The 244,680-nt window shown below is 38.9% G+C and overlaps 2 protein-coding genes across 8 annotated transcripts in view; both read left to right on the top strand.

Annotated features, from left to right (window-relative positions):
* SRGAP3 (SLIT-ROBO Rho GTPase activating protein 3) overlaps positions 1-20,530 on the top strand; it is a 274,861-nt gene extending 254,331 nt beyond the window's left edge. The window contains exons 19-22 of one of the 2 annotated variants that reach the window (XM_027864072.1): positions 5,869-6,049; positions 7,897-8,046; positions 9,977-10,304; positions 16,160-20,530. In XM_027864072.1, coding sequence (XP_027719873.1) covers positions 5,869-6,049; positions 7,897-8,046; positions 9,977-10,304; positions 16,160-16,576 — 1,076 coding nt within the window. In that variant the 3' untranslated portion in view covers positions 16,577-20,530. The remainder of the gene's footprint in view (positions 1-5,868; positions 6,050-7,896; positions 8,047-9,976; positions 10,305-16,159) is intronic. The other variant, XM_027864073.1, reaches the window with a different exon arrangement.
* A 28,049-nt stretch (positions 20,531-48,579) lies between these two features.
* On the top strand, positions 48,580-182,244 carry RAD18 (RAD18 E3 ubiquitin protein ligase). 6 transcript variants are annotated; one of them, XM_027864085.1, is made up of 14 exons: positions 48,580-48,699; positions 53,498-53,579; positions 64,311-64,372; positions 66,566-66,636; positions 75,125-75,474; positions 81,128-81,227; positions 100,973-101,157; positions 103,292-103,368; positions 105,088-105,148; positions 109,239-109,376; positions 113,436-113,607; positions 160,315-160,371; positions 168,963-169,045; positions 181,658-182,244. In XM_027864085.1, exons 1-14 carry the CDS (start codon positions 48,649-48,651, stop codon positions 181,663-181,665), a joined length of 1,497 nt encoding a protein of 498 aa, XP_027719886.1. In that variant the 5' UTR covers positions 48,580-48,648; the 3' UTR covers positions 181,666-182,244. The 6 variants fall into 6 exon arrangements, with proteins under 6 accessions (XP_027719886.1, XP_027719885.1, XP_027719888.1 ...); XM_027864084.1 differs by lacking the exon at positions 181,658-182,244 and having other exon boundaries at positions 168,963-170,054; XM_027864087.1 differs by lacking the exons at positions 160,315-160,371; positions 168,963-169,045; positions 181,658-182,244 and adding exons at positions 123,453-123,549; positions 123,891-124,092.
* Positions 182,245-244,680: the final 62,436 nt, after the last annotated feature.

The raw sequence follows: 244,680 nt of genomic DNA, 5'->3' as shown, positions 1-244,680 counted from the left end.
TCTCCTCTCCTCTCTCTCTCTCCTCTTCTCTTCTCTCCTCTCCTCTCCTCTTCTGTTCTCTTCTCTTCTGTTCTCTTCTCTTCTCTTCTTCTCTCTCTCTTTCTTCTTCCCTCCTCCTTTCCTCTCCTGTCCTCTCCCTTCCTCTCCCTCTCTCCTCTTCTCTCCTTCTCTCCTCTCTCTCTCTCTCCTTATTTATACGTATATGTTGTAGTATATGGTTAGCACCACATGACTTGGAAAAATACTCTAGAACAGTGGTATCAAATAGAAATAAGGGCCACTAAACCATACATAATGATCCCTACAGGCTGCATTTTGACTTAGTTTAAAAATGAAATGTTCTGTTTTTATTGCATTTTTATTTTCTTCTCAAATATTCCCCAATTACATTTTAACCTTGTTTCTGTGCACTGAGGAGTGTTGTGGCTGGGGGCCTGAGTGTTGGACACCTCTGCTTGAGAGCATGGGTTCTTAATGTGGATTCTGTGAATTTGGATTTTTTAAGAATGTATTTTGATAAATGTATTTCAATATAATTGAGTTCCTTGGTAATCCCATGTGTTTTATTTTATGCTTTTAAAAATTATTCTGAGGGATCCGTCGGCTTCCCCAGACTTCTGCCTAGGATGTCTAGCATACAAACAGGGTTAAGAGCCCCTGGGATGGAGACTCCTTGATTACTCGACCTCAGGGAAGTGATAGGACCTGAACAGGTCCCTGAAACACAAGCAGAGTTTGGACAAGTGGAGAGCAGGGGAAAGGGCCTTCTGGTCTGGGGAACACCTTAAACAAACATGGGAATGCCCGAGGAATGTTGAGGGGATTGTGAGTGATCATGATTCAAGCAAAGAGTTTATGTGGAGAGTTGTGGGAGATAAGGTTGAGAATTTACAACTGTAGATGTAGAGTTGGAATGGACCATAAAGGTCATTTAGTCTAATGTCCTCATTTTACAGATGAGGAAACTGAGGCCCAGGGAGGTTAAGTGACCAAATGGGTGAGCTTTGAATACCAAGCTAAGGAGTTCAAATGGTATCCTGTGGACAGTGGGGAGCTTCTGTCCCTTCCAGTTGTAACTATCTCAAGAGAATGATGAGAAGATATTAACTGACTGGATGAAAATCTGTGAAAACAAAGAGATATCAAAGCATGGAACCTCAAGCTGAAAAGATGGAAATGGTTGCTAATATGTTCCTTATTGCTATGGGGACTTTGGGGAATTTGTAAAGTTCTCTTTTGAATATCAAGCTGATTTCCGCTATGGTGTTTCCTGCAGAGCTCTATTTAGAAGCAGAGTCCTGTAGATTGCCTGTCCCTTTCCTGAAAGGCTGACATTTTGCTAATTGATATGCATACTTCATTTGCATATGAGTGCTTGTAATAGCAGGTTGTACACAATTAACACAGAGAGTCCATTGCTGCTTCTCTGGTTTAATCTATTCTTTTGAGGTTGGTTTTCCCCATCATGATCAAATAATAAAATGGTAGATTCTCTGTTTCCTCATTTGTAAAATGGGATAGAGGCAGCCTAACAGTGGCTAGGTGGCTCACCTTGGAGAAAGGACAGCATGAGTTAATGAAATCCAACCTCTGATTTACACTGGCTATGTGACCCTAAGCTAATCCCTTAACCCCTTGGTGCCTCAGGCAACTCTCTAGGACTAGATGTTGCTCAAACATATGTCATCTGCATTGGTACAAAGAGCCTCCTCTTGAGGATGTCTCTGTTCCAATGAAATCACAGCTTACCAAAAAAATGCAGTTAAAATATTTGTACAATAACCTCATAAAGTTATTGTGAGAAATACACTTGGTAAATCATGGAGTGCTATAAAATATGCATTATTGTTTGAATCATGAAATGTCAGAGTTGAGATTATAGGATCATCAGGTTAGAAATGCTGTAAGGAACCTTAGCAATTACTCAAATAGATTATGAAACTGAGGACCAGAGTTTAGTGATTTAACAAGAGCTTGGATTTGAATTCAATCTAATTCCAAATTCATGCTCATTCCTTTACATAGGGGCTCTTAACCCAAGGTCTATGAACTTTAAATAGATAGATAGATAGATAGATAGATAGATAGATAGATAGATAGATACCTGTACTTCAATACAATTGGTTTCTTTTGTTATCCCATGTATTTTATTTTACACATTTAGAAATATTATTCTGAAAAGGGTTCCATAGGCTTCATCAGACTGAATATATATATATATAATATATATTATATACATATATAATATATATAATATATATATAATAATATATATAATATATCAAAATACACAGAAAGGTTAAGACCTGCTTTAGAGTGTGGCCCTGGGTTCAAATCTTCCTCTGACTGTATTACTTGTGTGAGTAAATGAGTTGGACAAGATCCTCAGTTTCCTCATCATTTTGCTTATGTGGGTTATATCTATTAAGATTTACCATATTACAAATTAAAACAGGATAAATTAGAGGTAATCACCAGTAGACACTGTAAGGACTAGCCTCTTAGTAGACACCATGGTACAGTGGAAATATTTTTGGCTCTGAAGTCAGAGGAAGTGGGTTCAAATCCTGCCTTGGTGGCTTATTATCTGTGGGACCTTGGGCAAGTTGTTAAGTCTCCTAAGCCTCTGTTTTCTCATCTGTAAAGTGAAGGGTTTGGACTAATTGGCCTTCAGAATAGGTCTATGATACTTCCATCCCATAAGGAAGACTGGAGAATCCATGGCCTGCTACAAATGTAGCCCTTTAGCTGGATTTCTCTGAATACTAATGCTAGGTAATACTAGGTTTGCACAGATGTTCTCACTCAAAGAATAATTTAGCCCTGGGGAGTTGCTGTGAGGTTGTCCCTCCAAGCAGAGTTTGGAGGACAAGAGCAGCTGAGGGGCCCTAGAGGACATAGAAGGGTTCTTAAAGCCATGGGTTCATAGCTGGACCCGACCTTAGATATCACTGAGTAATACCCTCCCATTTCACAGAGGAGGAAAGTAAGACCCTACTTGCCCAAGTCACCTAGTATGACAAATGCAAGAGAACAGAAAATAGCTGATTTCTATTCCTACAACTCAAGCAGAGAGTGGCTAAACTCCTATCAGAACCTAAACCATTTCTCTCTGTGTCCATTCTTCTACCTCTCAATACTGGTGTTTTCTTTCTCTTTTTCCCTCCCTCCTCCTTCTCTCTCCCTCTTCTCCCTCTCCCTCTCTTTGTTTCTGTCTCTTCTTCCCTCCTCCCTCTCTTCCCCCACCCCTTATTTTTTTCCCTACCTCCTTTCCTCTCTCTCTTCCCCTTCCCCTTCTCTCTCTCTCTCTGCAAATTAAAATCTTTTTTTTTTAAGGTGGGTGTGGCTCTAGATTGTTTTCTTTGCCTCCTGAATCAGTGGTCCTCATCATGAAAAGGCTTTTTACCCTCACCCTAAGACCATCTTTCTCAATAATCCCTAAGTGCATGCACGTGCAATGCCTAACAGATCTCAATATTTCAGCTGACCTACTTCCTAGGAGCAGTGTGACAAGAATGAGAATAAGTGCTTTAGAAATGGATGTGAGCTTGTTAGAGGAAAAGCATGATATAAAACCAGGGCGTTGTCTTTGCAGCAAGCTCCCTGCTAGGTAGCATGGCTGGGAACTTCTGGTTGATCAAATATTCTGGCTGATAAAAAATAATCCTGCAAACATTTTGGAGAACAATATGGCAATATTCGATAGTATAGTGATAAGTATCCTTGCCTGTCACATGGGAGACTGGGGTTTGATTCCCAGATTTCTTGGGCAGTTAAATGGTACAGTGAATAGAGTGCTGGCCTTGGAATCAGGAAGACTCATCTTCCTGAGTTCAAATCTGACCTCAGACACTTATTAGCTGTGTGACCTTGGACAAGTCACTTAACCTTGTTTGCCTCAGTTTCTTCATCTGTAAAATGAGATGTAGAAGGAAATGGCAAGCAGCTCTAGGATCTTTGCAAGAAAACCCCAAATGGGGTCATGGAGAATTGGACACAACTGGATAACAACAATGGCAAAATTCAGTAAGTCACAAAACTAATCATACCTTTCAACTAAATGAACCTACTGCTAGGGCTCTATGCTAAAACCAGTAGTAAAGTGGGGGAGGCAGGGTATGTGATTACCTCTAATTTATCGTGTTTTAATTTGTAATGTGGTAAATATTAATAGATATAACCCACATAAGCAAAATGATGAGGAAACTGAGGATCTTGTCCAACTCATTTACTCACACAAGTAATACAGTCAGAGGAGGATTTGAACCCAGGGCCACACTCTAAAGCAGGTCTTAACCTTTCTGTGTATTTTGAGCACTTTTATCAGTCTGATGAAGCCTATGGACCCCTTTTCAGAATAATGCTTCTAAATGTATAAAAATATATGGGATTACAAAAGAAACCAATTACATTGAAGTATAGGTATCTATCTATCTATCTATTTAAAGTTCATAGACCTTGGGTTAAGATCCCCTATGTAAAGAAATGAGCATTGGATTTGGAATTAGAGAGATTGAATTCAAATCCAAGCTCTTGTTAAATCACTAAACTCTGGTCCTCAGTTTCATAATCTATTTGAGTAATTGCTAAGGTTCCTTATAGCATTTCTAAACTGATGAGACCCTCAAGGTCAGCCCTATCACAGGCTGCTAAAAAATAGACCAGGCCATTGCCTTTAGAATGCATGCAGTGGCTTCTAATTTCCAGACACATGTGCCAGTCAATAATAGACACAGCTAGGTGGCACAGTGGAAAAGCACTGGGCTTAGAATCAGGAAGACCTGAGTTCAAGTCTTGCCTCAGACACTAACTAGCCATGTGACCCTGGACAAGTCACTTAACCCCTGTCTGCCTTAGTTTCCTTATCTGTTAAAAATGAGGAAGGTTGGATTCTGTGGTTTCTTCAGCCCCAAGGCTATGATCCTATAATAGGAGATTGTAGAGAATAAGGGAATAAGGTCACAGAGTTAACCCTAAATGAGGCCAATTGAGTGACCAGCAACCATTTCTTAAGCACTTGCTGTATTGTAGGTTCAGAGCAATCAAGACAAATAGGAAATTGCTTCTGCCTTCAAGGAGCTGATGTTCTAAAGGGGGAGGAGAACTACACGCACACATTTAAATCTATGAAATGATATGGTAATATTATGGGAAAAAGCCTTAGCAGCTGTGGACAGGGCAGGGCTGGGGAAGAATAAGGGAAAAGCTTCCTGTGGAAGGTAAGTCTTGAGCGATATTTTGAAGGAAAGAAGGAATTCCAAGGATGGAAATGGGGAGTAAATATACCCCAGGATCAAGGGATGACCGGTGCAAAGGGGAGTGGAAGACAGAAGTATCATGTATGAGAAAGAGTAAGAAGGCTGGCCTGACTGGACCCAGCACCAGAGATTTGGGTGAAGGGGAGAAATGAGTTACAAGGCTGGAAGTCAGGTCGTAAAAGGGCTAGACAAATGAAATGGAAGTGCTGGTATCTGATTTTCAAGGCAACGGGGAGCCACTGGAGTCCACTGAGCAGGGGAGTGACACGATTGGTGCTGTGCTTTAGAAAAATCACTTTGGCAGGTTTGTGGAGGATGGACTGGAGAGGAGAAAGTCTTGAGACAGAATCGCTTGAGTTACTTAGAATTACTTAGCATTGATTACCATTTTATAGATTGAGGGTCTAAAACCTAGGGAGTCTGGATTACTTGTCCAGAGTCACACAGGACTTACCAGAGCTGATACAGAAACCAGATATCTTAATTCCTAATCCAGGTCTATGCTGCTCTGCCTATCTGTTTCTTAAGAAGCTGGAAGCCCCCAATCCCACCTCTCCTTAGGCCACAGATGACTTCCATTCACATACTTGCTTCTTCTTGCCCTTTTCAGAAGTGGAGCAGATCGAAGCTATTGCCAAGTTTGACTATGTGGGACGGTCCCCCCGAGAGCTGTCTTTTAAGAAGGGGGCCTCACTCCTCCTGTACCACCGGGCCTCCGAAGACTGGTGGGAAGGCCGGCACAATGGAGTGGATGGACTCATCCCCCATCAGTACATCGTTGTGCAAGACATGTGAGTAGGCTTGGGGACTGCCTGACCTGGTCCACGTGAGACAGGACTGAGGTCATCCTTTCCTCCTTATCCTGCATTAGTCTGATTCTTGCTGGAATGTCCCAAGTTTTTGATTTCCAGGGTTCCATCCTCAGCTTACCCCTGATTGAATTAGTTCACTTAGCACATTTATCTACTTCCAAGGACTGGGATATCTTCTCCTTTAACATTGATATACTTCACAAATATGCAAACAACTCTCTTCTAGGTGTACGGACACAATGATTAATGTCCTTGGTTCCATACTTCAGTCCATCCTTGACTCCACCAAGGCCAGTCTTTACCCATATTCATATTGTCACTCACGTGCATGGAAAGTTCATGTTCTCTCTGTCTCCAGCTGGGCAGGAAAAGGGTGTCAACTGTTCCTTTTTATCTTTTTATCCTGTCCCTGGCATATGCCCTATAAATAATAGGCTCATTGCATTTGAACATAGATATTCCAGGCATTTAATACTTATTTGTTGTAATTTAAAGAATGACAAAAGTCCTGAGAAATGTGTCTTGCCTGGTCCAGTCACACATCATTCATGTTCCCAATGCTCACAGTTCAGGAATCTGGGGGACCCTGTCTGAATGTAAGGGGAATGGAAAGGGGCCACATGAAGCCATTGTCAGCCATTAATGCCTTAAGTAAAATTAATTTCTCAGTCTCCCTCTCAGTAAGGACTGAAGGGACAAGACCCAGAACAGGTAAGTTTTGATGGGGGTAGTGAATGGTACAGGTCCTCTGTAGTGGTGTTTTCTGGGTAGCTAGCAAGCACTGTGAGGGCCCCAGATGCTTGGGAGATGATGAAAAAGAGAGATTATTGAAAGGGGATAGGAGGAACATTGATGCTATACTTTGCCTCCTGAATCGTTCAGTTAATGAAATTCAGTAAGCACTTATTAAGTAATAATAATAATAAATAATGATAGTGATAATAATAATACCTGGCATTTGTATATCATTTTAAGACTTACAAAGTACTTTTCAAATATTAATCTCATCTTATTCTCACAACAAACCTGGAAAGTAGGTGCTATTATTATCCTCATTTTACAGATAAAGACAATGAGACAAATAGAGGTTAAATGATTTCCTCAGAATCACACAACTAAGTATGTGCTGAGTATGTCTAAGGGAGGCTTTGAACTCTTCCTGACTATGGGTCCTGAACTCTATCTACTGTGCCAGCATTTAAGGCATGATATTAGGCACTGGAGACATAAAGATGAAAAATAGTATAGTCCTTGACTTCAAGAAATTTATCATTTAATGCAAGGGTGATAAGAAATAAGATTAATATACAAATGAATATAATACAAGGACAGGCCCTGGGTGGATAGATAGAGAATGCGGGCTTCCAGCTTCTTCCCTTCAATATTCTAGGCCACAAGCCGTATCCTATATGACTACCCAGCTCACCAGGCAGCATCCTGCCTTTAAAAGTCCGCTCAGTCCTATCCTCTGTCTCCCCTTGCCATAATTCCTTGATCTGGCTGGGGTCTAGCTCTTCAGGGTGTGAGGAAGAAAAGGCCCAAATATGGAGATACAAAAGTCTGGTGGAGTTCTTTTATTTGAAGGGAAACTGCTAAAGGCGTCGTTGATGGCCAAAGCAAAGAATAAGAGAGTTGGCAGATACCTGAACTAGCTCAGGTCCAACGGTAGGCAAGAATGAGATCTGATTTCCCTCAGGTGGGGGAGCAAGTTCTGGATAAGTGGGACTCAGGGATGTCTTGGGGCAGCTACATCTACCTTTCCTATTCATTGCTGTTAGTCTGGGAGGCAGCTCCCATCCTTGACTCATGTCCATTGGTGTCCCCAGGGACGATGCATTCTCGGACAGCCTGAGCCAGAAGGCTGATAGTGAAGCCAGCAGCGGGCCCCTGTTGGATGACAAGGCCTCTTCCAAGAACGACCTCCAGTCCCCCACAGAGCACATCACTGACTATGGATTTGGGGGAGCGATGGGCCGGTAGGGACGGGCTCTTGTTTTGCTATATCTCGTGACTTCTTGCGCTTGAGGGAGGGAAGAGTTAGCAGGTGAGCACAAGTTCGGTGCTGGGCAAAGCTAGATTGAATGGGTACCGCCTGTGTTTAGCTAAAGTTGGTGCAGGAAACACCTGGCATAAAACTAATCGGGTGGGGAGTGGGGAAGGAGTTAAACAAGTTGGCAGCCTGGGACCTGGATTCAGATCCATCATATAGCTCCTTCATATCTGTCTCCTCCCTTCTCTCTTTCTTACTTTCTTACTCTTGTATCTCTCTCTCTCTCTCTTTCTCCCTCTGCTCTTCTGTCCTCTTCTGTCCTCCTTCTTCTCCTCCTCTTCTCTTCTCCTCTCCCCCCTTCTCTCTCTCTCTCTCTGTCTTCCTCTCCTTCCCTCTTCTCTCCTCTCTATCTCTGTCTGTCTTTCTCTCCCCTCCCCTCCCTTCCCTTTCCTTCCTTTCCTCTCTTTCTTACTCTCTGTCTTTCTCTTCTATATCTCTTTCTCTCTCTCCTCTTTTCCCATTTCTCTCTTCCTACCTCGCTCTTTTTCCTTCCCACCATCAGCTCCTCTCTCCTTTCCTCTTCTTCTTTCCTTCCTTCACCCTTTCTTCCTTCTTCTCTGCCTGTGCCTCAGGCCTGCTGGGGGACACCCACAGGCATTGCTTAGCTTTAACTAATGACCCTGAGGACTAAAGAATTCCTGACCATATCTAACACTCAGTCCCCTGTTACGCAACCTTCTTTCTCAAAACACTCAAACAGCATCCCCCTCCCCTTCCAGCCTGCCCTCCCTGCCTAAACAGCCTCTTCAAAGTCTTTTTGTGACCTTCACCAAATGCAGTAGCTTACATTTGCAGAGTACTTTCACATCCATTATCCAATCTGATACTCACAAGGTACAAGGCAGACAAGGATTATCCTCCTCTGGTGATTTGCCAAGGATCACGCAACAGGTCAATAATATGACCACTAGAACCCAAGTCTGCCTAAGCTCAGTGACCTTTCTGCCGTAGGAGGCTATAGTCCAGTATGCCACTGAAATATAATGCAGAACTCCTAAAATGCCTGAGGAAGGGGCTAAGTGATGGGCTTCTTTTTCTCAGTCAGCTTGTTTCCTGCCCTTGGAACCATCCCTACACCAAAATCATAAATAGACAGCCATCCCACCCCTCCTCCAGTGTCTGTGCCTTCTGGCCAATGTTTAATGAGTCCTCCATGAGCACCGCTCAGATTTTTCACAGGGATCTTGACACAACGTCCAGTTTACATGAACATCCTGTGCTCTGACAACAGCCTGGTACATAAATGGCCATTTGTCCAAGGTGAATGATACCTCATTTTGTCTCTGGGTCCATTTTTGGGGGACTACAAGCTAGCAAAAATATTCTTCTGGAGGGTATGTTTCTGGTCCAGTCAGATCTCACTGATGCAGATTTCTTGGGAGAAGGCACATATATCTACATTTATTCCAAAGTCAGAATTACAGAGCACCTTTTGTAGAGATGGAGTTTTGCTTAGGTAAAGCATGTGGTCATAACTCTAGCTGCCAATAAAGCATCAGCAAATCGAGGTCCTGCTGATACTGCTTTAATGACTAGGGAAAAAAATTATTATTAACCCATTAATTGTCTGCAGATTGTTAGCTAAATTTTTGAAAACAGATTATTCTTGGAAGTAGGTTAAACATTCCCCTTTTTATAAAACAAACAATACTGTTTGTCCACTTAGCAACCCCCCCCCCTTTTTTTTAACAAATAGTACAAAGGAAAACTAGGCTGATGTTTGCTCAAATTATGAAAAATTTGAGTTAATGAGGTTTTATTATGCTCACTTAAAGCTCATGTAAAATTCCCATGGGTTAGCTGAGATGTTTGAAAGTTGTCTCCCCATGACCCCCTGCCCCATGGCTCCTTTGCAGAGTACGGTTGAGATCAGATGGGGCTGCCATCCCCCGTCGCCGGAGTGGGGGTGATACACACAGCCCACCTCGGGGCCTGGGTCCAGGGATAGACACCCCACCTCGAGCAGCTGCCTGCCCCAGCAGCCCCCACAAAATTCCCCTCAACCGAGGCAGGATCGAGAGCCCAGAGAAGCGGAGGATGGCAACATTCGGAAGTGCTGGCAGCATCAACTACCCGGACAAGAAGGTCCTTTCCGATGGGCACCCGCTGAGGTCAACCTGCGGCTCCACGCGGCACAGCAGCCTCGGAGACCACAAATCTTTGGAGGCTGAGGCCCTGGCAGAAGTAAGGAGATAGCGGCAGGGCTGACGGAGCGTGGTCCCCCTAGAAGGGCAATAGGGGGAGGGAAAAAGTAGGGCCCTTTGGCCAATGCCCCTTTGCACCCTCATCTAGAACAAGAATTGGCTTCTGCTGGGCCACGAGTCACGAATGTGGCTTCCCTGATTTGTTCATTCACTCCCTTGAGTAAAACCCCCAATGTCCACTCTCCTGGGTTAAGGCATTGATGATTTCTATTAAAAATACAAATGTCCTCTGGAAAGAGTATCCAATGGAGTCCTTCTCAACTATTGACACTGTAGCTCTTGCTGATAATAATGATAATAGCTGGCATTTATATAGCACTTTGAGATTTGCAAAGCACTTTATATATGTTCTCTTATTTGATCCTCACAGCAACCCTGGGAGGTACATTCTATCATTATCCCCATTTTGCAGATGAGGAAACTGAAGCTGAGAGAGGTTCAGTGTGCAAGGTCAAACAACTAGTCAATATCTAAGGCAGGATTTGAACTCTGGTCTTCCTGACTCCAGGCTCAGACTTCTACCCACTGTGCCACCAGTTGCCTCTAAACTAATTGCTAGTTTATCATTTGCTGGTTGAAAATGTTTGTGGGCTGATATATTTAAAAATAAGTATTCGTAAAGATTCATGTAGATTCCTAGCGAGGGAAATTAATGATTGCTCAACAAGTATTTTATTAAACACCTATTATGTGCCAGGCACCATGGTAAGGTATAGGGATGCAAATACAAAAATGAAATCTTGGATGCCTTCAGAGGTCTTACATTCTGTCGGGGGAGATAACACAGACACATGTATAAGTGTATTTATAAAATACATACAAAATCTATACAACGTAATTTTAGGGGAAAGCATTCACGAGTAGGAGAACAGAAAAAGCTTCATGTAGAAGGTGATACTGATTTTGAGCTTTGAAGATTTATCAGAAGCCAGGGCATCTAAGAGGCTGAGAAGAGGGAAGAGTGAGTGCATTCCAGGCACGAAGATCAGCCTATTGCAAGCTGGAGTATGGTGTGGGAGGAATGTCTAGAAGGCTGTTCAGAAACTCTCTTTTCTTTAACGTGTAGCTCAGCTTTACTGAGCACACTCTTTGCAACAAACCTGCAAAGTAGACGGTATAAGGATTTTTCTCCCCACTTTATGGATGGGAGAAACTGAGACTGAGAGGGCAGGTTACATGTGTGAGGTGACCCTGATAGGAAAACCAAGAATGAAGCTCAAATGCAGCACTCTTTCCAATATACCATATTTCTTTTCCCACTTTAGGAAAGAGGAAGTGGCATAATAGAGAACTGGACGTGGTATCAGAAAGACCTGGGTTTGAATCCTGCCTTTGACACTTAGTATGGTCATGGGCAAGTCACTTAGTGCCCCCACCCAACTCTCCAAGATGAAGTTGCAGGGAGAAAAATGACACTTAGGCTGCCTAAAGAGGGCTAAACTGGCCCAGGTTGGAAACAGTTGCAGCCTAGAAGCTGAAGTGCATCCATGGAGGGAGTCTCCATACCAGAAGCTCCTTACTCTGAAAAAATAATAGGTCTGTCCCCAAAGCAATCAAACAGTTGGTAATCCCTTCCTCACAGGTCATTGTGAGACTCAAAGAAGATAGTATGCTTTTCAATCTTCAAAGTGCTTTTTTATTAGATATATATTTATTATTATTATTAGATATATAAATAGCTCTTATTATTAGAGACTCAAAGAATTTCATAGACCTGTGGAATGTTAGAGCTGAGCAAGACTTTCAAGATTTTCAACTAGTCCTCCCATTTTACAAATGAGAAAACTGAGACTCAGAAGAGAGAGGATATCACTTGTCCAAGTTCCCATGGCCAGGCGCTGACAGAGCATGTACTCAGAAACCACAGCTTGACCCAAGAACTAGATATCAGTCTATGTAAGCTTTGTTGTAGCATGGCACTCTGTTGTCTAGGGAATCATTAGCCTTATCCTGCAGTATGAAAGAAAAAAGTTCAAGTTTCAATTTGATTCCTCTCTGAATTATGGGGAAAAGGGAAAGCGTATGCCTAGGAGGCAAAATCTGCCCCCCTCCCCCAGTTTTTGTGAATTGATAAATTAGTGGGGGATGGGAGGGGGGCTATGGTCATTTCTTAATGAGTGTGTAATTGTGAAGGGAAGCCAAGGCATGAACGGTCTAGAATAATAGATAATTTCTCCTTATTGTAAAAAAAATAACAAACCTTACCATTGACTTGGTTTTGGAATAGACTTTTCCATTTCTATTTGACTGTAGTAACCATAGCTGATATTCTGAGAACTTGAAACACTTCAGACTAAATAATGAAGCTCTGACGTAAAGTCCCGCTGTAGGATACGGAGAGCTGTTGGCTTATCCATCTATTTTATTCCTCTCCCTATCTCCTTTGTGCACCCTCATGCTGGGAAAAGACGGCATCACCTCTGAGACCAATGCATGGCACAAGCTTCAGCCAAGCTGCTCTTTCTCTTAAGCTTTCTGTCTTTCTGGCTCACACCTTCCTTGGGGGAAAGTGAGGGAAGTAATGAAATGGTTTTGTTTTTGTTTTTGTTTTTTAAGTTTTATCTTTCAGCCAGCCTACTAGGCTAGAATAAGCAAAGGAAGCAGTGGTATCAACAGATGAATTAATTAAACAGAATGTATAATGAGGTAAAAAAAAATGTTGAAAGCAAGATTTATCATAGATAAACTGAAAATCAGACAGGAGCATGACTGTCCTAAACGGCTGTCTCCTGAGTCAGTCAGTAAGCATTTATTAAGAACCTGCTATAATCCAGACACTGTGCTAGGCATCAGGGTTGCAAAGAAAGGCAAAAGACAGTCCCTGCCCTCAAGGAGCTCACAGTCTAATGGTGGAGTAGCATGTGAATAACTATGTACAAACATGATATACATAGGACAGATTAGAAAAATCAACAGAGGGAATGCTCTAGAATTAAGGTGAGGGCTTCTTGTAGAAGATAGGATTTTAGCTGAGACCTGAAGGAAATCCAGGCAGCCAGGAGCTGGGGATAAGAAGGGAGAGCATTCCATGCATGGGGGATGGCCAGTGGAAATGCCAGAAGCCAAGAAATGGAGGATCTTGTTTGTGAAATAGAAAAGAAGCCAGTGCCACTGGAGTAAAGAATACATGGTGGAAAGCAATGGATATGAAGACTGGAAAGGTAGGAAGGGGCCAGGTTATGAAGAGCTTTAAATCAAGAATCTTATATTTGATCCTAAAGGCAATAGGGAACCACTGCAGTGTATTGAGTAGGGGGCAGGGACTGATTAAAGTCAGACTTGTGCTTTAGGAAGATCAGTTTAACAGCTGAGGGTCAGGAGAGATTAGGCAGGCAGACCCACCAGAAGGGTATTTCCAGTAGTCCAGGTGTGAGGTAATGAGGGTCCACACCAGGTTGGTGGGGGTGCCAGAGGAGAGAAGGGGATGCACACAGGAGATGTGATAAAGGTAGAATCAGCAGGACTGGTCAACAGATTGGATTTGAGGGGTGAGAGAGAGTGAGGAGTCAAGGGTGACTCCAACGTTGGGAGCCTGGGTGACTGAGAGGACAGAAGTAGGGAAATTAGGAAGTGGGGAGATTTGGGGGGAAAGAAAATGAGTTTAGCTCTGAACGTGTTGAGTTTAAGGTGTCTGCAGGACATCCAGCTCAAAATGTCTAGTGGACAGTTGGAGATACAAGACTAGAGGTTAGGAGAGAGATCAAGGCTAGGTAAATAGATCTGAGAACCATCAGCATAGAGATGATAATTGAATCCGTGAGAGCTGACAAAATCACCAAGCAAAATAATATAGAGGTGAGGGGAAGAGGGCCCAAGACAGAACCTTGGGGGATATCCATGGTTAATGGGCATGACCTGGATGAAGATTCAGCAAAGGAAAACGAGAAGGATGTAGTGGGGATAAATGGAGCAAGTGGGAGTTTTTTGAGGATAGAAGAGATGTAGGCTTGTTTGTAGGCGGTAGGGAAACATACAGTAGACATGGAGAGATTGAAGATTAGTGAGAGAGTAGGGGTGATGGGAGGGGCAATCATCTGGAAAAGACAGGATGAAATGCTTGCTCTGGCGTGGACAAGGGCCACCTCTTCATGTGAGACAAGGATAAAAGAGGAGAAAGGCAGAAGGCATCTGAGTGATGTGAGATGAGGAGGAAGGGATGTGGTACCTACATTTCTCCCAAGGTATGTGTTTTTCATTAAAATGCAGATTTTTTTTTAAAGAAGGGATAACATTTAGCCTTTGTCAACTATGAATATTTTAGTTCCAGTTAATTTGTTAAATTAGCACTAGTCATCTAGCAAGGCCCTGAAAACATGGGACATGACAGGTAAGTTTTGTTTCAGACAATTGGGTGAGGAAGGTTTGGAGGTTGGAGCCCTTTGTGGGGAGGGGAGGCCCTGGTGTCCCACAATGGTGATTGTGGGCAGCCAGAGGAAACAATGCCAACAGATGGCATCTGGATATTCGGTTGAGGAGGAATGAAGTTAAAAAAAAAAAAGGAACAGGATATAGAAAGGAGAATGGAAGACTTTGCCACTGAAAACAAACTTTACTTACTGAAAATATTTCCTAGCTAAGATTATTAAGAGTCAGAGAATCACATAGCCTCAGATCTGAAAGGGCTATCAGAGGACATCTAGTAAACAGTTAAACAAGCTTAAACAAGTTAAACTTACAGTGTGCTAAGTGCTAGAAATATAAATGTAAAGAAAAAGACAGACCCTGTCCTCTAGAAGTTTACATTCTAGTGGGGGAAGATAATACATAAAAGAGAACAGAAGAAGTGTAAGGGGAGACAGAGGTACCTGGGCATCGACATGGTGGAGAAAATCCAGATAGTCAGGAGTGGGGCCTAGAGAAGGATGAGGACATGACTGGCCTGAGAGTTTTCCCTAGAATGAAGGTTCTGAGAAGAACCATTCAAATAGATGATGGGGTTTCAAGGGCAGAGAGTACTTCTGGTATGAGAAGTCCAAGCTCCAGGAAGTTAAATGTTTAATTGAGGTCCCAGCGACAGTTATTTAATCAAGATTGGAAACGAAAACCTAGGAATATGTGAAGGGTTGTCGCTTGGACACATCCTCTCAGTGCCCTGGTCAACTCTCTAGGATGCTCAAGTTTCAGGGAAGATGCAGACCTGTGTAGATAAAGGGAGTTTCTTCTCCTGGGAGTTCTCTATGCCGATGAAATGTCCAGATCAGTCAGTCCCTATTACTAATCTGTCATGTGAAGAGTTGACATGTTTAGAGTGGTTCCAGAGGGCAGGACTAGGAGTTATAGAGAGGCAGATTTTAGCTCAATATACCTGATGACAACTAAAAGTGTCCCACAATGGAAAGGTGCTGCCATGCTAAGGAATTAAGGTCCCTGTCCCCAGAGATCATAGGATCATAGATGCCAAGCTGGAAGGGACCTTAGAGATGCTCAAACCAAGGCTAGAAGACCCCTTGCCAGTTATGATTTAGAGGAGTTCCATGCATCAAGCCAGGTTGATTCTAGACTGAGACCCTAGGAACCAAAGATGTAGACCTGGATAAGAGGACTTGTTTCTCAGAAAGTGTATCCTCACAATAGGAATCATCTCTTAGGTTTGTCTAGATCTTTTAACTTTTCACAACACTTTGACCCCAAAGCAGCCTTATAAGGAGGGTAGTGGGGGGAGGGGGAAGAGGAAGGTTATTCTCCCTCTTTTACATATAAAAAATCTGAGGCTCAGAGAGGTTAGGTCACCTGTCCAGGACCACATAGCTTGGTCAATGGCAGAACTTGGGATTCCTTTAGCCTCTTTCATAGAGTTGAGGATACTGATGGATTTGCTTTCTTTCCGCCCTGTAGGACATCGAGAAGACCATGAGCACGGCCCTCCATGAGCTTCGAGAGCTTGAAAGGCAAAACACAGTCAAGCAGGCTCCAGATGTGGTCCTAGACACACTAGAGCCCATGAAGAACCCACCTCTGGGCTCCATTAGCTCAGAACCCGCCAGCCCCCTGCACACAATCGTCATCCGAGACCCAGATGCCGCCATGCGCCGCAGCAGCAGCTCCACCACAGAGATGATGACGACGTTCAAACCTGCGCTGTCTGCTCGGCTGGCAGGTGCCCAGCTCCGCCCTCCACCCATGCGGCCCATCCGCCCCGTCGTCCAGCACCGATCCAGCAGCAGCAGCAGCTCAGGGATGGGCAGCCCAGCGGTGACCCCCACCGAAAAGATGTTCCCCAACAGCTCCTCTGATAAGTCAGGGACCATGTAGTGCCCGAACCCCAGGGCCTCAAATGAAGGAAACCCGAGTTGTTGCTATTGACGGCCACTTCTTTCCAGGGCAAACCCCAGGGTGGGGATGTCTTTTGGTATCCGGAGAAGAAAAGTGGTCCAAAGACAACTTAACCAGGAAAGATGTGTGAAGCATTGAGTTTGTGGTATTGGTTGCCATCCGTATTTATCTATTTGCAGAAACGGATAGACATAGAGTGTGTGTATATATGCATAGGATATGTACATACACTGAAGTAATCTGAACAGAAGCTTTTCATAAGATTTCAGCAAAGTGTAAAAAGGCTTATTCTGCTTATTGTCACTGGAAATTATTCTCTCTCTATATATATATAGATATGTATGTATGTGTCTGTGGGTGTGTATATATATACATATTTATGCATCTATATACATATACTATATATGTAAACACACATACCAAGTGTACAAAGTATCATGTTCCTTTTTATGAAAATTAGATTTACCTCAGACCTGTGCCACTAAACATCTCCCGTGGAGTGGTTTGGTTGGATTTGTGGGGCTTCTCTGGGAGATTTTTGGGGCACACAGCAACTGTGCATGAAGCAATAGAGCTCTGACCTTTGGAGATTTCCCTTCCGTGTAAGTGGGCGTCTCAAGAGACTGTGGTGCGACTTCTGTAACTGTCTACTCAGAATGGAGACAGCAGCGCCACTGGCAAACAGGCTTTCCTCAGTGACTGGGGAGCCCCTTCATGTCAAGCCTTGAAAAACTCCTGGTAACCTACAAGAGGGATGAGGGTCAGCCGTCTGCCATTAAGGTATACTAAAAATGGACGACAAGAACCTTGCCACCCCACCCCACCCCCGACCACCAAACCGTTGTATTTGTGTGTAGAAAAGGGGATTATAAGTACCTAAGCCGAAACGTAGCACAGTGTTGTGTGTGTTTAAAAAAAAAAAAAAGGAAAAAAAAAGAGAATACAGCGGTGTTGAATACTTCCAGACCCAACAGAGCAGTAGTAATAAACCGATAGGTATAACTATAGTGGTTTAACTTAGACTGTTTGGGAAATCCTTAATTTGCCTTTTTCTCTTTTTTACTAATTATCACCGTGTCAAATTGGGACTAAACAGGCAAGGAGGCTTTGGTTTTCATTGGTTTATTTCAAGTTGCACAGTCATTCCCGAGAGTCTAACTTGGGTTGGGGTCCTCCTCTTGCATGAAACGCATGAGCCATATTTGACCAGATCAGACAGGAGCCAGTCTGATGGGGTAAGAGTTTGCACTTTTTGTACTGTATAATACAGCTGGTGGAGTTTATGCAAATGAAATTGCTTTCTGTTTCCTCCCTTTGGGGAGGAGAAAATGCGCTGATGGAGCAGGGATGCATGATTTCTTAATGTATGATGATCGAGTCTTCTCTCTCCTGACTGGGTTCAGGACCCTCTGTGTTTCTTTAGTTCATTTTCTTTTCTCTCCTGGTCTCTTGAATCCATTTCCCCAGGGAGGTGCCAAAAGCCACAGGGTATTGGAGCACAGGTGAACCCAGTTTGAATCTGAGCCCTCCTTCTTCGATCTTCACTTTCCCTCCAGGAAAACCAAATGCTCACCTTGTCTGGTTCTTCCTTCACTCCTACTTCCCTATACCAGATACTTCGTATTTACTTCCATAGCTGTGCTGATGAGCAAGGGAAGTTCTGCTCAAACCCTTGAAAACCTTCTGCTGGTATTAGAGGGGTAGATGGTGGTGAAATTTTCTTGCCAGCCTATCAAGGAGCCAGTTGTCATCTTGTATCAGTAACATCATCTGTTGCTCGCAGGGCTCACTAGATACATCAGAGGGAACTTCTGCCTCTGCCCTGGCCTCCTAGGAACATCAATCCCTGGAATTCTTCCATTAGTGATTCATTCCTCTAGCTTAAGCATTGTACCTGCACCCTTTGGAAAATATAACAGTATCCCCTCCCTACATGAAGCACGTCATATTAAGTCCTCAGGTCTCAGTGTTAATGAATGGGATGTTTTCCTGTCTGATAGCAAGAGCCAGGGTGCATGAGGATATTGGGTACCTGGAGAGGGAAAGGGTTCTGAAGACTGCAGAAAGGGGAAGAGTGGATATGTAGGAAGGGGAGCCAAAGACAAATTTCACATCCATCACAATTTTGCCTGAGGCCAGTCTTAGTTCTGTGAATTGGAAATCTTAATTATAAAAGAGACCTAAGATCACCTGAGTCAATCCCCTGCTGAACCATTATTGCCATTTTTGAGATTGGGTAACAGAGTTGCAGAGAAGTGACCTTGTCTGAGGTCACACAGCTGCTAAGCAGCAGAGCCAGGGCTAAAAACCTAGGTCACTTACCTCCTAATGCAGTGCTCTGTCCACTATACTGTACAATCCCTGGAATAAGTACCCTGGTGGTCACTTTTTTAAAAACTTCCTATAAGAGACTTGCCCATTTATAAAAAAAAGATATATAGACTGGTACATTTTGGTCACTTATTTGCAAGCCTGTTGTATCATCTTCTAGGAACTAAAGATTTCTTCCCTTCTGCCAAAGAGCCACAAGTCTGAATTTAGTCCTTCTGCCATTTTGGCTGAATGATCCCATACCACCAAGACAGCCATCTGCAAAATGAAAAATTCCACCTATCAACTGGGATGATTTTTTTTTCCTTCTCCAAATTTTGCCAATGATATTTCCCCCTATTGAATTTACTGTCATCTTGGGCTCTGGTGTAGATAAAACCTTAGTAATTTTCTTTTCAGCACCCCATTTTCTTCCTATGGAATTATTTCACACTTTCTCACTCAGGAAAGGCCTCCCACCTGGGTAGAGGTACCATAGCTACATTGCCCCCAGGGTGAACGCTGACCTGCTGGGCAGAAGCAAATAGAAGACAAATTCCTCGTGATTTTTTGCTCTCACTTTTCTCTCTCAACAGCCAGGACCCATGCATGCCTCACAACTCGTATCTTCCTGACCCTTGCCTGTTCTAGTCTGATCGATATTGTTGTGTTTGTTGAAATGCTATAAAAGTAACTATTGAAATGTAAACTGTATAAAAAAAGGCTAAACGTTAATGGTAGCCAGTGCCACTGACCAAATCTTTGCACTTAGTAGATAGATCAATATAAAAACAAAACAACCCTCCCCGCCACAAACCTAATCTTTCACTGTACAGTGTGTGTGTGGGGGAAATGTAATCATAAGTTAATAGTCCTCAGTATAATCAATTTTAAAAGGGGAAGTGGTGTTTACACACTTGTTCTTAAGCGTTGTTGAAAACTGTGATGATCTCAATTAGTTCTCTGGCTTTCTGGAGTTTTTTTGTTCTGTTTGTTTCACCTTAGTTGAACTCTTGAGGCCAAAGCCTTTTTGTCTTTCTGGGGGGGCAGGTGCTCAGTCTGTTCTAAAGATGAACCAGTGAGACACTCATTTAAAACTGACCAAAGACATGATTTCTGGTCCAGTTTCCCATGCTGTCCTGGAGAGAGGACCGTCATTTGCCAATCTTTCTCGGGGACTTGAGATCAAACCCTGCTTCCCACCCTGACCCCTTCTTTTTTTTTTTTCTTTTCCTCTTTAGTAACTGTGGGTCTCTATGAAATTCTTGCCTTTTCTTGTTTTCAGTGCGAATGTTTTCTCACCTTTAAGCGCCTTTAGAAAATCCCAGAACACAAGATTGGCATGAATCCTAAGCATGGGAAGTGAATGCTGCCTGATTTTTTCCTTTCATACCATTGGGTTAAATTCCCAAGGGAGGAGGGGACCTTTTAATCAAGAAATGGAGCAGTAGGAGGTGGGGAAAAAGATGAGCCACTTTTCTGATGTCATGGCTTATAAGATGATAAAGTAGAAAGTGTTCAAAGAAGGTCAACCAAGATGGCGAAGGACCTTGAGTCCTTGTCATAGGTGGATATGCTGAAGGAACTAGGGAATAAACGTCCTAGAGAAGAGAAACTTGGAGTGGGGGGGGTGGAGGGAGAGGGGGAAGACACATAGGGTGGTCATGTGGAGTTTCTGCCTCACAGAGCAGAACTAGGAACATTGGTCAGAAATGGCAAAAAAAAAAAAAAAAAAAGCAAATTTAAACTTCCTGAAAGCAAAAACTTGGAACAATGAGTCACCCCAAAGTTGAATGGGCCACCTCCATAGGATGCCAGACTCCCTTGGAGATCTTTCAGTAAAGACCGTTGGAGTAATCGTAGGACAAATTACGGAGGGAATTCTTCTTCAGCTTGAGGTTGGCCTACATGGCTCTGAGGTCCCTTCCCACTCTGAAATATTGGATTCTTTGATAGGAAGTGAGGGGACAGCTTGATAAACAGCTACAAAACATTTCTTCTCATAGTACATAACCTGAAGGGGAACACGGGCTTCCAAGAGGACCATAACTGGGACTTTTCTATTTGAGCTACTTGGACCAGCTGCTTGACTGGTTTTGTTGGGTTGCCTTGTTGGGTTTTCTCATTCTTTTAAGCACGAATGTGGAGGCCTTCCTACTACTTGGTGGTATGTTGGCACTTAAAGTGCAGAACCTGGCCAAAGGACAGACCCCAAGGACAAATGTCACAGTCTCTCCCCTCCCCCAAGTCTTTTGCTTCCTGATTTTTTCACTTATTTACCTTTTCCCCAACAAGGAACAACAATAACTATGATAATAATAACTCATTTATTTAGCACTTTAAGGTTCATAAAGCGCTTCCCTCATAACAACCCTGTGAGGTAGATGTTGCGAGTATTTTTCTCTCTCTTTTGCAGATGAGGAGACCTCTGTTTAGAATGGTGGTGGTGGTTGGGGGGGGGGGGGTGAGTTGCCTGGAGTTACACAGCTGTTAAGTGTCAAAAGTTCATGCCTGTCAGGCCAAGGCTTCTTCTGGTTGCCTCACAACTAACCATTGAGCAGTCCAGAAGGACCCCAAACCTAAAAAGGGTGGTGTAGATGGGGGAGACGGAAGGGAGAGACAGTAGGGAATAGGAGGAGGGGGTTGTTGATGAGTTGACTTCTGCTGTGCAGAGCAAATTCAGACATCTTAAGCCTGGGTTCAAATTCAGACATCTGTTTCTCCTGGATTGTTTGGAATTTTCCATCTTCAGGACAACTGGGATTCCCAGCTGTGCCAAGACTTCACCCAGGTTGAGGGCAGGGGCCAGGGAGGAGTGGCATTCCTGTAACATGTGGGACTTGCTGGGCTCCCCTCTTCCAGGCTTCCAGAGGTTGCTCTTTCCAGAAGTAGGCAGCCCATTCTCTGGTGCTGGCTTGGCAGCTTTTGCCAACTCCCCACCCCACATCAGCTGATTCCTCTTTCCCTTGGAACTCTCCCATGCCAGCCACTTCCAATGTGACTGTTCTCTGTAACCAGAACATTAGTGCACTTTTCCTTTCCTAAACAGAAAGTATATCCTGGATAGAGATTTTTTGTACATTTTGAACTCTATTATCTCCTAGCAGTGTGACAGTTTACACGGTTTGGCAGTAGAGACAATTCTGATCACTTTCCAGTGGCTGGCATTTCTTGTCTTCCCCTTTATCCCCTTTGCCTATTCCCACCCCCACCTCAATCTCACTGTATACAAACCAATCTAAGCAACCCGGGGAAACTGTGCCCTCCCCTCCCCACTTTGATGATCATCATTGTTCCTCTGGATATTGTTTCTGTATGGTACAACCAAATGTCCTTCATTTAGACTGTCTGTTTGCATCCTCTGTCCCTCCCACACACTGATGGTGCCCTGTAGACCAAGCCGCTGGTTTGACGTGGAGCTGTCCTGTGAAATAAAACAGCATAACTTTCTCAAACTGACTGCTGATGCTTTGTGCAATTGCCCAAACAGGCATTTGCTTGGGGTGGTGGGCTGCCTGGAGGTGATGCTGTCCTCACCCACAGTGCTTTGCTTCCTAGGGGAAGTGGAGGGGCTGGAAGGAGAGGGTGGGAGATGCTTTTGCTGTCCCTGGCTTTGGCCTTGAGTAGCGTTGCTTAATCTTGCTTAATTGACCAACATTTATTAATGGCCTGCCACGTATCAGGCAGTATGGTAAGTGCTAGAGAAACAAAGACAAAAGTCAGAGCACTCACTCTACCAGGGGATCACTAGGAAGTGAATATGCAAAACACATGCAAAAAAAGAACGTTATTTTAGGGACACTAACAATTTGGGGGGATCAGGAAAAGCCTTTAGAGGGAAGGGGCTCTTGAACTGAGCCAAGGAGTAGGGGAGTTGGATTTCCTAGAAGAAATGACGAAGTAGAGCATTCCAAGCATAGGTGGAACCACCTATGCAAAGTGGTTTAGAAAGACTGAAGTGAAGACCCTGGAATGGGTGTTTTCTAATATGAATCAAATCCCACGGTGTGGGGGAAGGGGGAAACATAATCAGAAATCCCTCTGTGTGTGTGTGTGTGTGTGTGTGTGTGTGTGTGTATAGGTCACATGATTATAATCATCAAGTTGATTCAATTAAAACAGGTAAGAACCTGGCTACTCACAAGGTACTGTCCTAGGTGATGGGGATACAAAAAAATGAATTTCCCTGCCCTCAGGAAGCTTGTATTCTACCAGGAAGTTACAACCTTTTACATAAATCAGTAAATGAAAAATACATACAGAGTAATTTCAGGAGGCAAAGAAATGAGGGTGCAAGGCTGGGGAGGCAGGATCAGAAAAGGTTTCATGTATAAGGTGATACTTGAAACTAGACTTTGAAAAAAAGCCAAGGATTCCAAGAGGCAGAAGTCTGGGGAGAGTCCATTCTCTAGCAAGAAGGCTTACTTTTACAAAGACAGGGAAGTGGGAGATATATATATCCTCTTTAAGGAAGAGCTAATTGGCCAGTCTCACTGGAATGGAGAGTTCTTGAAGGGAGGCAATATGATATGAGGCAGCAAAGGGAGGTGAGGGTCAAACAGTGAAGGGTTTTAAGTGGCAGACTGAGGATTTTTGTATCCTGTCTTAGTAGCAATAGGGGGCTACTGAAGATTTTTGAGTGGGAAGAGGATGATGTCAGATCTGTGTTTTGAGAATATCAGTTTGGCATCCACATGAAAACCATTATCAGTATTAATCATGAATTGATCCAAGCCACTAGTATGACCTGCTATCATGAAATGCTAGTGGCCAGCAAGAAGTTAGTTTTTGGGGGGCATCCGGGGAAGCATGTGGGCTGGCTATGTGGATTAGCAATAAAAATTGCAGTTGGCCTCATGTTCAACTTTCAGGCCACTCAGGAGGTAACAGCATCCTGGTAAAAACCAAACAAGTGGAATCTGGGGCAAAAAACAACAGCACAACTTTGTACAGACCAGTACATTTTGTGAGTGTAGACAGTCCCTGGTTTATGTGTTGTGATCACTATCTTTTCCTTTTCACAAATTGGGTTTTAAACTGTTGCCTGGAGGGAGGATCTATTAGGAAATCACCAGAAGGGGATGGAGAGGCCATCAGATCCAGTCTTCTCATTTTATGATGATGCCCTGAGGTATTAAGGCTAAAGGTAAAGAGGAGAGACAGAGACAGAAACAGCAAGACTAATTGACTTGACCAAGGCCACATAGAAAATAAATAGTAGATTCAGGTCTTTTAAACCATTGTGCTTTTTCCATGACAGTACTTCCCTACAGGATAACTTCTGGGAGCTGTTCTGTTCACTATATTCTCAAGGCTGACCACACTCCGTGGATTTAGCCTATGATTGGGTTGACCCAGAATTCCTATAGCATGGGGTGGATTCTAGGAGCATAAACAGAGCTGGGAAGGACTATAGAGATTTCTTAGTCTAGCTGCTTTGTTTGGCAGATGAGAAAACTGGGACTCACAGAAGTTAGAAGACCTGCCCAGGGTCATACACGTAGTAGAGTTGAGTAGTGAGTCGTTGACTGCTGACTCCAAATCCAGTGCTTTTTCTACTACAGGACGTCCACTGGGATACTATTTGGTCAAGGAACACCGTGGCTCCTAGTCAGGACCTTGGGCAGGTCCTGATCGGCAGATTACCTACTGGTGATCTGCACCAGTAGGGAGAGGCCCTCATGCCAGTGAATCATTGGTCCTTAGAATATTGAGGGAAAAAAAATAAGAGGCTTTATGGTTAAATGGATAGACACAGCCTGTGTTAGGAGTCAGGAAGACCTGGGTTCATGGTCAAGTCAAATTAATCTCTCCATATCCCAGGCAATTTTCCAAAACCTTAAGTTTAAGAGTGACTGCCAGATTGCCTGGATAGAGAGGGGTTCCCTAGTAGTGAAATCATAGGTTGGACCCCCCCCCCCCCCCCCAAAAAAAAGGACTTCTCAAGATTAGGCTTTGGAGATATTTACCCAGGTTGACTTGTCCAGGGTTACATAGGCAATAAGTAGCCGAGCCAGATGTTCTGATTTAAAAGTCTCCGTACTCTTTCCTACCAATCCTGCAAGATGTATACAAGTAGCTGTTCCATGAGTCTGTGATCCCTTCCAGCTGTAACTCTCAAGTTATGACCCAAAGAGATGACAGAAACTGTTTTGAAATGATAAGTGCCTGGTGCTTTTAATATTAGTTATAAGAAATAAGCATTATCTCTTCTACAAAAGCCCTTCTGTGATGTTTCATCCCAACATGGAGGTGACCTGGGATATCGAAGTCTGTGCCAGCAGAACAAGACACTGGTAGATTCTGCCAAGCTGAAAAAGTCCTTGAATGGGAGCCAGAGACATGCAGTCTAGCATCTGGAGACTAGCTCATCTTCTTCCTTTTAAATCTGGAGCAGGGCTTCTTATCTGAGTCTGTGAACTTGGTTTGAAAAATACTTTTGGTAACTGAATTTCAACATAATTGGTATCCTTTGTAATCCAATATGTATTTTATTTTATGCATGTATTCCAAGAAGGGATTTATCAGAGGCTTCACCAGACTGTTAAAGGGATCCAGGGAACACACAAAAGGGTTAAGAATCCCTGATTTATGGGCAAGTTCAAGGGTGTTCTTATTATCCCAGCACACTGACTCACTTGGTCAAGATAGCACCATGAATGAGCATTGGGGTCAGGATTAAAGCCCAAACCACCTCACTGTTATCCCAATGTTCTTTCCTCTGAGCCAAGCTGCTTTACACTTTGGGGGAGGAAAACTCAAGTCATCAAGGACAATTTTTTTTAACAAGGAAAAGTATCTCATCTAGAAAAGAATGTAGTGTTCAAACATTTGTAGAACGTTAGACTGTGGAAGGGACCATAGGGATTATCTAAATCCAAGCACTTCATTTTACAATAAACCAGTCAACAAGCATTTGTTAGATGCTTACCTTTCAGCAGGCGCTGTGCTAAATGCTGGAGATACAAAGAAAGGCAAAAAACAGCCCCTGTCCACAAGGAGTTTACATTTGAATAGAGGAGATCACGTGTGAATTACTGGGGAGATTAAAAGTATACACAGAGCAGATGAAAATAATTTGAAAGGGGGAGGCAGTACAGCTGGGGGGACTGGGAAGGTGAGATTTTACAGCCTGGCATCTAAAGCTCTCTGTGTTCTGGTTCTAGCCAACTTTTCCAACCTTATTTCTCATTACTCCTCTTCATTCGCAGGATCATGCAGCAGCTGCTAGAACACATCTGGAGTGCAAACACTCCAACAAAACTAGGCTACTAGGGGCAAGGAGGTAGTACAGTGGATAGAGCACTGGCCCTAGAATCAGGAGGATCTGAGTTCAAATCCAGCTTCAGACACTTAGCTATGTGACCCTGGGCAAGTCACTTAACCCCAATTGCCTGCAACTCCTGAGTCCTGCATTCCCCCCTGCTGCCTTCTCATGCCTATACTATACTTCTTCTTCATCTCTGTCATTCAAAGTTCTTCTCTTCCTTCAAGACATAACTCCAGTACCATGTTACTCACGAAGCCTCCAGGTGGAAGTGGTCACTCCTTCCTCAAAATTTTCTACATTTTTCTTTTGCCTTTTTCCTATCTTGTCTACCCTGTATTCAGTGTACTTGTGCACTTGTCCTCTCCTGCCTCTAAGATCATGGAATCATAATTAGAGTTGGAAGAACCTTGGAGGTCATCTAATCCATCTTCCCCATTTTACAGATGAGGAAACTGAGATTCAGAGGTTAAATGATTTGGTGAAGTCACACAGATAGAAAGTAGAAGGTCCAGTATTCAAACTCTTATCATAGATCATAGATTTAGAGCTGGAAGGGACCTTAGAGATGACTGAGGACAATCTCCTCATTTTACAGATGATGAAACTGAGGCTATGATGCTGTAGATTCACATTATCTAACCTCAACTGGGTTGTCACCTTGCGTGATGACCTTTTTATTTCCTTATTGGCTCTCTCAGTCATACTTCAAAATGAGAATTTTTCTTAGATCTCAAACATACACTTCTTGACTTATTCTCTCAGGAGATGATCTCCTCATCTTTCAATTAACTGAGAAAGTTTAGAACATTCATTATGAGCTCCCTCGTCTCCCTGACCCTCCACCTCAAAATCCTTCTACACATCCCCCCATCCACTCTTCTTCAGCTCTAGTCTCTAAAGGAAGAAGGTGGTCCTTCTCCTTAACAAAAGCCCCTCCCCTTCCATCTTTGAGAGCTTGCTTTTTCCATCATTCTCTCTGTCTCTCTCTCTCTCTGTCTCTGTCTGTCTGTCTGTCTCTCTCTCTCTCTCTCTCTTTCTCTCTCTCTGATCATTTTCATTCTCTATCTTTGGGCTCCTTTCCTACTGCCTATAAACATACCTTATATAGGTATATATAAGGTGTGTATATATATATCTATACCACATATATATATATACCATATATATATATATATATATATAAAGGTAAGCATAAACAGGTCTCCTTATTCTTAAAAAACAAAGCAAAAATCAAAACCTTTCACTAATTCTTTAGTCCTCTCAAGCTCTGACCTATGTCTCTCCTTCCCTTCACTGCTAAACTCGAGCTATTTCTGTTGTTTCCAGTTTTTAGTTACTCATTCATTCCTCAAACCCTTTAAATTTTGCTCCTAACCCCACTGCTCTACTGAAAGTGCTCTTTCAAAAGGTAGTGGAGCTCTCAATTACTGACTTTGATGGTGTTTTCTTAGCCCTCATCTTTCATGATCTCTTCAGGAGTTTGGGATATTGTCAACCAATCCCTTTCCTGTATGTTGTCTCCATTAATAACTTCTGTGACATTACTTTCTCCCGAGGCTTTTCCTACCTCCTGGGGATCTGGAAATTTGTAGCATGAAAACTTCCAGTCACAAAAGATTGGATAATTGAGAGGAAGTGCCAGATGGGAGAAGTGGAGGTAATTTATTACATGAAAGGGTTAATCCAGAAAACCAGGGAGATTCTCCAGATTCTCATACCTAGAGTATCTTTAACTCTTTCCTCACCCATAAGTTGGTTGCTAGATCTCTGCAGTTCTATCTCGAGATCATATCCTGTCTTCCCTTTACTCACTGATACAGATTAGTTCAATTCGACTGATACTTATTATATATAATAGTAATACTTATTTAGCCCTTTAAGGTTTGCAAGAGTTTTACAAATGTCATCTCATTTAACCCTCACAACAATCTGAAAGCAAGGTGCTATACTTATCCCCATTTTGCAGATGAGGAAACTGAGGCACTGAGGCTGAGTTGCAGGGACATACAGCTAGTGTCAGAGTCTGGATTCGAATTCAGCTGTTCTTGATTCCTGGTGCGTCACTCTATCTATCCACAGCACCACCTAGCTGTCTGTTATTACCCCTCTAGCAGGGACCTATACATTACTATTATTATTATTATTATTATTATTATTATGGGCAATTAGGGTTACGTGACTTGCCCAGGGTCACACAGCTAATAAGTGTCAAGAGTTTGGTCTGAGGCCAGATTTGAACTCAGGTCCTCCTGACTTCAGGGCCAGTGCTCTATCCACTGCACCACATAGCTGTCCCCGGACCTATACATTCTGAGAACATTCTATGAGATGGGTTAAAAAATATGTGAGGGCTAAAGAGGTGTTTGTATCTTAAAGGGTCAGGGTTATGCTTCCCCTTCCCTGGGGGATAAGCTATGAGAAGTAGTGAAGTAGCTAGGGCTATACAGGGCTATAAAGGATACTGGGGAAGAGAGAGATTTGATGGAGAAACCGAAACAAACGAAAACCTAAAAACAGAGACACTTAATGCAGATGGAAGATAGGTGGTTTGGGGGAGAGTGGCTATTATCACTGCCCCCATTATTCCACCTCCACCTACAGTTGCCTATGGGGCAGTTGGGACTGCTGGAGAAGAAAACAGCACAGCAGCGAGTGAGCATTTTGAGCAGGTGACCAGGTGGAATTGCAGCTAAAGAGAGAGACCAGAGAGTGAAGAAGCTGGGCCCTGGGTGCTCCAGCTACCTTCACTTATAGTGGACAGAGTAGGTATCAGAGTCAATGATGGTTACTAACTCTTCATTTGGAGACTAGGTACCAGCCGAAGGTGGGAAATCTGCAGCCTCAAGGCCACATGTGGCCCTCTAGGTCCTCAAAGGCAGCCCTTTGACTGAATCCAAACTTCACAGGATAAATCCGCTTAATAAAAGGATTTGTTCTGTAAAACTTGGACTCAGTCAAAAGGTGGCACCCAAGGACCTAGAAGACCACATGTGGCCTCAAGGTGACAGGTTCCCCACCCCTGTACCAGACAGAGAAGAGGCTGTTTTCCAATTCCACATCTTGCTGCCTGAGATGGCCAATAGTGACTCCCAAGGTCCCCCCCCCCACTTCTTTCTTTTGAAGCATTGTATAGACATTCTGCTCCAGTTAATTCCAAAGCTAGCTTTCTCTAGATAAAAAGATTGCTCTTAACTACTTTTGGATTCATTCGTGTCCTTATTTGCGAACGGGGTGGGGGAGGGTGCTGCAAGGGAAAGAGGTACAGTATTTATAATGGTATACAGAGAGGAAGATGGATGTCTGACCTCTCTGTCTAAAGTGCTAGGATTATTTTTGTCCTAGCTGGGGGCTCTGAGCTAAAAGATAAGAGAATCAAACTGGGTTGATTATTCATAATTAAAAAAAAATAAACCTTCCCATAGGCAGAACTAAGCTGGCTGGGGTTTTTCTACTTTCAGACTAAAATGAGGCAGATCTCCATTTTGTTGTCAGGAAAAAGACTGGGCTATTGGGTCACACTCACTTTTTTCTCCCCTCCTCCCTACATGTACAAAAATAACTCTCTGCAAGTGTTGAGTTGAGGGAGGTGATTAAAGAATAGAATGTGCCATTTGGGAAAAGAGGAAGCATGGCTGGATCTAAACGGCAACTTCCGAATTCTAAAGAGGGGGCTCTTCGAGTGACTGAGTACTTTTAAACCTTTTGGCTTGACTCTTCATTTCCCAACTTATACTCAAGTATGTATAAGACACCAAGTTAAGCACTGAGTATATAAATTTTTAAAATGATATAGTCTCTGTCCTCAACTTGCTTATATTCAAAATGATGCTCTTAGGAGCTCAAGTTACTGAGGATAGTTTAATCCTCAGAAGTAAGACTGAAAATATAGTAATAATTCACATTTAGGTTATACTCTAAGTCTCACAATGACACTGTAGAGTAGATACTGCAAGTATTCTTATTCTCCTCTTACAGATATGGAGACAGAGGCACAAATAAATGAAATGATTTGTCCAAGATCATATCAGGAACCAAGAGTCAAACTCAGATCTCTCTTGACTGTAGGTCCTATACTCTTGCCGCTATACCACACCACCTGTAGGAGAGGAAGAACAATGCCTTAATTCATACTGAATGGGAATGATAATGGAATCTTTTCTGAGAACAGTATCTGAAGAGGGTGGGAGTGGTGTACTCTGGGAAAAGGGCACAGAAAGCAGAGGAGGGGATGCAAAAGGCAAACCCTGCCAGCACCACAGTTTATCCATCTGTCCCTATCTCACCCAGTCTCTTCTTCCTAGAGAGTGAGTCAGAAAGACAGGCCATGGGAAGAACAGAGTGATGACAGGGATGGCTTTGAAGAAGGAAAAATGGTTAACTTAGGTTGATAATAGTAACTGACATTTCCCCAATGCTTTTACATACTTTATCTGATACGATCCTCATCATAGTCTTGTCGGAAGACATCAGAGATGTTATCATCACCATTTTATAGATGAGGGACCAGTTTAAGTCAAGTCAAATGACTTGCTCATAGTCACATACCTAGTGTCCAAGGTAGGATTTAAACTCCTATTCCTGACTCTACCCATTTGACCAAGAAGGGACATTAAGGGATTTGGGTTGAAATAGCTCTGAATATAGCTTGACTTGACCCTAGATGGGTCAGTGAATAATACTCCACACTCTTACCCCCCATCCTCCCACCCCCTACCCTCAAATATTCCTTTGTTCAAAAGGCTGACCTACCCTTCCCTTCCTCACTCTACACCCCTTCCCCCCCATGCCTGGCAATTGAGCCTGCTTCAGATTTAAATATATGTATATGTTGGGGTGGGGAATGTGCTCTTTTGTCACTTTCCCAGTGGTGTTTATGTACTTCAATAGCAATCGTTATCTTCACTCTTTTCTCCATTCCTACTGACCCCACCCTAGTTCAAATGTTCATCAAATTACCACTAACGTATTGTAACAGCTTCCTAACTGCACCCCCCTGCTTCCAACCTCTCCCTTCTACAATCTAGACACTGTGGCCAAAAGAATCTTCCTAAAGCACAGGGTGGATGATGTCACTCCCCTATTCAACAGCCTCCAGAGGCTTCCTAATGCCTCTGCAATAAAACACAAATTCCTACCCTTGACTTTTAAGGTCCTCTGCTGTCTGACTCTGACCTGTCTCAGTCTTATTTTATGTTACTACCCTGTAATTCACACTGTGCTCCACCCAACAGGTCTATTAGCTGTTCATCTTGCTTTACCCTTTGTTTCCTCCATTCGTGGAATAAACTCCCTCATCTCAACTTTCAGAATCCCTATAGAGAGGCACCTAGATGGAATAGTTTATAGAGGGTTGGAGTAAATAATAGCACATTTATATCACACCTACAGCTTTCTTTGAGGTGACCACCTATCTCTTCATTTCCCAATCCAATGGCCTTGTGCTTCTTGATCTCTCTGTAGCATTTGAGACTCCTGATCACCCTTTCCTCTTAGAAACCCTGAACTCTCCGGGTTTTTGTAACACTGCCATCTCCTGGCTCTGCTCCTGTCTATTAAGTTGATCCTTTTCAGTCTCCTTTGCTGGATAATTTTCTGTATCCCACCATCTCTTCCCAACAAATGGGTGAATATGCCCCAGATTTCTCTCTTCCCCTTTTCTCTTCAGTCAAGCAAACAACTGATCAGTCAATCAACAGCTGTTTACTAAGCACATACTATGCAGCTATACTGTGCTAAGCACTGAGAATATAAATATAAAAGGGAGAGGGGTGAGGTATGTTGATAAATGTTTCCAGAGGGAAAAATGTACACATAACACACTTTTCTGTTTAATCTGCCTTATCAACATTTTCTCCATCACTTTCTTAAGTCAAAACAATCAACAAAATTATAATTAATGAATGCTTATGGAACGAATGAGTTATTTTTCAAGGTTGGGCGGCTGGAGTTGAGACTGTCTCCAGAAGGCCTCCTGGAAAATGCATCCATATTATGATACCTTAGTGTTCAAAAAGAGCGGGTGATGGGAACTTGCCAGGCATGGGGTGGGTGTGGTACAGTGAGGAAGAGGAAGATGGATCAGCTTTTCAAACAAAGGAGTATGGGGGAGGAGGGAAGACAATTGAAAGACTTCATGGTCCTGCCTGAGATCATGCATGATGCTCAGCAGAGACAGATTATGCCAGAGGAAGGTGGGTGGTGCATTTCATCTTCGATTCAGAGAAGCCACCAGCAGAAGGTGCAGGGCGTGCCTCCAGAAACTAGGGCCTGCAGTGATGTTCTTTTGGCAGACCTCTGCTGCCCCCTTGTGCTCATGTCTCAGAATACACACAGATCCCGCTTGATCCTCGGCTTCCTCTGTGTGGCCGTTGATGGAATAGCTTGCTGCTGGGGTCACTAGCCCCTGGGAGACTCCAGGAGAACTTTTAAAAAACGTTTGGCGTCATGGCTGACTGATGGGGGATACAGAGAACTGTAACGCCAGGGCCTCTCTGGACCTCCTTTGTCTCATCTACAAAATGAAGAGTTTAAGCCCAGTGACCTTCAAGGCATATTTAGGTACTAACATTCTATAATTCAATGAAATATTTGGAGAAAGTAGTGCTTTGCCCATTTCAAGTAACTGTGGAAATTGGTAATCAGATGATCATCTATCCCAACACACACACACACACACACACACACACACACACACACACACACACATCCTTTCTTCCCCTCCTGCATTAAGCTTAGTTATCCCCATTACTGGGGGATGACAGTGTGTGATTGCTGCTGAATGTGGGACTTCAGAGAAGGAACAGATCACCTTTCTGGGCCTCAGTTTCTTTATCTGTAAAATGGGTTTGAGGAGAGGAAGATGGACTAGAATGACCCATAAGGTCTTTTCTAGCGTTGAATCTGAGATTCTATGACGCTGCTATTACAGCAGGTTATAGCAATCCAGGGAGATGTCTTGGAGAATATAACATTTAATCAGAGCCTGAAGAGTAAGCAAGATAGAGACAATCCAGACAAGTAGAGGGGCCTGCACATAAACTGAGACATATAAGCAGGGCTTCGTTTGGGGGCATAGGATCCTTGTAAAGCAGAGTGTTATGTATGGCTGTAAGTGAGAGATAAATCTGGAAATGCAGATAGGAGCCAGACGGCAGAGGGCTTTGAATGCCTAGTTGAGGAATTTATACTTTATCCTGCTATAGCGTTCTCAGTAAGAATAATGAACGTTTATATGGCACTTACTATGTGCTGGGAACTGTACAATTATTATCTCATTTGAGTCTTACAACAGCCCTGGGAAGTAGGTGCTATTATTATCCCCATTTTACAGATGAGAAAACTGAGGCAGACAGAGATTAAGCATGTCACCCAGCTAGTGAGGGTCTGAGGCTGGATTTAAATCCAGGTCTTCCAGATTCCAGGCCCTTTATTTGTGATGTGATGTGAAGTCTACTTACTTTCAATCCAATAAACAATTACTAAAGGCTTGTATGAATCAATTAGGTGATCAATAAGCATCTATTAGTGCTTACTAATAGTGCTTACTAATTACTGGAACATTAGGTCCAGTCAAAAAATGAAACAATCTCTTCACTCAAAGAGCTTACATTCTATCAGTACCTACTGCATGGGAGTATATGAAGAAAAACAAAAATAAAGATAAGCTATTTATACCTGCTGTTTTTCAAATCACAGAATGGTCAAAAGCATGGGAAGTAACTCTCCAGCCTTGGGCAATCTGCTGGAAGCAGAAACCTTGAGGTTCACTTTCCTGTTTTCTTCAAAGCGATGTTTTGGGAGGCAGATCTGAAGCTAGATGTACTCAAAGATAGCCACAGTCCAGATGGCTGGCTAGGCTCATCTCTGTTTTTCTCTACCTCTCCCTAAAATGACTAAAAGGGAATGTGATGGGGTAACATCGTGCTGTGGGAGAAGCAAGAGGATTGGTGGAAGGAGCTCAGAGCAGGGCCAAGACTCAAACCCTGCGTGCCCCACTTACATATTGTCAGACTTTCCTTATGGCATTTCTCTTGTCTCAGCCTCAGTTTCCTGATCTGTGGTTATAGAAGCATCATGACGGCTGCAATATTGGGCCTGGACCAGGAGGTAATTTAGCAGAGAGAAATTAGAATCTCATGTTTAATCAACTAACAAGCATGTGTTTAGTATCTACTGTGTGCCAGGCACTGTGAAATATATAAAGACAAAGACAAAGACAAAGTTCCTGCTCTCTAGCTAAGTGGCATAGTAAATAGAGTACCAGTTCTGAAGTCAGGAGGACCTAAGTTCAAATCTCAGTCTCAGACACATGATACTTACTAGCTGTGTGACCCTGGGCAAGTCACTTAACCCTGATTGCCTAGCCCCCCAAAAACAAAACAAACAAAAAAAGTTCCTGCCCTCACATTCTGCCCAGAGAAACAGGATATACAAATAGGGCAAGCAAAAAGTGAAATTTTGTACATTCCCTTTTTGCATGAGTATAGGAAGGGGCACCTAACATGATAGCAATTCAAAAGAGATCTGGGGATTTTAGTTGGTCATAAATAATAATATAGTACTAGGATAAGGACAGTGTTTTGCCTTCCTTTCTGTCCCCATTGTTTAGCATGGCACCTGGCACATAGCAGGTGCTTTTAGAAAATCTTGTTGGTGGATGGTTATTTTAAGGAAGGTAATACCACATTTCATTTATCTGCATAATATACCATTCCTGGATAGTAATAGTCCCACTTTGGGTAGGTCAGACCATATCTGAAATACCGTGGTTGCCATAGCTTAAGATGGACATTGATTTTTGAACTATGTCCAGAGGAAGGCAACTGGGGTGATAAGAAGTCCTGAAACTATGTCACATGAGAACTTGGAACTGGGGATATTTCACCTGGAGAAGAGAAGACTTAAAGATTTCAAATATCTAAATGGCTGTCATACAGAAGAGGGTAATAGACTTGCTCTGTGTGCCATCAGGGGTCAGAACTAGAGATGGAAATTAGAGGGAGAGAGATTTTAGCTTAGTGTAAGGAATGAATGAATGAATGAATGAAAAGCACTTACTGATGCCTTACTATGTGCCAATCACTGTGCTAAATACTAAGGTTACAAATAAAAAAAAATCAATCCCTGTCCTGAAGGAACTTCCATTCTAATGGGGATGGCTACACTTACAGAGATTAGTGGCCAAGGAAGAGAAGTTTTATCTGAGAGGTCACCAAGATTGTGAGTGGAGCTATGGGGTAATAATCCAGAGGCGGTTTCCTTAGGAACAAGGTTAGCCTTGATCTGATTACTGTTCTCAGAACAACGTGTACAAAATGGGGGAGCACCATGAGTGGTGGCGTGGAATAAAAACGGTCATGCAGCTTGGTTGGGCACCTGGGCCCATGTAGAAGTGGCAGTAGCCCCCAAAGGAATGGGCTACCTTTCTGGGTCATGGGCTCCCTCTGGAACTGGCAGTATTCTGACAGAGGTTGGTTGCTCATCTTCCAGGGATATCATAGAGGAAGTTTCTGTAATGGCTGAGAGGTGAGACTAAATAACCTTGAAACCCTCCTCCCTCGAAGGCTCTGGGATTTGGGGCTACTCTCCCTACCTGTCTGGGAGGAGTGGTAACAGGAGACTAAACTGGAGTGAGTGTGGTATCATAGAAAGAGCCCTAGAGTACTAATCAGGAGATTTGGGTTTGGGTCTCATTTGGGACAAATTAAATAAATATTCTCACTGGTTCTTCCTCATCTGTCAACATAGGATTCAATAGGTAGCTTGGTGTCGAAATGGATATGGCACTGGACCTGGAGTCAGGAAAGCCCGAGCTCAAAACCTGCTCCAGATACTTATTAGCTATGTGACCCTAGACAAGTCACTTGACCTCTGTCTCCCTCAGTTCTTCATCTGCAAAATGGGGATAATAATAGTACTTACCCCACAGGGTTGTTGTGAGGATAAAATGAAATAATATTTGTAAAGTGCTTTGCAAACCCTTACATGCTCTGTGAAAGCTAATGATTATTATTGAATTCAGCAAACATTTATTAAATACCTACTATGTACTAGGCACTGGGGAAACAAAGATTTTTCCAAATGATACAACCCCTGACCTCAAGGAGTTTTCCAGGGACATGTTCTCAGAGGAGATGGGGGCAAAGTAGCCAAACAGGCAAAGTGATCTAGGACAATTTGAGGCCAGAGAAAACACTTTAAAGTAGGAGGAACAGAGTAGACTTTACCAGCAGTCATTTGAGCTGAAATTTGAAGGAAGAAAGGGATTCTGAGAGACAAAGGAAATGGAAAAGAAGTATGTTCTAGGCCAGGAGGGGTGACCTTCACAGACATGGCGGTGAGATACAGGATGTTGAGGTCAAGAAACAGCCAGCTTCTGATCTGGCTGGGCATGGAGAGCTTATGAGGGAGGAATGTGAAATAAGGCTGCCAAGGTCAGCTGGAGCCAAACTATGAAGGGCCTTAAATGCCAGGCTGAGGAGTTGGGATTTTATCATGGAGGGGATAGAGGATCACTAAAGATTCTTAGCAGGGGATTATCATGGTCAGTCTTGTGTCTTAGGAAGATGTTTGGGCAGCTGTCAGTTAGTTAATAAACATTTATTAAGTGCCTGCAACGTGCCAGGCACTGTGTGAAGTGCTATAGACAACAAAGTCAATTGCAAGTCACGTCATCACCTCCCTGATGTCATGGTCCACCTCCAGAATGAAGGACAAACATGATAGATACAAAGAAAGGCAAAAGACAATCCCTGCTCTCAAGGAATTCATAGTCTAATGAGGGAGATAATACAGAAACAACTATATACAAATAAGCTGTATATACAGGATAATTTGGAGATAACAGAATTTGGATCAGAGGGAGAAACATCTGGAAGTAGGAAGATCAGTAGGGTGATACAGTGGAAAGAGCAAAGGGCAGGAAATGATTTTCACAAATGAGGAAACCTTAAAGTTAAATGACTTGTCTAAGGTCATATAGTCATACAAGGGAAAGCCAAGACCTAAATCCAGGTCTTCTTATCCCAAATTCCTCTTATTTTTTCCTTCCTATATCATGCTGCCACATGTCTTATTTTCTGGATATTTATCTTATATCTTATCTTGTAGCTAGATTCCATGCCTGCATTTCTGAAAGGACCCTCAGGTCCCACTGTGGAACCAGTTCTTGTCATTAAGAATGTCCATCTAACTGGGTGTGGAATTTTCCTGTCAGAGATACCTGAAATCTCACGTTAGAGCGACATGCCAGTGGGATCATCATTAGCCTCTCCCTTTGTCTCTTTGTGAAGCATACGTGAATAATTTAGGGTAAATCAGTTTTTTGAGTGATTTATGTGTATTTGTGCCTGTCATCTCCTATAATGGCAGTGACTGTGTTTCCTCGAAACCTATCTTCCCCAGTGACTAGCACCAAGCTTTACCTACAGTAAGTGTTGAATAAATGTTTGCTTTCTAGCTTCTGCTGGGTAGCTTTCTTTTGTCTTTGAATTTTTTTGGTTATCTCTATGCCCTGGGAAAATCAGCATGTGTGGGGAAAAAAGTGTCTGGGGCACTTAACTTGCAACACTAATGGTGCACTCTGAGGGAAACATTTGAAAAGAGGACCATTGTGATTTATAGGGGAAAATGCCGGAGGAGGACTTCTGAGGAATACTTCAAAGACTTGTTGAGGGAATCCCAAGAGGGCCTTTTGGTGATCAGCTTACCCTTTAGCTGACATTTAAAAGGACATAGGATCTTTGGATCATGGAATTGTGGGAGAATTGGGATTTGATACTGGTTTAACTAGACAGTGGGATAGTGAGCCAAGACAGTTTTTCTTTCACCCTTAGATTTTAGAAACAAAGTACTTGGGCAGAGTATGAAGGAGGTGGGGTTTCCTAGCACTCTTTGGGTAGATCTGAGATGTATCAGTTGAATAAGAATGAATAGGTATGGATGGATATTGAGATTTTAGACTTCACAAAAAACAAAGTGCATTTCTTAGGAGTTTTTAAGCAGATTTTAATTTTGTTTTCATTGTTGCAAGGAGTCTGTTTAATCTACACGTAAATCTTTTTGGGCCCAAGGAAGTTAGGAAAAAGATAGAAATCGCAGATACAGGCGCATGGCACATAGTAGGGATTTAATAAATGCTTGTTGATTTGACTTGGCATGAGAGCATGAGCCAATCTAGCTATGGATTATGATGGGATTAAATCATAACCTTAGGTAAGAACCCTAGGGTGCGCAGAGAGAATTTGAGGCTGGCTAAATTGAGATGCCAAGGAATATAATGGTGTAGCTCAGTTTTAAGATTCACCCAGTAGCTCTGTCAGTTACAGGAAGCACTGAATTAGCTGCTTGTAAGGGGTGTATGTCCATTGAATGAGCTGGGGCAGCTTTAGCCTAAAGCACCACCTGGTGGCCAATCTAGATATGACATCCAGAGTAACCACTTGGAGGGGTGCCTTGAAAATGCTATTGATGAAACCCTAGGTGAAAGTGAACCAGTGTTTCAGCTAAATGAACAAAATTGCCAAAAGAATAATTTCCTCCCTAACAGGAAAGAACTTTTTTGCCTTCAGGGCTTGGATGCCTGGAGTCAGGAAATTATGGGGGAAGGTCAATGATGCTTATCATGATGTTCAGTCATATCTTACTCTTCATGACCCTATTTGGGGTTTTCTTGGAAAAGATACTGGAGTGGTTTGTCATTTCATTCTCCAGCTCATTTTACAGATGAGGAAACTGAGGCAAGCAGGGTGAAGTGACTTGCCCAGGGTCACACAGCAAGTAAGTATCTGAGGCCTGATTTGAACTCACGAAGGTGAGTCTTCTTGACTCTAGGCCTGGCCCTTTATCCTCTATGGACTCTAGCTGCCCCAGCCTGGGAGGGTGAAAGGAATACAGAAAACAGGGAAAGGGACAGAAAACAGGGAAAGGGACAGAAAAAGAGGATGTATGGGGAGAGAAACTGAAGAGAAACTTTATCCTCTTTATAAATTTAGGGATGGCTGGTTCTTGGCTGTAACCGTAGATAAAAGATTGCTATGAACCATGCTTGGTAACAAATGCAAAAGAAGACTCTAGTCATCATTTTTATAGAAGATTTTTTTCACTCTCAAATTGGAAGCTGCAATTTCTTTATCAAGGGAGATTGTCAGGGGAAGAGGAGCCAGTTAAAGGGGAATGGTGTCCTGCTGCTAGATAAATACCAAGGGGAAATCAAGACATGTTTAAGGTTGAAAAAAAGAGAGCTGTCAATGGATTCTGGCAATGTTGTCTTATTTCTCCAGTGACTGAAGTGATTCCCAGGGATTTGTAACCTCTGGACATGAGTGGCATTTACCATACTGGTGTCTACTAAGAACAGCTGAAAGGGCAAAGTTCAAGTCTGGTAATGGATGGTTTGAGGAATGTGCTCTGTAATAGTGAAAGATTTATAGCCTATCTTGATCCTCATAATTTCATGTTTATCAATTCAGGAGGGTCAGGAATTCGGTTCTCTTTTCTGAGACTCTTTGTTTTCCCAGTCTACATGGCTTATTATTATTATTATTATTTTAAGTTATCTGATTTGGTGCAATCATCCACTAAATCAGAGGTGAGGGAAGCTGGTCCCCTGGTGTAGTCATAGAAAGAGGCCCTGTGGTATAGTAAGAAGAGAGATGAAATGGGGGCCTGAAGACCTGGGTTCAGATGTGAACTGGGCTACTTATGATCTGGGAGACCTTGGTCAAGTCATTGAACCTCTTTAGGCCTCAGTTTCCTCATCTGAAAATAAGAAGCTTTGAATAGGTGATTTTTAAGGTCCTTTCCAACGTTAAGTCTAGGTTCCCTTTTTCTACTGAGGGCAACTGATCCGCACAGGAGGAAGAAACCTACAAGGCCCACACTCAAATCAAAGTAACACAATTAAGGTTTTCTGTTAGTTGTTTCTAATAAAGAAAAATGTAAAATATTTCCCCCTACCTAGCTTTTCAAATAGTAATAAGGAATATAAAGCTAGATGGTGTGGTAGATAGAATGGGGAGGAACTCAGGAAACCCTGAGTTCAAAACCCGCCTTAGACGTGAGTAGTGTGTCCTTGGGCAAGTCACTTAACCTCTGTCTACTTCAGTTTCGTCTTCTGTACCTGTCTCCCAGGATTGTCGTGAGAATAAAAATAAGATAATATTGGTAAAGCACTTCACAAGCCTTGAAGTGCTGTATTGTTGCTCAGTTGTTTCAATCGCATCTGACTCCTTGTGACCCCATTTGGGCTTTTCTCGGCAAAGGTACTGGAGTAGTTTGCCATTTTCTTCTCCAGCTCATTTTACAGGTGAGGAAACTGAGGCAAAAAAGGTTAAGTGACTCACTCAAGATCACACAGCTAGTAAGTATTTGATTTGAACTCAGAAAGATGAGTCTTCCTGACTCCAGGCCTAGCACTCTATCCACTGCAACACCTAGCCTCCCAAAGCGCTATAGAAATACCAGCTAATATTTAATAAATATAGCCTAAACAACAATATGTGTATATGTGTATGTGTGCATATATATGGACATATATATATATAACATATATAAATATTTATTAATTTGTTTCTAACCCTAAATCTGTTTCTAAATTAGTTTTTAACCCTACATTTGTCTTTCTCTCTCTCTCCACACACACACACACACACACACACATACACACACCTATATACTATGCATATAGATGTATCTATACTATTTCTATACTATATATGTGTGTGTGTATATATCACACACAAACACAAACGCGTCCTTTCAGTAGACCATTTGAATCCAAGGGGTTTTGAGGCTATCGAGCCATCGAGTCTTAAACTGTGGGTCATGACCCCAAATGGGGTTGTGAAAAATTTGGCAACAGTAAAAAGTTTTTGAATGTGCAAAGACCAAAAATTAATGCAAAATCAAAGGCGTAATGAATCTGAAGTCTTGCCCGTGGTGCACCCCGTAACTTCAGTGCAGCCTTGGTTCTGAATACACAGCATGCATACTTTGCACTGCATACCCCCGTCACACCACACACCAACAAGGAGTGCTGCCGAAACTCCCAAAAGAGTTAGCGAGTGGAAAAAGCTGAAGAAGTCCTGAATTCTAGTCCAATTTTCTCAATTTCTAGAGGGGGAACTGAAGCCAAGAGAGGGAAAGTGACTTGTCTACTGTCACACAGATAAGAGCCAAAGTAGAACCCAGGTCTTTGACTTAATCCATAGCTTTTCCCCACCGTGTCACATTGCCTCAGAAGAAATAGACAGCTCCAGAGATAACAATCCTGATTTCCTGACTGCATGAAGTGATAGCTTCATGCTCAACAGAGAGAGACAGAGAGAGAGAGAGAGAGAGAGAGAGAGAGAGAGAGAGAGAGAGAGAGAGAGAGAGAGAGAGAGAGAGAGGGAGAGAGAGAGAGAGAGAGAGAGAGAGAGAGAGAAGGAGAAAGAGAGGGAGAGGAAGAGAGGGAAAGTAAGGGAGAGAGGGAGAGAGAGGGAGAGAGAGAAAAGAAGGAAGAGAGGGAGAGGAGGAAAGGGAAAGGAAGGGAGAGAGAGAAAAGAAGAAAGAGAGAAGAAAGAGAGGGATAGAGAGAAGGAGAAAGAGAGGGAAAGAGGGAGAGTAAGAGAGAAGGCTTCTTACAAGGTGAACATGGGCTTCTTACAAGGTGAAGTCTCCGATTTTCACCACTGCTTCTGCTGTTTGCTGTCTTACTCACCTGGAGTACCGTCATTTTCACTGGGCTTCCTTTTGCTCATCTGCAAAATGTGGGGTTTGGAACAAATGATCTCAAAAGTCTTTTATGACACTGATTCCCATAGTTCTCTGCTGATCATTGGATAGAGGTGGCCCCTGGGGGAGGGGGGTTACAGAAGGTCCAGACTATCACCTTGACAATCTCCTTGGCTTTGGGTTCACACAATAGTGAGAATAACTCAAGTTTTAGTTTTGTTCCAATGGGCCCCTACTTTGCTCTTCTTTGTCATGGAATAGGATACAAGGACAAGGATACAGAGTAGACTCCACAATTTTTTTTTAAAAGTATGAATCAATCTCTTACCACAATGACTGATAAGTAACAAAGTTAACTGGTTCACCTTTTATTTCTCCCACTCACTTCATAGTGGAGGGTAATGTCATCCTGCACTGTTGTCAAACCTCCAAGGAAGGGTGGGAAGAGGGAAGGCAGTCAAGCATTTAGTCTGTAAGTGTTAAGCACTTACCAAGTGTAAACTAGGTGCTGCGAATACAAAGACAGAGCAATAACAGCAAAGGAAGCAATGATTAGGAAAAATCCAATGGACTGACTCTGTCTCTCAGCCTCTTTTCCCCTCTCCCTTTCTCACCCACTTCCAGCCTCCCTCCTCCCCTCTTTATGTCTCTTTCTCCCTCTTTCTCCTTTCCCTCCCCTTTCCTCTTCTCCCTCTTTCCCTCTCTTTCTCCTTCTCTCTCTCCCTCTCTTTCTTCTCTCTTCCTCTACCTCTGTTTATCCCCTCTCTCTTCTTCTCCCTCTTTTTCTCCTTTTCTCTCCCTTTTCCTCTCCCTCTCTTCCCTCCTCCCTCCCTCTCTCTTCCTCTCCTTTCTCTCTCTTCTTCTCTCCCTCTTTCTTCTCCCTCTTCCTCTTTCTTCTCTCTCTCTTCCTCTTTCTTCTCTCTCTCTTCCTCTCCCTCTCTTCCCCCCTCTCTCCCTCTCCTCTCTCTCCTCTCTTTCTTCTCTCTCTCTTCCTGTCCCTCTCTTTCTCCCTCTCCCTCCCTTTCTCCCTCTCCCTCCCTTCCTTTCCCTCTCCTCCCCCTCTTACTCTCCCTCTTTCCCTCTCTTTCTCCTTCTCTCTATCCCTCTCTTTCTTCTCTCTTTCTTCTTTTCTCTTTCTCTCCCTTCCTTTCCCTCTCTTCCTCTCCCTCTCTTCCTTCTTTTCTCTCTCTCTTTCTCTCTCTCTCCCTCTCTCCCTTACTTTCCCTCTCTTCCTCTCCCTCTCTTTCTCCTTCTCTCTCTCTCTCTCTCTCTCTCTCTCTCTCTCTCTCTCTCTCTCTCTGTCTCTCTCTCCCTTCCTTTCCCTCTCCCTCTCTTTTGCCTCCCTGATACCTCTCTGCCCCCCTTTCTGTGCCAGGCACTGTGCTAAGCACTGGAGATGAAAGAAAAGAAAATCAAAGCCAGTCTATATCCTCAAGGAGCTAAGTTCTTTCTACAAATATCAGTTCATTTGATCCTTGTAACAATTCTGCAAAGTAGATACTATTATTACCCCCATTTTACTGTTGAGGAAACCCAAGGTAAACAGAGGCTAAGTGATTTGCCCAGGATCACACAGCTAATAATTGAACTCAGGTCTTCCTGATGCTATACACCGTGCTCCCCATGGGGCAGCTTGGTGGCACAGTGGAGAGAGCACTGGGTTTAGAGTCAAGAAAACCTAAGTCCAAATCTGATCTCAGATACTTACTAGCCCTGTGACCCTGGGCAAGTTACTTAACCATGTTTGCCTTGGCTTCCTCATCTGTAAAATGAGCTGAAGTAAGAAGCGGCATATCACTCCAGTATTTTTGCCAAGAAAACGCCAGATGGGGTCACAAAAGAGTCAGACACACCTGAAACAACACAACAACAACAGCGGTGCAGGGCATGTGCAGAGTGGAGGGAAGGTCATCTCGGAAGGGCAGGCTCTAGCAGATGGGGAGGCCCAAAACGCCTGCTGAGGAAGGTATGGCTGGAGCTGAATCTGGAAGGAAGCTGGGAAAGCTCAGATTTGGAGGAGGGGAAGGAAAGCCTTCCCTGCACGGGGAGCGGGGAGAGGTGAGTGACTAGGTTTCAAAGCAAGGAGCAGAGAGGGAGACGTGCACAGGAGCATGTCTTTTCCCAGGTGGCCGACCCTAACGGATGCAAAACTGCTAGTTGAAATTTTGTTCACATCAGCCCTAGTTTCCAAGCAGAGTTTTAATCTCAGGCAGGAAGCCAACAACCATTGATTTTGAACTCTGATCTATACATATATGAAACACAAAATGTATTTTCTAAAAACAAAACAGAACAAAAAGTATACCCAAAGATGGATTTCTATCTGGAAATAACATCGGGATAAAGGATAAAGATATAATAGACTATAGCTCTAGACCTGCTCAAGCAAACATCTTTTACATCATGTACTGCCTGGGCTGTTCAGCAATGAATTCTCAGATTCTAAGGTGGAGTGATTATGCTGAGATGGTAAGCTGGGGCCTCTCCAGGAAAATCAACTTAATGATTTTCTAATTATTCCTAGAATTGGAAACTGAGGAACTTGTGTGTGTGTGTGTCTGTGTCTCTGTCTTATTTACTCAATTCCTCAGAGAACTGCAGAATGGCAAGACTAGAAGGATGAGGATCTGAGGGAAAGTTAAAAGGGACCTTTGAGATCATTCAGTGCAGGTAGTTCAGTGGATAGAGTGCCGGGCCTAGAGCGAGGAAGACTCCTCTTTCTGAGTTCAAATCTGGCCTCAGACACTTATTAGCTGCAAGACCTTGGGCAAGTTACTTAACCCTGTTTGCCTCAGTTTCCTCATCTGCAAAATGAGCTGGAGAAGGAAATGATAAACCACTCCAGTATCTTTTTCAAGAAAAGCTGAAAAATAATCATGAAGAGTCGGACATGACATAAAAAAAAAACCCAAAAAACCAAACCTATTTCTTTTATAATATTTCCAGCAAGTGGTCATCCAAACTTCATTCGAAGACCCTCAAGTAAGGGATGGGAGAACTTATTACCTCTAAGGCCATACATTCTACTTTTTGATAGGCTTAAGTACTAGGAAGTTTTTCCAGATATGGAATTGAAATCTGCCTCACTCCCATTTTTACCCTCTGTTCCTGGTTCTACCCTCTGGGTATAAGTAAAACAAGTCTACTAATCTCCATTCCTAGTGACAGCTCTTTAAATGAGTGCCCCAGGGACTTGCTCTTGCCCTTCTGCTAATTAACACTTTAATCAATGACATGGATAAAGGCATAGACCTATGCTTATCAAATTTACAGATGACACAAAGCTGGGATTTGATGACAGTCAGGATCCAAAACATATTTCTAGAGCATTGGGCTGAATCTAACTAGGTGACATTCTGGAGAGATAAATATAAAGTCTTACATGGGTTCAAAAATTCAGGGTCAAAAGTATGAGATTGGGAAGTTATGCTTAGGAGGTGGTTTGTCTGAAAAAAGATCTGAAGTTTTAGTGGACTAATGAGGGGCAGCTAAAAAGTAGAGCCGTGGGTTCCATTAAGAATCTTATAGCTTCCAGGAATAAGGAAGTGAGATTCCCTTTAACTCTGGTCCTGTTTAGGGTAGTAAGTTCAGCTGAGGACACCACAGTTTAGGGAGGACATCCATTAGCTTGGATATCTCTAGCAGACCACAACTGGAATGACAAAAAGCCTTGAGTCCATGTTGTAGGTGATCGAGAACAAACCAAGCATTTAAGTATCTCCTATGTGCTAAGCACTGTGCTAAGTGCTTTACAAATATTATCTCAAGTGATCCTGTGAGGATTATTATCCCTTATTTTACAGTTGAAGAAACTGAGGCAGTCAGAGGTAAAGTGACTTGCTCAGGATCCCAAAGCTAGTAAGTGTCTGAGGTTGGATTTGAACTCAGGTCGTCCCTATTCCAGGCACAAGACGCTATCCACAGAGCTATCTAGGCAACTAGGATCTGTTAAAGGAACTGGGTACATTGAGCCCGAAGAAGTGTGAAGGAATGTTAAAGGGTCCCCTGAACTTGTCTTTTTGAGTTGTCATCTTTTCCAGAAACAATGCCTGCTCCACCCCCCCCCAACCTCCCTGCTTCCCCAGTCAACTGACATAATTTGTTGTTTGCATGCCAAATTGGACTCTCTGTGAGTCCTTGGGAGTCAAGACAGGTGCCAGTCAGTCTGCACTAGGGTGAGAAAGTGCATGTGTAGCTGGCACCTTTCTAGATAAGCAGACCATCCTATTTTCATGGTCTAGCAGTTCCTAAGGGGAAAAAGAATGTGGTTTTTGCCATGGCCTTGCCCCTCCCCTTCGGGAGGGGTTTTGTCCTTTTCCTACCTTTACTCCACCTTTCACCTCTCCCATGCTACACCCCTTTAGGTGGGGATTCTGGCCCTCCTCTTTTCTTCGCTGTCCTGTTATAAATATGCAAACTTCTGTATGGATTGTTGAACTCTTTGGGTTCCACATGAATGTTCATTCCTCTCCTAATAAACCTACTTTTCATGTAAGTTCTGTGAAACTGTGATTGCCTCTTGACAGAAGGGAGACTCAGAGGGGATGTTATAGTTTTCTTCCTAGGATCAGAAACACCTTTATACGGAAGAAGGATTCGAATTGTTCTCCTTTGTTCCCAAGAACAGAAACAGGAACAGTTGGTGAAAACTGCAAAGTGGCTGGATTAGAGGAAACCATTTTTAACTAGTAGAGCTACACAGAAATGGAATGGAATGCTTGGGGGAGGAAAGGGTTTCCCCCTTGTTGGAAGTTTTTAAACAAAGGCTGAGTGACCTCTGGTTGGATATGTTAGAGAGGGGGTTTCTCTCTGTTCGTGTAGAGTTTGGACAAAATGGTCACTGTGATCACTAATAACTCTGAAATTCTCTCATTCTGGATTGACTTCTTATTAGACTCACAGATGAAGCAAAAGTAATAAAAGCCAATATATAATTAAGGCTAAATTGCACAGTACAGACTTTAAGTGCCTTGGGACTTCAGGCAGGAGAGAACAGCGTGGGTTGGTCTAGGCAGGGAATGTCTTCCCAGAGGGTATGGGGTCAGAGTGGGTCATGGAGGACTGTGTAGTTCAGATTGGACTTGTAGATTCTGTTTTCTCAAATTCCTTTACAGTGACAAATGTCTTTCTGTCACACACAAGAAAAATCTAATCAGGGAAACAGAGCTGCTGGGGAGTGTTTTTAGTAGAGCAAGAGATCCAAGCCCTAATTTTATGCTAGTGTATTAATTTGCAGTGAGGGGGTATCCTCAGTAAGAATGAACCCTGGCAGAAGCTGCCAATAAGGCCCTTTAATAAATATCTTTGGGCAGCTAGGCGGCGTGGATAGAGTACCTGCCTGGAGTTAGCAAGACTCATCTTTCTGAGTTCAAATCTGGCCTCAGATTACTAGCTGTGTGACCCTGGGCAAGACACTTAACCCTGCTTGCCTCAGTTTCCTCATCTGTAAAATAAGCTGGAGAAGGAAATGGCAAACCATTCCAGTATCTTGGCCTAGAAAACCCAAATAGGGATACAAAAAGTTGGACATGACTGAAAAACTACTGAACAAAAAAATTAAATATTTTTATTTTATTGATTTCTTTTGTCTTTATATCATAATCATCTTCCGTTGCCTTTCCTTTAGACTGAACCTTCCCTTGTGGCAAAGAAAAGCAATTATGAAAAAAAGAGTTTGACATAGAGACCTTGTTGGAAAGTGTGTACTTTTTTTTGGTCTGGAGTCAAATGTCCAGGGTTCCGATCTCACCACTGATACTACCTGTGTAACTCTGGACAAGTCATTTAACCTAGTGATCTTCAGTTCCCTCATCTGGAAAGTGAGAGAATTGTACCATATGGCACCTGACATTTCTTTATCAATTTGAAAATCAACAAACATTTGCTAATGAATTGAGAAGGAAAGAAACATTAATCAAGCCTTTTCTATGTAGGGGGGATGGCCCCTATGTAGATGCCATATGGAGTGGTTAGAGTGGGGAACAGCGAGAAGGACAGTTTTACTGCATTATCCAGGGGACTCATGTATAATGAGGCTGGAAATATTGATGAGTCAAGTTATTTAGGGCTTTTATTAGATTGGGGAAGTAATAGGTAGTACAGTGATTAGAGCTCTGGATTTGGAATCAAGAAGACTGGAATTCAAATCTGCCTCAGACACTTACTAGTGTGAAGCTCGGAAAGTCACTTAACCTGTTTGCCTCAGTTCCCTTATCTATAAAATGGGATAATTATAGCCATCAGCCTCCCAGGGTTGTTGTGGGAATAAAATGAAGTAATAATTGTAAAGTGCTTTGCATACCTTAAAGTGCTATGTAAATGCTAGCTATTACTATTATTAATGGGGTGTCACAGGCGTTTATTGAATATGATAGTGACATGCAGATTGTTATTAAGGAATTAATTATGTCATCAATTACTAAAGATTATTAAGAGAAATCCTTTCCAGTTCTACTTTTATGATCTTATGATACTACTTTGCCCCACCTTTCGGCAACAAGCGAGCAGGTGCTCAACACACTTACCCCTCACTCTATCTATCCCTTTTCCCTGAGTTTGACAAGGGAACTAGCCGGGATTTAGGCTGCACTCGGCGAGGACTACAACTCCCAGCAAGCCCCGCGCCCGTCAGGGGCCGGATGAATGACAGGACCGCGGCGGTAGTGACGTATATCGAGGGCGGGTAATTTCGACTGGTGGGAGAAGAGCGGTTACAGTTGGCAGTGACTGTCCCTTGCCTGAAGCCCCCGGAACCGCAATGGCTCAGCCAGACGAGGACCGGTGGCCTTCGCGCTTGGTCGAGATGAAAGTGAGTGCGGCCGGACCTCGCCCTCTAGCGGAGGCGGCGGCACCGGGGGTCCCGGGGCGGGGAAGCCGCCCGGCCCTTGAGGAGCCCCGGGCCAGGCCGCGGTCGCCTCTGGGAGCGGGAGGGCTGAGGGGAGGCGGGGCGGCCGCGCCTGGGGCGGGTGGAGGTGCGCTGGGCTCGGCCCTTCCCTTCCCCCCCAGCCCAAGGCTGCCCCCCCTTTCTATGTATTTTGTCTTGATGGGGGTGTGGGGGTGAGGTGGGGATGGTGCCACCATGTTCTGAGTGCTGAGCCTGGAAAGGCAGGAAGACCGGAGTTCAAATTCCGCCTCTGACACTTCCTAGCTGGGGGACCTGCCTGGCCAACTCACTTCGCCTCTGTCTGCCTCAGTGCTACCATCTGTAAAGCGGGGATAATCGTAGCACCGACCTCCCAGGGTTGTGGTGAAGACTGAGTGAAGTAATGTTTGTACAGCGCTTAGCTCTGCGTGGACTAAGCACCATCTGTTTGCAAAGCCCTGTCCTAGGTGCTGGAGAGGTCAGACAAAGAGGAGGCACCTGGCCCTGGAGAAGCTTGCATTTAAGGGCTGAGTGTGGTTACAGATAGAGTCATACAAATGCCTTTAAATTTCATATATATGCACATATAATAGCATTGGTGTATAGTTATAAACAAATGTTTGTGAGGTTCTAAGCACAATGGTTGCTGTTTAATAAATTCTTGTTCCTTTCTCCTCTATTTAAATTATACACACACATATATATGCACGTACATATGCACATATCTAGAATTTGTACATAATTAGCATATAGCATTAGTATAGTATAGTATATATAATCTACGTGTATATATGCATACAAAGTTTAAATATACTATATATGGTTGTGTGAATAAAATGAAATAATTTTAAAGTGTTTTACAAACCTTAAAGTGCTATGTAAATACTAGTTACTAGTATTAAAGGGGACCCATAAGAATTTATGAAATATGGTAGTGACATGCAGACTATTATTAAGTAATTAGCACATATCAATTATTAAAGAATATTCCATATAGAATTATATATGGGATATTGCTTATAATTCCCATATATAATTACATTGTAAATCCCTTATATATAATTATATATTTGTATGTAACATAATCATAAAATTATATATGATAGGTAATTTATAAATCTATAGTTAATCTGTATATTAAATACACATTTACACATTAACATATATTCACAATTATATATTATTACATAAAGATAGTCCTTAATAGTTGATGATATATGATAGCATCTTATATAATAGTTAATGATATATAGTATATATTTAACATTGTGTATATTATCTTTGAGGTAATTCTGAGAAAGAAACAGTCAGGCTTTCATTGACAGTTTTCCACAACAGACTACATCTTTGTAGTTGCAGTTGGTATTGAGATTACAAGATGCCATTGTGTTTGTTAGCAAAAATCATTTGATTTACTAAAACAAAATGTGTCCTTAAAGGCTCTCTTCCAATAAAGTGTATCGTATACATATGTCTAGATTATACAAAAGGCAGAACCAAAAAAGTAATTCTGTTCTGTGGCCCGGTGTATTTATATCAAGCAAGGCATAAAACAGGGAGAGGATACTTTCCAAAAGGTGTTTTTCAAGTGCAGAGGCTAAGTGGGCAAGCAATACCCTATAGATGCTCCTGGGTGACCCCCTCAGTGCTGATTTCTCAAGTCCTCAAGTATTAGAGGGCCTGCCTCCTCATCTAGATCCATAGTTATGCTAGAGAGATCAGGCTTACATTCCACATAGGAAGAACAAAGTGGAAGAATACACATTCGTATGGGCATATGTATGGAGTTAGGTCATCAATTTATATGTAATGGGGCAACATATCATGGGTAAATATTAAACATGGATAATGAGCTGGCCCCAAAATTGACCAAGAAGAGAGTAGGCTGATTTCATGTGAGAAATTGCACATTGCTTTCAGTGATTGACAGTTTGCTTTTTTAATACCAGTGTTGTCCCAGCAACCTGGTGTGATGAATAGAGACCTGGCCTTGGGAGTCATAAAGACCTGGGTTCAAGTCCTGCTTCTGATACTTATTGGCTAGGTGACCCTCTGCCAATCCTGTAACCCCAATGTGCCTCAGACAGTTCTCTAAGACTATTTAGAATATTAAAAAAGGCAGGGGAGAAGAGAGGAAAAAGAGAGAGAAGGGAGTTAGAGAGCTATAAGTTGCTACTTTACCTTGGTTAGGGGAGCATTCTCACTAGGAGTTTCTGCTTCAGTGAAGTCACCTTTGGGTCTCTGTGTCTGCCTATGCTAATAGCACACTTGAAGGGTAGACATGGTGAAACAGCTTCTGAAACCTCTCTGAAAAGTGTCTTGGGTGGAGATAAACACCATTTTCCAGGTTACTCTGAACCCTTCCAAAAAGGGAAATGATCTAGTGCAAAGTGCTCTGGACTAGATAATTGTGAGACTATCTAGGCTCTAGCAGCATCATTGATAGTTCACATCCTATGAGACTTTAAGTTTTATAAATGAGTGCTTTCTGATTCATAATAACCTTGACAGACATCTGAAGTATTTTCTTCATTTTGCAGATTAGGACACCAAAGGTCAGGGAGGTAGATCAGCTTTGCCTAAAGCAGAACAACTCTTACGTGGCAGAGCTTGAATTCAAATTTAGGTCTTTCTCCACTCTCCCAGGGCTGCCTTCTCCCCTCATTCACCGTGTAGACTTAGACAAATTAATTTTCCCCCAACAAGCATTTAGTAATTGCTTAATATATGCCAGGCACTGTGCTAAGTCCTGGGAACACAATTACATGCAAAAATAAAGACAATCCCTGGTCTCAAGGAGCTTATATTCTGATGGAGGGAGGTTCAGTTCAGTTGTTTTTCACTTGTGACCAACTCTTTGTGACCTCAGTTGGAGTTTTCTTGGCAAAGAAGAGGTTTGCCATTTCTTTCTCCATTTTACAGGTGAGGAAACTGAGGCAAGCAGGGTTAAGTGATTTGCCCAGGGTCACCCAGTTAGTAAGTGTCTGAGGCCAGATTTGAACTCAGGAAGACTCATCTTCCTGACTCTCGGCCTGGCACTCTATCCACTACTGTACCAGCTAACTGGAAGCAATACCTAGAAGGAAGCTGAAAAGTGTGTGTGGGATGGGGGAGGGGGTGTTGTTGGGGGGCTGATGAAATCTACAGAGTGAGAAGACCAAAAATGGATGGAACTTGCAGGATGAGGAGAGTGCTATGGCTTGATGTGGAAAAAATCCAGAGAGTTAGGAGTGGAGCCCGGAAAGTAAAGGTCTCAATTCCTCATCTGTAAAATGAGAATAATACCTGTGTTAGTTTCTTTACAGATTGTAGTGAGAATTTGAGATAATATATGTAAAAGTACTTAAGAATGTATAAAGTGCTATATGAATGGAAGGTATTATTTTGAAAGTATGAAACCATATTTCAAAATAATCTTCAGCTGGTCAATCAATAAGCATTTGACAATCACGTGTGCCAGGTATTGATAAGCTCTGAGGATTATAAAGAAAGGCAAAAACAATTTCTACCTAAAGAGGTTACATTTCAATTGAGGAGGGAATATGTAACTAACTAAATACATACAAGATTTATACAATATAAATGGAAGGTAATTTTCACAGAGAAAATGTTAGCAACTTGAAATTAAGCTTTGATTTTTACCGATGTTAGCATAACATTGTGTTATCCTGGGCAAGTCACCTTTGTGTACCTCAATTTCCTCAAATGTAAAATGAGGATAACAGTACCTACCTTATATGTTATTGTGAGAATCAAATGAGATAATATTTGTAAAAGTGTTTAGCCCATTGCTTGGCACACAGTGGGTGCTATGGAAATAATCCCTTTCCTTCCCTTTTTCCCCATAATTAGATTTTGAAACTTATAGTAGAACGATGCCTTTTTGGATTTCTTGAGCCTAGCAAGAATTGTTTTCCGGGCAGCCCTTCCTTGCCTGATTGATACTCTAGCCAGTCTGTCTGACAGCCCTCCCTTTGGCTCTCACTGGCCCTAGTCTTTCCTAGGTCTCTTAATCCTGTTTTTTAGTGTTATGTAGTAGAAATAGTACTGTGTTTCTAGTCAGCAGGCCTGGGTTCTTGTTCCATCGCTATAACAAGTTATTAGCATATGAGACCAATCATTTCATAAAAAATAAGGGACTTTATATAGTGTATTAGGGTTGTAAAGTGCTTCATATCCATGGTCACATTTGATTCTTATAACAACCCTATGAAGTAGGCACTATGGCTGATTTTGTCCCCATTTTCTGATGAGGAAATTGAGGGTTAGATAGGTTCATTGACCTTTCTGTGGTCATGTGGTTAGTATCAGAAGTGGAATTCACACCCAGATCTCTCTCATTCCCAAAGTTCATTGTTCTTTCTGTTATACTGTACAACCCTCTATGACCTTCATTTTCTCAACCATGAAATGAGGTTCTTGAACTAGATGATCTCTTATGGTATATCATTTTTATGATCAGCTTCTTTGATGGTTAGTACTATTCAGTCTGGGTTGTCAGAGCAGAGGAGCAGAACAGCCATACTATAGCTGATCAGCTGACTGCCTCAAGCTGTAGGGGAGAACACTGAAAAGATAAGAAGACAAAAAGTATTGTTATAGTCTTTCCTGGAAGATCTAGAAAGAATGTTTAGGGTGGAAAGGTTCATTTAATGAAGATTTGTTGGTTAATACTAATGAATGTGTTTGTTTCCTAACTAATTTCAAAACTTTAAAGTACTTTTGATGTATTTTTATATTTCAGGCAGTAGATGATTTGCTGAGATGTGGGATTTGCTTTGACTATTTCAACATTGCAATGATAATTCCTCAGTGTTCACATAACTGTAAGTATTGAATGTTTTCTTGTCAGTACTTATGAGGTGTACTCTTCTCTACATCAAATAGTATTTAGCACTGACAACTTGGGGTACTGCAGTGAAACACACATTTCTGGTATATGGCTTCTATTTAATAGATTTTATAATATTCCTCTTTTGTTTTTTCACTCCATCATTTCTTGATGTTTTTGTCACTTTTGTAGCATTGGAGATAATAAAGATTTTGGTCATACCACAAGGTAATTTGTTGTCAAATGTTCATAGAACAGGGCTAATGTTAAGCCCAACTTTAAAAAAAAAAAGGTATATAAAATTGGCCAGCCAATTTAATTAATTCTTGAGTTAGAATTACAGGGCTTGAAAATCTTTATAAAATTGAGACAAATTTGCATATTTTTTTTCAATGAGAGAATTCCAGACGTTAAATAGCAATTCATACTGTTTTTGCACTTCATTTGCTAGCTGTTTCTGGAAGGAGTCATGTGTTGTAATGTATTTATCCTTTTGTTCATTCTCCTCTCAAATTAACAAAATTTAAGGAATGCTAAGTGCTTAAAAATTCTTTATACAATAGCTTAATGTATTTAGAATGAAGATGCTAGTCATTGTCTCAATTTTCAGGTGGTAGTTATTCAGTTTTTTTAATCATCTAGACCTAGTCTTTCTCATCTTCTTGTGTTACGTGGGGGAATATGGAAATTTATACCAGAATTTGGATTGCTACTAAGTACAGTTTTGATGAAATGCTTGATGAGAGACAGTATTCAAATCAGTGAATATTATGAGATTTGGGAATTGTCTCTGGATTTCAGTTACCATGCCATTTTTTCTTCAATTATGAATAATTAAGAATTGGCTATCTATCTCTATCTCTAGTATCTTTAATCAGTAGAGGAGATTACCTTGTTACCTTATTTCTTCTTCCTCTTCTTCTTTTTTTTATCATTCCCCTCTCCCTCCCTAACCAACCCATATTGTCTTAATGTAATTCTTTATCCAAGAGGGATAATGGAGGGGCCTTTAACTTCCACAACTGTTGAGATGTTCAAAAGTAATAGTTTATTTTATGAACCTTTTGTTTCTACTCTCTGAAATTCTGAACCTTCAGTAGCTCATTTTTTTTTTAATGATAAGAGAATAAAACACTATTTATCACAATTTCCCTCAAATGTCAAAGTAGCTTTGGTCTTCAGTGTTGTTGTAATGACATAAGTGCCTTCAGCGATTTGGGGTCAGTTGGTTTAATTGTTTCACACAACTTTCATTGGATGTTCAGCTATCATTGCCCTGGGTGAACTGGAATCAGTGACCTGAGGGCCTATCCATGTATTAACACTCTCTGAACTTTCTGGAATGTTCCACTTTTCTATTCTACTCCCTTTTTTGTTTTTCTTTAGCTCTAATTCATTTGCTTTGGATATGAGTAGCAAGTACTGCGTTTACAATTTGTTTATGATTGTCATACATTTGCAAAGTGTAGATAAATTGATTCAGACACATGCAGTTAGAGAACATTTGTGCTATACTGATTTTCTACACATAAATCCCATTAAATAGAAAACTCTACTTGTAATGCATTAATGATCTTAAATGATAATTTTCCTAGGAAGCTACACAGTTTTCTGTCTTTGTAATTAAAGATCCTTAAAATATCTCTTCCTAGGTCACCACTTTAAAGTAAATGCTATATTATTAAATCAGGGGTAAGAGGCACCATTTTTCTCTTGAGAGACCTTGACCCACAAGTGAAAAAACACGAATGGAGGACTTCACAATTTAAAGGAATGATTTTTTTTTTAGAATTAATATAGAGAAATGAATATGTTTCCTTCAATGCCTTTTTAAATGAAAAGGAGAGCTCTGTTTAACAAATAGTAATAAATGTACTTTATCATTTAAAGGGGTGGGAGGGAGAAGGAGAACACTGAGAAGGAAAACAAAGAAAGGAGAAAATCAGAGACTTGAGAAGCTCAATTTATTCTGAAGTTAGTGTGCACATTGGAGATTGTTGACACAAGCATTTGGAAGCTTTTATTAGTTCTGCAACATCACCAGTACTTTCCTATGTGGGAACCATAATTTTTGCTTTCATTTCAGAACTTTATGGTTAATTCCTGAAACATTTTCCCACGGAATTGAGTCTAAAGGTTTTGTACTATTTGAAGAAACAACTTAGTATTTAGACATTTATTTTAGAACTTTAGGGAATGTTGCTTCCTTTTGATATTCATAAAATCACAGAATGTAAAAGCTGAAAGTGACTTTGATCATCTAATTATATCCTTCTCATTTTACAGATGAGGAAAATGAGGCTGAGAGAGGTTTTGTTTGACCTGCTCATAAGTAATTTAGTGAGACCCAAACACAGGTTTTCTGATAACAGCTCTATTGTTCGTAACATCCTTATTGAAAGTTTAAAGTTGCCTCTCAGTAATGCTTGAAAATTACATTGAAATTAGCCTTTATTTTATAATTCTGGGGCATTTTATCTTCTGTACAGTTGATCCTTGTTGGGTCTTATTGAGAAGAAAGTCAAAGTTACAAGTCAAAAACACTCTTTGGGAAGAAAGAATGAGTTAACCCACCATTCAGAGTGATTCAGTTGCCTTATCAATTATGCAGAGACCCTATTTTGAATGGAATAGCTGCTGAGTCCACCAGGGGACACTCTTTTCTCTGCACTGCATCCAACTAATCTATGTTTGGCAAGAGTCTGATAAAATTGAAATTAAACCAAAGGCATAATTTCCTCATAATTACGGCAGGGGTTCTTAACTTTTTTGTGTGTCCTGAGGCCCTTTGGTAATCTGGTGATGCTTATGGACTCCTCAGAATAATATTTTTCAATGCTTAAAATAAAATACATATGGGCAGCTAGGTGGCCAGTGGAAAGAGCACCAGCCCTAGAGTCAGGAGGACCTGAGTTCAAATGTGATCTCAGGCACTTGACACTTACTAGCTGTGTGACCCTGGGCAAGTCACTTAACCCCATTGCCTAGCAAAAAACAGACAAAAAAATAAAATACATAAGATTACAAAGGAATTCAATTATAATTAAATACAGTTATCAAAATATTAAAAAAAAGTTACAGACCCCAGGTTAACAACCCCCAAATTAGAGATTTCCTATTCTTGTTTTAAAGTAATATAACACTGGATATGCAAAAGAAAAAAAAATTGTGAAGTTTGAATCTCTGCAAAGCACTGACTCTTTAATCTGCCTTACATTAAACATACTTAGATTAATAGAATAGCCAGGAAGATGCAACAAATTTTCTATTTTTTCAGGTCTGAGTAAAAATTTTCATTGTGTTCTCATGAATTTTAATGCTAGCTGTGGGATATGGTCATAGTGACTTAGAAGAAAAATGCATGGAGGCCTTATGGAATTGGAATCAGGAGACCTGAACTTGAGTCCAGATTCTGATATTTATTAGCAGTATATTATGACTGGGCAAATCACCTCATTTTTTTGAGCCTCAGTTCTCAAATGTGTAGTATTTGAATAAAAGTACTTGCACTAATTTATATCACAAAGTTATTATGAGGAAAATACCTTTTAAACTAGAAAGTACAATCTAGATTCTAGACATCATTCCTTCAGGATTAGTACTTTTCTCAGGAAGCTACATCTTGGAGTAAAGAGAACACTGGACTGGGAGTTAGAAGGCCATGGGGCTAGTCTCATCTCTACCATGAACTGGGTATGTGGGACACTGGGCAGATCTCTTTACTTTTTTAGGCCTCGGTGTCTTCTTCTCTAAAATGAGAGGGTTGGAATTGAATGATTTCTAAGGTTACTTCAAGATTTAATATTCTGTTTTGCGATCTGTGGCCTAGAAGTATTCTTAGGTTCCTATGGAAATGCCAGTTTTTTTATTTTTGCAATTTTTTGCAATTTTTTATATCACTTTTATTTACAAATAGGTCCCTTCCGGGTTCCCTGCCTAGTGAGCCATTCCTTATAATCAAGAATAAGAAAGAGGAAAAAAAAAGGAGTTCTGCAAGAATATAATACCTAAGTCTTGTTCCGTGTTCCATACCAGTAATCCCCATCTTAATGAAGAAGGGAGGGAAGTACATGTTTTCAGCTTTTTTTTAGGGCCAGGTTTGGTCACTATGATTATACAAATCTTTGTTCATTTACTTATTAATTTATATTATAGTCATTATTAATATATATTATATTCTTTCTATTTACATTGTTGGAGTCCAGTTGTATATTGTTTTCCTGCTTTTGCTTATTTCACTGTGCATCATTTCATTTGCATTTTCCTTTCATGCTTCTCTGAGTTCTTCATATTTGATGTTTCTTATAACACAGTAACATTTCAGTAGTTATGGACCATAGTTTGTGTAGCCACTCCTCCAATTGAGGAATCTAGTTTGTTTACAGCTATTTGCTACAACAAAAAGTGTTGCTATGAATATTTTGGTGTATTTGAGACCTGTCTTTCTGCCTGTGACATCTTTGAGTTATAATTGGTCTCACTGTGAGTGCTCTTGCTCAAAAGATTTAGTCACTTTAAAAAGCTTAATTCCAAATTGCTTTCCACAATGGCTGGACCAATTCACTGCTGCACCAACTGTCTATTAGTGTATCTGTCTTTCCAAAATGCCTCCAACATTGACTGTTTCCATCTTCTGTCATATTTGGCAGTTTTCTGGTTGTGAAGTAAAACTTAAGAGTTACTTTGATTTTTATTTCCCTTACACAACCCCAAACTCTACTTTTTACCCTAACCTGATGTGACATTGAACAGCTCATTTCACTTTTCTGTACTTCAGTTTCTCTACCTTTCATAAGATATTCATAGTTTGCAATTCTTTGGAGAAATGTTTGTTTGTGTATTTTGTGCTTAGCACATAGTAAGCACTTAATAAATGCTTGTTGATTGACTGACCATTTATTCTTTTGGAGTAACTCTTGGTCATATTTTTGTGTTTTAAGTCCCTGTATGTATATTTTGGATATTGGACTTATATTAGAGATAATTGTTGAACAGGTATTACCCCCTGTCCACCAAAATTAGAATTGCCCTTCTTGTCCTGGGTGCATTGATTTTGTTCATGCAAAACATTTTTATGTTACATGTAGTTAAAATGCTATATTTTATTTTATTTTTTGATATTTATTTATTTATTTATTGCCTATTTTATTTATTTTTTATGGTAATTTTAATTTTTTTTTTGTTTTCAACATTTACTTCCACAAGATTTTGAGTTCCAAATTTTCACCCCATCTCGCCCCTCCCCCCACCCCAAGATGGCATGCATTCTGAATACCCCTTCCCCTAGTCTGCCTTCCCTTCTATCTCTCCTCCCCTTCTCTTATCCCCTTCCCTTTCAGTTTTCCTGTAGGGCAGGATGGATTTCTGTACCCCTTTTCCTGTATTTCTTATTTCCCCAGTTGCATATGAAAACATTTTTTTTAAACATGTGTTTTTAAAACTTTGGGTTCCAAATTTTCTCCCTTCCTCCCTCCCCACCCACCCTCATTGATAAGGCAAGCAACTCAATATGGGTTTTATATATATGCAACTGTGCAAAACACTTCCATAGTAGACATGCTGTGAAAAACTAACTATTTCCCTTAATACTATCCCACCCCCCCATTTATTCTATTCTTTCTTTTGACCCTGTCCCTACTCAGAAGTACTTGCTTTTGATTACCCCCTTTCCCAATCTGCCCTCCTCTCTATCATCCCCCTACTCTCTTGTCCCCTTCACCCCCCCCATTTTCCTGTAGAGTAAGACAGATTTCCATACCCAATTGAGTGTGTATGTTATTCCTTCCTTAAGTCAAATCCTATGAGAATAAGATTCACTCATTCCCTCTTACCTTCCCCCGTTTCCCCTCCACTGTAAGAGCTTTTCTTTTCTGTTTTTTTTGTGAGATAATTTACCCCGTTCTACCTCTCCTTTTCTCCTTCTCCTAGTATAATCCTCTTTCACCCCTTAATTTTATTCTCCAGATATGACCCCTTCATCTTCAACTCACCCTGTGCCCTCTATCAATCTATCTATCTATATCTATATATACATACATATAATTTTTTCCCTTCCAACTACCCTAATACTAACAAAGGTCTCATAAGTTACAAATATCATCTTTTCATTCAGGAATGTAAACAGTTCAACCATAATAAGTCCCTTATGATTTTCTCTTTCCTGTTTACCTCTTCATGTTCTACTTGAGTCTTGTATTTGAAAATCAAATTTTCTATTCAGCTCTGGTCTTTTCATCAAGAATGCTTGAAAGTCCTCTATTTCACTGAATGACCATTTTTTCCTCTGCAGGATTATACTCAGTTTTGCTGGGTAGGTGATTCTTGGTTGTAATCCTATCTCTTTTGCCTTCTGGAATATTATATTCCATGCCCTGCAGTCTCTTAATGTAGAAGCAGCTAAATCTTGTGTTATCCCGATTGTGTTTCCACAATACTTGAATTGTTTCTTTCTGGCTGCTTGTAATATTTTCTCCTTGACCTGGGAACTCTGGAATTTCGCTACAGTATTCCTAGGAGTTTTCCTTTGGGGATCTCTTTCAGGAGGAGATTGGTGGATTCTTTCAATTTCTATTTTGCCCTCTGGTTCTAAAATATCAGGGCAGTTTTCCTTGATAATTTCTTGAAAGATGTTGTCTAGGCTCATTTTTTGATCATGGCTTTCAGACAGTCCAATAATTTTTAAATTTTTAAATTCTCTCTTCTGGATCTATTTTCCAGGTCAGTTGTTTTTCCAATGAGGTATTTCACATTGTTTTCTAATTTTTCATTCTTTTGGATTTGTTTTACAGTGTCTTGATTTCTCATAAAGTCACTAGCTTCCAATTGCTCTATTCTAATTTTTAAGGAAGTATTTTCTTCAGTAAGCTTTTGGATTTTCTTTTCCATTTGGCCAATTTTGCTTTTTAGGGCATTCTTCTCCTCATTGGCTTTTTGGACCTCTTTTGCCATTTGGGTTAGGCTATTTTTTAAGGTGTTATTTTCTTCAGTATTTTTTTGGGTCTCCTTTAGCAAGCTGTTGACTTGTTTTTCATGATTTTCTTGCAAAACTCTCAGTTTTTCCTCTACTTCTCTTACTTGCGTCTCAAAATCCCTTTTGAGCTCTTCCAAGGCCTGGGACTGATTCATATTCTTCTTGGAGACTTTGGATGTAGGAGCTTTGGCTTTGTTGTCTTTGGCTGGAAATTTGTTTCACTCTGTCTTTTTGTGGGTTCTGCTGCTTTAGGATTTGTTTAGAGCCATTTTTTATAGGTATTTGGAGGGGCTTGGGGGGAGAGCTCCAGAAAGTCACTACTTTCCATCTGCCATCTTGGCTCCACCCCCCCATTTTATTTTTTACGATTACCTTTATCACTAGTCAAGTCAACAGGCATTTATGAAATGCTTACTATATGCTAGGCACTGTGCTAAGAGCTGGGGATACAGAAAGCTCTCAATCTGATGCAAGAGACAACATGCAAACAACTATGTACAAAAAGGATATAAACAAGGTAACCTGAAGGTAATCTCAGAGGGAAGGCTAGCATTGGGGGTGGAGCTGGAGGAAGAGGAGGAGGATTGGTAAAGACTTCTTGTAGAAAGTGGGATTTTAGCTGAGATTTGAAGGAAGCCAGGGAAGCCAGTAGGCAGAGATAGAGGGAGAACATTCTCGGAATGAGGGACAGTGAGTGAAAATGTCTGGGGTCTGTAAGCAGAGTGTCCTATATAAGAAACAGGCAGGAGTCCAGTGTCACTGAATCTAGGAGTATGCCAAGGGGAGTAAGGTCTAAGAAGACTGGAAAGGTGAGAAGGAGCCAGGTTATGAAGGGCTTTAAAAGACAAACAGAATTTTATGTTTGATCCTGGGAGTGGTAGGGAACCACTAAAGTTTATTGAATATGGCTGTACTATGGTCAGTCCCGCAGTTTAGAAAGATCAGTCTGACAGCTGAATGGAAGATGGACTGGCGTGGGGAGGAGACTTGAGGCAGGCAGACTCACCAGCGGGCTATTGCAGTAGACAAGGCATGAGGTGATGAGAGCCTGCACCAGGGTGGTGGCAGTGTTCTAGGAGAGGAAGGCGTATGTACTGGTTTGGTTGAGAGCTCTCTCCTCTAGTTATAGCTGATTTAATTCTCTTCTAATTTTTTTATGGTGTCCCTTTTATTATTCAAGAGTCAGTAATTGTTGTTCAGGTATGTCTGACTTTGTGACCCCATTTGGGGTTTTCTTGGCAGAGTTACTGGAGTGGTTTGCCATTTCCTTCTCCAGCTCATTTCACAGATGAGGAAACTGAGGCAAACAGGGTTAAGTGACTTGTCTAGGGTCACACAGCTAGTAAGTGTCTGAAGTTGGATTTGAACTCAGGTCTTCCAGACTCTAGGCCTGCCACTCTATCCACTGTACCACCTAGCTGCCCTAGACTCAGAAATACTTGGTTCAAGTCCTGTTTCTGACACATACTGCCTATGATTCTGGGCAAGTCACTTAAGCACTCAGTGCTAAGACTATGCATTGCAGAGAAAGTACCCACCTGTAATGATAGACGAGTTATGTTATCTGAGAGTTCTTAAACTAATGAAATTACAAGTCAGTTCCCTATCCTTATATCCATTTTGTGTTCATTTTGATATATAGTTTAATTTTTGTCAGATTGCTTTTTGGATTTCTCAGCAGTTAGTGTTTAATAGGGTGTTCTCCAAGGAAATGATGTTGTTGGGTTTATTGAAGACCAGGTTATCTAATTCTTTTTCGAAGTCTGAACATTCCTAAAGTAGTTTCCTTGAATACACTCAGTCTGGAGGGAAGTTAATAATAATAATTATGCCAACAACAACAATGATAGCATTTATATACACTTTTTAAGGCTTGCAAAGTGCATTATGAGTATTATCTCATTTGATCCTCATTATAACTCTGGGACATAGGGGCTATTCCTATAAGCATATTGAGGAAAGAGAGGAGAAACTTGCCTCATGGCTGATATAGACACTGTCCCTATTTCCAGCTACTGAAATTCTTCATTTTCTTCAAGATCCCGCTGGTGCTACTTTTCTGAAATTTTCCCATTGTGGTGCAATGGAAGGAACACTGACTTTAGTTTTAGAGTATTGGGATTCAATCCCTATTTTTCAACTTACTCTGTCACTTGTTTTGGATATGACCTAAGGCAAATCACTCACCTTTGGGGGCATTTCTTCATACATTGCACTAGATCAGAGGTTGTGTCATGGACTCCTTTGGTAATCTGGTGAAGCCTCTGAATGCCTCCTCAGACTATTATTTTTTAAAATTCATATTTGAGGGAAGCATAATTCCAGTTAGAGTTTAGTGAAAATAAAGATGAAATTTTTTTCCCATCCAAGTTTACAGACCCTCCGAAATCTATCCATGGTACTGGGGTGGGGGTCTCTGGACCCCAAATTAAGAACCCTTGGACTGCACGACTTCTGAGGCCCCTTCCACTTCTAAAGTTATGAACCTATGAACTTAGCTAGAAATGGTCCCTTTCTTCCCAAGTTTGTCATTCTTCTCTGTTTAATCTCACCTACACTCTAACATAATTATTTTTGTTACAAGTGTTATCCTTCTTCTAGACTGTTAATTCTAGAGGTTGTCATCTTTTAATCTTTATATCACTAATCTGGCACAATGTCCAGTATATATGGGAGGGGCTTAATAATTGTTAGAATTTAATTGAATTGAGAACCAACCTGATATTAGATAATTGATAATTCACAATACTCTTTCCTGTATAATTTCTTCTTGCTCTACCTTGGGCAATCCTTTGTCTAAGTGTAGATTCTTGAGACCTTCTTGTTGCTATCATGGATACCAGAATTATTCCTTGTTAGTGAACTTTATAGTTATCAAAGCAAAACCAGACATAGTTTCTCCATGTTGTGTTTTAAGATTCTGATCTATTAAAGACATACTTATTAATATGTCAAGAAATGGTTAGAAAGATTATTGACCACCGTGGACTCCCCTTCCAGTCAAGAATCCAAACTAACAGATTATGGGTGCTTATGTGCCCTACCAAGGGCATTCTAAGCAATTATGTATGTCTTCACGTATTACATTAAAGTTGCACATCAAGAACAGAGTACTTATTCTAAGGGAAAGGAAAAACAGTTCCAACATACATTTGTAATGTCAAACTTGAACAAATCAGTAACTTTGACTGTCAAGGCCCCTAAGATACAATCAAGGTATTGCTGTTTACAGAGATACAACAAATGTAAGTTACTAAAACAGTTGTTATCTTGATACTTTCTTAAAATAGTGTCTTCTGAAATCTTCCAGCATTAACATGTTGGCAGTTAATGTTGAACTACTGTTAAGGGCTTAAATTGGTGTCTAGTTATTTTAGCTATAGCATTAAGTCCATTAAATTCTACTCTACCTATAAATTTGAGATTATAATATTTGGTTTCTTCATTCTCAGAGTTATCTTTTTCACTTACTGGTATGAATACATAGCAACTTTGTATTTGTGTTTATGCTCTTTATATTTATTCTGTAAATGCCCATATATCCTTCTCGTGTCCCCATTAAAATTTAAGCTCCTTCTGAGTAGAGATTGTTTAATTTATTATATTTGTATCCCAGCACCTAGCACAGTGGTTGGTGCATCGAAAAGTAGTTCATAGATGCTTGTTGATGGATTGATTGAAGTTTTGTTACAAGTCAAATTTGTCTTGTTAATACATGCTAATGGACTGATTTTATGCCATTTTTATTTCTTTTAGACTGTTCTCTTTGTATAAGAAAATTTTTGTCCTACAAAACACAGTGTCCAACCTGTTGCGTGGTGAGTTTTATGTGAAAACTTTTCTTAACATTTTTTGATCATAAGTATTGACCTTTCACAACTATGAAGAGAAACACAGGGGCTGTGTGCTTGCTGATTGAAGCTACACTGAAGAAATTTTAGTGGAGTGGTGTGAAAAGTGCCTTTAGAAACTTCTGGGAGTATCTGACTTTGTTAAATTTGGATGATACTTTTATGTTAACATTTCTTATCAATTAAGCCTGAATTGAGAAATAAAAACTTTAAGGTCAGGAGAGCTACACTCCCTTTAATGTCATATTCTTAGGCTTCTTTTCTTGGATTATTGAATTCTGGTGGAAAACGTGATGGTGCATTTGTGCATATTCTCACTGTCTATGCAGTGGTGCCAGGGGCTTATGGCACAGAAAACCCAGGAGTACATGGCATGTGGCCAAGAGAATGAAACTCATTTATCTAGCACCTCTTTTTCTCAAGCCAGACACTTCTTCTCAGAAAGAACTCTGGCACATAGCTTTGTTAGTTCTACAACACGAGGACTAAGAAAAATAGGTGCAGAGAAAAGACATGAATCAAGAAAGGGAAAAGAAAGGGACAAAAGGAAGGAGGAAAAAGACCAAATAGTCTAGTGAAAAGAGAACTATTTGTAAAAATTTGGATTTCTTGTTTCTCTTCCAAAAATGAGCCAATCCCATTTGACTTCAAGGTGAACTCTTTAACTTCTCTGAGCTTCAATAAAATGGGTTTAGCATGAGGTGATCTGGAAAGTGCTTTTCAAAACTTTACTACATAAATAGTGAGGTATTATTTTTGTCAGGTTATTCAGCTTCCTGTGCTTAATTCTTCATCTTTGAAATAAAGATGATATTACTTAATTTACTTCTTAAGAGTATTATAAGACTAGAATCATTTAATGTATGAAAAAGTACTGCTTTTTTTTCTTAATGCTCTATAAATTAAGCGTATTATGATCCTACTTGGGAGCCAGTGGGGTATGGTAGGTAGGGCCCTGGATTTGGAATCAGAGGACCTGAGTTTGAATCTCAGCTCTGCCAGTTTCTTTGTGAATTTGTGAAACTTATATGCAAAAGAAGTGGGTTAGCTGAGGGTGGGGAACCTGTGGCCTTCTAGGTCCTTGGGTGTGGCCTTTTGGTTGAGTCCAAGTTTTACAGAACAAACCCTTTTATTAAGGGGATTTGTTTTGTGAAGTTTGGATTCAGTCAAAGGGCCTCGAGGACCTAGCAGGCTGCTTGAGGCCTAGGTTCTCCGCCTCTGGACTAGATCTTTAAGGTCCCTTTCAACTCTAGATCTTATCATTTTTTCTTCTCAGAAAAGTGCTTCTCTACCACCACCAATTTTCCCAGGGGGATGCAAACCCCTGTAGGGGTGAGTAAGGGATAAGAAGATGGGAAAGCTAGAAAGGTGCAAGGTAGGCTTTGAAGCCGAACAGAGGATTTGATATTTGATCCAGGAGGGAATAGGGAGTCACTGGAATGGAGGAGTGACATAGTCAGACCTATGTTTTAGGAAGATTACTTTCGACCACCATCTCCCTCAGTCGCCCTCCCTTCTATCCACCCCCTTCCTTTTCTTTCCCCTTTCCTCTCCTACTTCTATAGGATTCTCACTGACTGATTATATTTGTGCATATCACATTATCATGTATGAATGATATGCCATCCTGTTCATAACTGATTTATTGTAAATTCCATTAAACTAGTCTTATTAAACAGCAACACAAAATAGTCTTATAGGAGACTGTTCTTAAAACTGCTACATTAATCTTTTCATGAGCTCATTGCTCAAAAGATGGTCTCTCTCAGTAGCTACTCCTCTCAATCCACATGTTTGTTACCTCTCCGTGGAAGCATATGTAGGCCCATTGAATTGGAGGATTTGAAGAAGTCTTGCCCATAATAGGATTTGTCTGTAGACAATATAGACAGTAGTGTTTTTACCAAATGCTTTGGAGGCCTTTCATCAGATCTTTGGTTAGATACTGATTCATTGTTTTGAAAAGAATATAGTGGTATAGGTTACATGAAATTTATTTTTTAACCTTTCCTGGAAGTTTTAATGGGATGAGGTCATGATGGGGGTAGTAGAGAAGGATGAGGGATAGCAGAAAGTGTCATGCATTTTGTAAAAACAAGATTCTGACAGGTTAATTATTGCCTATTTGAGTAATTTCCATCTGTTGTTTTTCTTTTCTAGACAGTCACAGAGCCTGACCTGAAAAATAACCGGGTATTAGATGAACTGGTAAAAAGTTTTAGTTCAGCACGGTATGATCTAATTTTATGTTTAATTCCCATCTTCCTTTTCTTGCTCATTATAATAATTTACATTGGAATATATCCTCCACATACACACTTTTTGTTTAGGATACTTGGGATTATATGTATATTTATATGTTCTAGTAACTCTCCTGTTTTGAAAAGCAATTCTTACTAAACTACTAACACTGGAAACATAAGACACCCTGGTTTTTAGCCTAGTTTGTGACTATCTGGATGATTTTATTGCCTTGCTACTTGCAAGATCTTTTGGAATATGTTAATGGATAAGCTAAGTACTTTTTTTTAACTACTTGTATGGATTCTTGCATACATTTTTTTTTTCCATTGTAAGTTCTTGTTTAGTCTCTCCTGAAGTGGCCAATTGGTTGTTTTTTTCTCTTATTGCAGGCATTTGGTAATATCACATGGTATTTGTTCTTGGTATATTGGTGTATTATTCCCTTTGATATTTAATGTTTCATAGTAGATGGTCCAGAGTTTGTATGATTCTGGCACAGTGGATAGATCTCTAGGCCTAGAGTGAGGAAGACTTGAGTTCAAATGTGACCTCAGACACTAACTAGCTATGTGACCCTGGGCAAGTCACTTAACTTCTATTTGCCTCAGTTTTCTCAATGGTAAAGCGGGGATAACCATAGTACCTATTTCACAGAGTTGTTGTGAGGATCCAATGAGATAATATTTGTAAGTGCTTAGCACAGTGCCTTGCACATTGTAGGTGCTTAAAAAATGTATATTTCTTTTCTTTCTTTCAATGATTCTTCCATTATCACTGTAAAAACAACAGAAATTGTCACAGGACTGAGGGCCATTTTGTATTTTTCATTTTTATGGATTATCATAGCCAAAGAATTCATCATTGAGTGGCTAGGTTCCTTACTGGCAATAAGCCTCTCCATTGTTAGTGAGGCTGGTCCTCAGGGTAGACTCAGTTTGTTACTGAGATGACTCAGAGCCTTTTCTAGCTAGTCCTAGAAGGAAGGTCCTGGCATTGAGGGGGATTGGGAAAGACTTCTTTTTAGAGGTGGGATTTTAACTGAAACTTTAAGGAAGCATGGAAAGCCAGGAGACAGAGATGAAGAGGGAGAAGATTCCAGGTTTGGGGGACAGCCAGACAAAGATTCAGTTGTGGAGTGTTTTGTGTGAAGAATATTGAAAGGTCATTTTCATTGTATTGCAGAGTATGTAGGGGTGAGTAAGGGATAAGAAGATGGGAAAGCTAGAAAGGTGCAAGGTAGGCTTTGAAGCTGAACAGAGGATTTGATATTTGATCCAGGAGGGAATAGGGAGTCACTGGAATGGAGGAGTGACATAGTCAGACCTATGTTTTAGGAAGATTACTTTCGACCACCATCTCCCTCAGTCGCCCTCCCTTCTATCCACCCCCTTCCTTTTCTTTCCCCTTTCCTCTCCTACTTCTATAGGGTAAGTTAGATTTCTGTTCCTAACTGATTATGGTATTCTGTCTTTGAGCCAAATTTGATGAGAGTAAGGTTCAAATAATGCTCATTTCCCTCCCTTCTTTCCCTCTTCTAGGTTTTTGTGCCTTTTCATGTGATATAATTTACCCTTGTCTGCCTCCTCCTAGTACTATCCCTTTTCATCAGTTAATTAGATTTTTTATCATCACATCAGAGTCAACTTATACCCATGCCATGTCTATGTATACCCCTTTTAAAAGGCATAATAACAATACAGTTCTCAAGAGTTACAAGTGCCATTTTCCTTTGTAGGGATATGTACAGTTTGCCCTTATTAATAACATGTTGTTTTTTTTTTCTTTCCTATTTACCTTTTTATGCCTCTCTTGAGTCATGTATTTGAAGATCAAATTTTCTGTTCTCCAAGTCTTTTCATCAGGAAGATTTGGAAGTCCCATATTTCGTTGAATGTCCATCTCTTCCCCTGAAAGATCATGCTCAATTTTGCTGCGTAGTTGATCATTGGTTGTAATCCAAGCTCCTTTGCCTTATGGAATACTGTATTCCACATCCTCTGATCTTTTAATGTAGAAGCTACAAGGTCCTGTGTACTCCTGACTGTAGTTCCATGATATTTAAATTGTTTCTTTCTGACTGCTTGCAGTATTTTCTCTTTGACCTGGTAATTTTGGAATTTGGCTACAATATTCCTTAGTGTTTTCAATTTGGGATATCTTTCAGAAGGTGATTGGTAGATTCTTTTGATGACTATTTTACCTTCTGGTTCTAGGACCTCAGGGCAATTTCCTTAATGATTTCCTGAAAGATGTTGTCCAGGTTCTTTTTTTCGTCATGGTTTTCAGGTAGACCAATAATTTTTAAATTGTCTCTCCTGGATCTATTTTCCAGGTCAGTTGTTTTACCAATGTGGTATTTTACATTTTCTTCTATTTTTTTCCTTCTTTTGTTTCTGTTTGACTGATTCTTGATATCTCATAGAGTCATTAGCTTCCACTTGCCCAATTCTAATTTTTAAAAAAATTATTTTCTTCTATTAGATTTTGTACCTCCTTTTCCATTTGGCCCATTTTACTTTTTTTTTAAGGAGTTCTTCTCAGTGAATTTTTGTGCCTCCTTTTCCATTTGGCCAATTCTACTTTTTCGGGACTTGTTTTCTACAGTCAATTTTTGTCCTTTTCCAGGCTGTTGACTCTTTCTTGCATACCTCTCATTTCTTTTCCCAATTTTTCTTCTACCTCTCTTATTTGACTTTTAAAATCCTTCTTGAGCCCTTCCAAGAAGGCTCAGCTTGAGACCAGTTCATATTCCCCTTTGAGGTTTCAGATGTGGGTGTATTGACAATGTTGTTATCTTCCGAATTTATGCCTTGATCTTCCCTGTCCCCATAATAAGAATCTCTGATCATTGTCTGTTTCTGCTTTTTGCTTATGGTGTTTGCCTAATTCCTGACTTTTAGAGGTAAGCTCTCCTGCTGGAGCACAGGAGGTGCTGACCCAAGCTTCTTGTGCTAGGAGTCCAGGACCTGGCTATTGGCTTTGTGTGCTGGGACCTCAGGTGCTGGCAGCTTACCTGGTGCTGAGCTGGGGTCAGCAACACTGGAGCTCTCAGGGTGGAGGTAGGGAGTCTGGCCCCTGGGGGTCACCTGCTCACCCTGGTCTTGCACTTGAATGACAGCTTCTGCTCACCTGGGCCTTGCACTCAAATGTTTGGTTGCTGGAGGATGTCTGCCTACCTGGAACTATGTCTCTTGGAGTTGTGCTTTTTGGAGTTGTGCTGAAGCTCCAGGAGATTTGGCTGCTGGCGAATGCTGGAGCACGTGGTGGTTTTCCGAGCTGGTGTCTACTGGTTCCCCTGCCTGTGCTGAGGTGCTCAGCGGTGCTGGTATTGGTGCTTGCCTGATCCATCACTCTGGGGCTCAGGATCTGCCCCTGATTTGCTGAGGTGGGGCTTGTTGCTGGCTTGCTGGGACAACTCCTGTCCTGTACTGCTCCCCCACCCCCAGAGTGAGAAGGCCTTTCCTGTTAATTTCCTCAAGCTTCCTGGGCTACAAGACTGCTGCACCCCATCTTTCTGCTGGCTTCACTGTTCCAGGGTTTTTCCTGGGGCGATATTTTCTGGGCTTTCAGAAGTCAGTAAGGGAAGTGAGAGCAACTTACTTCTTACTCTGCCATCTTGGCTCCTGGAAGCAGAACTCTTGAAAGATTACTTTGATAGCTTAGTGTGAGATTGACTGGAGCAGGGAGACCCACCAGTAGGCTATTACAGTAGTCCAGCCATGAGGTGATGAGGTCCTGCACCAAGATGATGGCAGTGTCAGAAGAGAGAAGGGGGTGATGGCAAATGCTCTGAAAGTAGAAATGGCAGGACATGATGACTGATTGGATATGGCAAGTAAGAGAGTGAGAAGTCGAGGATGATACCTAGTTTGGGAGCCTGGGTGACTGGAAGGATTGGAGGGGTCCTTGACAGTGATAGGGTAGTTAGGAAAGAGAGGATTTTTGGGGAATGATAATGAGCTCAATTTTGGACACGTTGGATTTAAGATGTCTATAGGACATCCATTTTGAAATGTCCAGTAGGCAGTTGGAGGTCAGCAGAGAGGTTAGGGCTAGATAAGTAGATCTGAGAATCATCAGTATAGAGATGATAATTTAATCCATAGGAGTTGATGAGAACACCAAATGAAATAGTATAGAGGGAGAAGAGAAGGCGGCCCAGGACAGAGCCTTGGGGACATCCCTGTTTGTAGATGTGACCTGGATAAAAATCCAGCAAAATAGACTGAGAAGGAGCAGTCAGTCAGGTAGCGGAGGACCAGGAGAGAGCAGTGACATGAAAATCCAGAGAGAAGAGAGTAAATATCAAGAGGAGGGTGATTGACAGTGTACAGGGCTGGAGAGAAATCAAAATGAAGAATAAATCAAATTAGAAGGAAGATTGAGAAAAAGCCATTAGATTGGGTAATTAAGAGATCATTAATAACTTTGCAGAGAGTAGTTTCAGTTGAATGATGAGGTCAGAAGCCAGAAAGCACAGTGGAAGCATAGATTGTAGACACCTTTGTCAGGAAGTTTAGCCACTAATGGGAATAGAGATATGGACAATAGCTGGGAGGATGGGCAGAACAAGTGAAGGTTTTTTGAGAATGGGGTAGATGGACATATTTGTAGGTAGTAGAGAAACAGGCAGGGAGAGACTGAAGATAATAAGTGGGAAGAGGATGATCGAAAGGGTAATCTGCTGGAGAAGACAGGATAGAATGGGGTCATTTGTGCATGTAGGAAGGTTTACCTTGGCAAGGAGAAGGGTCACCTCTTCATGTGAAACAGAGGTGAAGGAAGAGATAGTGGCAGAAGGCATCTGAGTGATATGGAATGAAGAGGAGGGTAGGAGCCCTTGGTGAATGGCTTCATTTGCTTTTTTTTAGTGACATATGAGGCAAAGTTCTCAGCTGAGAGGATGGAGGGAGGAGGAACTGTGGGAAGTTTGAGGAGGCATGAAAAAGTTTGAAAAAGCTTGTTATGGTGAGTGGAATAGTGAGTTAATTTGGGAGGTGTGAAAGGATTGTCTTGCCACAGTGAGGGCACAGCTGAGGTTATGTAACATAAATTTGTAGTGGAACCAGCCAGCCTGGTTTTGTGTTTTTCTCTATTTCCGTTCTGCAGCAAGTAAGTAGGAACGAAGATATTTGCAGGGCAATATAGGTGATGTGATAAGGGACAAGAGACTTGAGAGAAGACAGTGTAGAACTGAACCAGTTCGTCAAGGGTTTGAGATGGGAAAGTATACTGGCTGCACGCCGACCTTCTGCCAGCCGTACGCCGGTACCCACTTCTCTTATAAGAAGCACACTACCAGAGTCTTACTCACACCCGAGTCTTCGGTTCTCAGCCAGATCACCACACAGAGACGAGCCATCGGGAGGCGCCAACACCAGAGCTTTATTCAGAGGCCAACACAGCAAGCCATCATAGCAAGCCCAAGCAGCAAGGCCAGAGCAACAGGGCAGGAGCCAGGGGAGAGCACGCATGTGATCTGACCACGCTTGTTCTAAGTACCTACTTAGCCCCTCCTCCCCAGCCCGCTTACTAGCCAATGATTGTAGGGTCAGATACCGGAAGGGGCTGTCTGAGTTTAGCACACCAAGGGGGAGGGAGTGACGTAGGAGGCTAGGACCGGATATAGGAAGGAGGGGTCTGGGATTAGCGCATAGACAGAGTACGTGACTTAGGAAGTCAGACTCAGACACTGGGAGGAGGGGTCTGGGTCAGTGCTGCACAAAGGGACCCAGGAAGTCAGGAAGGTCACAAGAGGCATCTGGGGATGACGTTGCATATAGGGAGGGGACTAGGCAAAGGGAACTCAGTCCTCTGCTGTCCCACTCCCACGTGGCACTGCCCCTTGCCTCAGGAGCTCAAGCTCCGGCTACTTCCTTGCACCCAGCTTATCTCACAAAGCACTGTCCATTGCCTCAGGGCTTCTCCGTATCCAGCCCATCCCAGTTCACCACGACTCTGCCTACCACAGCCCCTGCCTCGACTTCCAAAATACCCAGATCTTACCCTACCCTTGCCACAGCGCCCAACCTGGTAGCTGCCAACATTAGACAGTCCCTCACAGGAAAGGGAGGAAAGTGTAGCTACTTCAGGGTTGGTAACTTAGGAAGGAATTGAAGGTTCAAGGAATTAGAGGTCATGGTGAGAGTGAAAAACCAGTTTAGGGTTGTAAGGTAGAAAGAGAGGAGGAATGACAATAGATTATAATCAGATCAGGGAATTTCAGAGTTCATGAACATAGAAGTGGTGCATTTGTGTGTGATAACAAAGTCAAGGGCATGACCATTTTTGTCTTCTAATATGCAGGTAGGATTTGGGGAAGAGAGACTGTGAACCAGGACTGAACTCATTGATGAAAGAAAGCATGTATCCAGGAGGTTTTAGACAATAGCTGCCAGAATTGTGATTGGATGGTAGATATTAATTGAATGAACCTCAGATGAGAAGTTGCTGAGTGATATTGTAGAGGGAGAACCTGGAAGTGGCAATGGGGAGCAAAGAGTATGCCAACTCTCGTGAGTGAACATGCATCCAGGGCTGCTGTGTAATCAGGAGAGAACCTGGAAGATGGAAGGAGTAGATTGGGAAAGGACAAGATTTAAGATGAAAGTTTGTTACCAATAGAGCAGGTCTTCCAGAGAGCACAGTAGAAGGACTTGGTAGCTTTGGAGTGAGAGTGTGACATTGGGGACAGAGTGTGACAGAGGAGACTTGGGTTGAGGGGAAAGGGAATAAGGGATTGGATGGGAGTGGGGGATGGAGAATGAATTTGAAGCTGAGGGTTCAGAATCTCTGGGGTGGGGATGGTATGACCTGTGGGAGTTTTTAATTATTGAGGAGTAAGTTCAGGTAGGTCACCATTCCTAGGGGTTTGGTTTCAGGGCCTTTGGCAGCCCGGGTGAGGGGACCAGTGGGAGGTGCTGAAAGGCTAGAGTTTCTACCTGGGTACGATGGAATGGCATTTCTTAGTTTACTTGCATCATCTGCCTCCTTTGCTCCTTTTCACATCCTGTTGAAGGCAGAAGCTATTTTATTTTATTTGTTTTTTCCCTTTCTTTGCATCCCTAGCACTTGGCCCAGTGCCTGGCACATAGTAGATGCTTAGTAAATGCTTGTCTACTTGACTTTATTAAAGTTCCTTTCAACTCAGAATCTGTGATCAAAAGCTACTGCCATGTTAGTGGTATTTAATCAAAGCTAGCATTTATATAGACTTAAATTTTGCAGTGTTTTACAAACATTATCCTAATTTATCCTTACAACAACTCTGGGAGGAAGGTTCTATTATTCCATTTTCCAGATGAGGCAATTGAGACAGATTGTGGTTAAGTGACTTGCCCAAGGTCATACAGCTAGTAAATGTCTGAGCCTGGATTTGAATTGAAGACTTCTGATATCAGGTCTAATACACTATTCATTGTATCATCTTGCTGCCTAATGAGAGGCAAGGAAGACAAGGACAACTGAAAACCACAAATCAATCAACCAGCAAACATTTATTAAGGACTTTCTATGTGTCAGGAGCTGTTCTAAGCAATGGGGATATGAAGAAAAATATGAAATATTTTGTGTCAACAAGGTCCTTAAATTCTAATGGGGGAAACAGCATATGCCTATATAGTTCCATATGAAATACCTACAAAGCAGGTATAAATACGTCAAATATTACCCAGAAATTTAAAATCCCTTCCTTATAGACTTGAAAACAGGAATCTGTCATTTATCTTTGTATTCTCCATAGTGACCAATATAAGACCTTAGTGATAAGTAGTAGATGTTTGTTAAATTAACCAACATTTTACCTGCTTTACTACCTAGTAGCAAACAGCTAAATGATCATAGAATGATCTTTTATTTCCCTTACTCACTTCAAAGTGAAGAGCTATGGCACAGTACAGAAACAAACAGTACAGTACAGTACAGAAACAAACATCCAAAAAAATGTTTTTTAATGTACTGATAAAAATCTTAGTAATTAGCAGCAAAATAGCCAAAATATAGGCAGCCGGTAAGCTAATCAGCTCTTAGATAATTAATGGTTGAGTGCAATCTTGTTGGAAATTGTGGTACACAATTTCTTGAGCCGTTTTTCATTCAATGGATGTCACTACAAAAAAGCACTGCTATAAATACTTTGATGTATATGGGACCCATTAAGGTATGTGCCTTACAGCGAGAGCTTTGGGTCATATCTATATATTCACTTTCTTGGAATAATTGCTTTCTGGAATGTTTAGAATACTTCATAGCTTTACCAATAGTGCATGATTCTGCCTGTTTTTCTATAGCTGTTCCAACATTAGCTCTTCCTCTTTTTATCACAGAAGGTATATTTTTGTTTTACTGTCATTATAAAACTGAAGATTTTGAAACAGAGAACTGTGGGTAGTGGAGGGAGGGACAGATAAATAATCTAGATCACTTCATATGTTCATTGTTTGATGTCCTAATCAAGTTTGTTTCTTGTCCTCCAAGGAATCATCTGTTGCAGTTCACCTTAGATTCACCACCAATATCTCCTTTGCCTTCCTGCACAAAAAATATTTCTGGCAAAATCCAAGTTCCTAAAGGGCACATGCGTTCTTCCTTAAGACAGGAAAACAGAATGATGGATTCTTACTTGGTGAGAGAAAATCATTCTTCTATAAAAACACCAGAGAAGCCAAAGAGAGTCAAAGAAGATAAAGTCAATCCTATAGGAAAAAAACTCTGCAGTTCTGCAGGGTTAAAAGGGGCATCAAATGAATCAAGGGAGGCTCAAAGGTCCACTTCTGTTAATGGCCCTGAGAAACCCTCTACATCTGCTTTAAAGGAAGTTACTAAAGGTAGGAGATGGTTTTCTTGTATTTCTCCTTCTTTATAAAAAAAACTTCTCATCCCAGACAACAGTTATATAAGGTCATATTTCTGAAGTGGAAGGAGAGGAAAAGACACAAGTGCTTTTATGTTTGTACCAGCCCTTGACAATGAGATTAGGAATTGAGACTGAAGTCCCAGGCTTGTGCATCTAGATATTCCCCTTTCCTTCTCTGTATAGTATCCCTTGAGTGATCTCCCTAAAACACTACTTTCATTATGTCATTTTGCTTACAAACCCCTAATGGCATTGCCTCACCTATAGGAGAAAGACCAAATAATTTGACCTGGCATTCTGAGTCTTTTGTAGTCTGGCCTGCTCTAACTTTCTCACTTTATCTCTCATTATTATTCCTTAGCACACATTTCCTTTTCAAGCCCATCTCCTCACATTTTCCTGAATATCCGTGCTTGTTTCTACCTCCTAGGCTTTGCTCATTGGATTCGTTGCCCAAATCCAAATTATAGCCAACCTTAAGATCCTAAACCATTTGTTCTCCCGTTGATGTCTTCTTTCTTACTACTTCTGCAATACTTATTTCCTGGACCATCTATTTTGTATTTCAAGGGACTGAATATATACTGACTTACTTAACTGTTTCATTTGGGTATGTTTTCTTTCTTTAAAAATTTTTTTTTTCATTCTGAATTTACCAAACACCAAATAAAATAGGCATTTCTAAATATAAAGTAGAACAGAAAGAGGTATATGAAACCAGAAGCTTGTCTCATATAACATACTTATTCTATGAGTCCCTCTACTCACACAGTGGGCACCATATTGAACATACCAGTTTTTCATTAAATATTTGGTTTGAATTAGTTTATTAATAAAAACCTCTAGTATGGTCTTACTCTGATGCCTCATTTTGGAGGTGGCACATGGTTCTTTTAAGCCAAGCTATGCTAAGTTTCCATACTGGAAAGGCTTCATGTACAGACATGGAGAAAGACTGTGTCTATTTTTTAAGTCTAAACCTGTCTAAATTATGAGCGCCTTTGTTATTAGAAAGTTGGTTAGCAGGTGCTGAATTTTTTTGACAACTCGTAAAGGCCATCTACCAAGGTATGGAATGAAAGTCAGTAGAGAAAATTTCCATATTATTGAAATTACAGATCTTTTGTAATATTAACACGTGGATAAATTTGAAAAATGTAAGTGAATTTCACTTACAGTCTAATAAGGCCACCACATATTTTTATTGACTGAGTCTTTGCAACAAACTCTGGGTTATTACTTAGGCCTATAAGACCTTAATTAATGAATTTGTTATTATCTATTCTCTATTGCATTCATTCATTCAATCATTTAATCAATAAAAATTTATTAAGGGCCTACTGTGTACCAGACACTGGGCTGAATAAATGCTTTATGTAAGGTGTACTGTGTTAGACATTTTGAAGAATATGAAGAAGGGCCAAATCCTGGTCCCGCCCTCAAATAATAGCACAAATTGCCTTTTTTTTAAATATCTAATTTTTTTCTGTCAAAGAAAATCTGATTTTTCTCCCTCTTACTCCCCTCCTCCCATTGAGGAAGAAAAAAGAAAAGACCCCAGTTACAAACATGAATAATCAAGCAAAACTATTTCTGACACTATAGTAAAAAAAAAGAAGTCTTAATCTTCACTCTGAATTTTATCACCTCTGCTGTATATCAGGAGGTGGGTAGCATGTTTTATCATGAGTCCTCTGGAGTCATGGTTGCTTGTTTCATTGATCAGAGTTAATTGATCAGTCTTTCAAGGTTGTTTATTTTTATAATGTTGTTGTTGTTAAAATTTTTCTTCTAGTTCTGTTCACTTTACTCTGTATCAGTTCAAAAAAGTTTTCCCAGGTTTTTATGAAGCCATTCTTTTCATCATTTCTTATAGCAAAATACTATTCAGTCACATTCATATAACTCTTTCAGCCTTTCCCAAATTGATAGGCACCCTCTCAGTTTCCAGTTCTTTGCCTTTGTAAAAAAAGAAAAAAAAAGCAAAAAAAAGCTGCTATACATATTTTTGTACATCTTTAGATAGAATTTGTTTTTAGGACTAATTCTTCCTTTAAACAGTCCTTGCTGTTATTCCTCCCTCTCCCTTCTCCCCTTTTCCTTTTGTTTACCTGTTGGTTGAAATGTATTTCTTTACCCATTTGTGTGTGTTCTCTCTTTTTATCAGTTCAGATGGGAATGAGGTACATATGTCACCCAATCCCCTCTTCCTTTCCTCCTTGTTTTTACTTGTGTACTCCAATTATATGAGACAATGTCCCCCATCTTTCTTAAATCTTTTTTTGCCCTTTTTCCGGAGTTTATTCTCCTCCTTCCCATTTTAAGATCATTAAAACATAACAGACCTGTTCCCCAGATCACAGTCTCATTAGATTTGTTCTCTGACCACTGATTAGATAAGAATTCTGAGGAGATAAATCGTTTCCTACCTATTAGGAGACTAGGTATCATCTCTCTCTATTAGAATCCTTGTTTAGTCCTTTATGATTGTTTATTCATGTTTGTTTACCTTTTTATGTCTCTCTTGCTTTCTGCATTTGCACTTCAAAGTTTCTATGCAGCTCTTTGGTCTTTCCATCAAGATTTTTGGAGGTTCTCTATTTCATTAAAGGTTTATTTTTTTTTTCCACCTATAGGATTATACTCAGTTTTTCTGTTAAGTTATTCTTGGTTCTAAGCCTATATCTTTTACCTTCTGGAATACTGTATTCTAAGATCTTCTCTCCATTATAGTAGTGGCTACTAAATCATAATTGATCCTGACTGTGGCTGTTTGGTACTTGAATTCTTTCTGTCTGCTTATAGTATTTTTTTTTTTAATTTGATTTGGAAACTCTGGATTTTGACTCTGATGTTCCTGGGAAGTTTTCATTTTGAGGTTTCTTCCATGATGTTACCAGTGGATTCTTTCTATTTCCACTTTGTCCTCTGGTTCTAAGATATCTGGGCATTTGTCTTCTTATGATTTCTTGAAATACGATGTTTAGACTCTTTCTTGGGTCATAGCTTTCAAGTAGTCAATGATTCTTAAGTTATCTCTCCTTGATCAGTTTTCTAGGTCAGTTGTTTTTACTGTGAGATAATTTACACTTTTTTTTTTTTTTTAGTATCTTGACTTTGTTTTAATATTTATAGTTGTTTTGTGGAATCATCATTCAAATTTATAGGGAGTTTGTTGCTTGGGTAAGGTTTTGTACCTCTTATGCTAAGCTGATAATTCATTTTCCAATTCTTTCTTCCTTGCTCTCATTTCTTCTCTAGTTTTTCCTCTCCTGTACTCTCAGTTTTAAAGCTCTTAAAAAATTATTGCTTCATTTCTTCCAAGAATTCTTGTTGAATGTCTGGCCTCTGTTTTTCTTCTGAGATTTTGTTTGTTGATGTTTTGGAGCCATTCTCTTCTTCTGGTTTTGTATCTTAAGTGTCCCTGTCATCATAATAGCTTTTTATGGTAGGATTTTTTTTTATTTACTCATTCTTCCATCCTACTTTTTCACTTCTGACTTTATGTTAGGGTAGGTTCTGCACACTTCTGGTGGAAATGGCAGGATTGACCTTGTAACCTCTAGGTTCTGTCTCTCTCAGTCAGTTAATAAACATTAAATGCCTTCTAGGTGCCACCCATTGTGCTAAGTGCTAGGGATATAAAAAGACTATCTTTTGATAGTCTCTGCTTCAAAAAGCTCTCAAGCTTTTGCTACTTTCTTGGTATATTGAGTATTGTATTATTCCAGGATTTCAGAGGCAGCTCAGACTAGAAACCCGCACACTTTCAGTGTTACCAAGGTGTTCTGATCTAGAGCAAAGTCCGATTGCTGTCCTCCTGGTCTAAGCTGTGCAAGTTCTTGCTCTCGACTTAGGTCTGAGCAATGTGCCTGTGCTCTTGCTCCAGTTAGATTTCCAGTAGACTGCTGTTGGACTCAGCCATTATCAGCCAGCTGGAAAGTTCTACAGCTTTGGAATGACAGAACTTCTGGCTCTCCTTTGGTCTGCCCTGGAATTCCTGTCCTGATTATTGCACTGCAGGCTTCAGACTTGGCTTGAGGCTGTAATTGAGATCCTCCTCTGCTCTTGGGGTCAGAGCCACACTGCTACTGGCTTCTGAATGTACTTTATGCTTATAGTACATAGCCTAGGGTTTGTGGCCTCTTTGTTTGTTTTAAAAATTATTTAGTTAATATTTTATTTTCCCCCAATTACATGTAAAAACAATTTTTAACATTCTTTTTAAAAATTTTGAGTTCCAAATTAACTCCCCCCCCCCCAGAAGAAAGCAAGCAATTTAATATAGGTTATATATGTGTGGTCATACAAAATATTTCCATGTTGGTCATGTTGTGAAAGAAAACACAGACCAAAAAAAACCCAAGAAAAAGTAAAAAAAGTTTGTTCCAGTCTGCATTGAGACTCCATCAGTTCTTTCTCTGGAGATGGATAACTTTTTTTATCATAAGTCCTTCGGAATTGTCTTGGATCATTGTATTGCTGAGAATAGTTAAGTCATTCACAGCTGATCATCGTACAATATTGCAGTTACTGTGTATAATATTCTCCTGGTTCTGCTCATTTCATTTTGCGTCAGTTCATGTAAGTCTTTCCAGGTTTTTCTGAGAGTAGCCTGCTAGTCATTTCTCACATCTCTCATAGCACAATAGTGTTACATCACAATCATATACCACAATTTGTTCAGCCATTCCCCAACTGATGGACATCCTCTCAACTTCACATTGTTTGTGACCTCTTTGAAAGGCTACCCTTAGGCTTGGTCTGCTCTATATATGTGACCCAGAACAGGGTAGTTAGTGATAAAGCCACCACTTGGCTCTTGTTTTTGTACCCTTCAGAAAGTCAAGATTTTCTCTGCTGACTGGGGTAACTCTTCTTGCCCTGGTGCCCAGACTGTCCAGCACTAGAAAACTCAGTGTTGCTGGTCCCCTGTCTATCTCCCTTTTCTGACCTGGGCTGGAAAAATGACTGATTTTTTTCCTTGGATTTCCCTATCAGGATTTGGTCTGGTGTGTTTTTTGTGTTTGTATAGAGGAGTTATGGAGTGGAGTGTGGCTGCACTTCTCCCTGATGCTCTGCCATTTTAGCTCCACCTCAAATTGCCTGTAGTCTGATATAAGCTTATAACTGGAAAAAGAAAAGGGATGGAAGAATTGGATAATAATAGGGTTCAACAATAGTGCTGTCCAGTCTAACAGAAATTTCAGAGAATTAGTTGGTTATTATGTAATTTACTTCCAGCTTATGTGATTTTTTTTAGTGGAGTCTTCACAAAATAGCTGTGCATACCTTAGATAAAGGAGGTTTATCAAAGGATTTAACTAATAGGTGAAAACCTCCAGCTAATTCTCAGTCTTTTTACTTCATGCTTGGTATTCTTAACTTACGATCCTCCAAATTTCCTGACATCTTTTCTCACCTTGTTCTCCGTACATTCCCCTGACTTTCTACTTTGTTTTTCTAAAAGAGTATTTAATGACATACCTTAAAATATGCTTTATAAATACTATTATTGCTATTGTTTTGTTGTTATGACTTTTTATTTATATTTTTCTGCACCGAAAATTGGTAAATTTATTTTTTTCCTTTCCTCCAAATAATATGTATATTTTTAAATGCAGTGGAATGTCCTGTTTGCAGTGTGAGCATCCCTGAGGACTACATAAATAAGCACTTGGATAGCTGCTTATCACGGGAAGACAAGAAGGAAAGCCTTAGAAGGTGGGTAATTTAAACATAACTTATGGATAGATTAAACTTTTTGGCTCTCTTGTTTTATATATTGATTAAATTGAATTCAACTTTCATGTTGCCCTGTTGATATTGTCTCATTTTTCTTTATTTCTCATTTTTTCTTAACTCTTTCTAAATCTATTAGAGCAGTTAACAGGGTTTGACCTAAATAGAAAATCTATTATTTTAGAAATAGATTATGTCTTACTAAATTTTTTTCATTAGTTTCAAAATTGCAGTTAAGTCCCAACTCTCTTAGATGTCTCCTAATAGCGGTATTGTTTCTTTTGTCTACTGAGAGCTTCAAAATTTTTTAATGTGCTGATTTTTAGCAAGAACTTTAAATCTTTTTGTCTTGTAAGGCATTAGATGAATGGTGTCTTAGACAACAATTTTAATTTTAAAGAATTATTTATTTTTCATTTATACCTTTTAACCAAATATTAAGGAAATGCAAGCATACTTACTTAGTTTTAGCTGATATGCCAACTTGCTAAATATTCACCATCTCTGTGCTCACTGGATCCAGTTTTGTATTATTTTTGTCCTCACTGAGGATGTTCCAGATTAAGCATGGTATTCCTTAGCAGTCATTTGACTACTGTTGACATACCTGTTGATAAGTGAAGTGTTAAAGTTAAAATCATTTTCTTTTCTTTTTTTTTTTTTAAACCAGCTTGCTACCTACATCTTTATTATCTTGGTTAAATTTTTTTAGGTGCTTAGGGCTTTAGGTATTAGTAAGGCTTTTTATAGACCAACAGTTTTGAGAAGATCAAATGAAATAATATATGTAAAACATTTTGTAAGCCTAAATAAAACCTCATATAAATGTCAGTTATTATTTACTCTGTAAGAAACATGGGCCTATTTTAAGTTTCTAAAATCAGACTTGGGAATATCACACATTAAATCCAAAAGTTAAGCCATATACTTATCCTTTGATTTGTTATATGATTATTTTGAAGATGTAATTTTAGTCTTAAATGTGGTTTTTCTTTAATGTTTCAATTGGTTGGTTTAATAGTCTTTTTAATTGTCTTTAATTCATCTAAGTAACAACCAAATACAGTGGATAGAGAGCCAACTATATGTATTTTGTATGTATGTAGTTGTTTACTTTCTGTTGCCTGTATTAGAATGTGAACTTTTTGAGGATAGAGAGAGTATGTTTGTCTTTCTTTGTATTCCCAGTGCTTAGCACAGTGCCTGGCACATAAGTACTTACTAATAAATGCATGTTGACTGACTGACTGACCTTGGAGTCAGGAAGACCTTGGTTTAAATTTCACCTCCAACATAAATTGGTTATGTGACCCTGGTCTAATTGCTGAACCACTCATTGCCTCATATAATTCTGTAAGATAGGGATTCTTAAGCTTTTTTTGTGTCAAAAACCCCAATGACAGTATGGTGAAACCTATGGTCCCCTTCTCAGAATAATTTTTTGAAATAAATTTTCATTGAGATATTTTGTTTTATATCACTGGAATTTCTCCCAGAATCCCTGCCCTCCCCAATAGTCATCTCATATAACAAATACTTTTCTTTAGAGAAAAAAAAAGAGGAAGAGAAAAAGAATCAGCAAAAGTGATAAATGCATAGAAAAAAAATCTGAAAATATATGCAGTGTCCCATGCTCATGAACCTCCTCCCTCTGCAAAAGAGTGTCGGGGCAGTGTCTTCTCATATTTTCTTTTAGAGCTATGCTTGTTCTTTGTAATTTTGCAGCATTCATTTTTGATTGTTTGATGATTCTTTCCATTTACATTGTTGTCACTGTGATATTATTTTCTTGCTTCCACTTACTCCACTCTGCATCAGATCATGTAAATCTTTTCATCTTCTCTCTATTCATCATATTTGTCATTTCTTATAGCAAAGTTAATCACCAAGCATTTATTAAGAGCCTTCTATGTTCCAGGCACAGTGATAGTTCAACACATTCATGTATCATAGTTTACTTAGCCATTCCACAATTGATGTGTGTCTACTTTGTTTCCAGTTCTTTTTTTTTTTTCTAATTTTTTACTACCACAAAAAAAAAATGTTACTCTAAATATTATGTAATATGTGAAAACTTTCTTCTTATCAGTGACCTTCTTGGAGGATTTAAGTAATAGAATATCTGGATCAAAGATCAGTCAGTAAGCATTTATTAAGCATGTGCTATATGCCAGGCACTGTGCTAAGGGCTGGACATACAAAGAAAAGTGAAAGACAGTCTCTGCTCTCAAGGAGCTCTCAGTCTAATGTAGGAGTGCAAATGGTACATACTGGATATTTGAGGGTAGTCTCAGAGGGAAGGCTGGAAGTAAGGAGAACTGTGAAAGATTTCTTACAGAAAGTGAGAACTTTAACTGAGACTTGAAGGAAGCCGGGGAAGCTAGCTCTAATTCTGAACTAAATTCTAATTCTAATTTTAGGCATGAAGGACAGCCAGTTAAAATGTTTGGGGTTAGTAGATAGAGTGTTGTTTGTGAGGAATGTCAAGACGGCCAATGTCACTGAATAGTATAGTGTGTGGATAAGAGTAAGGTGTAAGAGGATTGGAAAGATAGGAAGAGGTCATATAATGAAAGGTTTTAAAGACCAAGCAGAAGATTTTAAATGTGGAGATAATAGGGAATCATTGGACTTTATTGAATGGTGTGGGAGATGATATCATCAGACCTTAGTCCTAGGATGATCAATCTGACAGCTGACTCTTAGATGGATTAGAGTGGGGAGAGACATGTGTCAGGGAGATCAATCAGTAGGCTATTGTAACAGTCCAGGCTAGAGGCGATGAGGGAGTGGTGCTATCAGAGGAGACAATGGGACATATACAGGTAGAAAAGACATAACTTGACAATTGATTGGATATGGGAGTGAGAAAGTGAATAGTTGAGGATGATACTTATGTTTTGTAAGCCTGGGTGATTGGAAGGATGGCAGTGCCCTCAACAGTAATAGGGAAGTTAGGATGGGATAAACGCTTAGGGGGAAAAGATAATTGAGTTCAGTTTTGGAGATGCTGACTTTAGGATGTTTATGAGACATCCAGTTCAAGCTACTAGACAGTTGGAAATGCTAGACTGGAAGTTGGAAAAAATGTTAATAATGTTAGACAGGTATATCTTGGAATCACCTGCTTAGGTAATGGAAATCATAGGAATTAATGGGATCACCAAGTAAAATAATATAGAGGGAGAAGATAAGGGGGCCCAAGATAGAGTCTTGGAGGATACCAGCTGTGAGTGGGTGTGACCTAGAAGACCAAGCAATGAGGATTGAGGAGTGGTCAAATAGGTAGGAGGAGAATGAGGATAGAGTGGTGTCATGAAAACCCTAGAGAGAAGAGAGTTTCAGGGAGAAGAGGTGATTGATAATGCACCAGGCTGCAGAGAGATCATAAAGAGTAAAGATTGAGAAGAAGCCATTAGGTGTTGCCCTTAAAAGATGATTAGTAACTTTGCAGAGAGAAGTTTCAGTTGCATGATGAGGTCAGAAGCCAGACTGTATGAAGTTAGGAGGGTGACAGGAAAAGAAGTGGAAGCATAGATTGTAGACACCTTTCTAGTGGGGAAGATAGCACAATTAAGGGTTTTTTGAAGATAGAGGAGACATGGACATATTTATAGGTAGCAGGGAAGCAGCCAGTAGATGGGAGAGATAGAAGATATTTGAGAGAGTGAGGATGATGAAGAAAGAAACCTGCTGGAGAAGATGGGGTAGAATGGGGTCACTTGTGCATGTAGACAGGTTTACTTGGCAAGGAGAAGGGCCACCTCTTCGAATGAGACAGAGGTGAAGGAGGAGATAGTGGTAGAAGGCATCTGGGTGGTGTGAGATGAAGAGAAGAAGGATCTCTTGGTGAATGTCTAACATTTTTTCAGTGAAATGAGAGGAAAGTTCTCAGCTGAGAGGCTGGGGGACAGGGAGCTCTAGGAGGGATAAAGAGGTTTGGAAAAGCTGCTATGGTGAATGAGATACTGAATTAATTAGGGAAGTATAAAAGGATTATCTTGCCACACTGAGTGTCCCCTTGAAATTGTGTCGTAAACTTTTAGAGTGCCACATCAGTATAGTTTTGCATTTTTGTCCAGCTCCATTCTTCAGGAGGAGCCAGAAGCGGTGGAGTGGGGAGTAATACAAGGCAGGTGCTTGGAAAGATAAGCTCTTTGATAAGATAAAGGGTCAAAGGACATAAGAGTATGTTGTAAAGTGGAACCGCGGGTGAAGATGAAGCAGGGAAGAGATTGTAGCCAGTGTAGAGGTGGTGGTTTTGGAATGAAATGAGGGGTAGAAGGGTGGAGGAATTAGATGTTGTAGTGAGGAGGAAGAACAGGGTTTGGAGTTGCAAGGCAAAAAGAGGTGGAATGACAACAGATCATGATCAGATAAAGGAATAACAGAGTTCATGAACATGGATGTAGAATACTTGTGAGCACTGAACTCATTGAGGAAGAAAGGAGAGTGTCTTTAAAGTCTGGACATTTTTGTTGTTTTATTTGCATAATTTGATAATGATAGTACTACTGATGGTAGTGATTCATGGCCCCACGGACTATGTACTGGTTCGCTCATCTTCCCAGAAGAGCTCTACTATTGACTCTGGTCACGTGTTGTCATCTTTACCAATTTGTTGGGTGTGATGTGAAATCTCGCGAGTTATTTTGATTTAAATTTCTGTTACTCTTTTTCATGTGGTTGTTAGTAGTGTGCAATTTTTCCTTAGAGAACTGTTTGTTCATATCTTTTAGTCATATACATATTAACATATGTATCAGCTGTCTATATTAGAATGTTTTCTAAATATTAGTAGTTGAAGGGTTCGCTAAATTTCATTTAGTGATGAGTGACAGTAAAGATGCAATTTTTTTTCCCATCCAAGTTCACGGACACCCTGAAATTTATGCTCTAAGACTGTAATGAACAGAAGATAATTTCCTCTTGAAAAGTGCTGTACACCAATGAAATCTCAGTTCTGGATTCTCCTTCCTCCTTGTGACTATATCTGATCATGTCTATTGGTGAAAATAGTTTTTTTGAATTACATGCTTGCTACTAGCACATTGACTTGGCCGTGCTCCTGTTTTGATCTCTATAATTACTACCAGCCTTCTTTTTCATCTGTTGTAGATATTTTTACATGTAGCTGTTTCCAGGTATACAGTTTAATTTGTCATTTTCTGATATTTGGGGAAGGCATGGACAAAAATATGTTTTGCTTTCCCTAAATATCAGATAATAACTTAAACCTTGAATTCTTCCAACATCCTGCTATCTGTAGTAGGTGCTTAATTAATTATTGTTTAAATTTAGTCTTGAATAAATGATTAATTTTAATAAAAAAAAGTAGTCCTTTTCCTGAATTTTTTTTTTTTTGAAGAGGCAGTTGGGTTAAGTGACTTGCCCAGGGTCACACAGCTAGTAAGTGTCAAGTGTCTGAGACCGGATTTGAACTCAGGTCTTCCTGACTCCAAGGCTGGAGCTCTATCTATTGTGCCACCTACCTGCCCCCTTTTCCTGAATTTTCTTTCCAGATCATAGACTTTAAAGCAGGAAGGTCCCTTAGAGATTAACTGGTACCATCCTTAGATTTTATATATGAGCAAACTAAGACCAACTAGGTTAAGTGATTTGTCCAAAGTTTCACAGATAGAATGCAGAGTGAGAATCTTGGACTTTAGCTTACTTTTTGGTTCTGTAGCTTAGTAGTACTGACTATACATTCTTCATAAGTTTAGATTTAAAACAGTTAGGTAAAAAAAGCTTTCTGAAGGAAAAAAGATATGGAGGTATGAAAAATCCTTTCGAAGGAGGTAACACTGTGACCCTGGTTCACTTTTGTTCTCCCTAAAGCATCAAGAGATAGCATTAGGGTTCAGAAGGAGGATGTTTTCCTCCTTTCATCTCTTACTCTTCTAGATATACACAAATGTTCTAGGACTGAAATGAAAAAAGTCAGGTAGCCAAGAATGGAGTGGGTAAAAGAGTCTTGGTCTAGGCAAACATTTTGTTGTTTTTATCTCAATTAGATTGTGTGGTAGTACGTAAGATCTCAGGATGTTTGCTGTGTAAAGGTATGTCATGGACCAGAAATTCTTAATAAGCTGAGAAAATCCTGTAACTCCAGTTTTCTATCTTCTCCTTAAGTATGTTTGTAATATAACCTGTGCTTCTCCCAACTTATGGTAACTTTATGCTAAAATTGATCAGAATTTCTGAGTAGATCAGACATTTAACATTAAGGAACTACTTTGTAATTGGGCTTTGTTTTTGGAGGGACCTGGAATAGAGAATCTTTACCGAGCACTATATTATTAAGTACTGAGCTATCTTATTTTCTGGTATTTCTTGCTATGTAAGTTGCACATTGTCTCTGAATGGTGGGAGAAAATCAGTATCATTCTTTTGGGAAGCATTTATTCGGGCTTGAATTTTGAAATTTTTGAAAGAACTTGCTGCACTCTGCTAATGCTTATTTTCTTTTAAGAACCACAGAACACTAATGGTTACATTAGGATTTTACAATCATAAACTAAGTTTTTCAGAAAAGAACTTGATAAATCTTTTGTCCATTACTTGTATTTTTCTAGGTTCCTGAGAAGTTATTCAGCCTGTTACATGATATTACTTTATTTTCCCAGAATTTTGTAAATCCTATAAGGTCCAAGAGACAGCTATATTTAAAAACAAACAAATGAACACCCTCCAAACTTAGAAATACATTATCTTAGAAGTATAGTACAAATGTCCCCATGTTGCAATGGTTATCTTTGGCTTCAGGCTTCACTGCTTTAGCACTAAAGAAATAATTTAGCCAGTTGGTGGTAGTGTGAGGCAATAGAGACCTTTTTGGTAGCTTAGTTGCTAGTTTTTAACTAATGTACACATAATGAATGATTGTTAATGTGCAAAAGTACATTGACAATAGAGACCTTTTTGGCAGCTTGGTTACTAGTTTTTAACTACTGAACACGTAATGAGTGATTGTTAATGTGCAAAAGTACATTGTAAAATAAAGTTTTCCTGGGTATACCAGTTTGAATAATAAGAGCTGATGTTTATGTAGTTTTTAAGGTACACAAAAGCTTTTTTGTACATTATCTTATTTGGTTCACATAATATTCTTTGGCTCCTTTTAATTTATAACTGAACCTTTAATACTCTTTTTTTGGGGGAGGGAGTTTCCAACTATAATAGTTATGTTCAACAAGCATTAATTAGTTAATTAATTAATTAATTGCTCACTGATCTGTTAAGTGCTTATGAAGGCAATTATAAAGGCAATTATGACTAAGTTGTTTAAAATACCTTTCAGAAGTTGTTTCTAATAAAGGTCTGGTTTTTATGTCATCTGTATGTTCCATTTTTTTCCCACAAGAATTTTTCTTGTTAGGAAGCTTGGGGCTTGATGTCTTAGGATAATTTAAAAAAAATTGGAAGGTGCTTCTAAATGGTTTTAGTATAGTTTGGAAGTTGCTTTGGTGAGTATTAGTAGACTGATTAATTTTTTTTTTTTTAAGTAATAGGGTAAAAGATAGTATGGGGTAAAAGTTCTTGGAATGATGTGAGTCATTTGAATGGGCTGGTTTTGAACCCTAGGAGTCTCCACACACAAGGAAGTGACAATAAACCTAGAGCTTGGATTAAGTAAAAATGATGAAATGCTTGATGTTATTTGTGAGGGTGTGCATAGCATAGGATCATAGTCAGGAGAACTGACTGTCCCACTTGTTAGTCTGGTGACTTTGTGGGAACCACTGAATTTTTCAAGCCTCAATTTCCCTTAGAAATGAGGATTTCTACTTCTATTCTTGGTGATGGTCCTGGATTCTAGAAAGCTCTACCAGTAGATTACAAGCTCTTAGTTAGGAATTCATTCGTCTGTTGATTTTTCTAATGAATTCTCTGACATCTGTTGACAACTTGTGGTACTGAGAGTTGAAAGTGAAGAAAACAGAATTCTGAGTTTGGAAAAAAAAAAGCCTGATATCCTCTTTGATAATAATAACCAGCGTTTATATAGTACTTTAAGATCTGAAGAGTGGTTTGCAAATATTATCTCATTTTATCCTCACAACAACCCTGGGAGGTAGAGGCAGTTAAGATCTCTATTTTGCAGATGAGGAAACTGAAGCAGATTAGATGTAAAGTGACTTGCCAAGGGTCACATATTTCACAGTGTTGGAGGCCGTATTTGAATTCAGGTCTTCCTGACTGTAGGCCCAACATTGCCTTTAATGGTTGGTGTTATTTTTGTTAGCTTTCTTCCCCGAAATTATTAATGATTAATCTTAGATTTATTGTGAAATCTGTGGTTCTTTCTTGATTGTCTAACTAGTCTCTCCTTCTCCTAATGAGGTCAAAACCTTTAAACTTTTGTGGCCATTTATGCAACCTGAGCTTTCTTTTCTTGCTGCTTTTCAGTTAGCCCTTTCTAGAGACTCTGAGAGCTGGCAAAAAGGAAGTCCTTATATTAGTCTCTGAAAAGTGAAGATTCCCTAGATATATGTTTTTGCTATTGGGGAATCAGAAATTAGGCCACTGGTCTGGGCTCTTGATCAGTTAATATCTGTTATGTCCTTGGTTGCACTTTAAACATTTTCTTATTCTTCTTTGCCATTATTATATTTATTCTAATGTCGAGAACATTTTTGTATAGTTCTCATTGTCTTTTAATTAATGGACTTCAAGATTAAACTGGGCAAATTCAATTATCTTTTAATTCTTTTACTTCTTTTTTTCTGCTTCCTGACTATGACTAACTCAAAATTGCTTTTATCTTTGTATTGATTTGGCATCTTACTTTCTTTTTAATATAGTCATGTTGATTTCTAAACCTTAATCTTCTCTGCTCTGAGTCTTATTTAATATTCTAATTGGGTTATTCTAGTTTTTCATTTTCTCACTTGCTGAATCTGTCTCTTGCAAATTGTTGTTGTTTGTTTGTTTGTTTCGGTTGTGTCTGACTCTTCATGACCCTATGTGGGATTTTCTTTGCAAAGATATTGGAATGGTTTGACATTTCCTTCTTCAACTCATTTTACTGATGAGGAAAGGAGGTGGACAGGGTTAAGTGACTTGCCCAGGGTCACCCAGCTAGTAAATGTCTGAGGCCAGATTTGGACTGAGAGAGATGAGTTTTCCTGACTCCATGCCCTGGCACTCTATCCATTGTGCCACCTGGCTGCAAGTTAGGACAATATTTTATGTATTATGCTTTTTTTCATATCTAACTCCATGGCCCTGTAATGTTTCCTTTTTGCTTCCATGTGGTTTACTTGTATTTTTTTCTTGCAGTGTTTCTTGAATTCATTTCATAATTTTGCTATTGGGTGATTAGAGGTGAAACTTCCAGATTAATGGACAGTTTCTCTTTTTCTCATATAAACTATTTTCCAGTTTGGTTTCTTGCTTAAAAACCTGTGACTGCATGGTCTGTTCTAATACTTTCTTCCTATTTGTGTAGTTCCTTTTAGGTGAATTTGTTTCTAACTTACTAGATAATTAAATACTATAAAATAATTTAAATTAGTTCACTGTAATCAAGTAAATCAAACTCATATTTGGCTTGCTTTTTCCCTAAGGAAACTCCTTTTCTCAAGGCTTTTTAAAAATTTAATTTTTTTGATTAAATGTTTATTTCCTCTTTCTTCTTTATACCACTCCTCCAACTGAGAAAAAAAAAGAAAAACAAAACTTTTCTAACAAAAATGCATAGTCAAGCAAAATAACTTCCCAAATGGACCATGTTAAAAAAGTATATGTCTCATTCCGCATCTTGAGTATAACCTCTCATTATTCTTTAAAATCATGATTGGTCTTTATCAGAGTCTTTTGAAGTCTTAAATCTTTCACAGTTGTTCATTTTTTATAATGCTATTGTAATTGTCTAAATTATTCCTTGGTCCTACTAATTTTATTCTTTATCAGTTCATATAAGTTTTCCAGTGTTTCTTTGGAACTGTTCCATTTGTCTTTTTTATGGAATAATAAATAGTATACCATTATATTCGAATATCGTATTTTGTTTAGCTATTCTCCAATTAATTGGCATCCCCTTAGTTTCCAGTTCTTTGTCACTATAAAAAGAGCTTCTCTAAATGTTTGTGCTTATGGGACCTTTTCCTTTTTCTTTAATCTCTTTGGAGTATAGACCTAGTAGTGATAGTGTGCTGAGTCAAAGAGTATGTGCTGTTTAATAACTTTTTAGGCATAGTTCCAAATTGCTTTCTAAAATATCTGGACCAATTCACAGCTCCACCAAAAGTTCACTAGTATGAATGTTTTCCTATAGCTCTTCCAACAACTATCATTTTCCATTTTGAGGGGGACCAATATGATGGGGGTAAGGTGGAATTGTTTTAATTTACCTTTCTATAATTATTAGTCATTTGCAACATTCTTTCATTGGATTATTTCTGGTTTGTATTTCTTCCTTTGAAAAGTGTCTATTCAATCTTTTGGCCTTTTTTTGTTGGAGAACAAAATAAATATAAATTTGAATGAATTCCTTATATATCATGGATATAAGACTTTGGTCAGAAAAACTTGCTTCAAAGATTTCTTCCAGTTACCTGTTTCCCTTCTAACTTTAACTGCATTAATTTTGTTCAAATTAAAAAAAAAATGCCATCAAAACGGTCCTTTTCCCCTTATCAGAGGGATCTTATTAGAGGATAAGAAGATCACTCATTTGGTCAATAACTCTTCCCCTATCCATACACCCAAAAGATCATTTCATCCTTGCTCTTCCAATTTGTTTATGATATCACCTTTTATGTCGATGTCATATTCATTTGTTGCTTGTCTTGCTAAGTGGTATGAATTGTTGATCTGTGTCTAATTTCTGCCAAACCCATGAGTTGGTTTGCATCTGAAATCTGAGCCTTAGCTACTGCTGCTGCTGCTCTTATTGTTGGCTTCTGAGCTTCCTCCTTTATTCAGGGGCTTCTTACTTGGAATACCATTGCCATGTGTAGGTCCCCTTCTCCCTCTGCCCTGGATCTACCACCTAGGACTAGGTCATGGGCATCAAAGCTGCTAAGAGGCACCTGTCCCTGTTGGAGTGCCCTAGTGTGGATTGGGGGTACCCTGGAATGAGTCAGAGAACTTCATTTGCCCTGGTGTACAGCATCTCCATGGGCATTGAGGTGCTCTGAACTCAGCATGCTGCTGGCCCAACCCTGGGGTCTCTAGTGTCCATAGACCTCCCTGTCAGAGCTGGACAAAGGATTCACTGTGACTTTTTCAGGATTTTCCCATCAGGATTTGGTCTGGTGGTTGTTTTTTTAAGTTTGTGGGCAAAAACTCACAGTATTGCTTTCTTTCATTCTGTCATCTTTCCTCTGCCTCCTTTCATGTCTGTTTTGAAAGAACTTCTTTGCTGGCAACCACTCACCCACCTAACCTCATCTTTTGAGTTAATGTTCAGATCAGATGATCCTTCTTTTGAAGTTGTTTAGCTGATTATCTGTAGGATGCCCATTCAGTTGTCTAAGAATTTGCAAGTTTCGTTCCTATAGTAGGTAAAATATAAAATGCTAGTGTTTCTTGAGACAATCTTTTTTTTTTAATCCTCAGAGGTTCTGTATCCCATTCCAGCACCTCTTCCAACTTTTTTTCTATTGTACATTCAGTTCTGACTTCAATTGAATAGTAGAAATACAGCCTTAAAGCTCATCAACCATAGGAGCCTGACTTGATACTCCCCCCTCCCCCAGGGGAATCTAGACTTAGATCTGAATTACCAAAGGGGCTGAGTTCTAGACTTCCCTGTCTTTCACCATCTTGGCCTATACCTCATCCTCATAACAGGGAACCACTGCATTTGTTACTGTTTCGCTGTATTCCTTTCTGTCTTATTTGTCTAGAAAATTTTATGTCTACTATCATTCTATATCTAAACAGAGTTAGTCCATATACATTAAACAAGCCATCAACAAACACGGTGGGGATCAACAAACAAGGTGACCACTTGTCGGCCAGTTGGGAAACCCTGAGAAGATAACCACAAGGTTCATGGGATTCCCAGACCAACTGAGAGTATTTAAATTCCTTCTTACTGAGGATGGTCTCCATCTAGCTTTAAAGAACAGAATAAAGAGAAAGTTCCTGTCACTAGGTCGTAGGGTTAATTATAGGCTAATCTCCCTTGCCTTCAGGCCCTTTCCCTAACAGGAACATAAACAATCTAGAGGGGCAGATGTTGGCTAAGTTTAAGCATGGTGAAGATTTATCCTAGTGTGGTTTAGCCCTCAACATGTCCTTTGTATAAGGCAACTATGGACATGAACCTTAGAAAGGTACATAGGCATACATGCCTTTTTAATGTGTCTAACAAATTTGGCCTTTTGTCTTAAACCATCAGATTCTGAGCCTAAATGAGGAGTCGGCAAGACTGAGTAGCTGTATTCCAAAAAACCTCCTTAGGTATTTCAGAAAGTCCCTTATTTCTAGTCAGTTGGCCATGAAATTTTTAGAAAAGAAGCATTCTAGGATTATTCTAGCTTCTATTAAGTACTGGAATCCACATCTTTACAGTACTATTTAACTGGAAGAAAAACTCTGTATTCTTTTTTTTTTGTAGCCAAAATCTATCAGGGATAATTTATTAGGATACAAACATTCATGCTTAGATACCAGACCAGCAGTTTCCCATGCTAATTGTAATTTTCTCTTAATCCTACTAACATTTTATAGTAAAAGTATAGCACAGTGCCTGGCACATAGTAGGCATTATATAAATTCTTATTCCCTTTCCCTTTCCCTTCTGCTAATCATGAAACAAGACACAATTCTGAAACAAGAGCAAGATAAAACAAAAGTGATTTTAGGTTTAGGTTGTTTGTTTGTTTGTTTTTGATATATCAAATAGTACTATAGTAATGTTAATGCTGGTACATCTTTGAAGAAATTATCTTCTTGAAATAACTACTCTGCTTTAACTATTCTTTCAGTCTGGTCAAAGGTGAATAAATGGATACTCCTTTTAATTTTAAGAATTAAAGTGCACTTTCACTCTTTAGTCTGGTTACTATAAGCAAGACTAAATGTCACTAAATCTGTTAGTTTCTGATAATCAATATCCCTTCCTGACTTTGAATGAGTTTTCTATTTAAATTAAAACCAAAAACAACTGATTAGATGTTTGTTTTCAAGTGAAACTGAGGACTGTTTAGGGTAAGATATTGTCTCCTTGGCATTGATTAAGTCTTTATAGTTAAGAAAAACTGATAAACATTTTTTTATTCAGATGAGATCAAGGATTTTAGACTACAATACTGACAAAATATTTTTTCTTATTATTTCATAAAACAAAAAGGCCTTCATTCTGCCTGCTTTTACATCCTTGATAACTTTTACTCAACCTATACATACAAACATTTGCCAGATCTTGTCAGTTCTATCTCTGCAACATCATACATGTATAGTTAGTCCTGTCCATTTATGCAGCCATCCCAGTAATTCCACCTCTTGCTTGGACAATCATAACAATTTTCTGTTTGGTCTCCTGGCCTTCAGCCTCTCCCCACTCTAATACGTCTTCCACCTGCCTGTGGAAATGATTTTTTTTCTTTGAGGCAATTGGGGTTAAGTGACTTGCCCAGGTAGTAAATGTGAAGTGTTTGGTCTGAGGCCGGATTTGAACTCAGGTCCTCCTGACTTAAGGGCCGGTGCTCTCTCCACTGCACCACCTAGCTGCCCCTTGAAAATGATGTTAAAGTGAAGATCTGCTGGTATCCTCCACCTCCTCAACACACAAAATAAACCTGGGTGGCTCCCTAGGATCCTTAGGATAAACTGCTACATTTACAATTCAAATATTTTTATGACCTGACTCCTTCCTACCTCTCCAGTGTTTTTACACATGACTCCCCTCCGTGTACTCTTCAGTCCAGCCATTCCAACCTATTCACTGTTCCACACACAGGATGCTCACCCTCCTATTTCATTGCTTGTGCACTGACTCCCCCCTGCTTGAAATGCACATCTCACTTTCACCTCTTGAAATCAAGACTCAGCTCAGGCACCACCTTCTCCATGAAGCCTCTCCTAATGCACTCCTTTCCAAAATCATATTGTATTCATATTATATATGTTCTATGTAGGCCAAGGGCTGTTTCCCTTTTGTCTTTGTTTCCCCAGGGAATAGCTCAGTGCCTGAATCATAGTAGATGCTTAATATTGATCAATTGTTGCTGGTCATCTGGGAAATGTACTCAAGAGAGCAACCAAAATAGTAAAAGGGCCCCGCGTTCATGACATGTGAGGATCCACAAAAGGATGTAGGGATGTTTGAAAAGAGAAGATGTAAGGAGTTATGATAGTGTTTTCTGGGCTCACCAATCAGAACTCAGGGAGGCAGAGGTAGGGTGAAATATATACTTCTGCCTGGCATTTCAACACTTTTCATCACCTGTCTCCAGCCTCACTACACATTAATAATTTCCCCTAGCTGCTAAGGCTTCCCCTCCTCTGTATACGTGTGTGTATGTCCTCTTTGAATGTAAGCTCCTTAAGCACAATGACTTTAGTGTGTGTATTCCCTGTAGCTAACAGAGTGCCTAGACCCATAAGAAGTGCTTATTTATTGATTCATAGTCTTCAAGCACCCACAATAAGGCAGGCATTGGAGTTGGGCTTTGTGGAACAAGTACATTGTGGATTCTAGGAAAAATGTATAGATATTATGCCACCATAAACATTAATCATTTCCATTATTACCTAACAGAGCCTCTTGTTACAGTTAGACTCTTTTTATTGTCATTCCAATCTTAGCCATTTTGCCCTCTTCCATGAAGCTTTGACCAGTTTGTCCAACCCACACTGCTTTTTCTCTTCTCTGAAATTCTATCACTTTTATATTCTATTCTCTGCAATTTAGCACTAATAGAAGGATGATTTAGTAACTGAAGTAAATTTTAATGTGTCTTCAACACAGTGTATTTCAGAAACATGAACAGTAAAATTGTCACCTTTGTTGAAGTATTGTACCATATATAGTTAGAAGGATAAGTAGTACTGTGTAGATCATAGGTAATATTTCTGAGAAATAAAAATTATTTAAGTTGCTGATTCTTCCATATACATACTATAATTAAAGATTTATGTGTCTAACTCTTTTCTTTCCAACCATATTTTAAGGCCTGGATCTTTGAAGGCTGAGTTTATATGTTAAACTTCTTTTATATTCCCAGCAGTACCTGACAAATTCCTGAACTTAAACTAGGTGGTTGTTAATGAAGTGTCTGCCCAGTTAATATCGTTGGAGAGAACTAGTAGTCCTAAACATGTAGATATGGAGACAAAAGGATAAAGTTAAATTCTTACTTAAATTACCTTGTATCCTTTGAAAAGTGATCACCAGTGCTCTTATACCACCCTAACTCTCTGGATGTCCATCAGTACCAAACTCAACAAATCTAAAATTTTATTCAGTAACTCTCCTACTTCAATTACTTGCCTTTCCCCCTCTTTCTTTATTTCTGTTAATGGGCATTCTTCCAGTTACCTTGATTTGTAATTGTATGATCATTCTAGACTCATCTTCCCTCTTCTGCCTCCATAATCAAACCAGACCAGTTACCAGGTCTTATGAGTCCTACCTTCATAGTATCTCTCAAATCTGGACCCACACAGATGTTGCTGCATTTCAGGCTCTAATCAGTTGTTGCTGGATGATTGTAATAAACTCCTAACTGTATTCCAACTTCTAATCTCTTCCCTTTCCATTCCATCTTCTATACCAGTGGAATCAAACAAAGTGGTCCCTGCAAGCCACATATTGACTTAGAAAAACCACAAATTAACATTATTTAATGTTGCATTATATATTTTTTATTTTGTTACATTTCCCAACTACACTTTAACCTGGTTCTTGCACACCCTCTGCAGTTTGATACTTTTACTCTATACAACTAGCAACTTCTCTAGGAATAGGTTTGATCTCAGTAACCTTCACTGGTTCCCTCTTGTATTTTATTCTTGAGGCAAATTCTTTAGTCTGGCATCTTAAAGCCCCACCACAATCTGGTACCAACCATTGTTTTCTCAACTATATTCCCCTATCCCCTTTTTTTTTTTCCCAGTGTAAAGCAATTTTATTTACAGGAATACAGAATGTTTTTGCTATGAGCATTTTGAACATATGGCACGTCTAAATTTTCTTTTTGAATTTACATTTATTGGGAACTGGTATGTGTAAAACCTTAAATATAAACTCTGATGTTCATTGTGGGGCTTATTGACTATATGGTATAATTGTATCCTTTTGGGGAAAGGGAGAAGGGAAGCTCTTTATAGCAGGTCCTAATTAAAATATAATTTCATTTTTATCTTTAGCTAGATGAGAGCAAGGTTTTGTTCCTTTTGAGGGTGAGTCAATATAGGATGCTTTACCACCAAACATTCACTGTCATCAAGGTGCTTTAGAAAATTAAGAACAACTCAAATGATTGTACTTTACTATACAGGTTATCATGACCTTCCTAAGAAGCAGAAAACTGATTTATGTTTGTAAAGCGAGAAGTGATTAAAAAATACTCTAATGAAAACACATCTTTTACCTAAAAAACTGAAGTACAGCCATATATTCTGTTCTTTAATTTATGAAAAACTTTAAAATATCCTCATGTTAGGCTTTATTGTACAATTGTCAGCTTTGGTTTGACTTTCTGTGGAGGGACACAGCAGTATTTAGTACAAGTTGTGGGTGCATTTTTTTGAACATGTGATATTTTAGAAAAATAAAATCTTGCGAAACTATTATATATCCAAATAGCTACAATATCTAAAGAAGCAAGACTGCTTTTAAATCACAACATACACAAAAGCAAGGCCTGTTGTAATGGTCAAGAGGAACTCTTATAAGCCTCTGAAACTAAAGGCATCTAAATATGTTACATTTGACAAGTTACAATCTTGCCTTCATATCATAATAACCAACTTTTTAACAGCAAAGATTTTCCATCTACAGCGTATACAAGGTACAGTTTCGCTCTCTGCTGAGATAGGTAACCAAACCTTTAAAATTGGTTCTGAAAAGACCCACTCTCTGAAATGCCTGCCCATAAGCTGTGCTTATTCCACCTGACATGCCTTTTTCAGAACATGACTTAAAGGTGAATATGCCCTTTTCCCCGCTGGCTCTCAGAAGCCGTAGCTTCCTTTAAGGGTGAGCTCAAGTGCCACTTCTGTGAAGCCGTCCCTGATTACTTCTCAGGCTCATTGTTTTCTCCTTCTTCAAACTTGAGCTTACTTATTTACATGACAAGTAGAATGTAATATAAGCCCCTTCAAAATAGGAAATATTTAGTTGTTTTTGTATCCCAGGACCCTGCAATGTGTCCTGTATATGACACAACTTAGTGTGTGTTGAATTGAACTGAATTGTTCTCCTAATGACTCCTCCCTTTATAATGCACAGTGTATTTTGATGCTTCAGAACTCCTTACTTTATCAGGCTTTCAGATTGTTTTCTTTATTATTATTATATGATATTTTATTCCACATTTCCATATCCAGTGATATTCCTTTAATATATTAATTCCAAATTGATCAGATTATTGCTGATTATATTTCATTCTTTAAGAAGAGTAGGTAATCTGAAAGCTAAGGCAACAGGAAAGGAAGTGATTTCTCTTGATTGCTTCTCTTACTGGTGTGACTATGGTTATTATTGTCTGTATTTTCCATTTACTATAGCTTTGAAGTACCTTTTGAGATTCTTTTTTTTTAAGCTTTGACTTTACTTTAAAAATATGAAACATAACTTTAAAATGTGAAACATACATGAGCTTGATTCCTTCCTATAAATAAAGTCCAGTCTTAGTCCAAAAATGTCTTCAGACTTCATTCCTACACCCTGCCTTCTCAGGGCTCCCCTCAAGGTTAGCTGGCTGCAACATCTTGTTTGGAATCCTGGTTCCAAGCTTACTATGTATCCAACTTCCATGCTGGCCATCTAGTGAAGGGGACATATTAGATTTAGGGGAACAGGGTGCATCCATGTTAGGTCATCTGAGCATGCTCCAAAGTTCCCATTGCACATTTCCCCTATTTCAAAGTTGGTGTCCCTAGCAAATACACATTAAGGCATTTTTTAGTTGATGCAGTCCTTGACCGAAATTAAGAACAGTCCCCTCGTGGTCTCTGGGAAAGCATCAGCAATATCCATTCACTTGCTTCCCCATTGTCATATACTTCAGTTTCAAAATAGTCAATGTTGTATGATCGTTTAATCAATCTCACATGTGCAAATAGAAACCATAATTATTCCCCCACATGCAGTTTTGCACATTCTTATAACAAGGAATATTTTACAAAGTTTATATAGCCTTAGATGTGCAAGGCCTTTCTTAACCTACAAGTGAAAGAGCAAAAACAAGCAAAGAAAACTGATTTCCCATCTTGTGGGGAAATCTGGTTCACATTGAGCTTTCCAAATTACTTGGAGCGTTACCCCTAGGGATTTGGGACCTACAGTCAACTAGGGTTTACCTCTTTCTCAGATGAGAAAATTGTTCTAGGTGGAAACTCTTCTATGATTCAATGTGTAATGTCATTCAACTGGAGTCTAGACAAAATAAAATGTACTTTTATATACAGAGTATGCCCAAATTCTCTAGGGGTCCCTCTGTACCCATAGAGGTCCAGGCAATTTCTTTTGGGTCCTAGTTCCAAAGGGTGCCCTAAATTCCTTCCTTGTCTCCCCTCTTCCCTCTATGGATCCATACCACTACTAGGATAAGCAAAACGGAATCGCAAAATCATCAATCAGGACAAGAAGACAAGTAGGTACAGTTAGAGAGGTAGCAAAGAAAGTGAGCTGCTTATGGATTTTAGACAGAGGTAACTCATTCTAAGAGGTTGTAGGGCACTTTGCTTTCATAAAAGGCAAGTAGTCTAGATTGGTTTAAATGCCAAAGAACAATATGAACATTTCTACTAGACAGTAGCAACTTAGTGATGTTCAAATAACATTTAATATTCATACTTGCATACAGAACTCAGTAATACAGAATGTATCAGCATATCAATATTTATATAAAGAATTCAATAATACGAAAAGTATCAGTACTTAAACAGTCAACACATGAAAAGTTTGCAAAATCACACCAATGCAACTCACTTGTGGTGTTCCCTCAAGTGTAACAGTGGCTTACCAGCATCCCACTTCCATTAACCACTAGCTTTTAAGGATTAAGGATTTAAAGGATTAGCTTTTAAAAAGAAATATTTACTTCCAAGGTACAAATACACAAACAGTTTAGCTTGTATAGAATGCAGTCCCAGTTCTAAATCCAAAACCCACCTTGGGCTCAGGTCCCAGGACACCCTGGCTTCTCAGGGCTTTCCTGCTGGGCTGGCTGGCTGCAACATTCTACCTAGAATCCTGGCTGGAAGGTTACCATAGTTCCAAGTCTCTTGTAAGGTTGGGATCACCACTGGCATCTGAAATTGAGAAAGACAAAAAAAAAAAAAAATGAAACGCAACAGTTAAAACACCCAGAGCCATGGATGGGGAAGAGGGAAGGTGCCTTCTCTCTCCTTCTCTCCTCCAACTCCGATCCTTCCCTGGTTCATTTCACAGTTCCCATGTGGTGGCTGAACTGAAATCTTCACTCTCTGGACACAGCAGGAAAGAGCCCTTTTGAGATTCTTAAATTACAGTTCTGCTAAAATGATGTGTTGACATCCAAGATAATCTTCACTAAACTCTTTTTTAAAATCTTTTTTAGTTCTGTTAATAAAAGGAAGACAATGCCCAAAATTGTTTACAACTTACTCTCTGACCGGGACTTAAGGAAAAAGCTCAAGGAACACGGACTCTCTGGTCAAGGAAACAAGCAGCAGCTTATTAGACGGCATCAAGAATTTGTGCACATGTACAATGCCCAGTGTGACTCTTTACATCCCAAGTCAGGTATGATTGCAAATACGTTGCTTTTAGATTGAAGTTGTGTTGGCCAGAGGTAGAGAAACACAACTTAAGTCTATCAAGTTCCCAACAGATTTTTCAAAATAGTTTGTTTACTGCCCTTCGTTTCCTCAAGATCAGTTGATTGATTTGGCTGTATATTAAAAGGTTGCTCAAATGCCATGTTGGGATTGAGATGACAGTCCAAAATAGAGCAACTTCACTTTCAGTCTTTCTTTACTTTTTCATTCTCTTTATCATGCCTTTCATTCATTGCCTGCTTGTCCTGGAGCCCAAGGGAAAAGTTTGTCAAAATGATAGATCCAAGTAAAATACAAAAATAGATTTAAAATAGGTTTAGGCCAAAATTGAGAGCTGTTAAAAATTCAGATTTGTATTTCTAAACAGAGGATCAGTTAACTCATTAAAGCATGATTTGACAGAAAGTATCCCCTGTCTCTTTGAACTCAACATTGTAGAAAAGATGGACTAAATAAATCAGTCCATCTTTTAAGAGGTTAACCCGAATCCTATCCCAAACAGCCCAAATATAACATTTTAGTTACCATACAGATAAATTTTTTATGATAGACCAAAGAGATGTGATATAATTACAGTATAGCAGCGTTGTTGTTTTCTCATGTAATGATTTTTTTATGCATATATTGTGTGCATAATTATACATATGACATAACAGGTATACTTATTGTGCACTTTATTGTGGTTCTCTTCCAGAAAACTCACTAAAACCAACCATGAGGTTCTATTCATACTAATTAGTGTGAATAAGCCATCCCATGGAGTGGTAGCATTATTCAAATTTGCCCTGCATGTTTCCATTGGGCTAGAAGCAATGATCATATTTTACATAATGAGAACTTCAAACAGTCCTGTTTGGAATACATTGATCTCTTCCTGGGATTTATTCTTCATACTCTTCAGGATCTACTTTTTTTTTTAGGCAATTGGGGTTAAGTGACTTGCCCAGGGTCACACAGCTAGTAAGTGTCAAGTGTGAGGCTGGATTTGAACTCAGGACCTCCTGACTTCAGGGCCGGTGCTCTATCCACTGTGCCACCTCACTGCCTGAGGGTCTGCTTTTCTTTAGTTAAATAAGAAAACACTGAAATGGAATCTGTACGCATTTATTTCCGCTTGTAATTATCCACAAAGTATAATGTGGGGCTTCCTTTATATGTAGGCTTGATTGCTGAGATTATTCTTGTTTTTTGTATCTCTTCATTGACACAGTAGTCAAAGAATTCGGGGACAATTGCCAACCAATGGATAAGATTCTTGACAAAGAATTAGAAACTATTTTCAATATTACTTAAAACTATCTTGAACTTAAAACTATCTATAGATTGTAGTTATAATATAGCTTGAAGACTATAATATCTTTAAAAATTGTTCTGTTTGAAAACTTCTCTTACAAAACTGTGAAAAATATGTTGAGATAGATATATGTCCTACATGTAGAAAAGAAGTAGAGTTTAGAGTAAAGATTTCTTCCCTATAAACTTTGACCTTCTAAATTTGCTGAAGTTTAATAACAAATCACTTTTAGCTCTGTTTTGAGCTTTCAAACTTGACATTGAATGAGAGTAAACCATGTCTTTGATGCTTCCCAACTTGAAGTCCTAGAATTTATTTTTTCAGAGTTTCTGAAGTGAGGGAGGCAGTGAGCTGGACCACTGATAATTTTGATTTGTCTCATGTTACTATCCACTTCACAAAAAAACTTGACTGACTGTCCTCTGCCAATAGAATGCAGTGCAGACTCCTTACCTAGGTGCTCATTTTCCTTTACAGTCTGTTCCCAACATATCTTTCCGGACCTCATCTTCAATTATTTCCTGTCATGTATTTTCTATTCTAACCAAACTGGTCTACTTACTCTCCCAAATATTTCTTGTGTATTTCTGTCTACATTTTTCCTCATGATATTATTATATCTGATATTAACTGTTTTGATGATCTTAGTTTAGTTCTCAGAGATTGTCTGTTCATCTTCTAAGAATCCATAAATAGTACAATAGGAAGACTTTTAGGAGAGGTTAGGAATATGACTTTTCAATTTTTAGGTTATATATGTTAACAGAATCACTGGTGTCACAACTTTATGTATTTATTTTAACAGTTGCTGAAATAGTTAAAGAAGTTGAAAATATGGAGAAGACTCGAGTACATCTTGAATCAAATAAACTGATTGAAAATGTAAGTTTATAGTGTCTGTTTCAGTAACTTTCAGGAAGGAAGTCTAAAATTGTTACTAAAACAATAAAAACCTTAATGAAATCTTTTCAATACAAAACATACTGAAACACATTTCAGCATAATGTATTGTGTTCTTATATTGTGGATATTAGCTTGGGATGGAGTCCAAAGCAGGGCCACTTATTAAGTTTTGTTTATAGCGTATCATCAATGTCAAATATGGTAGAAAGAGCACTAGATTGGGAGTTAGAAGCCATGGAGTCTGGTCTTGGCTATGGCATCAGCCAGTTAATCATGTTATTTTGGTTAGATAGTCTGGGCCTCAGTTTCCCCATCTGTAAGATGGATTTGGACCAGTGAATTTCTCGGGTTTCATTTAGCTCTAAAACTCTTAAGATTTTATGACCTTTAAAAAGGCAATGTGTTAAAGAAGAAGGAGCACCATCTTTGAAATCAGAATCTTGTTTTGAGGCCCTGGCTCTGCCATTTTCTAGTCCTGTGACCTTGAGCAAGTCACTCAACCTCTTAGTTTCATCATTTGTAAAAGGAGGATAATAACACCTCTAGGGTCCAACTTACAGGATTGTTGTGAGGATCAAGTGAGATAATACATGTAAAGGACTTTGTAAACCTTAAAACACCGTGTAAAAGTAACTGCTATTTTTTTTTATCAGAGGAAATGAGTATTAAAAATCAATTTGAATTTTGTGTTCCAGTGAGATTATAAGGAAAGCTGAGACATAACATTTCTCGCTATTGTCTATATCTAGCTTATTTGAAGGAAAAGGAACATTGAAAAAAATCACTAACAGATGGCCTCATCACCTAGGTCTGCTTTTTGCTTGCAAATCATACTTCAGGGCAAGTTTTCATGTCTTCCCAAATAGACTTTATTTTTTAGACTGTTAATGATAAGAAAAGCTGTTGCTGTAGGTGAGTAGTTGGCTGGAAATGAAATAGTCAGTTTCATTTTTTTTAAAAACCTGTTTACTGTAGAGGCAGCTAGAGATGCCATAGGACATTTGCCATAGTCCCATAGACTCTGGGCCTAGAGTCAGGAAGACCTGAGTTCAAATGTGGCCTCAAACACTTACTAGCTCTGTGACCCTGGGACAAGTCACTTAACCTCTCTCTGCCCCAGCTTCTTGTTCTGTGTAAAAAGGGGATGATAATACTAACACGTCTACCTTTCATAGTTTTTGTGAAGAGAAAAATGAGATAATATTTGTAAAGAGCTTAACATAGTGCCTGGAACATAGGTTCTAATTCTTCTTTACAACATGATTAATGTGAAAATATTTACTAGGAATGTGAAAAAAAAAAGAAAAATAAAGTTTACTAACCTTCTAGGTGTAAATGTTTCTTAAGTGTCTGTGGATATGGAACAGAAAAGTACTATTTCACTGAACAGAAAGTTTGGTATATTTAAGAATATTCATTTGTGAAGAATGCTATAAGAGAATCATATCCTAAATAAAATCCATTAGTAGTGTGATCTTTAGTAATAAAAAAGAGCCTTCTGACTGTATGGCACTGTGTTTTGGTCACTAAAACTTTATTTTGATGGAATTAGTTTTCCTAAATCTGAGTGTGGTAGAAAAAATTTGTTACTTTGTTGTTGTTTTAAACCATTGCATTTGAGATTTTTTAATGCATCACACTCATTTTGGTTTTCAGTCATTCTCTTTGCCTTTGCTAAGTTTTATTTAATGGTTTCAGGTCATGGTATTTACAAAGAACCAGACAGAAAAAGAAATAGATGATATTCACAGTAAATATCGTAAGTAATGTAATTCTATTTTTTTACAATATGAACTTGGGTTACTTATTTTTTGGTGTAATTTTCATTGTTCATTTTAGCAGAATTTCAAAACTAGTGTTTAATTATAGATCTTCAACTTTAAAAAGTGATGTTATATAGCTTTTTGTAAATCTTAGTCTTAGGCTGAAGTGGATTTGATTTATTTAAAGTATTTACTTAATTAAAGTGATCCTGCTTCTCTTGTGGGTCTCTTTGACTTTCTGTTCTATTAATAATGGTAGTATTTTCCACTTTGTTCTTTTCCCAAAGTACTTTGTGAATAATGGTGTTCAAAGAATCTCTGTGAGAGAGAGAATTGGATTGTTCTCACTTTGTTAAATAGTAAGAGATGAGATGTCAAGAGACTTACATACAACATGAACCTGAGCTAGTGTATATCACAATATAATGAATGTTTATCAGGGATAAGGCACTGAACTGCCTGTTGGGAATACTGAGCCAAAAATGAAAGAAGCTTATATTCTCCCTGAGGGGTGAAGTATGAGTGGGGGATAGAAAAAGCACATAGATAAGTAAATACAAGTAGGTGCAAAGTAAGTACAAAGGGATTTCAGGAGGAAGACATCACCAGGGCAATAGGGGTAGGGATCAGGGGAAGGAAGAGAATGTAGAGATTTCCAAGAGGTGGCGGTTAGGAGGAAATGCCTTTTAGGCCTGTAAGGAGATAGCATCTGCCAAGACATGGAGGCAGGAAATAGAATGCTGTATATGAGATTAGTTATTATGCCATTTTGATCAGAACAGAGAACACCTGACAGCTTTCAATTTTCATCCTTAGGCCATTCAATGACACTGTTTCTTAGACTAATTTCATAGCTACTATATATAGCTCTCATATATATTTAAAAAACATTTGTATAATTACCAGGCTCATTTTTATTTTAGTTTTTTAACTTGAGAATTTCTTTTTCCTTAATGATCTTTGCTGGTATGTAGCCCTACCAGGGCTACCTCCTCAGCTGTTCTGTTACAGATAGCCTATCACATTTTATTTTGTTTTAGCTTCACTTTAACTTCAAATTTCTTTCTTCTAACTTGTAACTCATTTTTATATTGCCTGCTTGCTGAAAGATATTTTGATTTATTTATTTTGTTTTCTAGTTCTTGAAATTCAGTAGGGACAAATAGTAAAAAGGTCTCTTTGAGAGAGAAAACAAGATATGAAAATACAAAATACTAGGGGTAGGATGGGGTGGAGTGGGGGGTGGTGTCGGGGTAGTTATTTACCTTGGCTAAATACAGCAGAAAAGAGTTTCAGTGAATCACAGATTGAACAAGAGTGAGCAGTGTTGCACTGTTGCTAAGAAGCTGAGTATAATGTATAATCCTGGGGTGCCTAAAAGCTTTTATTAACCATAAAATAATCTAGACATTTACTAGAATACTGTGTCCTATCTTCTTCTTTCCTTGCTTATAAGAAATGTGGAGGCTTTGATCAATGGGTTAGAAAATAATGTTTAGGGGTAGCTAGGTGGTGCAGTGGATAGAGCACCGGCCCTGAAGTCAGCAGGACCTGAGTTCAAATGCGGCCTCAGATACATAACACTTACTAACTGTGTGACCCTGGGCAAGTCACTTAATCCCATTGCCTAGCGTAAAAAAAAAAAAAAAAAAGTTTGTCAGAAATTTAAAAGAACTAGGATTTTTTTTTTAATCTAAGGAACAGATGTTGTAGAACTAACTAAAATAACTGCTAATAATTTTTTTTAGAGAATAATAACTCAGTTTCAGCAAGGGAATTTACATGTTGCTGTGCTGCTATGCCTTGGAGTCTAGTTAGGTTCTAAGGCAGCTCTGGACTTAGGAAGTAAATCAGTTTCTGCCCCATATTTGGAGGGACCTTTGTAAAGAGAAATGTGGACTCCTTGCTATATTTTTGAGGAAGCCAGATTTAATCCCTTCTCCAAAGTTGGTCAGCGTGTGTTCTTTCTCAGGAGACATTACTCTTAGTTATCACTTAGAAATTTATAGTCTTTTAGTGAATGACTTCATCAGGGGGTTGACTTAAAAAAATCTAACATGCTCATCTGCATTCTTTTTTTTTTCTTTTTGCTCACTTACATTCTGCATGGCCTATAATCTCGGTCCTTATGACTTGTGCCAGCAATGATGAGAAACACAGATTTGGATTGTGAGTTGGCTTTATGTTAGAACAAAGGAAAGAGAATAGATTTGACTTTTTACCTTCTATTCTTTTGGCTAACTTTGGGGAGTTCTGAGAGAAATCTGAACTCAACCCAATTAATGTTATCTTTAAATCTTTTCCATATCAATGTCATTTCAAAAAATCAAGTCATTTTAGAATTATAAAGAATGTTTTGTCACTGATAGGGAATTGATTTAGAGAAAGGCTCCTTCTTGTCTCTAGGATAAAATACAGATTCTTATGCTTTACTTGTAAAGCCCTTCACAATCTTAGGAACAGCCAAGAATGTAAAGGATAAATTGTATATTTTATAAGCCATAGAAAACTATAGAATCTGTGATTTAAATTGGTAGAAGGAAATTTCCTACATTGATCTACTATGCATTAGAAGGTAAAGCCTAGGAAGTTGCCTAAGGTACATGAAGAGTAAATGGTTTGTCCGTGTCACACAGCTAATAAGTGTCAGAGAATTCAAACCCAAGTCTTGACTCCAAACTCAGCACTCTGTTCACTATTTCATACTGTTTTGGCCAGATAATTCCTTGTCAAATCAGCATTATAAAATGTGATTAGAGAGAAATTAATTCCTTAATCTATTTTATTAATGCCTTTTGTCTTTGTATCACCATCATTTTTGGGAATGGTGAGGGTATAGAATGATGTAGAATAGATGAAGGAACTCAGGAGGGACAGTTTCAATTTTCAGTAAAGTATTTTCATCCACTGACAGAGGAGAACCAAAGGTTTAGCAGTACAGGCTCATCTAGACTACCACCTTTGCTTTTTAGTTGGGTACATGGAGGTTCAGTGGCTTCCCAAAGGTCACACTATTAGTGAGCACTGTGCTTAGGAAAGTAGGGTGCCTTGGCTTCTGAGGTGTTTCTAAGAGGTGGGGTTGTTTGTTGGAAAGAGCTGGATTTTGAGGCAAGGGATCTAGCTTTAAATCTCCACCCTATCATTCTCTATGTGACCTTTGGCACATCAGTTAACCTTTCTGGGTCTCAATTTCTTAATTTGTGGATGAGATGATCTCTAAGGTTTCTTCCCAATCTAGATCTAAGAGTCTCTGAAATTCTCTTCAGCTTGACTCTTCGTGCCCCACACTTCAGAGACATTCTAGTCTTTTGGAACTCTTATCTCCTGTTCACTTCTAATTCAAAGCCTATGCTTTGTAGAAATAAGAAGAGAGAAAGGAAAGGAAGAAATAATGGATAATGGGTAGATCCTTCAAAATGCCATTGCCCAGATGTTCTCCATCCCCTGAGAATTTATTGGAAGAGATTCTTAAGTCACTGACCAAATTATCCTATTAGCCTGCTATGGTTTGAAGCAGGCAAGTACAGTAGAGAAAGAACATTGGTCTTGGAGTTCGTAGGCCTGGGTTCAAATGCCGGCTTTAACACTTAACAACTTTGTGTCCAAGGGGAATTCATTTTACCTCTCTACACCTTGACTTAACTATTTGTCAAGTGGGCAAAATAATGGTTGTACTTTCTAGCTTAGAGAGATAGTGGAGCATGGTGGATAGAGCACTGGACTTCAGTTCATGGAAACTGGGTGCCATTGTTGCCTCTGACACTTTCAAGCCAGACACTAGAGCCTGGACCAGTAGCCCTTTCAGCTCACTGAGCCTCAGCCAACTCAGACACCAAGATGTTTTTACTAAGTTGTAGGTGGTTGCTATTTGTGGTGGTGGAGGTAATTTCTAGTTACAATCACAGATCATGACTACTGACAGCCCAAATTATGGGGTCATTGTGAGAAAAGTGCCTTGCAGACCATAATGTACTATAAAGATGTATTGTTAATATAATAAATATACTTTTGGATACATAATGTGTGAATAGTGTGTAGTTGATTTTTTTTTTAACTTTTTGCTTTAAGAAGATCTTTATCTTTCAGGTAAAGAACATCAGAATGAATTTAAACTTCTAGTGGATGAAATAAAACACCGGTGCAAGAAAACTGGTGTACTACTGACCAAACAAATAAAGCAGGAGGTAGAGGAATCCATGGAAGAGTTATTGCCAGTAACCATTGGTAAGAAACTGTTAAAGAACAAAAACAAGCAGAAATGAGTACTACTTTACCATTCATATGTAGCATAAAAAAGCTTAATTTGTAGTACTTGTGATTTATTGCTAAAGGTACTAGTATAGCTTGCATTGGAAATAAATTCTTTTGTTCTTATGATAAAATAATAATGTAGTTATTGTGGGGATGGAATTTATTGCTGAAAAATCTCAAACTTCTAATATTTAATATGCTGACAAGAAACACATTCTTTGATTTTTTAAAATTTACTCATTTTATAGTTTCAGATTAATATCTTCACTCAATTATCATGGCTTTGGCTAACGAACCAGACTAGATGATAAAATCATTTTATCCAAGAGTATTAAATTTGGAGAATACTGATTAATAGGACCTTTGTTCAAATCTTGTCTCTGTCAATACCTCTAGGATCATGGTTAAGGCACTTAACTTCTCTCCACACAAATGTCCTTATTTCTAAAATGAAGGGATTGGATCCCAGCCTCTGAGGTCCCTTCCAGATTTAAGACAGTATGAATTATAATAATGGAGTTCTGTGACCACAAGTTAAAGATGTTTACTTTCTGTGCATGTTCGTTAAGTTTCTTTGTAGTCCAGAACTGGGCTTAGGAATTAGGAGTGTGTAAAACTATGTATGACGTGATTTAAGTACAGGCACAAAACTTTTAGTTCCTGTAAGTCTTTGACTATTCTTTTGTCCCCAGGAAGTTTATATGAAAGTTCATTTAAGGGTCAGAAGGCTTCATCGTTGAAGTACTCAAATTCTCTTATACCATAATGTTTGAAGTTGAATTTCTCTGTGTTTGCCTGGAATAAGTCTGTCAGTTCATTTACTTACCTGTCTAATTGCCTTCTGAAATTCAAGCTTATTTGTAGATTTTCCATTGCCTTTATGAAAAACAAAACAAAACAAAACAAAACCCAAAAACAAATCATCTGGATTGTCACTCTTTTAAATGCTGGACTTAGAGTCAGGAAGACTGGAGTTCTAGTATGGCCTCAGACACTAGTAGCTGTAAGACCCAGGGCAAATCACTTAACCTCTGCCTTAATTTATTTATCTGTAAAAGGGAGATAATAATAGCACCTACCTCCCAGAGTTGTAATGGAGGTAAAATGAATATTGTGAAGTGCTTTATAAACCTTAAAGCACTAAATGCATATTATTAATAGCTGTTATTTTATTTCATGAAACATCAGGCTGGATAAGACCTTAGAAATCATCTAGTCTGTTACCATTATTTTACAGAGCAAGGAACTGAGGCTGAGACAGCTAAAATGACTTAATCCAGAACACAAAACTAAGAACTGTTACAACCAGAACTAACTCTTGGCATCCTGCCTCCTGGTTAATTGCTTTGGTCATTACTCCATGCTGCTTCCCACTTTGTCGTCTTTTTACAGGGTGAATGCTGCCTTGTGCTTCACTTGGTGCTGGCTATACCTGATATGTTTCTCTTTTAGACTAGAAGCACTGGGAGAAGGGGCTTTATTCATTGGCTTCACCACTTGGTCCCTTTACCAATATACATTAAGGGACTCAGGCAATTTTATATTGGTAGAAATGGTTCAGAGCTGTTGAGGCATTATCAGTTAATGCTTTTCTTAGTTGAAATTATAGGTTTTTTGGTGTTTGATGTTCTCCTAGTGTGATAAACGTGCATTATTTCTAAAAAGCCTTGAGTTTGTGGGCTCTGGCTAGAGTTTTTAGGAGTGCTTTTTTTGCCAGATCAATAATCACTTTCTTCCATAATCTTTCCCAGCTCAACACATCCTTGAAAATCTATGTCATGGTGCTCTTTATTAAAATTTGTGAAAACTTTTTTTTTTTGTGATGAAAATTTCATTGAAGATGAGCTCCATGCCATATTGACACATATAGAAACTTCAAAAAGCAATATGCAAACTTGTATGTGTAGTATTTAAACTTTCTGTAATTAGCTGACAAGAAATCTCATGATGAGATGGCACCTTAGTTGCCGCTTTGTTTAAATTCAGGATCTTTTAACCAACTTCATTGGAGGAATTGTAGCTGTTGGAGATACAGGTTATCGTTAAACCTCTAGGCGTATCACTATTTGTTTCTTTCTTTTCCATTCTAGCTTTTTAGCTAATGCCAGCCTTGATTTTTGCCTGGTTTTTATTAAGTTTTTCTTTTGGATCATATTGACATCTTCTTTCCTTTTGAGGAAGCTTCTTTGCTAAATACTTTGCAAAGGGAATTAGGGCCAATTTTTTTTTACCCTTTTTGAGTGGAAGAATCCTCCAAAGCTTCTATTTCTGGAGTGTTCAGTCTCTCTAATTGAGAGTATATTTGAGTTGTTTACTTCTAAGATTACCAGCTGAATTGAATTCTGAGTTATATTCCTAGAGCCTCCAAGAGATATAAAGAAGAATCTTACCTGGATACTTTTCTTTATTCATGTTTTCAGTTTCCTTCCACACTATTAACTGTTAATATTGTGACTGCATCTACTGTTTATGAGATCTAGAAAACTTGGGATGTGGCAAAGGTCATGGGAAGTTTATGTATAGTCCAGGAGTATGGGTGTGGCATACTGTTAGTCAAATTTTCATCAATGACAGCTACCTTGGTTCTTTAGCTAAGGAGCTTGAATCCCTGCCCATTTGATGTATTTTATTAATTAAATTTTTTCTCTTGTCTATGGAATGTATTTTTAAAAAAGCAGTCCTCAAAATATGTAAGAATTCCTTAGGAATGTTATTATTCCAGAAACTTCATTGGAAGAATAAGATCTTTTTGATGGATTATAATTCATTTTTTGGTGAGTCATCTTATACTAAGAATCAGGCATTATAAATGACAGCACTATAGAACCTTCTTTTTTTCTACATAGTAAACAAAGAGAAGATTGGAGTGGAAGTGAAAAAAATGACATCTAGTTTAAAAGGACCAGGAGGCCCCTGAAACATGAGAGAGGCAGTGTGTGGCATGATGGGAAAAAGTGTCAGGGGTAGCCTGGGTTCAAATTCTCCCTCTTACACTTAACTATGGGGAAATCCTATAAGCTTTCAGGGCAGATGTAGCAGAGCATACCTTGTAACACCTTCTTCCAAGGCTTCTTATATGGTTCCACTGGAGGTCTATCTGAGGTGAGGTCTGGAAAACACTTTCCACACTTTAAGGTTTTTATATTAAATGTTGTCAGTTAGAATATGTAAATATAAAGTTAAGGTTGACATAACCTCACCTGTTAAGCCCAGCTACCTTTATCATCCGAGAACACATCTCAATGGGTCAATCAAAGACTTTAGGCTAAATGCAAAGTATCCTTGAAAATCATTGGAGGAATTGCCCAGGAAGTCTATTCTGACTGCGTGAGGGATGTAGTAATGCCCGATGGCACTTGTAAGGAGTGTGCTCTTTCAGTCCAATTGATTTTTGACTGTTTGGAAACAAAGTGTTAGGGGTAGATACAAGGGACACCTGACTTGGAAAGAAGGACAGCTGTCAAAAGGAAAGAGAGTAGAATTGAGCTGTGACGGGGCTGGAGAGACTGAGAAGGGTCTCAGGCTCTGTATTCATGTCACAGCAGAAGAGCTGACTTGATGCTGCCTGTTTTCTATACCTGTTTAGGGCCTGGTCGCCATTCTGGAAAAAGATTTACTTATTGCCAATGTCCCCTCCTGGTTCCTGGCAGTCAGTGGACACTGGAATATATTTTACTGCTTCTTTACCCAGATATTTCTGATAACCTGTGTTTGGCTTCAGTCATAAAGAGGTTGGTTGTTAGAGAGAAACATAAATGTAAATTAAGTCACAGAGCCAAATATCTGCCTAAATATCAATAATTTTCCTACCTGGAGGCTCAAGCAATTGTGATTGTAACCTTCACTTTTTGTTTAATATAAACTCCGTAAAGCAGCAGAGGAGAGAACCATGTGAACTCAAAGGGCCATTATATTGCCTCTAAGCTTAAAAGGAGCTAATTGTTTTTTCAGGGTATTACATTAAGGAAGAGTTTAATTTTTCTTTTTAAAAAAATGTAGCATTTCTTCATGGTTTTTAACTTTTCTTTGTAGGAGGAGAGGATAGTAAACCAGTCCTCACAGATCTAAGCTCAGCTGCAGTCCAGTTACCCCAATCAAAGGTGGAATCCCAGATAGAGATGGAACAGGATGCAATAGAGGACTCTTCTGATTTATCCAAAGTTCAGGAAACTCCTCTGTTCATCACATCAGATTCAGGAAGCAGGTAATTGTAATACAAGGATTTTCTTGTAAATTTTCTATCTTTATTTCTATTCACGGGATAGCTGGTTAGGAAAGAGTTTGAGAAATAACTTTGAGATAAAATCTAGGTGTCTGCTATTAGTAGTTCCTCAATGACTTATTATTTTTGATAACTTCTAGTACCTTTCATTTTCATGTGTGACATTTATTTACTATTAAGGCAGAAATTGAGTGGTTGCAATCAGTGATTACAGAGGGTGACCCTGGTTTCCCCCCAACTCCTTACTGAGAACCACACAGACCTTTTGTATATTTCCTGAGACTAGAAGAAGGCCAGGGGAGAAAGGTTTAGGGAGTGGTGATGACCACTATTTGAATCAAGGAGGGTTTGTGAGGAAGTAAAAACTTATGTTATACAGAGGTTTATGTTGTATTTTGATAGATCCATTATTTTATCATGTGGGTGGTCTCTTCAGCAAATAGTCAGTCAACAAGCATTTAGAGAAGGCCTGCACAACCTGTGGCCCATGGGCCGCTTTTGGCCCTTGGGCTGCTTGCAAATGCCAAAGGATTTTGGGTGCTCTGTGAAAAATGTTATTTTCTTGTGTGATTATTCTACCAGAAGACCATTTGGACTGTCCTTATGTGTCTGATAGTGAACAGCTTTGATAATTTTCCATTCAGACATCTCCTTGATAATGTTTTCATGCCGTTTCTTTTTTTAAAAAAAAATTTTTTTATTAATTTATTTTGATTTATCAATCATCACTTCCATATGCTTTTGAGTTTAAAATTTTTCTCCCCCTTCCTCCCCACCACCCTCCCCAAGACGGTGCACAATGTGATATAGGCTATATATTTACATTCATATTAAACATATTTTTACATTAGTGATGTTGTAAGTAGAAATTAAAACCAATAGGAGGAACGATCAGAAAGAGGAAACAAAACTCAACAGAAGAGAAAAAAATTAATAATGCGGCTTCCATAGTTCTTTCTTTGGGTGTCGATAGCATTTTCCATCACATGGCCTCTGGAGATGTCTTAGATCCTTGTATTGCCAGGAAGGGTTAAGTTTATCAATATTAGTCATCACATAACGTGGCTGTTATTGTGTACTATTTCTTTCTTTTAAAAAAATGATTAAAAAAATTTTAAAAACCATTTTTACTTTTTCTCCAATTACATGTCAAAACAATTTTTTAACATTTGTTGGGTTTTTTTTAAGTTTTGAGTTCCAAATTCTATTCCTCCCCTTGCCATTCCCTGAGACAGTAAGCAGATATAAGTTATACATGTGCACTCATGTAAAACATTTCTGTATTAGTCATTTTATACAAGAATTCTCAAATAAAAGAAAAAGAATGAAAGAGAGAAAGTGAAAAATAGCATGGTTCTCATGCTGTTTCTTTCACACAGGTCATCACTGGTAACATATTAGTGCCTACTTATCTCTTTGTAATTTTGATTCTTTACCAATATTAGTATTCCATGTTTCTCAGCCACATATCATTATTAGAAGGGAATATATAGTATAAAGATAGACTTTTGTGGAAAGGAGCTGATGAGACCCATGACAGTTCTGCACAATTTCCCAAATGAAATCTAGCCTAATGTCTTACTTGCTAATTAATTCTCTGACTTGCTTGTTGTTCATCTGTAGTGCCTAACTAGGATTGATATCAATTGGACTACTCATCTAACTATATGTCATTTTCTTGACAATCTGTGTATACATTTGACTTATTTTTTCACTGTAGATGGCTAAGCCAGTGTCTTTCACATTCTTATGGGTTTCATTGAAAAGGATTTGTAATGCTCCAAGACTTAGTTTACTGAGTACAATTGTCAGCCTGTTAATGGGAATATTTAGAGAGTCTCACCATCAGTAGGGATTCTTTTTATTTGGACTCTACATAAGAAATCTCTGATGCTGGCAAACACCTTAAATGAGTATGGGTGTCCCTTTTTTATACCTTGCTAATAATCACTAGATTGTTGACCAAAGTTACCTCTGTATTTTTATATATTGCATCCTTTTATAATTTCTATTCCTACAGGATTTCTGTCTGAGGAGAACCTTCAAGGACACATTTCATTTCACCAAACCATTAAAAAATCAGTAAATAGAATGGCATCTTATAGTCTATAAGATTCTTAATTGTATGATCAAAGATGTGTCTGCTGTAGAAAACTATGTGCAAAAATTCTGCTTGTTCCCTCCTCACGGTTTTGCTGGAGATCCTATCAATGCGTTTCATTCTTTTAGAGTTTTTTTTTTTTTTTTAATAAAGATGAGAAAATAGGGATATGGGTTGGTAGGTGCTGGTGTATTGTTGGTAGAATTCTTTTTTTGGTAGAAAGCATTCTCCATGGTCTTTTCCATTCTTTGGGAATCTTTCCCTATTTAAAATACCTTGAAAATCTTTCTTTGTGTTTTACCTTTAAAATTGTATTGCCCCCTGGGTGGATTTCATCTCTTTGGTCAGTTCCTCATGCAGACTACAGATGCTACAAAGCAGAAGTCATTAAGAAGTCAGATGTGTAAAGCCAAAAGGAAGTGTTTTGAGGAAAGTGAGGAAAATTGAAGATGAGGCAGAAACTGGAATTTTCATGGGAACCATATAGTCCCTATTTAAAATAGATAAAATTAATTGTAATTGTAACAGATGCCTTAGAATAATAAACCATGCATCAAGTTGAGAAAAAATATTTTTAGTTTAGGGGTGTATGTCCAGTAGCTTGCTACTTTCTCAAGGCTCCTGACATACTCCGGATGAAAGACTCATAAAAAAAATCAAATTTTAGGAAGGAAAATCATGGGGAGCATTACCGAATTAGTCTAAAGTTCAGCAAACAAAAAGAATATTGTATCTTATATTTTCTGAGGGAATGTCACTTAGTAATACCAGATTTCTTGAAGAGTTTGGGGCCTCTGTGTAGTTGCTATAATTTTCACTTAGACTTCAATCTATTTCTCTAGCCCCTTCTTTTTTTAAAATTAAATTTTATTTTTTCAATTATCAAGCATTTATTTTTTCTCTCAAAAAACAAGCAAGGAAAAATAAAATGCTCATAAGAAGTATACATATTCAAGCAAAACAAATTCCCATATTGTCTATGTCCAAAAGTGTGCCACATTCTGCTTATTTAAAAAACACTTGCTTCATCTCTGCCAGAAGTTCTATTTGATTTTTTGTTTGAATTGTGTTTTTTTAAATTTCTTGAGCTTTTGCTTGTAGTTGTTTTGGAGTCTTCTGGGTTGGTGTCTTTTTTTAATCTTTATAATTAATTAATTTATTTTTAGTTTTCAACTTTCATTTCCATAAGATTTTGAGTTTTAAATTTTCTCCTCCTCCCACTTCCTCCCTACCAAGACAGTGTGCAATCTGATATAGGCTCTACTTATACATTCATATCAAGCATATTTTCCCATTTGTCATGATGTAAGGAACAATCAGAACTAATGGGAGGAACCATGAGAATGAAGCAATAAAACAAAACAACAAAGGAAAAGGAGAGCAGCTAGTATGCTTCTATCTGTATTCAGACTCCATAGTTCTTTCTCTGGATGTGGATAGCAATTTCTATCGTGAGTCTTTTGGAGTTGTCTTAGATCCTTGCAATGCTGTGAAGAGCCAAGTCTATCAAAGTCAGTCATTGCACAATGTGACTGTTACTGTTTATAGTGTTCTCCTGGTTATGCTCATTTCACTCTGAATCAGTTCATGTAAGTCTTTCCAGGTTTTTTTGAAGTGTGCCTGCTCATCATTTCTTATAGCACAGAAGTATTCCACTACATTCATATACCACAACTTGTTCAGCCATTGCCCAATTGATGGGCATCCCCTCAATTTCTAATTCTTGACCACCACAAAAAGAGCTACTGTAAATATTTTTGTACATGTGGGTCCTTTTCACATTTTTATGATCTTTGGGATACAGACCTAGAAGTGGTATTGCTGGGTCAAAGGGTAATTTTTATAGCTCTTTGGGGATAGTTTCAAATTGCTCTCCAAAATGGTTGGTTCGGTTCACAACTCCATCAATAATGCATTAGTGTTCCAATTTTCCCGCATCTTCTGCAGCATTTATTATTGTCTTGTTTTGTCACGTTAGCTAATCTGATAAGTGTGATGTGGTATCTCAGAGTTGTTTTAATTTGCATTTGTCTAATCAATAGTGATTTAAAACATTTTTTTGTATGATTATAGATAGCTTTAGTTTCTTCCTCTTACAAACTGCCTGTTCATATCCTTTGACTATTTGTCAGTTGGGGAATGACTTGTATTCTTATAAATTTGACACAGTTCCCTATATATTTTAGAAATGAGGCCTTTACCAGAGACACTGGTTGTAAAAATTATTTCCCAGCTTTCTACTACCCTTCTAATCTTGATTGCATTGACTTTCTTTGTGCACAAACTTTTTAATTTAATGTAATAAAAATTATCCATTTTGCATTTCATAATGTTTTCTATCTCTTGTTTGGTCATAAATTCTTCCCTTCTCCATAGATCTGAAAGGTAAACTATTCCTTGCTCTTCTAGTTTGCTTATAGTATCAGTCTTTATATCTAAATCTTGTACCCATTTTGACTGGTCTCTGCCCAGTTTCTGCCATACATTTTTCCAGTTTTCCCAGCAGTTTTTGCTAAATAGTAATTTCTTATCCCAGAAGCTGGAGTCTTTGGATTTATCAAATAGTAGATTAGTATAGTCATTGACTGTTGCGTCTTGTGTACCTAACCTTTTCCACTGATTCGCCACTGTTTCTTAGCCAGTACCAAGTAGTTTTGATGATTGCTGCTTTATAATGCAATTTAAGATGTGGTACAGGTAGGCCACCTTCCTTTGCATTTCTTTTCATTAGTTCCCTTGATATTTTGGACTTTTTGTTCTTCCAGATGAATTTTATTGTTTTTTCTAGTTTTATAAAATAATTTTTTGGTAGTTTGATTGGTATGGCATTGAATATGTAAATTAATTTAGGGAGAATTGTCATTTTTATTACGTTAGCTCGGCCTACCCATGAGCAACTGTTATTTTTCCAATTATTTAGATCTGACTTTATTTGTGTGAAAAGTGTTTTGTGATTGTGTTTGTATAGTTCCTGGTTTTGTTTTGGCAGGCACAGTCCCAAGTATTTTATAATGTCTACAGTAATTTTAAATGGAATTTCTCTTTCTATCTCTTGCTGCTGGCCTTTCTTAGTAATATATAGAAATACCAATGATTTATGTGGGTTTATTTTATATACTGAAACTTGGCTAAATTTGTTTATTATTTCAAGTAATTTTTTACTTGATTCTCTAGGATTCTCTAAATATGCCATGATATCATCTGCAAAGAGTGATATCTTTGTTTCTTCTTTACCTATTCTAATTCCTTCAATTTCTTTTTCTTCTGTAATTGCTACAGCTAACATTTCTAGCACATTATTGATAATAGACATCCTTGTTTCACTCCTGATCTTATTGGAAGTGCTTTTAGCTTATCCCCATTACATATAATGCTTGCTGATGGTTTTTGATAGATGCTCTCCATCATTTTAAGGAAGGCTTCATTTATTCCTATACTTTCTAGTATTTTTAATAGGAATGGGTGTTGTATTTTGCCAAATGCTTTTTCTGCATCTATTGAGATAATCATATGATTTCTGTTAGTTTTGTTGTTGATATGGTCAATTATGCTAATAGTTTTCCTAATATTGAACCAACTTTGCATTCCTGGTATAAGTCCTACCTGGTCATAGTGTATTATTCTCGAGATAAGTTGTTGTAATCTCTTTGCTAATATTTTATTTAAAATTTTTGCATCTATATTCATTAGGGAGAATGGTCTATACTTTTCTTTCTCTGTTTTGGGTCTTCCTGGTTTAGGTATCAGCACCATATCTGTACCATAAAAAGTACTTGGTAGGACTCCTTCACCTATTTTCCCAAATAGTTTATCTAGTATTGTAATTAGTTGTTTTTTAAATGTTTGATAGAATTCACTTGTAAATCCATCTGTCCCTGGAGATTTTTTCTTAGGGAGTTTATTGATGACCTGTTCAGTTTATTTTTCTGAAATGGGGTTAAATATTTTATTTCCTCTTCTGTTAATATGGACAGTTTATATTTTTGTAAATATTCATCCATTTCACTAAGATTGTCGAATTGATAAATATTCATCATTTCACTAAGATTGTCAAATTTATCGGCATACAGTTGGGCAAAATAGTTCCTAATTATTGTTTTAATTTCCTCTTCATTGGTAGTGAATTCACTCTTTTCATTTTTTATACTGGTTGTTTGGTTTTCTTCTTTCTTTTTTTTAATTAAATTAACCAAAGGTTTGTCTATTTTATTGGTTTTTTCATAAAACCAGCTCTTAGTTTTATTTATTAGTTCAATAATTTTCTTAATTTCAATTTTATTAATCTCTTCTTTGGTTTTTAGTATTTCTAATTTGGTATTTAATTGGGGATTTTTAATTTGTCCTTTTTCTAGTTTTTTTAGTTGCATGCCCAGTTCATTGATCTCCTCTTTTTCTGTTTTATTCATGTAAGCATTTAGAGATGTAAAACTTCCTCTAAGGACTGCTTTTGCTGCATCCTGTAAGTTTTGGTATGTTGTCTAATTATTGTCATTCTTTTAGATGAAGTTATTGATTGTTTCTATAATTTGTTGTTTGACCCACTCATTCTTTAGGATTAGATTATTTAGTTTCCAATTAATTTTTAGTCTATCTTTCCATAGCCCTTTATTACATGTAATTTTTATTGCATCATGATCTGAAAAGGATGCATTTAATATTTCTGCTGTTCTGCATTGGATTATGAGCTTTTTATGCCCTAGTACATGGTCAATTGTGTTAGTGTCTTAAGCTTCCCTTACAGTCTAGCTTCATACTGTTCTTCTGTTTGCTTACTTCATGACTGGTTAGGAATGGGCTCTGCGTGCTTCTGAAGGGAAGTTCTGGGCTGGTTCTGTTGCTGCTTTCTTGGGGAACTGATTGTTGTGTTATTACAGAATCCAAGGGACAGGTTGGAGACGTGCAAGCTTGAAATGTTCCCGAAGTGTTTTGATTCAAGGCAGTCCAATTGCTGTCCCTTTGGTCTGAGCTCTGCAAGTTCTTAACCTGGGTTTGGGTTTGAACAAGAGTAAATGGTGCTGGACCTAGCTGATGTGAGTCTGTTGGAAAGCTCTGTCAGCTTAGAGTAGCCAAATAGACTCTCCTTTGGTCTGGGATTCCTGCCCTGGTTATCCCTCTGCATAGTTGGCTAGACATGGGAAGTGATATCCTGCTTGCCACCTCGATATCTGAGCCCCATAATTGCTGCTGCTGCTACTACTGCTGACTTCTGAACCTCCTTTCTTGGTACACTGCCCAGGGCTTCCACACCTGGGAATGCCATGGTTGTGTGCAGATCCACTTCTCAGTCCACCCTAGGTCTGTGACCCAGAACTGGGCTGTTGTTTGTTGTTTATTTGCTTCCGTTGTTTCGGTTGTGTCCAACTCTTTGTGACCCCATTTTGGGGTTTTCTTGGCAAGGATACTGGAGTGGTTTGTCATTTCCTTCTCCAGCTCATTTAACATATGAGGAACTAAGGCAAACAGGGGTAAGTGACATGCCCAGGGGCACACAGCTAGTAGGTGTCTGAGGCCAGATTAGAGCTTAGGAAGATGAGGCTTTCTGATCCCAAACCCAGTGCTCTCATCTATTTCCATTGTAGTGCCAAAGTAATAAGTCAGGTAGATTCCAGGCATGTGTTTAGGACCTCCTGTAGTGCACGGATTTCCATGGGTGCTAGAGTACTCTGTGCATGGCATGCTTCTGGCCTTACCTCAGTTGCCAGTGTCCACAGACTTCCTTGGTTGTCTCCTTGTGTTGTGCTGGGCTGGACAAAGTGATTCACTGTGGGTTTTTTTTTTTTTGTTTTCTGAATTTTCCCATCAGCATTTGGTCTGGTGTATTTTCTAGATCTGTTTAGAGGAGTTTTGTGGAGGGGAGATCAGCCATATTGGTTTCCACCACTCTTCCTTTTTGTCTCTGCTTTCAAAACCACACTTCATAAAAGCTGTCAAGTGCTTAACTTAATCATTGAATTTAGGAATCTACTAGCATACCTAGAATATCATAAAGTATTGAGAAACTAACATACTCTGGTAAAGACTAACATCAGAAAATTAGAGTATATGTGTGCATATATTTTGTCTATGTATATATTTGTACATGTGTATACATGTATATTCTGTGTCTATGTGTATATTTTATACTTATATATGTAATTCACATGTGACATACATATGTATGTATATATAATAGTATTTTCTGATATTCTAATGGTATCCTAGTCTCTCTCTCACACACACACACACACACACACACACACGTGTGCATGATCATGTGCATACACATATACATACTGGAATAAGCCCTTTGAATCTTCCACATGGTTTTCATAAATTAGAGAGATTCAATCCTTTTCAAAATACTTGGCACTCTTTGGGTGCTTTTAAAAAAAAAATATATTGCCAGAAAGGTTTCTCACAAAATGAGGGTAGGAATGAATTACTGTCAGCATGAGATCTCCTCATTCTTAGGGAAGGGAAGAGTAGGAATGGAACAAACATTTATCAAGTGCCTACTACATGCCAGGAACTGTGCTAATTGCTTTACAAATATCTCATTTAATCCTCACAACAACCATAGGAAATAAGTGCTATTATTATCATCACCCCCATTTTACAGTTGAGGAGACTGAAGTGGACAGGTTAAGTGACTTGCCCAAGGTCATATAACTAATAAGTGTCCAAGGCTGGATTTGAACTCAGTTCTTACTGACTCCAGGCCCAGTGCTCTATTCACTAATCCGACTTAGTGCCCTAAAATAGAATGAATAGAGCAATTAGTGAATAGAACACTAAGCCAACTAGGTGCCCTAGAGTCATTATTTGATAACTTCAAACAAATACTTGAAAACTTGCTTAGTAAAATTATTGAAAATATCAACTTGAAAAAATGTTACTAAATATTATAAAATACAGGCATAGAATTGGAAATTACATTTTAGAAGTGATCTATCAAAACAATTAATTTAGTGGTGAATGCTATAAAATGGACCAAATTCACGTACAAGTTATTGCAGGATTCTTAATTTTATCCAAGTTTCACAAACCAATTGTGAAGTTAGAGTGTTTTCATAGTACAAAATTTAGAAAATTGTATATAATGTACATTTTTCCTTCTTAAAAATGAGAGAGTTTCTGAAATAGTATAATTTAAGAAGCTTATTATTTTTAAAGAGAGAAGTCCATCTATTTTTAATCTGGCAAGCATGAAAAGAAATATGTAAATTTTGAAAAATGGTGCTGTCATACTTTAACACTGTATTATTTCAAGAGCCTACCTTTGTTTCATGAGTAGCAGCATGAATTGGCGATAATATTTGTAGTACTTAGGTTATAGGGTTGGTGTGAGGAGCAATTGAGGTAATTATATATTTAATGCAAACCTTAAAGCACTCAAACATGTCTGTTATTATTACGTGTGTGGTTATTCCCTCCACAGTATGGTACAGTGGAAGGGCTAGGGGCTTTTGAATCAGAGGACTTTGGTTCAAATCCCGGCTTAGCTACTCACTACCTTTGGGACCTTGGATAATGCACTTTACTTCTCCAGACTTCATTTTCCTGATCTGTGAAGTGAGGGGGTTGGAGTAGATACCTGTCTTCCCAAACCAAAAACCAAGCCCTGGAAGACTTAACATTTTCTGTTTAATGCCTGGAACATTTTATCTCCCTTTCCCCTTCATCCCATTGTACTGACTGTACTGGTGGTTTTCTCTGTCTTCCATTACACCTGGGCCCTGGTCTCCAGCCATCCTCCACTTTACTGTCTGACTGTTTCTTCCCTGGATGTATGCTGCTCACTCATGGCCTCCTCTTGTCCCTTTCAGCTCTAGAAACTGGAAAGGGTAAGTTGGTCAACTCTCCTATTACTCTATTCACCATCCTGGTAATGTTCAAAATTAAAATATCCCTTCTTGCTGACCTTTCCCCATGTGTGTTATCTCTCCACATTAAAATTTTACTAACTGCCGTGTGGGCAGGAGTTGTTTTGCTTTGGTATTTGTAGAGCATTTATCAAGAGCTCACAGTGGAGGTTGTACATTCATTCCAGATGACCTCAGAGGTCCCTTCCAGTTCTTGATCATGAATCTGTGATGTCACCAACATTGCAGCCCCTCAGTGGCCTAGCAGATGATCTTCACTGCCCTGTGTTCAGTCTATGATCAGCCTCTCTCTTCTTAGCCAGGCTGGGCCCTTTCTTGAAGCTTTTCCATCTTGGCTTGATCCGCTGGAGTCTCTCTCAGCCAACACAGCTATGGTTGACCCAGGTTACCACCATGCCACTGTAGGTCTTCCCTGGAGGGTCTCTGCCTGGCTTAATGCCTGATCGTGGGCAAGTTACTTTGTCTCTAAGGACTTTGAGTTTATTCATCTGTAATGTGAGGAACCTCAACTGGATCATCTCTAAGCTTCCTTCAGCTGTAAGGATACTTTAATACAAAAGAAAATCCTCCATTTTGTTTTAGTAGCCACAGTTAGCTTTTTTAAACTCTTATTGTACACAAGGTAGTATGCACTCAGCTTGAAGAGTGACCTTGTTATCATCACGTGACCCAATAAAGCATGTCCATTCCTAATTGTTGCTCTTGTGAAGTTGTCTTTGTTAATTTGTTTCCTTTCTTTTAGATAAATGCCTGTTTTAGGAGTTAAATTGTTAAAGTATTTGCTATCTTTTAAAGCATAAATTTGAGATGATTAACAAACTGATAAGAATGTTATTTATTGCTGAAACAACTATCCACATGTTGGATGATTCCCAGGAATTAGAGACACTTGCCTAAACTTCAATAAATGACTTTATTGTTCTATTTAATTAGGAAAAGGGAATTTTGGTTTTCCAATTTTGGCAAGCATAACACTTCTCCTTATTGACAGCTGAATTGTTGAAAAAAAAAATGCGCCTTTATTGTGACTGTGTAGGGAAAGCATTTGTGCCTTCTACCTATAGACAGGAGGGATTAAAAAGTAACCCTGTCTGTAAGGATGGAATTTTCATTATAAAAAGAGAGTTAAGCCATCGTCTGAGGAGAAGTAGTTGAATTATGAATCTGGCATATTTTAAAAAATAAGATTGATATATGCACACTGACTTAAAGTCTCTGTTACATAAGGAACAAAAGTTTGTTGAGAAAGATAAGATAGGGGCATTGATGGAATGAAAATTTTAATTAAAATTACACTATCACTATTTACTCTTTGTGACTTGTGAGTTCAGAATATGATGCTAATTGAGATCAAATATGTAAGTATAATCTCCATGTAGGACAGTCATTTAACTTCGTTCTGTTAAATGAATATAGATTATACCTTTAACTTCTATCCATTATCCTACAAGTATAAAGAAATTGGTCACAGGAGAGAACTACGTAACAAAGTGTGGATTGCTGTTCCCTCAAATTAGGAAAAAGCCATCCAAGTACACATTTTACTGATTATTCAGTAATAGACTCTTTGTATGTGAATGGCATCATTTCCATATATAGTGTAAGGAAATGGATTGTGATGATCACAGAAGGGTGGTTTTTCATTGCTCTTACTCAGTGCTGGCAGGATTCTTGCCAGAGTCCTCTTTAATTGAATGATCCTTCACCTGGAAGATGGTCATATATCTGAGGGCCAGTGTGGCTTCAGAAAGGGCTGAGAAATGGTTGACATGGTGTTTGCTGCCTGACAATTCTAGGAGAAATGTCAGGAACACATGTACAATGTGCGCTGACCTGTCCAAAACTTGTGGAAGATCGTGGCAAAATTTGGTTGCCTAGAGAAGTTCATTAGTGTTGTACATCAGTGTCAGGGTGGGTGCTTGCATGGATTCTGGCTAAAGGACGATGCTCTCACCCTTTCCCAGTCACCAGTGGACTAAAGCAAGGCTGTGTGCTTGCTCCTATGCTTTTTAGCATGATGTTTTCCGCAATGTTGTCAGACGAGTACAACAAGGACAAAAACAGCATCAAGATCAGTTACTGCACTGATGGTAAACTATTTAACTTGAAAAGGCTACAAGCCAACTAAAATGGAGGGCGAGTTGGTACTCAGCTTTTTGTTTGCAGGTGATTGTGCACTCAGTGCAGCCTCTGAGACTGAGATGCAACAGCATATGTACTAATTTTCTGCCTCTTGTTCTAATTTTGGCCTGACAATTCTAGAAAAAATAGAGATTCTCCACCAGCCAGCACCACAGCATCCATACATAGAACCATTGTTTACTTCAAATGGAGAAATTTTGAATGCTGTAGATAAGTTCACTTACTTTGGCAGTATACTTTCCAGGGATGTGTACATAGATGATGAGATTGATGTATGCATTGACAGAGCTATGTCAGTGTTTGTGAGGCTCTGAAGGAAAGTGTGGAAGAGAAGAGTTGCCTACCAAATTAAAGGTCTACAGAGCCATTGTCTTGACTTCATTGTTGTATGTCTGTGAAACCTGGACAGTCTACTAACATCATGTCAGAAAATTGAGCCACTTCCATTTCAATTGTCTTAGAAGGATTCTGAAGTTTACCTGGCGAGATAAGGTACTGGACACTGAAGTCTTCTCTTGAGCTAAATTAAGAAGCATTCAAACTCTGTTGCAGAGAACACAACTCTGATGGGCTGGCCACGTTGTCTGAATGCCAAATGTATGTTTACCATAAAAGACTTTTTTTTACAGAGAATTCACACAAGGTCAGCATTCACATGGAGGTCAGAAGTAACACAAGGACATTTTCCAGGTCTTTGAAGAACTTTAGTATCGATTGTGAGACATGTAAGATGCTGGCACAGGACTGCCCAGGATGGCATGCCTGTATCAAAGAAGGAGCTGTGTTCTATAAGCAAAGCAAAAGAAATGTGAGATGAGCAAATCTAAAGACATTCCAAATGTTCAGACAGATTATCTGGGCTTGATTTATGGTAGAGCCTTCTGATCTCATATTGATCGGATTAGCCACAGCTGAACACACCGTACCTTGACCCCAACATCCTGATGTCATTTTGGTCCTCTTCAAGTATGAAGAACAAACAGCAACGTGTATGGCAGCATTTACATGCATAGTGTTGGAGAAGGCACTTTGACAGAAAGGATAAGTAAGAGTTCACTGTCTGATAGCTATATGGTGATGCATATATGTTTTCCCCTAGTATTTCTCCTTCCTGCAAAAAAAAAAAAAAAGAATATTTGAAAGAAAAATTTGTGACTATCATGAGAGAAGAGATATAGGTGGAAACTAGGAATGCCACACAGAGAAGAAGGACAATATGAGTAGCTAATGTTAGGGGGATATTGTAATCTTTCCTTAACTTTTTGAGAAACTAAGGAAAGATGGAAAAGAAATATTAAATAAACAGATGCTATGTAGCTCCCCTAAGGAAACAATAGATGATACCTAGACATTATCAGACTTGCACTTTAGGAAAATCACTTTAGTGGCTGGATAGAGGATAGGTTGGAATAGGGAGAGACTCGAGGCAGGCAGACCCACAAGCAGGCTATTGCAATAGTTCAGTCATGAGGTGATGAGGGTCTGCACCAGAGGAGAGAAGGGGGCATTTTTGAGAGATGTTGCAAAGGTAAAATTGTCAGGCCTTGGCAACAGATTGGTTATAAGTGAGAGATAGTGAGGAATCCAGGGTGACTACTAGGTTTAAGCCTGAGGAATTAGAAGGATGGTGGTGCCCTCTATAGTAATAGGAAAGATAGGAAAGGAATAGACTTTAGGGGGAAAGATAATGAGTTTGGTTATGCAAATGTTGAATTTAAGATGTCTACTGGATATCTAGTTTGGGAAGTGTGAAAGGCAGTTGGAGATGCAGATTCCAAAACTGTACAATTACAGATTAGCTGATTTGAGGTTTTTCCTGAAAAGGAGAGAGATAGATGGTTTGGAGAGGATTCCAAGAATGCTATATTAGAACAACAAAAGCCATCAGGTGAAAGATTATCCAGAGAAAGAGGAAGACGAGAAGAACAGGGCTATTTGATGATTCCCTACTCAGAGTTACTGTGGCAGCTATTTATTTGACCTGAAAACAACAATAGAGAAATCATTTATCTTCCTGGGATATCAATCCAAGACATGATAGAACTTTCCAAGACTTAACCCTACAAATAACAACTACCTACTTCTGGTAATTCATGTGGGCACAAATGGCACTTGTAAGAGAAATCTAAAAAGTATTGCCAATGTTGTAAAGACTAGGGCAAGACACTAAAGATTATGGGTCCATAGGCTATGTTTTCCTCGTTAGTGCCCATTAAAGACAAGGGATTCAGAAGAGAAGAAATAATTTGGAAAGTGAATAGCCAGTTAAGAAGGTAGGATTGGGGCAGCTAGGTGGTGTGGTGGATAGAGCTCTGGCCTTGAAGTCAGGAGGACCTGAGTTCAAATCCGATCTCAGACACACAACACACAACACATACTAGCTATGTGACCCTGGGCAAGTCACTTAACTCCAATTGCCTAGCAAAAAGCAAAAAAAAGAGGAAGGTAGGATTATAGATTTAGCCCAATGCCTTAGATTTTCAAGATCTTTTTGGATATGGGAATCATATTTAGATTTCTTGATCACAGTTTATAATACAGAGTAGAAAAATTACTGGCCAGAGGTGAAGTGTACTGACAGAGGGTGGTAAATAATGTATTTGAACTAAAAAAGGATGGGAAAGGGAAAAAAGTGCTTGTATATATCTCTTAAGTTAAAAACTTTAGACATTAGTGACAAAAGAATTGCAGTTGATAAAAGTTCAGAAATTCCTAAGAGACAAAATCCTAGAAAAGATCCATTAGTAAAATCAGAGGCCTCCAAAGGTCTATACCCCAATACCCAAAGTTTAGACAACAAACGAGGAACAGGAGGTGCTAACGGGGGGGGGGGGGGGGGGGGGGGGCAGTGTGAGGGGCAAAGTTGACCTTGTTCGTTTCCCTGAGACTTACTGAGATAAAACTTAATGTTGTACTATGGCTCTAGATGAGTATGTATTATTCAAAAGAAATAGGATTGGTAAAAATAGAGTGGTTATAGTCCCATTGTATATTAAGAAGGAATACTTATGTAAGGAAATATAAGAACCAGAGGGTGGAATATCATAGAGAGTATTTTGGCAAAGGTTAAAGGAGGGAGAAAACAAAATATTTTTTTAATAGAATATACTAAAGACCACTTGGACAGAAAGAGGAAATATATGAGGAGCTGGAAAATAAATAGCAAACCCTAGCCCAGAGGTATGACATTGTAGTGATAGGAGATTTCAATTATCCAGGTATCTGCTGGGCTTTCTGATGATTGACCTATTGCTAGGCCCCAGCTGACAGAAGTGACTCCGTGTTTGACCATTAATTAATCTATCTATATACTGGGAAGTTTCTATGTATGTACTCAACAACTGATTTTATCAGCTACACTCAGAATTAGGAATGCAAAGTTAGCAAACTATCAGCTTCGCAAACTTCATCTAATTTAATATGTAAAGTTAGCAAACTTTATTCATCACAGTGTCTTTATGGTTGATAAGGGGATCTTAGTCCTGAGAGCCTGCTAATTGAATGCCTTTAATATCCACCTCCCACAACCACTTAGTCTCTGTGAATCTGCTCAGCAATAGCAGTCAGACAGAGACTCAGAAAATCTGGGCTCTGGAATGGGATATACACCCTTCTGTATGCAAGGTGAGGTTGCTGTTTGCTTGTGAGTAATAAACTGCCTAACTAGTAATCCACCTAGTGCTTACATTGCTTCTCAATACCTCTTCACCCATACGTGATCCCCTCACATTCTCTGCCAAAAGCAAAGCAGTTAATAACTTCTTGGAAGCTTTACTAGTAACTTTATCCTTTAGAAAGTAGAGGAACCAACAAGAAGAATTTCAATTCTAGATTTGATTCTTACTAACACAGAGGCTGGTTGCTAGAGTGGAGGAGTTACAGGGGAGTAACCTGGAGTTTTTGGTAGAGAAAAAGGAGAAATCTTAGCATAAGTTTATATGCACCAGAGATTTTAGGAAAGCAGATTTCAGAGCATTTAGAGGAAAAATGAATAGGATCCTATGGACCAAAATGCTTCAGGGGCAATAAGCCCAGGAGATATTTAAGAAAGAAATTTTGAGGACAGAAAAGTAAATAATTCTAATGGGAGGGAAAATGGAAATTGTCTGAAGAAACCAATGTGAACACACAGGGAAATCAACAACTAACTTAGATTTTCGAAAGAAATGTACAGAAAATAGAACTTAGGTCAGGTAATAGAAGATTGGTAGCATAGCACATTTCTAAAAAATAGTAACTTAAAATCCTAGAATGAGCTGAGACTGGTGAGAGAAACTAAGGACAACCAAAGAGAATGGTTTTGGTTTTTTTTTTTTTTTTTTTTGGTTTGTTTTTAGCCTCATTGGTAGACAAAAAAAACTCAAAGAAGAGATAGGACCTTTGTTTTGGCAGGTGGGGTGGTGATAACTGACAAGAGGGAGAAAGCAGAAATTCTCAAGAATTGTTTTCTTTGTTTCCCCTGCAAAGGAGAATGATTGTTACTCTGAAAATGACAGAACAAAAAATGACTAACTTGGAATTGATATGCAAGTTAAATAAGGAGAGAGAGAAAATACCTGATTTCCTTGATGAATTCAAGTCAACTGGCCTAGATGATTTTCATGCTCTGATCCTGAAAGAACTGGTAGATATAATTGCTGAATCACTATCAGTGATATTTGAAAGATGCAAGACAGGAGAGGTTCCACGAGATTGGATAAAAACTAATGTCTCAATTTTCCAAAAAAGGGAAAGAGAACAATATGCAAACGATATAGCATGGGGAGCTTGACTCATTCCCCAGAATGTTCTAGAAAGGATCATTAAAAGATGGATGTTGAATATGTAGAAAGGTAAGGAGTAGTGATACAGAGCCAGCATTGCTTTTTATCTGTACTTTTCTCATGAAGAAATATACTAGTTGATAAGAGAATCAAATATATTAAAAACTGGTTGGATGATTCAAAGAGTAGTTGTTAATGGCCCATTCTCTGCAAGAGATGAGGTTTTCAGTGGAGTATCCCAGGTATCAGTGCTTGGCTTTCTGCTCTTTAGCATTTTAATCAGTGACTTGGACAAAAAGTATAGATGATATGCTCGTCAAATATGTTTGTTGGGAAGTAGATCTTGCAATTTTACAGTTTTATCAACTCTTCATAGATTTTCGAAAGCATTTGAAATATGGTTTTAAAATTGTTATCTTTCTTTCTATTGACAAGAATTAAGTATTCAAATAATAAAAAGAAAAAATAAAAAGTGATTAATTTCATCATAGACATCTGTTAGTTACAGATTGTTCTAAGAAGCAAAAGCTGTGCATATTAACTTAAATCGAGATAGTAACAGTCATCTTATATATTTAATTTGAATTCTATTGTTGATTAATATCTTCTTTACTTACATAGTTGTAAAAGTATTGCCTGGAAGAGTTAAAGAAAGAGATAAGAGTAGTAGAGGAAAAATTGGGGAAAGAAAACTATAGTGATGCAGTAAAATTATGAAAAGTGAATTAACAACTTGATTAAACAAAGGCAACTCCCCATCCCCAAACCAAAACAACCCAGAATAATGCCTTAAAAAGCAGAATTGGCCTTGTGGTAAAAGGGGGGAAGAAAAGAATTCCTTAAAAAGCAGAATTGGCCAAATAAAAAAAGCTCACTGAAGAAAATAATTCCTTAAAAATTAAAATTTAAAATTAATTGACCAAATCAATTATAAAAACAATAAAAAAATCATGTGATTGTCTATAGATGCAGAAAAAGCTTTTGACAAAATACAGGATTCATTCCTATTACAAACATTAGAAAGCATAGGAAGAAATGGGACTTTCCTTAAAATGATAAGTAGTTCCTATCTAAAATCATCATCAAGCATTATCTGTAATGGAGATAGCTAGAAGATTTTCCATTAAGATCGGGGGTGAAGCAAGGATGCCCATTATTACCACTGTTATTCCATAATGTATTAGAAATGCCAACTTTAGCAGTAAGAGAAGAAAAAGAAATTAAAGGAATTAGAATAGACAGTGAGGAAGCAAAACTATCACCATTTGCAAGATGATATGGTGGTATACTTAGAGAATCCTAGAGAATCAACTAAAAAACTACTTGAAATAATTAACAACTTTAGCAAAGTTACAAGATATAAAATGAGCCCACATAAATTATCAGCACTTAAAATAACTGCGGACAATATAAAATAGTTGGAAATCTTCCTGCCAAGACAAATCCAGGAACTATGAACACAATTCCAAAACACTAAACACAAATATCGGATTTAAATAATTGGAGAAGGGGCAGCTAGGTGGCTTAGTAGATAGAGCACTGGCCTAGGAATCAGGAGGACCTGAGTTCAAATCTAGCCCCAGACACTTGACAACACTTACCAGTTGTGTGACCCTGGGCAAGTCACTTAACCCCATTGCCTAGCCCCTCCCCCCCCCAAATTGGAGAAATAGTAATTGGTCATGGGTAAGCTGAGCCAATATAATAAAAATGACAGCTCTACCTAAATTACTTTACTTGTACAGTGCCATACCAATCAACCTACCGAAGAATTATTTTATAACTGAGAAAAAATAATAACATAATTCATCTGGAAGAACAGAATGTCACAAATATGAAGGGAATCAATAAAAAAAAGTGTTAAGGAAAGGAAATGTTAAGAAAAAGGTTAATCTAACCATACCAAATTTCAAACTGTATTATAAAGTGGTAATTATCAAAATAGCACTCTAATGTTGATAAACCCAAAGATCCAAGCTTTTTGAGGCAAGAGCTCAGTATTTGACAAAAATTGCTTATAAAACTGGAAAGCAGTTTGACAGAAACTAGGGTATAGACCAATATCTCATACTATATAACAAGATAAGGTCAAAATGGGTACATGATTTAGACCTAAAGAGTGATACCATAAACAAATAAATTAGTGGAGCATGGAAAATGTTAATGTCAGATATATGGATCAAAGAAGAATTTACAATCCAACAAAAGGTAGAGAGCATTTTGGGATAAAAATGAATTATTTTGGTTACATTAGATTAAAAAGCTTTTCCACACACACACACACACACACACACACACACACACACACACACACACAGATACACACAATGCAGCCAAGATTAGAAGGAAAGGAGGAAACTGGGGAAATTTTTTTTTTCTAGCAGGTTTCTTGGATAAAGGCCTCATTTCTCAAATATATAGAAAACCGAGTCAAATTTATAAGAATATAAGTCATTCCCAAATTGACAAATGGCCAAAAGTTATGAACAGGCAATTTTCAGAGTAAGAAATCAAAACTATTGTCATTTAAAACAATACTCTAAATCACTGTTGATTAGAGAAATGCAAATTAAAAGAACTCTGAGGTACCACCCCATACCTGTTAATATGAAAGAAAAAGAAAATGACAAATGTTGGAGGGAATGTGGAAAAATTGAGACACTACTGCACTGTTGGAGTTGTAAACCAATCCAACCATTCTAGAGACCGATTTGGAACTATGCCCAAAGGTCTATAAAATTGTACATACCATTTGACTCAGCAATACCCCTGTTAGGTCTGTATCCTCAGGAGATCAAAGAAATGGAAAAGGACCTGTACGTACAAAAATATTTATAGCAGCTCTTTTTGTGGTGGCAAAGAATTGGAAATTGATGGGATGCCCACCAATTGGGAAATGACTCAACAAGTTGTAGTATATGATTATGATGGAATATTATTGTGCTATAAGAAATAATGAGCAGGATGATTTCAGAAAAACCTAGGAAGATGTAAATAAACCGATGCAAAGTGAAATGAACAGAACTGGAAAAATATTGTACTCAGTAACAGTAATATTGTACAGTGATCAACTGTGAATGACTTATTCTCAGAATACAATGATCCAAGACAATTCCAAAACACTTATGTTAAAAAAAATGCTCTCTACCTCTAGAGAAGAAACTGATGTGAATTAAAGCATGCTTTTAAAACTTTCTTTCTTTTTTTTTTTTGGTGTGTTTTTTTTTGCAATGTGGCTAATACAGAAATATGTTTTGCATGACTGTACATATATAATCTATATCAAATTGCTTGCCTTCTCAAGGAGTGGGGAAAGGAGGGAGAGAAAGAAAGAGAATTTCAGATTCAAAATTTTAAAAAATGTTAAAAAAATTCGTACATGTATTTGAGAGAAACAATAAGAAAGAAAGAAATTGAATAAGAAAATTGTATTAAATAAGAAAATTATAAAAATATAATTGGGAAACTTGTAACAAAATAAATAAAAACATAACATTACATTTTAAAACTAATTCAGCATGTGGACCACAGTCATCTTTATATATAGACCAATGGTCCTTGTTTTTATTTGACAATATTGCTGTAGGGATACAATTATGAGGGCATTGAAGGACTGGTATACATGGTGTCTGAAGGAGGGGAAGATATCAAAGACATGAAAAAAAAATTCTTAATGCTGAGAAAAGATAATCAAAAGAACTTAATTATGTGCCTATTCTCCCATCTGTTCAAAATCTCTGTCATTGATACACAAATTGAGAACATCCTTAATGAGGATATTAGTAGATTACTAGAAGACTTTCACAAACAACATTCAACAATAAACCACATCTTTAACATTCCATAATAAAAATATGTAGAATGAGAGACCAGGTAAGATGGCAGAGTCACAAGAAGAAGTACAGCCAAGTTTCCCCACAACTACTCCGTAGAGATTTAGAAAAAACACCAGAATGAATCCTTATTGGGAAATCCAAGAAAAAAAAAGTTATTTAAAAAATAAGTTATTTCCAGCCCAGGTTGACAGAGGGAGACAGAGAGGTCTGTAGACACTAGGGACAGAATCTGGCTAGGAAAGGGAGCGTGAAACATTCCAGCAATGAGAGTGCCCACAGCAGTGCAACAAGGCAAGAGAAAGTCCAAGATCTGATTCAAAGGGGCCTGGTACTCTGCAGGAAGCAGGAATCAGGTGCAAACTGGCAGCCCTGTTGCTCACTAGCTAGTTTGGATGGGCATTTGGCCAACCTCTCTGCCTAGGAGTGATGATCCAGGACAAGGAGTGGTTGTAAGCCCTAGGCTGTGAACTGAGGCAGGAGCTAGTACAGAACCAAACAGTAGCTGTGTGCTCTGACCCTGACCCTAACACGAAGTCAGAAAGTAAGAATCCTACCATAAAGAACTATTAATGGTCACAAGGATGCTCAAGACATAAATTCAGAAGAGAATGACTTGAAAACATCTACAAGTAAACCCTCAAATGAAAACATAGCTTGGCCATGAGTTCGACTAGAATCCCTGGAAGAGATGAAGAATTTACAAAAAGAGCTAAAAATTATTTCATAAATGAAATGTTCCAGAGGAAGCTATTGGGGGAAGTAGTTGGGGAAAATGTGCTAGGGGAAGTAGTTTGAAAAGGAATGAGACTGCTGTGGGGAAAAATTGGAAAATAAATTAGAACTATGGAAGAAAGAATAGAGAATAACAAATCCTGCTCTATGGGACTAGTTGTTGAAAGTGGATATTTATAAAGCTTGGAGAAGAAAATACTTGGGGGGGGTAGGAGACATAGCTGCCTATATGTCAATCATAATTTTTCTTCTTGGTTCCAGAGTGCAGAACTATAGAAGTATTAGAAGGAGATAGAAGTTGTAGAGAGGTAGACTTAAGTTCTTTAAAAGGGGAAAACAAACAAACATCCATTGATCGTAAGTATAATTCATTGTCTTAATGTTACAGAAGGTCTTTAAGTGCCGGCTAAACAATAGCTTTTTTAGGGGATTTCTGCTCTCTAATGAATTAGACTGCTGGATCTCTAATTTTTTTTTGTTGTTGTTATTGGTGTTATTTTCTGTCAGTAAAATAGAATTTATTCATTTACCTTAACAATGGATCTTACTTATATGTATCAAAGATTTTGTTATTTGTTGTAATATTTGTTATATTCTTGTTCTTCATATTTGAGAAGAGCAAACTTTTAGTTTTTTAGCATAGGGTCTTGTGCATAATTGGCATTTTACTAATTTGACTTGATTCATTGCATTTAAGTATAATCTCTACTGTATTTACAACTCAATCATATTTCCAGATAGCCTTAACCGGAAGGCTTCTTCCCCTTTGCCTCCTTGCCTTTCTAATGAGTTGATTAGAGTGGATAATGGGTCCTTGAAGGAACTGCCCTTTTACTGAGTGTTAGACCACTCATCAGTAATCAACAGTAGACTAAAACCCTGGTTTTCTGGTTGAATTATATCTTTCTATTACATTACTGATGGGTGTAGCTGGTAAATTAAATAAGGGTACAAAGTATTTCTAAATGATTTGTATATTAATCTGTATCTTTATGCACTTAGGAAACTTTATAATATTCATTTTCAAGTGTATATTTTATTATGTAAATGAAGATTATTGTGGCACAATGTCTTTAATTTTTGAGATCTTGTTCTGAGATCTCTTATTTCTCCGTCATCACTGATACTGATCTTCTAAACTAGGACAGTGTGGTGTAAGGAAATTCACAAAGCCACAGGAATGGTAAGCCAGGATAAAATAATCAAGTTATAGACCTGGGAGAGAGACCTTAAAGATCTAGTTCAACTCTTGCATTTTGTGGATGAGGAAACTGAGGCACAAAAGTAGTTGCATGCCAGAACCAGATCTGGTACTGCCAGCCTGATTTTGTTTCCATTGTACCACAAGTGGCAAGGCTTCCTGAAAACTTGGCTTTACCCCCAACTGTGAGACTATTATTCATTTTGTTTCTAGCATTTTTAAAGAGGTTTTGGCCACGTATTAGTCAGAAGAGAATGCTAAGAGTTTTTACATGTTTTCTCTGATCTCTCTTTTCCCACACAAATATTTAAGGTTAAATTGTGTTCTTGGACAAGGGTGCATAGCAAATCACTGACTCTGCTTAGCCTTGTCGATTTTTCTAGATCAGTGATATTTCATGTTCATGTTATCTCGGATGAACTTGAGTGTTAAAGTAGGGTTATTTCCAAATGTAGACATTTTCCTGTTTTTGTTGTTGTAATACCAGGTAATTCAGGATAAGCCCATTACAGAAGTAATTAATTTGTGGTCTTTAGTGAGCAAATGTCATCTAGGTCAATGTGTGGCCTATTAATCAGTGGGGAGGAAAGCACACATTTTTGCATAGAAGAATATGAATTATAGATTCAGATTTGGAGAAGACATTTTCAAAATGTAGGATCATAGATTTAAAGCAAGTGGGGGCCTGTAAGTACAACTGTCTCATTTGGCACATGAGAAAACTGAAGCCTAGAACAGTTGTTAGTTGCTCCAGTTTGCTCAGGCAGTAAGTGGCAGAACTGGGATTTGAACTCAAATTTTCTGGCTCCAAATCAAGGGACTCTATACTATACTATACTGCAATCATTATCCTGTACTTTCTTTTGAGGAGGAAACATGCTTTTTTACTGACTTATAGAATGTTAGAACTAGAAGAGTCCTTGGTAATCTAGTCTTCTCATTTTACAGTTGCAGAATCTGAGTCTTAGAAAAATGAAGTGACATGTCCCTTGTCACATAGCTTCTTGGTACCAGAACTAGGGTCATAATTTAGTTCTCCTGTCTCCCAGTCCAGTTCTCAAAGTATCAGTAACTTGTTTTTTTTTGTTCATGTCCTATTTAAGATAGGTATTTTGGAATTTGATTAGCTGATCAGAGATATTATATTGATCAGTTCCTCAATGTCTGTAATGTTATGTTGCTTCCAGTAAGAATTTCCTTTTAGTGTACTGCATCTAATCTAGGTACTTTTCCTACATTTCTTTTCTTCAGTTTCATTTCCCCTTCCTTCAGCAGAACATCCACGATTGTAATGTAAAAGTACAAATATGATAGCTCTACTACCCTTGATGGTGAGAAGAGTTTGTTATAAAAGCAGAAAATCTTTACAGATCCTTTTCATTTTTCGTCTTTTGTTGCCCTCTTTCCAGTTTCATCCTTAAAAACCCATGAGATAACTTTGTTTGGCTAGATATCTTGACGTGCTTTCTTTAAATTTATTTTTAAAATCCACTCCTTTTGGATATTTTAGGAGGCAATACTGTTCATGATATCCCACAATCCTTCTCCATAATATTTTGTGATTTTATAGTCTTTGTGGTGTTGACCTTGGCTGATGTCAGGTGTTTACTATAAGACTCCTTCAGGCTCATTATGGCAGTGATTTATATTGATTAAACTTCTATATGTAATTATTATAATAGATGTTTTTGAAATTCTAATCAGTACAAATGTCCTTTTTTCCATCCATTTCCCAACAACTTGTTTAAGTAATTTAAATTGGAGTTGTTTCAATAATCTACCATTTATTTTTCCCATTTTTATTCTTCTTGTTTTGTATTAATTTTGATCTTTATTCTAACCAGTCAATGAAATGACTGTACATAGATGGTTGATTAAGGAATAATTCCTACACAGTAGTGAGACAATTTCTAAATGTTAAGATATAATCAATTTCATTTTTGTGATATTATATGGTGCTAGCCTTATTCAATGCCTCCTTGTTCTTTTCTCAAAAAAGTATATTCGTAATGTTTAGGTGTGAGGTTTCTGTTATTTTTCAACATTTTTTTCATTGTTTTCTCTTATGCTTGTCTTTGCATTGAAGTAATTGAGTTATCAGAGTGTATGGTGCTGTAATTTGGAAGGTCATCTTTGCAGAATTTTGGTACTTCCCTGTCCCTGTGATAGGTAGTGGTCTAGATGCTACAAATATATTTATGGTTGGTTTTTTTTTTGCAAATATTTATCTTAAATACTGCTATCCTAGATGACCAAGTATCCCATGAAATGATATTATTTGGTGTCTTTCTATATGTGATAAAACTAATTCTGCCAAATCCTTTACCATTCTAGATAGCATCTGTGAGTAGTCATTCTATTTTATAGCAACCTCACAAAATCACTAGTATGTCTGTATATTACTAACAAAAACCAAGAAGAAAAGATAGAATGGGAAAAACTGTTTAAGACAAGATTAAAATACATGAAATATATGCATGCTTAACAAGATACAGAATCTGTTAAATGGGAATAATAATAGCAACTACCTCCCTGGGTTAGTGTGAAGATAAAATGAAATAATAAAAGTGCTTTGCAAACTTTAAAGCACTGTATAAATTCTAGCTCTTACTATTACTACTAGATTTGAAGTCAGGAAACTTGGGTTCAGATTCCAGCTCTTTTATTTCCTGCTCAGGTATCCTTGGACAAATCTCTAAACCTTTCTGGGTCTCAGATTCCTTGTCTGTAAAATGAAAATGGTGCACTGGATGACCTTTAAGGTCCCTTCTCAGTCTAAATCTGTAATTTTATGAACTATAAAAAAAAAAAATTTTTTTTTTTTTTACAGAAGTTGAGGAGTTCCCAAATAAGTGAATATGAAACATTGCTCGTTACTTGGTCATGCCAACATGTAAAAATAAAGCTACACACATTAATCTGCAATATTAATATTTGATTTAATATCTGTCAAATTATGATGCTTCATGAGATTTGACAAAATATAAAAATCATACGTAAGAAATGGGTGGTGGATATTTGAGGCAAGGATAAAAATGGATTTGACAGTAGATCTCCAATTACATAGCAAAGAGAAGTAATTATTAAACTATGTGACACTGGATACATACTAGAAAAGTTGATCAGTGGAATATATTAGATAAACATGACTGCCAGAGTATTGTATGTAGTCTTGTTCCAGATAAAGTCAAGAACATAAAGTCCTGAGGAATGAATCCTTTATTCAAGAGCTGTTAAGAAAACAGTAATAATGTAGCAGAAAATTGGTTTAGACCAGCATCTTACATCATATTATACCACAATAAATTCTAAATGGATAAATGAGCTCAATGTGAAAAAACCGTACCATTCAAAAATGAGAGAGCAGAAGGTCAAATCTCTTACAGTACTGGATAGACAATGAATTTGTAACCAGGTCTGACTATGTATTTCCCCTATTCAATTAACTTCATTGGCTTCCTGTTGCCGAGAGGATTAAATATAAAATCTGGTGGTTAGCTTTTAAAGTCCTTATAACCTGAACCCTTTCTAGCTTTCCAGCCTTCTTGCACCTTACTTTCCTCCATGTAATGTATGATATTCTGTAACTCTGGCCTCCTTGCTCTTCCTGGTACAAGACAAATTTGTGCATTTTCCACTGGTTTCCTCTCTGCCTGGTATTTTTTCCCTCTTGACCTCCACCTTCAGACTTCTCTGACTTCCTTTAAGTCTCAATTAAAATCCTACCTTCTGCAGAAAAGTTTTCTCGGTCCTCTTTAATTAAGTTGGTTTCTTTCCTCTGAACTTATCTCCAGTTTATCCTCAATATATCTTGTTTGAACTGAGTTCATTATTCTCTTCCCCTCCCCTATTAGATTTTAAGCTCCTTCAGAGCAGAGGCTGTTTTTGCTTTTCTTTATATACCTAGCACTTAGCAAATTACTTGGCACATTGTAGGTGCTTAATAAATGCATATGGATTTAACGTGTAACTAGTCACAATATGGAGAATATTATTAAAGACGAAATAGGCTATTTTTGTTATGTAAAAATAAAGATCCTTTGCTTTTAGAACAATAAGGAAAGATATAGACTGGGCTTAGATTCTTATAATCTAGCCATGGGCTCAGATTCTTATAATCTAGTCATGGGCTCAGATTCTTATAATCTAGTTCTAATAAACCTTGTCTTTGGCTGAAAGAATTCTTTCGGGCAGGACCCGCGTGTTGTGATATTGGGATCCCAGCATCCCTGAACCCCTAAACCGCATCATTTTGGTGGCCTGTACAGGGAAACTGCCTACCCCCAAGTTCTCCATCCAAGACTGGAAGATTCTGGAGATTTTGTGATTGATCAGCACATCCTGCTCAAGGTAAAGAAGCTGGCTTCTGAACTTGGTCTTTTCTGTCAGATTTGTGTCTTCCAGACTACAGCCCACCTACAGTTGGTAGCAAACAGCAAGTACCAGTCAATGTCTCACATCATTCCCTGGATGCAGCTTGTGCTTGGTTCCAGTCAACCTCCTTTTTGGGACCCCCTCCAGGCTGGGACAGCTCTACGCCCCTTGCCAGCAGGAAGCAGTTTCAGAAGTCAAGACTTTCACCCCTTACACCAAAAGAATTTGGGTCCCATTTGTTTGAGGGGGGAATGATGGGGTTGGGATCTGGGCCCCTGAAAGGAAAAACCCTGGACTTTCCCACATGGCCAAATCTCTGGCTTTCCCTTGAGGCTATAATCCCATCAACTGGCCTTTCATTGTGGCTACACCCAGTCTCCCTTCCATTGTTTTACAATCTAGCCAATGCTTAGATTCTTATAATCCAGTTCTAATAAACCTTGTCTTTGGCTGACAAAAAAAAAAAAGATATAGACTGGTATAAGCTTATGTAAACTATTTGAATAAAACATTTCTGAAAAATTTAACATTCCAAATTTATGGTGAATTAGTTCAGATCTTAAAAGATTATATAATAGAAAAATGCACAAATAATATTAACAAGCAGTTCATAAAAGAAAAAAAGCTACCAAGAATGATCTGGGAAAAGTGCTCAAAATCATTAATGATGCAAATTAAAACAATTCATATCTCACAGTCATAAAACTTTCAAAAATGGTAAAAGATGGAACAATTAAATGTTTATGAGGATGTGAATAAATCAGCTAAAGTAATTATGTATTAGAACTATAAAATTGCTTGACTACTTTGGAAAACAACTTGGAATCATGCAAAAAAAAATTACTCAATTTTTTATACTTTTTGACCCAGTGATCCCACTATTGGGCCTATAATTCAAGAAGCTTATTAGCAACAAGGAAAGATTTATCTATATGTAAGTATTAATAGCACAATTTTAGTGCTTAAATAGTTTAAACCAACCTTGCTTACAGTGACTGGGGAATGGCAGGAAACATCATGATATGTGAATGCAATGGAATGTTGCCATGCCTTAAGGAATGACATTAAAAATTGAAAAACATATGAGAAGACTTCCATGGAGCTATTCAGGGTGAACAAAAGTCAAAAGATAGAAACAAAACTCAAATCAGCAATGTCATATAATGTTGGTACTCATTTATGAAGTATATGCCCATCCTTTTAACAAATGGAAAACTACAAAAATACAAATGTGCTATCAGCCTCAATCATTCTTTTTACTACTTTATATAGATATTTTTGGAAATGTTACACTGTGTGGACTTCATTGTGAGTATTTTGAAGTTTTTATTTGTTGCATTGAAACAAAATTTATAAAATTTTTAAATTAAGGATTTTAGTGTTAAAGAGAGACTATCATTAGCATGCAATTTGAGATTGTTGAAAGCATTGCTCAAGAGCCAGTGTTACACTGGCTAATCTTGGTAAGATTAGAAATCTTACCAATAAAATCAGGGCTAAAGCAGCAATGTTTGTTATCAGTGCTATTTAATATAATGCTAGAAATGCTAACAATACTCATAGGACAAGAAAAAGAAATTCAAGGAATAAGCAAAGGCAAAGAGGGAACAAAATTATTGCTTTTTGTAGATGATATGATGGTTTTTGTAGAGAACCCAAGAATCAATTAAAAAATAATTAAAACAATAATCTCAATAAAGTTGTAGGATATAAAACCCACATAAATTGTCAATATTTCTGTATATTACCAACAAAAGCAAGTAATAAGAGGCAAAAAGGCAAAGACCCCAGTTGCTGGGGTAAAAACTCAGTATTTGACAAAAACTGCTGGGAAAACTGGAAAGTAGTTTGGCAGAAATTAGGTACAGTCCAACTCTTTACCTCCTAAGACAAGATAAGTCCCAAATTGAGGTCTTATCATAAACAAATTAGAGGAGCAAGGAAGAAATTACCTTTCAGATCTATGGATAGGTAAAAAAGTTCATGACCAAAGAAGAGATTGAGAGGATCACAGAAGATTAAACAGACAATTTTGAACGCATAAAATTAAGATTTTGCACAAACAAAACCAATGCAACTAAATTTATAAGGGTAGTAACTAGGGAAAATATTTTCAAGGAGTTTCTCTTATGTATATTCAATTTCCAGGATGTGTAAGGAAATAATTCAAATTTATAAAAGTAAGAGCCACTCTCCACTTGATAGATCATCAAAGGATATGTGTAAGCAATTTTCAAAGGAAGAAATACAAGCTATTAATAGCTATATGAAAAAAATGCTCCAAATCACTAATAATTCAAGAAATGCAAGTTGAAAGAATTCTGAGTTTCTACCTTACACAACAAGTCAGTAAAGTTGACTGAAAAAAAAAAAGGAAAATGACAAATGTTGAGGGTGCTGTGGGAAAATAAGCATATTTATAATTCATTTTTGGTAGAATGACAAATTGGTCCATTAGAAAGCAATTTCATTTTAATTTTTTTCTTATCACGTTAGCTATCATTTCTAGCACTGTATTGAAAAGTAATGGTGATGATGGACATCCTTCCTTTATCTTTGATCATATTGGAAAGGCTTCTGACTTATCCTCAATGCAGATAATCCTGGCTCTTGATTTTAGATAAATAATACTTATCATAATACTAATAAGCTCCACTTATTCTCATGCTTTCTAGTGTTTTTTAATAGGAATGTATGTTTTAGCTTCTCAAAAACTTTTTCTGCGTATATTAACATAATATAATTTTGTTGTTTTTGCTATTAAAATGATCAGTTATGTCTAGTTTTCCTAATTTTGAATTAGCCCTGCATTCCTGGTATAAATCCTGCTAGCATAGTGTATAATCTTTGTGATATTTTTCTGTGATTTCCTTACTCATATCTTATTTAAACTTTTCACATTAGTATTCATAAAGTATATAGATCTACAATATATTTTCTTTATTTTGATTCTCCCTGGTGTCAAAGTCATGTTTATATCATAGAAGGAATTTGGTAGAAACCTTCCTATCCCTATTTTTTTTTTCAAACAGTTTATGTAGTATTGGAATTAATTGTTCTTTAAATGTTAAATAGAATACACTTGTCAAAATTTGTGGTCCTGAATTTCTTTTTCTTTTGGACTTCATTTATGGATTGTTCAATTTCTTTTTCTATGATAGGTTATCTAAGGACTCTTTCTGTTAATCTGGGCAATTTATATTTTTGTAGATATACATCCATTTCGTTAAGACTGTCAGTGTTATTGGCATATAGTTGGGCAAAATATCTCCTAATACTTTCCTTCATTTCTTTTCATTGCTTATAAATTCACCTTTTTCATTTTTGATAGTAATTTGGTGTTTCTTCTTTCTTTTTGTAAAAATTAAGTTAGTTATTGCCAGTGTATTGTATTGTTCTCCCCCCCCCAAAAAAAAAAACAGCTCCTAGTTTTACTTAATTCAATTTTTAAAATTTCGGTTTTGTCAACATTTTCTTTGATGTTTAGAATTTCTATTTTTGATGTTTAATTGGAAGTTTTAAATTTGTTCGTTTTCTAGGGCTTTTTAAAAAAATATTTTTGTACTCAATTCATTGATCTGCAATCTCTCTCTCTCTCTCTCTCTCTCTCTCTCTCTTTGATGAAAGCACTTAGAGATCCATTTTCCCTAAGTACTGCTTTGAATATTTCCCAAAAATTTTGGTATGTTGTTTCATTGTTATTCTCTTTAATGAAATTATTTATTGTTTCTATGATTTGTTCTTTGACCTATCCATTCTTTAGGATTAAGTTATTTACTTTCTAATTTACTTTTAATCTTTGCTTCAAAAATCCTTTATTGAATGTAATTTTATTGTATTATGGTCAGTAGGAGAGGCTTTTAATATTTCTGATTTTCTGCATTTGTTTATAAGGTTTTTATACATGGTTGATTTTTATGAAAGTACCATGCACGTACGAGAAATAAGCATGCTCTTTCCTATTCCCATTCAGTATCACCTAGAGGTATAGCATTTTCTAAAATTCTACTCAGCTCCCTAACTTGTTTCTTGTTTATTTTTTGGTACTATTTATTTAGGTTTGAAAGTGGTCAATTATTGTAGTTTTACTGTCTGTTTCTCCTTATAACTCATTTAACTTTTCCTTTAAGAATTTAGATGCTATACCTTTTGGTGCATATATGATGAGTATTGATATTAATTCATTGTCTATGGTATCTATTGATAAAATTTAGTTTTCATGTTTATCTCTTTTAATTGGATCTATTTTTGCTGTTGCTTTCTCTGAGATCATGATTACTACCCCTTCCTTTTTTTTTTTTTCACTTTAGCTGAAGCATAATTTATTCTTCTCCAACCCCTTATTTTAACTCTGTGTATCTTTCTATTTCACGTGTGTTTCTTGAAAACAACATATTGTTACATTCTGTTTTCTAATCTATTCACCTATCATCTTCCATTTTGTAGGTGAGTTCATCCAATTCAAATTTTCAAGTATGATTGCTGTGTCTTTCCCTCCATCCTGTTTTCTTTTATTGTTTCTTCTTTTTTTTTCCTGCCCACTCTTCAAGAAATTGTTTTGTTCCTGATTGATTCCTCCCTCAACCTAACTTCCCACTGATTCCTTCCTTTTCCCTTGAGCTATTCCTATTAGGTGAAATGTATTTCTGTCCCCAACTGTGTGCGTATGTGTATTCTTTCCTCCTTTGACCAATTCAGATAACAGTGAGTTTCAAGTGTCACCTGTATCCCTCCTTGTTATATAAAGTTCTACTATCATACCTCATTTATTTGAAATAATTTTCCCTATTTTTCCTATCACTTGTATGCTCTCCAAGTGTGTCCCTCTTCTCTACCTTTTCCATTCTTTTAAAATTATCAAAACCTGACAATCACTCCTAGACCCTCTGTCTTTCTATAACTCCTGATGATGATAGAGTTCTGAGGGGCCTACGTACATTATCTCCCCACCCATATAAAAACATAAACAATTTACCTTATTTAATCCCTTATGATTTCTTGCTCATGTTTACATTTTTGTATTTTTTTTGATGCCTATGTTTGTATGTTAAATTTTCTATTCGTATCTTTTTTTTTTTTTAAATCAGGAATGTTTGGAAGTTCTCTATTTTATCAAAGATCTATTTTCCTCTCTGTAGGATTATTCTCAGTTTTACTGGATAAATTACTCTTGGTTATAATCCTAGATATTTTGCCTTCTGAACTATCATATTCCAAACTCCCCACCCATTTATAATTGTTGCTTCTAAATCTTGTGTGATCCTGACTGTGGCTCCTTGGCACTTGAATTTTTTTCTTTCTGGCTGCTTGCAGTATTTTTTCTTTCACTCGGAAGCTCTGGGTTTTCCCTATAATGTTCCTGGGAGTTTTCATTTTAGGGTTTCTTTCAGGGGGTGACCAATGGAATTTCTTTTTTGCCCTCTGATTCTAAGAGATCTGGGTAATTTTCTTTTAAGATTTTTTATGATATCTAGGTGCTTTTTTTGGTCATGGCTTTTAGGAATTCCATTGAGTCTTAAATTATCTCTCCTTGACCTTTTTCATAAGTCAGTTACTTTTGCTCTGTGATACATTACAATTTCATATGTTTTTTATAGTCTCTTGATTTTGTTTTAATATTTTTTGATGTCTCATTGAGTAATTAGCTTCTCTTTGATCTGTAGGGAGGGTTAGATTCAGTAGCCTCCAAGGTCACTTTCAGTCCCGAATTTATGATGTCGTGACATATATTTAACATATACTTTGTGTTTTGTAGTTATTGGTCCCTAAAATCTATATGAATTAAAATTGCAATCAAAACTCAATAGAATACATACATTTTCTTTTGAAATTTGGTTTTGTTAATTGGTCAGTCTGATATATTTAAGTTTTTAAAATTGCATATTAGTACCTAAAATTTTTTTTTTTGCAGCATTTCAAAAGACAACATATTTTTTTCTTATTTAGATCATTAAAAGAAATATTAGAAATTTTTGTCTGTTCTAAAAAAATTTAGTGAGGGAGAAAAAAAAAACCCCACTAGCCATAGCTGCATTGGTTTAATTAAACCAAAGGAGAACAAGATAGTAAAATAAAAATATAAAGCCATTACTGATATCTTTCCATTTCTGGTCACTTGATTTATTGCTGACTTTACTAACCAAATGAAATTAAGGAAAGACACAAAAAATAATATCAAGTTATCTGACAGCTACATTAAAATGTTATCCTAACATGTGACTTCAGTACTCCTTTAAGTAACATAACAGCAGATTTTTTTTATAGATAATAAGAAAAATACTAATTTCTTTGCTAAGATATTAAGCAAAGCAGTTCCCACATTGGCTTCATCCAGAAATATGTGTCTCATTCTGTATGTTGATTCCATTATCTCTCTGTCAGGAAGTTAGTATCATGCTTATCATCGATCCTCTGGAACCATAGTTGAGCATTACACTAATCAGAGTTCTTAAGTCTTTCAAAGTTGTTTATATTTACAATATTGTTGTTACTATATAAACTGTCCTCCTGATTCTCATTTTACCCTATGTTAGTTTACCAGTGTTCTCATTTTTCTCCGAAACTATCTGTTTCTACATTTCTTATGGTACGATGTTATTAGTTATATGACTTAGAAATGAAACCTTGATCATAGGTACTTCCTGCAAAGATTTTTTCCCCCCAGTTATTTGCTTCCTTTATAAATTTAGGTGCATTTGGTTTTATTTGTGCAAAATCTTAATTTTATGTACTAAAATTTGTCCATTTCATATCCTATAACGCTCTTCCTTCTTTAGTCATGAACTCTTTACCTATCCATAGTAATTTCTTCATTGTTCCTCCAGTTTGTTCATGATATAATTCTTTATGTCTTGAGTTGGTGCTTATCTTGGTATATGGTGTCTGTGTTGATCTGAATTTAATTTCTTCCAGACTTCTTTCCAGTTTTCCTAGCAGTTTTTGTCAAATAGTGAGTTTTTATCCCAGGAACTAGGGTTTTGGGGTTTGTTTTTACACTAAGCTCCTGTATTTGTATGCTTCTATATATTATGTACCTAATCTATTATACTGATTGACCTCTTTATTTCTTAGTAAGTACTGAAACATTTTTTTTCTACTACTGCTTTGTAGTGTTGTTTGAGATCTGGTATTGCTAGTACCCCTTCCTTCTCACTTTTAAAAAATTATTTCCCTTGAGATTCTTGACCTTTTATTGCTCCAGATGAATTTCATTATTTTTTTAGTTTTTTAAAGTAATGTTTTCGTAGTTTGGTATAACACTGATTAAGCAAATTAATTTAGGTAGTATTATCATTCTAATTATGTTAACTCAGCCTAACCATGAACAGTTAATGTTTTTACAGTTATTTTGGTCTGTATTTTCATAAAGCCTATTTTATACTTGTGTTTATTTAGGTCTTTTGTGTACCATAATAGGCAAACTCCCAAGTATTTTATATATTCAGCAGTTATTTTAAAAGAATTTCCTCTATTTTTCCTGCTAAGTTTTTTTTGGTAATATACAGAAATCTTGACAATTTATGTTGATTTATTTTATATCCTGCAACATTGTTGAAATTATTGTTTCAATTATTTTTTTTTAAATTGACTATGCTTTATACTCTTTAAAAAGGTATTCCAAATAGTCAGTCTTTAAAAAGATGAAACTACTTGAAGCAGCTGTGAAAAATGAATTGTACTTCTTTGTTGTCTTTTGCTTTTTTCCCTGGTCAAGGCTTAAATTTGTAATGTCTGGGAAATATATTCTTAGCTGGGATCGTAGGATCATATATAGAAAGTTTGAAGGATCCTTAAAGGTCATATATTCTAATCTCCTAATTTTATAATTGAGGAAACTAAAGCCCAGAGACATTCACAGTATTTCTGAGTTGAAAAGGACCTCAGTAGCTTTATAGTCCAACAACTCCCCCACCCCCACCTCGCCCAATCCCCAGCTGACCACAAGAAATATGTCTTACTGATTGATGTTGAATGCTTCACCTGTTAAATCCCTTAAGCTTTTGTTCCTCAGATGAACTCTGTTCAAATTGCCTGGCTTGTTTTCCATTTCTTGTGCCACAAAGTCCCCTCATTTCACTACTTTTTCAGTCCTGGTTTCATAAGATACAAGAGCTGAATGGGAAATTAGAGATGACCTAGTTCAGCCCCACAATCTAATGCCAGAAGGTGAGAGCCAGAGAAGTGGCACAGGTAGCAAGTGTCTGACCTTGGATCTTCTGATTCTAAACCCACTGCCCTGAGAAGCAAAACCCTTTACTTTTTCTTCTCTGCATTGAGAGATGCAGGAAAGATAGTAGTCATTTTTGTCTGATAATAGTCATCATTTGAGAGTATGTAAGAGGAAACACAGATTAGTTATCTATAACATGAGAGGGCTAAGTTAGATAAGTTCAGATAAGTTAGTTAAGTCCTTTTCAGCGCTAAACTTTTAGTGTTCTGTGATTCTGGGAAAGACTGGAGTGCAGGGAGAATTGACTGAAGAATCAGTTTGTAGATTAGTTGGCAAATTTTTCCAATTCACTTTCACTTTATGTGAATTATTATTTTTGCATTTCTTTTCTTTTAGGATGTGTACAGTTCCCCTATTTCATTGATTTGTTGTTATTATTTTACAAAAGAACTTTCTTTAAAAAACATAAATAAATACCTAGGACTGAGAAATATTGATCAGTCCTAATGTTAAATTCCTATTAGGGGTTTAAGAAGGATCCAAGGAAGATTATATGATTTGCTTTTTTTGTTCAGTCATTCAATCATGTCTGACTCTTGGTGACCCCATGGACCATAGCATACCAGGTCCTTCTGTCCTCCACTGTCTCTTGAAGTCTGTACAAGCTCCTGCTTGTTGCTTCTATGACACTTTCTATTGACCTCATCCTCTGTTGTTCACTTCTCCTTTTGTGTTCAGGCTTTCCCAATGTCAGGGTATTTTCCAATGAGTCCTGTCTTCTCATTATGTGGCCAAAATATTTAGGCTTCAGCATCAGTATTTGACCTTCCAGTGAATAGCCTGAATTAATTTCAAGTATTGACTGATTTGACCTCCTTGTTATCCAAGGGACTCTCAGAAGTCTTCACTAGCACCACAGTTCCAAAGTGTTGATTCTGCAGTGCTCAGCTTTCCTTATAGTCCAACTCTCACAGCTATACATTGCTACTGGAAAAACCATAGCTGACTATGTCGATCTTTGTTGGCAAGGTGATGTCTCTTCTTTTTTAGTATGCTGTCCAGATTTATTGTAGCTTTCCTTCCAAGAAGCAAGTGTCTTTTAATTTCATGGCTGCAGTCATCATCTGCAGTTGGACACTGCTTCCATTTCTTTTCCCTCTATTTGCCAGAAACTGATGGGACCAGTTGCTATGATCTTAGTTTTATTTTTTTTTTAATGTTAAGCTTCAAGCCAACTTTTACACTCTTTTCTTTCACTCTAACCAAGAAGGGTTCTTAATTCTTTACTTTCTGCTATCAGAGTGATATCTAAGAGTGTTGATATTTCTCCCAGCAACCTTAATTCTAGCTTTTGATTCATTCAGGCTGGCATTTTGTATGATGTACTCTATATGTAAGTTAAATAAGGTGACAATATATAGCCTTATTATCCTCCTTTTCTAATCTTAAACTAAGAAGTTGTTCCATGTTCAGTTCTACCTGTTGCTTCTTAACCTATATACTACAGGTTCCTAAGAAAACAAGTAAGATGATCTAGTACTCCTGTCTCTTTGAGGACGTGTAATATTTTGTTGTGATCTACACTGTCAGAGACTTTAGTGTAGTCAGTGAAGCAGAAATAGATTTTATTTTTCGAACTCTCTTGTTTCTCCATAATCCAACAAATGTTGGCAATTTGGTCTCTAGTTCCTCTGCCTCTTCAAAAACTAGCTTGCACTTCTGGTAATTCTTGGTTCACATATTGCTGAAACCTAGCTTGCGTAATCTTGCTGGCATGGAAATGAGTGCAGTTGTTTGGTAATTTGAATGTTCCTTGGCATTGCTTTTCTTTAGGATTGGGACTTAAAGTGATCTTTTCCAATTCAGTGACCATTGTTTAGTTTTTCAAATTTATTGGCATGTTGAGTGCAGCACTTTAATAGCATCATCTTTTAGGATTTTATATAGTTCAGGGAAATTCCATCACCTCCACTAGCCTTATTGTTAGCAATGCTTCCTACTTGAATTCATTCTGCAAGAAATCTGGCTCTCAGTCAGTAACCACATCATTGTGGTTTTTGATGATATACTGGAGTGGTTTGCCATTTTCTTCTTAAGCTCACTTTATAGATGAGCAAACTGAAGTAAACAAGGTTAAGTGACTTGTCCAGGGTTATACATCTCGTAAGTATCTGATACCAGATTTGAACTCAGGAAGAGAAGTCTTCCTGACTCTAGACCCAGAGTCTATCTACTGCACCACGTAGCTGGCCTATTTCTTTGCATTGCTCATTTAAGAGAACCTTCTTATCTCTCCTTGCCATTACCTGGAATTTTGCCTTTCTCCTTTCCTTTTTGTTGTCCATCTTTCCTCAGCTATTTATAAAGCCTTATCAGACACAGCCATTTTGCTTTCTTGCTATTTTTCTTTGTAATGTTTTTTTTTGCTGCTTCCCATACAATATTGTGAACCTCTGTCCATAGTCCTTCAGACACTCTCTCTATCAGTAATTCTTTAAATCTATTCATCACTGCCATTCATATCGGAAAGGATGCTATTTAGATCATACCTATATGGTCTGATAGTTTTCCCTACTTTCTTCAATTTAAGTCTGAATTTTTTAATAAGAAGCTCATGATCTGACCCAAAGTTAGTTCCAGGTCTAGTTTTAACTGACTGTGTGGAACTTCTCTACCTTTGGCTGTGAAGTATATAATTAATCAGCTATTGACCCTTGTTTGCTAAAACTAGCAAGTTATCTTTTTTTTTCTCCCCCCCACCCCCACTTAATAGTATTTTATTTTTTCCAGTCACATGTAAAGATGGTTTTCAACATTCAATTTTATAAAATTTTGTGTTCAAATTTTTTTCTCCCTTCTTCCTTCCTCTCTCCCTCCCCAAGATGGCAAACAGTCTGATATAGGTTATACATGTACAATTGTATTAAACATATTTCCACATTAGTCATGTTGTGAAAGAAGAATCAGAACAAAAGGGAAAAAAAGAAAGAAAAAAAAAACAAAAAAAGTGAAAATAGAATGCTTTGATCTGCATTCACATTCCATAGTTCTTTCTCTGAATGTGGACAGCATTTTCCATCATGAGTCTTTTGGAGTTGTCTTAGATTATTGTTTTGCTGAGAAGAGCCAGATCTAGCAAAGTTAATCATCGCACAATGTTGCTGTTACTGTGTACAATGTTTCCTGGTTCTGCTCACTTCGCTCATCATCAGTTCATGTAAGTCTTTCCAGGTTTTTCTGAAGTCCGCCTGCTCATTGTTTCTTATAGCACAATAGTATTCCGTTGCATTCATATAGCACAATTTGTTCAGCCATTCCCAAATTGATAGGCATCCCTTCAATTTCCAATTCTTTGCCACCACAAAAAGAACTGCTATAAATATTTTTGTACATTTGGGTCCTTTTCCCTTTTTTATGATCTCTTTGGTATATAGCCCTAGAAGTGATATTGCTGGATCAAAAGGTATGCACAGTTTTATAGTCTTTTGGGCATAGTTTGAAATTGCTCTCCAGAATGGTTGGATCAGTTCATAATACCAGTGAATTATCTTGACAAAAGTCTATTAGACTCTGCTATGCTTCATCTTTTACTCCAAGAGCAAATTTGCCTGTTGTTCCAATTAATGTTTGATTTTCTACTTTAGCATTCCAATTCCCTGTGATGAATGTGACATCTTTTTTATGTTATTTCTAGAAAATGTTGTAGGTCCTCATAGAACTGATCGACTTTGGCCTCTTTGGCATCCATGGTTGGCGAATAGACTTGTATTCCTGTGATGTTGAACAGTTTACCTTGGATTCAAACAGATATCATTCTGTTATTTTTGAGATTATACCTCAGTACTGCTTTTCTCACCCTTTTATTGACTATGAGGGCTATTCCATTTCTTCTAAGGTATTCTTGCCCACAGTCGCATATGTAATGATCATCTGAATTAAATTCATCCATTCCTATCCATTTTAAGTTCACTGACACCCAAGATGTTGATGTTTAATCTTTCCATCTCCTGTTTGAACACATCCAGCATACCTTACATTACATGGTTGCCAGCATTTATTTGAAACACATAATGTTGTATAGTGATCATTGCACACTAAAATGTTCCATGTCATCTGTCCTTAAAAAGGGAATGTTTGGACATGACTAGTAAACATATACAAACACATCCAACATAATTCTGGTAGCACTGGGAGAAGGTAGAAGTAGAATGAGAAAAATTTCCCCAAATAAAAGAAGTATGCAAGGAAGAGCTTTTGTAGTGAAGGGTAAAATGGAGATGGGGTTTGTGGCCGGCAGTGCTTGAACTTCTCATTAGAATTGGTTCAAAGAGGGAAGAATATTTATACATACTCATTTGGGAATAGAAATCTATCTTACCCAGTAGGGAAAGGGGATAAGAGATATGGGGATGGAGTTGGGGGAGAGGATGATAAAATGAATGCAGGCAGTGGTCAGAAACAAAACAGATTTTTGAGGAGGGACAGGATGAAAAAGAGAGAGAAGGAAAAATAAAAGAAATAAGATGGAGGGAAATACAGTAATAATCATAACAGTGAAAGTGAATGAGATGAGCTCATTCATGAAATGGGAAGTGGATAGCAGAATGGATTAGAAACTAGAGTCCAACAATATATTGTTTAAAAGAGACACACAAAACAAAAACACACACACAGATCAAATAAAGGGCTGGAGAAGAATCTAATATGCTTCAGCTGAAGTAAAAAAGGCGAGGGTAGCAATCATGATCTTAGACAAAGCAAAAGCAAAAATAGACCTAATTAAAAGAGATGACCAGGGAAACTACATTTTGGTAAAAGGTACCACAGACAATTAAGTGATGTCAAAATTCTTTTCAGCAAATTTCTCTGATAATGCCCTTATTTCTTCAAAATGTATAGGGAACTGAATCAAATTTATAAGAATGTAAGTCATTCTCCAGTTAATAAATGGTCAAAGGATATGAACAGGCAGTTTCCACAACAAATCAAAATTATTTATATCATATGGAAAATGCTCTAAATCACTATTCCTTGGAGAAATTCAAATTAAAACAACTCTGAGTTACTACCTCACACCTATCAGAAATGATGAATCTTGAAGGGGATGAGGAAAAATAAATAACTGATCCAACCATTCTGCAGAACAATTTGGAATCATACCCAGAGGACTATAAAAGTGTATACCTTTTGCCTCAGCAATACCACTGCTGGGTCTGTACCACAAAGAGATCAAACAAAAAGGAAAAGAACCCATATGTACAAAAATATTTGTAGCTGCTCTTTTTGTGGTGGCAAAGAATTGTAAATTGAAGGGATGCTAATCAGTTGGGGAATGACTGAACAAGTTGTGGCATGTGATTGTGATGGAGTACTATTGTGCTATAAGAAATGATGAAGAGGTGGTCTCGGGAAAAAAAACATGGCAAGATGTATATGAACTGATTCAAAGTGAAGTGAGAATAACTGGGAGATCCTTGTGCACAGTAACAACAATGTAATGAAAATCAATTGTGAAAGACTTGACTACTCTGATCAATACAATGATCCAAGACAATTCCAAAAGAGTCATTATGAAAAAATGCTATCGACACCCAGAGAGAGTACTAATGAATTTGAGTGCAAATTGAAATGTAATTTCCTCTCTTCTTTTTGCTTTTTTTGTTGCATTATGCCTAATATGGAAATACATTTTGCATGATTTCACATGTATAATTAATTGATGCCATTTTGCTTGCTTTCTCAGTAGATGGGGGAAGGGAGGGAGAGAGGGAGAGAATTTGAAACTCAAAATTTAAAAAAAGAAAATAGTATTAAAAATAAATAATGAATTAAAAAAAATAATCCCAGTAAAGTGGAAAGACCACTAGACTTCTCTCAGTTTTCTCATCTATAAAATAAGGGGGTTAGACTGAGAGGTTACTGAGGTCCTGTGTAGTTCTGAATCTATAGCTGATAAAGGTAGAGAAAGATCAGGGCAAATGTAAATTTTGCATTAAAAAAATCCTTTGTAACTAATCCTTAAGCAGAGTTATTTTTGTGTCATGGGCTTGCTTTTTACCTTCTCTAAAGTACCGTGTGTACCAGCAGCACTAGATAAATAACACGTCCTGATGGCTTTGCACCCAGGTGATAGAGGAAAAGTTGAATTCAGAGGTAGCAATGGCATGCGGAGTAATCAAATTCCTGCCATTAGCAAAGTGAAGCAGAATCCAGAGACCAAGATTTACAGGTAGGGCAAGATCTTGCTTTTGTCCACATTTCTGAGTTTACCTCATTTCTCTTGAGTTTGACAGGAAGATCTTGGTTAGAGAAAAGAAACACTGCTAGATGTGTTTCTATATGCCTTGGGATTCACCCACAAATAGGGGGCATGACAATGATGGTGATTTAGTAAAGGATTCTGAGAAACAGACAGGAAGGAAGAAAACCAGGAGGAGAGCAGTGTCATGAAAACCCAGAGAGGGAGGTATATCCAGGAGGAAAGGGTGGTCAACAGTGGCATGTCAAGAATGAAGAGAATTGAGAAAAAAAGCCATTAGTTTTGACAGTTACTGGATTATTAGTAACTTTGGAAAGAATAGTTTTAGTTGATTGATGAAGTAGGAATCAAGATGACAAGTCACTGAAGCAATTTTCAGCATTTTTTACACAATGGATAGTACTTAAAAATAAATGCAAAGAAAACAGAAGCAAGGCTAGAATAAAGCACAGACAAGCAGGGCAGTTTTGAAAGACAGGTTGAATTTATTATATACTTGGAAAGGAAAGTAAGCTGTATAGGGTAGAAATCCTACAATTTCATGTACAATCTTCTGTTCTACTAGGCATATGGAAATGCCCATTTTATTTGGTGTTAAGTTCAGAATAAAAAAGGTGAAGGAAACAGTAAAAGTGTATTTTTAGCAGGGGAAAATGTAAAAAAAAAACACCTTAATAGACATTCTTACAAGCATTTACTTTCTTTCTCTCCCACTCCCCTTCTACCCCAATTGAAAAAAAGAAAGTCAAAACCTTTGTAAGATAAATCTGTGTGTGTGTGTGTGTGTGTATATACATATATATGTGTGTGTGTGTGTATATATATATATATGTGTGTGTGTGTGTGTGTGTATATATATATGTATATATATAGTCGAACCAAAAAAAAAATTCCCATATTGAGCATGTCCAGCAATACAGGTCTTATTCAACATCTTGAGTCCATCACCTCTTTCTCTGGAGGTTAATAACATTCTTTATTATCGCTTCTCCAGAATCATGGTTGGTCATTCCATTGATCAGAGTTCTTAAGTGTTTCAAAGTTTATCTTAACAGTGTTCTTGTCAAGTCAACAAACATCTAAATTCTTATTGTTGACTTGCTATTATATAACTTGTTCTCTGCTCACTTCACTCTGCACCAATTCATACAAGTGTCAGATTTCTCTTTCATGATTTCTTATGGCACAATCATAATTCATATTATACCATAATTTCTTTATCCATTCCCCAGTAGATGGGCACCTGTTTAGAAAAATTCTTTACCCAGTAGTCAGCCTGGGTCTGTAGGCATGCAGTCCTGCACCAGACTCCTATGTAAGCCTTTTCAGCTTTGGAGAACCTACCAGAGATTATTCTCCACTGGCACAACCTTCTAGAACTTAGAAAATACCTGTGAAGAATACAGAAGAAACATCTATGAGGGAAGAGAATCAGGATAATTCAATGCCACATAATCAAGGAAGAGTAGAAAGTTTCAAGAAGGGGTGGCTGAAGGTATCAAATGCTACAGAGAAAGGTCAAAGTTAATACTTAATTACTGGCTGTTGTGATGGATGGCTGAAGCAGTGAGAATGAAAGTCATTGGAGTTTAAGTTAAGGAACTGTTAGAGCTAGGTTGTTAGATGACTCAACATGGATATTGATGTTATTTATGGTTAAAAGAATAGGCAAATTTCAGAGGATTTTGTGGATTTTTAAAAATTCCTCCTCTACCATCTGTTTTCATTGATGTGGCATCACATCACTAAGAAACCTTTGAGGTTTGTGTCCTTAATGTACCGCAAATATTTTCCTTTAACAAACCAGTGGCTTTAGCTGGTACTCTGAAAGCTCCAGTGTAAATTGATCATCCAACATACTGAGTTAGTTGACAGAGTTGACTGTTCTGCTTACTTATCTGGAATGGGTTAAATGCTTTGTACCCATTGTATTAAGAAAGAAAAGAAACCTGCTCTCTCAATTTCCATATTCCATCTTTTGACAATGGGAAGATGCTGGGTCCTGGGCATATGGCCCCAGCTTTTCCCAACTTGTCATTGCTACTTGGCTCTGATGTAACTGGATCAGAGTTGGACAGGTAAACGTGACAAGTAGTACAAAGTGTTACCTCCCCACTCCACTTTCACAACTTGCATTTGGTATTTAATTTATCTTAGGTACCACATAAAATTTTCATCTAAGTGTCTTAGGAAGAGTGGAAAGGGAACTGTTCTATATAATTATTTATAATCTACATTCTCACCTGGGAAGGATTTCTAATTTTTGCAAGATTGTAGTCAAGGAGTAGGTATTATCTGTATCTACCTAACCAGAGCTGATCCTCAGTAAAATTGTGAAGTAGGGGGAAGTTTATCCTTGGTGCTCTCCCACCTTGATGCTTATTACCCTCTGCCTCTTCCCATTAGAATACCCAATACTCTGTTCTGTTTCTCTTCTCTGTCAAAACTTCCCCCTGGGTAGCTGCCATGTTGAAAAGGATGTAAACGAATTCACACAAGTGTAAGTAACTGCTAGGGACCTATTATGTTTGCCCCTCAGGATTATTTTAGTTTGACAGAAGTCAATGCTTTAACTCATAGGAACAGACTTTTAGTGAAGTTTATTTATGTATCTGTGATGGGCTAGTTATATTGGCAGACCCAGGACTGTCCATGCATTACTTAATATAAATAGCTGCCAATTCCAGATGTAAAGCCTCCCTTGCATTCAGTTACTATTAATAATAATTACTGATGTTTACATAGTACTTTAAGGTTTGCAAAACATTTTTGATGCATAATCTCATTTAAACGTCACAACAGCTTGTGAAGTAGATACTGCAGATATTGTCATTCCAGTTTTATAGATGAGAAAACTCTCATGTGGAAGGAGTAAGTAACTTGTTCATAGTCACATAGTCAGTAGAATGAAGTTCCTTGAAGTCACCTTTTTTTTCATCTTTGTCTTTTTAACCGCAATGCCTAGCAGAGTATCTTGAAAACTATGGAGGCTTCATAAATGTTTCTTGAATTGCATTGAATTGCTTGTTCGGTCTTCCTGACTTCTAGTCTACTACTCTTTCCACTCTTCCGTCTTACATTTCCTACTTAGGAAACTCATTTTCAGTCATTGATTCATGTTGGAGACAAATCCATCCACACTTCTGTTTCTTGCCTGCTTTCTCTATTCTGATCATATTAGGAAAAGCTTCGGTTAGGTGGAGGTGAGTAGGGTTGAGGATAGCTTAGTTCCCTGTCACTAAAAGTTAGAATCATAGAATTACAGAACTGGAAGAGATCATAGGAATATAGATTTAGAGTTGGAAAGGACCCAGAAGAAAGGACTCATCCAACCCCTTCATATTATAGAGGAGAAAACTGAGGGCCAAAGAGGTTAACTAAATGTCTTAGCCAAAGTCTTCCAGGCTGTGCATGGCAGAATTGGGATTGAGTATGTCCTTTGGCTCCAGGGTCATCTTGTCTGATCTTCTCATTTAATTTCATTTTAGAGATAAGGAAAATGAAGCCAATTGAGGTAAACTGATTTATGTGTAAACAGATGCTAGTTAAACCACCTGTTAAGGATGTTGCAGGGAGGATTCCTGGTGGAAGGTAATATACTTCTTTTACCTTGATCTTAGGCTATAGCTCCCAGATCCAAAACTTGGTCCTGCCACTTACTACGTGTGTGACCTTGGGCAAATCATTCTCTATAAAAAGAGAGGGTTCAGTTAGCTCATCTGTGAGGTCTTTTCCATCTGCCCTACACTTAAGCAACTACTAGCTATATCAAGCAATAGGTTTTCAGTGTTTAAATCTATAATTAATAGTCGTCAGGGCTTCCTATGTTGTGCACTATATTTTTCTTTTTCAACATTTCATAGAATAAGAATCACTGAGTTTAGGTTTGGAAAGGACCTTTCAGAGGCCATTTATTCCAACCAAGGCCTGGAAAAGTACCTCCTGTACTATCTAACAAGTAGTCACTCAGTCTTTGCTTGAAAAGATGAGGTGAGGGGGCAGCTAGGTGGCGCAGTGAATAGAGCACTGGCCCTGAAGTCAGGAGGACCTGAGTTCAAATCTGGCCTCAGACCAAACACTTGACACTTACTAGCTGTGTGACCCTGGGCAAGTCACTTAACCCCAATTGCCTAACCTCCCCCCCCCCAAAAAAGAGAGAAAAGCTGAAAGGGAACTCAGGGCTTCTCCAGGTAGATTATCCTCCCTTTTTTGTTTCTCTTCCCTCCTCCTCCTCCTCCTCCTCCTCCTCCTCCTCCTTCTTCTTCTCTCTTTCCCACCCTCCCCTTTCTCCCCCCCCCTTTCATTAAACCAAATGTGACTTTGTAGCTTCCAGCTGTTGCTTCAGGTTCTGACTTCTGGAGCCAAGCAGAACACATTTATTCCTTCTTTCATGTGGTAGTCCCTCAGATACTTGAAAATAGCCATTAGCTTCTCCCTTCCTCTCTGTGCAGGCCCCCTCCTCCCCAGTCTTCTCTTCTCAGGGCTAAACATTCATAATTCCCTCAGCCAGTCCTTATGCACTCAACATCCTTTAATGAATTGGTGCTCCTGTCAGTGTAAGTATTCTTGCATTAGTATAGAACACAAACCACTCACCCCTGTCCTTTCTTTGTTCTTTATAAACTCCACAAATGTCCAATTCAACCTGCTAGAAGACTATCTCGAGAGTGCCAGTGAAGCCCTCTTAAGCTGTGCTGCTCCTTACTCAAACCTCATGATAGGCCTTTATCTCCTTGTTTAATTATACATTTCACCAAATCATTTTGGGCCTCGGTAATCATTGGAGGTACCTGCAGTTTCCTTGTGCCCACCAGACATCTTTCCATCGCCATTTGGACAACTTGCAACTTTTAATTCCTCACAGATCGTGGTATCAGAATATTTACAACTGCAGAGCATCATGTTGAAAAGATGGGTTTTTGAACTGGGAAGCAGCGTGGGGTTATCAAAAGCACTGTGCAGTTGTATATTCATCCTATTAAAATGTTTTTTGAAGTGGATAAGGGTAATATCTGCATATATTTTCTCCATTATAATGAGAGGGGTATATTCTTTGCCACTATGTACACTGTGACCAAATCTGTGGAACTGTGAGGTCCATTATCATGGCATTTTATTGACGTAAGACTGTAAGCCCTAGGGGCAGTGACTCAGTCATTGTGCATTGCTTTGTGCCTTGCCAATCAAAGTGCAGCTTGCAAATAGCTTAAGAAATGCCTTATGATAATGCTATGTACATGTCCTTTTAGCTCCAGCTCAGACATCATAAGAGACCTCATAGAGGAAAAGGAGTTTTTGGAATTAAGGTAAGTATACATAGTCATTTATCTGAATAATTCAGTGGATCCATGATCTCATTGATATGGGTATTCCTTTTATCAATGCATATCACATCCTATATTGCTGTCTCATCATGCACATCTTTTGTTTTGCTCTGCTAGTAATCTTCTACTCGATGTACTGAGCACTTTCCTCTACCTCTCTTGACATCAAATAAATACCAATAGAGTGTGCAAGCTATTATTTATCCTTCACTTTCAATGTGTGACTGACTCACCTTCTTTTCTAGTCATCTATCTTTCTGATGACATTTTACAAAGGAATTGACTAGGGTTCCAGGAGCAGATTATGTCTGTTTTCCAAAAACAAGCTTAGCTAAATACACAGAAGCTCAGTAGGCCAGCCACCTGGTAATAAATTCTTTGACCATGGCAACCCATGAAACATAATCTCAGCTTTCAAAATTAATGTATACCATGAACTAGTAAATTATTATAAATATTTAACCAATTTGTTAGATCAAGTAATGTTTATGCACAATCTTATTTAAACAAATTATACCCATGAGGGCTAGAATTGTTTTTGTCTTTTTATCTCTGACACCTAGCACAGGGCTCTATATAGTTAGACACTTCAAATTAAATGTAATGCTACCAGTTTGCATTCATGTTTGTATATTTTTTCCCAGAAATGAGATCAGAGAGCTAGGATAACCTGATTAGTGAAAGAGTGCAGGTTCTCACTCAGGCCCCAGTCAGATGATTGAGTACACACTACCACAAGCTATTCCGAGACAGAGAACTCAATATGCTTTTTTTTACATTTTCATAAGAGCTCTTTCCCAGTCTTGCTCCTGTCTTTTTACTTAATGAGTAGACAGCAGAGCAGCTGAGGACTATCTTTGAAGAGTAAAGAGAGAATTCAAGTAACAAATATATATTGTACATCTGCTGTGTGCAAAGGAGTGTGCTAGGTGCTGGTTGGGTTCAGAGTTTAAGAGTCAGCAAGGCACTTACAGCCTATTGGACACTGGATGGCAATTGTTTTATAATTGGCTTTTGAAAGAGCTGCCAGAATTCTGACCATTCTGTAGAACTGATCATGTGATATGATTATTCATGCTACTTCTAAGACTAGTCACACTGATAGATTTACCATTCCTCAGACAGTCCTTTTTTTTTTTTTGCCTTCGCTTATGCCATTTTCTCAGCTGATAATGACCCCTCTGGCTGCTATTCCATGGGTTCAAATCATGCCTCCTTGAAAGATCAGACATCCTTCCTACTCTCCATCAAATCTTTCCAGCTTTGTACAACCGACAGTGATTGCTCTCTTCTCTAAACTCCTCTCATTCATTGTTTGGCTCGCTTATTTGGCTACTAACCATGTACTGCCTTGTATTCCTACTTAAATTATTTTCTTTATTATAAGTTTTGTGGTATTAGCTTTTTTGTTTTCATATGTTGTCTGTGGTTAGACAGTAGTTTTCTTAACTGCGTGACTGTGTCTTTCATTTCTTTGTATTTGGTACCATTCCTTGCACAGGTCAGCCATACAGTCCTAGTCCTTAGTAATTACTTGTTTGCTTATTTTGCATTTATAATAACATGGGCCCCTTTGAGAGTCATAATTATTCAAAAGTACTTTACATATCTTGGAATATTGTCTAGGCAGCTACAAACCCCTGTCTCCTAAGAGCTTACACTCTCGTATAACTTAAATGGAAATAGGAAAAATATGAATGGCTTAGATTCATCTGAAAAAAGCAGCAACTCACAAATGTCCTTTTCAGATTTATGGGCACATTTGAAAGGAACCTAAATCACATATTTTAAATATTACTCTGAGAGCATACTGAAGTATCTACATTCTACCACACTCTCCTAATTCCTTAGCTATCCAGCTTTCACGGCAGCACATTATCCCAAATAAGGTAATATTTTCACAAGCAGAAAAGAAATTTGGCTCCCACGGTACAAATGCTTGTTCTTAGGGCAGTATTTTTTGGTTTGGCTCTGGTTTTCTTGGGCATGAGGTAGATTTACCTGCATTTCCAAAACAATAAGAAGTAAGATGAAAAAAAAATGATCAAGGTTAAATAATAAGTTGAGAAGATTTCCATTTTACTATACTGTCAACTGCAATGCTTTCCCATCACACTGGGTAGCATAGGTAAGGGTATCTGGAAATTGTACTTTTATACTATGGACAACTTCAGGAACTATATAAGGAATGAAAATCACTCTTTGTTTTTTTAAATGTTACCTTTGCAATCTGTTGCCATTTTGTCTTAGAAGTCCACTGGGCATCAAATTAGAAAAGACATTTCATTGGTCTCCCTACAAAATCTGAAAATGTAGGCCTATCTTCTTTTTTAATAATCTAATTTTTATCTCAGTGTCATTAATAGCAAACCATTTGTCTATTACCTATGAGCTTTTCATGTTTTTGAAGAAGGCATATTTATAATTTTACCATCTAAAAACCCTACCATTAGCCCCTCAAAGTGATCTGGGTATAATATTTGTAACTTTTCCAACTAATAATATTCACATAGTATTTCTTTAGAAATGAAATATTTATCTATGTATCTATGTATCTGTTTATCTACACCTAGGAAAAGCTGTCTACAGTCATTGATGCCACTTCCTTTCCTTTTACCCCTTCTCAAACAATTGCAACATGGTTTCTGACCTGATCATTCTACTGAAACGACTTTCTCTAAAGTAGCAGTGATCTCAGCTTTGCTAAATCCTTTGGCTTTTTAAAAAATCTTTATTTTTCTTGACCTTTCTGTACTATTTAACAATGCTAACTGCCCACCCCTCTTGGATACTCTGTCCTCTTTGGGTTTTCATGACATTGATCTTTCTTGGTTCTCCTCATACTTGTTTGCTCATTCTTAGCCTACTTTGCTGCGTCTGCATCCTTTCTTTGCCTGCTAATTTTAGGTGTACTTCCAGGCTCTGTCCTGGGTTCTCTTTTCTTTCTACAGTATCTTACTTGGTGATATCACATCAGCTCCCAATGGCTCACTTGTCATTGCTGCACAGGTGATTACTAGATGTACATATCTAATGATGTTCTCTCTCTCTTTCTCATTTGAACTTTAGTCCCAAATTACCAACTGCTTAGTGGACATTTTGAACTAGATGTCCTATAGACATCTCAAACTTAACATGTCCATGGCAGAACTCATGATTTCCCCCCTAAAACTTGCCCTTCTTCCTAACTTCCTCATTTCTGTCTAGGGGTCCACTGTCTTTCTAGTCACCCATGTTTGCAACCTCCAAGTCATCCTCAACTCCTTCCTCTCCCTTACTCTACATATCCAATCAGTTGGCAAGTCTTGTAGATGCTCCTTCTGAAACATCTCACATCAGTCACCTTCTCTCCACTCACAGAGCCGCCATCCTAATTCTGGCCCTTATTACCTCTTCACTATATTGTTGCTCTAACCTCCTAACTATTCTTCTTGCCTCATGTCTCTCCTCTCTTGAATCCATTCTCAGTGTAGCTACAGAAATGATATTCCTGAAGCAGGTCAGACTAGCTTACTCCCCTGCTAAATAAACTTCAGTGGCTCCCTTTTGCCTTTAGAAACAAGTGAAGCCTTCTGTTTGGCATATAATACCACTCACAACCTGGCTACAGTCTCATTATGTATATTATACTTCAGCACTCTTTGGTTCAGCCTAATTGACCTTTTTGTTATTCTTCTCTCTGTCTCCAAGCCTGTGCACTAGCCTGGAATGTACTTCCTCCCTACCTCCACATCTTATAATCCTGTGTTTTCGTTAAAATTCATCTCTAAAACTACATACTACATGAGCCCTTTCCTTAATTCCCTCCAGCTGCCAGTTCCCCTACCCCTTTGTATTTATTTGCACTGAATTACTTTGTACTGTATATATTTTGTATATACTTAAACATGTACATATTATCTACTTCAATAGAACGTAAGCTCCTTGTGGACAGAGATTGGTTCATCTTTGTCTCTGTATCCCCTGCTTACCTATAATTTTGATTCTTCATAGATTGTGTTATTCCAAGGCTTGTAGCCATATATCACTGTAAGAATATTGGTATTGAGAGACTTTTTAAAAATCATTGAAAGCATTACAGAATTTCCTAAATATGAACTTACCTGATCTCTTCCTCATATTCGGTGTTGTGCCAAGCCCTGTCAATGAGATTGCAACCCTTCCATCTACCTCATTCACCCAAGATCTATATAATGGTGGATTAACTTGAGAAACAGCTCTTCCAATTATATGTAGGCAATGTGCATTTTTAATCTACTCTGTTTTAGCATTGTGGATGGTTACATCAGTCTTTTGGCGAGAAGAATGTTCATTTGTAGTGTGCAAAGACTAGATGTACTTTCTACACTTTAGAAGCATTAAGTGACTTTTAATTGCATTTTTCTACAAATGGGGGCACTTTTAGAACCGTGTTCCATTCCATGGAACATAAGAAAACTTTAATAAAAATGTATTGTAGAATGTTCTCTTTTACTTAGGTAGCTAAAGGTAAGCTAAGACCCAGAGAAGTTCATTGAATTGTCTGAGGCCACATACTTAGTGAATTGCAGAGTCAGCACTGAAAACCAGATTTGATGAACAGGACAGGGTTCTTTCTACTATGGTAAGTTGCCTAATGTAATTTGGACGGCTGTGTGGTTTAGTAGAAAGATCACTGGACTTGAAGTCATAAGACCTGTGTTCTAGTCTTTGGCTTTTTTCACTTATTAATTCTTATTAGTGTTTTTCTGAACGAGTTTCTCAATGTTTCCTTCTAATTCTAAATGTATGGTCCTATGAACCATATACAGGTCTGTTGACGCAGATTAGTAATTATTCTGCTTTTCATAATCTTAGGGAATTGTCTGAGATGCTGAGAGATTAGATGACTTGCTTAGGATCACATCCTAATAATCAATAATAATAATTAGCATTTATGAAGCACTTACTGTATGCTAACACTAGGCCAAGCACTTTTACAATGATTATTTTATTTTGATTCTCACCCTGGGAGGTAAGTACTATTGTTACCTCCATTTTACAGTTGAGGTAACTGAGGCAAACAGAGGTTAAGTGACGCACAAGAGCATATTGCTGCTAAGTGTCTTAGGCTGGATTTGAACTTTAGCACTATTCACTGTGCCTTCTGTCTGCCAGCATTTATCAGAAACAGAACTTGAAAACAAGTCTTCCTGCTGCCTCTCTTTCTTAGTTACCTTTGTGGAAAATGAAATATAGGTCTCTAGACAGGGAATTTTTATAGAAGGTGATTTTTTAATTTATACCATCATTTCATTAAGGAATCAAGACTGCTTTTTTCTAAGCTTGGGAATAGAATAGTTTATTTAAATAGACAATACCAAATGTAATATAAAAGGTTGGAATGACACAAGTAGAATGAATACAAGGGAGTTGACATGCCAGTACTTTGTAATAGCATATTGACATTTTCATTCACAAAGAGCCAATTTTAAGGACTCCGGTTTAAAGTTTATAATGTATTTTGGAAGTATTGTGACTTTAAATTGCCTTTTCCTAAGTGCTTTTTCATTGGCATTGTGCCCTAATATAAATCACAATACTTCTAGGCAGACTGAGACAGTTTTTCATTTTACTTCTACTTGCTTGTGATTTATTGGTGAAACCTATTAAGAAATTGGACCCAAAAAAAATTCTCTCATGTTTTCCAAGTTGTTCTGGCATCCTGTTGCCCAAGTTGTTACATTTGTGTCCCCAATATACTTTTGTTGGCTTCACATTTCTTATTCAAGTGGAAAGAGCTATGGAAGAAAGTCAACTTTGCTTCTGTGCCCCATAGTCATTGTTAGGCAGTGACGGAAGCTTCAGTTCTCCCTCCCTGAACCAGGGTGACATCACTGAGAAATCTCAGCCAAACTCCTGAATTGATGCTCCTTTTTGGTGTAGAGTAGATTGCTTCTTTTTGCCTAGTAGAGCATGGGAATCTCTACTAACAATATTATGGATTAAATTTATGAGAAAGGAAACAGTCATCTTTATGTGAGAAACAATTTCTTTATTGTGGACAAGGATGTATTAGATTTTATTTTGTAAATGGTGTAATTAGATCAAGAAATGTTAGCTTAACAGCTCCATCAGATCATACTGAAACTAATTTGTCGTTTATTAGCAAAGGACACAATAGCTGTGTTCAAGTCTCTGTGTGACTATTATGAGGAAGGTGGATTAGATTGGTTCTTTTTTTATCCCAGAGGACAGAACCAGTAATAATTCATGGAAGACAAATTTAAGCTCCATGTTCTTCCTAATAATTGATGCTGGCCAAAAGTGGAGAGGGCTATCCCAGTGGATAGTGTGGTCGTCCTTGGAGTGAGCAGAAGTTGGATAACCAAGACTTTTGGAGTATATTTTTTCAGGTATAGGTTAGACTAAATGACTATTAAAGTCCTTTATAACTTTAAAATTCTGTGATTACTGAATATCTAAGAAAGGAACTGGTGATCTTAGAGACCTGACCCCAGCATGATTTCCTTAAGAACGGATCATGCCAAACTTAATTTATTTACTTTTTTGACATGATTCCTAAACTGATAGTTCAGAAGAATGTCCTGGATGTAGTTAATTTAAATTTTTAGCAAAACATTTGGGAAAGTATATCATTCTATTCTTATATACAAAGATAGAGAGATGTGGTTTAGATAATAGTATGGTTAGATGGATTCAGAATTGTATGAATGGCCAGACTCAAAGATTAGTCATGAATAGTTTGACATCAACTGGAAGGAGGTCTCTGGTAGAATGCCTCAGGAATATAAGCTTGGCCTTTTGCTGTTTAATATTTTTATCAATGACTTGGATAAAAGGAAGATGATACAAAAGTCTAGAAGGTTGGTGGTACCCTCAGCAGTAATAAGGAACTTTGTAAGATGGTAGATTTGTGGAGAAAATAATGAATTCTCTTTTAGACATGTTCAATTTGAGGTGCCTGTGGAAATCTAGGTAAAAGTATTGATAATGTGGGACTGGAACAAAGGAGAGTTGCTAGAGCTAGAATCATTTTCATAAACATGGTAATTGAATACATGGAAAGTGATGAAGATCAATAAGGAAGTGCATATAAAGAGAGCAGAGAAGACAGTGTAGGACAAAGCCTTGAGGATAAAGATTCAGCAAAGGTGACTGAGAAGGAGTGGTCAGACAGATAGGAGGAAAACCAAGAAAGAGCAGTCACAAAAATCCAGAGAGGAAGGAGTATTCAGGATGACAAGGTGGCTGACTATGTCAAATGGTGTGGGGAGGTCAAGAAAGATGAGCATTAAGAAATTGCCATTGGATTTGCCAATTGAGAGATCATTGGTAACTTTGGAGAGATCAGTTTCAGTTGAAAATGGGATCAGAAGACAGATTACGGAGGATTTAAAAGAGAAAGGGAAAACACATTGACTGATAGAATCTTAAAGTATCTTGACAAGCTAAAAGATTGGACTGAATCTAAATAGATGACATTTAATAGAGATAAATAGGCTGCATTGCTGGTAGATTCACAAGTAAACAATAAGGCAGTCATGGCCTAATGTGTTTGGAGGGAAAAAGTCTGGGGGGGAGGGGTTATTGTATTTCAAACTCAGGAATAGTGTGATATGGCAACCAAAATAGCTTATGCAATATTGGGATGCATTAAGAGATGAACAGTTTTCAGAAATACACAGATGATAATCCTATGGTGTAGTCCTATTCTCACCCTAGAATATACCTCCCCCCTTTTCTCTCATTGATATTTTTTCCCTAGAACCTTCATTTTGTGACAGGCCAGTCATCCATCATTTTATTTGCTCATACTGGTCCTGACTCTCTGGACTTCACCAACCCCATGTGGGTACTTTCCCCCACTCCTACCACCCATTTTTAAACTTCGTCATATATGTTGTCTTCCTCCATTACAATATAAACTCCTTGAAGCTAGGGACTGTCTTTTTGCTTATGTTTATATTCCCAGCACTTAGCATAGTGCCTGGCACATAGTTAAGAACTTAATAAATGCTCATTGACTGACTGTGACTGCTATACTCTGCCCTTATCTCTAGACTGCATCTGGAGTATTGTGTTCATTTCTAAGCATTGTAGATTAAAAAATACTGAGATAAGTAGGAAATCAGCCAGAGGTATACAATCAACATGGTGACAGGCCTTGACTCCTTTCCATATAAGAATCAATTGAAAGAACAAGGGATGTTTAATAACTAAAAGATTGTCATGTGGAAGAGGGATGAGACTGGAACAATTGATGGAAATGGCAAAGAAGCAAATTTCAGCTTGGTATTAAGGAAAACTTCCTACTTATTAGAGTTACTCCTAAGTGGAATGAGTTGTTTGGGGTGGTAGTAAGTTTAGCCTTGGGCATTTTCGAAAAAGAGACTAGAGGACAACTTGTCAAGTATATTACTAAGGGAATGCTTTTTCAGGTATGAATTGGACCTGAATAGCCATGGAGGTCCTTTCTAATTCTAAAATTCAGTGATTTTGTGAAATTAAGAAAATATAGAATGTCTTTGCTGAGTTTTCAGAAATGTTATTTGGATTCTTTCTAAGATGTCACTTTTTTTCTTTATTTCCAGAAGCAGAAATAAAAGCAAGAAGATGACCACTAGAAAAACATGTCGTTCAAGGACACCAGAAAGCAACTGTAACGATAGAAGAAGTAAGCGTATCAAAAATTAGACGTCCTGCTGACTTTTCTAAGTACAGGGATCAAAGTATGATACGTTTTGTTATCCTAAGGATTTCATATTCTTTGTCCTGTCTGTCCATCAGGAAAGCTAAAATTCTCAAATTGATTGTTTACGTTGCTGACAGTAAGTTACATTTAGGCCGACTTAGGTTTAACACAGCCTCACGCAAACCAAACAAATCCTAAACCTTGCTCATTTGATCCTCCATTCCTCCCCCCTCACTGAACATCTTCATACACAGCCATACCCCACTCCCATTGAGGGTGCAATGCTATTGGCATAGTGGCAGACCTCTTGGGTTTGTGTTTCTTAATCATAAAATATCCCTCCTGGGTCAATTATTCCCCCAGTCCAAGGGCTTCTACTTCTTTCCCACTCCAGTGAAACTGGCAGTAGGAAAACTTGGTGGTGGGAAAAGACAGGAGGGCATGTCCATGGAAAGAAGGGTATAGGCACTCAGGGGAGCATTTATTGATGTGTCTGATTTAGACACATAACAGTATCTAAATTACAGTGATTTCACGTATTAAATCCTGGTGGATTTAACTTAGCAAAATGTTATCATGCATCTAGCTCATTGACAGCCTTTTAACTTTTGCATAAAAGACTAATTAATATTTTCATTTAAAGTCAGCAATGTTCTGAAATAATTATAAAATGTATTACAACTCTTGAAAAGGCACTTAAAGATTTAAATGACTCCATTGATTAATATTTGTACCTATTAATTCCTAAACCATGTTCTTGATATTTTGTATTCTGACAAAATTTATGAGTAAATGGATTAAATATTTCATATGTCAACCTAAATATGCCTTTATATTAAAAGTAAAATTGGATATGTTATGTATTGGCACAACAGATGCTTCACCAACAAGCACTCAAACAAATCCCTTTTAGAAATACATTCCCAGGGGCAGCTAGGTGGCGCAGTGGATAGAGAACCAGCCCTCGAGTCAGGAGGACCTGAGTTCAAATCCAGCCTCAGATACTTGACACTTCGTAGCTGTATAACTCTGAGCAAGTCACTTAACTCCGATTACCTCACAAAAAAAAAAAAAAAAAATCCCAGAGAAAATAGTTTGATTATAAGTTGTGAGTAGAAAGGAGAGAGATGCACCCTTTAACTTTGCAGTATAGTGCTAATTGTTGGCTGTTGTGTTTGACCATAGTTTTTTTGCCTCTCTATGTTGACTCAGTTTACATTGTTGTAGCCATTGTGTATAGAATAAGCCCTTAAAAGGAAGGATATATACTATGAATACTTTAGCCATTAAATTATCTTGGGCTAGGAGGAATTCTTACCTGCCTGTAGAATGACTGCTGATGTCTAATAAATGCTTATTGAAACATTATCTGGTGTCCCCTCCCCAGATTTCTCAAAGCCCCAAATCTCTACCTTTCCACTTAGCATGCTGAGAGTTCATTAAAGGACAGGAGCAAGCACTAGTAATATGACGACAACACATTTCTAAATGTGCCAGTGACAACATTAATTTCTGCCTGTTTCCAAAGTCTGTCTCCATTGACCTTGGCTTTTCATTATATGTTTGAGAACTGAAGTTAAAAAGTGGAGTCTTAGTATGTCTGAGGGATGAGTAATTTCCTAATCAAAATGACATTTTGTCTTTTTTATGACTACCCTGTATCCTATAGTTACATAAGAATGTCTCGTTTTGATAAGTGTGATTTGTTATTTTAAAGGAACTTGAAGTAGAACTCTTGAGTCCAGAAGGAGATCTTACAGGAGGCAAATGTGAACAATTTTAACAAAATAGTGCATAACACTGAAGGATTTTTATATCCATGCTACACTTTACACTAAAAGGAGGCATCATATTTAATTATGTAACAGTCTGTTGTGAATTGTTCTCCAAGTTCACCGTGCCATTTCTTTTCTCTGTGACTTTATGCATGTCTGGAAGGTTCTGCCTCCTTATCTCCAGCTTGTAGAATCCATAGCTTTCCCTATATTGAGGTATTCCCTTAATCTTCCATCTTCCTTGTGAAGCCTTTTCTGACCCCTCTCTCCACCCCGAATTGTGAATGTTCTCTCCCTTCTGAAATTACTTTGTATTTATTTACTTCTCTGTATACATGTTGCATCCCTGAAAGCAATGTGTCAGCTCCTTGAGGTTAGAGACTGCTTTGTTTTTGTCTCTGTATTCCCAGCGCTCAGTGCGTAGTCAGTGCCTAATAAATGGTTGTTGAATTAAGTCAGTAGCTTCCTTTTAGTTGAAAGATTTAAAAACATCCCTTTCATCTCAGCACCATCAAGTGAAACATAAAGTTAAATTGTTTTTCTACAAATAAGTACTGCTTTCAGAAACTTCTATAACAAATTATAGCAATTCTTTGCTATTATAAAAGGCTTAATTAGTACCTTGAACATTTGGCCTTCCTACTCTGGGTTTATTTTGTTTGCCATGTGGCAATTTAGGACTGTTACAACAATACTGATGTGACAATTGCATATTTAAATATCCTGAATAAAGATAACATGTTGCCGATATGGGAATGTGAAAGTTCTGTCCCATCATTAGTAGACAGCATACCTGGTATTGTAGAGACTTTTTTTTTCAGTAGCAGAGGATTTTTGTTCAGTCACTGGTATTCTCACCTAATTCCCTTTATTGTGAGAAGTAGGAATTTAGAAGAAGACTGTCCAAGGTTGGGACTATCATCTGTGAACAGTTTTTGTCTGTGTGGTGCTGGTTGGCTGGAGGAAGATGAATTTATGACCAGAGCGTCATTATTAATATTTTCTAATTAGCTGGATTATGAGGAACAGATACTGTACCTCAGCTCTGTCCTCTGAGAAATTACATTGAACAAGCATCTAAAGTTGATAATGGTCTAGAGAATATCTTGAAGCTGACTTCATTCTGGACATTCACATCTACTTTGACTGGCTTGGGGAATCCTAAGCTATCCAGATCTTTGCTTTTATTCATTCTGGAGCATATACAAACCCCTAGAGTGGCCCACTTTGCACATTAGGCTCTCAAGACTAACTCAGCACAGACTTATTTAGATTGTGTACCTGAACCCTCTCCCAGACCAACCTAGCCACACTTGCTCTCTTTACTCCCATGGATATCTATCCATTTTGGCCCAACTTTTGTTGTGATGTCCCATCAGCATAATGCTGGAAGAAATCAAAGAGTTAAGTAAAACAACCCATTCTATGCAACATTATTATGCAAAAGCTATTCAAGCAGATACTTAACTTCTGGAAATACTAACCTTTCCTTGTAATTCCCTCTGGCAGGTTATTGAAAATACTCTAATAGACGAAACAAGCAAAAATCTGGAAACTCATAAAAACTTTTTTTGATCAATTCAATGCCAACACAGACTTGTTCTTTTAGTTATCAAAATGATCAAACATTAAAAATTCTTAGGAAAGAAATAATGAGTGATTTCTCATCCTTTGGAGAGTTGGTAAATCAAGTGCAAAAAAACCCCCAAAACTAGCTTTTGGGCTGAATCAAAGAAGATGAAATGTAATAAATGTGATATATTACACTTGGCTTCACAAAGTGACTAATAAGTATAAGATAAGGGAAGCATGTCAGCAATTTGAAAAAGATCTGAGGGCTTTTGTAGATAGGCTCAGTATGAGTTGTTGTTAGCCCTGTAGTCTACCCTGATCAGATGACACACCTATGGATTATTGAGTTCCATTAGATTATTGGCATCCAAAGTACTACTGGTTTGGTAAAAGGCCCTTTAAAGAGTGAATGACTGGATTGATGGACAAATGAGTGAAAAAACTTTACTGGGCACTGTGTTAAGTAGTGGCGACATAAATAGAGAAGATAGCCCCTGCTTTCAAGTAGCTCACATTCTAATAGGAGGAAAAAACACATATATGATAGTGAACTGTAGGGCAGATGGAAACACCCAGTGGGCTTAGGATATCACCAGCAAGGAAGATGGTAATACATCTTCTTTAGTGTCATGTTGCTTGATAAAAACTTTATCTGTTTTTGAGATTGAACTATTTTTCAGTGCTAAAGACTTTGGTGATGAGAACTTTCTTTTCCGGGTCATAAATAGCTGTGGCTGCCAATGGGAGGGAGTTACAGCATCTACAGAGACAGTTACCAGGTTCAGCCTCCATAGGAATTGCTTCCCTGGATGTAATTTCGAGGACTAGGCTGGAAGCAAGGCTAGTGGTCAGTGGGCTTACTTCATTTTATCAATTGTAATTCCTTACAGTGCAATAATATTTATTACATTTATATGCCACATTTTATTCACCCATTCCCCAATTGTCTAAGAGGCAATCTAAAAGATGCCTTTACACTCTAGTTCTTTTCTTATTTTACCCTCTTTTAATCCTCCCTTCAGGATCAGGGAGTTTGTTTTGCTTGTAACTCTTCTCAGTATCATCCTCCCTCTTGACTCCCTTTTCCTGTGCCTGGTTGTTTTCCTGTTGGGTTTGACTAATGTTCATGCCATTTTTTGCACGTGCTCTCTCTCTCTCTCTCTCTCTCTCTCTCTCTCTGTTAAACCCTCCTTTGTCTCTGTCAGGTAAGAGTGAAGTTCACCTGATTCCCACTCTCCCCATCTTTTTTTCTCTTGTTCATATATTTTCTCGTATACCCCAATAATGAGAAATAGCAAGTTCCACCACCTCTACCTCTTTTCTACATGATTATATCCCTCATTTTACCCTCACTTCTCTTTTTCCTCTTTAGACCCTCTAAGCAGAAACAATCCACCCCAAGGACCTCTTTTTTTTTTTAAATATATATATATAGATATATATATATAGATATATAACTTCCTCAATACCCTTTGAAGACACCAAATTTCTGAAAAAAACTTTTTCTTCTCCAGAATAAGAATGTTAGCACTATATAATCATATAGCTCCTTTCATTTGTTCAAATTAATGTATCTGTCTAGGTTTCTCTGGACTCTTGTATTTGTATTTAAAAGTTTATACTCAGCTCTGGTCTTTTCATCATAAAAGTTTAAAAGTCCTTTATTCTGTTAAAGGTTCATTTTTTGGATTATACTCATCTTTTTGGGGTAAATTGTTCTTGGTTGTAAGCCTTTATCTTTTACATTTTGGAATATTGTATTCCAAGATCTTTTGTTTTTAGTAGAAGGTGTCAGTTCTTGTGTGATTTTGACTGTAGTTCCTTGAAACTTGAACTCCTTTCTGAATGCTTGCAGTATTTTTTTTTCCCTTGGATATGGGACTTATACATTTTGGCGATGATATTCCTAGGGCCATTCCTTTTAAATGATCAGGGGATTTTTTCTATCTTTATTGTAGTATCTGATTCTAATAGACAGTTTTCATTTGTGATTTCTTGAAATATAGTTTCCAAGGTTTTTATTTTAATTAGGATTTTTAGTAAGTCCAGTGATTCTTAAATAATTTATTTGGTTTTCCTAGTTAGTTATTTTGATATCAAATATCTTACACTCTATGTTTTCAATCTTTTGTTATGGTTCAAACATATCTTGCTGTCTTGATTCTGTTTCTTGGATAATGTTTTCCACTTTCTATTCTAAGCTATTTATTCTATTTCCAATTCTTTCTTAATGAGCTTAATGAGTTTTTTTTTTTAAATCTCTTGCTTTAGTATTCATGTAATTTTGATGGAAATCCATTTTTCCTTTGAGTCTGGGCTTACAGTTCTTCTGGAATTCGATTTTCAGTAATTTTAATACTAATTGGTATTTTGTTTTATTCATCTCTCTAGCTTAAGTTCCTAAATTAAGTAGCTTTGAGCCAGGTCCAGGCTCTGACTCACACATACTTCTGAGTGAGGTGGTCATCCCTGCTTGGTCTTGCTCCTGGTCCCCTGGGTTCTTGTGCTGACCTCCACCTTCTAGGGTTAGACCCTCCTGGATATTTGAGATTCAAAGCGCTGGAATGTCAGGGCCCTCCCTGACATCTCAGGACAGAGTTGCAGGGACTTCAGAGACGCTGCGCTTTGGCTTTCCTGGTCTGAGGACTGTGGCCTGGCACCAAGCTCGCCAGTACCATGCCGGTGATAATCTATTTCTACTCCTGAGGGCTTCCAAGGTTCCCATCCTGGGGCTTTCTAATCACCCTCAGAAAGAATGAGCTCTCCCCTCCGGGTGCCTCTGGACACAAAGCCGTGAAGGCCACATGTCTGTCATCCCATTGACCTTGGGCTTCTGGCTGGGATGAAAAATCTTACTCTAGTTTTTCCACTGGATTTCTTGATAATTATTCAGTCTGGTGCTGTGATAGGAGTAATATTCTAACATACTTGTCCCCCCACCCCCCACCTCGTTGGGATAGTTTTTCCTTAAAAGATATTGAGACATTCCTTAAGACTTGGTTGGCTCAAGGGATTAAGGACTCAGACTGTTGACATCATATTCTAATTACATGGATACAAGGTTGCCATGACAGTTGGAAGGACTCTTAGATACTTGGCTGGTGGATAACAGTAGGAGCTTCACTCAGCTGAATCAACTGAAGGTCTCCAGTGCTTCTACTTGAATATCCTTCTCCTGTTATGGCTAAGTAAATCTTCTTTTCTTAACAGTTGAATGACTGAGTGTCTCATTTTGTTCCAATATTGAACCTAAACTACCAGGGAACTGGCCTGAGTTAAGCTCATCCCAGAACAGATACAAACTCAAGGTTATGCTCTAGTGGGTATGGGAGAGCTAGATATGGTGACTCCCATTAAAGCAATCATTTTGGCCAGAAGTCTCCATTTAAGGAAAATCCAGTGGCATATTAGTTCTACAACATTCTCTTGATCTACCAACCTGGAGGCCTTATTAAAAAAAATAATGTCTGGCAAGACCTATTAAAAGAATTCATACTGTATCTTAATAATAACCACTTCTGGGACAGCTAGTGGATAGAGCACCAGCCCTGGAGTCAGAAGGACCTGAGTTCCAATCTGGCCTCAGACACATGATACTCACTAACTGTGTGACCCTGGGCAAGTCACTTAACCCCAATCGCCTCACCAAAAAAAAAAAATAATAATAATAATAATAACCACTTTCCTTTATAAATGCTCACAAACTACCCCTTTCAAGAATCACATCAGAATCAACCAACAAGCATTTATTAAGTGCCTACTGTGTACCAGACACTGTTCTAACTGCTAGAGATACAAAGAAAAAGTAAATACAGTTCATACCCTCAAGGAGTTTACATTCTAATGGAGTGATGATATGCTATAAATTGGTACGTGTAAGATAATGTACAGAATAGAGAGAAGGAGGGAAGGCACCAGCATCTTGGAAAAACCTGGAAAGGGCTTCTGTCAGAAGTAGCACCTGAACTAAGTCTAAAAGAAAGCCAGGGATTCTGCCAGGTAGAGTTGATGAGGGAGGGCATTCTAGGCATGGGGAATGGCCAGTGCAAAGACACAGAGAAGAGAGATGAATCAAAGTCAAGTTCATTGGTAGGTGGTTTGAAGAATCTAGTTTCTTCCCTTTTCTGAAAACTGGGACGTCTATCTATCCTTCAGTCCTGTGACAATTATCCCATTATCTAAGAATTGTAAAAAATCATAATTCTTTCACTACTCTGAGTTGTAGTTTGTCCTGGCATTTTGAACTCATTGAGGGCAGTTATTTTCTCTTTTACTAACTCCTTAATTTTCTTGGGAATCCACTCTGTTAGATGTTTTATATTATTGTAGCCAAAGATTTGGCAGAGAAAATGGGCCACATGGAGTCAAATGTAGATTCATAGGATCAGACATCTAGAACTGGTTATGTAGTTCAACTTCATCATTTTACAGAGGAGATTCAGGACTTGCCTAAGGTCACATGAGTAATCTTGTCTTCACTCGTTATCTATCATGACTGTCTTAGTCAGCCTGAGCTACTGTATTCCTTCATTAATCTCTCTTTTATTTCCAACATAGCTTTTTTTAAAGTTGTTTTTGTTGTGCTTAGCATCCATCTTAAACCTCATTTCACTCTTAATTTGAACATTTCTCAAAGTATGAGATATTGATTGATGAATTTGTTTTTGCAACCACTTTGGTCTCCTTAGATAGCTCTCTTGTTTTCTTCCTTATCAAGACAGTTGGTCATTGGAATTTAAGAAAATGCCTTACACATTGTAAATACTTAATAAACATCTTAGAATTTAGATTTATTAAATTCTTGAAAGTCCATATCTTTTGAGCTTCCCCAACTTCCTCTCGAGAATTTAAGGCCAGGTGATCCTACCTATCCATTTTTTCCTGAGCTCTTTGAGATCTATTCTCTCCAAATCTAGGTGAACTTAAATGCATGCTTGTCTTCTCCTTTCTTATCTATCACAAACTTTTAAGATAGAGTGCTCATTTAGTATCAGAATTCTTAATGTTTCAACTTCTTTCAAGAATTCTTCCTTATTTGTTAACACTCAGCTCAAGAATAGCAGTTCCCTTCCTTTTTCTCTGCCTTTTTGTGTTAGAATGTTAGAACTGAAAGGGACTTTAGAGATGATCTATTCCAGTTCCTTTCATTTTATAGAAGAAACTGAAACCTGTGAAGGGGACACGATAAACTGCTTTCCAGGGTAGTGATAGCTCTGGAGAATGTAATTACTATCAGTTGGCATTTTTGTTTGTCCTTCATTTTCTAAGAGGACCAATGACACCACAGGGTGATGTCTTGCCTCATACATGAATTGGATTTAAGTGAGGCATAGTTGCATAAAATCGTTAGCCTCACTTTCTCTTCCAGAGTAATCCAAGTCCAGTGGCAGGACAAAAGTCAGGACTGCTAGAGATGGCCCAAGATGAATGGATGACCTTGGCATCTTTGATGTCTGACCAAAGTGCTCACAGCTCCTGTTTCACCTGCCTTCGTGGCCATTGGAACAAATTGTTCTCATTTTCCTAGTACGCCAGAGGAAGTCTTCACATGCTTGAGGTAGACACCCTCCTAACTCACTGTTACCCTCAACCTGGATTAGCTCATCTGCTGAACTGGTTTACTGGGGTGTGGCCACTGTGCATGTTACAGTATCTTGGAGCCACAGGTGAGAGTTGAGTGCCAACTGGACCCCAAAAGTAGACAAGCAGCCTTGAAAAGGGCACTACAAGCCCTTACATCAGAGGTGGACGCCCATATACCCATTCACAGTAGTGAATGAATGTAATGTGAATGAAGTAATGATCACAAAGATCTACTACTTGTCCTCACGAACAAGTCCTACCAGCCCAACTTCATTTCCCTTTTTGGCAAGTTTACTGGATTGGTAAATCAGGAGGTGTCACAGATATAGTTTAACTGGATTTTAGCAAAGCATTTGACAAAGTCTCTTAATTCTATCCTTATGGAACAGACAGAGAAGACAATAAAGCAAATAGATCAATTTGGAAACTAAAGAGTAGGTATTAATGGTTCCAGTGTCAACTTGGAAGGAGATTTTTAGTACCTCGATCTTCATAATGGAGGCTGCCACTTCTGGGGGACCATGACCCAGGTGTGTGTGTAAACCAATGGAAGGGTATGAAGATTAATTACACATCACCCTCCCTATAGTAGTGAATCATAGATATCTCCAACCCAAATACATCACTACCCATTCTTACTCAATACTCCCCTCAACCCTGTCATTGCTGGTCTGCTGTGGCTATACTTGGGGTGGTGGCATCTCAGGACAATTATAGCTTAAGCAAAATTTCTTCGTTAGGACTCCGGTGTTCCCATGTCCTGTCCCCTCGATGAATCTGTGTCAATGCCAGTTTCAGTGCTCTGGGATGGTAGCCATTGCGTATGATCCCCTCCTACCTCTGCTCTTCATTTTCTGTGGAACAGATGTGTGACGTAGGTTGAACAGTCATTGATGTGTTACGATCTGTATCACTGATTTGATTACATTACCCCCCTACTGCAAATTCCAAATTATCCGATTGCTATTGAGGACACCATAATTCTTCTAGTCATACCTGTTCACAAACCTTGGGACTCTTCACTCTCACCACACATATCCAAAAGGTTGTCAAATCTTGTCGTGTCTACCTCCATAACATCTCTAATATATATCTGCTCTCTACTCACATAGTTGCCACCTTTGTTGGAGCCTCAGTCAACTAGACTGTTGCAATAGTCCAGTAATTCATTTTCCTATCTCAAGTGTCTCCTCTCTCTAATCCGTCATCCTCACCATTGCCAAACTGATTTCCCTAAAGCACAGGTATGACTGTCACTCCCCTACTCAATAAATTCCAGTAGTTCTTTATTGACTTTGGGATCAAATGTCATTTCATCTTTATTTCATCCTTTAAAAAAATTTTTTTTGCAAAAGTTTTATGAGAGAAAAGAATAGGGGCTGGCTATGTGATTTAATTTATATAGGGAACTGCCAGATGAGAGCCGTCCCACTACCAATGTCTACTGATACCTCCTTTGCAACTTAAAGTGGCCTAGGGCACTGAAAGGTTAATGAGTTGCTCAAGGTCACAAAGCCAGTTTGTATCAGAGATGGGAATTGAACCCAGGTCTGCCACCTCTTACAAGTTTTATAATGTGCATAATTATTAGAACATTGGCACTAGTATATAATTTTTATTTTTTTTATTTTTTTATTTTTATTTTTATTTGTTAATTAAAAGGAATCTGTTTTCTCTTCCACACTCCACCCCATTGGAAATGAAAAAGAAAAACAAATTCCTTTTAACAAATGTGGATAGTCTAGCAAAACAAATTCCTTCATTGGTTATATTAAAAAAGTCTCATTTGGCACCTTGAAGCCATCACCTCTCTGTCAGGAGGTGCGAAGTATGTTTTATCATTAGTCCTCTGGAATCATGGATGACCATTGCATTGGTAAGAGTTCTTACACCTTTCAAAGTTCATTTGTCTTTATACTGTTTCTGTTATCATGTAAGCTTTTTCTGGTTCTTTATATTTCATTCTTCATCAGTTTATAAAAGTCTTCAAAATTGTTCATTTTTATAATCAAAATTGGTTTTTTGATTCTGCTCACTTCACTCTGCATCAGTTTCTACAAGTCTTTTCATGTTTCTTTAATAATAATAATAACAGTAACATTTATGTAACACTATGTGCCAGGCAGTGTACTAAGCACTTTACCAATATCTCATTTGATCCTCACAACAACCCTGGGAGGTAAGTGCTTTTATTATTGCCATTTTGCATATGAAGAAACTGAGGTTAAGTGACTTGCTCAAAATCACGTAGCTAGTGGGTGTCTGAGGCTGGATTTGAATTCAGATCTTCCTGACTCCAGGCTACCTGTTTGAGGTAATCTATTTCTTAGTTTCACAAAGCACAATATTTCATCACATTTATATACCAGAATTTGTTGTCATTACCCAATTGATGGGCATCCTGTAAGTTTCCAGTTTTTTTGTCACTACAAAACAAAGTGCTCTAAATATTTTTGTACATGTAAGAGCTTTTAGTCTTTCTTTGATCTCTTTTGGATAGAAGCCTAGCAATAAAGTAAATATGTATTGAGAGTTGTTGCATGCCTAAAACTGTCTAGAGACCACAGCTGTAGTAGACTGCCCCACTGTTGTCTCCATGGCCCTTTGTTGTTCAACATTTTTATTAATTACTTGCATGAATAGATAATGTGCTTACTAAAACAATAGATGAAACAAGCTTGGGAAGGATGACTGTCAGGATCCAAAAAGACCTTGCTGGGTTAGAATATTGGGCTGAAGATAAAATTGAATAGGGATGACATATTGAGTTAAAAATGGACTAGCTGACCTTCAAAAAGAGGCAGAGATGGTAAGATTAGTTCCTTTAAGAAAGACCAGCGGGATTTACTAAACTGCAAGTTCAATTTCAGTGATCTTGGGTTGATGAAAGAGAGGCATAAAGTCCAAACAGGCAAGGTTGTAACCCTGCTGCACACACTCTGCCTTGCTCGGTCCCACCAGCAGTACCATGTTGGGTTCTAGGCAGCACATTTTAGGAAGGACACGATAAGCTGAGGAACATCCAGAGAACCTCAATCAGATGTGGTGAAGAGCCTTCAGTTAATGCAATAAACAGACTGCTTAAAGGAACTGGGAATATTTAAAAACCTGGACAAGAGAAGAGAACTTTGGAGGACATGGTAACTTGCTTCACATATCTGAAGGCTCGTCATGTGGAATCGAGGTTTGTTCTTCTTGACCTTGGAGGATGGAAGTAAAAACAATGGAGAGAAAGTGAAGAGAAGCATGTTTTGGCTCCATGTCAAGAAAAACTTCCTTAAAGTGACCGCAAAGTGGAATCGACTCTCCTGAGAGGACATGGGTTGCCCCTCACTAGAAATCTTACGTCAAAAGCTAGATAACCAGTTGATGGGAATTTTGTAGAAGGGATGAGCTTATGGACAGGTTGGACTAAACTGCCTCCAAGGTCCTTTCCGGCTCTGAGCTTGTTACTTGTCCGTGGTTGATGCAATTTGATGAGCAATTATTAAACACCAACTACATATGAAGGATGAGGCATATAAACTTGACTGTTCCTGATCTTGGGGAGAAGGGAAAACGGATATGAACACAGATGAATATACAACAAGGGCACATATCAAGGTAGTGAAAGAGCTCAAATTAGAGCCTAGTCTCCTGATCATGTTTAATTTCTGTTTTGCAGTGAAATGAATAGCCATTTTGAGCATCTGGAGATTTAAGTATCAACTTTGCTGAGTCTCAGCCATTGAGCAGCCTGGAATTTCTTCTTAAGGAACTATTAAAATTGCTATTAAATGGTTAACTGTGTGACCTCGGGTAAGCCTTTTAACCTCTCTGTGCTTTGTCTCCTTATATGTAAAATGTTTACAATCATCCCTACCCCCAGGCAGCTGTTGAGAATAGCTATTCTTACATGCCAAGATTGTTTCTTAAATACCCAATGGTGCAAGACACTGTGCAAAACATTTTACAGAGAAAGTAGCAATGTAATAAATAATACTACCTTGAATTTTAAAATTACTTTTGTCCTTTTCTTGGCAAGCATTTTAGATCTTCCTAGGCCATGGGCTCTTGATACACGAAACTTAAAATCTAAGAAAATAACATTGACCTGCAAACATTGGGAAAAACATATTAGTTCTTGAATGGACAGAAATGTACCTGTATCACAGAGTTAAAGTGAAAGGCAGTATGGTGTGGTGGTTAGAGAGCTAACCTTTAAATCAGGAAGACTTGAGTTCAAATTCTACCTCTGGGGGCAGCTAGGTGGCACAGTGGATAGAGCACCGGCCCTGGATTCAGGAGGACCTGAGTTCAAATCCGGCCTCAGATACATAACACTTAACTAGCCGTGTGACCCTGGGCAAGTCACTTAACCGCATTGCTTAATCGAAAAAAAAAAAAATTCTACCTCTGACATATACTGGCTTTGCAAACTTGGGTAAATCACTTAAACTCCCAGGCTTCTGGCAGTTTTTTTTTTTTTTTTTAAGACTATAAATTTCAGGGAAAGAGCCAACTGCTACATTGATAATTGAAGTTTCCTGATCTAGGAATTCCCTAGATCAGTTAAGTCATAGTTCCAGCCCCTAACCCTAATGAGTCAGAATACACTTTAAAAGTCGAGATGTTGTGGCAGGGATACAGTTGAAATGATGATTAGAAGAGTTAATCCAGAAAATGTATTGTATTGTCCTCATTAGGGCAGAGGATTGAGGCAGACCAACATAAAGGAGTTTAGATTTTGTGGGCCAAGTCCTATGTTAGCTTTTTATTTCCCACAGCAATTAGCACAATGCTTTGCACACTATAACCACTTGATAAATTGATGCTTGAATGAATGCCTTTTGGAAGCCTATTATCAGAACTTCTAAGTTTCCTTTATCTGTCTACCTACTTCTCTGTCCATCTGTATTTGTTTAGTCTGGACCTATAGTTTAATAATTCAGAGAATTGGAGAATTGGAAAGGACCTCAGTGGCCTTCTAGAACAACTGATACCTTTCCCTCACCACCAAATCCCCACTGTAACATACCTGACATATAGAGTCTTGAAGACCATCAGTGGTTGGGGAATCCATTACCTCCTAAAGCAACACCTTGAGCTTTTGAACAGCTCCTAAATCTAAAGGCTATGGAGTAGCCCCCATTGGCTTCTTTGCAACTTCCACTCAGTGCTTGTGGTTCTGTCCTGTGGGGCCAAAGAGGACAAGTTTAATCCTTCTTCCACAGGACAGCCTTTCAGATACTTGAGTGTGGAAATGACCTCCACTGATGCAGGTCAGCAACAACCCAACAACTTAATAGTAAATGTTGAGAGTTGCCTAGGAACCTGAGAGGTTGTGACTTACCCAGAGTCACATAGTATGTGTCAGATGTGGTGATTGAGCCCCAGTTAGAGACAGTTGGTGGCATGGTGGATAGAGCACTGGGCCTAAGTCTTCCTGACTATTAAGCCATCCTGGCTGCCTAGAAAGCAGCTTAAACAATCCAAATTGATCTGTGACTTCTCTGTACATACTGCCTTACTCTGCCCTATATAGCTCTGTACTTTGTTATCATCAGATAAAGTAATTAGACAGCAGATAGGTGTCTTTCTTTGTGAGGAAACATGCAGAAGTGTGATGCTATGCACATGGGATGTGCCTGAATGAACTTCCTCTAGAGATGATTCCTGGAGAGGGTCCAGACTTCTCAGTAGCTTCCCTTGGACCCTCGGTCTGACCACATTGCTATTCTCAGAGGTCTGTTGCCGCCCGATTGAAGACTTATTCAGCATGGACCTACTTCTCTTCCTTCCCTCCCCTTCACCTGGGACATCTGATGCCAGCACAGCATGCTCCAGGATTCTGCTCAGGCAGCATGGAAAATGTGGGAGCTGGATCCTGGGCAAGAAGGAGACTGCATGGGGATATGCCCTAAAGTAGGCTGAGATTGTCTAAGTGAAAGGGGTGTAGAATTGTTGTAGGAGTTTGATCTGAATCATTCAAAGCCTGTAACACCTAGCAACACCAAGCCTTTCCCCTCAGGTCTCAAGCCTGGATTGTCCATTTAATTACCTCCACACTCTGTCACTTCTCTGATGCTTCACGTTTGAAGGAGATGCAGTTTTTCCAGGTGCTAGGTACTGCTGTCATGGAAATGTACTTTGTGTAACCAATTTATTTTTCTTGCATGGAGTATATAGAGATTGGTGTTGTACTCTCAAGATAACTTTGGGTTCTGCAGAATATCCATCTAGGGGCGTGGGCCCTGTCTCCCCCTAACAGAATGGTGCCTAGAGTTACCACAGAATGACTCTTTGGGGTGCACAAGAATGGTGCATAGCTGTGTGTTCCAATCAGGGGCTTCCCTGTAATCCTCTGTTCTGGGTGTTTTTTAAGTGACTTCCTGAGTATAAGGCTACATTGATAACTAAATAAAATCAATCATTAAACATTTCCTAAATGTCTCTGATATGTTAAGGCAAATTTGTACTTATAATAAAATTTCTTTCTATATATACACTTTCTTTTGCTCTGATCTCCAAAGATGAAGTGAGGGCCACCTGGCTAAGATGGCTACATGATGGGTCACACTGGAGCCCAACTCTCCTACTTTTGCTTAAATAATGATCTACAAAGACTGCCAGATTGAAGAATTACGAAAAAATCCAAAGAGAAACTTTATTGAGCTCCTTCATCCTGCCTAGGTTTACAAAAAATGTATGACCAAAAAACAATAATAATCCAAAGAAAAACTTCACTGAGCTCCTTCATCCAGCCTAGCACTACAAAAAGTGAACTAGGGAATTATACTAGGGAAGAAATGGGGAAGAAAAGGATGGAATTTAACTTACATAATTGGGATGAAGACAGTAGAAACATTGAGGAAGGAGTGGGGGGAGTAGGCTGCACATGAACCTCACTTCCGTCTAAACTAAACAAAGGATGATTGAATAAACACACACAGAGTTCGGTGCAAAAATACATTAAACTCCACAGGGAATCAAGGAAAGGAGAGATAAGAGAGGGTGGTTAAAGAGGGAAGAGCAAATTCAGGGAGGGATTAACTAGAAGCAAAACAAACTTCATATTTGAAAGGTGGAGCATGAAGAAAGATAAAAGAAAGGAAATAAATGGCAAAATCCTGTGACAATGGACTGGGTAAGGGGAAGAGAAAAGGAGTCTTGGAATGGAATAAAATTATATAAAATATAGATCACTGATGTTGAGCACACTCCTTTCTCAACACCTTTTTCTTTATTGTAAAGAGGGGGACAGAGGCAGAGGGAAAAGTAGAAAAAGATAGGCTGGAAGATGATAGATACACAATTAACAATCATGTCTGAATGTGAATGGGATGAATTTACTCATAAAAAAGAGGAAGTTAACAGAATGAATTAGATGGCAGAATCCAACAATCTGTTGTTTACAAGAATCACCTTTGAAACAGCAAGATTCAAACAGAGTTAAAGAACTGGAGAAAAATCTTTTATGTTTCAGGTGAACTCAAAAAAAGCAGGGCTAGCAATTATGATTTCAGCCAAAGCAATAGTAAAAGACTAGATTTAAAAAGATAAATTGGAAAACTACATTATGGGGGCAGCTAGCTGGCGCAATGGATAAAGCTCCGGCCTTGGAGTCAGGAGGACCTGAGTTCAAATCTGGACTCAGACTCTTGACACTTACAGCTGTGTGATCCTGGGCAAGTCACTTAACCCCAATTGCCTCACCAAAAAGCAAAACAAAAACAAAAAACTCCATTATGATTAAAGGCACCATAAACAAAAAATAAATATAAATAAGATATATGTACTGAATGATACAGCATCTAAATAAAGAAAAATTAGTTAATATATAGGAAGACATAGTAAAACTTTAATAGTTTGGGATTTCAATGCACCTTTCTAATTCTTAGATAATCAAAAGACAATGAAATAGTCAAAAAACATGAATAGAATTTTAGACAAGTTAGATGTAATAGAGCATTGATGATTATTGAATAGGATCAGAAGGCAGCATGTATTTTTCAGCACAACCGAAAAATATTTCTCCCTTTTTATTAAAACCACACAAACAAGTATAGAATAACAGAAATATTAAACACATTATTTTCAAACCACAATGAGTTAAGGACCTTTGAAGAAAGGATGAAAACTTAATTTTGGACCAAATAACCAGACCCTAAAACAAACAAACAAACAAACAAACTATGGGTCAAAGAACAAATCATAGAAATAGCAGAAATTTTCATAAAGGAAAATAAGACAACACAATAAAACTTTTGGAATGTGATCTAAGCAATTGTGAGATTAAATTTTATCTTTAAGAACATCAACAAAAAGAGTATTTTAAAAGGCAGATTAATTAATTGGGCATACAACTAAAAAACAAACAAAAAACTAAAAAGTCCATAAATGAAAAAATCTCAACTAAACACCACAATAGAAATTCTGAAAATCAAAGAATATATTAACAAAACAAAACAAAAAACACATTGAATTGTCAAATAAAGTTTATTATGTTTTAAAAATTAATCAAATAGCCAATTAGCTAGTCTGTTTAAAAAAGAGAAGGAAGCTAAATTGCCAATATTAAAAATAAAAAAGAAGAAATCACAACACAATAAAGACAAAGCAAATTATTAGAAACTATTTTGCTCTCAGGAGCAGAGTGCTGCCCCAGGCTGTTAAAAGAGGGGCAAACTGGCCAAGATCAGAAAAAAAAAAATGGACAGTTTAAAGTTTCTTTACGAACTAGTATTGGGGATCGAGCCCATGAGTGCCTATTGAACTTCTAGCTTGGACAAAATAGAAAGACGAGAAAGAAAGGAAGGAAGGAAGAGAGACAAAAGACAGGAAGGAAGGAAAGAAGAAAAAGGAAGGAAGCAGAGAAGAAAGAAAGGAAAGAACAAGGGAAAGAAATAAAACGCTAGAAATATCTATAGCAATAAAACCAGAAAAATTAATTGTGGGAATAAATATAGTCAAAAAGGTAAATAAATTCTTCTAGCAGATGATATGATAGTGAAATAAAAATTGGGGCAGCTAGGTGGTGCAGTGGATAGAGCACTGTCCCTGGATTCAGGAGGACCTGAGTTCCAATGTGACCTCAGACACATAACACTTACTAGCTGTGTGACCCTGGGCAAGTCACTTAACCTTATTGCCTTGCCAAAAAAACAAACAAAAATAAATAAAAATTAATTGAAATAATTTCTGCAATGTAGAAGAATATAAAACAACCCCCAACAAATAATCAGTCTTTATATATATTGCCAACAAATCCTAATAAGAAGAGATAGAGAAATTCCATTCAAAATAGTTAACAGAATGCAAATATTTAATAGCTTATCTACCAAGACACACACTGAACTTTATCAACATATTTACAAAACACTCTCTAGAAATAAAAACAAACCAAAATGTACTTATGTTTGGGCTATGCTAATGTAATAAAAATGACAGTTGTACCTAAATTAATTTATTCAGTATCATACCAATTAAAGACCAAAGGATTACTTTAGAAACCTAGGAAAAAGGTTAGAATTCATGTGGGGAGAAGTTCTCAAGGGAAATAATAAAAAAGTGGGAAGGAAAGGGGCCTCGTAGTACTAGAGCTCAAACTATGCTGCAAAGTAGTAATCATCGAAACTACTTGATGCTGGCTAAAAGATAGAAAAGCAAATCAGTGGAACAGATTAGGTATACATCATACAGAGGCAACCAAACATAGTAATCTAGTGTTCAGTAAATCCCAAGACTGAAATTACTGGGGTAAGGACTCATTATTTGACTGGGGAAAATGGAAAACAGTCTGGCAGAAATTAGGTTTAGACCAAAATTTCACACCATGTACCACAATAAACTCCAAATGGATATATAACCTCAACATTAAAAGTTAAATTATAAAGAAATTAGAGAAACAAGGAAAAAAATACTTTTGTAAGCATGGATAGGGGAAGAGTTCATGGCCAGGCAAGGGAAAGACAGGATCATGGAAGGTAAGATGGACAATTTAAAATACATAAAATCAAAAAGGTTTTGCAAAAATTAAGGTGGTTAAGATTAGAGGAGAAACAAGTGGGGAGAAAAATCTTTGCAGTGAATTCTGATCTAGGTGTGATATCCAAAAGGTATAAGGAACTGATTAAAATATATAAAAATGACAGTCATTCCCCTATACTTAAAAGGTCAAAGGATATACCTGTTGGCAGCTCTCAAAGGAAGAAATCTAAGTGATCAATAGCCATATAAAAAAATGCTCCAAATTATTGTTAGAGAAATTAAAATTAAAACCATTGTGAAGTTCCACTTTGCACCCATCAGACTAACCAAGATGACAAAAAAGGAAAATGGCAATTGGTTGGAGGAACTTCAGGAACACAAGCACACTGATGCAACTCTTTACGAAGCTGTGAACTGGTCCATACATTTTTGTAAGCAATTTGTTACTTTTCCAAAAGTCACTGAACTATGCATTGCCTTTGACCCATACTACTAGGACCATACCCAAAAAAAGATGGAAGAAAAAGTAATATGATCTATGTGTACACAAATATTTATAGCAACTCTTTTTATAGAGACAAAGAGCTAAAAACTAAGGGGGTCTATCAACTGGGGAATGGTTCATCAACTTGTAGTATATAAATATAATTGAATATTGCTCCATAAGAGGTGATAAAAGGGTTTCAGAGAAACCTGAGAAGACTTGTGGGAACTGATGCAGTGAAGTGAGCAAAACCAGATCAATTTATACAATAACAATAACATAAAGAAAAAGAACTTTGTGTGGGTATGTATGTATACACATACATACACACATATATGTATGATGTGTAATATATATATACACAATTTATATATGTAATAGCTAGCATTGATATTACAACTCTATGCCAGGCACTATACTAAGTGCTTTACAATGATCTCATTTGATCCTTACAACAACTCTGTGGGGTAGGTGATATTATTATCCCCAGTTTACAGCTGAGTAAATTGAAGCAAACGTATTAAGTGACTTGCCCAAAATCACACAGCTAATAAGTGTCTGAGGCTCGATTTTAACTTAGGTCTTCCTGACTCCAGGCCCAGTGCTCTATCCACTTCACCACCTGGCTCCCTCTAGGTATACATATACATGTATATCTATACACATATACATACATACACACATTTTTTTAACATGGCAAACATGTTTTTGTGCTTGACCATGTTTTTTTTTTTTACCAGTATTGTATTTTTCTCTTTTTACTTAATAGGATTTGAGGGGAGAAGGGGGCACTAGTAATCGGGTTGCCAAAAAAAAAAGAGAGAAATAAAAGATCATTGAATTGAAACATTCTAAAAAATGTACAGAAAGGAATATATTTGTGATTTCATGCATAATTCCCTTTTTATATTTTATTTTGAATATTTATATTCTACTTTGTATATGGAAATTCTTGCTTCCTTTTCCTTCCTTCTTTCCTTCCTGCCTTCCTTCTTTCCTTCCTTCATTCTTTCCTTTCTCTCTCTCTCTCTCTCTCTCTCTCTCTCCATAAATTCTGAATATATTCATTGATTCACGAATACAAAGATAACATACCATCTAAAACAGAGTGAAAGTACCATAGTCTACAACTTAATTACATGTATTTATTACAGTACATAGCACTCTGGAGCTGGTCTCCAAATTGTAAAATATGCTATAAGGTAAGATAACCAGTAGAATTCATAAGAGGCTTTTGCTCAATACTTCATATCTTGGGGAGTCTGGCATATGTGATATGGGCGTAAGCAGATATATAACAGAAAGCCAGACAGAGCACCCTCTAGAATCCTCATTGGCAGAAAATATTGAAGCCCCTTCCCAAGAATTTTGCTGCAAAATTAAGGATTCATCCATCTCAAGATTGCTTACGTAAGCTCTCACAACCAATAGACCTGGTCTTCTGAGTGCTTGTTGAAACTGGAGCATTTGATGATAACAGACCAATGGGTGCATCATTGTTTATCACCAAGCATGTCACCTGTCCTAAATGAGCTAAAATTAGAAATTGACCTGACTCATAAATGGAGGTAGAGACAGCTGTGTCTACATCTTACCCTGAAACCAAAACTGCCAAGATGACTCAAAAAAGAACATTCACAGAGACCTAAGAACTTCCAACCCATTGTGATTGGGAAGCATCCCTACTCCAAATTGCTGGTTAAAGTTGGCCTGTTTCCCCAAAAGGTGTTACTGTCTGAGAATGTATAGAATTGTAGAAGAGGTGGGAAAGACCGTGAACTAGGTCATCTAGTCCTAGTTTTAAGAAGGGATGGGAAACATTCATGGATGATAACACCAGAGCAAAATGTGAAGGGAAGAGAGGGCTCTTTAAGCTAACACGAGGGAACCTAACTTTGCCCTGAAATAAACTGTCCCTTGGTGCCTCACAGTCAAAGACAAAAAGCCGGATTCATTAGCCCTATGTCACTTTGTCCATCAGGTGCCTGCTTTGTATTATCATTATTTTATACTCTTTACTTTTGGACTCTTAAGAGAATAGAAGCTTTTTGAGGGAAAGGAATGCATCTTATTGATCTTTATATCCATGAAGTTCCTAGCCTAGTATCTTGTACACTGGAGTCATTTGTTAATCATTTGCTTAATTGAATTGTTAACCCCAAGTACATACAAGATTCCAAGTGGGAAATGAAAGCATTGTCTTTCTAGTTCCTTGCCCAGTTGTGACCTCCATGGCAAGTATTTATTTATTTGTTTGTTTGTTTGTTTGTTTATTTTGTTAGGCAATGGGGGTTAAGTGATTTGCCCAGGGTCACACAGCTAGTAAGTGTTATGTATCTGAGCCGGATTTGAACTCCTTGGCAATTTTTTTTTAGGCACTAACTATGTGCTAGGCCCAGGGGATACAACACCAAAATTGAAACAATCACTGACCTCAAGGAGCTTACATTCTTTTGGGAGAAACAGCACAAATACAGAAACATAATTGAAAACATATATTTGTAGCTCCTGACCACTGAAGAGACTTCATATTCAACAAAGATCCAGTTACATTTGGGGCTGCAGGGCAGTAGCAGTGGAGGTGGGTGGGGTGGGGTGTCAGGAAAGGCCTCATAGGAGAAGTAGGGTTGGAACTGAGCCTGAGAGGAAGTTAGGGGTTCAAGGTGAAGAGGAAGCAATGAATTGCAGACGTGGGGGGTGGGGTAGGGGAAGCCTCTGTAAAGGCACAGAGAGCAGGATGGAAGGAAGACAGTTGGTCTGGAACACAGAGTTCATAAAAGGAATAAAATGTAACAAACCCAGAGGGGTCAGCTGGAGCTGGATGGGGAGGGTTTTAAAAGCCAACACAAGAGTGTATTTTAGAAGCAGTAGGGAACCAATGGAGATTTTTGAGCAAGGGAATGACCTGGTCAGTGAAGATTTATGTGTTAACGTTTGTCCCAGAGGGACCATTCCCAAAGAATCGGGGCATCTAGTTCGTCTTTAGGCCTTAGTTATCACTTCTAATAATAGTAGTTCCTGACATTGATGGTTGTGCTTGGAAGTTTGCACAGTACTTTGCAGACATTAGCTTATTTCAGCCTCAGACAGTAGGTGCAATAGGGATTAGCCCCATTTGAAAGGAAAAAACTCAAACTCACAGAGAAATTAAGTGACTTGGCCAGGGTCACACAGTAAGCAGATGTTAGAAATGAGATTTGATCCCTGGTCATAAGAATAATGATAATAATAATAATGATAACTAGTCTTTGTATAGTACTTTAAGGTTTGCAAAGTCCTTTGCATATGTTATCTCCTTTACATTTGTTATCTTATGATTCTCTTGTATTCTTTCTCCCACTCTACACTGCTTTGGTAAAATGGGTGATAATTCTTTATCTGCCTAAAAGCAGAAGGCTATACCAAATGTTCTCTTAAAATTGTTTTTGTCTCTAGGCTCTAGATGTTGTAAATTCCTGACTCTGTTCCTAAAACTGATCATCAAGAGCTTTCATGGCTCTTGTCTTGACCACCTTCTGGCATCCCGCCTGTTCTGATCTCTGGAACCAATGCTGTTTTTAACCCTCAGCTTCTTCTCTTGCCATAGACCTGACCCCCTGAAGCCATTACACACCACCATGTCACTGAGGGGTTTTTTTGGGGGGGGGTATGGGAAAAGAGTACTCTTCAGTGTGGTATGGTTGATTAATCACTGGGCTTGGAGTCAGGAAGAGCTAGATTTGAATCCTGAACCTGACACTGGCAGTGTGACCATGGGCAAATTCTTTAATTTCTGTGAGTCTCAATTTCCTCATGTGTAAAATGGGACCAATAATACCTGTAATGCCCCTTACCCTCCAATACACACAGGGTTATAAAGTGAGATAATGCAGGAAACGGGCTTTTCAAACCTTAAGTTGTACTGTCCCTACAATACTGGTGTTGACACGCACACACACACACACACACACACACACACAGACCATCTGAAATTGTTTGACAGCCTCAGTGCAGCTGGAATATTTTTTTTAACTTCTTTTTTATTCTGAACTTAAGAAATAAAACAAACATTTCCATAACAAAGTGGAATAGAAAAACAGAAGATTGCACCTGAAACTGCAGATCCATTATGTACAATTTACTATTCCTTTCAAATATACAACAAAGTTAGCATGTGACTTTCTTTTCTCTTTTTTTTCCCTTCTGACGGGAGTGTTATTCATCTGTTCTGTGACCCTGTTATTTCCCTAGATTTGGTCTGTGTTTTTATTTTATGCAATCTCTAAAGCAGAGTGTTCCTTAGATGGGCCTGGCATCAGCTAGTCATTTCCAGGCATGTGTGGGGGTGGGTGGGAGTGGGCAGTGTGCCCACATTGTCTCCCACATTGTCTAGGCTTGTAGATGCTCTGCTTGTTCTTTCTCCCTCCCTCCCCTGATTTATTCTAAAGGAATGTATAAGACGCCCGAACCATAAATGGTTGAAGGCAAGAGTGTAGGAAGGCTCTTCTTTCCCTAGCTATGGCCATAGGAGGTGTCCTGGGCTTCCTTCATTCTTGTTAGCATCAGTTCATCATCAGTTAGCATCAGTTAGAATCAAGTTAGCTTCGGGTCCGGAGGGTTGGGACAGGAGACTCTGGGATGGAGTGGGTAGTGGCAGTTAAAGTGCTCATAGATGCTAATGATTGGCCAAGGCAGGGAAAACTGAGGAGATGTTGCGTGAGGCATGCCCCACATTTTCGGGGAGATGAGGGTGCCCACAAAATCTAGCCTTGATTGAGATGGTAGAAATTCTTCTGGGTGCACTCCAAATACTGCTGATGAGCCAAATATAAGCTTATGAGCCCTGACTGGTTTCTGCTTTTTTCAGGATCTAAGCTATGTGATTCTCCAATTTGAAACAAGGAACACTGAGAGCTGGCACCCCTGAAAGGCTGGTAGCACACTGGCTGGCTTTTCATATTGAAATGTTTCTGTTGATTCTCTTAATGGGAAACAAGGGGAAGGTGACTTCAGACTTCTCTTGACACTGAGGTGCACTTCCCCTTGACCTAAGGCCTCTCTCCCTCCAGGAAAGCAGGGCTGAGAAAATAAAAATAAAAATCACTGACATTTACATAATACTCTAAGGTTTTCATAGTGCTTACATTCATTAGCTTTACATTTAGAGTCTCAGGACAACCTTGAAGATAGGTACTGACAGTATTAGTATCCTTCCTGTTTTATAGACGAGAAAAGTCAAGTTTAGAAAGGTTGGAATGACTTGCCTATAGCATACAGGTAGTAAGTATCTGAGGTGGGATTTGAAGCTGGGTCTTTTAGACTCCAACACTCTTTCTAATACACTTTTGAAGATTTTTTTTTTTTTTTGGCTAGGCAATGGGGTTAAGTGACTTGCCCAGGGTCACACAGCTAATGAGTATTATGTGTCTGAGGCTGGATTTGAACTCAGGTCCTCCTGACTCCAGGGCCGGTGCTCTATCCACTGCGCCACCTAGCTGCCCCTATTGAAGATAATTTCATGAACATGTCATATAACCCTCTTAAGAGGTGTTATATTTGCATAGCTATTAAATGTTAACACCAGAATTTAAACCCGGGTCCTCTGGCTCCAAATCCATGGTGAAGAATTCCCTTTTCACCCATATTGTTGAGTTTGTACCTTTTATTTGAGGGTGAATGGATTAACTGCTTTAGATACTTAGGAAACCAAAGCTAAGCAACCTCAAGACCTATTTGACCTTGGGAAAGTTCTTTCCCTTCTTTTGGATTCAATTTCCTTATTTGAAAAATCAGGTATACCTTCAAGATGTCTTCCAGATGCCTAGATGTAGTCACTTGGGGCCAGAAGCAGCTTCAGGGAGCATGACCTTTGGCAGCAGAGAAGAGAGCTGGCCCTGGCAATCATGGAGATACTGAGAAGAGTGGACCCTGGCAGTCCAGCTGAGTAACTTCCCCAAACTCAGGATTTAATCCTAACCACTATCTTTGAGCTTTAAATCTTTTGATCTTTCATTTGTATTTTCTCCCACTTATCTTCCAGAAGGATTTGGTAAAATCCCTCCAATAATGAAATTTATTTAAAATACAGTCATGTTCTCCAGTTTTCTATTTGTCTCAAATGGATAATCCTCTGAATGGAATGTGTAATAAGGCAAATAACTGAAGTTTGGACTTCACAAAAAAAAGTCAGCAGTTACACTCTGGTCCCTGGGAATGGCCCTTTTCCCAGAAATAATCAATTGCCCTGTTTATCTACCTTTTTGGTATTTAAGCCCCCTGGGCAGGCATCGTCCTTCCTGTGAACTCTCTCCTGGCTCCCACTAAATTCCTGCCCAAGCCTGACTCTAAGTAACTGATGTATGAGCTGATGTGTTCTAATCCTGAGCACTTTCTCCAGTGTTACCTTAGAGGCATGGCCATTGGCTCCAGTGCCTAGCCCAGCCCAGCCACTGGTGACTACCAGATTAAAAAGCAACCATTCTAGAAGGCAGACCGGGCCAGGAGGGCTTGGGCAATAAAAATACCATCCCTTTCTGCCACCCAGAATATGCTGCCCATGGACCTACTCCTGCACTTGTTGGTAATGAGATGGTTTTAATTGGACCTGAGGAGCCCAAGAGTCAGAGGTCCTAGCTGGAATCCTGTTTCTTGTGCTAACTCTTGTGTGAGCCTGAGCAAATCACTTAAACTTTCTGGGCATCAGCTTTTTCCCTCTCTAAACTGGGTATAACAATTCACTTCCTATAGGTATATGCTGAATTGCTCTGGCCACTTCTGGTAAATGTGTTCACTTTTGAAAGATTTGTCACATTGGGATGATGTAGAAAACTGTAGGTAATCCTTTGTTCCCTTCATAATGTAGGTTCATCATGGAAGGGGGTGAGGGAAGTAATGTCAAAGCTGTGTCTAATAGGATTTGATACTAAACTAGAAGGAGTAGCTCTCCCTCCTTACACTGTACATGATTCCTTCTGGGAATTTCTCCAACTTGTACTCTGTCAACAGCAATCACAACTTTGGGCCCCTTAACATTCCTCAACAACTCACACTTGTAGGTTAGATCCCCACTGGGAGGCAGCTATTCCAGGGCTCTAAGGCTACTCACTGGCCACCTTCTCTTAATAATGTAGCTCATGAGTCCCCATCAACGTGCTTTCCAACTGGACTATATCCTTTAAGTTTCACCCAAGGGCATGCTTGATTGTCATCTAATGGTGTTGCTCTTCCAACTCACTCCATGGACTTGTTTGGCTCTCATGAAGGCAATACCTCACCCGGCACAAGTACACTTTTATTATCTGCCCCTTTTCTGGGATTAGGTCATGGGCCAACTGAAGAGAAGGCAACTGTATCAAAGCTGCCAGGTGGGATTGCCTACTGAGCCAATGAGCGAGGTCCATTCATTGAGCCTTTTAAAAAGCAGCGACTCTGCCTTGGACTGAGAGGCAAATTAGGCTTCGGGTATGTGTGACTGAGAAGGAGGATTTGGCTGTCCAATCTCAGCTCAGCCAAAGTGTTGCCCCTTGCTGTTCAATTAAAGAATTTCTGTAAACACTTGGTAAAGGGCTCATAGGGTGTTAACACCTTGTTAACACAATAACTCCTCCTCAGATGAGATTACATCAACTGAGTTAGGGTTGGGGATGGGGAACCCTTACCCCCTTACACTTTTCTTCCCAGTTCAATATTTTCGGTCTTCGGCCAATTCAATGGGGTGCCTTTGGCGCATTTGTGCTCAGCCCCAATTCTGGAGTCCTGGGGAGGGCCAAGCCTTGTCCTGTCAAGTGCCTCTCCTCAGTGCCTGAACTAAAGAGTTTCACCAAATTCTCTCTATTTGACATAAGGGAAATCTCCCTAACTGATGGGGTTGTCGTATTCAAAGATGGAATGGTCTGCTTCTGGAGGTAGTGAGTACTTAAAGAAGGGCTTAGAGCAATGTCTGATACCACTTCTTGTATGGGTTGTTGTGTGGCCGTTTTTGTGCGGTTGGGTTGGGCTAGCTGGCCAGTAATGTCTGTTCCAGCTCTGAAATTCTGTGATTCTGAGGAAGATGGTCTAGACAACCAACTGACTGTGCCTTCCAGCTCTAAATCTGTGATCTAATGAATGAAAGAAAAAGCATTTATTACGTGCAAAGCTCTGTGCCAAGCTCTGGGGATAGACATAGAAAATACAGTCCCTGCCCTCAAGGAATTAAACCCAAAGAGACAAAATATATAGGTTTCAGCTGCAAGTTAGATAGAAAGGTCCCCTCATCCTTAGAGAATACTAGCAAAGCAGATAATTCTATAATATTTCTTCATGATAGTCCTGTGTTTTTTATATTGAACCATTTGACAATGGCAAAAACTTTGGCTGTTGGTGAAGGAGGTGATGAGGAAAATGAATTGCTCCCCTCCACTATAGCTGGAAACAGGGCCTGGCTGAAAATAGGACCCATGATCTGGAGGGCACTGCTATTCCCTGGGCCCTAGGGTTTAGGGCCCTAGTCTAGTCTCCATCCAGGCCTGAGTGGAAGTGGGGGTTGGCACTAGTTTGACTTGTCTGGCACATGCCCCCCCTCCTGTCTGTTCCCCAGGGTGCCTTGCTGCTTTAGCTGGGCTTGGCTTGCTTGCTCTTATGAAGCCCCTCAGTGTTCACTGGCTCAGCTACCTCCTCGATCCTCAAATTTAGGCCAGTTGTTGAGTTTGGATGTTGTGAAAAATGTGGGCCAATTTGACATCACTTTAATTTCTAAGCATCCTTTGCTTGAGACAGTAGTGTTCCCTCAGATTGTTCCCCTAGCTTTGCTGCTTCCCATTTCCCATCAAAGTAAAATGCTACTGGTGTAATAGAATTCACTGAGGGTCAGGCAAGGGTCTCCAGACTGTACTGAAAGGAGGCAGGAACTGGGACAGCTTGCTGACGCACTGGAACAAGGAGATGCACCAAAGCTGGGAGGGAGCTGACCTTGGCCCAGACAAGGCACAGGTTAGGCTGCTGTAATAGCCGTGGTAAATGCAGTCTCAAGGGAGATGAAGAATGGCAAGGGACTGCCCCTCAGAGGCCTCCTGGAAAAAGTCCAATGGGAAAAGAGTTAGGGAAGAACAGAGACTGTCAGAACTGTACAGGGTGGGAGAGGAGAGGGCAGGCCTGTGGGGGAGGGAAGGCACTACCCACATTGCTCTTGGGCTCGGTCAGATTTGGGATCCAGCATCAGCTCTCCTCTTGTCTATTTCCAAGTGCCCAAAGTACCCATTGCTAAAAAGTTAGCCTCCTTCACATCCAAAACCTTCAGGCCTGCCTTATTTCCAGCATTTATCCTTATCCTTCAAGTTGAGTGACTCTGGGATCAAAGGAACAAGAGAAGGCTTTCCAAATACAGGTCCACTTGTTATGCTTGGCTCCTTTCCTCCATGTAAATCCAGCATGGCTGTCTGTCACTGAGGCAACTCAAGCAACCTGAAGAACAAAAAAAGTGTTCAAGGGAGCTTCTGGTTAGGACAGCCTTTCCTACTGACTGTTGTGATGGACTGAGATTCTCTTCTGCTCACTAACTCTGTGACCTTGGCCATGTCACCTTCTGTTCCTGGGACTCAGTTTCCTCATCTGTCAGAGGAGGGAGTTGGAAGAGCTAGAAGGTCCCTTGTTTGGAAGGTCCCTTCTGAATATCCGCCCACATAACCACCATTCTAGTTCAGATAGATTATAGATAGATGGATAATTTATTAAGCCCTTACTCTTTTCCAGGAACTGTGCTATCTTCTGGGGATACATTTATAAGCAAAAAAGAAAAAAAGACATTTTCTACCCTGAAAGAATTTAGGATCTTTAGAGAAGGAAGACAGAATCTAAAAGGGAGCTTCAGTGCTGTAGTGGGGGGAGAGAAAGAGAAAATGATAGGGGGTGGGGAGGAGGCTACTAGAAAGGAGGAAGAGATGTTCAGAGAACAAGGCCTGGCATCTGGTGTGGGGTGAGCATTCTTTGGGCATATCAGGGAATAGCAGTGTGGAACAGGGTCTCACCAATCAAGAGGAGGCCAAAGGATAGATGCATCTCCAGGGTAAAAAGACTTCTGGTGAGGAGGTAGACATGTCCTGAGAGTGACAAGTTGATCCATGAGTGACCTGGGCCCCTCTAAAAGTGGTGGTCTGGGACAGGGACTTACTGGTCAGAAGAGAGGGCCAAAGGATGGAGGCAACATCAGGATGAGAAGGCTATTGTTGAAGACAGCCAAGCGGATTGAGACCCTCACCCCCACCCCACAGCCAGAGCTTGGTGAGGTTAAGGACTAGGGTCCTAAGACAGGGAACTGAGACAAATGTCTACTTCTCTGATTATCATCCTAAGTTGGCTGCCTCCTGCCAGGCTAGAGTGACTCGTTGGTGTCCCTTTTGGCTGGGCAGTGAGGTATCCATGCTGCTGATGCTGCTTTTCTTTCCTTCTGTTTCTCCCCTTTGCCTATGCCGATGGTTCCCAAATTCTTCCAGATGGTGTTTCCTGAAACCACTGTTCTCTTTGATCTCACACCCTCAGGAGGGACTCAGATAAGGTGGGATTTGCAATGCAGAGTTTAGGGAACCGCAAATGGCCAGTTTGGCCAGAAGCTAGATTTCGTGAAGGTAAGTCATGGGAAGTAAGTCTAGAAAGGTAGATGAGAGACCGTTTGCTCAGGGATTTAAATGCCCGGGAGTGGGGGAGGGAGAGTTTGCCTTTTATTTTTATTTTTATTTTTATATAAATGTGCAAGAGCACATTTAATAGTAAGGTGCGCTTTTTTCCCCTGTTGAGTCTCAGTTTTGTCTTCTAGGTTAGACCATAAGCTCTTTCTTTTAAGGCTGGGATTCTTAACATGTGTGATGGATCCCTGTGTCATTCTGGTGAAAGGACATTAATTATGTTGAAACTATAGTTAATCAAAATATAAGTTCTCAGACTGTAGGTTGAGAACCACCGTTCTACGGATAGGGACCTCATCTCCACTCCTTCCCTCTGAAACCTCCCACCCCCAGAATCTAAAGCAGGCTAAGAGGCTTCTTCAGTTAAGTTATTGAGTAGGGAAAACACAAAATAGACCACAGGCAAAGGGCATCCATGAAGCCAAGCGTTAAACTGGATGATCCAGTGAGAATAGAGCAGCGAGGGTGTCTGTCTCTGGCTTCTCGACTTACTGATGCTGCACAGCTGTGTGACCTGGAGCAAGCTTCTTGACTTCTCTCGGCCTCAGTTTCCTCCTCTGTAAAATGACGGGATTGGACTAGAATCATCTCTCCTCCACCACTAACAAGATCTTCCCTCATCCTATAGGAATGTCATGAGGACATAATGAAATAATGGGGGTGAAAAAGCTCTTTGTAGAGTTAAAAGTGCTCCCCAGAGAGGTGAGGTGTTATTTCTACTAATAGCCTGCCATCATGATGATGCCTAAACCCTGCCCCAGGAGGATAGCAAAATAAATAATTTATTTTCCCTTCTGCAAATAATTATTCAGGTGTTTCTGAAGAATAGACAGGCATTTTTGATCTTTGGGAACTATTAAGATGACTAACACTTTGAAAATGCCAATTACTTGTAGCCACATGGAAGGGATCAGAGAGTTTTATTTTTGTAACCTTGGCTTTCTCGGTAATTACACCCTACAATGTCTGCAGCCCAGCCCGCCCTGCAGAGGTCTCTCCACCCTGGGGGGGGCTTGCCTCTGCCTGGTGGTGGTGGTGGGGTCGATTCGGGGTGTCAATGGGGAAAGATTAAGATGTGGGAGCAGAAAACTGAGCTGTGGCTATTAAAAGAGAGTGACCTTTACTTTTCTGACTAGTGTTTGTCCTGTTGAAGTTCTCTTCAGATGAAAGGAGAAGCTAAAAGGCTGGCAAATGGTTGACAGCTGACTCCAAAAACTAGAAAAAAAAAAAAAAAACGTAGGCACAACACCCTTTTAAATTGAATCTTCATCGTTAACATTTTGTCCAATCTTTTCTTAAGTCTTAAGACTCAGCCAATCAATGCATAAAATCTTGCCTTGTAGTATTTGCTTATTTCTGAGGTATAATTGCTCACTTGAAAATTTAACAATTGGCTTAGCTGTAGCACTTACCCCTGCAAAAGGTATTATTTCAGAGATATCTCTCAGGCTGCCCCAAATTATCTTCCTATGCCCTCAATTCCACTATTAGAGCTTCATTGCTTTGGCTTGATGCTTGTTAAAGGGGAAGGGAGCTCAAAGATCATCTAGGTCAATGCCTTCATTTGACAGAAAAGGAAGCTGAGACTCAAAAGAGAAATGAATTGCTCAAGGTTATGCAAGTAACAAATATCAGAGCTGGTTTTGAACCAAGGTTGTCTGTCTCCAAAGCCTTTCTGAATTTTGACCCCTTCAAAACTGTTGTCACCTGGGTGTGACTCTCTGTTGTGTCTGCCTCAGTGTGATACAGGAGGGAGGGCAAATGTTGACATGGGCAGAAGGGGAATGGGCCTGGGAAAATACCTATGGGGAGGGTTCCACAGGCAGGTCAGGAAAACAAAGTGGTCATTCCAAAAACAACCTGGTCCCCTGCATAGCCCGGCACATGGGGAAGTCAGGAAGCCCCAAGGGCAAAGCTTGCCTTCATCAGTCACTGATGCATAGTTATGACCAAGTTGCTTCATCTGCCTGAGCCTCAGTTTCCTCATCTGTAAAATGAGAGTAATAACGATGCCTGCGGTAGTGACCTCACTGGACTTCTATGAGCTCCAAGTGATATAATGTAGGTAGAGCACTTTTAAAATCTTAAAGCTCCATAAAAGTGCCATGGGATCATGGTCTTAGAACTGGAGTGGACCTAGTGTCATCTAGTCTATCTATAATTTTATAGATCAGGAAACTGAGGCCCAGAGAGATTAGATGACTGTCCCAATGTCACATGGTAAGGGGTAGAAACCCTTTCCACAAGTATAGTCACAATGGTAGTAACTGGAAAAGCCTGGATTTGAAGTCAGGTCCTCTGACTCTAAATCCTTCCATTGTATGTACACATACACACCCATACACACTCAAGGTTAATATAATAAAAATGACAATAGTACACAAATTAATTTACAAAACACTCTTCACACAAAGACATCCAAATAATTGAAGAAATGTTAATTGTTCATGGGTAGGCTGAGCCAATGTAGTAAAAATGACAATATTACCTAAATCAATTAATAAAACATTCTTCACACCCATATAAAGGGTGTCCCAAAAGTCTTAGTGTTATTTTAAGCTTTAATAGTTTAAAGATTAAGCTTAATCATAAACTTTGATAGCTTTAACTGTCACTAAATGTTTTGGGACACACTGTATATACATATATTAAGTGTATATGTATATGTGTATGTATCTGTATGTATACATATCCCAGGAAAACTATAACAAGTTAGATAAGAACTCAAAAGGAAAACAATCTAAGGCCATTAAACTTGAGTCAATCATCCTAATGTAGGGCCTCAGTCACCCCTAAAAATGGTAATAATTGTTCATAGTAATGACCTTAAGTTGCCAAGATAAAGTTAAATCATGTTCAGTAGTAAATTGGGAGGGATATGTTAGAATATATGTGTGTGTACATATAATAAATTTTTAAATTTTAAACTTAAATACAAAATGAGAAAAGAAAAAAAAATTGCCACACACACAGCAGACCATAAGAGAGGATTCAATATAAAACAATAAATTTTCATTTCCAGAAAACCTATATAATAAATACTATATACATCGATTTCAAAGTTGCCCAGCTTTTCTTTGCTTCCTTGTTGGTTTTCTTTTGTTCTCTGCTGTGCACTTTTTACTTTATCCCCCCCCCCCAAGGCTACAATTAAGCATGGAGATAGAGATAGATAGAGATATATACACACATTTACATAAACATATACATATGTATATGTATATACATATATACACTCATACACATATATATGTAAGACTCTACTATGCTTATATCCACCTGTCATCTGTTTCTGTGAAGGTGGCTAACATCTTCCTTCATAGGTCCAAGTCTTTTCATGTTTTTTAGATCAACCAGCTCCTCATTTCCTACACCACAGTAGTATTCCAACCCAATCACCTCCCATCTGAGAGATTGTCTATGGAAGTTTCCCCCCAATTTTCTTCATTCCTTTTATTCTTGGTTACATAGGTTTTATTTATACAAGAAAATTTTAATTCACCTTTTTACACTTCAATAATGTTCTCCTTATAATATAGTTTAAGGTCTGATACTGCTGAATCTACTTCCTTTACATCTTTTTTTCCCCTGATTTCTTTGAAATTCTTTATCTTTTTCTCTTCCAAATGAACTTTGTTATTATTTTTTCTAACTCAGTAAAATAATTTTTTAGAATTTAATTGAGATGACATTGAATAAATAGATTAGTTAGGTACAATTGTCATTTTAAAAATTATATTGACTTTACCTACCCATCAACAATAAATACTACTTCAATTATTTAGATCTGAGTTTATTTGAATAAAAAGTGTTTTATGTTTACATTTACATAGTTCCAGTGTCTGTTTTGGCAGGTATACACTCAGTGTTTTATACTGTCTAGGTATTTTAAATGGTCTAAAACAATATTGAATAATATTGCTGACACAGTGTAGTTTCTCTATTTTTCATTTTGATTAAAGCTATTTTAATTTTGAGATCATGATTACTATCCTTGCTTTTTTTTACATAATAAATTATACTACTGCCCCTTATTTTATCTTTGTGTGTATCTCTCATTTTTAAAATGTTTCCTGAAAGTAACATATTGTTGAATTCCAATTTTTAGTCTGCTACCATTTTCATTTTATGTGTAAATTTGTCCCATTCACATTCTAAGGTACAATTATATCTGTTTTCCTCCTTCCTTCTCACCCTATCTCTCCTCACTCCTCTGCTTTCCTTCTACCAACTACCTTGTCCTCCTATTCCTTAACTTACCTATCCCTCTAAAAGTTCCTTTCATCCTCTCTCCCCACCCTAATCTGATGCCCTCTTATTTCTTTCTGAATTTAGAAGACTTTTACACTCTTCTAGATATATCTCTATCTATCTATCTATCTATCTATCTATCTATCTATCTATCTATCTATCTAGTTTCATTTTTAACCCATTCCCAATGAGAGTAAGGTTCCAGTACTACCTGCTGTCCCTCATACTAGCTTCTTCTATATAAGTTTTTTCCTTTTATGCTTCACTTGTATGAAATAATTACTCCCTTTTATCTTTCTCTACACAGATTTTTTTTAGAATCATCTCATCATACTCAGCTCAGCTCAAGCCTTTCTTTCAAACTCTCCAAATGATGACAATCATAAGAGTACTGCTGATATTTTCACATATATGAAGTAAACAATTTGACCTTATTGAGTCCCTTATAATTGGTCTGAATGTTTACCTTATATTTCTCATGGATGTTATATATCTAATTTTCCCTTAAGTTCTGGCAGTTTTGTCACAAGAACCTGAAAGTCTTTCAGGTCATTAAATGTCCATTTTTTTTCCATTCAGGATTATTTATACAACCAAGTTACCCTTGGTTGTAACCCCAACTCTTTTGCTCTATGGAATATAGAATTCTGAGACTTACAGTCTTCAATGTAGTAGCTGCTAAGTGTTGTGTAATCCTTATTGTAGCTCCATGATATTTAAATTTTTTTTCTTGTTGTTTCCAATACTTTGTCCTTAACCTGGGAACTTTGAAACTTGGCTATGATAGTCCTGTAAGTTTTTCCTCCTGGGATCTCTTTCAGGTGGTGATTGGTGGATTTTTTTCTATTTCTGCTTTGCTTTCTTGTTCTAGAATTTCAGGGCAATTTTCCTTAATAATTCCTTGTAATATTGTATCAAGATTCTTTTTTCTAATCATAATTTTCAGGTAGTCTGGCTATTCTTATTCTTATATTATTTCTCCTTGATCTGTTGTCCAAATCAGTTGTTTTTCTGATGAGATGTTTTACTTTCTCTTGCACTTTTTCATTCTTTTATTTTGTTTTATGATTTCTTGGTGTCTTAGAACATCATTAGCTTCCCCTTGCCCAATTCTAGTTTTCAAGGAATTATTTTCTCCCTTAAGATTTTGATTCTCTGTTTCAAGTTGGTTGACTTTCTTTTCATGATTTTCTTGGATTGCTCTTATTTTTTTTTTTCTAATTTTTCCTCATTTTCTTTTATTTGATTTTTAAAAGTTCTTTTTAAGTCCTTCCAAGAACTCTTTTTGTGCTTGGGACCATTTGACATTTCTCATTGAAAAGGAGTGTTTTTTTTTTAAAAAGCTTCATTATCTTCCTTTGAATATGAACCCAGATTTTCTCTAATTAATAGTAACTATCTATGATTGGGTTCTTTCTTCTTTGCTTACTCATTTTTATTTATTTATTTTTTGTTTTATTTTTATTTATTTATTTATTTTTTAGCAGCTATTAGTGTAATCAAGTTGTAGCACTGAGGTATGGGGAATGATGCCCCAAGCCTCGAGTCCCTCTTACTATTATTTTCTGAGGTCTGTCTCAGGACCCAACCTTAGGCTCTCCTCTTCACTCCAAACACTGCTAGGGCCCCCAGCCACACTGTTCTGCAAGTGATCTTGCTTTCTACAGTCCCTCAGGTGGTTGCAAACTACAGCTCCTCTCTGCCCTTGAACTGAAACCAGGGACTCTGCTCTCCTGCAAGTGCCCACAGCCAACAGGGTCCCTGTCCCTCAGCTACTGCCCTCACCAGGTGTGTGCTAGCTCCTTCTCCCTGCAGCCAGAGCCCAGGATGGGTCTTGTCAGCACTGCTGTGCTTGGCATCCCTCTATAGTGGAAGGTCCTTCGGTCTTCTTCACAGCTGTCAGATCTCCACACTGTTTGCAAAATGAAAGTTTCTAAGGCTGAGGCTGCCTCTTCCTCCAGCTGCCCCCAGGGCTTGTTGTCTATTGATTCCATAGAGTTGGCCTGGAGGTGTTTGCACTTCACTCAGGCTGAACCTCCACCCCTGGAGGTCCAGTCTTTCCTGGGGTCTTTTCAAATTGTCTTAGAAGGACAATTGCTTTACCTGGTGTTTATGTCTGCTGCTCTGAGGTGATGTTCTGTCTTTTTTTTGTGTGTTTGTGGAGGAAATTTGGAGAGCTGAAAGTTTTCTGACCTACTCTACCACCTTCCCAGAATCCTCTCTGTTAGAATATATTTTAGAAAGATGTTCATACAAAATAGTTAATTTTTTGTTTTGGAATTTAACAAGGATAAACTCAGTTTTCTGAAAGATCCTGCTGTCTAAAATAACTCTCTGATGGGATGACTGTAAGAGAAGAGAAAAGAAGAAGTATAGTATTGAAACCTCTTCTGCAGCCAAAAAAACCCAACTCCAACAGCAATCATTCACGTTTTTGTTCAGGCTCTCTGGAGCTAACAGTGGATAGGAACCTGGGCTGGGAAATGACATTACTTGTCTCCCACAAAGGACCAGCTCAGGTGCTCCCAAGAATCTGGCAGAGGATCTGGGAAAATGGTGAGCCACTTCCCAGGTGCCCAGTGTCCAAGGAAGCCTAGGGGCTGCCCAGAGCCTTCTCTGCTTTCCTCTGACTTCTGACTGCTCTCTGTGCAGGCAGAGTCCTGGGTACAGTGCTTGGAATGTTAATAGGGTTTATAAATAGGCACTGGACTGCAGAGTGGCTGCTGGGACTGAATCAGGAGGAGACTGGGGCACACTGTTGTCATTCTGGTCAGCTCTAGGTTCAGAAAAGCTCTCCACTGAGTGAGAAGGTGCTGATTTAAAGGGAGAAAAAGGGAACTGGATTGGTTTGATGAATGGAGGGACTTCTGTCCAGAGACTTGTGCCCCCAAAATGCAGATGTTGTTCTATTCCCCCATAATACAGTAGCATTTATTGGGGGATTGTTGAATTGAATGATCTCTGCTTTGGTTGACTGGAATGCTCTTCTAATTCGAATCCAATTCAATTCAATTCAAAGCCCTTATCAGGTGTCTACTATGTGCAAGGCACTTTGCCAGGCTCTAGGGGTATGAAGACCAAGGTGGAAAAAAAAGAGGCTGCCCTCAAGCAGCTTGCATTCTAGGGTAGATGCAATATGTCAAGAGATAATTCAATACAAGATGATTTGAAAAGGGCGGGGCAGGAACAAGTAGGGTTCAGCAAAGGCTTTTCTCATAGGGAAGAGGTATTTGACTCGTGCTTTGAAGAAAGCAAAGACGTCTTTTTATTGACACATTTGTCCCTCAATCACAATCATTTCAACTCTACCCTCTCTAGAGTGAAGCCTCTCTTGTGATAAGAACAGTGTGTGACATTTTCTGGCAGTAGGAGACCTCACCTCTCTGTCATAAAGTAGGAAGCTGGTATTGTCTGTTCTCTAGCACCGCCTTTGGTTTTGCCATTCCTCTGAGTTTGCCTTCTTTTTCACGATCCTTTCATTTACATGGTTATGGTCATTGTAAAACAGGAGAACAATTCCTAACCAAGACCTGGAACAGTTAGATCACTTCACAGGTCCACCAAAATCTTGTCAGTGGCAGATCTGTTAGAGGCAGCTTGGTGGGGCAATGGATAGAGCACTCAGGACTGTGCCTGGCATATAGTAGGTGCTTTATAACTTGCTTGCTCCCCCCTTCCTCTAATCTGTTAAAGCTCCTATTTCCAAACATGCATGGAAGACACAGAGAGATGGGATATAAAGCTGGAGGGCTGCATGGAGTAGGCTTGTTTGGCTGGGAGGCAAAATTCATGAAGGAGGAATAATGTGAAATGTCTGGACAGATAGGCTAGAGCCAGACTGTGAAATGCTTCCAATGTCAAAGAGAGGAGCTTGTGTTTTATCCTAGAGGAAAAAGGAAATCACTGAAGAATTGTGAGCAAGAGAGTGACATGGTCACCCTATGTTTTAGGAAGATTTATTTGGCAGCTGTGTAGAGAATAGATTGGGGGGGGGGGAACTGGAATTTATAATGAGAGGCAGTGTGATGCAATAGAAATAATTAGGAGATTTTTGCCATAGTCCACTCAAGAGGCAATGAGGTCCTGGATTAGGGTGAAGGTTGTGTGAATGTGAGAGACATGCCAGAGGCAGAATCATCAGGACCTGGAAACTGATTAGGTACAGACAGTGCTGGAGGGGGAAAAGCAAAGGATGAGTCTAACACTGTGAACTTGGGTGACTAGAAGGCAGTAGAACCTTCCCTGACCACTCAAGATAAAAATGAATCTTCTCCTTTTCATGGGCAACCCCCTGCAACTTAACCCTGGCTCAGCTGATGTCAGCTCTGTCGTCTGGGGCAGGCCACTATAATTCTTTGGGTTTCATTTTTCTGGGGTCGATTGGACTTCTGCCTTAGTCCCTTACTAGCTGTGTGATCCTGGCCTAATCACTTAACTGCTGTCTGCCTCAGTTTCCTCATCTGTAAAATGTAGATAATAGTGGCACTTATGTCCCAGGGTTGTTGTGAGGATCAAATGAAATGATATATGTAAAGTGCTTGGCAAACTTTAGAGCGTTATATAAATTCTAGACTTCATCATCATCATCATCATCATCATCATCATTATATTTCATTCTCTAAGAACAGGGATAGGACCTGTGATTTCATTAACATTAGGAATGCCTAGATGAGGAAACTCTCTGTACCAATACAGGTTAACAAGTTTTTGACAACTTAGAGACTTAGGGAATTTGCATAGTTCACAGTGTGTCTAAGGGACTTGTCCATGGTCACACAAACACGACAGTTAGAAATAGACCTTGATTCCAGGTCTTCCTACCTTGAAGGCCAGTATTCTCTCCATCATACCGCTCCCCTTTTCATTCATTCCTGTAGTATTACTGATATTCTATTCATTGGCTTTCACTTCTCTCTTTTTTTTTTAAAATCATGCTTCTACAACACTTCAAGGTTTACAAAAGCACTTTTCTTGCAAAAATCCCATGAAGTAACCAGTGCAACTATTATTATCCCCAGTCCCCTTTCCCCACCCCATCAAGCATATTTCCATCAAGTGAACGAGATCCTTGGGCTGATTCTGGACATTTGGGAGCTTTTCTTTGAACCTGGCCCTCCCCTCTATGGTTCAGTGACACTGAGAAACTGAGGTTCCCCCAGGCTGTGACTTGCCCAAGGTTAGAGAGGTCAGGTGGCAGAACTGGGGCTTGAACCTCTTCTTTTTTCTTCCTGGCCAGATGAAGCAGAGTTTCTGAAGCTTCAATAACATGGGGGTGGTTGGGGTCCTGAGAGCTAGTTGTGCACAGCTCGCCCAAGGTCAGTTCAGAAAACATGATCCATTGGCCCTTCTGAGGCAGAAGTCTGGGTGCTCCTGAAGATCAGCGCTTCTCCCAGGAAACCCCCCATAGAAACATACAACCAGAATTGGCCTGCATTGCTCTTGGCTTTTGTTTTTTGCCCCCCGCCCCCTCCCTTGTGTTAGTGCTGGAGAGCTGGCTCTGCCTCCTGCCTCCTTGTCCTATTGGTGTTTGGGGTGGCACTCAGAGCCCTCTCGACAGTGAAGGGCCCAGATAAGGGCTCAGCATGATGCAGACATCTTTGGAACCAGCAGGCAGAGAGAATCTGTCCTCACCTCACTCTGAGCACACTGTGCTGTGGCTCTGCCCTTGGTGCCACCGAGGGGAGGATTGGGTTCAAAGAGGAACCTCCAAATGTTCAGAATCAGCCCAACGACCTCATCCACTTGAAGGAAACCCACTTGATGAATTTCTCTTTTTTCCTGGAGTTGTCTAATTGTCCCAGCTGTCTTCACCACACAGCTCAGCCCCTCGTGTCTTACACAGACATTATATCCTGATCTAACATAGAATGCTGCTCTGTGCATAGGACAATAGATTTAAAACTGCAATGAAGCTATGTTAGGACCTGGGGCTGCTGGGCTGTCTCTTAAATTCAAGATGTCTCAACATATAATGTACTGAACAAAAGTCCCTGAGTGAGTGTTAATCCATTTGCATGCTTTAGAGCAAGGAGTTTTAACATGGGAGTTCCATGCCCTCTAGAAAAACATATTTTTGTAATTATTTACATATTATAATACATTTTTATAATTATTTCATTAGAATTGTATTACTCCTTCTACTACTACTAACTGCAACCACTAAAATAACTGTAATAACAACAGTCAGTATTTATATAATGGTTTAAAGTCTGCAAAGTGCTTCTACAAATTTTATCTCATTTTAATCCTGGGTAATACAATATATTTTATTTTATGCATTTATACACAGTCTGAGAAGAGGGACCATAGGCTTTACCAGACTGTTAAAGAGGTCCATGACTTACAAAAAAGGGTTTAGGAACCCCTGCTTTAGAGTATGGAGAGACTAGCCTCAAAAGAATTGAGTTAAATAAGAAATTCAGTCCACACAGAAATCAGATATAGAACAACATCTTATACCATATGCCTAGATAAGTTCAAAATGGGTACCTGACTTAGATATGAAGGGTGATATCATAAGCAAATTAAGAGATATGGAAAACTTCACTTGTCAGATCCATGGATTAGGCAAGATTTCGTGACCAAACAAGGGCATTATGGGATGTAAAATGGGTGATTTTGATTACATTACATTTTAATTATTGTGCACAAACAAAACTAATGCTGTCAAGATTAGAAGGAAAGCAAGAAACCGGGAAAAACATTTTTTACAGCAAGTTTCTCTGATAAAGGCCTCATTTCTCAAATATATAGAGAACTTTGTCAAATTTATAAGAATATGAGTCATTCCTCCCAATTGATAAATGGTCAAAGGATATGAACAGTTTTCAGAAGAAGAAATCAAAGCTATCTATAGTTATATGAAAAAATGCTCCATATCACCATTAGAGAAATGCAAATTAAAACAAGTCTGAGGTACTAATTCACACCTGTCAGATTGGATAATATTACAGAAAAGGAAAATGACAAATGTTGGAGGGGATGTGGAAAAATTGGGACACTAATGCACTGTTGGTGGAATCCAACCATTTTGGAGAACAATTTGGAAATATGCCCAAAGAGCTATAAAACTATGCATAACTTTTGATCCAGCAGTACCGCTACTAAGTTTGTATTCCTAAGAGGCCAAAGAAAAAGGAAAAGGATCTATATGTACAAAAACATTTATAGCAGTTCTTTTGTGGTGGCAAAAAAGATTTGGAAATTGAGAGAATGCTGATCAAAGACTCAGAAATTGAGGGAATGGCTGAACAAGTTGCAGCATATGATTGCGATGGAGCACTATTGTACTATATGAAATGATGAACAGAATGCTTTAAGAAAAACCTGGAAAGACTTACATGAACTGATGCAAAGTGAAGTGAGCAGAACCAGGACAACACTGGACACAGTAACAGTAATACTGTACAATGATCAATTGTACATGACTTAGCCATTCTGAGCAATACAATGATCTAAGACTATTCTGAAGGATTTATGGTGAAAAATCCTATCCGCCTCCAAAGAAAGAACTGATGAAGTCTGAATGCAGATTAAAGCATACTTTTTAAACTTTTTTTGTCTGTGTTTTCTTTTGCAACCTGGCTAATATGGAAATATGTTTTGCATGACTTCGTATGTATAATCTATATCAAATTGCTTGCTTTCTCAAGGAGAGGGGAGGAGAGGGAGGAAGGGAGAGAATTTGGAACTCAAAATTTTAAAAAAATGTTAAAAAATTTTTACATGTGATTAAGAAAAAAATAATATAAGAGAGATTAGAAAAGAAAAAGAAAAAAGAAATATAGGTCACAGACCTACTCTGGCACCTTTGTTCTTAGTAGGAGTCTATTGTAAAGGGGGAGTTTCTCAGAAGTCCAGCAAAGCCATGAAGAGCAAGCATTGCATCTCTAGGGGAACAGGCCCAAAGTCAGTCACGGACTGAATGAAATTCTCTTCTCACTTCCCTTTTCCCTTTTGCCTTCTCAAATAGTTATATTCAAAGATACAAAAGCAGAGATGTAGAACACCTTACTTCCCTCCTAATCACCATCCTTGAGTTCCTGAAACAACAAAGGAAACTCCCTTTACCCCTGCATTTGAATAGTGGGTGGTATCTGCCCTTCAGCATTAGGATTTGAATTTCAATACTTTAGGCCTAAAGGTCAAGTCAATAAATACAGCTAACTGAGCTCGCTACCAAACCTGACCACTTACTGTTCCCTGAATCTGCTCTGGACTTTTCCTTTCACTCCATCTGGAATGTCTTTATCCCTTACCATCTGACAAAATCTTATTCATCCTTTAAGGATGAATTTTGAAATGTCACCTCTTCTGGGAAGCCCTTCCTGATTCTTCTCATTCTGCTGCCCCTCTACCTGGAAGAGATTTCTCTCTATGCTCCCACAACATTTTATTATGGTATTTATCACAGATGACTTTGTATTGCAGTTATTTTTTTGTGTCTTTTTTTTTTTTGTGAGGCAATTGGGGTTAAGTGACTTGCCCAGAGTCACACAGGTAATGAGTGTTATGTGTCTGAGGTCGGATCCAAACTCAGGTCCTCCTGACTCCAGGGCAGGTGCTCTATCCACTGTGCCACCTAGTTGCCCCCTGTTTATGTGTCTTGTCCTGCCTTTGAGATAGTAGACTTTAAACTCTTTGAAAGCAGGGGCCATATCTTATACTTCTCTTGGATACTCCATCCCCTTCAGTGCCCAGAACAGGTTAATGAGCATAATAGGCCATGAGATCATATATCTAGCACCAGTAAGAAACTTAGGGCGGTGGAGTCCAGCCTCTTCATTTTACAGATGAGGGAAAGGAGCTTAAGTGACCATCACACGACCAATGAATGCCAAATTGACTTGAGCCCAAGTCTACTTGGATTTCATCTTCAGCACTCTCTCCACTATGCTGGGGCTCAGAAACACTTTATTGAAGTGAATAGACTTTTCAAGCCCACTTATATAGTCCTTGGTTTCCCTAAGATGGATATTAGGAATATTTTGGCTCAAGAATATTTCTTAAACTGTGTAACTCCTCCCGACAGCAGATCTCTCCCAAACTCCTTGAAGGGTATCTAAGGGTCTTGTGGCTTCCCTGCCTTCCAGATGTGCCACTGTTGGGAAGTGATTTGAGCTGGCAATTTTTTTTTTGTTTCCATTTTCAGGATGAGTCATAGCAGAGAAATTAATAACAGAGAAAGCTGGGGCTATTTGGCCATAATTAGTACCAGCTGGCAGGTCTGACTCAGGGCTAGAAGAATAGGTAGTGTGGAGAATGACATGGTAGGGGGGAGGGGAGATGGAGTCTGACCTATTGAAATACTTATTAGTGAAGCTCACCTACCCAGACCTGAGACTGAAGAGTTCACACTACTTGGCTCCTCGAGCAGGGACTTTCTTTAATCTTTCTTTGCATCTTAGCACAGTACCTGGCACTTAATAGGTACTTAATAAATGTTCATAAACTGACAGGTAAGAGGAGTGCTTTTTTTCTTCAGCTTCTTCAAGTATTCCCATTGGATACTAGTCCAGGTTCATCTCCTGGTGCCTTGGCCACGACTGGGTGAGCTCATAGGATGTAGATTTCATGTGGGAAGAGATCTTGGGGATCAGTTAGTCCAATCTCCTCATTTTAGAGATGACCAAACAGATCCTGAGAGAGGCCTGGCCTAAGGTCCTGAACAAGATTGTTATCAGAGCCCAGGTCCTCTGATTCCAGACCCAGGAAACTTCCTGCTAATTGGGCCTATCCCCTAAAGTTCTGTCTATCCCTGGGGGAGGCATACATTTGTAGCTCACGTAATGATATGTGTGCAAGTAATTAAAGCTATGCTAAATATCAGGGGACAAGAAATGGACCCCTGGATAAGGAAACTTTTTCTACCAGTGAAGGCTGGCACCTTGTCTGTGATCTATTATCTTAGCTAGTTGTCTAAAGCATGGAGAGGTTGACTTGCCTAGGATGTCATAGCTGATACACGTCAGAAGGAAGTCTTCCTGGCTCCCAAGACTGGCTTTCCATCTGCTATGTCATGATGCCTCCTATCAAATGCTAATTCAATTAAATTTAATTCACTATTTATTGAGCACCTGCTATGTGCCACACATTGTTCCAGGTGCTGAGAATATAATGATAAAAATGAAACAATCAAGTAGCTTATATTCTACTGGTGGAGGTGGGTCAGCAAACAACATGTACACAGATAAGAAAATACAAAAATATACAAAATAAATACAAAGTTGTTTGAATGTGTGTCCAGGGAAGCACTAAAAAACTGGGGAAATCAGGAAAGGCTTCTTGTAGGAGGTGATGCTGGAGATAAATCCTGAAGGGAGCTACCAAAGAATAGAAAATGAACATTATACAGAGTGTGATGGAGAGGCACATGGTGCTTGTGAACAGGCTGTAGCATCTAACAAAGGAGGAATTTCAAAGAATTGGAGTAAAAGAGGTCATTAGGGAACTATACTATTAAAAGAAAAAGATGGGCTGGTCTTGTGGAAATAGTTTGAGAAGACAGGTGGATCCTAGTGCTCTGCTGGCATCCTGGAGATATCAGGAGAAAGGGAGGAAGGCCCCAGCACTTTGGGTGGACCCTCTGTGGCACACTTATAGGAGAACATGGAGAAGAGTTACCCAGAATGGGCAGGCATGGGCCTGCTACGACCTACATCTTTGGAGAGAATATCCAAGTCACTAAAATTAAAGATCTAATAACAATAACTGGCATTTATATGTCAGTGCTAAGGTTTAAAAAGAAATCATGACCTGAGTTTAAATCCAACCTCAGACTAAATACTTGACACTTGTTAGCTGTGTGACCCTTAACCCCAATTGTCTCAAAAGAAAAGAAATCTCACAGGAGCCCATTTCTACCACCACAGAAGGGTTGACAGGAATTTAATGGGCTGGTTGAAATATTGTGGACCAGTAGATGGTATTGATCTGGTAAGATTGTTGCAGTCTTGAGGGAAGGACTGTCATGGGCCCAAACTGTATTTGTAAGGATGCCTGAGAATGAAAGTTTTGCAGCATTTCTTAGGTAAGCTTTGGGCAGTGTTCCATTTGAGCTGGGGAAGTATGAGTGATAAAGTCTTATTTCTCATGCTGGTCCAGTGTTACATATCTGGATTGACCAAGACCAGACCAAGTCTAGACATATGTATAGGGACTGGCACCTGGACTAGGTAAGAACTACATCTCCTTGAATCAGTCAGAGCCATTATGTAAGAGACTGGTCATATACCCTTGGCAGTTTTTTAAAAGGGAGAAGCTATACCAGAATGTTGAGGAGGTAGGGGAGAGGCCTGGGGTTCTGAGAATCTAAATTCTGAGTTGAAGCAAGAATGAAGCAAAGGGAAGATTGAGCTATGGCAGAAGAGGGAAGTATTAATTAGGGAAAGTCATTAGCTCCATAGGCATCACAGAGAGACAGATCCACTTCAGAGAGGAGAGCTCAGGCTTAGGGAAGACCCTAGGAAAAGTCAGCTCTTTCCCCAACCTACCTTCCTGCTGCTTGTTTATCCACAAACACTATGATATAATCTATTGTTTTATTACCCCAATGTTTCCAGTACACTGCATTTTGCTTTAACCACAAAGATGCCAGGGATTAATTAGCTAAAGACAGATGTAAATGTAAGGGTAGGCAGAAAGCCCAATCTCTGCTTTGATATGAGGAATTTTCCTCACTTAGGGCCTCAGTGCCATTGTGACTGAACTCAGACCTTTTCATCTAAAATAAATTCCTTAAAGAAGAGGGAAGCAAGTGGACCTTAGAGACCTCTTTATTGCTCCTGAGGCTTAAAATGAGTTAATTATTGTAATAGGGTGTTACAAATGTCTAACATTAATAACTGTTGCTTGGGAAAGCTTCCTCTGCCTTTCCACTAAAGGCTTCCCTCTGCTCTGGACCCAGGTACCCATTCTAGATTAGATTCAGTGCATGGGAGTGGGGAACTTTCTGGCAGGGTGATAGAATTCAACACTTATAAGAGGACTAGATTCCTTTTTTCTCACATTCTTCCAACCTCCTGCTCTCACCTTCTCACCCTCCAATCTCCACCTCCACCATGCCCTGGGGAAAAATTGTAGAAGGCTTAACTTTTGGCTCCTGTCTAGCGCCTCTCCAAAGGAGAGAGGAGTACAATATGAATTAGGGACAGGGGCTGATTTCCTACATACACAAAAATTGCTAAATATAGGACACAAGTGCATGTTGAAGGGGAGATGAAATGGGATTTAGTAACTTAACTCATAACTACTGTTACATTCCCCAGGGGAAACCTCAATCAGAATGAACATAAAGCAGTCTGTGGGATTTCTCGAATAGGCTCTGCACTGTCCCTCCAGTGTCCTCCATATCTGCTCAGGGCCACCAAAGCCAAAGCTTGGCTTCTCCATCGTAGAAACATTCCCTGCCACCAATCATCTCCATCTGATGGATGCAGGACCTCAGACCCTCTCCAACTCGCAAGGTCTTCTCTAAGCCTGGACATACCCATCCTGATACTAGCCATCCCCCATGGCTGGGATGAGCTCCATTCTTGCTTCTGACTCATGGAGTCCTCTTTCTTTAAGACACAGCTCAAATACCATCTGCCACGCAAAGCCTTTCCTGATCTCCCCAACTACTAGTGCCGTCTTTCTCTACCTACTTTATATTTAATGACTTTTATATGTTTGTATTATATGCTGTGCATATTTTTTGTATGCAGCTGTTGTCTTCCTGTTGAGAATCTAAATTCCTTGCTAGTAGGGATGGTGTCACCCAACATAGTGCCTGTCACATAATAGGCTATTTTTAACTGATTGATTTTTGGTCACCTATTCTAACAAAAAAAGGGGGGAGGATGTTTTAGAACAGAAGTGTCCTGAGATCTAGTCTTAGGCATGGCTACATAGGACATATGTTTTAGCTGCCATTGGCTAAGATGTATGCCATTTCTGCTCAGACTAGGGAAAAAGGACATTGCTCCATCTTCTCAAAAGTTGTATGATGTGTGCTGCCCATGTAGGCTATGGTGTCCATATGATTTGTCCAAATATGACTGGTTAGGAGGCATGGATATGTATCTCTGGAATCTTGCCCATTCCTTTTCAAGAGAGACTTTGATTCTTGCCTGGAGAGGAGCAGAAAGGATTCTGAGTCTGGCCACTCTGTTCTCCTCTGAGAGAAGGGGTATCAGATTAGAAATATAACTATTTGTCCCCCTAAATATTGCTAGAGGCACTAAGTGGCACAGTGGATAGAGTGCCAGGCCTGAAGTAAGGAAGACTCATCTTTCTGAGTTCAAATCTGGCTTGAGACACTTAATAGCTGTGTGATCCTGGGCACACTTAACCTTGTTCTCCTCAGTTTCTTCATCTGTAAAATGAGTCAGAGAAGGAAATGGCAAACCTTTTCAGTATCTTTGTCAAGAAAACACTAACTGGGGACACAAAGAGTTAGACACAACTAAGTGACAAAATATTGCTGGCCTAGAGATATGTTTTATTTTTTAAGGTTCAAAAGAAAAAGACCTTCTCTGGTCATTGTCCGTTACAGGTGGAAAGCACCCAAAGCTTGCACCTTCAGACTTGACTCCTTCCCGCCAAGTGCTTGTTGCACATTGTAAACAGTAAATAGAGAATAAACCTATTTAAGTAGAAAGCAAGCTGAAATTGGAGTTCTGCAGATTAGAAAATCTCTATAAGTGAATGAACTTTTTTTTCTGAGAGTGAGCTATCTCAGCTCATCCAAGAGACAGGCCCCATTCTCACTCAAATGGAATTTCCTCTAAGGAGTCTCTAGGAAGGCAAGCTGGAAATAGAGACATGTTGAGAATCCAGCTTCTCCTGCATGCCTGCTTCATCCAAAGTCTTTTCTTTCTCCCCATGGGTCTCTTCCTGAAGAGAGCGTGCAAGCTCTCTTGAAGAAGGAATGAAGAATTTTTCTCCCCTCCAAATTTTTTGCATCAATTCTGATGGGATGCTAATGATGGACCCCTAAAAGGCCCTGGACTTTCCCACGTGGTCCAGGTCCCTAGAGGTCACCTGGGGCACCTGGCCCTTCCCAGTTAATAATCCTTTCAACTGCCCTTTCATTGTGGCCCTCTTTGTCTGTACCTGGCCTCACCCTAGACCCCCACTCCTTAATCCCATCTAGACCCCTTTTCGATTATCTCCCAGTTACCCCAAGGTATTGGCCACAATATAAAAAAGGTCAATCTTGTCCATCAAATTGCTCAGATTCCTTAAGAGTCTGGCCCAATTGTCAATATAAGCCTCACAAATAGCGTAGGTTCTTAAAAGTCCTGTCTGCTTCTATTGGCACAATAAACCTTTTCTCTGACAAAGGAGTCTTAAGTCACATTCTTTCGAGGCAGGACCCTCACCTTTTGCCCTTTAATTTCGGGGTTCCCAGCACCCACAGACTGCAACAATTCCCCTCATGGGATCACACAGACTGGTAACATCATTCTCTCCATCAATCTGGAATCACAACCCAGGGCAGTCCGTCTCCCACTAGCTTAGGTAGGAGTTGTGTTACACAATGAGCTCTACTGAAAGGGACCACTTGCCCCCAGAGAGGAGTCAAAGGTAGAAAAACCAGAGATGGAGTCACTCATTGTTTTAAAGGTCCTTTAATTATCGTCTTTCTCTGCTCCCTGACTAATAAGAGGATATTCGCACAACTCAGAGTACAGGATCCTCACCTTTCTGAGGCACACATAGTCAATAGAATCATGCTTTCTTATCCCCAGAGCTCCTGAGGCTAAGGGCAGGTCAGGCCCTGTCCAATGCTGTCCCCTGGCCTCCCCCTTACAGATGGAAATCTGGAGAGATGTCTTTGGGTTTTTCACCCAGAGTGGGAGGCACTGGCATAATAAGGAGATATTTTTCTGTGTAGGCTCTGTGCCTTGGGGCCTTTCTCCAGAAGGCAGCTTATAGGTGATAAGCACTCTGCTTTGAAACAGGAGAGGTTTTTATCTAGACAAACCAGCATTCTAGATGGATAAAGCCCTTTGTGCCCTTACAAGTGGCTGAAATCACATCTTGATGTGATTCTCAACTGATATTTCTGTTCCCCATCTCCTCCAAGGTCTGGATGTCAGTGGGAAGGAAGCCCAATGGTCCAAATGAAAAAAGCTAGCAAGAGGAGAAAAGGAATAAGCCAGTCACAGGAGGCTCCCACATACCGAGCTCTCCGTATTTCCCATCTGTTGTCACCACTCATTGCTTGGACCCAGAGAGAAAAGGATATGAGCAAGGAGGCAGCATGGGATGGTGAAACTTCCCTAGTTTTGGTGTCAGAAGAATCGGATTCCAGTCCCAGCTTTGCCACTAACTGTGTGAACAAGAGTAGGTGAATCCCCCTCTCTAGGCCTCAGTTTTCATTTTTGTGGAGTGAGAGGGGAAGATGCTCTTTTAGGTCCTTTCCAGCTTTTGTGTTCTGTGATTCACAGATCTTATTCTCAGATGCAGGATCTGTAACACGAAAGCCAAAGGGCCTCTTTCAGTTCCAGAAGGCTTTTTATTTTTTTTTCTCATGGGGGCCTGGCTTCTTTAGGAAATGAAACATTTATATTCAGAGACACAAGAGAGAAAGCCTTCCATTCACCCTCTCTTACTCATTCATCAACCTTTCTCCTAGCCTTCTTGTTCCAGACACTTTGAATCCTGGAATCAATCCTTGTTTTACTGCATAGCTGTAAGCAGCACACACAAGTTGACCTGTGGGATTTTCAGGGCAATGATTCCATTTATTCAACCCATAGAAGTTATTGCTAAGGCAGGTCTTATTAGCCACTTGGCCCAGTCTTGTCATTTGATACAACTCTACGGTTCTATATTTGTTATTTCCCTTTTTATACCACTTTACCTGTAGTCCAATCCAAGGAGCATTTATTAAAGCCAGTAAAATGTTCAAGTTATGTAGTACTAGATGCTGAGGATCTACAAAGACAAAATAAGAAATAAGAACTAAGAAATGCCTTAAAGAACCATGCATCCCTGTGGGTGGAGGGGTACTGGATTTGTGATTTTCTTGTTACTGGGAATGCCTGGTGAGGAACTAACTCTTCCAATGCAGGTTGGCACCTTTTCTGCAACTTAAAGAATGAGAGATTAAATGACTTATCCAGGACCACACAGCCAACATGTGTGATGGGTGGAACTTGAATTCAGATCTTTCTGATTTTGAGGCCCTTATCCATCCACTATGCTACAATGTCTGTCTGTCAAAGAACTTATATTCTACTCATTGAATACAACATATAAACAGATTTTAGAAATTTGTAGATCTAGAACTGAGACATTAGAGGCCATTTAGTTTGAACTCCTAATTTTACAGATAAAAACCTTGTGTTTAGAGAGATTAAGGGACTTGTCCAAGATCATGTAAGTAGTAAATATCAGAAGTAGAATTTGATGGGAACAGAGCCCAAATTTAACATAAAATTCAAGGTCAAGAAATAGGCTGGAAAAATAAGCAAACCACAATAAGAAAAAAAGCTTGGCCATAAAAAACTAGGGAAGACCAAGACATAAACTCAGAAGAAGACAACCATGTGAAAACAGCTACAAAAAAGCCTCAAAGAAAAAAGCTAATTGGACCCAAGCCCAACCAGAATTCCTGGAAGAGTTAAGGAAAGAGATAAGAGTGGTAGAGGAAAAATTGGGAAAAGAAATGAGAATGATGTAAGAAAATTATGAAAAGAAAGTTAACAGCTTGATAAAAGAGGCACAAAAAATACTGAAGAAGACAATGCCTTAAAAAACAGAATTGGCCTAATGATAAAAGAAGCACAAAAATTCACTGAGGAAAAAACTCCTTAAAAAGCAGAATAGGTCAAATGGAAAAGTTGGTACAAAAATTCACCGAAGAAAAGAACTCCTTTAAAAGCAGAATTGGCCAAATGGAAAAAGAGGTTAAAAGTTCACTGAAGAAAATAGTTCCTTAACAATTAGAATTCAGCAAGTGTAAGCTAATGACTCCATGAGATATCAAGAAGCAATAAAACAAAGTCAAAAGAATAAAAAAGAATAAAAAAAGAATAAAAAAAAGAAAAAAAAGAAGGAAATGTGAACTATCACACTGAAAAATAACTGACCTAGAAAATAGATCAAGGAGAGATAATTTAAGCCATGATTAAAAAAAAATCTTGACATCACATTTCCAGAAATATTCCAGAAAACTGCCTAAATATTTTAGAACCAGAGGGTAAAATAGAAATCGAAAGAATCCACTGATCACTTCCTGAAAGGGATCCTAAAATGAAAAGTCTTAGGAATATTATAGCCAAATTCCAGAGCTCCCAGGTCAAAAAGAAAATACTTCAAGCAGCCAGAAAGAAACAATTTAAATATTGTAGAACCACAGTCAGGATCACACAAGCTTTAGTAACTTCTACATTAAAGGTAGGCTTGGAGTATGATATTCTGGAAGGCAAAGGAACTGGGATTGCAACCAAGAACCACCTACCCAGCAAAACTGAGTGTAATCCTTCAGGGGAAAAATGAATACTTAATGAAATAGAGAACTTTCAAGCATTCCTGATGAAAAGAACAGAGTTGAATAGAAAATTTTATTCAGACAGAAGACTCAAGAGAAGCATAAAAAGGCAAACATGAAAGAGTAACCGTAAGGGACTTGATGAGATTAAACTTTCCTTTATAAGAAGATGATACATGTAACTCTCAAGAATTTTATCATTATTAGGGCAGTTAAATGGAATTTACATAGACAGAGAGCATGGGCATTAGTTGATTATGTTGGAATGATGTCCAAAAATAAAAAAATGAAGAGAGGAAGGGGTGCACTGGGAGAAAGGGGAAGGGAGAGGTAGGATGAGGAAAAATTTCTCACATAAAAGAGGCATGCATAAAAGAGTTCTTACAATGGAGGGAGAAATGAGGGGCAATGCTTGAACCTCACTCATTAGAATGGGTTCAAAGAAGGAAGAAAATACACACACACAGAGTTGTGTATAGAAATGTAACTTACCCAATAGGGAAATAGGAGGGGAAGAGGATAAGAGAAAGGTATGTGTGGGGGGATGATAAAGGGGAGGGCAGATTAAGGGAGACAGTGGTTAGAAGCAACTTTTGAGGAGGGATGGGGGGGGAGAGAGAGAGAGAGAGAGAGAGAGAGAGAGAGAGAGAGAGAGAGAGAGAGAGAGAGAGAAACAGAACATAATGGGATGCAGGGAAATATACAGTAATCATAACTATGAATGTGAATTGGATGATCTTACCCATAAAATAGAAACAGAGGAATAGATTAGAAACCAGAATCCAACAATATGTTGTTTATAAAAGACACACTTGAGACAGAAAGACACACAGAGTTAAAATAATGGGCTGGAGCAGAGTCTCATGAACTTCAGCTGAAATAAAAAAGTCAGGGGTAGCATTCATGATCTCAGACAAAGCCAAAGAAAATACAGACTTAATAAAAGAGATAATCAGGGAAACCACATTTTGGTAAAAGGTACCATAGATAATGAAGTTATATCAAAAAATTTTATAGCAAGTTTCTCTGATAAAGGCCTCATTTCTAGGTACACACTAAGTATATTTCTAAGTAAGTATAATAAGTATAGAACTGAATCAAATACATTAAAAATAAGAGCCATTCTCCAATTGATAAATGGTCAAAAGCAGTTTTCAGAAGAAGAAATCAAACCTATCTATAACCATATGAAAAAATGCTCCAAATGACTATTGATGAGAGAAATGCAAATGAAAACAACTCTGAGGTACCACCTCCACTTATCAGAAATGACAAATATTGAAGTGAGTGAGGGAAAAATAGGTACACTAATGAATTGTTGGTGGAATAGTGAACTGGTCCAACCATTCTAGAGAACAATTTGGAACTATGCCCAAAGGGCTATGAAACTGTGCATGCTCTTTGACCCAGTAATACCACTACTAGGTTTGCATACAAAGAGATAAAAGAAAAGAGATAAAAGAAAAAGAAAAAGGATATGTACAAAAATATGTATAGCAACTTTATTCATGGTGGCAAAGAATTGCAAATTGAGATGTTCATCAATTGGGGAATGACTGAACAAGTTTTAGCATGTGATTGTGATGGAGTGCTATGGTACTGTAGAAATGATGAGGGGGTGGTTTCAGAAAAACATGGCAAAACATATATGAACTGATGCAAAGTAAAGAGAGAAGAACTAGGAGATCATTGTGCACACAAACAGCATTGTAATGATAATCAACCGTGAAAGACTTAGCCACTCTGATCAATACAATGATCTAAGATAATTCCGAAGGACTCATGATGAAAAAGAAAATGTTGTCCACCTCCAGAGAGAGAGAACTGATGAACTCTAAGTGCAAATTGAAGCATAATTTTGTCACTTTATTTTTCTTCCCTTTTTTTGCAATATGAAAATATGTTTTGCATGATTTCACATGTATAATTGATATCATATTTCTTGGCTTCTCAGTGGATGGGGGAGGGAGTTGAAGAGAGGAAGAGAATTTGGAACTCAAAATTTAAAAAGAAAAGAATGTTAAAAATAATAAACCAAAAAACTGAAAGAAAAATTCTCATTCTAAAGAAAATTCTTTGATTTACAAAAGGATTCATTTAAAGGTCTGATACAGTTATAATAGGATTCAAATGGCAAAAATACACCAGAGGTACAGCTATGCATGCATGTGCATGTATTTAATTCGATTCAGTATGCATTTATTAATGTATTAATGCAATTAACTACTATATGCAAAGCACTGTCAGGCATTGGGGAGAGATATGTGTGTATATATATATGTGCACATAAAAATATGTGTATACATACATATATGTGTGTATACGTGTATATATATATGATATATATATATGATATATATATATACTTATAATCTAATGGCAGTAGTGGTAGAGTGAGTGGGAGTGTTATAATTTGTATATAATAGATAAATAAAAGTGAGACACCTTGATAAAGTGAAGAGAAATGGATTTAAGAGTTAGAAAGAACTGGGTTCAAATTCTGCCTCTGACACAATTGTTCTGTGTCCTCAGGCAAATCATTTCATGTTTTTTGAGCCTCAGGCAACTCTCCAAGACTTGTCTACTAAGCCATATTTGGATTTAGATCAGGAAACTTTGACCTAATAAAAGGTAATTTGAAGAAGGAGAAAGCAGTAATGCCTTAGGGGGAGGGACTCAAGAAATGCTTCCCTGAGGAGGTGGCATCTGAGTGAATTCATAAAAGAAGATAAAGATTCTATAAAGCCAAGAAAAGGAAACAAGTCCACTATAGGCAGAGAGCAAAGGTCATGCAGATATAGAGATCAAAGGCTCACAGATCTAGACCTAGAAATGACTTTAGAGACCACCTTGTCCAGTCCTTTCATTTGTACAGATGAAAAACTGAGGACCCCTGAAGTTAAGTGACTTGCCCAAGGTCATGCAGAGCTGGGACTCAAGCCCTCATTCTAAATCCAGAGCTCTTTCCAATATAACTCTTGCAGAGAAGGGATCTTGAACTCATGGAGCAGCAAGTAGAACTGTGTGCCTGAAATTTATAAAACGTGAAGAGGAGTAATGGAAGCCTGAAAGATAGATTGGAGTTAGATGGTGGAAAGCTTTCCCTGTATTTATCCTACAGGCAATGGGGAATCACAGAAGATCTTTGATCAGGAAAGTGACATGGTCAGGATTTATCTTAGGAAGATTATTTTGTGGAAGATGGATTAGTAATAATAACTAGCATTTATATAGCACACCAGACACTCTATAAATATTATCTCATTTGATCCTCACAACAATTCTGTGAGGTAGGTGCTATTAACCCCATTTCACAGTTGAAGAAACTAAGGCGAACTGAGGTTAAGTGACTTGCCCAAGGTGACAGTTGTGAGGGACTGTCTGATGTTGGCAGTTGCCAGTTGGGTGCTGTGGCAAGAGTAAGGTAAGATCTGGGTATTTTGGAAGTCGAGGCAGGGGCTGTGGTAGGCAGAGTCGTGGTGAACTGGGATGGGCTGGATACGGAGAAGCCCTGAGGCAGTGGGCAGTGCTATGTGAGATAAGCTGGGTGCAAGGAAGTAGCCGGAGCTTGAGCTCCTGCGGCAAGGGGCGGTGCCACGTGGGAGTGGGATGGCAGAGGACTGAGTTCCCTTTGCTTAGTCCCCTCCCTATATGCAACGTCATCCCCAGACGCCTCTTGTGACCTTCCTGACTTCCTGGGTCCCTTTGTGCAGCACTGACCCAGACCCCTCCTCCCAGTGTCTGAGTCTGACTTCCTAGGTCACGTACTCTGTCTATGCGCTAATCCCAGATGCCTCCTCCCTGTATCCGGTCCTAGCCTCCTACGTCACTCCCTCCCCCTTGGTGTGCTAAACTCAGACAGCCCCTTCCGGTATCTGACCCTACAATCATTGGCTAGTAAGCAGGCTGGGGAGGAGCGGCTAGGTAGGTATTTAGGAGCAAGCATGGTCAGATCACGCACTCTCTCTCCTGGCTCCTGCCCTGTTGCTCTGGCCTTGCTGCTTGGGCTTGCTATGATGGCTTGCTGTGATGGCCTCTGAATAAAACTCTGGTGTTGGCGCCTTCCGATGGCTCGTCTCTGTGTGTTTATCTGGCTGAGTACCGAAGACTCGGAAGTGAGTATGACTCTGGTAGCGTGCTCATTATAGGAGGAGAGGGTACCGGCGTGCGTCCGGCAGAAGGTCAGCGCGCGGCCAGTACAGACAGTTATTAAGTGTCTGAGGCTGGATTTGAACTCAGGTCTTCTTGATTGTAGGCCCAGAGCAACACCATCTCTGCAGTGATTCACCACTATGCCACCTAGCTACTTTGGAGCTAGTTGGAGATGGGACATCCTGGAAGTGGGAGACTAAATAAAGAGGCTATTGTAATAGCCAGTGGGAGAGGTGATAAGGCTTGAACTAGGGTTGGGGCCTGTGAATGGAGAGAAGGCAGTGATGCTGTGGGGGTAGAATTCATGCATTTACCCATCCATGTATTTGTTAGAAGGAAGAGCTGTCATTAATTGGTTCTTGGCAAACCAGAAATTGCATTTGCAGAAAGCTCTTCCTAAAAAGTAATTACAATTATGAATGGCTTTGGCTGTTACAATGTTACATTATTAATTTTATTTAATATACTCTGCCTCCTACTACCATTCATTCATATTTAATAAAGAACCTTGGTAGTCAAGAAGGAAACCCCACTGCAGTATTTATGAAATTGTCTGGGACCATTCATTGTCCTTAGCCTTCTGTGTTCCAGTGTGTTCTTCCTTCAATCAGTCACCTTGCTGGGAATTTGATTGTATACTGAACACAACTTGGCTGGATTTGAATACTGGTCTTCCTGACTCCAGTTCCAGAGCTCTGTCCACTGCACCACTTAATCCTCCACACTCCTCACTATTAAAAGGAAAATTTTTTGTTCAGGCTTTCTCTCTGATTAATGAGGCAAAACTCAGCACAAGGAAAAGTAAAAGGAGTTTGTTAAAATATGTCAAACTAGCAACAGGCTGATCACTGGAGAACAGCAAAGGATTCAGCCAGATTTTATTGATAACTTTTGTAATGAGATAAAGAAAATTCTGATAGGTCCACATCATAAAATAAAAAAAGGGCACGGACCATTGTACCTCAGTTCTTCCCCAATTGCCTACATGTAATACTTGTCAGGTAGGGGTACAAACTTCACAGGTAGGAGTATGTGCTAAGTAGTAGGTAACACAAAAGCTGCAGACTGTGAGACTATGCCTCCCTCGATGTTGATTTACAAGGACTGAGAGCAATAAATCACCGAGTCAGGTTAACTTGCAATACCACCGTAGGGATTCGGTCCAGGGAAACTTTGAAGGAGGTTGACTATGCAACACTCTTGACTGTGATGGCTTCCACCTTTGGTGAAAGTATAAGAAAAGCATGGTTTCTCTCCTCTTTCTACAACTTTGAAGGATCCTGACCCGTAGTCAGCTTGCCAAGTCCAGGATCTTTGTCTCTAGGACTATCATCTCTCATTTCTTCCTAAATTTGCATGATCATAAACCCCCATCTCTTAAGGCAGGAGTCTTCTGGGACCTCCCCCTAGGCCTGAGCAAGCTTGACTCCTTGGATTGTAAGGAGAACTGCAGTTGCTCTATAATTACCTGGCCTGTTTCTTCTGCTCCTACCACTTTCTCTTGATACTCAGTTTTAGTACCTTCTCACCTCTTTGCCATTTACCCCATCTCTATGAACTCCAGATTCTAAGGATGGATTTATTTACAAGAAGTACAAACTTAGAAATATAGTTTCAAGGGAAGGTAATTAGAAATACAAGAAATCTACCCAGACCCAAACCTGCTCTTTCTACTGTAATCCTTAATAAAATTCCCCAGGTCTAACATGAACCTCTCTAGGCTAGGAGTCCTCCTACCTTCTCCAACCTCCATGGCTAACCTCATGCCTCCAGACAAGAATCTTTCCTCCCAGAATTCATCTGGATTGATTTGGAGAGTCTTATACCTGGGGCCTCAGGAGCAAGATCTTGACTTTGTTCCTTCCAACCACACTCCCACTCCCAGCCAATCGGGATGTCCCCTGATTAGAGGATGGGAAAGGAAGGTGAGTAAAAAGGAGGTGAGGAATGGGGCTTCACCCCTATGGTTACATAGTCACTCGGCTAAATAATACCATAGGACAGTATCATTGTCATGTCAAAAATGAGAATAATTTGACCTCACGCACAGTCATGCAAACCCAAAGTTTGCAGCAGACATCCTCTTCTTGGCAGGCATATTCTTCCCTCCATTCCTTCCTGCTTTGTATATGTCTTTCTTTGCCCCCAGATTCATATCCTATTTTCTATTCCCAGTACCTGGCTTTCTGCTGATTGATGGCTAATCCCTTATGAAACTTGAGTGAGGATTATGGTTATTTAGTAAATTATCTGACAAGAGCATAAATGTCTCCTCTCTCAAGAGCATTTGGAGTTTTGATAGAAGATCTGAGAAGATTGAAAATCCTTAGAGATCCAGTGGAATAAAATGGAAATGATAGTCCTCCTACCCCTCCCCCCAATAAAAATTAGGCTCAGTGCATTGACTGGCCACTGACCCCCATCATAAGTATAATAGCAAAGCTTTTGGTTAGGACATAACTCTGCAGTAGATACAGGTGATGAGCAGATACCTTTGGCTATGCTACCAAAACCTCTTCTTATTCTTTCATCTGAAGTTAAGCACTTACCTATAGCAATCAATCAATCAATCAATTAATAAACATTTCTGAAGTGCCTACTTTTTGCCAGGCCTTGTGCTAAGTGCTGAATTCCTATTCAACAACCTGTTTATGCCCATGTGCATTTGTCCCTCTGGAAGGGAGGGTGCCCACTGTGAACATGGGCTCTGTAATGCCTGTGCTAATTAATTAAATATGCTAGAACTTCCCTTTTTCACAGGAGAACCAGACAATGGAGTAGCACAACAACTAGCCAATCAGGAGGATTTCTGAAGCTCAGGGCTGCTTGACATACCAGTGATCCTTTGCGAGTAAATTTTAGCTGAACTCAGAGATGCCTGAAACTGCTGAAACCAGTTTTGAGCAGCTCAGAAAGAGCAGTAAACATCTTACTTTCTGATTTATCTAAAGAACAGCAAACATTCTGCTCTCTGATATCTTCTCCCTAGATTCCCACTTCCCTGACTTCCCAGTCTATTGTGTTTCTCCCTTCACCCCCACTTAGCATACATACCCTAACTATATATTTATATATATATATATATATATAAATACCTCACTTTTTTCCAACTCCCGTTTGAGCATCTGAGAACTTTGTCTCTCTGCTGCAGCTTGTAAACTTCTTCTCAGGTGATAAATGCTTTTATAATCTTTGGAAACTGTGATTGGACTCTGGCTCATTCCAGGCTCCCCTTTTTGACATGGAATTTCTACTGTTTTAGCAGTTCACAGGAATTTTTATTTTATCACCAGACGTGGGAGGTCGGAAGACACCAAAGACTAGTGAACCAGGAGTCAGAAGACCTGAAAGTGAGTCCCAGCTCCATTATTTATTATGTGACCTTGAGCAAATTAAGTAACCACTCTGATACTCAGTTTCATCATGTATGAAATGGGAATAATAATAATAATAATAGTTACTACTACTAATAAAAACAAATATAATAATTACCTACTCCAATGTTTAAAAATACATTTTATAGGTATATTTTGTTTCCATATCACATACATTTTCCAACATATCTCCCTCCCCCCTCAGAGAGCCATCTATTAGAGCAAACACTACAAAACAGGGGGGAAAGTTTCAGTAGAATTAAAGCATAAAAGGCCTAATATTATAAAAAGTGTTCCATACCCATAACCCCCAAACTTTGCAAAAAGGGGGGAGAGCTATGTTCTTAGAGCTCTTCTTTGTGGTAAAATTTATTCATTATAATTTAATGAGATTCACTTTAAATTGTTCTTTCCATTTACATCATTGTAATCATTATGCACATTGTTTTTCTGGCTCCCTTTACTTCACTCTACATCAATTCATATAAATCTTCCTTTGCTTCTCTGATACATTCTTCAAATTCATTGTTTCTTTCAGTCCAGTAATATTCCACTACATCCGTGTACCACAAGTTATTTAGTCATTTCCCAGTAGACTGCCATCTAATTTGTTTCTAATTCTTTGCTACTATAAAAACAGTGTTGCTATCATAATAGGTAGCATTTGGATAGTGCTCTAGGGTTTGCAAAGAGCTTTACATGTTATTTTATTTGATCCTCACAACAACCACTGGAGGTAGGTGCTATTATTACCATCATTTTGCAGGTGGAGATACAGGCTGAGGGAGGTTACTTACTCACCCAGGGTCATCCAGTGCTTGAGGAAAATAATAATTGTAGAAGGCAGGATTTGAACTCAGGTTTCCCTAAGTTCAACACACTATGCAGTGTTCCACTTAGCTGCTCTTAAAAATATTTTGGTATATGTGGGGGCCTTTTCACCATTGATCTTCCTGGAACATGTTATGATCCAAATCAAGGTAAACTGAGGCACAAAGTTTTTGAGCATGATCAATTTATTGAAAAAGCATGAATTTACCAATAAACAGAGTCTCAGCCTCCTCAAAAAAGCTAAGACCCCACAAAGGAGAGAGACAGCTCTCTTTTACAGACAAAAGAGGGAGCATCCAGAATAGAAAGCATCATCATAGATGGGGGAAATAGTATGATGGGTTATGTGGCATCATAGGTGTGAGAAACAATATGACTGAACGGAAATTGAAAATGAAGGGCTAGCAACAACCCTTCATTCCGACCTGTTGCCAAGAAATGTTCATTGTTTGAGTTCACCTGCAAGGATTGTTTAGCAATAGTGGACCACACTACCTTGGATAACAGACCAGACTCCACCTGCATCCTTCAAGGATAAGAGATTTCCTTGAGGCAAGAAAAGAATTGTGATTAGCAGGAGAACTGAACTTCTAAGCTTAACCCAGAGGCAATGAGTGATTTACAGGAGAGCCAAATTTCCAAACTGAACTCTGAGACAAATGAAATATAACTCAGACAGTTACAAAAATGTTGGCAGTGATACAGAATGAAATCAATTACAAAATAGAATCAATTTGATTTTCCCAATTTTCAGGTATATTCATAGCAGTGGAATCTCTAGGTCAGAACATAGGGATATTTCAATCATCCTCTATGTATGGTTCCAAATTTGTTTCCAGAGCATACCTCCTATTTTTTTTAATTCCCACTATTCTTCTGGTAATGTTATCTGGTTGTGAATCATGGAAGACCATGACTTCTAAAAACCCACACCTGCTAGTTGCCCAAAGGGCAATGGAGAAATGCATAGTAGGCATTGGCAGGCTATAGCACAGCATTCTCCTGACATGGGTGTAAAAAAACACATAAAAGATATTTTCCATGAAATGAGAGATGCACATAAAATGTTTTTCAACTCTAAACTCTTTCTATAAATGTAAGTTATGTATCTAGTTCTACTTCACCATTCTGTCCAGCACCTGTACTGGCTGAACTACCCAGAATCCTTTCCCCCAAATACCCTAGGCTGCTGACTCCCAAAACATGGGGTTATTATGTTTGGGGAGATATAAATTTGATCTGTGACAGTCAAATCTGGGTAAAAACAAGATATATTATCACAGGATTCCACTGCACACCCTTCAGAAACTACTTATGCAGTGAAGCAAAGGAGGTTTATGGACCTCAGGAAAAAAAACAAAAACAAAAACAAAAACAACCCAAGAACAACAAACCACTTTTCTGATACTACACACACCGATCCCTGGTTTTATCTACTGTTTTAGCTGCTGTTATCAAGCTGTGAAAACTCATGATTTTCCCAGTAGTCAACATTTTATGCACAAAGATAGGTTTCCACGAATACTTAAAGGCAATAAAGAACTGTACTTGCCTCCCCCTGACTCTTCTTAGCAGAGCTAGGGGCCTGTGGATGTGGAGCACTGCTTATAATGGCAGACTTTTCCCATGTGTTTAGTTTTACTGAACTGTCCCCTGCCCTGGCCCCTACCTCTTTTTATTTTTTTATTGTTAGAGATAGCTTTCTGGGAGGAGGAGAGAAGAAGGACAAGATTGGGAATGTAGGTAACATAAAAATGAAATCTACCAATGGAAATCAATTAAATTATACTTTTAAGGGTCTGTCTTGATAACAATAAAGCATAAAAATGTATACATATATGTATTTATAAAATGTCAAATAATTGGAGGCTGGTGGATCTCTTGAGCTTGGGAGCTCTTAGCTGCAGTAAGGATGAAATGGATTTGGTGTCCACACTGTTTGGGACACCTGACCACACCCTGAGTCCAGACTGGCCCACAAGACACTTCTAGGCTTATTCCACTCCATCCTTCTCCCCATGGCGGTGTAGTAGAATGCCCAGTATAGGAGATTCTCATTCGGGTTGAATTATTGGACAGATTTGATCAACATCTATTAAGGACCTATTATGTTCAAGTTATAGAGACAAAGATGAAACAATCTGTCTTCATAGAGCTTACATTCTGCTGGAGAGGATATGAACAAGTACACAGGTGAGTAAAGTGTTGGGACTACAGGGATTAGGCCTGTGACGTCACTGGCACAGAGAACTCCCAGATGGGGAAGATCCTTTTACCAATGCAGGTCATCACTTTCTCTGAAACTTACAAGGGCCTTAGAGAGTTTCCTAGAGTACTGAGAAGTTAAATGACCTACTCAAGGTGACATAGCTAGTATGTGTTAGAGGTAGGGCTTCCTGGTTCTGAGGCTAGCTCTCTAGCCATTATGCCAAGCTGCCTCAATAAATACAAAGTAATACCAAGAGAGACAGAGGGCTAATAACTAGAGGTAGCAGAAAAAACCTTGGCCTGACTCAGGCTGGTCCCTTGATTTGTATTCAAGATCAGAACATAATTGTACATTCATTGACCATATAACATTTGACAATAAGGAAGGAAGTGAGCATTTACTAATCATGGCTAAGCACTGTGCTAAGTACTTTCCTAATGTCTCATTTGATCCTCACAACAACCCTGGCAGGTAGGTGCTATTATTAGACCCATTTTACAGTTAAGGAAACTGAGACAGAGGTTAAATGACTTACCCAGTGTCTGAGGCCAGATTTGGCCTTAGGTTTTCCTAACCACAAGCCCGATGGTCTACCCACTGAACCACCTAGCTGCTTCAAATAAGTTTACTTAACTGTATCACAGAAAATACCTTCAGTAAGGATATAGCATTGATTCAGTTAGGTATAGCTTTGTTGTCTCCTCATTGGCCACCCTGAAACTCCTGACCAGCAGGGTGTGTTGGGCTCAAGGACTGCCCAGCTTCTTGTGCCCTGAATTGGCTTTTAGATTTAGACAACTAGGAAATGACATCAAAGTTATAGCTTTGGTTCCCTAGGTCAATTAAATCTCAAGAACAGTTTTTGTGCCTTTTTTTGGGGGGGGTGATGTAGCCTAAACTGGGTTAGATTTTGCTCTTACTACACAAAGGATTCTGTGAGGGGGACATGAGGAGACAGTGCATTCCAGACAGGGGGGACTGCTTTATACACTCAGTGTTGTATAACTGGAAGGGGTCACAGATGACCATCTAGTCCAACCTTCTCCTTTCTGTAGATGACATAATTAAGCTTAAGTGATGTACCTGAGGTTATCTAGGATGTAAACTCTAGCCTCTGGCTCAAAACTCAATACGTTTTGTGCTATTACCGCATTGCCTATCACTCATGCAAAGGCAATAAAGATACAAGCTAGAATGTCGTATATGGGGAAGGGGTAGCAAGTGAGTTTGATTGGAATGAAGAATATGAGAAGGGGAATATTATGAAGTTGTTGTTGTTGTTTTTCCTTTCTTGAAGAGGGTCATGACACTGAGAAAGCGATGTCATGACTTGCAAGTGAATTGGATTCAAGTGAGGCAGGCTATTGGAAGTCATCAGCCTCACTCTTCTCTGGAACCATCTGGGTCTAGTGTCAAGATATAGATCAGGACAACTGGAGATGGCCCCAATGCAGTGGGAGACCTTGGCCTTTTTAAGTTCAGGTCTTTCCCAGGTTTCAGTTTGTCTGAGACAACATCCATTCAGTGATTAAGGCTAGATAAGAAATGAGGCAAAAAATGGCCTGTTTTACCTAGTCAAAAAAAAAAAATCAGTCTGGGAGGGGAAGATCCTCAGGGTTTCTGGCCAAAACAGAAACAATTGCTATTTCCATTCACTCTGAGCCATCAGAACCCAAACAATGATCAAGCCTTTGAGAAAGAAGGACAAATAACAACCTGTGAGTAGTAGTAGCTGCCCCACTGAGAACCCAACTGGCCAGTTCCAGTTGGGTAATACAACTTCTTCCTTCCTTCCTTCCTTCCTTCCTTCCTTCCTTCCTTCCTTCCTTCCTTCCTTCCTTCCTTCCTTCCTTCCTTCCTCTCTCTCCTTTCCCTTCCTTCTCCCACTGTCCACATAGGGAATCATATCCTTACCTTGCTCTGCCCAAAGGAATATAAATTTTGATTGCTGAAACCTCACAAGATATCTTGGGGATTACAGACAAGATTTTTTTTTAAGGATCATTCCTTAAACCTAAATCACTCTGACTCTCACTGATTGGCCAACAATAGGTCTCAATCCAAGCCTACCTTGGTCATTACAAAGTAAGACCAGAAGGGTAGGTAGGAGCCTGGTTCTGGAGGTCTCCAAATTCCCTTCCACATTGATTCTGTGACTCTCATTCCAATAGGCAGTGGTCAGACAGTTTGCTGTGGCCTGCATGCTCTTGCTGGTGCTTCAGGCTGTCAAGGATGTTTGGATGGTGCTTGGTTCATCTGTTGCCTCCATTATGCCCTTCCCCAATATTTACACTAACTCCATGGGCAACTTACTTTTTCTACCAGCTCTTTTGCTTTTCCATGAATCATGACATGTTTGGCCTTCTGAGTCCTGTCCATCATAGCACTAGACCTTTTTTTTATCCTTTGTGGAGAGTCTTGATTCAGTAGTAGAGGATAAGGCCTTGGGATTGCAGAATGACAGATAACCCCCACAAGGACAATTCTTGTTTCTGCCAAGCTGGACTTTACATGTACAACCAACCATATGAGTTTTTTTTTTAATCTCCAAATTTCAGAGCCAATATCTTAAGGCATCTGGAATTAGAAGCACTGGCCCAAATAGATATTGTCATTTATGGGATAGAAGCACAGCAGCTGGCAGATGTTGGAGGGTGACAATATTTCCTGTTTGTAGGGCTGAGAATAGTATTTCTGATGCTGTTTTCTTGCAGTTCAGTCTCCTGAAACCATCTAGTAACAGCAGGCTAGTCAAAGCCAAAGGCAGTAGAGTTGGTGACTGCCTAGATGCGGGAACATGAAGGGTGCTGAAAAGCCTCTTTAGCCCCAAATATCTTTGCTATAGGTTGTGTTCCCAAATGACCACCATTAAAGTCACTCTTTTGGGTTAAGGCTTATCCTAGGAAGAGCTTCTTACAATACAAATCCAGGAGAGATAAGCCATTATCTTGCTTGAATACATGGGTCAGATTTGATGAATAGATCAGTCCTAGCTGGTATCTAGGCCCCAAGGAAATGGTGCATAAGGACATTCACAATCCTACCTAGACCTAACTGTTCCTGGGGCAAATTCATTTGGGAAAAGGGTTGGGCCATGCAAAGGATAGTTCTACCATTTTGTGTGGGTGCAATTGTGCCAGGAGAGGATGGTGTGGGTTCTTGAGAGAGGGGTACCAAGGGGATGGGACCCTGGGAGTGGCACCTATTGAAAGATTATTAAATGAGGAGTGAGACAGATGATTATTAACATGGGGGGAAGTATGCCCTCCTTATGTGGGAATGTGCTGCTTTGGGGAGGAAATATAGGTCCTAGCCCCAGACATTGGCGCCCTATTCACTCTGTGCAAGTTATAGCTGTGAAGATGGGTGAGCTTTAATGGGAGATCAGAACAGTCTAGAAGGAAGGACTGCTGCCCCAGGAGAGCTAGCCCAGTGAGGAGGGGGAGGGCTTAGAATAGCACAGGGAGTCTAAGTGGTGGTGGACAGCACTGAAAGGAATCTTTACCTATTTCACAGTTTTGCCCAGGACCAACTTCAGACCAGAGTTCAGGGAGATTCATCCTCATCCTCTCAAATTTGAACTGAGCCTGGGCATGTCATTATGTGAGAATCTTTGTTTGCGCCCCCTTTACCTAAGTCTACAGTGAAATGCCAAGATCTCCGGGAGATGCTATGACATCTAGTCTAATCCCTTCATTCCTCCAGTTTGAAAAGTCTAAGTGTAGAAAGACTTACATGAACTGGTGCAAAGTGAAGTGAGCAGAACCAGGACAACATTGTACACAGTGAAAGCAATATTGTAAGATGATCAGCTGTGAATGACTTAGCTATTCTCAGCAATACAACATTCCAAGACAATCCCAAAGGACTCAAGATGAAAAAAGTTATCTGACTCCACAGAAAGAATTGATGGCATTTGAATATAGACTGAAGCATATTATTTCTCTCTCTCTCTCTCTCCCCCCCGCCTCCACAAAAAGACTAATATGGAAATATGTTTTACATGATTGCTTACCATCTCAGGGAGTGGGGTAGAGAGGTAGGAAGGAATAGAATTTGAAACTCAAAACAAAAAAAAACCCAAATATTAAAATTGTTTTTACTTGTAATGGGTAAAAATAAAATATTAAAAAAGAAAAGGTCCAGATGTTCCCTGATATGTTATACCAGAGCCAATCACTGTTGGTGGAACACAGAGACAGTGTGGGATGTAAGAATTATGAGAACAGAGAAACAAACTGGGAACAAGAGGTTAAAGGTCATTAAACCTGAGATATGGGCCAGGAGGGGAGCCAGAGCAAGGGATCCCTATAAAATAGACGCTACTTCTTTAATGACGTGATTTCTTTGTTTCTTTTATTTGCTTCTGCCAATTGGAAGAAGTGGTAAACCACGGTTTTGAAGAAGAAGGATAATTAAAGTGTGAGTGGGTGAAACTACATCTCTTCATTAGTGTGTGTTTATCAGTGTATATATATATATGTGCTTATATATGTGTATATATACATATATGTATATGATGAATTTAATTTTTTGGATGCAATTGAATTATGTATGCAGAAAGACAACCTGGCATAATAGATGGACTACTGAACTTAGAATTTAGAAGAGCTGGGTTCAAAGCCTGCCTAGCTGTTTGACCATGGGCAAATCACTTAACCTTTCTGATCCTCGAAGATACATACCATAATTTATAGGTAATAGTGAAGGGAGTTCTCAAGTTGGGGCCATCGCAGATCCTTAATGTGTTAAGGTATGTGTTGCCAGCCTTAGAATGTCCTTCGGAGCCTCTGGTCATAGGATCACAGGACTGATGGAAGGGATCTTAGAAACCATTTACTCCAATGCTATCATTTTACAAAGTTCCAGAAATTGAAGTGATTTGCCCATGATTGCACAGAGACAAGCAACAGAACCAGGCTCTGAATTCCCATTATCTGACTCCAAATCCAGTTCTTGAGTTTTAGCTAAAATCAAGCAATCCATCAGGGAGTACAGAAGGCTCAAGGTGGGGAAAATGATCAGGAACCAAGTCAATCATCAGAAGAACAGACACAAAGTAACCACAAAAATGACTTGAAAACTGAAGACTTTTTTGCCTTGGTCAGGAAGCCCTTTATCTACTCCCTGTTGGGGCAGGAGGCAGGTCATGGCCAAGCCAAGATCTACAGACAAGAACGGGCATGTAGCCCTGCTGAGAAAGGCCTACCTAGAGTTGGCAGTAAGGTGTTGGAAATGAGAATAGGATTCTCTTTTTACTCCATCTCTCTCTTATACTCCATGTTCTACTATAGCTAACATCCAGCTGGGAAGCTGTCTCCACTCATCTCTAGTCATCTCCTTGATACCATTACATAGATTAGCCATTCCTCACCTTTTCCTCTTTCGGTAGTCTGGTGAAGTCTATGAATTCCTTCTCAGAATAATACTGTAAATGAATAAAATAAAATACTTGTGATTACAAAGAAAACTAATAATACTGAAATACAGTTATCAAAATATTAAAAAACAAGATCACAGAACCAGTTAGGAAAACCCTGAGTCATGGATTTGCTTTTGGTCTTAGCTTCCAGGTTTCCTGAGGCTTACTCTTCCAGAATATTTGAATATGAGTCTAATTACTGCAATTCCTCCATTACAGATTTTTTTTTTGGCCAAATGAATTCAAGTTTTGCTAAGTTTATAATTATATCATAAATATAATAGTTTATAATTTTATGGTCCAGCCATTCCTACATATGCAGATTTATATAAAACAAAAGGCAAATGAACATTTTGATCCAAGACACCAGGCCTTTTCCTATCTTTTTAAAATAAGATTCCACCTGGGAAAATCCTTAGTTGCATTTTAGATAGCTTTTAAACCAAAGTCCCACCAAGGAATAGTTGCGGGCTCAGTCTGCCTCAAAGGCCAATCACTTCCCCATCTTCCCCTATAGAAATTTTGCCAATTTTGGGGGGCCAAGCTTAAATTGAAGCCTTCCATTGTTCCCCCTTGGCTGGGAAGGATGAATCCCTTCTCTAAATTCCCAAAGCATTTTACTTCTCTGTCTCTTGTAGTGCTCTACTTTGTACTTCAGACTATGAGACGCAATGCAGTGGAATGGGAAGACGACTCAATTGGAATCAGGAGAGACCTTGTTGTCTAAACCTGAGAGAGTCATTTACCTTCCTTGAACCTCAGTTTCTTCATCTGTAAAATGGGCATAATAATAGCATCTACCTCCTAGGTACTCTTAGGCTTGAAGAGGACCAAATGAGAAAATGTGTGTATAACACTTTGAAAACTTTAAGGCAACATAAAAATGCTACTATTGCTAGTGTGTCAATTGAGATGCAGTGTAACATAGTGGATGGAGAAATGGCCTTCTGGGGTTCAAAGTCAGCCTCATTCACATACTGCCTGAGTGACACTGAGTGAGTCACTTAACTTCTCCATGCTCTAGGATGGAGCAGCACTCCAAGATTATAATTTGCAACAACGATGCCAATCTGCTCTGGTAGGAGGCGTTTCCTCACTTTGGAGTTCCCCGTGCCAATGAAATCACGGGTCAGGGCACCGTCCCTAGAGCCATTTTCCCTACCAGACTATAATCGCCTTCAAATGATATCGTATTTGCTTATTTATGTCTTGCTTCCGCTCAGGAGAATATATGGTTTGGACTGTTTTGTGTTCATTTGCCTTTGGTGCCTAACACAGAGTCAGCAATGAATACAATGTTCATTACTCAGTTGAATCGCCTGCACCGTAGCAGCCAGCCCTGAGGCTCTCCATGTGATAGCTCCCAGTTTGTGTGGCTGGGCATCAGCTACAGGTCCAGCTCCACAGACAGGCCTGGGACCCCAAGGACCCAGAAGATCACTCAGCTCACCCTACGCACATTAGAAGTTTTTAATGGCTGAGCATTTCAAAGATTATGGACCTGTCATGCACCACCACGAGCTCTCTGCTGGCACCACCTTTCCCCTCTTGAAAGCTAAAGGGAGTTTGAAAGCCTGTTGTTCAGATGTGCGGTGCAATAAAGAACCTGGTGAATCAATACTAGTCAGCAGTGTGATGTGACTGCCAACAGAAGCTAAGGCTATTTTAGGCTACATTGAGATAGGCAGTACCCAGGACTAGGGAAGTGAGAGTCCCACTGTCTTATCTCTTGGTCAGATGTGAGTATTATATTCCATTCTGGACATAGAACCCAAGGGCACTGAGGAGCTGCAGAATGTAAAGAGGAAGGCAGAGTCATGAAGGGCTTCAAGGTTATGCCATAGGAGGATTGACTGAAGGAACTGGAAATGTTTAGCCTAAAGAAGAGACCACTCAGGAAAGGTGGAAGCGTCAAAGAGACTGATATAGGCATGATGTTGGGGGAAAAGACCCAACTGCATATCCAAAAGTGGAATGGGTCATCTCTGGAGGTAGTGAGCTCCCCTTCACTGGTGGTCTCCAAGCAAAAGCTGGATGACCATTTGTCAGGTTTATCTCAAAGGTGGTGCCTGAGTAGGAATTAGTTGGACTGGTTGGCCTTCGAGAACCTTTCCAATTCCAGGCTTCTGTGTGTCTGTTAGTTTGTGATCAGATCATCTTCACTTCTGACAGGTCTACCTGTTACAAGTTTCTTCCCTCTCTATCCATCCTCTATTCAGCTATCCAAGTGATATTCCTAAAGCACAGGTCTGATTGACCATGTCACTTCCCTATTCAATTAGCACCAATGGCTCCTTACCTCCAGGATCAAATAGAAAATCCCTTGTTTGCTGTTCAAAGCCCTTCATAAACAATATCTCCTACCTTTCTAGTCTTATTGCACCTTACATTCCATATGTACTCTTTAATTCAGTGATACTTGCCTCCTTGTACCTCAAACAAGATGCTCCATCTCCAGGAATTTTTCCTAGCTGTCCCCTAAGCCTCCTCATCTCTGCCTTCTGGCTTCCTTCAAGTCTCAGCTAAAATCCTATCTTCTATAGGAAGCTTTTCTTAACCCCTCTTAATTCTGGCACCATTCCTGTTGGTTATTCCCAATAGGTCTTGTAGATAGCTTATTTGTATGTAGTTATTTGAGTGTTGTCTCCCCAGTTAGACTGTGAAGAGCAGCATGGGGATAACTCCAGAAGATCTGGGCAGCCCTGCAGGTTTGAAGGGCTGAATTAACCCCTCCATGCCTGTCCTCTGGCCACACACATTCCATGTCTGGGCACCCCTTCATGGGATTCCCTCGGAGGGTCCACTCTTTCCACTGATTATCTGTGGTTTTTTTGTGGGAGATTATAGGTTTATGTAGGAAATGTTCTCTTGCTACTTTTCTTACTATGCTATTTCATTAAATGCTTTTTCTGTGAACTGGTTTTGTCATCTGACTGACTATGAAAAGTCAACACCTTGTAGGGGCTTATGAGCTAGGGTTTCTGATTGTATGTGAACCTAAAGAGCACCTTAAGCCTGGGAGCCCTATTTGATACATCTGCAAATTTGGAAGCGCTCTGTGTCAGTTATAATTTTTATTGTCCCTTAAAATATGCTACAGAATTCTGTTAATAACTGTGAGGTAGGAGTAATTATTCCACTTTGCAGAAGAAAAAACTGAGGCTAGCAATAATGGTGTTATACTTAGGTATGGTGTAATTAAACATATAATACTATATATACAGGCAGCTAGGTGGAGCCATAGTGCACAGAGCACCAAGCCTGGAGTCAGGAAGATTCATCTTTCTGAGTTCAAATCTGGCCTCAGACACTTTCTAGCTGTGTGACCCTGGACAAGTCACTTAACCCTATTTGCCTCAGTTTTTTCATTTGTAAAATGAGCTGGAGAAGGAAATGACGAACCACTCCAGTATCTTTGCCAAGAAAACCCCAAAAGGGGTCATGAAGGGCTGGGTATGATTGAAAACAACTGAGCAACAATAAGAATGATATGTATAGTAGGCCCAAAGAAGAGATATGAGAAGGTGCTTAGCCCTGCTTCTTTGCACAGGTGGGGGAGCATGGACGTGGAAAACTGCATGCAATGTCAGACTTTTTTGGCATATTGGTTAGTTTTGCTGAAATTTTTTCTTTTCCTGTTTCAATTCTATATTATAAGGGGTGGATCTCTGGGATAGAAACAGTAGGAAATGTTGGTGATTTAAAAACAAAAGATATCAATAAAATTTTTTAAAAGGCATATAGTTCTTTATATTCCCAAATTGAGGTTGGAATTAGGGATTCCTATGTACCATTAGTATATGCCAAAAGGATGAATAGTGGAAAGTCTTGAAATAAACACATTTTTCTCTGTGATCTGCCCTCATTCTGCCAGAGGTAGAGATGTCAAGGCACCCTGGATGCTGTTTCCACCCTTATCTAATCACCAGCACAGGCCAGGTTTCTGTCATCTCTTGGATCTACATAGCACCAAGTGAAGTTAGATTGAGTCATTTTAGTCAGTATAGACAGCCAAGTAGAAGAATTCATGCCACCTGCCTTCCCCACCACATTGTCTTATTTGTCTGAATGATTTCAGATATTCAGTATAGGTGCATGTTGCTATTATTCCCAACCTGTGGTCATGCATGCCTGAGGGTGGTGGTGGGGTTTGAAGTGATTGTAAGGGGTCCGCAAATCTATATGACACTGGGCATTGTCATTTTCATGCTGTTAGTTCTAATAGAGTGGTCTAGGAAATTTTTTGATGTTAGAAAAGTATTTCCTATTCAAAATTGTTGAGAACCCACAGTGTAGGGGAAAGAACAGTGGACCAGAAGTGAGAGATCTTGGGTTGCAATCCCACCTCTTATGCTTAGTGTCTTTGGAACAGGTCTCTTAATCTCTCTGAGCCTTAATCTTCTTATCTGTAAAAAGTGAAGGACTGGCCAATGTGAAGAGCTGGCCTTGGTCTTGTCCTCTAAGGTCTTTTCTACTTTGTAGATCTTTGATTCAATGGTATGTAAGGTCTCTTCCAGTTGTAAATCTTCAGATCTACTGAACCCTCTTAAAAAGACCCGATTGCCACCCAAACAAATAGGGCCCTTCTTTCCCATTCATTTTTATTGGCATTAGATTCAAATCTCCTTTGTTGCAATTTCTGCTAATTTTTTTTTTTTTTAGCAAACTTAGCTGCCAATGGGCACTGGCTCTGAGAAACATTGCTACCCATCAGTTCATTTTAAAAGCTCTCTGCCAGCTTAATGAAGGGACCAAAAAACACCCTCCTAGGAGGGGGATTGTAGTTAGCTGGTATTTAGAGCAGATGCTCAGGGCAAGTAAACTGTGTAACAAATAATTATGCATAGCATAGGGTGGTGCTCTTTAGTGGGGATGGTTAAGAAGAAGAGAGGATGATGACCATAAAACTCTCCTTTGGTCAAAACTGGCTTATCAAAAGAAAGAGGAACAAGTCCAAGTAAACCTTTGTATCTTGGGTAAGGGTATGGGAATATCTGTATAGAGATGTTGGGAATTATCCCTTTATATGGGTATGTTCTGTGGGTCTGGGAGGGGGGACAGTTGTCCTGCTCTCCTTTCGTCATGTCTTATGTTCTTGGTAGCCTACCTTGGAATAGGGGGACCAGTGTTGAGTAGATGAGTATGGGGCATTGTTGGTTGAATATGTAGTTTAAATACAACCTGGGCTACCATCTTTTAACCACTCCATCTTGGAGTCATCTTTAACTCTTCTCTCTCACTCAACATCCAGTCCCCATCCAAGGAGCTGCCAATTCTTGCTGATTTGCCCATCATATCCCTAGCCTCTGTTCTCTTCTATTAAGACAACAACATTTTAATTCAGGCTCTAATAACCTCTCAATTAGATTACCTTAATACCTTACATCCAATTTCTCTTTCCAATCTATCTTCCATGCAGCTGCCAAATTGATATTCATAATGCATAATTCTGATCATGATACTACCCTGCTCAAGAGGCATCACTGGCTTCCTATTGCCTCTAGGATAAAATGTAAGCTCCGTTATCTTTCATAATCTGATTTCCAACCTTCTTTTTAGGCTTATTGTAACTTATTCCCTTTGAAACACTCTCTACTCCAGCCAAAATGGCCAATTTGTTATTCATTGTAGATATTTCATCTCCTTATAGCTATGCTTTTTCACAAGCCATCCCTTATGCCTAAAATACTCTCTCTCCTCTATCTTTTAGGACCCCGACTTCTATCAGGGCTCGGCTCAAGTTCCAACTCTTACAGGAGGCCTTTCTTGATTCCCTTAGTTATTACTATTTTCCCCTTCTTAAAATGAGTCTGCATGTATGTTGTATTTACTTACTTGTATATATGCTTTATCTTCCAATGGAATGTGTGCTTTTTAAGGGCAGAGACTGTTTTGTCTCACTGCCTAACCATGCCAGGTACAAATAAACGTTTGTTGAGTTGAACTGAACTTGATAAGGTTTTTACTTTGGAATGTTGTCCTCCCATGCTATGGATGTGTTGGAGAGTCCCCAAAATAATGGCAAGGTGTGGATTAGGATTAACAACATTCCTAGAATTAGTTTGTAGAGTTTGCAGAATAGGAGACTCTCAGAATTGGAAGAGAACCCAGGGACTAGTCCAACCCATGTCTAAATAGGAATCTCTTCTATAACATAGCCAGTCTTTGTCTGAAGACCTCCAGTGAGGGTGAACTCATCGTCTCCTAGGACACTGCTTCCATTTTGAGGCAGTTCTAATTACTTGGACGTTGGCTTTGAGATCAAACTAATATTGGGATCATTGTAATTTCTACCCATTGTTCCACCCTCAAGGGTCAAGCTGAACCAATCTTAATTCCTCTTTCCCATGAGAACAGCTAGTAACACATACTATGTATAGGGACTAAGTATTTGATTCAACAAACATTTATTTAAATAAACCAACTTTCTAATACATGTAAATTCTGGTCATCTATACAATCAAACAGAAATGGCAGTCTTTAAGGGCAGTTTTCCAAAAAGTTTTTTTTAAATCTTTTCTTCTTTGATTAAGTATTTCTAGTTTTTCATGTTAGGAAAATAATAGACCCAGAGACTTTACTCTGTCTCCCCTATTCATAGCAGAGAAATATTATTTATCTGTCTTAAAGGAGTATGCATTGATTTCCATAAAAAGTGTCAATGGCTTCTTGAGCCTCAGGACTGTGGAATCTTAGAGTTGGATGGGTTGTTAGAGGTATCCAAGTTCCTGCCCCTCTTGGTTAATTGTTCTAAGCTTGATCTGGTAAGCTTTTTTTTCCTCTCTTTTTGTGGGTCCAGTTTCCACAAGGTTATTAAGTGAAAGAGGCTTATTCATCATGCTGTGACTTCTTCCTAGATCTTGTCAGCTGCTGGCACCAAGCTACTTTTCTTGAAGAAGTAAAGGGAGAGAGAAAAGGATGATAGCTATCTTCTAGTATTTGGAATGACTGTTACATGGAAAAGGGATTATACTTCTGTTTGGTCCCCAAAAGCAAAACCACATCAGTGAGCGAAAGCCATAGAAAGGCAAATTTAGGCTTGATGGAACAAGAACACCCTCCCTCCCTCCCTCTGTCCAACAGTGGAATAGATTGCCCACCCATTTCTATGTCTTTGAGTAAAGGTTGGATATCTGCTTTTTGGATATGTTGCAGTGGGGATTCTTTTTCAGGTTGGTCAGTAAATAGTCTCTGAGATCTTTTTCAACTTTGAAATTATGTAATTTTGTGACAGGCTCTGCTCAGCCCCAAGTTGGGGGGAGGGTGCCCAGAAAATCAAGACCCCACGTCCAATTGTTCTAGGAGGGCTCAAAAGCTTTAAAAAAAAATAAACGTCTTGAGAGTCACTGGGTTGGGTTTGCTGGCTTCTTCTCTTAGAGCATTTAGTTTCAAAAACATACCACCCACCTCACGGTTTGCTTTCATAGTTTCTGTTTCTAATCCTATAATCAGGCATATGTTTATTTTATGGAAACAAACTCCTGAGACTCAAGTCTTTTTTTTTTTCCTGGCACAGATGAGTATAGACCAAGAATGCCTAGTGTATATTTATATAGGAATCAATCATGATGGATAAGGCAGATTAAGTCACTAACTTTATGAATGTTTTGGGTTTCTTTGAACCTTCAGATGAAGTTATTAATTTGCTTTCTGTTTTTATTGGTGTTGGTTAGACAGTAAATCCACTTGACAGTTGATGGGAGGCCTTGAAAGGACTTTAAGAGGCCAATAAATCAATCTATGCCCCTGCCTTTAGGCCATGCTGCATATTAACTGTTTTGATACTTCTGCTACTGCTACTACTACTATTACCACTACTACTGCTACTACTACTACTACTATTACTACTACTACTACTGCTACTGCTGCTACTACT

Source organism: Vombatus ursinus, unplaced genomic scaffold, assembly GCF_900497805.2.
Source record: "Vombatus ursinus unplaced genomic scaffold, bare-nosed wombat genome assembly UNPS02014773.1, whole genome shotgun sequence".
In the NCBI taxonomy this organism is placed as follows: Eukaryota; Metazoa; Chordata; class Mammalia; order Diprotodontia; family Vombatidae; genus Vombatus; species Vombatus ursinus.
This window is presented reverse-complemented; position numbering and strand designations above follow the sequence as displayed.

Bases quoted from the DNA above. Each gene is read 5' to 3' on its own strand.
- RAD18 (XM_027864084.1), top strand. From the start codon at position 48,649: ATGGCTCAGCCAGACGAGGACCGGTGGCCTTCGCGCTTGGTCGAGATG. The intron at 75,475-81,127 runs GTAGGAGATGGT...TTTTAAATGCAG, and splicing joins TTTAAAGGAAGTTACTAAAG to TGGAATGTCCTGTTTGCAGT. The intron at 160,372-168,962 runs GTAAGTATACAT...CTTTATTTCCAG, and splicing joins AAGGAGTTTTTGGAATTAAG to AAGCAGAAATAAAAGCAAGA.